Genomic DNA, 238,427 nt, shown 5'->3' on the forward strand with positions numbered 1-238,427 from the left:
AGGAGAGGAGAGGAGAGGGGAAAAAAAAAAGCTGGCTTTGGAAAAGAATTTAAGATCAAAATGAAATTAACTTCCCAGAAAAGGCAAAAAGGAGTTTTCTGGTTCCTCAGCACCAGCTGAGCCCTGCTGGAAGGGCTGAACTGCAGACAGCCCCCTGATGTCTTGCTGAGCCAAGAGGTCACAAGCATTTTCCTGACTTCCTCTGACAGTGGCAGCCATAAGCATGGTGCTATAACTCTGCTAACTGTGTTTGAGCAATGCTCTGCCACAGTTAAGGAAACAGATCCTGCAAGAAGTGTTAACCTTTTTGCTAATACAGAGAAGTATTCTAAAGCAAAAGACCTCACTCTTTGAGGCACTCAATTACCGAAGAAAGACAGATTTCTTCCTTTGCTTGTGTCCAGCCATTAGTTACACACTACATGGTCTTTCCTGTGCAGAACCATCTGCACCAACTCCTCCATGGCAAAATGGGATGCCACTTTGCCAAAAATAAAAACATGTTTTTATCATTTTTCTTTTCTGAAGCAGCAGCTCTGTTCTCAAAAATGTCCTCTGAGCTTGATAATATTATTAACACTGATCATGTCTGATAATATTTCAGGACTTTTGCAAGGACTCCCCAACTAGAATAAGAAGTAAAACCATTTTTTTTCCCCTCAAAAACATAGAATATGATGTGTTGCCATATCTTCCAACTGCAAATTATTTTTCAACAGCTACACGGATTGATTTAATACATCTGCAACTGAGGCTTCTGAAAAGCACAATAGGACCTTCAGGATTCTGCAAGACTCTCTGGTGCTCCAAAAGAGTGGCACTCTACGTCCAGGTTTCTCTTTTAGGACTCCACACTGGGCATAATAATCCCACTCAGGGCCAACTCAGAGGGTTTCAGAGGGAAGCGACCCAGTTCCAGGTTCTTCTAAGAGCTGTACAAATCCAACAGAGGTAGGCATGTGTGCAGTGCACCACCTGTGCTAGTTCCAAGGCTGAAACATCCTAATGCATCGCTTTACCTTCCCTCAAAATACCAGAGTTTGTCTGAAGAACCAGTCATATAAAGTCTTTGCTTACATTCCCACTGTCTGCACCTCACTCCCAAAGCCACAGGTGGTCCTAACTGATGAATTTAACCAATCAAAAGCTTCACAAAATATTTCACTAATAATGATGTATTTGGTTTATTCATTGCTGCTTCCAGAAGCAGATCTAAATAGAATACTAATATGGTGAAGTGGTGGTACAAAATAAAATTATAGCAGTAACTAACTCTCTGTGCAGGTTTGGCTGTCACTCCTCCTGGGCTTACAGGTCCATCAAAAACCTTCCAGTCTGAAGCACACGATGAGCATAAGGCAAATAGTCTATGCTTATATACATTTTTGGTTACATCAAGGATTCTCTTTAAATCAAGATGTGCTCATGCATGTACATTCTCCATGTATCCTGAGAAGCAGGTCCTGTGGAGTCAGGTAAACAGAGCCATCACAGAGCAGAACAGTTCAATCTTCATTACAGCGAGTGGGCAGGCTGCAGGAAAAAGCAATGCTACCATGGTCTATCCTGAGCTGCAGACAGGCCTCACACGGTCTCCTCAGATGGCAAGTCACCAGTAGCCTTGTTGCAGTATCCCATCTGTCCACAACTCCATTTCTTCAGATCTTCGTGCACATTCAAAAACAATCTCTTTTACTGCCTCTCTTTCCCGCCTCACCCTTCTCCTCCAACATCATCTCCTTTAGCATGTAATGCCCACAGAAGACTTTTGGGCAGCTTTTACAAAGGAGTCCAATTTTGGATGCTGTTCTCACTCACCACAGAAAGAATATTCCACTCCAATCCTCACACAGTAGTGTGCACTCTTTATTTTGTAACACAAAAGCCCTGAGCCAAATCCATCCCTAATGTAACACTGCTGAAGTCAATGAAATGATTAAATGGATCCATTTGTCTCTTGCTTTTAATATCCAAAAGGTGCCTCATCCAGCACAAAAGTAGAAACTTAGCACACAGTTCAGTGTGCTAAGACAGCCCAGCTCTCACAGCGCTGTATTTGCTTTTGAACAGGCTTATTAACCATATCTGTGTTACTTCTAAATCTGAATATTGCAAAGAAAAGTCTGCGTATGCAAAGAAAATTAGTTTTACTACTTGAGACTGTGCCTGCTCAGACAGATGAGTTTCAGCACGTGATAACAGCACAACTACCCTCATTTAAAGAGATAGTCAAACCTCTAATAAAATGTTTGTTTTTGAAGATTTCCTCCAGTAAAATCCATGTAACTACCATGTACCATTGCCATCTAGTGGAAAGGTAAGTAAGAACACAGGTTTCCTTCAATTTAATCGCTCAGACTTGCTATCCAAGCTGGTTATTAATGATTATTTTAGATAAGTTGGAAAACTTCTAGAAAGTGTACTGTAAAGTCCATACATCTCTTAATTTGCTGCTCTCAGAGAAACTGATTCAGTAACCCATTCAGTAACAAGAAGTATCAGGTTGCTGTTAGCAATCTGATTGATAGAATTTTACTTTGGAAACAGAAAAAAAACCCAACCTGAGCTCATCTCCTTATCTTTGATTAAATAAAGCTATCACTAACTAAATAGAAATATAGCATGTTAGTGGATCATACAGCCATAACAAAGTGCTTCACGTGCCATGACAAGGGAGGTGGCAGCACAGCAGAAACCAAAGTAGTGCTACAGTAGTGCAGCTTCTCCTTGTCTTGCCTAAAAGAATGAAATTAACACAGCTTTTTGCAATTAAAAGCATATGCAAGATTTGGGCGGGCTGGCAGATTAAGCATTAAATTGAGGAGCTTCTACACAAAAACTCTGGTCAGGCTAAAAGACTTATTTCTTGTAGCCATTTGTTTAATGAGCTTACATCTGCTGTAACATTCAAAGAAGTCAGTACAGCTCAAGTGTTTGACAGCTGCTCTTTGGGAAAAAAAAAAAACACAAAACCCCAATCCGAAACCAAGGAGGATGCACTTTGCTCCTCTTCCTCACAGACTTTAGATAAGAATGAGAAATGTTACAGAGATCCCCTGGAAAGCCTCAAAGGCAAAATACACAGTATCTAGTTTTACTAGATTCTTGATCATTTACAGTTCACCCTAAAACTCCCACACATTTGTTTCTTAATGTCCCTCATGCTCCGTTAAACCTCAGTGCAGCAATGTTCCCATAGGAATGTGGCCAGTTGCCAGACTCTCTCATGAACGTTTCATTAATCTTCTTGGCTCTCATACAAACTACAAAACATTATTTGTTAGCAATTTAACTGTTTTGCTCCCAAATGTGCCAGAAATGTGATCTTTGCTACAGTTCCATTCAAGAAAATGTGGATAATTATATAGTAAATGAAATGACTTTTTTTTTTTTTTTTTAATATTTACCAAGACTCAGTGCCAGAAAAGGTAAGCTGATTTTATCTTGTTTCTGGAATTAATTTGCATGCCATCCTAAATATTTAAATCATTCTCAAATGTTAAGATCTAACTTACACTGAGCAAAATACATCTGCAGACAGTTTTATTTTAATACAGTACACTACGATCTCTGAGTTCCTTACCCAGACCATATAATCTAAGTACTTCAGAGGATAACATAACAGCAAATGCAAAATATTTATATTTTCTGGAAGCCTGGCCTGACCCAGCTCCAGTGATGCTGAGAACAGACTATCACTGCCAAAGCAATAAATACAGAGTCAGCACGTGAAGCGTTGGAAGTGCACAACTTACTTAAGAGGAGGAAAACATTACAGAAAGGCAACTTCATCCTCTGCAGAGCGGGGAGGACTTCATTCTAAACACACAGACACACAGCTATCATAAAAGGGGAAGTTTCAGTGTGGTACCAGTGTCTAAAGCTGCCCTCAGGTATACAGCACTAGTAGTAGAAAAGTGGATTTTATCACTCAGATTCATGTGGGCTTAAAAAAAACCCAGCAGTACTACATGGAAAGACAACGCACGTGCAACTCAGCTTCATGAGAGAAGTGCGACCTCTCCATTTTCTAACTTAGCAGCATATGAGCCAACTCCATGCACTTGGTTTTTTGTTGCTTTTTTCTTTCTTTCTTTTTCTGCATATAATCTTTACGTGCAGCTAATTCCTCAAGTCCTGTTTTCACAATGCAAAAATTCAACAATGTGCTTCCGTGGCACTGTACGCAAAGTGGTCTGCAACTGCAACTTGTGGCTGAGTACATAAAGACTACAGCAATTTAACAGGGTGGGATCACAAAATTAAAAGGAGGGAAATGAACAACAGCACACTTGGAATAATCTTTAGAGGAGAAGAAAAAGGCCTTGTGGATTTATACTGTAGAATGGTGCACGTTCATTCAAGCCTACCTTTGAAAATTACAGCAGCACAAAAGTGGATCAGTTTTAAAAGTGGGTCCACAAAACATTAGAGGTTGATAGAAACAAGAAGCTCTGTCAGCTGTCGTGTGTAGCAAGATGAAGAAATCATTCAAGGCTTTTGAGGTTGTTTGGAGAAAAGTAAGAAGAATGATGTAGTGCTTAAGGTCAGTTGGGAAATAGGTATTTGGTCGTACAATGGCATGATCAGTTGTGCAACCTGAATATTTCAGATGCTGGGTCAATCAACAGCATAACCAGGAGACAGAGCGCCTAAAAGATGAGGTAGGTCATAAGAAATGGGCAAATGAAGGAGAGAGAAGGGAACCAGGCATTTTTGGAGGGTTAAACTAAGGTATGAAAAATCTGTGGAAAGGCTCATATGAAACTGTAAGAATCAGTCAAGAAGGAAATAACCAATGGAGGGGGCAAGACACCTGGGAATGTACCTGTGTTTTTGAGCACAGATGAGAGTGCTGATGGAGCTCTTCTAGTATTGAACTGAATGTATCCATTGGCAGTGTTGAAAGGGTTAAAACCAGTTCAGAGGCAAACACATATGTAATTTATCATTTGGTATGAGCATTCCCAATTCAGCTTTCGACCAGTGGCAAATCCTAGTCATAGCAGTGAGATGCCAAATATTAATTTAGGCAAAGCTGCATTATTATACAGTCTTGGAAGCTGTATGATTAGAAGAAGTCAATGGAGTATAACTGACTTAATTTCTTATTTTCATTTCATAACTAGGAGCAACTCAAGGGAATTCTGAATACAGAGTCTTGCTCAATCTACAACATAATTGGACTGGCTGACTGAACTAGCTGGTTGGCTAAAATTGTATCCTGATTAAAATGTAAAACTTTTTTTCCAAATGGCAAAGCTCTCCTCCCTGTAATTCCTGAGCCCCATTTGAGAATTACAGTGCAAAGAGAAAGAACGTGCATGGTGTCAGACAGCCTCTGTTGTTCCCCCCAAGTTATAAATAAATTAGGATACTCACAGTGCTCTGTACCAGAGAAAGCCAAGATCAAGGCCAGGGGTCACAGTCCTCCCTGAAAAGAATTGCAGCATGCAATGTAATCCTACATGCTCTAGCAATATGTAGTCTAAATAGAAATGAACAGGATAGCACTGGATTGCAGGTGGTGAAACCGTACCAGACCCTGGGAATTTTATGTTAATTAAGAAATGCTGATTAATAGAGAATGGTAAATTTTAATAAGCCAGCAATAAAAGAGAAATTGCATTTAAATAACAGGCGTGTCTTGATTCCCTGGAACAAATCTTGTTTTTTTTTAATCAGGGGAATTCACCTAATGGAAAATTTTTTCCTGACTTAAGCCAGTGTAACTTTTCTGTTGGTGTTACTGACTGTGGTTTAACTCCCTGTTTCTGAGGTCTGTCTGAGTAACTGGGCTGTTGGTAAAGAGGACTAAGAAGCAGCAGAAGTTATACTCTCAGTACCAAAACTACTGGGTGAGGTTGTGTCATGCTAGAGGACAGAACAGATGATTGCAGAATTTCTTGGTCTTAAGTTTTAAGGTACATGGAAAAGACCCAACAACACAAGATGGCTGAGCTTGTTTCCTGAAAGTGCTCAGACAGATAAATATGGGTCAGCTAGGAAAGGGAATAGTACAGGGGCTGGGACTGCGCTGCCCCAGCAAAATCATTCTCTTCCTCACATTAAGGTACAACTGCACTGAGTTTCTTCCTCCTTCCACACATATTCTCCTTAACCACAAAGTGATGGAGAGCCCTGAATCTTTTCTGTTACTGAGTGCACAGAGCAACTGGGATATCCTGGTTTGGTGCAGGTTTTCTTATAAATATCTCCCTAAAAGGAGGCAGACCTGAGAAAAACTTGCTGCATCATTATCTTTTACTAACATTGCACTCTGTGTCCTTGTGTATCATACAGTACTTAGCAGATTACATAAAGGAGCTCTGTTCAATGAGGGAACATGGTAATCGTAAAACAAAAACCCAGACAGCTTTGGTAATCCAAGCTCAAAAATTACAGGCATAGAAAATCGACCATAGCTAATGAAGAATTAAAAGCAAGGTCTTGTTATCAGCAATGGAATTCCAGAAATTAACATACAAAACTTTCAGCTGAGAAACATATATGTTTCTGAAAAGCAGTGTAATTGTTCAAAGCATTTATAGGTAAGATTTGCTTATTACCAACTCGATAATTTCCCGTAGTGACTAGAAGTACATATTGAAGCAAATTCACCATCAGACTGTTTTTTTTTGCATAGGAGGACAATACCTCTCCAAAAATCTCTGAATCTGGACATAGAGCTCAGGCTAAATGAAGTTGAGTCTGATACGTGCCTCAAATTTCTTTGCTTTGATGCAAGCCCTAATGTCACCACTTAGTCAATGAGAAGACCAGTTAGGGATTTATCAAGACTAACTGTGGCAGGCAGAGCTAAAGGCATATCTTGATTAAGTGCTCTAAGAAACTGGAATTAAACTGTGGGACTGCAGAGGCTGAGAAGAAGCGGTCTACATGCAAGTTTTCATTTCAAAGCACCTTGAACTATGGCCCTTTAAAAATCTGACCTTTTCCTTCCAGCTCTTCTCTTCATGCTACAAGTAAAGCCGTGGAACCTGCCAAAGTAGAAAACTAACTTATTAGTCACAGGACAGTTGGTAGCACATGGAGTGTACTTCTGATTAATTTATCAGTCTAGGTTATTTTATGGCCAGCTGGCCCACCCTCATTGTGTTACATGAGCATGTTAAAACTATGAAGTGTTCGCACAAAGATACATTTCTCTTCCTTCCTGTCACCCTGTTTTAATTCCGAGCTGATTTCTTTAGAGATAGATAGCAGTGCTGTGGGAAGGCTCCAAGTACCGCCGGGCCTGCTCCTTGTTTGCGTTAAGAGTCCCTACGGCGACATGAAGGAAGTTTAGTTTGAAGTGAGACTCAGTCCTTCATTTCTGCGAGGATCAGAGAGGCGTGGGCAGTTACTTGTGTGGTGGCTTTTTGGTTGATGTTGTTTTTATTTATTTTATTTTATTTTTATAAATAATTCCTTTACAATTGCATAAATACAGTTTGTGCTGCTTCTGTTTTGACAGGCTACATGCAGTGGTGGCTCAGGTTACTCTCTGCAATCTACATTTGAGGAGTTCATTTATGCTTGGCATTGCTCTGTTAAGAGAAAGTGTAGTGACTCAATTGGAAATACGGGGAGGGACCCTGACCAATTCAATCTTCGCATATAAGAAATAATAGAAGTTTCTAAATAGCAGAATTATGAATATCACAAAGGGAGAGCTACCCAGTACTGCACTCTTTTTGGCTCCTCTACTGAAAATGTAACAATAAACACATTTTCCAGCAAACTGATTCAATACCAAGACTAAACTCTCAGTGTGCTTGAATTTTGTGTTTCTTCCTTTTTTTGTTCTCTTGTATTCACAAATCAAGCAAATAAACCAGGTAAGTTAGAATACTTTAACAGCCTGTCAAATAGGGCAGTTCTGTTGCTTATTTATTTAGCCAGCACGTTCATGGGTATCTCTTTCATAGCATTATCTCATAAAAAATACACATGTAAGTCTAGTACAAACCATAAAACTGTATTGTAGACTTCAGCTAATCTGGTATCTTTCACTTGTAAGGAGGATTTGGGTGGAGGCCAAGTTAATTAAAACCGGAATAGAATTGTGTTCTATTCACATGAGTCATATACCTCTGACTCACAATAGAGTCAGTGCAGCTAATGGGTTAATTTGTCCTGATAACAGAGGAAAAATGAAGCTAGATGCTATGACACTGTTTGAACTGAGAGCAGGTTTCAGACAGTAGAAGGTTTTTACGTAGTTAAGAATAAAGGTATGAATTAAGATGTTCTTTCTATCAATTCAAGCGCCATTGCAAACAGTTCAGAAAGATCTGTAGGTACAGAAGGCTTAGAAATCCAAGACTGACACCTTCAGTACTCTGAAATATATATGGTTACAATTACAAAGTATTTCAATTACCACCATGTAGGGGAAAGTCAAAATTACATACGCAGAGCTGGCCATTTCCTCCCAGCTGATGGCCCCTGCAGCATTCCAATAGGCAAAATTATTCCTCCAGCAACCTAATTAACCCACATGTTTATTTCCTTCAGTGGCTTGATGCTAGTATCTTTATCAGAGGCAGTGTGGTAACCTTCTAACAGACTTTGCAATTCCTCTGTTTCCTGTTTCCCTATGGACCGGCATTCCACATAGCCCTCATTAGTAACTTTCTAGCTCCCTGTTTTATACAGCATAAAGCCACAGACAGGATACTGTAAGGGGAATCTGATTCCTAATCCATACCTTCATGATCTTCTTTGTAAAGTTCATTTATAGTTTTTCTTCTGTCACATTCCTGCAAGACTGAGAGCCTTTCAAGATGAGGACTGTACCATAGCATGCATTCACAGAAGTGCCAGTGCAACAGATCCTGTAGGCATGGTTATAAAACAAACAGCACTAAGAAACACATCTGAGTTATATTTACCTAAAACTTAGTGCCAAGGCTGAAAGCAGACAGCAGAATTCTGCTACTCTATAATTGATTTGGGTATCTGATATTTAAGGGCCTCCCAAAGAGAAGATACACATTATCTTGCTTTTTCAAGCCTCATGCAGGTGAAACTCTTAATGAATACAAGAGTGGACAAGAATCACATGTATTTTAAAAGGTAACTTAAAAAGCAGCTATTAGAGATCATTTGAGGAAAGCAGTCATTAAAGGTAATAGTTCTGTGGCTATAATTATATAGGACTGTGCAGGGCTGTGAAGACAACATAAGTCAGACCTTAGTGTGGATGTGACTGGAGCTTCCCACGGTTATATGAATTTTTATCCATTTCCAGGTCAGATAGACTCTAAGAAGCCACAAGGACATCTTTTCATATACTTAAGGTTAATTCACCATTTTCCCAAATTGAGCCTATAATCCTCCTAACCTTGCAAATGTCAGACTGTGCAAAGGAAAATCTGTATTCCCCTGTTACTTAGATATTGCCATCCAGTAAGAAAGAAGTTATGTAAAAAAACACACAAACAAGCAAACAAAAAGTCCTGGTCACAGCAATTTCCCCTCACCCCACCCCTTGTATGTAATTTAATAGTCCTCAACTGTTCAACTAATATAACAGTTATAAATCTGGCATGTGATCCAATGGACTAATCATTCAGAGACATAACTACAGTCAGCAGCATTCATTCCTCCCAGTATCAAAAGTCCTAAGCAATGAATGGTGCTGATTAGTCACAACTGAAGACTTTTAGAGCCCCAGCACGCTGGCTTTGTATTAATTTTCACCAAATTGGAACACTGCAAACACCCAGGAGAGGGAGAAATAGTTAAAGGATATTTTCAGGCTTATATCCTATAAAACTAAACCAAACCAAGCAGAAAACAGCCTATGTGATTTATCATAACGTGAAGATCTCAGAAAGGAAGCAGAAGATGCTCTTTTCATTTCCTCCCCCAGTCCATGAGAGGGGCATGGCCCCAGGCAGACTTTCAACTCCTCACACAGAACAGAGGCACCAAGGTTGCAATCCTGAAAAATCTGTTCAGACACCACCTTCCCCGAAGGCATCTAAATTTCACCCTTGATTTTCATTTAAAAATTCCCTAGCATTTATGCCTGCACATGTTCAGAGCTGACCCAACCTTAATGGGACTGAGTAGTTCTAGTTTTAATTTGACTGGAATCCAAAAACGAAGTGTAGCACTCAATACAATACTTGCACTCAGAGAAGGCCCAAGAAACCTCAACTGACTGGACAGACAAAATGCAATCATGTCTGTCAATTTTAGTAAGCACAGCTTGGAGATGAGGTTGCGTTCACCTCCCTAGGTTCATCCCTGCTTTGGGAAACATCATGAAGCTGCTTTGGTGAGGAAATTCAAACCTAAATCAGGCTGTGAAGCTGTGTATGGTAGGAAAATCTTGTCTTGGGGCTGTTTTGCTCGCAAAGTCTTAGAAAAGACGAGTGAAAGCATGACCAAAGATCAGCAGTAGTTTTCCACTGAAACAGGTAATGTTAATTCTGGTGCTTCTTCAAAACGTTTCTGCATTCTAGCACCCTTTGATAGACTAAAATACAGGAGGCCCAAAAGATATATTCTTTCTCTAAATCCCTTTCCACTGTTTGAATATAAGCATCAGTGATGCTCCCTCTTCTACTTTTTCTCCCTATTTCAGTTAATGTGGAATTGCTTTACGTACAGAGGTGCATCCTCACCTGAAAGCAGGCAGTGCATGGCCAACAGGGGGAAAAAATGCTCACTGCCTCAAATCAACAAAGCACTCTTCTAAGGAGGAACAGAAATAACTCCCAGTTGTGCAGAAGGGCACTAAACTCTATGTCTTTCACTTTCTGGGTGAATACCAGTGAAGCTAATTGAGGTAGCTAGACTATCTCCTATTTGTTGTACTACAATGTTTTGTGGGTGAAGCCCATAAAATTCAGGACAAAATCTGGGACAAAAGCTGCCAGGGCAGATGGTGTGGCTTAGCATTGTGGATTCAAAGCACATACATGTCTTTCCAGCTCTGAGTAATGGGGCTGGGATTGAAGAATGGCATTAAAACTCACCTGTCCTAAGTGTTCCCTGTTGATTAGGCAGGTCATTTTGGTAGTTTCACCTTTACAAGCAGATTAAAGATCAAACACCTGCTTCCGGATTCATTCCAGTAATTCAGTGGCTAAAAATGTTCATCTGTGGCACTTTACTTGCCTATATTTTTGATTCATTCCAAGTTCTCCACTGAAGCTTCTTCATTAAAGGATCACAACAAAAATACATTTATAAAAAAAAATGTCAAAAGCTTCTTGAATGCAGCTATTATCTGAAATGCACGAGTTAATTTTGACTCTTTTAGCATTCCACTAACATCAGTTAAATTTGAAATCCACAAAACTACCTTGCAAAATTCTGCACTATAGCCAGCTGCAAAATCTCAGCTAAAGAGCTCAACACAGCAATGTCAAAGGCACACTTTGCTGTTTTGAGTCAAATATGGCATTTTCCTGACCTGCTGCTGCTAATCCATTCAAGCATATGTTTGCACGGCTGTTTTTGCCAGCCCACTTTCAGCTGTCACTGGCCTCCACAGAAAATAATAATAAACAGTGAGTACACCCACAGGGATGTAACTGAGAGTAAGCTGGATGTACAGAGAGGTCTGGAAGCTATAAGAACATGAAACCATACAGCCTTCCTAATTTCTTTTTTCATACGTGTAATATACTTCAGCCCCAAAACAACAGCATTGATTTTCAGGTGATATTTTATTGTGCACGATAACAAAGGTTTGAAAAAAAAGCCACAGGAAATATGAGCAATGGAGTGTTGCTTACTTACAGAGTACATAGAACATATTCTGTGAAAGCTACTAATTTCTGTTGAAGGGAGCACATTAATTTAAAGTAAGCATTATTGTGAGGTACCTTGCAAAGTGAATTTTGCAAATGTTTTTTCCCTAAACTTGCACTTGAAATTTAGAAACTTGTATTTACATGACACCAACATTGCTGCAGAGTGTATAGCATTAAACTATTATACAGGAAAATATCTCATTATTACTAAAAGAAATAGGCACACAGAAAGTATCATCAAAACACGAAACATTAGCCCTAGAAAATGTCAAATGACTCAAAAGCTCTTTGGAAAATTTGTGGATGTTGAGGTATGCATTACTTTTGTAATTTTATTGCCACTATTTTCATTCTTCCTGTGATACAATTAAAAAAAAACATACTTTCAACCAATTACAACTTTCTACAAAGGACTTATTCTGCCTTTATTTATTTTTTAACTGTAAAGAGAAAATCCACACTGATTCTCACTGCAGAATGGTAGAATTCTAGTAGGTAACAGTGCAGAAAATCCTGCAAGAGGTCTACAAGGCACTGTTCTCTTTCTGAGTGCTTGACATGCATACAGGTCACGTGTGATGGCTGATTTGTAAGACATGAACAACAGAAACTAGATCTAAAGCTAAAATGTAGTGTAATTATTTAATAATAATTAAATATTATATATATATTTTTATCTAATGAAATAAACTCCATCATTTCTAAAAGCCATTCTGCTTTAAAACATTATGGGCTGCAGAAAGATGTCTGCAAAATTAAACAGATATGAATTTTGAAAGATACTTTATGAAAACGAGCAAGAACCAAGGTCAACCAAGTAGCACTTAGGTCAACTGATATAGTTTGCCTGAATATAAACCATTCCCAAATAATGTAACCCCCTCTATAAACAGAAGAGACCAAATGCTCTGTTGATTTAATGCCACTGATTTATGTGCCAACAAGCAAGTTGGTCCACTGTCAACACAGAGTAATCCTATCGTGAGCCTGACGTGTATCAGGTGAAATTACACAAGGATTCCTTTGATACAGTTTCTCTGGGAAGTCTTGATGGCAACTGGTGAGCTTTTGAAAGAAACGTGGGGAGCTGACCATAAAATACTTAGGATGTCAGATAATTATTCTAACAATGACTTTCTGACATACTCCTTTTTGAAAAAACAAAACAAAACAAAACAAAAAGAACAACCCAGTTCTGTGTGGTTGGCAGAATCCACTGATAGGGAAGGCATGCCCACCTCCAACCACAAAACAAACTTGGCTACCATGGTGCTGCAGTGGCAAATAGATGAATTTCAAGTTCCTTCGGCAGTTTCATGACGTCCCAGCATCAGAAATGTTTACTGCCTTTTTTTCCCCTCAAGACAGGCTAGCATCTGCTGGTTTTCAGTGGGCTCAGCTACCTGTGGGCCTTCATGTGACAGAGCACAACACGCAAACACAGCGGTCTGGAGGATGATGCTCAGAAACCATCATGAGATCTTAAGGCAGTGGCCTGGGTTTAGAAACACAGCCAAAGTATCAGACAGCATCCTCAAGATGAGAGGCTCCCTCTGTGAAATGGGCCTCTCCCGGCGACCGCTGGTATCCTACATTGGCTAAATCTATTGATCTGGATCTATTTAAACAGATTTTAAACTAACCGTAAATAAAACCAGGACTGACCTAAAATGTAAACAAATTCTATCCTAATGTAAACTGAGGGAAATTCTGTATCCATTTGCACACTGACATACAGTGCTGTGTGCTGAGAACAGAAGCATGATAAATGACAGCAGAATATGGCCCAACTACCTTAACATTTTACTTCCCCGCAGGAAGGCGCTGGCCTACACTAACTGTTGAAGAGCCAACTGTCTACAGTAGTACTCTATATTTCTATAATATTCTGTATCGAAGCAATAAATATTAGATATAATCTGTATATTAGATTTCATATTTATCTGATAGCTATTTAAATCTACATTGTCATATATAAGCAGTGACCACTCCTATCTGGCAGCATACACTATTTGCGTGAATGTGTTAAAATCATCACATGGGTTTGTATTTATGTAGGACTCTCCGGGTCAAATAGCAATTTAAACGTACATAAAAAAGGGAATTTGCACAGAGGTTGGACTTTGTTAAATGTTTCTGTGGTTCCGCATAACATCATTTCAGTATGGGGATTTCACAATTCTATCTCAGTTTTATGTTACTGTTATTATTATTTTAAAGACTGAAAATACAGGTAGAATAGACTTCAAAATCTCCAATAAAGTTATATCAGTACAGCACAGGAATACGTATTTTCAAGTTTAAGAAATATCAGTTTCATTGTTCCTAACCTTTTTCCTCTACATATATAAATCTCCTTTTTACAGAAAGTGCACTCCTGAAAACAAGGACAATCTAAATGTTTTGGCACTGCTGAGATGTGAAAGTGTTTCAACCGAACAGGATCTGCAGAAAAAACATCATGCATTTGTTAATGAACTATTACAATTACTATAATCTAGCTCTGCAAATTGCAAACTTCTTACATGTTAAATAGTAAGCTACGTTGAAATTGCTGCCTGTTTACAAATGAGAAACCCCACCTCATTTTCCTCCAAAAAAAGTGGTCAGGTAATTCCTACTGTTTAGCTTCTCAGAAAGATCAGAACTATTAAAGACTTCATGAAAATGTTCATTTTCACAGGAGTAAAAATGCCCAGTTATTTACCTATGCAAAATGTAAATAACTGTTACATTCTGTAATTCTAACTTCAGAAACTCAGTTAAAAAACATAGAGGTAACCAAATATTCTGATGAATACTTTTAGAACGCAATTTCTGAGTTCAGAGAATATCCAGGTATTATCCTTTGAACCAAATACTGACTCTCCTTTGCAAAAGCTGACACTTATGGAGATTTATTTATTCACAGAATAATTTCTGTGGCCCTCCGGCACAGTCAATATTGTTATTGACTGTTATCAATTATTCACCAAAGGCAGAATATAATTGTTGTCTTCCTTTTAAGTTGATGTTGCACTGGAAAGCACTAATTAAAAAAAAAAAAAAAAAGAAAAAAAAAACCCTGAAAATTGAAAAAAATATTATGCTTTGTACAGAAATCAACATTCAGGTGTTAACAACTGTAGCTGACAGTACTGCATTTCTTCAGATGAACAACCTCAAGAGCTGATAGATCGCCTGCCTTTCACCTACAGCAGTTCTGCCACAAATGGATGACTTGCAAAAAGTTTCCTTTCTACAATACACAAATTTCCAATACTTTTTGCCTCAGGACTTTTTTTTTCCTTAGTGTGTAAGCCAGTATCCCAAGACACTGTGGTGCGCTGGAACACTTCACTTAAGAAGGTATCTAAAACTGACATGAAGACGTCTAAATATATGCTTAGTTTACTTCTCAGCAGTTTTGATAATTCATACTAGTGTCAGGCAGCCTCTAGAGCTTCTTCATAGAAACATAATTGATGCTTGATAACAGTCTAAGGAAATAATTAATTCTCATTTCTCTTTTCAGTCTTTGATAAACTGAAACCAAACAGATAACAGCTTATCGTTGGTCATGATTTAAAAAAACAACAACAACAATGAAAGTATTCTTTATAGACACAAAAAATGACCAACCGACCTTACGCTGCAGCAGTATTTGCAGATATGAGTAGTTTTGATCTACAAAGGTTGTTCCAGAAGTAATGCCTCCTAGTTTATTATGTTGGCCCACAACATCAAAGGCAGATGGTGATGGGATGGCAGTAGAGGTTGAAGTAGAGGTTCCCACCAATATACCATTACATTTTGTTCATGTGTGAGACTGATAGCAGCACAGGGGCAGTCTGACAAAATGGCATCTGACATGGAAGCATGGATGAAGCAGTGGGGGGGAACTGAATTCTTCCATGTGGAAAAAGCCAGCACCAAACGTCACTCACTGTGCTTGTGTCCCAATCACCTCATCCACGAGAGTCGGCAGATTATGACCACAAAACTGTGTACGGAGATGAATGCTGGCTTCAACACATTGAAAATGATGATGGCAACATTAGAGTATCACCAAGCGTGTGCCAGCTAGACCCTATAAATGCTCACAGAGGAACAGAAAGAACACTGCTTACAATATTGTCTGGATCTAGTGAACCAATATGAGGCTGAAGGTGATTAGTTTCTTGGATCGCATCGTTATCAGTGACAAGATTTGGTGTCACCACTATAAGCCAGAGTCAAAACAGCACTCCATGAAGTAGCACATGTGAATTCCCCATTGATGAAAAAGTTCACACGGGTCAAGTGATTTGCAGCGTCTTCTGGGATAGGAAAGGTGTGAGCCTTCCTGATTTCTTAGAACTCGAATAAACAGTCAGCTCTGACAGCTACATCACAGCACTGACTAAGATGAAGGCTCGAACATCCAGAGCTAGGCCAGAGAAGTTGGCAACCTTTCTCTTGCAACACGACGACTCTGGACACCGTATCAGTCTGAAGACTGTGGAATACATTGCCAATATTGGCTGGACCATCCTACCACAGCCACCATACAGCCTGGATTTGGTGCCTTCTGACTTCCATCTGTTCAAGCCGATGAAAGACGGATTGCATGGGCAACATTTTCTTAGCAATGACACCATGACACTTGCTGTGATACAGTGGGTCAGCTCCACTGGTGCAGATTTTCACAAGCACAGCATGCAGGCTCTTGTTCATTGCAGGTAAAAATGCACAGTTAATTGTGGTGACTATGATGAAAAGTAGAGTTTGGTAGCTGAGAATTTTCTCTATCAAATAGTGTCATGGATGCCTACCTGTGCAACCTATTGTAGGGTACCTGCTTTAGCAGAAGGTTAGACTTGATGATCTCTCAAGATCCCTTCCAACACTGAGATTGTGTGATTCTGTTACTGTGCTCTTTGTACTGGTTGTAGTTTTCATGGAAATAAATAGGAGACATTACTTTCAGAGCAACCTCCACAAAAGCAGCGTTTTTATATCTGAAAGGGTAGAGGAATGTTTCTGGAAAATAGATATTATTCTTTATGCTGGACATTAGGCAACAAAATCCATTCACCATAACATCAACCAAAGGGATAGATTCTAAAGTCTATTTAATAATAAATCTAAACTTATGATGTGACAATTCCATGTTCCAACTATTAAAAGTTGAAAAAAGAAAAATAAGCCAACTTTCTAGCATTTCTATGCTAATAAAACAAATACTACAGGGAAACTGTATCATATACAGGTGTGCTTTCCTGAAAATGTGTACTTGGGGAAAAAAACAACAATAAAAAAAGATCTCCTTCATGAACAAAACTAAGTGAACAAGCTGCAAAGCGTACTTAGGAGGAATGCTCAGTACTATATATTTATAGAAGAGCATCGCATTTTAATAAGACTGAAGGAAAAAGTAGCCACTTCAGTTTGTACCCATAGAATTCAAGCCTAACTGCACTGAAAATACAAATTATTTAGGTTAAGTACTTGAGAAAGTCTATTCTTTTCAGCTTTCATGTGAAGAAGAGAATTTTACTGTTTCTCCATATGCACATTTTTTAGAATTTCAATGCAATCATTTTATCATGGACAGAAAAGTATTCTTCCTCCCCCCAGATTGGAAAAGACATGTTTCATAAACACTGAAGTAGATGCTTAGTATAGAAACTTCCTATATTTGGCTTCGACAGCTGATCTGAATTAAAGTTAATAAATCTTTTTTTTTTTCCATTGCTGCTCCACCTACTACAAAACTGTAGAGATGGAGTTATTACTGAAACACAGATTCTCCCAGAAGATATCCAAATACCTTCCTCCAAATTTTTTCCATAATTTGTATTAGTTTTACGTAGTCTTAGCTTTAAACCCACTGTGGAAAAAGTTGTGCAAGAGTAGTCAATTAAAGATTCTTCAGATGAATGGTTTAGTTCCTTCTAGGATAACGATGCAGAGGAATATTGGTGAAAAATATGCTAGTTATGACATTTTCTTTGTTAAAACTTCTTTATGTTCCAAATGAATTCTTCACTCCACATTCCTGTATTTGGTAAACAAGTTATACAGTACTCTCAGTGTAGATTTCAAGTCACAATTTACAATATCTAGAAAAAAAGACAGGGAAAAAATTATTAGCAACTTGGTACATCCAAAACATTTTCAGAAAAAAGTGCTTATTCTTCTATTTCCTTTTTCTGCTCAGATCCATATCTGTAAACATAAGAATCATAAAGACAGTAAAAAAAGAATAGAAACATAAATAAAGCAATTTTTAAACTCAAAAATCAAAAATCATTTTTTCAACCACTTTTAGTTAAGGTTACAAATACCTTAAAGTCGCTGATGTAGAAATGCAACCAAATTTTCAAGGCCTATAAGATAAAACTGTACCTAGCTTCACATATACTGACAGGACTAAATCTTCAGTTAGTTGTGGCCAAAATAATCTCAAAAAAATTATCAAGCAGTAAAATTTTTCTCATACATAAGGATTACAGGACACTGGGCTGTAACTTCCATTACTAGGCCTAATTTTGTCAAGATAATTAGAGGCAAGGCTAAAATTTCTACAGGATCTACAGAAACTAGGTGTGTAAGTGCCTCTTGAAGACATTTTAGAAAATGCTTTAGTTAAGCTGATGTACATGGCTGAATCAGTCCTTGGACACTCAACATCTAAAGTAAAGGATTCGTGCAGAACAAAAAGTTAATGAATACCTGCTGTTTCCAAGGGAAGTTGTTGAGAAAGTCAATATTATTTCACAAGAAATCTATAAAACAAACTGACATGTACCATTGCAGCAGGCTATATTCATGCTTCAAGGGATATTTAATCTCAAATAGGGTCTTAGGAACTACCCACCAGAAAGGCTCCTTTCTTTTTGACAACTGTACAGGAACTCAGTCTCCTAGCTTTGGTCCTTAGAGCTAGCCATGAAGGTGTAAAGCTGCTGGTGTGCATACTCTCACTATTTTCAAAGCTTCCAAGGAAACCCATTAAACTGTGTATGTAATCACCAGATGACTTTACCAGTTTTGCCATTATATCCACCTTTGCTGATGTTTCTCGCAGACGGTGAAGGGGTTATACTTGGAAGAATGAATTCAATCAAAGCTATGTATGCTGTTCCAAACCATGCTGTGAAAGGCTAAAGACACCAGGGCTGCTCTGAAAGTAATGTCATTACATTGACCCACAATGTCAGAGGCAGATGTTGGTGGGACAGCAGTAGTGGTTGAATCTTTCCACCAATATTCTGTTACATGCTGTTGCCATGTGACGGATGGCAGCAGAGGGGCACTCTGACAAAATGGTGCCTGACACTGAAGGGGAAAAAACTTCACCCACTGACATTCAAACGACACTTGCTGAATGTGTATTGAGACCAAAGAGCAGAAGTGAACACAGAGAGGTGGTGGGTGGTGCATTTCAGCAGCGGCAACAGGGGGTCATCTCCACTGGTGCAGACTTTTACAAGCGCAGCATGCAGGCTGTTATTCGTTGCTGGTAAAAATGCACAGGTAATTAATGGTGGTGACTATGTTGAAAAACAGTGTACTGCAGCTGAGAATTTTCTCTGTCCAATAGTGTTATTGTGCTTTCTGTAACTGTTGTACCTTCCATGGAAATAAATAGCAGGCATTACTTTTAGAGCAGCCTACGTATTAGCCATATGGCAAAATGACATCCATGGATAAAGATTGAAAACAGACAAACCTACGTTTCTTGATGAGATTACGCACGGTCATGAAATCATGGCCAAAAAGTTTTGTGATTCTTAGTAAATCAGATAAAAAAATGCTTGCTACAGAATGAAGAAAAAATGCCAAAATCTACAGGAAAGGCATTTTGTCCCACAACATCACATTACACTTTGTAGTACTGTTTGCACATAGTTCAGAAAGTTTCTTCTTTCATGCCAGAATTGAGCTGCATAACGCTTTCATTTCCTAACACAGAACTTCAAATGAATGAAGAGATACATTCTGTATCTCTTCACAAGCCTTTGAAAAAATTACCAGATGATTCCATCACCAGAACAGAATTCCAGAGAAAGGCCCACAGCAAAAAGCAAAGTGCTCCATGAGAAAGAAAGATTTATTTCCATTGCTAATTGTGTTTGACGTGTATAACGTTTTACTGGTTACAATTTTCAAAAAGCGGAATTTCAGTTTGGCTTTGATTTACACGTTTCAAGAAGTAGTCTGAAAAGCTCAAACTGCAAATGAATTTGTTATAGACTCAGTAAATTAATGTTCTGGCCATTTTTAAAGTAAAAGGTCATGGAAAGCTTTTTAATACTCTTCCAATTATATTGCAAACAAGCCAAATAAACTGTTGACCCCATAAAAATCATTGGTTTTCATACTCATTTATTCAGCCACATTCTTTTTTCCACTAAATATGTTTTTCATATTCTGAAGCACTTTTCAGCATTTCTTTTCCCCCAAGAACCTCAAAGAAACAGTGTAGGAATTTAAAGAGTATTTAGTCTATGCATTTAGGGTAAAATTCTTTTCAATGCTCTTTTGCTCACTGGAAATTTTAAGTATGGGCATTGTGCCCAGTGTAACAACACATAAAACAGAAGTGCTTTTCCATTCACATTGGGCAGGAAGTTTCGTATTAAGCATTTCAATAATTGCACAAGAAATGTCTTATATATGCTGAAATATCCTTATGGCTTGATTTATACTGGAAAAATTAGCTGTCCCCTGGAGCAATAAATACCCCCAAAGTTAAATGCCATAAGAATTTTAAACCTCCACAGAAACAAGGGATCACAGATATTCTCTGTTTTACTTGGATCTCTAGATTTCGCTGTTTTCCTCTTCTCTTTTTGACCGTTTCAAACACAGAAGTTTGTGACACAGTCACCACTGCTGCAGTTAAATATGATTGTGAAGCAATCAAGAGAAGTGATGAAGTAGGCTGGGTAGATGCAGATTAAATGCATAGGTGGCATAGGCTCAGTCCTCAGACATAATTCTGTGCACATGCCTGCTGATGTCACAATTTGGAGGTCAGGAGGGATGAAAAAAGAGCAGAACAGAGCAGAAATTGATTAACTGTGTCAGAATCTCCAGTGTCCTTAATATAAGAAGTCGAAGCATCAGTTTCTATCATTCCTGAGGAAATAATGATCCAGTATTACGGTAGGACAAATACATTAATTACTGTGGTAGGTAACCTGCAGCACCCAGCTACCACCATTGGGAAGGGCTGCATATCCAGCAAGCCCATGGCAAGAACAACAGAAATCATATGAGTACCTCATACTACAGGGAATCAAGAGTCTTATATACAGCCTGAAAAGCTGGATTTAAATCTTGTATTTATATAAGTGAAGAGGAGTGGAATTGTGGTCCTGCTGAGGTCAGCAATAAAACCTTCACCTTCAGTCACCTGAGCACTTCAGAATGTGCCTCAACTTTCTCTACCTCATTCACATTTTAACCTTTATTTAGCTGTAACAAAACCCTATGAGATCTGGATCTAACACACTTTTTTTTAAGAGGTGCAAAAAAAGTAACATAGATACCTTCTGGTCTAGGCTTTGGTTTTTCCAATCCACCATCTTGCATTAGCTCAAATGCAAAGGACACATTGAGGACCTAGTAATATGATACAGGCAGTTGTTATTATGATCTATACACAGTATACTAAAAAAGGTCAAATCAAGATGCATTTAAAGCTGAAAATCTATATGCTGGGAAGGAAAAAAAACTCAAATCTGCATCTAGATCAATCTAAATCAATCTAGACAATCCTTTATTTATTTATTTATTTATTTATTCTTTTCTGGGTGGTGAAAGTGTTTCAGAAATATGAAAGTAACTGTAAAGTAGCATGTGAACTAACATTACACATACAAAAAACCGTCCTCCAAGTTTACAAACTGGAACATGATGGCTTATGTAGTGTGCATCTTCGATAGCTGAATTGCTTACAAAGCAACAGACATCAGGGTAATGGTTAGTCTTAAAATGATACATAGTACATACATGTCTTCAGGCTTTCAAAAAATATGAAACTTGAAATGTAAAATTCTTTGATGTTGGGCTCAAAAAAAATCAGTCCTGTCCTCAATTTGCGTATAATTTTAATGAACACTAAGGCTGGCTCAATGACAGCATCACACAATGGTTGCCAAAATCAGTTAATATTTGCTAGACACCCTATCATTAATATAATTTTCCCTTTTATTCTGAATAAGTATCAACACTGAGATTTTGAAAAATGCTTGGAAATGGTTACCAGTTCAGCCCTGTTCTCTTTGGTTTTCAGCTATCAACACTGAACCTATACAGAAAAGTCAGTATCATCCCTAAAACAATAGGTATGTTTGCTTAGATGGTTTTTGTTTTGTTTGTAAGAGAAAAATGAAATCTCATTACCTTTTGTTCAAAACTATCAGGAGTCAAGAAAAAGCTGTGGAGAGGAACAAAATAGCCTTCTAGGAGACCCATTAGCAGCACTAAGTACACACCATCTGCAAACTGTAAAAAAGACACTTCTCAGTATTTTTGCTGAATACACGCGCAGAATAAAGTTTCTGTAGAAAGCAATGGTCAGCAACTTTGACCTGTGTCTTTGTTTTCTATTCTGCTAGTTGCAGGAAATCAGAACAACCACTTTTCAAGCTATAAATTAGCACACGTTCTTCTGAGCAGAGAAAAGCAGAACAAAGGTGCACTGATGACTGCACTGAAGTTCAGTATGTTGAAGAAAATAAAGGAATAAAGAATTAAAATTTCCACGTTACACACTCATCTCTATCTAAAAATTAGTAACATTCATGAGACTTTGTTCAAGGCATCTCATTCGTAACCCTGTGGCATTAAGTCTACCATAATCAAACTCTGAGATACCAGAAACAAACTATAACCTGAAGGGAGACTGTAAGCGAGGTGGGTGTCAGCCTCTTTTCTCAGATGACAAGCAATAAGTCACAAGGAAATGGCCCCAGGATGTGTTGGAGAGATTTCAACTGGATAAAAGGAAGAACTTTTACACAGAAAGGATGGCCAGGTGTTGGAACAGGCTGCTCAGGGAAGTGGAGGAATCAGCTTCCCTGGAGGTTCTTATCAGGATGTGATGCTAAGGGACATGGTTTAGTGGTGGCATTTTTTGATCCTAAGGGCCCTTTCCAATGTAATTGATTCTATCATTCTATCTTCCTGAGGTAGCTTATTTTGTTTCAATTGATAGAAACAGAATCTCTCACCTTAGAGAGTACTGTTTTGGATAGATGCTTAAGGTGTTTCCAGGCATGTTTGAATAACACATTTTTTTCCCCAAAATTAAACAATGCAATATGCACGCACAGTAACACTTTTCTGAAAGCCCTTTCCATCTAAAACTCAATTTTACCTTTAAAAAACCTCTATCAGAGTGAAAGTTATTCAAATAAACCAGAGATTCTTAATAGCACATATCAAGACATTAAATAAAGCCTGTTGTGAAGACACCAGTTTTTTTCTAGTGTGGGTAGCCTCCTTCCTGTCTGACCTCCTGCTGCAGTTGTTCATATAAGGATTTTTTAATACCACAGAATAAAGCTTTTCTTTTAGCTTCTTTCTAGCCAATTTAGCATCTGAGAACAGGAAAAGAAGACCATGGACCACATTATTTCTGTGGCGCAATCAAGCCTGCAGCTCAACTGTACAGCTGCCTATACACTTGAGCAGCTTCTGTCTCAAGAATTCATCTTACTGAATAGAGCCATTGTAATCCCATGAGATTACTTGCTAGTGTAAAGGTAGGCAGGAAACAACTGTTCATCTTGAAACTGTTTCAAACCAAGCAGACGGAGCCTCTCCTGATGAAAACAGGCACAGGTTCTTCTTACAGCACTTAGCAGCACCCAAGAGGTAGCATCTGCTAACTAATTTTTATGCTAATTAAAGTACGAAACTGTTGCCCTTATGATTTCTCTGCTTAACTGGTGAGGGTTCTCCTCATATGAATATATCTAAAACTGGAGGGTTTCCCACTGAAATAACATCTCAGAGCCTGATCAATAGCAATTCAGTTGTATTTCTGCATAAAGCTGGGGGCATAGTGCATTACACAGCACAAGTGACCCTCTCCTTCAACAAAAGCTATAAAATCCTACCTGGGTCTCCAGTTCAGTGACCTCCAAATTCAATTTGTTGAGATGCTTGTTCACAAATGTGATGAGAGTCTGAAACGTGAAAACAGTTTAGTGAAGGTCTATTCAGTGGGGCACCTGTTCCAGACGCAGAGTATGCAATCCACTCAGAGCAGAACTTGTAAGAGCAAGGAGACTGCAGTACAATTATTTTTTTAGATTTTAAAACCGAATTATGAGATTTTTAATTTTTTTTTTAAAGAATGATAAATTGAAATAAAATAAACACAATTATATGAATAAAAAAATCACTGCTACAATGCAACAGCTTCAAAAAAAAAAAAAAAAAAAAAAAAATCTTGTGGCAGACTGTAGGGAAGTGGATGAATTGGACTTCACTCAAATCTGACAAGAGCCCAAATCCTCCAGGTCAGGCTACTGGCAGCTGCAAACTGCATAGCTTTTCCTGTCATTAAACTCGATCAACCCAGCTGGGTTTTAATCAACATGTACTTTGTGAGAATTTCTTTTTGATGGAAACTTTGAGAACTTCATCTTTTTTTGCGTTCCAAATTTAAGTTCATGTTGCTAAATACTATCAAAAAGAAACATTATAGTAATGAATTTCTATTTTTGTTTTCAGCAGAAAGTTTAATTGTATTTAATGCATGCAAATGATGTCTATTTTATATTATATACATACACACACACTACATAAACACACACAAGCATGTAGACACATGCTGTACTTATTAAAATAGAACCCTTCCAACCTTCTTTACTACGCTGAGCTTGTCTGGAGCATGGTCAAATAGCGTGTCAAATGCATCTCTTTCTGAAAAACATTCAGAGATGTTAATGCACTTCGAAGCACTTGTCCAAATACATTAAACACTTGATAAACACTTGATTAAGCACACACTTGCTTAAGACAACAGAATCAATAAAACGTTTCAATACAGTCTCTTTGTATTCCAAGTACTAAATATTTTGCATATTTCTCTCTTGCTTCAGGCTGCTTGTAATTTATTCTCTATTATTTAGAGAAAGCACTATTTTCAAGTACAATTTGGGCTGCTTAATAACCCTGTTTCTCAAAAAATGAGCAGAGTAGAATATTTATGCATTGAACTTTACACAGGGAGCAGGGAGCTAAAGTAACCAACTTATTTTGTTCAGAAGAATATGACTTTATATCTGGAGTTACTACAGAGGAAAATTTTCCCTGGGGCCACAATATGCATATATCGCTCAGCTGACTGCTGTGTTATTAACCACCTCAGGCAAGCTTACAACTACACAGCTGTGAAGAACTCTTTTGCATAGATGTTCTTGGACCATTCTGATATGCAATTTAGGACACGGTTAGCAGGACAGGCAACCTAAAGTAAAATGACTACAACAGTACGGTGGTTACCTTCTGAAGGAAAAAAAAAAAAGAAAAAAAGAAGAAGAGCAATTGCCATTTGGACAACACAAGTGATAGAGAATGACAAAAAATTGCATTTGTATTCCTCAAAAAAATGCTAAGAGTAAATCTAAAGGCATTCGTAGAAGGCAGACTATAGGAAGTAAGGCTGCTCTCAGATATCATGGGAAAATGGCATGCCTCCAGTCTTTAACTCAGCAGTAAGGCAACGACTGAGACAATATAAGAAATAAATGTTGAATTCTTGGTGGGTGTCCATCTAAGCTCCTCAGATGATTGTGTTGTGCTGGCCAGGCATTTGGCCAGTCTCAGTACTAACCATGAGACTTAACTGGCACAGAAATACGCTGAAGAATGACCCTAAGTCATTTAAGAGTTAAGTAGGTAATGGATACAAGAATGCCAACATGTTCACCAGTGAGTTTATCGTAAGATATCATTTCATATTATGCTGGGAGATTATGATCATTAATATTATTTCAATAATGTTCTGGAGGCTAAACCGTAAAGCATCTGCAAACTAGCACGAGCTGAGAAGTACTGAAATGTGTTTTAAAGATGGTCACATTGATTTTAATGCTTTTCTCCCTTTGTTAACTGCCAGAACAGTCTGTGGCAGATATATTCATATCTGAATCAGATCAATTAGAAATCCTCTACTTCCTTGCAGATTAATCAATTCCATTCATTCCATCCACTCATTCCAGAACTGATGTATTCTTTGGATGACTTAAGAAGATAACAATCATATGAACTTACCATGTCTTCCTGAAAATGCCCTGTGGAAAACAAAACAAAACAAAACAAAAAAAAGCAGTTAAATATGTAATCCACTTGCAGACACTGTACTGCAAAATAAAACAGTGTATGTGGTCAGATCTTCAGCTTGGTGAAAACTGGAGGAAATTCATGGGATTAAGAAAATCCTCATCAAGTTATCCCAGCTGAGACTTTGGATTAGTCTGGAGTAAATCAGCATAATATCTCCTGGATTCACAGAGTCTCATAGGAAGGCCAGTTCTCAGATTTCCTACTGCTGAGCGACCAAATCAACATACCTTGCCTCAGTAAAGACAACATTTTCATGTTGATTTGGTGAAAAACTTTCCCTTTGCCATAAATGCATTTATCACAACACCTGCAATACAATTCCAGCCAGGACAGTGCTTGGACTGCATTCTTAATAACTACAGCATTTTGCTTCAGTGGCACTCTCACATAAATATTGTGCATATATTAATCTAAAGTTTAATAAAAAGTCATTAGTCTGAATTCTCTCCAATCTATTAGGAACATGGATATTCTTCTACTATTTTCTGTTGGTTTGGAATAACTTTTCTGCTATGAGTTGCTTGGTGAGATGACACATAACAGAGACTAACACTATCATTTTTCACATCCCTGAAGTCCAAGTGGCTCAAAAAATAAAAGCCATATTGCATTCCAAAGAATCTAGTTCTCCTGTATCAAATAAATACCAATATGAAAGAATGAGACATATTTTTGTATGTTTCAAGGCCTTTTGAATACAATAATAAGAAAAACAATAACTATGGAAGTAAATAGCAATAAATAGAAAATACATAAATTTTGAATATCTTCACCCTTCTCTATTATCTTGGTCTCCTGCTTTTAGTTCCGCAGCTCTGTGTTTCCACACCCTTTTGTATTTTTAGATGCATGTCTGCAGCCCTTGCAGAGGCTAAAGTACAATTACTGGCTGATGCATCATCTTCCCTGGACCCCAATACCAAAATCTAAATATCAGCAAATGCTTGAATTTCTGAGAAGCATCTGCGTTCAATTACTGAACTGCTGGCAAAAGCGGTGTTGACATACTCGGTGTTACCAGTTATTTCCTCTTGGACTTGTCGAGACTGGAGGATTCCTTCTCGTTTCTGGAAGAAATAAAGAAGGACATTTTAATGGTTAGGGTACAGTAAAAATGTAGTTGTGATCTACAAGTGCCATCAGATAAGAAATCTACAAAACAAGAACCGCTTTTTTTTTTTAAAAAGCAAACTTGCAGTAATATATTATTTCACCTTGGAATTATTTCAGAAAACTCTCTTGTACAGTAACAAGAAACTTGAAACTCCACCTGTAGAAGGAAGTATTTCTTCTCTTCATTGTTCTTAACTCACTTTTCTTTTAAGGGCCCCAATTCAGCGAGGTATTTGAAACACTTAAGCGCATATGTAAGTACTTCAGTAGATTTATTTCTTAGTGAGTTGAATTAAACCTTATATTTCAAGGAATACTTTGGCAGATGGTGCCCATGCTTCGTCTTTGGTAAAATCTTGCTCTTAAGCTACCTGTTCTTTCTGCCTTGCTCATGTACTTCTTTTTTTTCACCTTGGTCTTTTCTTTTCCTGACTACTTTCCACACAAAGGGCTCTATTTGCTTGTGATGGAAAGCCAAAATGGAGGATAATCCATTTACAGTGTGCTCCAGAACCTACTCATCATGGTGTTAACATATGCTTTAGCTCCAGTGCTCTTCTGATGTGAGAAGCCCTTCATATGTGGTATTTAGAATCCTGTGTCTAGAAGCTGTGCACAAAATGGCAGAAGCCAACTCAAATGGTAGCAATTTGAGTCAGTTGGAAAATGAAGTAGTTGAAAAAATTTCACACTGTTTCCAGGATGCTGACTACAGTCATCTGGTAGTGGCATACATACCACACGTATGTTTTGCTTCTCTTTGTGTTCTTTCTGTTAATTCTATTCACTGAAATTAGCAAAATTTTGCAATACAGAAAGAAAAGCCAGGCCATTGCTGACGACTGCATGTAAAGTCTAGACATTAGGCAATTATTCATGATTCTTCACTCCTTGCCATACAAGGAAATAAGAAAAATAAATTTATGCTGGTCCCAGACTTGTCTTCTATGTGGAAAAAAGGAGAGTAACAATTTGGAAAAATCCTTCATGGCATGTCAACTGGAGCTATTGCTCTTCCTTGCTTTGGAAAAGATAATACACGCCCCACCAGAGGCAGCCCTGGGTTAATGACGTGCTGAGGATTTGGCCGGGTTCGCAAGAAAGCCGCACATAGCAAACTCTTGGTCACTTCAGACTGGTACTTCAAATAACCTCAATTGTCCTTCTAGATAGGTGATGTAGTTTCAGGGGATTTCCTTCACCTTTTTTAAAGCTCCATTACTAAACCTCTTGCATATGGTTAAAACACTTTTAAGGAGGAACTTTAAACATAAAAACAGAGTGGAGTCCAGTGTATTACAGACTGAAAGAGGAGACACAGATCAGCTGCTGAGATTCCTATCCCTTCCATCATGTATCTTGAAAGTCTGAAGAAAAACTGCATCATCTAGGACTACACTCACCTCCAGACTGTGCAGAGAATAAGCATCTGAAGTCAAAGTTACAATCTAGCTCAAATTAGAATTACACTCCGGTTTGTGTTTTTTTTCTCCTTTGATGCAGAGTGAAAGGTATTTTTCTATTTCCTCTTGATGATGATTCTGATGTGCCAATGATGTGTTTTGGAGCAAAAGCCCCATCACTCTACCTTCCTGTGACTAAGTGCCACAGTAATGGCAACTGTACTTCTCAGTTCCCTGTCTGCTTATACAAGGAAGAAAATGGCTTCTAATACTTTGCTTTCCCTCTGCAAATGTGCAACATGACCTAAAGCCTTTTTTAATATTAATAGAAAACATATTTCACTTTTTGATAACTAGTGTTAATATGAATAAGAATTCCGCATTCTGATTTTATTGTTGATAAAAAAGTAAAAATAATTACATTATTGGAGTTTCCAGGTTGCCCAAATATGAGATGCATCTGTTGGATACTTGAAAAACTTTATTTGGATAGGCTTAGCATTTTGCTCCCTCCCAGCTGAAAGACTCCACTAAAGGCCAAGGCCTTCCTACTTACGTATTGTCTGAATTTGGTAGCTGAATGTAGAGCAAACAAATAAAAAACACCTGAAAGCTAGGTAAGAAATGGAAAGGGTCTCTTCATTTGCCTTTGCATCAGCTGTACATAATCAGTTTTCTATAAGCAATGGCTAGCTGCTTTGTTGCCCCGACAGCTCTACAAATGCATTCTTATAATCTCTCACTCGCACAATCTGTCATTTAACCATTGAAGGATGGCATAACTAATTAACTAAAGAAAAGTAAAAAAAAAAAGCAGAAAGATCCAGCTCTCCACAAATACTCTCAATTGTTTCAGCAGACAAGATCAAACAAAGTCTGGGCTTTGTTCAGAGTTACTCATTCTATCAGTCTAGAAGGAAAGGAAAGCAATATAACAAAATAGCTACAAAAGATCCAAGTACCAATTTTTCACAAATCAGCTTAGCACACGTATTTCATAACAGTCTCATTGCTAACAGTTTTTTTTAAAGAACAGCCAAAGGAAACAGAAGCTTTCGTAAGAACTGTGCTGATTACCTGTTGGATATGAGCAGAGTTTTTGTTTCAGAAATATCTTTCTACTTCACTAAGCTACATCCAGCCAACACAACCCTCACATTTGGTGCATTTCTACACCTACTGAAATACTAACTGAATTAAGGTAGTCTTCCTTTTTTTCTCCTACTCCCTTTATTAATTGTGTACAGTTGAATTTAAAATCAGCTAACAGAGTCTGCTGAGCTTCCTTAGGCACGACCTTACTTTACAGGATGTATGAGGGTTTAGAACATCAAGCATACAAGCCTGAACATCAAATTATGCCTTATGTTCTGCTGATTGCTGATTAAAATTTTCATTGAGTTCATGGTGATGAAAAATACAGAACCAATCCCAAAGGATATGAAAGGTGGACTTAAAAAAATAAAAAAACACCCTCCATAAAATAGAAATGAAAAACGTCTCGAAGAAAAACAAGTAAGAATAATGGCCACCACCCTCTGTTAATAGGAATTAACACAGCCTTGGAGTTCAACTGGCTGGCTTTCATCAAGGACTGGTTCTGCAGTGAGAAATCTTCAGCAGCATAACTTATTTTGGTGCAACTGCTCCAAGTTATTTTGGTGCAACTGCTCTCTCTGCAATCTGCTGGCGCCTGAGCTACCGCTGTGTAGCTAAGAGGCAAAGCACTCAGCCAGATTCTCCCACTACTTATTGTTTTTAAATTGGTTTATCTCTACTGACTTCAGTGGATTTGCTGTTGAACTACATTAGCCTATTAAACAAGAGGAGAATTATGTCCATCGATTTCAATGGGAGTTTGGTCTGGACATACAGAGTGACAACAGAATGCAAGATCTGGTTCTTTATTTAAGGACTACAATGTTCTTTTTTAGTTTCTTATCCCAAAGATGCCCTGGCTGCTACACTTTTGGTGCCGTAAGTTGTTTTTACTAGAACTCTGAGATAAACCAGGATGATAAATATGTTTATAATATTTAAAGGAAAATGTTTGAGAATGTTCCTCTGAAGCCTTAGATGCATAACTGTGTATTTCCTGGGCTTCACTGCCATCCACTGAGGAGAAACCCAACAAGTAGAATCTGACAGTCAGTGAATGCATCGCTGATCATCTATCAGAAATTCTCCTTCAGATTCCCCCCTAAATTACAAAATCTGTCTGATGTGAATCCTGAAAAAAGAGAAGTAACTTTCTCAAACTTGACACTTATTTTCAGAAAGCAACACTTGAGAAACAGTGCACTGCAGCTGATTGTTCAGCATTACATTAGTTAAAACGCAAATAGTGACAGTTATGGCGTGAAAAGTAAAGACAAAGTTAGCTGGAGGAAAAGAAAAGCAAATTAAACGGGAAGAGGCCAAACAAGATAGAGCAAGCACAAGCCCAACTGAAACCAAAATAGTAAACAGAATAACATAAGGAGTTTGGATGGATGTGGCTCTAATAAGAAGACTGACTGACACAAAAGATTTAGTTGATGGGTTTTTTTTGCATGCTTATGAGAAAGCCAAGACTGTAATCAGACTAAATTAGCATGCACAATGCTGAAAAAGAATATTTAGTCACCTCACATGAATCTAAATGTAATAAACAGTGACAATTCATCATTCAGCGCCAAGAAAGATTTGAATCTCTACACAAGTGAGAATATTGCCAAAAAATGGGAAAAATAGATATTCAAGAGATCATACTGTGTGATAAGTAAATATATTCCAACAATAAGAACACTTCATGTATTTTTAATGTCAGAGCCTGGCCACTTCAAAACATGACATTCTGAGCCACAATTCAATCTGGGAAAGCACTTCTGCCTTTCTGTGGTTGAAGCAATGTCAGCAGGGAAGATGCACGTGTGATTCTTGTCAGCCAAAGAGATATACACATGTATGCCCTAACAGAAACTCTAGATGTCTTTTTCGAAGGAAAAACCTCTTATTCTATTTCCCAATGCTGCGAGGAGCTGTTTAACACCTCTCTTACCTGCACAACAACAACCTGAATGGACACATGATCTGGAAGTCTGATTGGTGCTCGAAAGTACTGCGATAACGCAACCAGAAGATGAAGTATTGCTACCAGACTTTTAGCATGAACAGCTGAAATAGATATTAAAAGCACAAGTTACAAAATGCAACGTTACTAGAGCATGCATTTTTACTGTTTAGGATGCAGGGATTATGGGACTCTCTTCCACTTCCCACCTGGAGCCAGGGGCACTTTTAAGGAAACTTTCCTTTATTTTCCTCCTGCTCAAAAAGTCATGTGAATGCAACCCAGTCAGTAATATTTGTCAGCACCAAAGCATCAGTTTTTGCAACATGTCTGGATGCCATAGACTAGTGTAGACAGAAATCTAAAGCTAATCCAAAAGCCAGATTTCATGTACGACAGCTTCAGTGATGCCTACACAATCTCCTCGACTTTCCTTTTATTCCCTTTACTTCAATAAGGATTTATGGACTATCAGAAAGATATTTTTGTATTCATAACATGCACTTATTCATTTGTAAGTGTCACAAAGTCTGCAGGATAATAAACGAGCCTATTTTGGCAGAAGCCCTAAGCAATAACTTACTAAACTCAATGACTCAAACATTCCTCCATGAAGTTGTTACAGTTCTTGTTATTTGAAGCTTTTTCACAGCAGGTTTCATATGGGTAGTTAACACTAACATGACTTACAAGATATCAAAAACTGTACTGTAGGAAATTTTTAATCAGGTATCAATCCACTGACATCAAAATGAATCTTAATTCTAATTCTTATTACTCTTTCACACGCCTCTTTTTTTTTTTTTTTGCACTCATAGTCTTCCCCAAAGTAGTAGTCCAAAACAACTTTTGACAGCTACAGTACAGTGAACTTAACTATTTTATGTACGAACTAACCAATAACTACTACCTTACTTCATTTTAAGGTAATTTTAAGGTAATCAGATTCACTCACATACTATTCATTATCTTCCAGCACAAGCCTCAATTATGCAGCAGAGATTTCACTACCCACCATACATATAAAATGTGATATCACTGTCAAATTCTGCTGGGGTGCCAGTGGTAAGGGATGAAGTGCTTTAGCAGAATGCTACAAGATGTCTGCCTGCCTAGCATCAATGTGTGCTACAGCTGGCTACAGCTGCTGCAGTCTATCTTCAGCTCTAAAACACATGTAAAACTTCAGTTTAAAACTGGAAGTTAAATCAGCAGGCTGTTCCAAACACCCTGTATCCAGCTGTATAACAGAAAATGGAAAAAAAAAAAAAAAAAGCCCCAAACCAGAGAGAAAGGCTAGAGAGAGAAGAGAAGAGGACAGGAAACTCAGGGAGAAGATACAAAGGAGAAAGTCAAATGTTCACTCCTCCATCCTGGAGCCCTTTCTTTCCCTATCAAAGAGTGGTTGTAACTAGAATATGTGACACAAAACAGTTCAGCTCAAGTATTGGAAACAGCTACATGCTGATCCAGGTGTTTACTAGGATGAAAACTTTAAAAAGATTAAGGGGCTCAATTTTCCAACACTGTTGATAACCTGCTTTCTGCAGCACATATATATTGTGTTAATCATTTCTATGTTGGTACTTCTAAGTTCATTTAAAATACAACAGAACAGGAATGGTATAGCACTAATATAATGAGGCAGTAGTATAGTAGTAGTATAGTGAGCACTAATATAGAAGAGAGTTTTGTAATCAAAAGCAGTAGCTCAGATTTTGTCCTCAACAACCAAAAATATCAATATATAAACTGTACATCTTATACAAATGCAGTAGACCTGGATCTACCTCTTCCTCGGCACTCATGCATTTACCTGCCCCTTTCAAGAAACCAAGTTAGTAACAGAAAACTTAAGGTGGTATGCAGATGGAGTTAAGAGCAGAAATAAAGTATTTCCCCTAAAGAAAGTTTAAATTGGAGGCTGAGCAGAAGGAAAGAGAGCAGAGTGTACTGCATGTGTTCTCTCTTTCTCTGACCTCCTACTGAAGAATAGCTCCTACCATAAATACCAGGTTTCAGCTTTCTTTTAGCATTAGGTATTTAAGAATTCCAGATAGCAACTACAAACTCTCAGCTGTCAACTAATGGGAACAGCACAGAAAACAAACAACTTACAGTCAACATTCCACTTAATGCTTCTTGGCGGGAGCTTAAGCGTTTCATTGATCTTCTCAAGGACTGTCTGTAGCTTCTGTTTCTGAGCAATTTCAGACTGAGTAACTTCAGCAACATTCAGCTTCTCACTCTCAAGCTTCTCTGAAGTGAAGAAAAAAGAGCCAGTGAACTCCACATCGCATGCAGCCAGACAAATGTTCAACAGGTATCAGACTTCCTAGTTCAAGAATGATTTGCTTTGGTGTACAGAACCACTCCCCTCTGCCTTTCTGAACTTGTAAAGATAACCACAACAACAGGCTAATAAGAATTTGTTGCAAATCCCATCAGATTGAGAGGTAAAACCTGTTACTTCAATTGCTACTGAATAGAGAGTAATCTGCATGTAACTGGCTTGTACAGCAGACCAGCACACCTAGGAGAGATAAACACCAACTTCAAGACTAGTTTCATCACTGAAAACCTCGTGGCTTCTCCCTCAGATTCAAGAGGTTTAAAAATTTTCCTGCCCAGATGTGATAAAAGTGAAGTGGCATCATATTCACTGAGGTGGAAGATGCACCCAATAAATGTGAGCAAGTATTTCTGGAGGCATGAAATCAACAAAAACATTGGGCAATTTATTTCTGTGAAATCACAGCCCTTTGAAATTTGCACTAGATTTTAAATTATCTTATGACTTTGTAAATAATCAGTACAGGTTGCTTGGCTTATATCAACTCAGTATAGTTTGCTTTAAACAGATTTAAGCAAGATCAATTTTAGTCTGGATAAAAGTCTGGTGTGAACTGGATCTACACAGTAGTGTGTAATGGTTTAGATAGATCAATTCAAAAGTAGTATCTCCATTAAACTTCTGAAAGTGTGAGCATGAAATTAACTGAAGACAGATGTGCAAAGAGGAAATGCATAACTCATTTATACGCAGAGAAGAAAAAAACGTATGGGATGTTTGCCCTGTCTCAGGAGAACCAGCACACTGCTCCATGGATTTAACAGAGACATAGGAAGAGAAACAACCTCCATTATTATTGCTATAAAAGATAACACTAATGTTCTGTAAAACTGCCAGGAACCTCACAGCCATTAATTATGAAGTGAAGAAAATTCAGCAATAAAAGCTTCCTTATAACATCAGAGACAGAATGCTTGATCACCTATCAATTTTCTTTTGCAAAAGAATATGTTATCAAGTTTGGTAAAAGCTGGTCTTGCTCTCAGCTGAAGTCAATTGCATATCTTCCCAAATACAGTGAGTCTACCAGCTTATGAGTTCTGCCCGAAAAGTTGCTATCTCCATGAGTTTCTCATGCCTCCACAGGAATCAGTCTGAGCATGGTCTCACAAAATCAGAATCTTAGAACAGACGATCCACAAGGAACAAAGATAATAGAAAAGATTCCACTGAAATCAATAAATGCCAGATCACTATTTGCATATTTAGACTCAGTCTGTATCTGCTTTGCATTTTTGGGGGTTTGGGTGAAGTCACTGGAGGCCTGCCCATAAGAATCAAGTTGCTCAATCTGGGTCATATCCATTCCACCACAATATATTCAATAGCTTAACCATTCAAAGAAGGGAATAGTCTGTGTACACTTTATTAGAAGTGCTCACATAATGTTTCAGGATTCATTTAAGATACTGAAAAGAAATTTACTGGAGATTTTACGAGCTGTAATAACTAAGAAAGTGGCTTCCAAGCCAACAGTTAAAAAAGACGTGCCAGCTCTGTATTAGCAGTCTCTTTTCTCTATCTGTTTCTCAGCTGAAGTTCAGTTTGCAGTCCACCGGGTATCATTACCTCAGTAACGTTAAGAGCCAGACATCAAATCAGAAAGAAATTCCAGCTTTCCAGAGGAACTCCAAGATGTGACTAAACTACAGTATGGAACCAGCCCAGATTAAAAACATCCACCATTGTACTGAAAATACCCTTGCTTTTAAACTTACTTTCCACTTCTAACACTGTTAAGTTTGTACAGCACATATGCAGATAATAAATTCAATTGGAGTGAATTCTGCTGCCAAGACAAGAAACCCAGCACCCTCCAGCACCCCAGGTAGACTTTATGCTGTTCTCATCAACTACAGAGCACCATACATTGCACTGTAGCTATGAGGACTGTGCATACAGGCTATCGCTCAAGGGTCTCATAATACAATGCTATTTTTATATCACTTAGTGGCATAAATGTAAGATGACACCAAGGCTCCCAAGTAGGAACAAGTGAACCACTTACTGAGTGACCCAACATGTGTACATAAATTTTTTCTTACCAAATAATTTCTGCAGTACTTGTCCATCGTACAGGTCTTCAGCCAAGTCTTTCACAATAATCCTCTCTCCTACCAACACATCATTAATCCAGTCTATTAATACCTATATGGGAAACACAAATTTGGGCAGAATTACACACTATTCATTTGCAATTTAAAACATATGTCATTTTGTACAATGTTGAAAATACCGAGCAGAAAGAATACCGAAGCTGCAATGCTTGAATTTCAAGTGCAGTCAGTCTGAAATACTATCAGATGAAAACAGGAAGGATTCAGGAAGCACGTCTAAGGTGACTGAGTTAATGCACCACAAGGTCTGGACAAACAGACAACTGACATATTGCTTTCTGAAGTGAAGTCTGTCATTTGATTTCAGTAGTATCGTAACATTTTTGTCATGAATTAAAAGGTGTTGAAGTTGATTCTAATGAAGCTTCCTGCTGAAATTCTTATCCTAAGAATCACAAAGACTATGAGGGAAGTCAGTATGATTTTACACTGAGAGGGTGGGATAGGACCAAGAATCGGGACTCAGGAGTTTAATCCAAATTGTTAAACTCTGTGCCACACCTATAGCAAAAATTAACCTGTCTGGTTCATGCATGTATGCACCATGTGGTTTCGCTTAATTAATATATAAACAGAGCTTTGAAGCTTTCAAATGAAAGATGCAGGAGTAGCATTAAAAATAGTTTCATTTTCTTGAAAGTGTTTGCGTGCTTTTCATTACCTTCATTAGTTCCTGTAATTTTGGGTCATTTCTTGAATTTGGATCGACCATTGTTCGGACCTCATTTTCCTCTGGAAGGTTTAAAAGAAAGACATCAGAAACAATTACAGGCATGACACTTTATTTTACATTAAGCTTCTATGTTGAGATGTAAAATCGTTGTGAATTACCTAGCATAGTGTCCTCAGGGTCTAGTTCGAATGGAATCGGACTGAGAGGCAAGTTAATAGCATTCATTCCTTCTTCCTGTAGTTCAGATACTAGGAAATAAAAAAAGAAGAGCTTGGTCAAATTCAATTCAATTTTACTTGCTATTTCACTCTTGCTAAAAGTAGTATTAATTGTATTAATTTCCTTATGAGAGCATGAGTCTATTAGATAAGCCACTGGGTGTAATTACAGCAATAAAGTATAGCTAACAAAAATGGGAAGCACAGCCAACAAATCTTCACTCATTTGAGCAGCACAGCTAATGGTAGTGGAATCAATGTAATTTCCTCAAAGCTTTTTCAGGATAAAGGCCCGTTGTCCTCAAATTTTAAGAGGCACACTCACATTTTAATGGTCCCAACACTTTAAAACTAATGAACCATTTCACCCAAGGGAAATGATCACTGCTGTCAGTTATGTCACCATTGCTCTGGAGATGCTTCAAATTTAGCTCCTTTAGAATAGCCAGGCCATATATCCATACAGGAGCTGCCAGACCAATTAAATGTTTAGGACTGAAGGTACAGTGGCAGCACAGTGCTCCTTACATTGCTCAGGTCAGAAACCAGCTGGAGCAGGCTGCAGGATGCTTCTGGCCTGTGTCCTTGGGCTTTGTTTTGCAGAAACCACAGCAAGAAGGATGCAAGAGGAAGATAACGAACCCTCAATTCAATACCTTGAATGTGGAGACCGGATATTGGTTGGAAAAGAAGCTGGACATAGTAATAAGAAAATAAATAAAAAACTTGTATTTTGGACAATTCCATAATTGTCAGAAATAACAGAGGATCCAAAAAACCCACCTCATAAATAAATGGCTTAGAAGTTGGTGTGAACACAGAAATTCTGTTTTTTCTTGACCATGGGGCAACCTACTCGGCACCTGGCATGATGGCTGCAGATGGAAGTAGCCTGTCTCCAAGGGGTAAGAGGATCTTAGCCGAGGAACTGGCAGGACTCATTGAAAGGTCTTTAAACTAGGTATGAAGGGGGAAGGGAACAAAACAAGGGCCGATGGGGTTGAGCGGGTCGTCCGAGGGCTTGTACCAAACTTGATGGGTGAAGACAGTGGAGTACAAAAGGATGGACTGGGGCAGGGGGATGCTGGGGATGCTGCAGTTCTAGGGGATCCGAGATCCTCTATAAAGGCAGTGAGATGGAAAGCCCAGCCGAAGCGCCTTTATACCAATGCACACAGACTGAGAAATAAGCAGGATGAGTTGGAAACCGTGATGCGCTTGGAAAGTTATGACCTCGTTGCTATCACAGAAACATGGTGGGATCACTTCCATAACCAGAATACCACCACTGAGGGCTATCGGCTCTTTAGAAGGGATAGGTGAAGTAGGAAGGGTGGGGGAGTTGCCCTCTACGTCAAAGACTGGATAGACTGTGAGGAGCTCCCTCTGAGAAACAGTCAGGATCAGGTTGAAAGCTTGTGAGTTAGAATTAGTGATGGGACTAACAAAGGCCAGCTGGTGATAGGCGTATACGACAGGCCACCTGATCAAGGGGAGACTGTTGATGAGGCTTTCTTGCTTCAGATGTGGAAGGCCACGTGCTCACAGGCCCTTTTGGCAACCATCCTGATATCTGTTGGAAAGACCAAACAGTGAGCTGCAAGAGGTCCAGGAGGCTCCTGGAATGCACTGATGATAACTTTCTGGTCCAGGTGTTGGACAGACCAACCAGAGGTGATGCAGTGCTGGATCTGCTGCTCACAAATGCGGAGGAGATCATTAAAGCTTAACGGTTGGAGGCAGCCTGGGCTGAAGTGACAACATCTTGGTCAAGTTCATGATCTCGAGGGATGTGGGCCTGGCAATGGGTGGTGTCAGGACCCTGAACTTTGGAAGAGCGAACTTTAAGCTGTTCAATGGACTGTTGGCCAAGATCCCCTGGGATGCTGTCTTTAAAAACAAAGATGTTGAGGAGAGCTGGCTACTCTTCAAGGATGCCTTCCAGAGAGCACAAGAGCTCTCCATCCCTCTGAATAAGCAAGCAGGCAGAGGAGGTAGGAAACTGGCATGGCTCAGTAAGGACCTGCTGCAGCTGAGGGCGAAGAAAGGTGCATACAAGCTCTGCAAACAAGACCGTGTCACCTGGGAAGAACACAGGGATGTCATTCGGACTTGCAGACGTGGGATCAGGAAAGCCAAGATGCAGGTGGAACTGAGCTTGCCGAGGGATGTGAAAAACAATAGGAAGACATTCTACAGGTACATTGGCTAGAAGAGACAGGCCAAAGTGAGTGTACCTCCTTTGGTAAATGTAAAAAAAGAACTGTCTTCAACAGACGAAAAGAAGGCTGAGGTACTGAATGAGTTCTTTGCCTCGGTCTTCACTGACAGCCAGGATTCTAGCATTTCTCAAGTCCCTGAGCCCTGCATCCCTAAACCTCTAGCTGTGGACCGGGGTGGTAAATCCCCCCCCACTGTGAGGACAGAATAGGTCTGAGACTGCCTCATGAGACTGAATGTGTACAAGTCTATGGGGCCAGATGGCGTGCATCCCAGGGTTCTGAAGGAGCTGGCTGAGGTGGTTGCTGAGCTGCTCTCCATCATATTGAAAAGTCATGGCTGTCAAGTGAGGTCCCAGATGACTGGAGGAAGGGTCACATCACTGCCATTTACAAAAAAGGGAGCAAGGAGGACCCTGGGAACTACAGGCCAGTGAGTCTCACCTCTGTGCCTGGGATGATCATGGAACAAATCTTCTTGGACAACATGCTTGATCACATGAGGGATGAGCATGTGATTCCGAGACAGCCAGCACAGCTTTACCAGGGGAAGGTCATGCTTAATCAATCTAGTGGCCTTCTATGATGGAATGACGGCATTGGAGGATAAGGGAAAGGTGACCGATGTCATTTACCTGGACTTGAGCAAGGCCTGTGACATGGTCCCCCACCACACCCTTATCTCCAAATTGGAGGGATGTGGATTTGATGGGTGGACCACTCAATGGATAAGAAATTGGTTGAAAGGCTGCAGACAGAGGGTGGTCATCAATGGCTCTGTGTCCAGGTGGAGGCCGGTAACAAGTGGCGTCCCCAGGGGTCTGTCTTGGGACCGGTGCTCTTAACAACTTTATCAGTGGCATCGATGGAATCGAGTGCACCCTCAGCAATTTGCTGATGACACCAAGCTGAGTGGTGCAGTTGGCACGGTGGAAGGAAGGGATGCCATTCAGAAGGACCTCAACAGACTTGAAAGGTGAGCCTGAGTGAACCTAACGAGATTCAACACCGCAAAGTACAAGGTTTTGCACTTGGGTAGGAGGAATCCCAGGCATCTATAAAAACTAGAAAGAGCGGTGCTTGAGAGCAGCCCTGTGGAGAAGGACCTGGGGGTCCTGATGGATGAAAAGCTTAACATGAGCCAGCAGTGTGCTCTTGGGGCTTGGAAGGCAAATGGGATCCTGGGCTCCATCAGAAGAGGGGTGGCCAGCAGGGACAGGGAGGTGATTGTCCCCCTCTACTCTGCTCTTGTGAGGCCCCATCCGGAGTACTGTGTCCAGGTCTGGAGCCCACATACAAGAAAGACAGGGAGCTGTTGGAGAGGGTCCAGAGGAAGGCCAGGAAGATGATCAGGGGACTGGAGCACCTCCCCTATGAGGACAGGCTGAGGGAGCCGGGCTTGTTCAGCCTGGAGAAAAGAAGGCTGCAGGGTGACCTCATTGCAGCCTTTCAGTACCTAAAAGAAGCCTACAAACAAGAGGGAAATCAACTCTTTGAAAGGGTTGATAACTGCAGGACAAGGGGAAATGGTATTAAGTTGAGGGAGGGAAGATTTAGGTAGGATGTCAGGGGGAAATTCTTTACTATGAGAGTAGTGAGTGCTGGAACAGGCTGCCCTGAGAGGTTGTGGATGCCCCATCCCTGGAGGTGTTTAAGGCCAGGTTGGATGGGGTCCTGGGCAGCCTGCTCTAGTATGAAATGGGGAGGTTGGTGGCCCTGCCTGTGGCAGGGGGGTTGGAGATTCATGATCCTTGAGGTTCCTTGCAACCCTGCCCATTCTGTGATTCTGTAATGCTGCAAAAATCAATGCCTCTGTGATGCATGCTCTGAAGACATAGGAACAGAGAGATCCAGAGAAGTAATAACATAATCTTACAACTAGTTCATTACTGTACTCACTCCAGATGTGGTGAAGTCTGGAGCAATCACATTTATGTCTCTAGGTGACCCAAACTCTAATGGGCTTGCCTTCAGAACAGAAGATAATAAATACAAACAAGCCAGAACAGTAATCATACAGCTATGGGAGGATACACAGCATCATGCAAGGAGGGCGCCCACTTTGGTGATCGGACAAGTTTGCATCTGCTTTGTAATCAGGGACTCAGAACAATTTGATTTATGAAACCAGGAAAGAGGCTCACTGTCTTCTGAATGACATGGAACTCATGTTCCTTTGAACATTCCTTTTCCAGGCTACTGCTACTCAATAGAAATGGTTGCTAGCCCACCGTCTCAATCTGAGGTTAAAGTGCAGTAAATTTACCATCCTACGTAAGTACTGGAGATTTGGGTGTCTGCAGTACACTGCCTAGCACGAAATAAAACACAAGACTAATCTGCAGCTGCATGATCATCATCTAACATTTACCACCTGAAGCTGGCAAGCCTTTCTCCACTTATTTTGAAAATGAGAAAAAAAAAAAAAAGGTTTGGAGAAAACAGAGAAGTAGAAAGCAATGACAGACATCCTATGTTTTGTCCCTGACCCAATTACTGCCCCATATGTTAGCTTTTGGAAAATGGATTTACCTCTTTAACGTAACATCTTGTGTGCAATAAGTACAGCTAAATTTCACAAGAACACTGTGATAATTAGTTGGTGTGATAACAGTACTTAAAACTTTCCAACTTTCCTAAGCTCTGTGAAATGTTTTGTGTTCTGCCAGATGAAATGCCTATGCACATTTCAAGAGTCTGTGTAGCTACATTCAGGCATTTGTGTAAGATTCACGGCAGGAATGGCTATTTGAATGCTTATTACTTGGAATAGAACAAAAAATAACTTTGAAAAATTCACCACTTTCAATACTAAAACAGTAAGTTCACACACTCACCCTCCCTTGCACCTTTAAATTACTAACATAAGCAGCTGTAAGGAGTAATAAAATCATGTTGACAATAACAGTCCCCTAGATTGTTGTACAGCCTACAGATCTGAAGGCTGAGAGCAATGGACTAAATTCCTCCCTTGTGTAACTCTATGTAGAGTTCTGAGCAGTTGTAGCAGGGATGAATTTGGGCTAGTATGTACAATCTCAGGAACTGTTTACACTTAATGGCAATTTTTGGAACTGCTAGCACTCCTTGGAGAAAATCTTTGTTGCTTTTCTTAACCTCTCTGATTTTTTTTTCATTTTGGTTCCAAATTGTTACAGACATAAAAACCTCAGTGCATAGAAAACTTCCGAGTGGAAATCTTTCTGTTTTGAAATATTTAGTTCATGAAGGATTTCCACACAGGGGTTTCTGGGCAGAAAGCTTTTTTTCCACATTGAGCCCAACAGCAAGCACAGTAAATACAAGTCCTTCTAAGCCAGCTGGTTCCTGCCTCCTGTCTCCTATGAGCAGAAAACACGAAGGAGTAGCCCCTGCTCCAAGAGCACCTTTTTCATTTCCTTCCCAGTACTGAGAAGATTTACCACAGATGAAGAGCACAACTAAAAGGAGGATGTAAGACCATGTGCACTGTATCAAGTCGTACGCAATGGGAGATAAAATGTATTAAGTAACACAACCACGCTTTCTAAGAATTTCCATCAAAAAATTTCCATGACAAACCACTATTACACACTTAGGTGCTTACAGAGGAACCACAAAAATGTGACTGAGGTTACCAGTTTGCATACCACAGTTTCAGCAGAGGAACCTACTTTTCTGCTGCCCTTCATTAATTTGTTTTAATTACTCTTCCTGAAAACCACTTAATTTAGTAATTTAATACAAAGCACACAGGTTTGGGACGGTTTTTGCAGCAGCTGAAATTAATGTAAAATCACCTCATTTTCCACGACACTTTGAGGAGTGACTTAGAACAAGATCTCTCTGAGCCTTGCAGCGTAAATGCCCAGAAGGGAGGAAGGATGCCGAGTGGAACCGAGGGGTGAATGTTCATTTAAAGCAAGGGATTACACAAGGCTAGCAGTGGACTAGCAGTGTGCAAGTCTCCATTTTACCTCTGGATAAGAAATGGACGCTTTTCTCCTTGCACTTGTGGTGAGGCTCCACGCGCCAAATTCACTGTGATGTAATCAAGCACAACTCCACTGCTATCAGCTGTCAACAGACTTCCTCGTGTCACGCCAGCACCAAACTTGGCCCTTCAGCCAGGGAGCCCAGAGCTTTTATCAACAGCAACTACGGCAGCTATTTTAAGTTCTTACTGTTTTAGATGCTCTAGGATTACAAGGTCATAAACCTATGCTATCAAATCCAGCGTGGGTTCTTCGAGCCAGACGCTGTCCTTTGATGCATGTTTCCAACTGCCATTGAAACTTGGAAGCTGAGCACATCTGAAAGCAGAGTACTGCCCATACGGTTTAAATTGGCTTAATTCCTCTAGTACATGCAGCCTGTTGCTCCATGCTCTATTTATTAGAGTTTCATTTGTTTTTTTTACTCCTTTATTTTGTGTGCTGAAGGCTTTTTGCTGCCCTGCTTAGTATTCACGGCTTAATGTTATCCTGATTTGAATAAAACACATCTTATTATTTAACTGAGCTCCAAAATGTCACATTGCCCAATGCTCGCTGTGGTTTACATGTACTTCAGCATATCTGCCCAAAGAATCATAAAATAAATACGGCAAGATGCAGTGTTAAATGGTCTCTCCTACCAGTGCTTCAGACATGTCTTTCCAGATAATTGATTCCATGCTTGTAAGCGTAGGTTACTCCAGGGCTACAATAGGAAGGGATTGATTCTGGGAAGGGATTGATTCTGGAAGTTCGCAATTACCTAGAGTTGAACACTAATGCTGCAGGAGCACAGTGACATAATATTTCTAAACTCAATCTTAAAAAAAAAGGGGAGGGGAGATTTAGATACATACAGCTACATAACTATATGTACATATATGTACACACACATTTTTGCAGTTTTTAATTGCTTTTTTTTTTTTTTTTTTAAAATACAAAACTTGTCCATTCAATGTCTTCTCTGCCGTTCTTAAAGAGTTTTATTTTTTTTGCTTTTGAAGCTGAGGCTTGTTGACATTCATATGACTCCAGGAGTATAGGCTTCAAATAACAAGTCAGACTACCTCGTGTTGTAAACTACGATGGCAGACAGTGGGTTTATATGCACTGTCTCTATCTTCAGCTACTTTTTCCTGGAACGAGCACCACGTGGAAGGCCAGCCACAGACATCATGCTGCCAGAGTAGCACTGGCTATTTGTACATATACTCACGTTCAAACATGCGCACACATGCTACATACATTTATGCAGCCAGCAATTATCATACGCTTGGAAACCTGCTGATTTCTAATGAGGAATGCCTTTGTGGCTCTTGTACAGACAGAGATACCTGCTCAGCTATGGTTCAGTCAAATTTAGATGAATTGGGCTTGGTTTCATATTCTCTTTCCTGGATGCAAGTTTCTGATAAAGGCTCATGACCTTGATGGCTTGCTTTCATACCCACTTGTGGACAACAGGCAGCATTACCTCTACTGCCTTGAGAGCTGTGACACAGACCTGTGTAATGGCCACATCCGCACAGATTGATTTCCATGGGCCGATGCTGTTTATACTCACTCAGTAGCCCAGCACACTTCCTGTTCCCTCCCAACATATTCCACTTTTATCCCCTGATTTAATTCCAGCAGAGTAATTCTGAGTTTGTATTGGCAAATGTGAGAAGAGATCCAACAAATTACCTAAGATGGTCAAGAGAGAGAAAAACAGACAGGGAAACTCTTTTCAAAAACTCCATGCTTAAGCTTTTACAGAATTATTCTGTTTATTCAAGCAAACTTATGCAATTGCTTTCTGGGCTATCCAAAATGCTATTTTCTAACGCTCGTGTGTGTGCATCTTATAAGTCCACAAAGGGAAAAGAAAATATTAATCTAAAATGGTACTGCCTAATTTTCTTGCATACATAATTCATCCAATATGGATTTTGGCAGCTCAGCTTTAACTCCAGAACAAAAGAAATCCACACAAAAGACAATAAATCTGCATTACACATGGTACTAAAATGATCCAATGGATTTATAGATGTTTACAAGTTTGCAGAGTGTGACACAGCGTCCACCAGAAATTCAATATTCACAGCACAAAACATCATAAACATATGTCTGCAACTACAAAGGGGCCTTTTTATGTTGGGATCATTGTTAAAATTGTCTTCAGAACATAAACCTTAAGCTGTAAATGCTACTCCCCATTTATTCTCCAAGACATAACAAATGAGGAAAGAAAAGCAGAGATATGTTTGTAATTGAAAATGTTTCTCAGGAAATGATCTGTGCAGGAACATCATTCTCATTCCATTAACTGCTGACTCCAAGCCAACCATTTGTAAAAGTAAATAAATATGCAAACTGGCTGACAACAATGTGCCTGCCTTTAATGTTATTGCATTAGTACCCAGCCTCCAAAAAAAAAAAAAATAATACATTTTCTTGTCTCATTTCTCCATTAAACCAAATACGGCATATAGACAAAAAGAACAGCAGAAATGCTGTTCACAAAAAAAAAAAAAAAAAAAAAAAAAGAAGTCATGAGAGAAACACTATAGTTTAACTTACATGTATGCAACGCTGCCTCAGTCCCTACTTCACTCCACTTTTCCTTGTTCCAATTAGTAGGGAAAACACCTTCCATAGATCAACAGGCCTCTGGTCTGAGTGGGTAAAAAACTACCGTTTAGGGAGCAAATGCAATCACCCATAAAATAGACACCCTTTTCTGCACCATGACACCAAGGCTTCATGAAGCCTTACTTGCTTACATACTTCATTTGGATGAAAGTTCTTTGCATTTTCCTGTCATTTCTAAGAGTAACAAGTGATGTGGTGTCAAGCTAAAGCAGATGCTGGTCATTCCATTCACTTCTTCAGCGCATCCTCTCAATATTGCTTTTAAAATATATAAGCAGCAACTGCAGGTGTTGTGTAAAGCCTCTTACCCTGCAAAAGTGTTTTACATATGAATGAAGAAAATCTACCTCAACTTCATTGCAAATGAAGGAGTTCACATGAGCCTGTTTTTCCCCCATGGAAGAATAAAGCACATATATGAGAGGTGCTGCGACTGTTCCAGGAACACAGCAGAATGCACTGTTCTCAATCTGATCCCTTCCTGAAAACTCCCAAGACTCATCTCAGATACACCGGTAGCAGCCTTGATTCCTGCAGGATATTAATTGGTCTGCACCTGGTAACCCTTAGGACAAGATATTTCATTGAAACAAGTCCTTTGACAACCACAGCTTCCAATTAATTGAGATATTGCACATCTCAAAACTATGTGAAGTGCTCGAGGCAATACTGAGACAGAATGAAGAGCATCTGTCTACTCCTCACCCAGGGCAGAAGTCGATATTTCTTGAGTTATATAAAATCTGCAGCTAGCAACATCCAAAAGAAAGTCAGAGATGCCTCAGAACCAAGGAGAGGCAGTTGTTCATTCTACAAATCCACCAGCTTGCTGCAGATTTCTCCAAAATATTGTGGAGAAGCTGATTTTAAAGGACTGACTTTTGCCTTGTGTTCTCTCAATCACCAACCAGCTAACAGTAGCTCTTCCAAGATCAACAAGCAGCGCTCATGTAGAAAAGACAAAACCAAAGATCTGTTCCAAGAAGTCTTTCCCAGATCCACAAGTTCTAGCTATTCCTAAGAGAAAACCTCAAAATAGTTCTTAGGAATGTAAGGGCACGCTAGTGACTAGCTGAGGATTTCCTGAATTTCTTGCTCTTTTCTTCCTGTGTAGATAAGCCTTGTTTTTGAAGGAGAAAAAAAAATCAAGTGTCATAACCATTGCATCTCAACAATAAGGACTGAGAATTGGTTAACGTGCACACGCCACCACAATTTCCAAGCTGTAGCTCCTAGAGCTGGCCAAGCATTTATCCTAACTGCATTTTAGGAGATTACCAACCAGCTGCGCTGTGGTCGCTACAACGGCTGTGGTATTTGCCTAAAATGTAGTTGCACAGAAGTGTAAGATGATGATGTAAGGCAGGATTTGGAACAAACTGGAAACTGTATTTGGCTTAGGAAAGCAGAGGTAGTTCTCTGTTTGCTCAGAAAATCAATCAACTCTTACCAATCTAGGTTTAAGACCATATAGGAAAATCAATTCGTTTAATATCTTACCAACAGAAGAAAACAGCATTATTCCCATTCTACAGAGTAGAAAGCAATGTAATTGTAGATTAAGGGATGCATATCTGCTTTCTAAAGACACAAACTGCACTTGTAGAATGGAAGGTAGGCACTTAGAAATATAGCCTTAAAACCTGTCTGCAATGTTACAGAACGGACAGTAACAGCTGTACCTCTCAATTCCCGAAGTCATGCGGTAAGCAGTGAGGCCCCCCCTTCCTTTCAGTAGCGGTGATTTTCATCCAGCCTTGTGCCTTGCCCTTCAAGGGCACTTCCTGTGCCTTCCTGCACATTTCTGATCCTGCTCATTTCTTCGCAGAACTCCAAAAGCTGCTCCCAAGTCTAAATGCCCCATCTCAAAAACATTCCTTCCTGAGCTGCATCATCAGATTGATGTCATTTACATGTTTCTTATCGGGAAACAAATCACAAGCAACGTAAGCACCAGCACTGGTATCCCACAGCCCTGAAGTACATATGCACTGCAATCAACTCCTTGTTACCATCTGTCAAACACCATCAGATGTGGGAAACACCTCTGTGTGGAACTCCTACTTGTGAAATGCACTCCATGGGTCCCTGGCACTACCAGTTTATCAATTTCAGCATGAAAAACATCCATACCAGTAGTTGCTCTGATACAGTATTTTGCACTTCACAGGTAAACACAAAAAAAAATGCAATCCAAGCATCCAAATAATCTTAAATGTATTCCCTTTACAGCACTAACACATCTAGAATTGCCCAGAAACACTCTGCAGCCTCCAGTTGTTGATGCCATAAATGCTTTTATTGTACTAGTCCTATTAAGAAGTGCTTAGTAGTACCAAATTTTCATTTTATTAAGCATGAATATTAAACCTGCCTAGTGCATCATATAGCCCATCTCAGACACACATTGGACTAGAAAGGACAATTTTCCCTGGGTGGATATTCAGCTGATAAGAATCACTATTTTCACATTGGATCAAGTAGTACGTAAGGACTGAATGTGCACCAAATTGAGTTTAGCAGAAACATACACTCACATGAACTACCATGAGGTGAAAGAGTTAATTAAAACTCACTCATATTGCAGAAATATTTTCAGGGAATAGCCTTTAGGACAAACAAATGACTGTATTCTCCTTCTGTACCTCCTTGGAAAGTGAAGCTGGAGAAGAGCAGGGAGAAAATCAACTCCCAGTCTTCTCATCAAAATACTACCAAACAAAAAATAACTACCATTGACAAAAATACAAGATCAGAAAGTAATATTCCTAAGCTATCACAGAGACAAAGACAAGAAATAATTGAATGAGCCAGGTCTAATCGCCTACCTTTAGGGCAAAACGCTCCGCAGCCCATTGTAGGTTTGCCAGGCCACCCTCATAGCGCATCCAAGGGAGAACTGTAGCCTCACAGGTGCTGGAAGCCCCTTGCTCTGGAGGCCCCTTTGCTGCTGCTGTATTGTTAGAGCTGTATTGTCAGAGCCTGTTTTCTAACAGAATGGTCCAAGCACATTGCAACTCTCAGCTCAGAGCATCGCTTCAGAACAAGTGGCTGACTGCCTATATAATTTAATATGATGCCACATGAGACTCATAGACCATCTGCAAAAGAAGCTAAATCTGCTTTTTGCAGCTTGGTGAGTTGCATTCTGAACGCCGGGTTGCAGCTTTGACTGTGTGCTTTTGTTATCTGACACATAACTGAACAAAACACTCAAATGGCACGTCTAAAGCACATGTTTTTACTCATCTCATAGTCAATTCCTACTGCACATAACTTCTTATTGACAACTCCCCTTAAAGCATAGGGAAGGTCTGGGCACAGACATGGCAGCACTGGAAGAAGCTTTTTTCTGGTGGTTTTTTTGTTTTTTGTTTTTGTTTGTTTTTGAGAAACCAAGTCTGGTTGAATGCCAAAGTCAACAAAAGTTACAGCATCCTTGAATTCTGTTGTCAGAATTGAGACACATGCATAATGTGAGCAAATTCAGGTCCTAATCTGATTCTTTTCTCTATAAATGCTTCCCTGTTAAATAACAAATGGTTAGGAAGACTCAGATGGAAGGAGATCAAGTTCTAAAACCAGAAAAGCATATATAATCTAAAAAGTGGAGGAAAGAACAGGAGTGAGCTATCAAAAGAATAACAAACTACTGGTAAGATAGCAACTAGTTTTCCATTGGCTATGGGTCCTCCTGAAGAGACAGTAAAGAAAATACAACCTAGAGCAATTACTTAGGATGAAAATCAAATTTATATGAAGTGCTCTACAAATTAAAACTTTTCAGAAGCTGTAAAGCATATACGTGCCTGTTCAGTTTAGAGCAGGGGTGAGAAATGTGACAAACCCCTGGCTCACTTTTAAGCAGCAGAAAGTGGTACCTTTCTAGTTTCCAACTGAACTTCATTTACCATACCAAGGGCAAATATGGAGAACCAAAACAAATTTCTTATTCAGTCATTCAGCCATGTTACACAACTAATCCCATCCCCCCCAGGTTTCATTTCAGATGTGATCTCTTGCAAAAAAAAAAAAAAAAGGCACTGAACCCTCATCAGAGTCCTGAAGTCACACTTTTCAGCAGTTCTGGGGACTCTCTGATATACACCAGTTTGCAGTTACTGGGTCATTCTCACAGAACCTCTCCTTGCCAGCACTCCTATTTGCTGCTGCACTACTCACAAGCTGTAATAGGGCTCCCCACTCTGACTCCTGGACTGCTGAACAACAGCATTCAATTGCAGGACAATACTCAGCTGCCTTACTAAGGTTTTCTTTTCTTCATCTCTGAACAGAATCCTAAGTGTCCTACAGACCTCCCAAGCAAGATTGCCACCATAAAGTAAACACAGCTCAGGAAAATCAAGTTCCACTTGGAACCATCCAGAAGGATGCTGAAGATACTTCTATGTGTTAAAAATATTCACAAAGTCTGAGGCAGCCACAGTCTGCATCATATATCACACCTATTTCATAAGTGACTAATTATAAAGTGACGCTTTTTTTGCATCCACAAAAATAGCTGGGTTTTTTACAGAAATAGTAAATGAAAGTTATCTGTTTTATGATGAGCTTTTGTGCTTAAATGCTAGAAGATCGCATCCATGTGAACTGCTTCGATAGGTATAGTTACAGCAGGGTAAGAAAGCTCTGAATTGGCTCAAGCAAAGCTGTCTTTTCAAAGGGCATAACCTGGTGAGAAATTAATAGCAATGACTCCGAAGTGCATGGTCTGGGGACAGGAACAACGAGGAGAGGAATTTCTAATTATACTCTCCGCAATCCATTTTCACTTACCATAAACACAAACTCAAGCGGGACTTAATTTCTAACTCCCATAATCTAACATCAACAGCAGCAAGGAAATTATCATGCAGACAGTCTGGGTCTCCCCGCTCCCTCGGCAGCCATCACTGCTGGGATAAAGCAGCACATGGCTAGGGTGCTCCGGGCCGACCGTTTCCCCCAACTGCTCCTAAGGGCTCTCTTCCAATCCCACCATTTTCAGCTCTATAAAAAGAGAAGTGTAGCCAGGGAAGACTGAAGTCTTTTCCAAGTGGCTTCGGCCATTAATACAGGAAACGATTCAAAGGCAACATGACACTGATAGCTTAATTTGTGAAAATGGATAAATACCATATCTGCCACATAGCACATTAACCCATGTAACAAATAAATACAGAAATAGCACTGCAATGCTTGGTTAAAAGGTTTTGGTTCACAGAGGAGAAAATTTAATTAAAGCATGTAATGTCAATTACTGTCATTTGTAATTTTATTTTGCTTCCCTAGAAACAATACAGATGCAGGATTCTAAAGCTACCTGCATGTTTGATGCAAATGGGATAAAATTATCTAGGTTCTGAGAAAATCCAGATAGTAGGAAAAAAAAGGCATTTTTACCTAACCTCATTCATGGATCTTCTTCAAAGTGTTGATTGCGTGAGGACCGACTTGCCTCCAATTTGAACATATGGGCCAACAACCCAGACCTGAGACTTTTCATAGAAGCATAGAATGGCCTGGGTTGAAAAGGACCACAATGATCATCTAGTTTCAACCCCCCTGCTGTGTGCAGGGTCACCAACCACCAGACCAGGCTGCCCAGAGCCACATCCAGCCTGGCCTTGAATGCCTCCAGGGATGGGGCATCCACAGCCTCCTTGGGCAACCTGTTCCAGTGTGTCACCACTCTCCGTGTGAAAAACTTCCTCCTAACATCTCACCTAAACCTCCCCATCTCAGTTTAAGGCCATTTTTTTTTTACTTGTGTTAGGTCATCAAAAAAGGCTGGGAAGGAAGCAGCAGCTTCACTCTCAGCTCCTGTAAATGGGCACAGCCTTACTGAGGCCAACAGAAGAGCAAGGATTGGTATCAGAAGAGAATTTGGCTTACTGTTGTTACTGATTGATTTTAACAGGAAAATTATAGGGCCAGTTCCTTAATGCTTCTGCTTTACTCACTCTGCTCTACGCAGAAGTGATAGAGACCTAGGAGTGATGTAGAAGACTCCCAATATCTCACCACTGCAGTAATAAACATTGCCAAATCTTGCCAGTCCTTTTCTCCCTTGCTACATGCAATGCATCACAGTGTCAGCATCCACTTCTGGTTTTATACAAACAATGTTTCAGCAGTAAAGCTCAATGCAGCACAGCAGTGCCGTGCCCATATTGTATTCTCTTGAGGTCAGGAAGCAGCACCAGGAAAGGATGAATGAAACCTCCTGTCAGTGAATCACATCAGATTTATTTCTACTTTGCAAACTGTGATCTCAGATGCCAGAAGCAGAAAATGTGCCATAAAGAGCTCCAAGCCTTTTCCTTTAAGTATCACCACTTCCGAATACAGCAACCATGCCACCTTTTGAAATCATGCCTTGCTCAGTAGTGTAATACTATAGTAAAACGGTGATTAGAATTACAGGAAAGAGCTAACAAAAGAAAGAAGAAAGCAATTGGATATTTTCTTACATCTCTACATGACAGACACAAATAGTGCCTATCAAGTTCTCCCAGGCTATTTCAGGAGCATGCAGCACACAAAATGATGCAGGTTCATTACAAAAAAAATCTAAATCTAATCTGTTTGAATTTAAAATGCTAGGAATCACGTACACGAAGAATGAGAAGGCAGAACTCATGTTATACATAAGTAGAACACAAACGGGGAATCACATAAAACGCTCAGCTACCCAGAAATTATGGGTTGGATCTCTGGCAGTGCCAAAAGCTGTCACTGCATAAATGCAGTCTGGGAAAAGACGCCTCCAGACAGGCTTCCTGCCTTCCCCACTCCTCACGTGGATGATGTGAGGCTGGTATTTGGGACTTCAAGGGTGGCTCAGGGTGTGAACGACACTGCTTTGTCACTGAAGGTCTCAGCGGTCTGCTGCACTTTCTGAAATCCAATTGTCAACCTCACTGAAAAGCCCTTCACCTTCCACAGTCTACATAAGTGCGGACATGTATGACGTGCAACTTTCCCATCTTAGGCTGAGATTTCCCTGCGCTGAGGAAATTCCCAGCTGCTCCAGCAGCCTTGGTTTAAGGCCCCTCTGCATCGCTTTCACAACCAGAATGAAGCCCTGTGAAGCAATGCCAAGATGCTGCCCCAGCAGTGCACTATTCACTTAGCAAAATTGAAATGCGAAGATTTAATTGTGATCTTCCAAAACAGGTGCTATTGGTTAAAGCTTGCCTTCCTGGACACCTTAATTTTAATCTTTATGCTGACATCAATGCTGACATCAACGTAACCTCCTCTCTCTTCCTTATTTACCAGAGCCAAAATCCAGAAGTGAATTACCCTCAAACAGGCTGTGTAATGAAAGGGAGGGGGGGACAAACATCACAGTTATATTTACAGATGTGCAATTATCAAACTGCATCTCTCCCAGATAACACAGGTGAACACTGACAAATGTCATTTAGAAGGGGCAATTCCGACTAGACCTAACTGGCAACTGCAAAAAATCAGTTGACAAAAACAAAATCCCATCACCTATATTATGATGACAGGTGGCTTAAGAGATGCTGACAAGATCTGGGGGGGCCCACGGCTCCCCCAGCACATTACTGATCTTTGCAGCACATCTTCAAGGCACAAGTGTTACCAACTGCAGGCAGGCAGCTTTTTTCATAAACGCACAGACGAAAGAGAATGATGTTCTAGCTATAAATACACAGACTTCTTTACAGCTTATATCATACACAGTACCTTTACAACAAACGTAGGTGCAAACAGCACACGTGAAGGCTGGGTAAGGCAGCCTCAAACAACAAGAGCCACTCCCTGCCATTAAACCAGGCTTTACTCAGGTGTGAAACCTTCACCAGAGCCTGGCTCGCTGTTACATGCTGACATTTCAGACCTAATGCTGGAATTACTCTCCTCTCATTTTCTGTGTAAATAACACTGGATTGAAATCTAAACTCAACGATGCTTCCGAAAACAGAGACAAGACTTAAAAGTCAGCAAAAGATCAGCGACATAAAACCAGTCTGCCGATCAGACCTCAATCCTAACTCCTGCTGATCCCTCTCATAGTACAAAAACATTACTCTGCAAGAGTAAAGGCAGCACAGTCAGTTACTGAATAGTTTGCTCAGTGTTATGTTATTGTTTCCCAAGAAAAAGTAATGATTTACAAGGGGGTCCAAAACAGACACACGGTTTGTGCCAGGGTAAAGAAAAAATCCTTGATATATAGACCTGCACACGAACAAGCCCCTCATTCTTACTCTCTCCCTGCCTTCCATTTAGTCTTTGTGTTACTTGAGTTGGATTTCCTTTAGGTCTGGGCTCTATTCGCTAAACTGCATTAATACACCAATTCCATCCTGCCATCTCCTTTGCTAGAATATTGCCAAGCTGGCAAGCTGGCTCCTGTGAGACTACTTTCCCTGACGTGCAGTAAGCTATTTATTGACACACCGCCGTTCCCAAGCCATTTTGCACCTATGCAGTGAACTGGATAGCAGTTCCATATGTTGGAGCTGCTACACTTCTCTGGAAAATTGTATTACTTTGGGTAAATAAAACACTGGAAACAGCAGGAAAAGTATCATAAAAATGCAGCTGAGTTTGTTTCATCCTGCCTCCATCAGCAAATTTGGTCTATGACCTTCGCATATGAGTCATGCAAGCACTTTGGAACTTGCAGTGATTTATATTTTAAGGATAGGAAGTTCAAGGCTTACATTTCTATTCCCCAACCATACATTATTTTTCTCCAAACACAATTTCTTGATAATTATCTATGAACTAAAATGCATAGGCATCTTTTTTGCCTAATTTGTGGTGCATATTAACCAAAACCATTCATCTCAATAGCCAGTCCCTGTGTTCTTGGCAGAACATAGCTGATGTGTAGGTTATTCCTGGAACCAGACAAGGCAGATGCTCTCATCATAGCTTTAGTCACGGAAACATGCTTCTACCAGGCATTGTTTGTGAAAAAGGAAATTCCCAGCATTTCTGTCCAAACCAAGGAGTAGTAGGGTACAACACTTTATAAATAAAAGTATCTAATTTTTAAGCAGAGCTCATATTTTTTAATGCAGATCTCAGTATGCTCAACAAATCAAGTAATGTTTTTTTGAGCTTAGGGCTTGTGTTCTGCTGCAAAGTCTTTTGTATTCACAACTCCACCCCTCCAGCCCTACACACACAAACAGATGCAGAGCAACAAGTCAAACTACCACGTAGGCACAGCAAAACAAACGTCTTCTTGTCCATCACACAGACTATTCCATTCCACTTTCAGCACTCTAACTTGCCGGCACTTTTTCAAGTCAGACCATTATGTACACTGCTGTTTGGTGCTGTACTGTCACTGTCAGCACCACTGACTAAGCCAATCAGGTGATCCCAAATCAAGCAGTACTGTTTCCAAACTCCCGCAGGACATTACAGAACTGCATGCAAGCATCTGTGGGCTGGACAGCTGTCTCCAAGAGTTTACAGCACTTCCTTACGTGGGCACACTCTGGAGCAGTGAGAAAGGTAAGTCTCCAGCCCACTATGTAACTCTGCTACTGATTCTAAATCCCTGAAGTCTGAATTTTAATCCAAGAAATGTTGGTGTCAGTGTTCCAAGCGCACGGTCCATTCAAGGAGCCATCTGATGGTCATTACCTGGGTGACCTAACACCTTACCACGCGGTCTCACAGGGCTACTAGCTGGATTCACAGTCTGCTTTGATGAGAGCTAGCAAAAGAAGCTTCTTTTCAGTTTCCCTGTGCATTACTGGCTGGGTGTTGGGTCCACCAAAAACCTGTGTTTTCCATGATCTATTTGACACAATATACATCACATCACTTGGAAGACAAGTTTAAGAGGCAGGTCTCACTGGGTTTAAAGAGATGATCTATTTCTTTTCTGATGGAGGCCTGTAAGAATAACAGTAATGGTATAAAAACCAAGCTACTATAAATGTTTGTGTCATGTTGACTTCCACCTCTTCTTTTAGATTACCCTCTAGAGACCAAGTCAGGAATTACTATAGTGGTTAGCTGTAACTGATTAAGCACTCTTTGCCCTCTTTCTGTAAAAATTTACCAAATACTCCTTTAAGTGAGTAAAAAGAGATCTATTCCTACAGCTAAATCCTATAGAGGCTACACGTTGGCAGTACATAGGATAGTTTGTAACAGCAAAATCAAAACTATCTAGCACATAGGAGTCCCGACTGCCTGGGGTGGCACTTCTGCTCCCCTGTTCTCTATTCAGTTGGCCCTGAACAAATAAGAACTGTTCCTATCTGAGTTTCTCTAGAGTACGGGCAGTGATCAGTATTTCCGCTTTATCTAATGGGCAATCTCTGGGCTATTGCAAATCTTAAGTTGGCAGATTAATCTAGATGGAAATTTATATCCATGCTTAGAAAGCCATTATGTTATGATGCAGAACACCAATAAGAGAAATCATAATACCACTACACCCTGCTTTAAAACTCTATTCTGAAATACAGACTTTAATTCATCTGAGTATTTATTTTTAGTCTGAATGAGATAAAGATGGGTGAGAATGCTTGGCTGAATGATTCTTCAGATCAAGCACAAAACCTCATCTCCCAGAGAGCTCCAAACTCACTTTTAGAACTCTATGAAACATTACGTTTGTGAACAAATTAATCCTAGATTCCCTATTAGCTCTCCAGACATAACCACAGACTCAAAACTCCTGCCTTTCTTCACATACACCCATTTTCATTAGTACTAGAATGCAAGCCAGGTAAACACTGTCCTTAGTCACTTGCGCAGCCCAATTGCTATTAACAAGTCTGTTAAGGCAGCCAGGATAGTGTTGAAGCCCTTTTTCTATAGCTGTGGTTGCTCTATGGCATTAACAGGAGCAAAGTAAAACCTCGCGCTTGTTACTGGGGTAAGCATCTGCTGACTCTGGGCACAAACAAGGGTCAACAAATCCCAGTTGTTAAAGAACTACAGTGGCCCTGTAATCCTCACCATATCACTCTGATGCAGATAATGATCGTTATCACGTTATGGAAAACAAACAAAAATGAGAATTTGCCTGCAGCCTCAGAACAGAACCAGGGTCAGCACTCGGGGCTGCTGGCTCCCACACACAAGCTGCAGTCAGCCCCCTACTCTGTCTGAACAAGCTCCACAAACACACCAGGGCACCACCTTTTGATCAGCCCTTCATTCTGAAACAAGCTGGTCACCTGTCACCTCGTACATCTGGCTGTCACCCCAGCCCTTGGATGTTGTCACCCTTCCACTCTCTCACCTCAGTGCTGCTGCTGCCAATTCCTCCCCACCTGCACTTCTGTGGCTTTCCCCTTCCCCACCCTACAGCTCAGGGCCCGGAGCCAGAGCTGGTGTGTCCAGTAGGACTTTTCTGGGTCCCACAGCGAGCTGAACCAAAAGTTAAACACTCAAAAAACAACCCTCCATGTGCCCAATTAAATTTATCATATTTTGAATGCAGGTACTAAAAGAATGTAAGGACTATTAGCTCTCATGGCCCACGTACTGGCACCTTAGATGGACTGAACGTTCTGCCTCAGAAGGAAAAAGTTGGCTTCACATTAGTAATGTCGTATGTTATGTAGCCCTCAGCGGTCTCTTGCGAGTTCTGTAAAAATCTTCTCAGGCAATTTTCTAAGGATGTATTTTAAAAACACCACAAAAAGAATCTGCTCAGTCTATGCTTCTAGAAACTGCTGCTGAATTAAGTTCAAAAGTACCACACTGGCAAGAGAAAATACCTCCTAGATGATTCAAGGCTTCAATGGAAGCTTACTGCCATAAAGTGAAGATGTCACCTTTAACAACGAAAGGAATCTACCATTTTGTTGAAGAGTACCAGCCAGCCAGCCTGCTCTGATGAACAAACAGGAGATTTCCAGGTTCTGGGCACTCACACAGTAAACCTGATGGTTTATAATTACAGCTCTCTTTACTTTGCCAGAGCAGGGAGAAAAGGGCAGGCAGAGGCTGAGAGCCTCCCCAGCAGCACCTGCATGCAAATGCAGCGCTATCAGCTTAGGGGCTCCAGAGGAGACTACTTGCGTAAGTAAATGCAGTTTAACAGCAGCTCCTAATAAGAGGAAGGAAACGAGGGAGAGAAAGAAAAGTGATAGGAGACAAAAGGACTTTATAAAACAGGGCTTTATTGCTTTCATTTCTCTTTGTTCTGTTTAAGCACTGAACTTTCCTATTCTAGATACTGCACAAAAGAAGTACCTGTCTAAAAAAGTTCATTTCATTCTGAAACTGTCTTGCAAGATGCCTCACAGACTCTGCACTCCATTATTAGGAGGAACAATTGAACTACCTCTAATTAATTTGGCACAGCCTTTACTTCTGATACCAATCAAATCATCATTAATGGGGAATTTGTGCTCTCATTATAGCACAGAATGGGTACTAATCTTCTCCTGAAGATTTTGGGACCATAGAGAGTGGTTTGAGGTCAGTGTAGCTGGCTTCTCCTGTGCCTTCCCCTCCCCCTCTCCCTTTTTTTTTTTTTTTATAAACAAGATGGAAAAAAATTATAATGATGTGCTACTTAGTACCTGGATACAAATCCACATTCAGGTTGCCTACACTGAAAGACTGAAACCAGCTCAATATGAAGAAATCTCAGTCTAAGAAAATAAAGATTTTAGTAGCTCACAGGGCTCAAATTAAACACTTAAATAGGTAACATTAGATATTTCTCATGCTGCCGCCCATTTCTCTATTTATTTTTATCTGCAGGATCAGGCGTGTTAGAGAGGGAGGCCTGGTTAGAATTGCCTCAGCCATCATTCTTGGTTACTTACATCTGTGGTCAATTTTCCACACTTTCTTCCATAAAAGGTAAACGAGGCACTGTACTTGCAACAGGATAATCTAAACAATATGAACAATGTTACTGTTAAAGACCATCTGGCTCATCAAGCGCAGCCCCAGACTTTTAACTCCTTGAATAAAGTGCGGAACCCCACAGCGGATTTTTTTTTATCCAAAAATCGTTTTTAAAGCACTAGAAGTAGAGCTCCTGGAGATACGTGGGATCTGGAGCGTAAGGAAATTCGTTTTCTTATTTCACCCTTTTTGTGTCCTACATTTACGGCAATCCAAGCTGGAGACGGGCATTCAGACGTCACATTTCTCTACAAAAAGCCCTCTAAAAAGCTCTGCAAGAAGCTGCGTGCCAGCTGTGCGCACAGAGCTGTGTTTCCGAGTGGAGACAGGAGGGTTAAGTATTTCACAACTCAACCCAACGCCCCATCCCGCCACTTCTTAAAAGGTAACAAAAGTCAAAGAAGGGTCACCAGAATGGCAGGAAAACACGTGGGAGGGGTGAGGGAGAACACGACCAAAGAAGGCTTTTAATTGTGCGCAACTGCTTATCTGGTAGATAAATTAACAAGCCGTTCCATGGGAGAAAAACACGTCGGAGCAAGGCTGGAACAAAACTCGCAGAAGGCGAGCCGGCAGGGCGAACACCGAGGCCTGGGAAAGGCTGAGGCGCAGAGCGGGCCGCTGTGGGCAAGGAGGAGTTAAATATCCTCATGCATTTAAAGGCCTACAGACTCCAAAATACACTTTTTGCAACTGAGCAACAGTTGGAATTAAATGTTGTCGGGCTTCGGTCAGTCTTCTCTCTGCTGCAACTCCACAAGTGCTGTGCACAGAGCGGGTTAACGGCCCGTCTGGCTGGGCTGTAACAGAGGGCAGGGCTTTGCTTCTCCAGAGGGCTTTTTCTTCTCTCCAAAGTAGTTTTAATGGCATTATTAAAAAATAAAAAAATAATTAAAAAATACCCCACAACTGTTCTCGTGAAGTACTTCAATGTTTTTTATTTAATTTCTAAAAATATTTTTGGAAAGCAAAGCAAATGAATTAGAGCATAGTTGGAGCTTTTCTTGTAGAGTAAACAACACAAGAATTAATTTTCACAATCATTGGTTCCTTGCTTTAAATCCTACATTTTGCTTTAAACAGAAACATCACCCAAGCTGGTTTCTAGGTGAAGTGCCCACGAGTGAACCTTCCCCTATAGCAGAAGTTTTCCTGCCACTCCCCAAAATGTGCCCACAGACTTTCTCCACAAGTCTGCTCTTATTCGGATCTAGTCCTCATTTAAGCTAGTTTACTGTAAGCCCCCTGCACTGTATGCTGACATACATATGCTAAATTCTTAGCTTAGAAAATGTTTTTCAGATGCAATCATGGCACTTCTTTATTTTCAAAGAAATCTAATTTAAAATATGCTCATGACTCATCATTAAAAAAAAAAAAAGGAGCTTTGTTACAGTAACCAAGATAGGTCAGGCAGTTCTATGATTAATAGGGTCAAAAAGCTACAATTCATATTTAAATCCTCAGTCGCTTGCACTGTAATAATTAACCCTATCTGGTGAGTTCTGCCTGCACACCAGCCAAAAATGTAACATTTCTCAGAGAAGGAATATCGTACAGTGAAACAGTAACTCCAGTGCCCTTCCATGCATGCTCTTCCCAAAGCCCCTTCGAAAAAGAGGGAAAAATTTATCTGAATTCAATTTCTTTTGTGCACAACTTTTCCAAAACAAACGGAAACCAGTCATACCCCAATGGCCGTTTTCCTGCCAAAGCATCCTAGTCTCCAGCGTCTTTCATCACATTCACACTTAACCCGTAACATTTTTCAACTAAAAAGCTCCTTGAAAAGAAACTCTCATTTTCACTCCATTTTGTGTAGCTAGAAACTGAGGCACACAAATATTCAAATCTAATGCAGGAAGCAGTGCCATTCCATGAGCACTGCTTTCATCACATCTTGTTCCCAAACTCGTTGCTCGTTCTCACTCCCACATTATCATCCATCATCTCTTGCACAAGCATTCACAGGTCCTTATGACAAATTACATCAGGGAAGAGCCTCAGATTAAAAGTAACCAATCACTACCAAAGGTTAGTTCTAACTTACATCAGTTCTCTGAGCTCCGATGTTCTACAATCACATAAATACTTTGGATGGCCTAACACCCAGGATTTACAATGAGAGCAGGACTCTGTCCTTCACTCTGCTTGTAGGGCTAATGGAACTACAGCAGTAGTGCTCAAACTGAAGACAAAGGCAGTCCTGCTTTCTAATGCCTTGCTGTGCACACGAAATCACACATCCTCAGAACCATGTGATCATTCACTAAAGAAGGCAAACAGGGGACACACAGTCAAAAAGCAGTATTTCAGTAAATAAATACACACAATTTATATTAAGGGATGCATCTCAAAAAAGCTCATGGCAAAACTGAGAAACTCCTCGCACAACTCACTGAAGGTGTCAACAACGCCATGCAGTCAGCTGCCAAATGGGAAAATTCACCCAACATAAGCATTTGGAGAAAGTCCGGTAGATGTGCATGCAAGGACTTGCACAAGACAAATTGTTGGAGGCTGGTAAAGCATTCTGAAGAGCCATCATATGTGTTCACACTCTTCTCAAACTCCTCTCCAGCTGCACATCCCTGGTATGTAAGTGCTATGCTGCTCTGGCCTGTGCTAACCCGTTTTTATGTCTCTCTTTCTTTACTAGAGAGAGAGACAGTCACTACTTGAAAGAAATAATAATAAAAAAATAATTAAGTGAAATCTTAACGTAAACAATCCAGATTTAACATTTCTATTTAGATGGCAGATGTGAGAAAATAATTATACCCATGACCCACTGTGAATGAATGGAGAGACATCAACTACCTTCAGTTCTGTATGAACCCAGAAGCCTAAAGCCCAGAGACTCTTCAGCTCAGAAACATTCATGCGGTGCCACTACTGATGCCAGGTGGAGAACAGGACTCTCTCTGCAAAAATAAAGAACTGAGGATTCACCAGAAGATCATTCATGTCCTCAGCCACTCTCTATGGGCACGGGCTTCAAGTACAATAGCTCACATTAAAGAAATCTAAGCCACATACACATACATGTACACTTCATTTCTTCTTGAATTCCTACAAAGAGTTCATTTTGGGCCCAGGTACTAAGTAAAAGTCTAAAGTGGTGCTGCATAAATATGCTCTGAGCACGTAATTTGTCCAAACTAGAAACAATCACTTCTTTCTCTCTTTCCTCCTAATGTTTGATTTCATTAAGCATATCAGAATCTTTGCACACAGTAAGTAAACAACCTGTCTCCTTTTAGAGAGAATGAAGCTAACTGAGATCACTTCTGAACAAAGAAGTAATCTCCTCCTTTTCTGGAGAATGAAGTTACAAAAAACGGTAGTGGCATTCTGCAGATGAAGTCCCTGAAAGCAGAAACTGCACATTCTGACCCACATGCTGTAGTAAAAAAATAAATAAAATAATTTTAAAAAAAGCTTGCACTGCTGCTTCTTCTGCAAGGGTTTCAGCAATGGCAAGAAGGATGCACGAGAATGCTTTTAAAGCCTGGTAAACTAACTGTAAGACAAGGGGAACTCTGCTAAACACAGACTGCACTGCAGTGTCTGGCTGAAGCAACTGAAGAAAACTGCTGTAGCTGATTGTGCTGTCTCTGGGTCTTGGCATTCATTATTTAAGTTCAGTGGAAACTGTTCAGCCTTGCAGTAGACTGACTCATCCACTTTAAATTTCAATTTCCTGCAAACGATCCATTAGTTTTTGGCAAGTTTCACACTGCACTATACTTCCATGAAAAGATCAGTTCCCAAACTCTGGTTTCTACAATGCTTTTTGTAACAGAGGTTTATTAAACACAGAATTTGGAGTTACTCATGCCCTTAAAAAAAACAGGCCATGATTCTCACCTGACAATTTCCAACATGTGGCTACCAAGGGTAAACGAACAGCCCTGTTCCTAAACATTCTCTTCAGATGTACTTGTTGGGACAAGTCCTACCGGGCTCCACTACACTCTCCAAATGCAATGGGCATTTATATGAAAACAGAAGTTGCTGTTAAGATGCATAGCATTAAGTTTCACTCAACCAGGAAAATATATAAATATTTGCACAATACCCACAGTTCTTCAGAAAGTGCACTGTGCACTTTTACACTTTTCTGGGTTTTCCAAAGCCACGTGGTGTTACTTCCATCATTTGCAACTAAATTGTTTTTTAAATTTACTATTTCCCTTCAAGTATTTTCTCACCAAGCAGCATCTGAAATATGTCAATAACACAAAATGGAAAATAACTGTGGTGTCTTCAATGCCACCATTCAGTAACTGTAGATGAATGTGGTCTAGCAAATAGTGATTAGAAAAATTCTTTGTCTTACGTCCCCAGGATATAATTATTTAGAAATGAAAAAGAGAGCAAATCATTAACACGCGTACATGTGAAAAAAACTCTCAAAGTACTTGGTAGGTTTCCAAACCCATATGTGCTCCAGTTCAGCTGATACAGCAGAAAGGCTTTTTGCCCTAAAACTGTTTCATTGCATTTGTGCATTTTGCAGAGTGTGGGTCTGTGTTCATCCATGCTCTGACAATGCTACAGCAAACAGCAGAGATTTCCTCACCTGAGCATATCCTACATGGATCCACACATAGCAATCATGAACAGGTTGCAGTTTTCATGTTCTTTCAGTTCCCCAGTCTTCTCTCCCGGGACTGTCAGCAAGTACAGACAATTAACTAAGATTTGTGAGATACTCTAACTCTTCACAAGAACTGTCCTGATCTCATCCACATAATTTTACTTAAGTGATGCAGCCATCAAATGGTAATGGATTTTTTGGCCGCTATGGGAAAGTTCAGATGTGACAATCTAAGCAAGATGGTCTAGTAGCAAAAAAGTTTTATGCAATATAAGAAAGCTCCACAAAGCTTCAAAAGGCTTGCTTTTATGTGTTTTAAAATATCCTGCATTAGACTAAGAAACATTTGTGGGAACTTAAGTATCTTTTTAGGTATCTGGATATTTGGGTGTTACAGTTATCGGCCCTACAGGTGCCTGAATCCTAGCTGGTAAAGTCCACTAGATACCTAATTCTCTAGTGCTGGACTTGAAAACAGCTGCTCAAATTCAGACAGACACAAACCTTATTCAGAAGACAGGTGCTTGTCTGCTGCCCCTCTCTCCCACACTAAACTTGGCATAAGTATATCCCCTGTAAGCAAGATATGCAAAGATGACACATCAAAGTTAAAACACTTATCAGCTACTGGAGACTTTCCTTACTTTCTGCAAGCAAGATGGCATTGGATGTTTCAGAGCAATGCTAACTTTCTTTATTTTTCTGCTATGGATGTTACTTCAGACCAGAAAGAAGTCTCTACTGCCTTGCTGAAATCACAGGGAAGCACTCCCAAAGACTGGTTAAACACTCCAGCAATTAGCATAACCTAGCCCCTTCTTTCTGAGTTTCTGGTTTTCTTTTTTTTAATCAAATTTAATTACCATGCTTTGAAGAGGTGTCATTTCTCGTAGCTACACTTAAAACTCAGCATACCTGACAAAACAATTTCACTCACTCTTCTCCATTTTCAAGCCCTATACTAGTTTGTAGCTGATACAGACCTTAAGCTCAGTGCACTCAGGCTTGATCCATATCTGTAACTCTTCATGCACGTGAATGGTTTCTTGACTCCTCTACCTGACTTGTCTGTTATTGTTAAGCAAGGAATTAAGAAGTCTATTAGACTGATCACAGGCACTTGGCATTTGAACAGTGTGTAATTTTACTCAGTTGAATGAGAAAACTTTATCCAAAATTTCATTTTTATGTAGCTGCCTACATAGAGGTCTACTTTCCTGATGGAAGAATAAAATACAAGCATTCTTATTTCTCTGGGATTTATTCCCAAAATTGGAGACCAATGGTTTGAACTGGGGAGCCGAATGAAACAAAGCTGTCTACTAGTCATCTAGGGGTTAAGCTAATTTGTTAGTGCTCAAGCTATTTCTTGCCATCAGCCACTGTGAATCCACTCTTCAAATTCTGAAAAGAACACCAACCTTTAATCTGTGGTATTAGTTCCTTTAACAAAATGGAAGATTACGCCTTTTTCCCCACAAGCCTTCATGCAAAGCTTAGCTAGCTTCCATCTGGTCTGGCTAATTAAATGTAAGTTAACATTAAGTTAAGAGCCAGCTCCAGCCCACAGACCTTCTATTCTGTGACTGCAGATTTATTAATTGGCCAAGAATTTAGTTCCAACTTTTGATTACTTCTATTTTCTTTACACTCTCGTGACAACAGGGTGATGTTTCTGAAGCCACATTTGCATCCTTTCAGCTCAGAAACACAAAACAAAAAAATACGCTCATAAGATTCTGAACAGCCATAATACATAATAAGTTTTTTCCTTCTGTATTTGACGTGTTAATAAAGGATGGCAGCAAAGTGTGAAGGATCTGCCTATTATGCACAAGATGTGGGCTCGCTGGAGCTAGACGCTTCTAAGCTGGCTGTGACCCACAATCTGGCCCTATATGTACTAGGACCAGGGCTAGTTGTTGCATTCCTTATTCAGGCAAAGCCTTCTTTGACCTTAAGGGGTGTCAGTCTGAATGAAGAACAAGGGGATTAGATCTTCGGAGTTACTCATTGTACTCCTGCCCCCAGTTAACTTTTGACAAGATCAGTTTGTTGCAGTTTGAAAAACTGCAAACATAAGTACCTAGTAATTCCACGGGGGCTTTGTGCTGTCTTGCTTTTAATATCAACTGCAGGTAGTAGCAGTAATTCTGGCTCATCTATTTTGCTCTCTTGAACGTCAGAGAGGAAAACTACATGCTTTTAGACTTAAAATAAGCAATGTGGCAGATTCAGATTTCTGACTCTAATGGCTGTTATTTTTTCAAGAGAGATTATTAGGAAATAAAACATCAGACCTCTTACTCAAATCCCCCTCTTTTTTAATAGGGGTAAGGAGCTAATTATGAAATAGCATTTCTTAAGATATCTATCCAATGTAATGCCTGCTGCAGCAGTGTGTAAAGCAAATTTAAAAAAAAAAGAAGTACATCCTACAAATTTTCTGCCTAATTCACATACAGAAAAATTAAGTACCAAGTGAACTCGTTTTTATATGTGTATATGTAGAGAGGAAGTTCAGTTTTATATCAAGGCGTGCAAAAGAGAATTCAAAAACAAGTTAAAAAAAAAATAAGGAAGCAAAATCAAAGACAAATTCAGAAAGGGAAGCACTGCTTTGTTTCCACCTTGTAAGCTGCAGATTGGCACGTGAGCCATATCAAGTCAATGAATCTTTCCTGCCTCAGTTTCTCCAGAGACAGTAGGGATAAAACAAATATTTACTTTGTCCTGACCCACTAAAATCCCTGGATACTCAGAAAGGAGTGGATGAAAGCACTCTGTGTAAGGAGGGGCTGTCAGCAATTACTATTATGTGGGAAATAGAAATGGCAAAATAATTCACTTTTAAAAAGACTCTGAAAACAAAAACATTGCTGTTGCAGACTGCAGGCCGGCAAGCAACTCGAGGTATTACGTTGATCCTCTAATCCTGCTTCTCCCTCACCTATCACCCATCAGGTTCTCAGTGTTTTTCTTACGAAGCTCTGACTCCACAGTCTGTCTCCGCAGCTCAGCACGGGGATGAGGTCTCGACGTGGAGCTGCCACCCTGGACTCAGACAAAGCAACTTAGCTCACAGCGTCTGACAAAACCCGCCGGGAGAAGCAGTTCGAGAACGACACGGGAGAAGCGAAGGGCGGCCCGGGCTCCCGCGGCGGCTGCTTCCCCCGGCAGCTGGAGCCACCTTGTGCCCCGCGGCGCACCTGCACCCTGCGCCGGGGGAGCGGGGCGGCACGGCAGCACGGGCAGCCCGAGCCGAGCCGAGCCGAGCCGAGCCGAGCCGAGCCGAGCCGAGCCGAGCCGAGCCGAGCCGCCTCCTGAGCTGCGACGGAGAGCTCCAACTGCTCTGCTGCGTGTTTGACTTGACAGAACTGCGGCCCTGAACTGCGTCGTTACAACAAAATCGCTCCGGCCCCTTCCTATTCTTCTCCCTCGCGTACCCCTGCGACAAGTTAGGTGTATCATCTTTTGGATCCGGTGCTGCAATACGTTATGCTGCATTTACTCCGAGCGCCCTGACATTATCATTATCTTCTTTTGTGCCCAGCAGCAACCACAGCTCCTATAATGTCATTATTGTAATTAAGAACAATCTGAACCATTGACAGCACTGCCTCGTTTGCTCTAGAATTCCCCGTGCACTACTGTTCCTCTAAACCAATATCTCACTGCTAATAGTTTGCTGCTTTAAAACTGCCTGCTGTTATGAGAAGAGAAAAAAAAAAACAAAAAAAAAAACGCTATTAGGCCCCAGCCTGACTCGATGGGCTAAGAAACTTAGGAAGAAAAAAATAAATGGAAGGCCGTGTGCTGGCAGAGCGTTATGCTTTTCTTTACAGACATTGAAAATGGATTCACACCCTGCCAACCTATTCAGGCCGTTACCCAGGTGAGGAAGCTTATTTTGGCTTGCTTCAAAAGGGCCACCTGTACAGATACAAAAGAAAACATCTCTCTCTTCTCCCAGTAAATGCACCCAAAGTACTTCTCCGCCTCAACTCTCCCTTTCATTAATCCAGCTCACAGTTGGATAAGTAGGGCATGGCAATTTAGACATCCTTGTCTGGGAAATTCTGACCTTAACACCCACTTTTGCAGCACATGCAGTCTTGAGGCTGTCTATAGTCTTGTCCAGTTGCGAACAACGATGCCTGCTTGTTTGCTGAGCCATGCGGCCTGCAATACTCCCACAGCTGCTTAGTACCCGAGCCTCAGCCTGCCCATGATTCCAGGAAAACAAGCCCTCCTGAGCTCTGAGTTCCTGCAGCCTCTCTCAATTCCGTTTTTCCAAGTGGCATTCCATAGGTTCACCACCAATGAAGGCTAAGCCCACCCAGCGCTGGCTCAGTGCCACAGACCGCTTGCTCTGCCAGAGTGTGCAACAGGAAGGGCACCATCAGATCTACGTGAAGCACAATCAGAGGAGCCAAAAGGACTCGCCAATGACTCCAGCTACCAAGAACGCCTCGCAGAAATATTCCAGGAATTTTCTTTTGCAAAAATAATCAAGAAAAACGAGATCAACAAGATATTACCCAATAATGGTAAACTATGCACTGGTTAATACATACATGAATCAGAAATCATGAGGAGAAACGAACAGTCTAGAAGAACAGCAGTATTGCAAGATCATGACCAGTGTGCTATCTTGAATTCTGTATTAAATCCACATGAGTAAGAACATCTCACAGCACCACGTGCAGTTATTTCAGACAGGCTTCTACAAAACAAGAAGCAGCGCATTTGGGAGACTGCAGAGTCTTGTTACTTAACCCTGCCAATCTTCAATACTGAGTGAGACCATCACTTGGTTGAACAGAGGCACAGTGCAGAGCCAGGTGCAGGATTAGGGGGAACAGATGGTGGCTAATCTTCCTAATACAGCTCTGCCAATACAACTCAGTAACTCGCTCCTGACCACTCACATTCCCGTTTCTCTTTTTTTAATTATTTTTTTTTTCCACGGTCCTTGGTTTTCTCTGGCCTGAGCATAGGTTGCCAAGGGATAGCTGCATGGAAGGCTAAGGATCCACACAGGGCTGCTGCTTTGATTTTGCTTTTGGTCCAAGACATTTTTTGTTTGTGCTTCAGCCTGGTCACCAAAATGAATTAACTCACTGGCTCACTCAGCACACATGCACACACACCCAGTCCCACGAGGGCTAAGCATATTAAAACCAAGTCATGTTATCTATTAATAAGTATTAACACACCAAACATAAGCTGTGCGACAACACAAATACAGAGCAAGGTTCCAAGTGTCCTTTCATCAAGCAGCACAGTGAAGAGCAGCAGGTTAAAAAGCTTCTACTCCCTTGTACTCAAAGAAGTACCAGATCTGCCAGGAGCTGGAGAAGGAAGGCATCAGGAACACAGACAGCACACAAAGCCTCAGTCTCACCCCAGCCTGTACTGGAAGAACTGCATGTGAAACAGCAAAGTACCACAAAATATCCTGCTTTCCACCTCCTCCTCTCTCATAAAAGTGGCATCACGCTGCTTCCAGCACAGCACTGACTGTACCTAGCATGGTGCCAGCTGTCCTGCCAACGCTCATCTCTTTCTGGTTTCACTTGCATTTTAGTTAAGAGCCTATCATGAGTAACACAAGTCAACATCACCACACGAGGAACTGGTGTGAGGAGGAAGAGAACAGAAGCTGTAGATGGGAAAGCACCAATATTTAAACAACGCCTCAACTACTGCTTTTGTAGAACTTCTCTTTATAAAGAACTGTGCTTCTGCAAATAGTGACTTCACCTCCAGCAGCATCAGCATTTTGCTGAAGAAGACTGCAGAACTACGGGTTAAACTAAGAAGCAGCATTTGATTGTAGTTACAGTAAAGTAACAACAGAACCCACTGTCCTTACCTCAATGTCAGTGAGAAAGGCAGAAAGTCCCATATTCAACTATTCATTCTCCATGGGATGTGGCTTAGTGGTTGCAGAAGACATAAAAGAGGGAAAAGAAAAAAAGATATATCCCAGATATGCAGTTCAAGGGACCCTCACAGAAGTACAGACTGACCCTTAGAGGAAGCTGGGTTTAGGCTGGAGGTTTTCAAGATTTAGAACCTCACAAACTAACTCAACCCAGAGAGAACTTCTCTCTGGCTAGACTCTTGGGCTCTTCTCTTACCTTCAGGGCAGATTCCTTATATGCTAAGGAAAATGCTACAAACCCACAACTACAGATTTTCTTAACAGCATGCTCACTTTACTGAGGATGAAAGTGAGGACATCTTTATTCTGTTCTACAGCTTCACTTTGTTATAGTTATCTTCATGTTGAAGACTGATCAAATATTTCTGTGCACACCTGGTATTGGAGATAGAATATTTTAAGTCTGGAGATGTAAACAAAAAGTTAACATGGAGATAAAGGCACATCAGGCTGAAATGGTATCTAGCTAGCTCTTCTCACCACAGTTCTGTCCTGTAATTTGGAAGCACTGGAAGCTCTTCACCTGCTTGTTTAATGTTGACTTTACTTCAGCACTTTCATCTTTTTTCTACCTTTCATCTAGATAATTGATATGCCTCTAGTCAACTACAGCAGAGACCAGAAAGTACTGACAAAAGGCGATGCTGTCACCACACCTTCACCATACCTGGCCAGCCAGAGGCGTAAGCTTGTTGAACAGGAGCACTCCAACTTGGGATGATCTCCAGAGGTCCCCCTCCAATACCCACTGTTCAGAGAACCTGCACCCAAGCTTGCCAGTCTCTGCATCACAGTCCAACTGGCAGCTTGTGGCCCACCTCCTTCCCTTAACCTGCTGACTAAAGATTTAGCTTTATTCTGTGTGAAACCTACAGAGTTGCTGAGAATTAAGAAACCACTGAAATTGGGAAAATACAAGAAGCACAAGGCATGTTTCTGTAGCAGCTACCTTACCCACATAACGTAAGTCAAATGCAAACACAGTGGCTTGATGGCCACGTGCAGGCATTCAAAGATTAACCAAGTTACTGGCCATCCTGGGTCAGCACAGCCCAGACCCTGGCACCTGCCAGAAGTGAGTTCTGAATACCAAAACAGGAAGAGGCAAAATTCTTCCGTTGGCAAACCTTCCTGATGTTCAGGAATTTTGTGACCGAAAATCTAGTGAAAACAGTAACATTTTTTAGAATAATTTAGGAATGAGCTGTGACTTCCAAAATTCAGAAATGCAGTCAGAAGCAAGATTTTCACATCTTTGAAACTCCTGAAGCCTATGAAACCAAACAAACAGAAAGATCCCACAAAAGCCGAGTTTCCTGAATCCAAAACCAAAGAGAGAGGGAACTAGATAAAACAAACATTGCAATGAGATCATGACAAGTTCTAGCAAAACTGAAACGTCAGAAATATTAAAATGCAGATAATAGGAGGAAAAAAGCTATAAAAATATGCGAGGAATACAGACCGAAGAACTCTGGGTCATAAATTACTGCGCACGGAGGCTATTGCCACAGTTTGTGAAAGTATAGTGCCTGACCCAATGCACAGCCCTTGACTTAGCGCATGAGCAGTAACACCTCACAGCGAATTGCATCTCAGTGCTCATCAGTTCCTGTTGGTTGCAGAGAGCACAGCTGCAGAGGGAGGAGGCAGCCAGGCAGGAGAGGGGCAGACCCAAAAGCCACAGCAGTTGCTCCTGCACCTGTGCGCACCCAGCAGAGCAGGGGACACCAGCTAACAGAGTGCCAGCGCTGCCACTTAATCCAGGCCCAAGAGCTGTGCTGGGAGGGCTACTGCCATCACAACATAAGCAACAGTTGAGTTTTCTGTCTACGCTGACAGAAGTGTTTCACAGGCACTGAAACACTAGCGATCCTTTCAACCCTCAGAGCAGAGGACCCCCTCCAGCTATCCTGAGATCTGGTTTCAAAGGATTGAAAACAAAAACAACTGCTCTCCTCCTGATTAGTTTCTTCCTTACTTTGTTCCTAAGCCCTGCCCTTGTGCTTAGAAAGGCTCCCAGCGACACAATGACAACAAAGAAGCAGGTGAGCCTTCCCTCTGCTTCTCTTTCCACTTTCCCGTTCCTCCCATTCAGCAGAAGTATTCCATCTGCTTTCTGGGACTGGCACCAAGGCAGTATTCCTCCAGGGGCAGAGGGGCAGGCTGTGCCCAGCACCAGATGCACAGCTGGCTGTGATGCCCTGCCAGAACACTGGGGACATATGAACGTGGTGTGCAGCAGCAGCAGGGAAAGAAGATTATGCACACATTTCACTTGTTATGCAGTGAGGTTGGAGGTAGAACACATTAAGGCAGACATCAAAGCAACAGCTATCCTGATGGTGCAGGAAAACCCAGCCCCAACGTGCCGGTACGCTGTGGTACAAACAGAAAGCAGAGATTGGAGGGCGCTGATAAAGTTTTCCTCACGACATTTCCTCCTCAAAGGAAATACAGCATGTGCTTGCAAGGCACCGGGATGGAATGAGCACACAGAAGCCCATTTTCATTTGTGCTACATGTTACCAATGGATATTAGCAAGCGTAACAGTAGAGTTGACAGTTCTTCTTCCAATCCACATTAGGTACAGTATCAAGTGACAGCAGCAGCAAAGAATACAACTACAAAGTATTTATGCTGATCTAGAATAACCCACACAGAAAAACAAGCAGGTGAGCAGAACATGTCTACTGACAGAGATTTTTCAGTCACAGAAGTGTAGGTGCTGGAAGGGACCTCTAGAGATGATCCAGTCCAACCTCCTGCAAAGCAGACTCCCTAGGCCAGGTTGCACAGGTAGGCGTCCAGACAGGTCCTGAATGTCTCCAGAGAAGGAGATTCCACAACCTCTCCAGTCAGCTCCGTCACCCACACTGTGGAATTCTTACACACATCTGTGTGAAACTTCCTCTACTTCAGATTGTGGCTGTTTCCCCTCATCTTTTGGACATGCGCTGCTGAAATAAGTCTGGCATCGTTCCTTTGCCTTCCACACTTTAGGTGTTTATAGGCATCAATCAAATCCCCTCTCAGTCTTCTTTTCTCAAGGCTGAACAGACCCAGTTCACTTAGCCTTTCCTCGCATGGGAGATGCTCCAGACCCTTTCAAATCTTTGTGGCCTTCTGCTGGACTCTTTCCAGGAGATCCCTTCCTACTTTGTACCAGGGAGCCCAGAACTGGACGCAGTACTCCAGATGAGGCCTCACCAGGGCAGAGAAGAAGGGGAGGATCACCTCCCTCGACCTGCTGGCCACACTCTTTTTAGTGCACCCCAGAATCCCATTGGTCTTCTTGGCCACAAAGGCACACTGCTGGCTCATGGCCAACCTGTCGTCCACAGGAACATCCAGGTCCTTCTCTGCAGAGCTCCTCTCCAGCAGGTCAGCCCCCAGCCTGTACTGGTGCATGCTGTTATCCATCCCTAGGTGCAAGACTCTACGCTTGCTTTTGTCCAACCTCGTCTGGCTCCTCACGGCCCAACAAATTCTTCAACAAATTTTCTCCTGCACTGCTCAAAGACAAGTCACAGAAACAGATCCAAAGAAAATAAGCCAAATATCTCAGCTAACATAGGGCACTTGTGTACCAAAAAGCCTTGTTTCTTTGGTAAGCACCCGCAGCCAGCTGGAAGTGTGATCTCTGTCAGTCACACATCAAAGCACTTCAATCACAGATTCCAGAAAGACACAAATTTTACTTCAAGTACCTCAGATGCTCCCACCACCCTGCACTTAGGCTTCATTGGTAGTCTTCACTTTGTTCTCAGTATCATTTTTTTCAAATGCATGACTGCAACAAAGTGAAGACTGAGAAGCTGAATGATATTTTCAAGAATTAGCCAAGTCTACAAGATTCTTAAGCTGTTAACATACTCGTCCCTTGGGCACACACAAAAACACTACTCCTGTGACCTCACATACCCAACCGAAATCAAAACAGAACACGCCAAAGAAATATCACAGCCAGAAGCTACAACACTGGTTCCTTTTCCTGCCCATCAACAGCAACTCAACTAGGAAGAAGAGCAGTCAAATTTCTGAAACTGATGTCATATCAATTGGAAAATTGACTGAGCCCACACCACAAGCAGTAATTGCTCTCTACTCAATTTACTGGCCCAAGCTGCCCGTTTCCCATCTGCTCCTACACAGTTTAAGTAATTCTGATCTTTGTTCCTCGTTCCTGAAAGTGTCACAGACTTAAGTGTGTCAGAGGCCAATTCTTTACATTCTCTACTACGATAAGCTGTTATGAAGAGTGAAAATTCTGCATCTGTAATTGCCAAGCCAGGCAAATTCAAGGAGGACAACCTGAACCCGCCACGTAAAATTCATAAGGTAACATAGCACACACATTCATGTGCAGAAAACGAGGTCATCACGTTCGCTCCTTGCCTTGTATGAAGACAGGCTTAATACACAGTACAAACTGCTACCAAACTGTGTGATTTGCTGTTGGTTTTGAGGAATACATAGAGGCCCACTGAACACCTTATGCTCCTGCTCAGCACCCCCTGGGCTCCTTAGAAGCAGATAAGAGTCATCTCAGTCTTGGAATGGTTTTCAGGAACGAAAAGGACAGAATCTCACCAAGTACAGAATTCTGGGACACGACGGCTCAGCTGTAAATCAAATATCAGATCATCAGATATTCCAGTAGTATCTCAGCATTTTTTTGTAAGATAAAAAGCTATTCCAAACACAGTTTAGAGTTTGTGGGCTTTGTTACTTAAGCAACATATTTATGCTATCTAAAGTCACAGCTGCTTCACGCTCTCACTGAACAACAGCGTTCTCATCCTAAGATGACAGCAGATGAAGTACTGTAAATGAAAACCAAGACCCTACATGACAGAAAATAAATCTTTGCTCCAAATTTTAGATCTCATGAAGTGCCCTGTAAAACACACTGCAACTAAATATTATGTTTTAATGCATGACTAATCCCTACCAACGTAATCTGTGGTATCTTGAGTTACTGTATCTTAGGTTACCCAAAGCATCACTTTGACAGTGATCAAAATGCCTGCTGATAGCACAAACACAAATGCTACATACATAAAATAATAGGTCATCTATAGTAATTAACTACATACATAGCATAGACTGCACTAAAACATAATTGGTATACACCATACAACAGATGGATGGTGCTTCCAATCTCACTAACATACCTCGCTTCCACTGGACATATAACAGTTAAATACATGTGGAAACACACAGGATGTTATGGAGACTTTAATGACTTATCTTTCTTCAAATAAATTCCCTGCCAAGTTGCAAAATAATTCTCTGAAATACTGTTAAATAAAAGTTAGAAAACTGGGAAACACAAAGGAAAACACTAATATGTTCCGACTTTGCAAAAGGGCAAATAGTAACATGATGAGATAATGAAATGACAGATACAAATTTTAGTCAATGACTTTAATACAGACACAGAACTCCTGAGAAGAAACACAGTTTCACAGAATACATTTTTATTTATTATTTAATTTTGTAAGATTAAAAGATTGTGGATAAGAGTAACTGTGCCGTCTCTAACAGCTTCCTGGAGAGCTGTGACTTACTGCTCTCTGTCTCTGAGGAAAAGAGCCTTATTTATACGAATACTGCGCATACTAAATCAATTACAAATAGGTTAAAGATCTCTAAATGCACCTACAATGCAGCCTCATCACAGGTTTGTTTTCTACTCCAGCGCCATTCATGTTCATCACTACTCTCTGGAGGTAACGTAAGAGGACAACCAGCACAGTTTGCCACTGCTGACCATTTCACCAACTTCTGAGTCATTCGCAATGACCAGAAAAGCCAAACAATGTGAGTGCAGTTGTGCAACATGCTTTTTAATTGAAAAGCAAGACAGCACATCTAGAAAGAAGACACGACAGACACAGAGTAAGGGGCTGTACTGCCCCAGAGCTTTGGCGGAGAGGCACTTGACAGGTGCCTCTTTGAAATGCCGTGCTGCTTCACTACCCAGCTGTGTACTTCAGAAACAGGGTCTGCTGAGCGGAACGTCTCTCTCCCTTGCAAGCAAAGAGCTTGCAGACTTCAAAAACAGTTTTGAAGTGACTGCTACCTTGGTATCGAGTTCAAATTAAAATCAGCAACAAAAACGATGGGTGAGTAAGGCTAAATTCCAGTTCTCTGCCTCATGGGATTCTAAATCGGCAGATGCAGCAGAGAGTGGTATTAATTCATATACGGACAAAGAACCCGACTGTCGGCTCAGCGTTTTTCGAGCTCCACTGCAGGCAAAGGCTCCCAGCCGGACACAGAACGAGCAGGTCCAGCCTCGGAGCGCTGCTGCAAGCTGTGTGCGTCACCCTGCTTTCCCAGAGCGCCGTGCCCACGGCGGGCCGCACTCCAACACACACCAACGGACAGCGCGCACAGCAATCCGCACAGCAATCCGCACGCTGCTCGCACCACAGCCTCAGACGCACGCAGAGCGGCGGGCCGAACCCCGCCCCGCCCCGCCCGCCATCCGGACGGCCGCGGGGATACGGCCCGCTTCTGCGCGCGGCCCTACGGCCACCCCGCCCGGCCCTCCCCGGCCCGCGGGACGAACTCGGAGCCGCCCGGTTCTCTCGGCCGATCCGCACGGCCCGGCCCCACGGCCGCAGCGGCCCCGCATCTCCCGGCCCGCGCTCCGCGTCCCCGCGCCGCCACCGCGAGCGGCGCTCCCCGCCCGGCCCCAGCGGCTCCCCGGGGCGACGCGGCGCTCCTCCCTTCGCCGCTCGCCTGCCCACCCCACCCGCGTCCGCCCGTCAGCCCCTTCCTCCGCTCCCCCGAGCCTTTCCTCTCCCCCTGTCTCCTCCCACCCCCCTCCCCGTCCCGAGGTAACTCCCAGGAAACGCGCGGACCCGCGATTCTTACCTTCTTTGGCTTTTTTCCTCCTCGCCAGCGTGCCGCCGAGCTTGCCCAGGAAGGAGTCATCCTTTTTTCTGGACGGGGGCGATTTCGGGGTGGGAGATTTGGGGGAAGAAGGGGACTTCTGGGGGGACGATGCCATGGCGGCCGGGCCGGCGTTCGGGGATGGAGGAGGCGGCTGCGAGGCCCCGGAGCCGTGGGAGGCCGCTCCCGGCTCTGAACGGAAGCGGAATTATTCCAGGCATTTGAGGCAGCTCCGCTCCGCTCTCCCGCTCCTGCCCTGCCTCCCGCCCGCCCTCCGCCACGCGCCTCCGCCGGCGGCTGCGCCCCTCCGCCCTCACCTGTCCCGCCGGGGGACGGCCTTCCCGCCCCGCCACCGCTCGCTCCTTCCTGCGGCTCGGCTCACCTCGGGCTCCGGCGAGGGCCGACCCGCTCGGCGAAAAGCCTCGCCGCACCGCAAGTCGGGTGCGGGCGGAGGCGCAGCTTTGGCACGGGAAGGGCGCAGCCCGGCAGCCCGAGCGGGGCTGGGCCTCGGGGCGGAGCGGCAGGGCGCCGACCGCCGGAGCTGAGGGCCGCTCGGTCGGAGTCGTGGGAACTCGCCGGTACCTGCTCGCACGTGGCGGCTCTGGAGGGGTGGGCGCTGCAGGCAGGTGTTTCTGCACTCTGATCAGCTGCCCAAGTGACGGTGCCGCTCGATAGCCTCGTGCAGGCTGCAGGCACGCACGCGTCTCCCTGGAGCACGCTTTGCTAAGCAGCCCGTGGGTTACCGCCAGAGCCGCCGTGTGAGGGAGGCGGGCATGGCGATGTCTGTTTCAACAGAAAAAATACAACCGCTATAGAAAACGGGGGCGAAGAAAGGTGACATAGCCCGTACTAATCCTCCTTTGATTTGCAGATGAGTAGCCTAAGAGAGAAGCCTCTTTGAAGCAGCTGATGTGCTGCGGCTCGGGAGCTGGTGCGGGAGGCACCCGGGGCAGCGGTGTGTCAGCTGGAGGCACCGCTTTCACTCCCCACTTAATCGCTCGATTAACAATTCAGGCAAAAAGCCACACACGCTTCATGCAAATACCTAGCTATCCATTAGGCGTAATAAGTGAAATGAAATTACCGCGAGGATATTTCTAAATCAGCTAATAATCGTTGTGTTTTCACAAGCTGGTGGCATCGGTTAGCTGACATCAATGAGTATTTGTTGTGTGCAGTTAGTATATGCCCTGGGGAAAAGCTTTATTCATCCAACTGCCATCAGTTAAAAGCATAACGAGCCCAGGCTGCCACCACTGCTCCGCACTTTCTGGGGTTTGCTCTCTGGCTCAAAGCAACACTTGTGTTCCCTGGACTGTTGTCTGCAGGTTGTTTTGAAAAGTTTTTCCATTTATGATGATTCTTTTTGAGGACAGTTACAACATTCATTTTTTTTCTGTACCCTAAAGTCAGAACTAGATATGCTACTTTTTTTTTTTTTTTTTTTTCCTTTTTTTTCTTTTTTGATCTGGGAACATATAGAGAAGTGTGACTTTAAATTAATACTGCATTTGGCTGAAAGGATCTTATTGACATGCATAAGGCCTAGCTTATGGCAGACATGGGAATGCTGCTTTGAAATGCTGAGTTCATATGCAAGTAGTATTTTAACCACAAAGCAAAGCTGTGGTGATATGAACTTGCTGTGGATTTTCATTTGTCTCGGCTTTTGCTCTGCTTCAGATTTGATAAGTGAATGCTTTCACAATCATGCTCCCTGATCCCACTCACAGGACACAACAGCAGCAGGCTGCCATTTGGGCTGCACCACTATATCTGGCACAGAGAAACCTGGAGCAAACCACGAGGGCTCTCACCATGCTCCCTGTCAGCACCTTGTTCAAACTGGTGAGCCGACTCAAATTAATTGTAGCCTGATCATATGTATGCTATTGCCAGGTAATAAAGGGTGGTTACATCACCACACTTCAAATGCATTTTTATTCACCTGCATATCCATCCATGCACACCTGTTTTTTTTTTTTTTTTTTTTTTTAATTTCTTTTACTACAGGACTCAGAATGATTGGGAACAGACTCTTGCTTCTGATGGAGGTAGAAGAGATATAATACAAAATATAACCACTGTGGGGTAGGCTATCGAGAAGGAGCACTGCAGCAGCTGAAAGGATGCCATATACTTACCATCTGAGATGGCTGACTCCCGGGATAGAGGTCAGCTCTGATGTTCTATCTAGTTTTTCAAAGTACTCTTGCTAACTATTATTATTATTATTATTATTATTATTATTATTATTATTATTATTTTAAACACGCAGGCTTAAAGCCAAGCTGGTTAAGGCCATACAGTAAATTATTCCTTTGTCCCTAAGTTCAGTGTTTGTCTCTAAGTGTACCTTTGCATGAGCCTTTTTATCAGATTGGTCACTTAAACCGTGGAAGACAAGTTTTCAAAAATGCTCCAGTGACCTACTGTTATTGCAGTAACTGCTTACAGCAGATCTTTTCGCTGACTTCATGAGGAACAGAACTAGACCCAAGTTTACCCTTGTGATTTCTCCACACATTTGCCCTCAGCCATCTGACTGCCAGTTCTGCATAGTTAGCTACTGAACGTGCCCTCCCCCATGCCTCCCCACCCAGTAATATTCAAAAGCACAGTAAAAGAGGCTGTTTAGAAATCTAACAAAAGATTACGTATTGTGTACAGCTACAGAGATTAAATATTTTAGAAGTTTCAAAGAGAAACGTCACTCTGATGCAAATATTGTTCTGGTACTTGATGCTTCTGGCCACATGTAGTTCAGTCAATTTGTCATCTGTGAGTGCATGGCCAAATGTAGATGCATTTGCATCTGACCATGTTGAGACTGTTTTAGGAAAATTCAACATCAGGAATCTTTCTTAATAAGCATCACTTGTGCTTTTCACTTGAGCCCATGATTTTGTGCATCTGTTACATCAGCGTTCCAGCAAGCACATTGCTGGCATGCAGGGCCACTAGACTTCTTTCAGTGTTTCACTGAAAGCAGCAGAAGAAACTATCTGAAAAGAACCCCATGGTTTGTTCATAGATGTTAGGGGCATAATGATTTAGGTGAAATCCAGTTTGCACTTTCCATATCACAAGGTATTTGCCAGGTTCATGAGGTATGGCTGCCATGAAGATTGCGGGGATTGTTTTCACATGCTGCCATGGTAAATCCATTGTGCTGGACTCTGCGAATAACCATACGGCCCATGCGGAACTCAGCAAAGACAGTTTTAGGCCTTAACAACAGCAAAACTTTTTAAGATACACATGACCTCCAACCTGCTAGGGCACATTCTGGTACGTGCTTACACGAGGAAGAAAACGGAGTATATCTTTCTGAAAAGAAAGTGCCAAACAAAAGTGAAATTCTTAGTGGAAATCACGTATGCCTTAGGCTCAAAAGCAGTTTCAAGGAATAAGTCCAAGTTCACTGCCTGTGCCCAGAGAAACCTAGCCAAACAGTATAAAAACCAGTAAGGCATTCCTTTACCTTGAGTGCAAACAGATTGATTTTGAGGCAAATAATAGCTTACAAAATCCATTCCCTGAAATCCTTGCCCAATTGGCTTTTTTTTTTTTTTTTTTTTTTTTTTTTTTTGCATACAGAATCTTTTGAAGATAGAGGAGCAAATAGGAGGGGAGTCTCAGTAAATTTGTTGGTGGCATTCCTCCCCACTGTGCTCTGGGACAGCCAAACCCTCACTGTGGTCACCTGCTCCCTGAGAGGTGTTAAAAACAGATAAAAGTTTGATGTATTATTTCCAGTGAACCCAGCAGGCAGGTAATTCCTGTGCAGTCCTGAGATATTGTGAGCAGTACAGTACAAGGAGTCACTACCACGCCTGTCTCTCAGGCATACAAAATGGAAACAGTAGAAGATAAAGCTCAGTTCAAGTGTGCCAGAAATTACCTTGACCTCAAAGGGAAGCTGCTGTTGTCCATCTGCCATCTGAAGAGGAGGAACCATCAAGCAGTTTAAAGCCACTGAGGCGGAAACGGCAGTGCAGATGCTAACATAAGCTCCAGTCTTGCTTCTCTCATCTTTTCTCTTATCATTGTCTTGCTCTGAAAGGCTTCCCCACTGGTAAAAAGCAACAAAATGAGATTACCTACTATAAGGAAAGTGATGGGAATTTGAAAATTGGCACTTAAGGTTTTGATCACCAATTCTTAGTGATCCACACGGACACTTTTCCATCAAGTCTTCTGGGAGCTGTTACAGTTTGTATGTCGTGTCCAAGGAAATTCAGGTTGTGAATTCCTGTGTGATAAAGTTGTTATCTCACGGATTTCACAACCTTGTGTATTAGAAGTAGAGTTGAATACCATCCAGCTTCAGGGTGTCATTATTTCTAAACAACTACAAAATGCAATGTGAACTGCAAGACAGGGTAATTTACTTCCCAGTATATGATTAAGAAACTGATACAATTTCTTACCCACTGATTTGTCCTAGAGATATATTATTATACTGTAGGTACCAGAGGAGAGAAATTACTATGGAAATGACTCACAAGCACTTCAGAGAATGAGATACAATTTTATTTATTCAAATACAAAATTGCTCACATCCAGTCCACTTAGACATGGCAATACATTCCAGCACATCACATTATACCCAACAACAATAGTGCCAAGGACTGAAAAAAAAACCAAAAAAAAAGAAAAAAAATACCCCAACAAATCCAGTTAATGAGTCAATTTACAGAAAAGACCAAGCAGTAAGAACACTCATAACAAAACATGCTTAAACAGGTTTGTAATACATGCCAGCCATATTAAACTGACTTGCAAACAGAGCACATAGCTTATTTCTTCTGCCTCCTCTATTCACACAATACAAAGACTGCTTTAAATTGCTCAAGAATTTATTCTTTTCCTGCTTTGCCTGCCTAGTTTGTTTTTGGATCTAATCTTGAGAGGCACTCTAGTATCAGTAAGGGTAGCAGTAGCCTGCCAGGTTTTTCCACCCAAGAGTAGACATGTGGGACCACTGGTTGTGGATGGAGTGTGTTATCACTTCATGGCACGCACAAAAGTATCATTTCAGCAATGAATATCTGTACAGTCCATTACATGCTGATGGCTCTCAACTTCTGCTGCCTCTAATCTCTTGGCTCTCAATGACCAAACAAGTATCTGCTGTAAGGTGAAGTCTCGGGGCCTGTCTGCACCACAGAGTGACCTGAGCCCAGGCTCCTGCCCTGGGTGAGCAGGTCGGACTTTGGCAGAAGACCTGCTTCACATTCTTCTGGGGCTGCCCTTCCTCCTCCTATTCCTTGTACAGAGGAGGATGAACAGGCTTTTAGTACAAATTAGATGAATAAATAATCACTGATTGATGTAACCAAGGGCGTCTGTGCGGAACTGCCTTTACTGTGCAAAGCATTAAGACAATAAGTTTGCTGTAAAACTTGTAAAAAAAATAATAATCCACTGAAAATATTACAACTCTGTTTTCTACAGCAAACAATGACAGATGATCTAGACAGTATCACTCTACTGGACTACATGAGGCTTTGGGGAACAGTGATAAAATCCATACATTTTCTCCACAAAACTGGGAATGCCAGGAGTTTTCAACAGAGAAAATGAACATATTTGTTACTGCTCTGCTTGTTTCTACTTTGTGTCAATCTAAAGTAATAAGAGTTTTAAAATAAATCACTGCAGTCCATCTCAATGAAAATGTAACTTGAAGATCAAGGTGTGCTCAGCATATGAATGACAGAAAAAAATGGCCGATGGTATTTTTGGAATAAATTCAGGGATCCTGCTATGTCTTTCCACCAAAGTGAAAAACAAATTATCCTGTTAAAGCTCTACGTGTTATATTGTAAGGGTATCCCACAGAGAGAGATATATATATATTTTAATCTTAATTTATACCTTATTACTAATAATTACCAAATTGATAAAGCTACCTAGTTTACCCTGCAGACCTGTAGGCATAAATAACTGTTAGAAATAAACTTATTTATGAAAATTGGAGACAACGTCTGAACTGTAAAATATAACATGACACTCTTATCCTCCTTACAGAGACTAATAAATAAGTATAAATAAATAAATATTGCATAACAGTAGTGTAGTTCTTGCAGCAAAGAGGTATTCTATGTATTTGTGGTCAACAGTGAAATTTTTTTTTTTTTAAATTTTAAAAAGGATATTTTAGATTTCTTACAATACAGCAAAAACTGAAGATAACTCATAAATTATCGTACTAAGATCCACTGTATCTGTTACCCTACAGCTAGTTACCAAGAGGTTATTTAGCTTAATTGTCTCATAACAAGAATGCTTGTAGCTTTGGCTGTAAGAAGACAACTCTTGCAAGTAAGCACCAGTCATGAAATACTGAGAACATCAAAATCTTCCCAGTCAAAGTGTGAGGTAAAATGATGTTCAAGAAGAAACAGCCTTTTGGTCTCCTTGGTTTTTCAGTTTGAAAATAAGTGCATCATATGTACAAGTCTGAAATCTTACCAATCTTATATTGCAAAATTGCAGACTTAAGAAAGTACGTGAAGCTATCCTGAATATCAACAAGAATTTCTGCACATCTGCTATGCCATGACTACAGAAAGAAAAAAAAAAAAGATAGCAGGCACTTCCTTTAAGCAAAAGATCTACATATACATTTTTTGAGCAGCAATATAAATGTAATTTAAATGCAATCACAACATTATCTATCAAACATTGCTATTGCAAAACTCAATAATTTTTGCAGCCCTCTGAGGAATTACTCTAAGGGAGATCTGTCAGCTGCTACACCCTCATGATATTTCTTGTGATAAATCCTTTGAAGCAGGGGTGGAGAAGTATTTTAAAATTATCATTCAGCATGCTTTAGAGAAGACCTTAATCAGTGACAGACAAAAGCTATTCTGAGTACCTAACAGTCTTAGGGGAGTTGCCCATTTGATGACCCCTTACCATTTTACAAAACGTGGAGATATTTAACAGCTTGTTCAAAAACACACGGTGCTCTAAAACATAAGAATACCTAGGAAATTCATATCTGACCTTGTATTTACAATGGTTTTAATGAGTGCTTATGCATAGTTATCAGTCAAAAGACTTTTCTACCAGAAAAAAAAAGAACTAACCTTATTTCTATAAGAGATGCTTGCTTTTGACCTTTAAATAGTTCATCATGGCTTCGCTGTGCCAAAATATAAGCAAAACCACATAAAGAGTCAGACGAGCGGACAGAAAATAATGCCATCTCAAAAATACTATATGATATCATCCTTTTTCTTAATAACTCTATTTTCAGCAGTAAAATAACATTCCAAGGAAACACTGGAGTGCCAATTTCCCTTTCACAGGCTGCTGCGTCTCTCAGGTAAATCCATTCCATCTTTATTCTTGTGATTCTTGATGCTGACAGTGAAGTGATTCACATCAGTGTGAGCACAGAAGTTGTTTAAAAGCTCCTGATAATGGGATGACCTTATTCAAATAAACTGACTTCAAATTTGAATTACCTTAAATTTCAGAAGACAGTACCTCCATGATTACAAATACTGCTGGAATTACATTTGTTTGCACATGGCAGTTCAAATACCACTCAGCTGACAGCCCCTTGATAATAGAATGCTTTCAAAGCACTGGTCTTCTGCTTGTTCTTTCACTCTCTGCTCCTCTAAGGCAGACACGAGTTTGTCCCTTTCTTCAACCACTTTCATCATCTCAATAAAAATTTCATCTTCCTCATTTAGATCCATCTCATTTTTAAGGCTATCTGAAAGATCACAAAACAAGAGGTCATAATCCAGATCATTTTGTTGCCATAATTTGCATTTTAACAGCTGTTGTATTTGGATTAAATATTACACTAAAATGAAGTCAATAGCGATTAATATTTTTCACGTTACAGTCCAGGGAAAATTTATCCTGCATTTAGGCCATTAGAAGTTGACCATTGAAGCCCCCAAAGTGTACAGTAGAACCTTTAGCAAAACTTAGGCTGTGAAATCAGTAGTAAGAATGCTACTTATTTACAAAAACTGTTCAAATGCTGCCTAAACATTACACCATAATTAAAATGCTGTATGGTAGGTAGCAGTTACTGTCACTAGAGTACGAAATCTAACGTAACAGCATTTGTACTGGACTTCAAGATTAGTTTATCAAATTCAAAATGCCCAATCACAAAATGCAGAATCTGTAAGAAAATAAACTGTTTTTCAGAAAAAAATGCTGAAAACTGTAGTCACTCATAGTCCACATGCTTAGAACCAACAGGATATTTTGGTGTATTCAGTGCCATGTATTTACCCATCTGCCTCTATTCATCATCCCCACACTCTTCTAATGCTGAATGAAAGGACAAATGCAAACTGTAGACCCAAGTACATAAAGGCAGTTCCAAAATACAATGGTAACCTGCAGCCCTGTAGCTGATATAACCTTGCAGAAGAGCACAGAAGGAAAAGTATAATCCTCTCTGCTTCTCAAAGCAAGCGGGTACTCAAATGGGCATAGTCTATGAATGTAGAATAGCATGTTCACTTTCACTTACCATCAATGGCCATCTTCTCTCTCAGTTTTTGTTCCAATCTGCTTTGATGGTCCTCCAATTCTAATTCTTGGGCTCTGGGTACAATAAAATATACATAAAATAATAAAAATAAATAAATAAAGTCATACAAATATAAGCATTATTTCAATCAAGATTTCACATATTCTGTTTATTCAGTATTTTCTCCTCAAGGGCAGTCAAGGCTAAAACTATTGCCTGTACACAACAATGACAGGAGTACTATTACCACCTTTTGCTTTATGCATTGGATTAAGCTCCTTCTTACAGTGCAGCACTCAGGGCTTTGACCAGCTATGTCAAAGCTTTTTGGTTGTACTCATATAATCATTTTGGACAACCTTGAGCCCTCCCACAAACAGAGTCCAGCCAGAATGAATAATAACTACTGCAGCTCTAAATGCCTTCCTGCATCATCCAGAGACAGTGGAGAAAATATCTGAGAGCCACCTACAGCTATCTGCTGAGCACGCTGCAGAGGGTGAGAGATGAAGCAGCTACAGCCCACATTGTTTCCAGCAACTACAAACAGCAGCACGAGGCAGCTTTTATTGGCTTGGTGTACGTACTTGTTTCATCTCAGTACTGAATTCTTTGATTTTTTCTCTTGTGAGATACACTTGTCAGACTATTTTTCTTACACAAGAGAAAGTGCCTAAGTGTTCATTAGACCCATGCTGCATAAAGACAGAACATGTGTGCTGTAGCTTTTTTGAGTATCCTATAGGAATGAAATAAATTGAAGCACTGTGAGAAGGAAACAATGAGGAGGGCTCAACTGGAGGTCTGCATTCACAACAGCCTGTACTCTAAGTATGTTCATTCCATGACAGTTCAAAACTCCATCTCACAGCAACATGTTCAGATGTCCCATGAGTACAATTTTCTGTCTCCCCTCCACATCTTTTGCATTAGTGTTCATTCTTACTTACACAATCAAGAGCTCAGACTCGTAACGCATTAATTTATTCTTCTCCAGGACCAGTTCAAACCATTCATGAAGCAACTGAGTTTCATCCTGTGTGCCTGAAACTGTTGAAAATAGCAAATCTGAATATGCATTACTGGGCTTCCTTCCAATGCTCTTGCCACTTGAGGTCACTTTCAATAATCCTCATTGGTAAGGCTAGATGAGCCCCAAAGCAGATTTATTTTTCTTCTCTATGCAATTTACAGAGGTAATGTCCAGACATCACATATATAATACACCTGTTTATGGTCGTTTGAGTGCTGTAGTTTATTGCAGTTAAAGATGCGTTAGATTTACAAACATTGTTTGTTTGGAAATCAAGTTTTTCCTTTCAATGGGTTTTTCTTTTTTCTCCCCCCAAATGGTCACTCGCTTTCTTTTAGTTCTGCCTTTGATAATTCTGCCTTCTTGGTTAATAGCAGACTTTGGATCTGTCTATATAGACAGATATCTGATAACATGATCAGATTAAGATGAATTTGCTGGCATGTATCACCCAAGTCCCTGTTTCCAGTGGGCAGCACAAGCACCATCAGGTTCCCTACATATTTTCATTCATTTGCCAACAGGCCTCTAAATCTTCATTTGCTTCAATTGTCAGGAAGGATTGTGGCACCAGAAAAATCTATTATTCTGGGGTGGTTTTGTAACAATTGGAGTTAAGTCATTACTGGTTGACGCTGTGCATACATGTAAGAAGAGATGTTTATCTCCCAGAGAGTGCACAGACTGAGGCCATTTTACTAAAGAGCAGCACAGATTCCTCCTCTACCACTTAAGAGCCTTTACTGCTCTAAAACGTAGCCTGTAAAAAATCTTTGGCAAGGAGTTCTCCAGTGGCAGGTCAGAGTGTGGGGCAGGGCATGTGCCATTTCGTATGGCCCTCCCCAGACATCCACCTTCATATTCATCCAATCTTCCTGGAGTGAGCATTTGTTGCATTAGCAGGATATAATGATGAGAGGAGACGGTAAGTAACTTCCCTACCTGTGTTAATCAGAAATGGATTCCTGCTTAAGCATTGCTCTCCTTTTCCTTTGCAAACCTATCTGCAAATGAGCAGGTAAGCTGATTTTACCAGCAGTATTCCTCAGTCAAGCCTGTCAAGAGAATATCTAAGTCCAATGACACTCCTAATCAAGCTGAGGCTATTCACCTTTCGAGAGGAATTTGTTTTATTTATTTTAGTTATTTATTTTCCTTGAGGTTTTTTTTAACATGCTCCTCACTTCATGTTTTTCACCTTTTTTTCCCCCACAAAACAGAAGCACCCAGCCACCTTTCTACATGATCCCTGTGCTGATGAAGAACTACAGGCAGGCGCTGTCATCTCAGAGGGCCTGGGTCAGCTTGTGCGAGCATCACAAGTGTGTGGGCCCCTGTGCCAAGATCAGGAGCCATGCCAGCTTGCACAGTGTTTGGTGATTTCACATTGGGATTTGACCCCAGTCTGAAGGTACCATGAAACAAGAGGATGAAGCAACAGGAAAGTGAAAAGTTGGCCTGATCTCTGCCCAACTCCATAAAAAACTGGCAGTAAAGGATGTGTTTCTACTGGGTCTTTCAGGTCAGCAAACGATGATAAAAATTTCTTAGAGTGACTGCCAGAGCAGTTCTTGTTGGGACGTGTTAATGGTAGCTTCTTACAGGTTCAACACAAGGTAGCAAGACAGATCTTTTTTTTAAAGGTTAGAGAATTTGTTTTGTTAGCCATGATGGCTTTTTGTAATAGCATTGCTAAAGCAAAATTTTCCTTCTGGTTTGCCCAAATCTACTGTAACCCATTTGATCCCATTTGAAAACTGGATATTCTTCTCATTACATCATAGCTATTTCAGCATTCATTGCTTTTGAGAGTAGGTTGTGGCTGCCTTTTACCATCAACCCTTTATCCACAAAGCAATGCTCTGTTGTCTCTGTGTTACCCACAGATGGGACCTGCAAGTTGCTCCTCCCTAAGAACGTCTAAACCTCGTATTCCTTAATCACAGAGGTTTTCAGCTGATTTCTTTTGACTTTGTTGGAAGTTCTGAGAAACCTTGGATAGATGCTTATGAAATCAAAAATGGTTCATACATGCAGATGTTTGCTCACATTCCAAATCAGAGCTGGATTTTTTTTTCCATGTTCTGTCTACACAGATTTTCTTCTTTACCACCATTCCTCATGAATTCCTCATTTTTTAGTCAATTGATTGGCTATGCTAATTTCAGTGGAAAACGTGCTTGGGGATTTTTATTTCTGTATTTTCTTGTAGGCAAAAGATCTCTATAAGCCTCCACAAATGTCAGTGGAAAACAAAGCAGTGATACATTAATTATTTATGATTCGGTATTTAGAATCAGAATAAAGGGAATAAGGGCCATGAAAAAATACTCATAGGATTGATATTCTTTCTTTCTTTTAAAAAAAAAAAGCATGGATTGTCACTACAATTAGAAGATCATGAAAGCCTTATTTTGCTCATCAGTCTTCATGGCAGTTGTTTCACACCCACGCATGTTCTCTTCTAATTCAGCTGAGGAGCTAATGAATAACCCCAGCTAACAAAGGGGCCATTCATCCTCTGCCTACAGAATTATTAAAGGAGAGCTGCGTAAATGTCACTGAAGACCAGTGTTTGCAGGCCTGTCTCTAAATTTGGTTATTCACAACCTTTCCAGCTCAATATTATTGCTGAACCATGATCGTTTTCTAATCACCTTAATAATACCTATTAAACCACTTGAATTACATAAGCACAGACCTGCTTAAATACAACTTAACCTAATAAACACTGGTCATTCATTAAACAATAATGCCCATTATTTTTAAGAAGGTCAAATGGAACACTGAACTCACTGATTCCTGCATCATTACACATATGATTCAAGTGACAAAGCACTTACTTTTTGTTTGGGAAACTTACAGCTCCATGCTTTTGCACCAGAAGAGCTATTGAGAGACAGTAACATCCTACATTTCAGTATCTGCCCTATTTGTAACTGGCCACCTACACGCAAACAATCAACAGGGAGAAAAAATGCTACTTTCACCTTAATGAGGGCAATCCAATTACTGAGGATGGGAAGAGAATGAGAAGCATCGATCTCTTGGCAGATAGCCTTCTTTAGGAAATGCGATTGTCAAAACAGCAAAACAAGAGGTAGCTCTAGGCCATCCATCCCAGTACTCTGCATCTATCCCAAGAGCTAGAAATCTCTTGTTCCTCATATTTTTTCTAGCTTCCAAGCCAGCCACTCTCATTGAAATCAGTAGTAAGGAACAAAGCTAATATAGCAGTCCTCACAGTCTTAGGAATGTTTCTCACAGATGAGAAACACTGGGTGCTATTTGATAAATTGTAGTGTTTTTGTTTAAGAAAAAGAAATGGTTTCTAGCCTTTTAAATAACATTTAAATAAATAAGAACTATTAGTTATAGGAAAGTTGCTAATAAACATAAAATACTCTTGTTAAACTGGACAGTTTGGTGTTAGAATACGGGCAATAACTGCTAAGAAATATGGCATTAAAACATCTGGTGTGTAGAGATTTTGCTAGGTTTCCTAACTAAGATGACAAGGTCAGGTGCCAAAACATATCCAGTGCTGTGTAACTGCATGCCCCAAAAGCTTGAGGGTCACTTTTCTAAAACAAAGATAAACAGATGCTTTCAATTGGGCTGTCTGCTCCCCAGAACCCTTTTGGCACAGAAATAAAGGCTCCCATGAAGCCACTTACACACACAAATCTTTCCCTCATCCCCTTTTGTCCTGTCCCACCCTGCTGCAGAAGGCTTCCCCGGCTTCACCCTGCCAGTGCTGGGGAGCATTGGGAGAGCAGCACCATGTTTCAGGACACTTGGCACTGTTGGTTCAGGCAAGTGAAAGCCTCATGTAGGATGATGCTCCTATTATCTCTCACCTATTTGGAGTGGTGGGACTGCAGGCTGCTGTTGCTATATCATATATATATATATAATCAAAAGAATGCTACAATGCTCAGCTAAAGGCTGCTTGAGCTAACAGAGTTTGAGGAAAGGGGTAAACAAGGATTTCTCTCCTTCCATATTTCATTTAAAATTTTGTACTGAATTCTATGACAAAAATAAAAACTCTCTTCTTAAAACAAACAAACCAAAAAACAACAGAGAAAACAACCAAAACCCAAAACTATCAAGAACGAACACTCCTTCATTTACCGGATTCTCCTCTGAGTTCTCTCTCCAACTGAACACCAAAAACCTCCAGTGCTCTCTGTCTTTCCTCCAGTTCTTCTAGTTGGCGCTGGATTGCCTGCAAAATTGAAAAGATAGAAAATTTGCAGACGTGGCTTAAGAATTCAGAGACAAAAGGTAGCTTCAGTGGTTAGAGAAACAGCTTGAAGAGACTTCTGAGGAGTCACGGGATATGCAAAGTCATTACGTGTGTTTGTCGTCTAAGCAATTTAACAATTCCACCATCTGCACCAAAATGTGGCTAGAGAAGTATCTCAGATACTGAAAGAACCCCAGTATACTGTGGGTATTTTCAGAGGTGCCTAATGGATAACGGACACAAAACACCTTTATAAGACTGAAGTTTCCACTTCAGGCTGTGTTGGGGCATACCAAACCCAGCCCTCAGCAAACAAGAAAGACAGTTCAAAATGTTTGGACTTGATTACTTCCATAAAGCAGTGAGAGGAAATAATATTACTTCGGGATCATTTACATCTGTCAAAATAAAAAGGATAACATAATTGTTCTTTTCTTTAGGTTAGAGACATGGATCCATCCAAAACCATCCCCTTGCTATTGTAATACAACAGAGGATGATGTAGAACTCTGACTTCAACAAACACAATTGCTTTTCAGGGTCTGAATAAACTGAACTGACCCAGCATCAGCATTTAAAAAAATCAGTTATAAATCAGTATAAAATCCCTCGCTCTATTGTACCAGAGTCCTGGTTGTGTGCCAGGATGATAGCTGAGCTTCTTGCTTTCTCAGGGGATGACATTTCCTTTTTCTCTCTCTGTCCTTCAAAATCAATGTGTTCTACTGCTATTGCCAGTCACTACTGCTCCTTTTCATGCACTTATGCATACTTACAAAGCTGTGACAATCTGCTGGGGCACACTTGGACTTGCCACACAGAGGTGTGAAGCCCTGCCACATGATATTTTGGGTGGATTTCAGTGTGGTAGTCAGTGGGCTCCAGTGAAGAGCAAGGGCGCAGAGGAGATATTTTCCACCCCTGTCCTCGCCAAGCACTCCTGGGAGAAAAATGTCCATTTGTGAGCAACACTGTCACCTGTGCTTTATGAAGTCTCTTCAGCTCCTCTTGTTTAATCAATTGTTTTGTCTCCTTCTCCAGTTTTCTTCTCCTTCTAAGAGATCTTTTAGCCTATAAAAGGGAAAAAAACAACACCAACACAACAACAAACAATCAAAGTACAAGTATGCCACCAAATGCTTCCACAAGCCTTTCCCAGAATCACAGTATCACTAAGACTCAGAGAGGTCTCTGGAGATCGTCTAATCCAACTACCCTGCACAGAGCAAAGTAAGACACTGCAAGTTGCTTGGGCAGCCTCACTGAAATGAAAACACTGGTGTAGGGAATATCTTCAAGCACTTCCCTATATGAGCTTTGAAACTTTACAGAGCCCTCTGCAACACTAAGCATGAAGTGTCTTTACCAATAGAAAGGTTCAAATGATAGGGAGGACTGTACACAAAGCAGCATTGCCTATGGCATGTGCAGACACTACGTACCTGAGGGAGAAGCCAGGCACAGGCAGTGAGAAGCACTGGAATAAGAAAACTCAACCCCACTGCTGGAGTAGAAAATTCAGTCTGAGGTGAGAATGCTGTCTCTGATGGTTCCAGTAAGTGTTACATGTAGAAACAGGTCTTTCAAAATCTAGCTGGTTTGATTGTAACTCACACCTGTGCAGTGCAATGAAAGTGGGAAGAGAGCACGCACTACAAGGCTGCTGGGGAAATGCTTCACCTTGCTCTTGGTCTAAGCTCTCTGGAAGTGCTTCAAGGCTGTGGTTTTCTCACTCAGGAGGAGACAGGATATATGGGCACAGTAGACAAGACTGCTGAAAAACTAACAGGCCAGGAAGCCACTGGCATTTTTTTCACAAAGTTTTATCAGTGAAAAACAGTGGCACTGGCTAAACAGAGGTACTTGGAGGTAACTTAGAGAGACAAAGTGAGTTGGGGGACTTCCATGCTGCCTCACAGTGCCAGACAAACTGTGGGTAGAGTGGGCAACAGTGGTACGAGGAAGAGAACTGAAAATGCTTATGTGCCATGAAATATTTCATATCTGAATGTCTTCTCTTAAAAATGAACTGAAGGTGCTCTAGGATAACAAAAAGTTTAAATGCTGGTTGCTCCTACATTTGTTGATAACTTTTCCAAAATCTGCTCTGCTTCAGAGGGTTTCTGCAATCTCAGTGCATCCTTATCCAGCATCACAGGTGGGATATGCAGCCAAACACTGTTGCACTTTGCTTTGCATTGCTTCCTCCAGAGCCGATCCTCTCCTTTTGCCCTCGAAAGGCAACAAATGAAAGGGCCACCTTAAACTATAACTTCCACTTACTTATATTCTCTCTGCAGAAAAAAAAGTTTAATGTTTATCTGATGAGCTAGTCAGGCAATAAAAGCTGCTTCTTCAGGTCAGAGTTGGGTATCAGGAGTTCACTGGTGATTTAAATCCATTGCTCCAGAAAGACACATGAGCTGTGTTAGGGCTGGGAGATGCCAGTGTACAGCACATCCTTTCCATGTATGTGGTCTGGGTGTGACTTTCCAGCTCATGTAGCCATGCTGATTAAAGTAAACACAGAGTTTTTCATGCAATCTGCCTGTACTGCCTCACAAATGAAGTTGTATTTCCCCACGGGAAATCTGCATCTGTTTGGTTTAATTTTTTCAATGGTTTGCTTGTCGGGCTACATATTAAAGCCACTTATGAATACTGCTTCAAAGTGGTTTCAGTTAAACATGTCTGTTTGTCCAATTAAGACCTTCTCCATCAACACTGGTGTAACCTGGGGGAATTACAGATTCAAGGAGGAGAAAAATTTTCATGTTCATCTGTCACAGTTTTAGTGTATTTTACATCCATGGCATGTAACCCTCGGTGATAAAATGTTCCAATCCCCATTTAAAGAAATCGTGGAGTGCTTTAGAACAAAGTCATATGAATCTTAAATATAGTCCAAGTGAGGAAATGTATTTTTGCTTCAAAGAAAAGGTTACCTTATATGTTAATGAACGGTTGAATTCAAATTCATCTTCATCAGAGGAAGAAGTAAAATACTCCACAGTCTGCTTCCTGACAGGTGGAAGTTCACATCCTAAGTAGAGGGAACAAAGCCATTAAAGAGGCAAAAAATACCATTCTTTAACATATACAGACACTTTGCACCTGCCCCAGGTCCTAATCAGCAGCACCCAGAGCAATTTGGAAATTTGGCTCACTGTATTAATTGGATTTTGGTCATTGTCAAAAACCCTGCCTGGTATATCTTTTTTTTTTTTTTTTTTAGGTATTGTAGACAAACAAATTAATTCCTTGAGCCCTCTCCACGTAGCATGCTGTTCTGAATGCATTCAACATTCATTAAAATGCATATCTGAAGTTAGCCATATTACCCAAATGATTGTGTAAGGTTCGCTATACAGTGTAATTGAATGCAAAAAGTCTGAGCCAGCTCTTAAACAAATTACCCTTATGTGGCTTGTAGCATCTGGCACCCATTTTTACTACATGACATCTGCTCAGTGTAAAATAGTTGGCGTCAGAATGTCTGGTCATAGAAAAAAATCACAAATGTAATCAGAAGCAAATGGACTACGAGAACAAGGCTTTATCACACAGCCTCATGCAACATAAATATTTAATTAATTATGTCTAAACAAACGTCACTTATTTTTCTGCTTTAGGAATATTATCACATCATTGAACTGTTGATTAAAATGCCATAATAAGTCAGGAAAATCCATACATCACAACAATGCATTTCATAAGGAAAACTCAAAGGCTGCCTGTAGAGGAAGCACGCTTTCAGAATTACAAATTAAATTACATTTAATTGCAGCAATTTTATAATGCCTGTTTTCCCAGCATCTTGTTTCAACTGGGTGTAAATATTTGAATTTCTTCTTAATTTGTCTAATTCATAGCTTCATTCTCTTTATTTAAGAAAATAAAACTGCTTTTGGAACATCTGTCTCTACACTTCAACCTGCTATAGGGTTAATGATTAACAGCTGGGCAACATCTTGGAAACGTACCTTATTTAAAGCCAGCATTTATTTATTTATTTTTATCTGCCAGGTAACAGTTAGCTTTCTATGTGCAAGTTGCATTCAGATTAAAATCACTTCCCACTCGCTAAGTGGGAATGCTTCCTCTTTCTTTTGCCTTCTCCTTCATCTCAGTCCTGAGATGGCATTTTTGTCTCAAAACCTGATTTAAAACCTGGAGCCAAGAAACATGTTCATCCCAGGAGGTAAAGCAATGAGAGCAAATCCAAGTAATTTGAGACAAAATTCTGATATTTCCCCCAAACATTTCATTTTTGGAAGCACCCAGTCCTTGCCTTCAGTGGAGCTGCAAGCTCAAAGGGTTTTTTGGCAGGCCAGCAAGGACAGCCAGCCTTGCCAGCGCAGGAGACAGAAGAAGGCATGGGCAGTACTGCATTCACTATTTCTTTTGAGGAGTGAATTCACCTATTTCGCATTTCTTTGTACAACCAAACTAGCACAGTAACTATCCTGCAGTCACACTGAGGGTGAAATCAATACATATCATAATATGCAATGGGCAAACCTTCTGGGGAGCCCCAGCAGTGCTGGCCATGCAAGCAATTACATGCTCCCTTTCTTCTCTCTGCTCTGGGAATAAGTGACGGCTTCTCCATGCTCTTCTCTTTGAGCAACATCAATAATTTAAGCAGTGTTACAAAGTCTAGAGAAAAAACAGACTGTTTTTTCTCTATATAAATATAGCAGAGGCACCCGCCTCTCCTCAGGTGTCTTTCTGGAACGGAGAGAGGATTGCTGACATCTCCAAGGACCTTCATCAAGGGTTATCTCATGAGCATGAGGACCTGGAATAAATTCATGTCCACAGCCTTGCCAATGCCTGTCAGCTAAGAGAGCCATGTGCTAGCACCTCGCTCTGCAGAGAAAAGCCATTTAAGCTGCTCCTAAACAGCTAAACAGCCTGTGAAGGGATGCTGCATCCTGAGTCTTGGGAGACAGTGGCCACCAGAAGCAGCTGCCAGGGAGTTCACCACCTGCAAAGTCTCCAGGAAGGTGAGCCCTGGGAACCCACTCATACATGTTGTCCCATAGCCTGAGTTGTGTGTGTTGGGTTATGGCTTCTGTCCCACGCACTGCACGCACGTTTCACATCACCGGAGCTCTCCACTAATACAACATGGAAAACTGAAAACCTTGGTGCTCCAGAGAGATACCCCATGAACACACAGTGAATAGTGAAAAAACTGGAGTAAGGAAGGTGAGTTTTTGGCTCTCAGATGCATGGCACTGCCACATTTCAGGCTACAGAGTTAGTGAAACAGTGCCTTACTTCCAACAGTAAAGGGGCAGCCACTCTGTGTTTGCCTCAACTATTTTTGCTTGGCTTCTTTGTTCCAGGAAAGAGCAGAAAAACATACTTGAAATTGTCCTGATTTCAACTTCAAGACAATAATAACGAGCATAGTAAGAAAATACTTCAATGAACAAACTGCTTTATGCAGAACTAGAAAAAAATCATTCTAATTTTGAAGAAACCACTGTTCTGTATTACAGCATCTACCTATTCTACTATAGATGCCTGAGCATTAAGCTTTTCACTTGCCCTTTTTCCAGAGGGGTGGAATAGGCAGAATTTCGCTGCCAGCTGTGGGAATTTGGACCAGGAATTTCCAGATGATGTTCTACTTAGGGCATTTTACATTAATTGCTCATTTAAATTTGAAATTTAGAATTGGCGTAGTCAAATCAGATACAAGTAATTTCTCTCTTCAAAGACATCAAGCCTTAAGGCTTGCTAGCCACTGAGAAGTTCTCAATGACATACATGTTTTCCAAATACTAACTCAGCTCTTCTTGTCTTTCTTTTTTCCTCCATTTCACTTCTTCAAAACAAGAGTTATTCTTCCCTTATTTCTGAAGAATTCAACCATCTACCTCCCTTCTAAATTAATCTATGTTACACTAGAGCTTTTCCTTCCCAGCTGACACGTCTTCGGATGGCCAAGAACAGTGAGCTATGTTTCATTATTCTTAATTCTTCATTAGAGGGGAAAGGAACAAACGTTTCTGAAATTTTTATTAAACCTTTCTCGCCTTATATTTAACAGCTACTAACAGGAGTGCCATCAAAAGACATTCCCAGCACGCCTAACATACAGCTGTCAAGTCACAGGGAAGTCACCATTAATTGTTACTATTATTAATTGTAATTGGTTCTAACAGCAACACAGAATACATCTCAGAGTAGAAAGCTGAAGAAAGTCTCCAGTTCTCGATACTGGGATTTGACATCCTCATGTCTGCATGTTGTAAGATACAAGATGAACTATGTCTGTAAAGATACAATTTCTTCTACGGCCAGTGCATTATAGCTTGGTAATCTAAGGGTGAGTCCCAAAGATACTTTGTTCTGGCCGAAGGGCCCTGCGCTGGATGCCATCAGTAGGAAAACCCTCACTGCATTCAGTAGGAGCATCTGGACTCATGTACAGTACTTTTGCAAATCCCTCTCAATATCCAGGCTACTGGTTTTTCTGAAAACCTGAGGTTCTCTGGAGAGGGAAGTGTCATAAAGACACGTTGAGAAGGTTACAGCTTCAGTAGGAGGAGGAAGCCGACTGCTGACTGTCCTGGAGATTTACAGAGGAAGACCCACTGCAGAAGTTATGCACATCACAGCTCACCTCTGCTTCCTGGAAGAATTCTGTGTCACACTAATGACTGTGGTTTAACTACACCGAAATTCTTGAAACAGGAACTATTTTTATAGCAGAATTTTTATAATGTTACATTAATCTGTTGGCTTCCTATGTAAATGTCCAGGATTTGCATATTTTTATAAGGTTACAGGAGTTAATCATGGCCCTTGAGTACATCAGTGTTTTACAGAAGAGAAAGGCAAAAGGACACATCTCTTAGGACACTGGTGTCCCAAGCCAGATAGGAATTTGCATCAGGTAGGAGATGAAAGAAAGGCAAGAAGAAATCAAGGGTGATTTGGCTCCAGACCTCTGCTTTTCCAGAGATTTTTCTTGGGATCTCAGACATGTAATTCAATCTTCTAGCATTCCCTAAAACATGAAATCACTGAAATAAGAGTGTCCTAGCTGACACAAATATTGCAAACATTTTCAGTTGTACAAAGATGCAATAATAGGAACTGTGCACAAGACTATTTGCAAATAATCCCCTTTCAATCTAAAAGTGCACAAAAATAGCAAAGTGAGTTCATAATATGTTTAATCTTTTTTTTTTAATCAGTTGAACCAGTAATTCTGCTTAATTAAATCAGCTATGTAAACAACAAACAGCCATAAATTGAGTTGCAATAACTCTCATCTACTCTGAAGGATAATTCTAAAAATGTTTTCATGCAACTCCTACTCTAAACCCTGTATCTCACTGCAAACATATCTGACAGCTGGCTACTGCATACAGCCATCAGCAAGAGAAGGCAGATGCTATAGTAACTGCACCTCTATCATACAAACTGGCTTGTTTTGGTTCTAAGTTGTTTTGTTGTTGTTGTTTCTGTGGTATTAAAGATTTTTAATACCTATAAGTAAAACAGGCCTTTGGCTGTTACTTTTCTTTAAGTTTCAAAAGGGCAAGTGGGCTTAAAGGAGATCAGTTAGCCACCAGACTGACCGGTTTTATTGATCAAAGTAGAACACCTGGCTGTTTGGGGACACCTGTGTATTCAAATAGGATTTTTAAAAAAAAACAATTTCTCACTGAAATCAGTGCATGAATTCCCACTACTTTAGTAAGGAGAAATAACTCTTATAAAACAGCCAGAAAGCCTTTAAATCAGCTCTGGATAAGAAGCTGAGATTACTCATATGGAAGATGTAACTTCAGGAGTAAGCTTGAATGACAGGCAATCTGCTGCTGAGTAATTAAGATCTCTTTTTCATCATGCTGAGTTTCAGTTGGTGGCTGAACAGTTGGCAGGAGATGACAGAAGGTAGGAATACAGTTTTAGATTGGGCAGACATCTGGGTCTGAAATGCAGAAGTCAACAGCACACGGAAGACATCTGGACATGTATTTGCAGATGAAGTAACAGATAAGACATAGGGAAAGATGAGCAACATAACATACAAGTAATCGTGTGGAGTGGGACTGAAGGTCCTTCTCGTCTCTCTCCAACAGTGGATGTCTAAAACAGCACCATAAACACTGGGCAGTCGTGTGTGATTTGTCCCCTTAATAACTCACCCAGCCTTCAAGCACGTTTTCAGTTCAGGAGCTCACTGAACTGAATGTGGTTTCTACACACTTGGTTAATCCTCAGTGGATTTCTCTTCAATGAGCTTCTCCAGTCTCATCTCAATCCCAGGGACTTTTATTACTCAGCTCATTTTTTGGCTCCACAACCAACATCCCATCGAGGGAGAAATCAGCAGAGTAATGAAAGACCAAGCACACTTGCACAGAACAAGACTGTCTGGCCCTGAATAAGACAGAAAAACACTACTGCAAAGAACCAAGAGGAATATAAGCCAAGTCTCATTAAAGTGTTCCTTGAAAGTTGCTGTACTTTTTTTTTCCTTTAAAGAAAATAAATTTTCTAAGATCAATGGTAAACTGTAAAAATAAAAATCAAGATTTGTAACATAGACCAAAACTCATCAGCAGTTCATGACTGAAATTTGCCAAGCCTGGGCCTCAGACAAGTGCCAGTATGAGACAAGCTACATTTCAGAGTAGAGTGCTCTCTACTAATTTGACTTTCCCAAAGTATGAATGTTTGAAAAAGTTCAAGGGGCTGCAGTGTCGAAATGTTGAAGATGCCAGATTACTGGGCAAATGGCTAGATCTCCAAGCTGCATCTTTTTCTTCTGAATAGAATTTGCAATGCTCATATTCAGTGACTAATAATTTAATAATTCCTCTTTTGGCTTGCACAGCAGAAGAATGCAGCACGTTATTAAATCATCATGTCTTCAAAAATTTTCAAATGCAAATAAAGTACAGTATTGTTCAAACCTAACAAGAATCTTTTCCATTCTTGTAGGAATTGAATGTATCAATTGCTGTAATATATTTAGTTAAGAACAAGTCAACTTGGCTTAGACTACAGGTGATTACTTGGTATAGATTCAGAAAAAGCTTTTCATTTAAGACCATAGGGTGACAAGTGTGAATAGTACCAAAACTTTGTGGCCTCGGGGCAGCCCTCAGCATCCTCTGGCTTAATGGGAAAGTGTGGTTTTGCAAGTTGCAAGATAAGGAGGTTCAAGACTCTGATCTCAAAGTCCAGGAATGAGAGCCCAAGTTATTCTGTCAATTTCAGTGAGTACCACAAAGGGGTCTGGCAGCTCAAGGGGAACATTTCAGCAACTTCACATACGCTCCATTACTTGTACAAGTATTTTACATACAGATCATTATTTTCATGCTGAATGTGGGTTACAATTTCATAAAATAAGGCACAAGTAAGAATGCCAATAAAATTCAACAGGTTATGGAGCTAGATAACTGCAGCCTTCTGTGGAGGGCTGTTGGAAAGATGGATTTTAGAAAAAGGCAGGTGTATCTCTCTTACCTCTTATATTTTACATTGTGTTGCACTTAATTCTTTCTCAGCCTACACTCAGATTACACCAGTTGTTCTTGGTCTGACATCAGTATTTCTTAACCTTATCTGCAGTTTCAATATTAAGCGTGCTCTTGCAAGCAAACTTGAAAATGGATGGCTTTAATAACTTGCAAATAGGTCACAGCAGGTCAGTAAGGTGCTATCTCCTCTCAAGAAAAGGAGTGGGGGACATTAATGACATCACAACACTCCCAAAGCATGCCTACAGATTGGTCACTGTGACAGTAAGCAAGATTAAAGGGACATCTGCAGCAAAGCTTCTTACTGCAGCCCAATTGTTTCAGTGCCTGAGCTTCTCATGCAGAAGGTATCAAACATACTCCACATTGCACTCAGTGTCATGACAGCAACTGCTCTGCACATCATCCCATTCTGCTCTACTGCTCCTACTCCAGCATGTTTTCCTGTTTCAAATACATCTGAAGTAAGCAAACATGGGTCCAGCATGCTGTGCACTGCTTGCATATTCACCTTACTTCTGGCAACAGCTTTAAGCCAGAAGCAACTCCAAAACCTTAAGGAAGATTTATTAAGCCTTCTTACGTAGATAGTAACTATAAAAGAAACATAAAACATGACAGCAGATCAACCTTATAAATGTTAAGTACTAGGAATAAATAATCCCACTCAGTTTCTCACCTGTGGAAGGATAATGTAGCCTGTCTTCTGCAGAATGGTCATTCATGAAAGGCAGAGATGACACGGAGAAATTCCCTTCTCTTTCACAAATCTTACTTCTTAGTCTCTCAAAGAGTGAAAGACTACCCTTCTGTGCAGAGTCATGTAGGCTGTCCTTAGGGGTGTTCCAGGGTTCCTGAGATGAAGCAAGAGGGTACTTTTCATTACAGATTAATACATCATCCTTGGGAGCCACTGAAGGAGTTTCATTAAAAGTAAACTTTTCTAGGAGTCCTGGGACATCCTCCATCCTAGTGCAAGTTGGTTTCTGAGGTATATTAGGGGTCTTGGAAGGCCTGCTGTGAGGACTGTAGACTGGGAAGGACACGTCCTTAGTGTCACTTGGAGATCTCTCTTCAGAGCTGGCAGAAAACTTAGAAGCACTTGAGAGAAGGCTCCCACATCCTAAATGTTCTCCTGCCTGCTTCCTTACTTGAAGCTCCTGTAGCTGACTGTTACTTGCTCTGTTGTTGTTAGTGTTCTTATGGCCAAGAATACTAGGGAAGCTGAAAGAAGCTTGTTCTGAAGAGGCTTTGGTTTTGCTGTCCGAATCCTGCTTTAGTCCTTCTGGAGATGAAGTTAGAGGTTCCAAAATGGACCTCCTGATCGCATTGGCAATGAGCCTCAGTGGTGATTTTGGCTGGCCAGCTGAATGCTCCTTGGCAGTTTTGTCTGGACTCCTCAGAGCATCTTTCATGTCAACTGGCAAAGCTGGTGGCACATCATCTACAAATAAGAGAGGCACAGGACAACCAGATGGCTTGAAAACACCTCTTCTCCATTCAGTATTCTTCTCCTTTGAAATCCCCAACATTTTTTTGCTTTGACACTGCAGTGTGGTTCCACCTAAGTACACCCCATTTGAATCATACATAGCTTGTTGTTCTGTGCAAAGAACCAGCCTTTTTTTTGCTTCCTTTTGCTCTTGCTCAAGCTTTTCTTCTAGGTGCCTTGTATTTTTCTCATCTTTTTCTTTCAGATGCAGAGATGACATCACTTTCGTATTCCCATTAAAATCTTCTGATTCAGAGGTACAACTCTTTTTTACTTCATTCCAGCCCTGGCCTGTATATGTCCCAGCGTCCCCATCTGTATCTTCACACTCAGAAAAACCAGCAGCCCATGCCCCATTCCCAGTAGAGATCTGTGGAGAACCTTTGACCTTGCTCTGAAATGGACAACGAGGCACATGGGGATGGACATCTTGAGGCCTCTCTCTGGCTTTTCTTTGAAATTCAGGGCTGTAGGGTTTGACATGTCCCCTCGTAACTTCTGGTGGTTTCTTGTAAGAAGCCAACTGTCAAATGCGTGAACAAATAAAATTGTGCCAGTGGAAAAAACACAGTCTAGAGCATCTTTTATGCAATACTTTAATCAATTTCAATCTAAACGTAATACTAGAAATTAATTTTCATGTTTACTGTGTACATCCACACACAAACATATGTAATTGACAATAAACTAAATGGGTTTTTTTTCCATAAAAGAATAATATTGCTCTAAGAGTGGAGAACTGATGCTCTACTGGAAGATTTAACAGCCTACAAATAATGTAATTCATACTAAGAACCTGCCATCTCTTTATGAATTGCCTGTAATGTTTTTCTTGGAAAGAAAGAGACCTAAATATGAGAAAATAACCAAAAGTGAATCTGCTCTATTCTCCTGTGTGCATTTCTGTTGCATCATGTTGGAATTTACAGAAAGCACATGTGGCCATAATCCATTCTCTCCAACTGCTTTTATAATACTGCATACTCAGATAATGCAGGTTGGAATGAATGAAGCGACCCAGAAATAACTGTAAAATGTAAGATGGTAGTTTAAACAATTCAATTAGTTTTCTTTTATGATGATTTTTCTTTTGGTTAAGACTTAAATTTATTATTCCAAGCACTGAAATCTTCTGCTGTTGATAGTAACAAGAACAAGTGTCTACTTTACTAAGCCAAAAGACCAATTCTAGAGATTTTTTTAACTTTTTAGAAGTGGGCCATTTTATCTGCAACGCTGTGTGATTACTATTGGCTAGAATATTTAATGTCTGTTTCCACTCCTGTGCCAGACTCCCAAATTCATATGGGTATAGCCAATAATCAGACTTCTCAATTTCTAGACGCACAGGAAGGTAATAGTGACTACCCTCTACTTCACAGCTGTGTTTGATGACTGAAATGAACATTGGCCAGGCTCTCAGATAAAATGTGATAAACAACAATAAACACACAAACGCCTTCTTAAATTCTCTTGTAAGAGCAAGACAAAGGCTTTCAAGTACTGTACAATGAGTGGAAGCTGCAGCATGGTCTCACCCCTCCTTGTGAACAGCAACCAGACAGCACTGTGCTGCTCTGCTCTCGTGGGACATTTCCTTCCTGGCCCTATTGTCCCAGACCAGAATACAGCTGGCACCATGGATGTGGAAGACTTGATTTTTTTTTTTATATAATGCAGAGCCTGAGGTCAAGCAATTCCAATCACTTCTGATCCAAGAGTAAGGACATCAGGCTAGGACACAGAGGACATGGCCTGGCTCCAAGTTGCAAGGGGGACTGACTGTGCTCTGCTTAGGACTGTTGGGCACTACTGCTGCTGCAGTGCCAAAAGCAGAAAATACAAAGAGTACCCTAAGCCTTGAAGTAAGATGAAGATGCTGTGAGAGGTATGGAGTCAAGTGCTTACTGCAAATTAGGAAAAGGCATCTTCTGCCCAATGGATGCAAGCAGTAAACATTAGAGATGGGCACACTAAGGGCTAAAATACCACACTAAAATACCCCAGTTTCCAGTGCCAGGCTCCCCTGGCCAGCACTATGTAAGTCTTTACTTGGTGTCTTAACGTGGTTCTCAGATTTGCTCTGCCTCCCATCAGAGAGGTTACATTTAAGTGACCTGGGAGTGATACCAACTTACCCCCTCACTGCTGACATACAGTTTTTGGCCAGTATGCATCACATGAAGACCCACTTCCTGTCCAGACCTAGGAGATTGTGCACAGACCAACAGCCAGCTCCAGAGCACTGAGGATCAGAGATTTGGGGTTTGCTCTTTGGGATGAAACTGTGGCACAAAACAAATCTCAGTGGCAACTAAGTCGTGTGCTGTGAGAGAAGGGCAAATTGGAGATGCCTACATGTGGGCTGACATAACACATTTGTATCCAAACCTCAGGACAATCAAAGTCTTACTCACACAGGAAGAAAAAGTGACTTTGCCACATGATTTGGGAATGGTTATCTCAATCAGAGCATCAAAATATTTTCCCTGTGTATAACAAAAGTATGACTCCAACTTTAGTTGCTGACTGTGAGGACTGAAACTATCTGAAATCGCAGAGGACACTCAGCCTGCTGAGAGCAAACATCCCAAGAGTAGTTAGGCTTGTGCTGCTCTGTTCAGTTCTCCTTCTTACCTGTGCTTGGGGGTGATCCTCTCCAAGACTGCTTTGACAGCTGGCTGAGCTGTCCTTCCAGCGTAGTCCAGGCTTCTTGTTAGACAGTAGAGGGAAATCTGCCAAAGACACACATTTTTACCTTTGTATTCATATTATTTTTGTCTTAAATAAAGTTCACAATTAAAGAATGACAGTAAAAAGTTAGAGTCATCTGGATACAGTTTTACCCTGAAGAGCTGACCTGTAGTAACCAAGTTTATAGCCTCTCGCATACGTGTGCACGCTATACATAATACATGTTGACATTTTCAGCAACGAACCTGATTTTTTCTACTTTCTTTCTGAATGAAGTGAAACAGCTTTTCAGTAATGGGGAACTTTCTTATAAAAGTCAGCCCTCTTAAAAGAGCTTTCAGACATTCAAAACAGAGACAAAACAACCAGCTACTTCTGAAGCCTTGGTTAGTTCTGAGAAACAAAGAAAAGTAGGTAGTTCTGAGAGGGCTGGCCATCTGAACACAAAAGTCATGAGAAAGGCAATCACCTATAAGCAGTAAGGGCAGAAAAAATTCTTCAGTCTCTTAAGTCAGGCCAAAGAGCAGCATGTCGGCTCTTCTAGGATGAGGCAGAATAATTAACTGCCAAAGGTCTGGAACCTAAACTGTCACTGGAAGAAGAGGCAGGTAAGTAACTTGCATCTGGAGTCAGCAGATCTAATATTTGTGTGTGTGAGAAACGGACATAATAAATAGCCTTGGGATGACAGAAAAGTAAGCCTGAGCCAAGATAAGCCCATGTCAAGTTTTGATGTGACAGGTATATTTATAGCTGAATTATTAACTCCAAAAACCCAGCTGTTAGTTCCGAAACAAAGGCTCCCAGTGCAAACACTGGTTCTTCTATACAGAAATTAAAAGCTACAACAGGACAAAAACAACAGGACAAAAGCAACACACAGAATACTGTTCCTGCATATGGACTTCAGAAAAGGAAAGCCAAGGAAAGAGCCCAAATTTCCTTTCCTCTTGGTGTTTTACCTGTATGTTCCCAATCTTGATGCAAGTTGTTAATGCTCAGTCAAGAAGTAAGAGAGATGGTGAGCTGGAGTTCATTAAAGCACTCCCATAGGGACCAGCAACAAGGAGCTGAACTGAGACAAATCCAGCTTTTGTCACCCAATTAAAAAGGGTACCACAACTCTGATCTGCAGCCAGTCTTGCTATATCTTTTTGCAATGAGTTTTCTAGACAGGGGGATAGGGGAAAGAAAAAGGGGAAATAGACCTTTCAAATAATTCCAGATATTCAGAGCCCAGTAGTAGTGTTCTAAAAAAACACCAACAAAACCTGGGCTCCTCCATTTTCACTTTCACAGAGTATCTCATCCTGCCCCAGTTCTTACTTTCCACTAACAACATGATTTCCTTTCCCTTCACCACATGTCCCAGGACATCTGCAGATCTGTGACCTTCCTGTCCCATTCAGCTCTGCAGCTGATGGAGATCTTCCTGCAGTTCCTAGGTTTGCCCTAGCCAGAGGATGTCCTCCCCTGGTCTCCCCAAGGCACTTGGTTGTGAGATTGGAGAAAGAAGCTGCACTCCAGCATGGCTTTTCCATTACCACATATAACAGAGGAAATAGCTTTTCTCCTTTCTGCAGCCCCAGGGCTCTGTGGGACAGCAGCATCTCCCATAGCCAGCTCCTGCAGAGGTGAATGACAGGGCCTGTACATGTGAGAGCATCACTTCACACAACGCCCTAGCTCATTGTGCAGAGATAATTGAGTTATTCCCAGTGACATGCTGAACCTACATTTGCAGCTTAACATTCAAAACATGATTTAAAAAAAATAAATCAGTCTCTAGGGCATTACAAAAATCTGCTTGGCACAGAGGCTCCTCACTGTGACCAAGATAACAAATGAGAGTGCAGCACTGTCTATGGATGCAAGACGGGGATTACAGATTCTGAAAGGTAATATCCTGTCCTGAATCTTTGGCCAATATAGAAATGACACCAATTTCCTTTCCTTGGCGGCATACCTCATGCTGTTTATGAAACATATGTGTTTTGGGAAGTAAGTCTGAAAAAGAGACAGGTTTCTCCTTAATGTGACTGATGATCATATGAATTGTTGTAACTAAATATTAAGTGGATTAAATATAGAAACTATGACTTACAGTGTTCCTCCAGAGAGTAAAAATTGCCTTTATTCTGTTCCCAGTATATGCAGAATGTACTTTACACCTCATTTTAAAAGCATACTGGAAGTTCAGACAAATTCATGTAGTTTGTAGCCTTCCTCTCAAAGACTTCTGGCTCCCCCTAGAGCCCTTCGGAGGCACAAGATGTTTTAATAAGACAACGGGAAAAAAAAAAATTGGCAAAAAAACCCAACCCAAAGTAATACAGTTATTGACAAGCTGAAAATGAATCAAAATTAATGAATGAATCGCTCTCAGAGAGCAAGTCCTTCCCCGTGCCTCAGGGTGCAGTTAATCCCAGGGAACACAGCCCATCCTGTTTTTTTTCTGTTTGTCCTTTTGCCACAGCTGCCTCTCTGAGGACAGCCTGTTTGGAGGGATGTTGAGCTTGGTGAGAGTATCTTCTTCAGATCAGTCCCCTGAGCCATCTGCTGAGACTTAGTGAGTTATTCCAGACATGTGGCACCAGAAAGGACCACGAGGTCTGCAGTGGCAGCATTTATGTGCAGCTGAAGATATCAGACATTATTATGAAGCTGGTGCCAGGACACGAGAGATGTATCTTTTTTGTTTGTTTGGTTGTTTTTTTTAGGCATAAAGTTCTTCCCACAATGGATACCTGCAAATCATCTGTTTTACAGTTCAGGTTGTCAGTGCTCCAGTCTAACAGACAGAATTGTTTTAGGAGATGTTGGTAAATGCACCCAGCTCCCATGCCAGTATCAGCAGTCCTGCAGGGAGAAGAGCTGCACTGAGGCGGCTGGCTGGCCCTGCTACAAGCAGTGGCGGTTTGACTGGGGAGGGCTGGGCAGCCCAGAAGGAAGATTGCTTAGACATAGCCCTGGATGCAAGGAATGACCGCCCCGAGATTCGGAGGTGAACTGCAGACAGACCTGATTGCTACTGAACTCAGCACGTTCCTGTTTGAGTGCCATGGGCAGAGAAGGTTCAGCCCAAATCACACAGAACTGTCAGAAGAGAACCAGTAATGCTGGTTTCTTAATTATCTGGGTGCTACAGAGGTAAATGAATAGGAGATGTAATATGAATTAGACATGGAGAAATAAATGCTGTGTGGCTTCCCTTATTAGTCATAAAGACAGAAGCAATCAAACAAAAGGAGAATTTGATCTTTTCAGGACAAGAAAGTGGAAATAAAATATTTGTTGAGTTTTAGTCTAGCCTCCTCACCTCGCAACTCCAATTCACAATTTCTAAAGGAAAGGAGATGAAGAAACAGACATTTACGAGGAAGGATACAGGATGCAGTGCAAGTAAGAAGCAATTGCTTCATAGGCTGTACTTACTCGTTTGGATTTTTCTCCTCCAACTCTGATACTTATTTAAGGCAGTGGAGTGGAAGCTGTTGGCTCTCTGTAGCACTGAACAGAAGCAGAAAAGAGACATCAGCTCACCCCAGCACGGGGTCGGCCGGGAGGGGGCACTGCGGGGCTGGAAAGGGCCGCGGTGCGCGGGGCCACGGGGTCTCTGCCCTCGAAACAAGGCCTCCTTATTCAGGAGTCAATTTAAAATGCCGTGCAAAATCCCCTTATTTGGTTCACTTAAAAATGCACATACGGGGGTGGTGGGAGGCGGGAAGGAATGAATGCTGATGGCTGTTTACTGCAGTAAAAATCATTTTCCAGCTCTTCCATCGCAGCAGAAGGCTCCTCACGCAAAGCAGGAAGCCTTTGAGGGCTGCCCAAAGCCCTGGACAAGTCCAAGGACCTGGATGCTTGAGCACCACATGCACCTCTGGTATAAAAACTCACCAGGGATGCTGAGAACACTGGTATTTAACGTAACTCTTTCATTTTAAACACACAGTGAAGTCAGAATCACCACTGCTCAGGAACATGTCATTCCTGACATAAAAGTTGTTTTCAAAATAGCCTTTTCCACGTGGAGAAGAGCAATAACAACAAATGCAATTAACAAGCCCCAAGCCCCATCAAGTTTCTCAGGGTCCCAGTCATGAGCTATCAGTGCATGGGATGAGCTGACAATACGGACATAAGGTGAAGGCACTGGGGGGAGGTCCCCCAAACCAGTTCCCCTGGCTACACCTGTATATGCTGACTGGAGAGCTGCTCCCCTGCTCCACCCGCACACTGCACCAGCACAGCCGCCCTTGCCCCACAGTGCCGGACAGCCCGAGGGCAGACCTGTACCCATGGACTACTGCTGCCAACTCAGGAGGGTGTGCAGCCACTCCTGGCAGAGCTCTGGAGACACTTTCTGAGGCAGCAGGTTCTCCACAGATCCGACACATCATCACGAGGCCCTAATACATGGCAGTCCTTGCCACGGAGGCCCAACCTCCGGCTCCAGGAAGGAGTTTTCCCCTGGAAGCAGACTGCCCCTAAAACTCTCAATTGCCCCCCACCAGTTCTATCCTTTCCCTCAGTGTGCTTTCTGTGGACATAAATAGTTCAAGCAGCTATATATAAATATAAATGAACCAAACAGAGCAGAGCTCTCCACTGCTTCCAAAAATTGCCCTTGCGTAGTTAATGTCACAGATATGGCGTAGGCTGCTAAAAACACCCCAAGGTCTTAGCAGACGGACAGTGCTCACCACCCCACAGGCTGGGTGTGAGGTGCTACTGCCTCAGGTGTCCCAGAAGCACTGTGTTTGGTAGTGCCTTGCAGCCAACTGTATGTGTTTGGGTGCAACTCAACCAAAAGAAATGGTATGATTCAACCAATGAGTAAAAAAGAAAGGAATGTGCAGAACGGGGCACCCAAAAGGCGTAAATCCTCCAAAGTGAAGACATCATTTAAGAATACAACCTGGCCACATCACTGGCAGCAGCTTCTCCTTCACAATCTCTCCCTTCAACCCTGATTTCAGCTCCCCAGGTGTGGGAGATGCCACTTACCATCAATGACTTTGGATGCCCTGTGGCTTTCCTCTGGTGCCATGGAGCTCCTGGCAAGCAATGTCCAGCGGCGCGGGGGGCTTGGGCAGGCAGGGGGCTCCAGCAACGAGGTCTGTCCTTCACTCACCTCAGAGCTGGAGGAGTTGCCATTAAAATCAGATTCCCCCTCAGAGCTAGGGAGAAGAGGAAAGAAAGAAAGAGAGAGGGGCAGTTCAGAAGACACACTGAATGCAGGTGTTCATTTCCCCTTCTGTGCAACATGCACCAGCATCAGCACTGACAACTATGTGGCCTATAGAGAAATAGAGGTTTTGCAGTCAGAGCTGGCATCTTAATTTTGCATTTTTTGTTGTTATTACTGCAGCCCTGTAGTTTACTGTAGATGCAACACAGCTGACAAATCCACGCTCCTGCAATATCTCTGCTATCCAGATTCAGACCCAGGATTGCTGTGTTCAGCAAAGAACCTGGAATTCACCTGCTGCAGACAGCCTTGGCTTCAGTACATCAGTTAGCCGTGGGACAGCGCAGCAAGTGCAAGGAGTGGCCAGAGGTGAACATAATTAAAAGTATGCCACACAAACACCCAGAGTGACACACACATTGTGACCTTGCCTCTGGGCGGGAGAACGACCTTTGCAGTCAATTATTAGTCTTTTTTTTTTTTTTTTTTCTCCCCAGTAATTAGAGAATTTCTTTAATCTCTCAAAGCCAAATTGTAGGGAGTGTGCACTTTCAGGCCTTCTGATGTTGCCACAATCCCACCACCATAAATAAGTGTGCCACCATGCAATTCAGCCTATTTTTAATGAAAACAATGCTGCTAAGTTAATTCTTAGATTTATTGTGATGACTAGTAGTTCCACTTGAAAAAGAAGAGCTCATGCCCTCTTATGTTAGCATGATGGGAGAAAGCTGTTTCATATTTATGTAACATTCACTGCCTTGTAGAAAGCAAAGATTAATTACAACAGCCCCAGGACAGAGCCCACACAACAAAGGAAGACGTGCTAAAGGACGGGCTGTGGATGGAACAAAACCTCTGTGGTTGGCTCAGGCTGGGCAGCAATTTCTGATAACTTGAGACTGTGTCACTCATGACCAGTTCAGATATTGGCTGCAGACAGTCTGAAGCTGACGTATACATGGTATACATAGCAGCCAGCCCCGTACACCTGCTTCACCCAGATCCAACTGGCACAGCGAGAGCTGAAGGGTTAGCAAGTTCCCTGTGATGGTTATACTACATACACTTAAATACGTATTATATACCTATATTTATATATATATATGCACACACTTCTTCATATATGTAAGCCTTTGATAGTTGAGATTGCAAGATACTACACTGAGATTGGGCAGAGCACCACACAAAAGAAAAAGACATACAATGAAGGCTGATAGGTACATTTCTATTTTAAAGTGCAAAACATCTATTTCCCTTGGCTGGCAATGTCATAAGTGCAGTAGAATGAGGCTTGTCCTTTGAGCTCTGCTTGATAGGCAGTCATTATCCACAAACACTAAAGCTTGAACTGAAAGCTGTTTGACCAAGCCGGTCATTTTTCTGGCTACATGCTCTGTCAGACCTTGCAATGCCATTTGTCACTTGCTATTTCATTCACCCAGCCTTTTTAGGCAATGGCTCGCTGGCTGGAGCAGTAAGAGCACATGGTCACTGAAGGCAGTGCAGGAGACTGATCTCAGGGGTTCTGACACACACCGTTCCAGTGACAAGAGCAGTGTCACCCTGGACAGGAACCAGGGGCCTCTCTGCAAACACAGGACTGTCACAGCTGGAGGAAAAGGAGCTGATCCCTCAGATCAGGGAGATTAGCTGGCTCCCCTCTCTGCGTGCTGCTCATGTGTGAGACACAAACCGCCTCAGGGTATTAACGTGGACACGAACAGACATGCTGCAGCAAGATCTGTCCAATAGGCAGAAAACTCTACCCTGAGCTCTCATTTCCTTGTGGGGAGACACCAGCAGAGATTAATCCTGTCCCTGAAGAACAACCTGATGTGCAGCAAAGCACAAATATCATTTCAAACTCCCACATAGAACAGAAGAAAGCTTCATTTTTAAAGAAGTTGTCCTCAACAACCTATACACACTACCATGAGTGAGTGTTTAAAGGTTTTCAAGATTTGGAGCCATTTTCCTCACAGAGTAATGGCTCTGTTTGCAACTCAAATAGCGTTGGGTTTGCTTTGCTGTTTTTTTCTTTAATTGTCGGTAAGGAAAACTACTTTATTTGGAAGATACCAATCTAACCTTTACTATAACAAAGTGAACTCCCACAGAATCTTGTCCAGAATGCCAATGTATCACTGTTCTTAAATAGAAATCAGACTTCCTTTGACAGCTCTTGGAAAGCCGTCAGATTTCAGATGTCTTAGAGGTGGGCAGGCCAACAAATACCCAGAGAGGTACTGAGGCTGCAGCCTTGTGGTACAGAGGTAGCAGGAGACTGTGTTTGCAGGATATACCTTTGCCACAGCACATCCTGATCTCTGAAGATTTTGGAAAAAAAAATAGCTGAACCCGAGATGATTGGGGTAATGTTTTTCTCTCTGACTCAGGCCCCTGTGTGGGATGCAAATGTTTGAATACTTCCTGCAAAGTGAGTCATATGTCTGGTGGGATTTATGGCTGTGGTAAAGAACAATTGTTTTTCTGAGAAGTTTTTCTGTTTTCTCTTTTTTTCCTCTCCTTGCTGCTTTTTCTTTTCTTTTTTTTTTTTTTTTTTTAAGATACACTGTATGTACATTTGGTACCTTGTTTAGCTATATCTTTCCAGAGAAAACCAGTCTTTTTTTTAATTATTACTATTTTTTTTAAGGTCTACTTATGTTTTCAAGTACCTGCTTGCATCACTGGTGACCATGACTCGAACAGCAAGGAGGTTGTGCTCCGTCATTTCCTCCTCAGGGATGACCCTTACAGTGGCCCACTCAGGGTCAGTGGATGAGAACCAGCTTTCCACATTGAGGTGCTCCAGGACGCTCTTTGCCTTCTTTGGGGAGGTAGGCTCATCGGCCTTGGGCTGGCAGAAGCCTAGAAGAGCCAAAAAGGTAACAGCAGGGTGTTAGGAGTCAGCTGGAATCAGGGACCTCAAGCTCTGCTTTGGGTGGCCTTTGGACACTGGCAGTGGTTGCTGGGAGTGCTGGCAGCCCTGTGCACTGAGACCAGTCTGCCAGGCTGTGTGCTAGTCCTGACAGGGTTCTCCAGTTAGTACACAAAGAGATGGAATCTGCAGGGCAGCCTTAGTTTTTGCAGCTGCAGGCTCTTAGCTCCATTTGGTGGCACTGCCATCAGGCTGGATGCCTGGGTAGCAGTACCAAAGACACATACCATCTGCATGAGCAGGAGCATGCAGTCTTTTTTCAGACCACTGGTGTGTGTAAGGCTCTTCAGAAAGTTGTTTTTGAGTGCATGCAGAAAAACTAAGCACTGATTTGGTAAAAGACAAAATGTGGCAGCAGTTAAGCAGCATGACCCCTGAACTTCGTGCTAAGGCAGAAGGAACAAAAAACAAAGACAAGTTTCCTTAGCTTATCCCCAGTAAAGCAGATGGAGCCAAAGGCAGGGAGTGATCTTTCCCTGTGAAAACCTTCATTTCTGAGCAACCTCACCCATCCACAGCCTCCTGCACAGCAAATACAAACATACCAGCCCAGCAAATTTCCCTGTGGCCCAGGAGGCACAAATGACATTCTCAAGGAGGGTGGTTTTGCTCCTTCATCTTGCATGCATGATGCTTTTGCCACAATTAATTTAACATTAATTTCTAACTTACATCTGCATAAACGGAGTCAAAACAAAAACCAAACCAAAACACATCTGGGGTGTGGTTTGTCCTCTCATCTATGAAAGAAAAGTTTGCAGTAAACACCTATAAAACTTCTCTTTAACTTGCAGCTCCTTCATAAACTACAGGGTCTCACTCAGTCTAGTCCTCCACCTTGCAAGGGCTTTTGACTCAAATATGCAGTACTTGCACAGCAAACAAGCCAGGAAAAGCATGCCATGAGCAAGCTCTCACAGCAGATGCCCTGAGAGATGACCTGCACTGCAGCCCCACTGCTTGCCCACAGGCAGCTTGGAGTGGCACTTCCCATCTGTCATCATGTGGCTCTCCCCAGCTCGTGCTGCAGGTACACATCCTGAACATCACCCCCACTGTGACTCCTGAATGTGAAAACTTTAGGTTAACCAGTCCATCTGTAATAGCCCACAGCTCCTCCAGATTTTAGGACATAAATGATGACAGAGCTAGTGGAAGACCTCAGCCTATCACCGAGGCCATGCTGTGTTTCAGCTGCAGCCACATCCACTTAGGGAGCTGCATTTCTCTGCTTCTCCTTAAGGTATTTGTGGTACTCTTCTTTTTGAATTGTGCAGTAGAAGCCAACTTTCTCAGGAATCTGCTAGATAAGCAGATCTGAAAGAGATCAACTAGCATTCATAGTTGAATTAATCACAGCCAACTAACTAATGCTGAACTAAGTTCAGCATTCTGCCTTAAGAAGCAAAACCACTCCTTACTGATTTACTTAGTCAATATTTGCACTGTGACATATAAAGCTGAATAAAGTACACTGCACTCAATTCCACAAAAGTGGAAAGAAGCTGAGCTACCTCCATGCTTCTGCACATGGCAGACATTTGTATTAACCCCAGTGCTGGGTTACCAACTCCACAGACATTTAAAGAGATGCTGTTCTGCAGAGCAGGACCACCTCCTAGGTAACCAGCTTGTACTAAAGACAGAGGTGCCCAAGATGCCAGGAGTCAAGGATTTTGTAGGCTTTGATGACGCCACTCAGTATTACCAGCCTATCCTAAATGGCAGCACTGGCAGCAGGCCTCAAGCCCTGCAGTGATGAAATGCAGCCCAATGGAGCACTTTGGGCTCTTGCACAGGGTAGGCTTCAGTCCTGGAGAACAAAGGGAAACAGAGCAGAGCAACAAGCCACTGGTGGGTTTGTGTAAACACCACTCAGAGAGAGCAGAGGCCAACTCAAACAAAAGCCTGAACACCGCACAGACCTGAACCCACCTGTTAATTATTACCTGCACTACCACAGCAATGCAAACAAATCAAACAGGCCATCTGCAGGGAAACTGCCATTGGCCTTTGTTGCCGTTAGTTTTAAAAGAGCGCCACAGAAAAGATAAAAATGATCTGAGACAAATGAGAAATTTAACAATACAGCTGAGTTTTCTTTAAAGTGCTTTTCTTAAAGTGCCTTGCAGCTCACTGTGCACTAACTGCACCCTGGGCCATGCTGTGACAGTGGCAGCCATAGTAATGCTGCACAGGAGTACACAACTTTTTGGAAGCCTGACTGTGAGCAGGCTCTGAGCTTCAGTGCCCTGGCTGCCATCACTGAGAGTCAGGGCATTTCCAGTCACTACTGCCATCAGCTCAGGACATGTACCCCACAGGCTGACAGACCAGCCCTCATGGAGGTGCAGAAAGAGCCCTGTGGGAGCCTTGAGTTGTTGGGCACTTCTTGGCACCCCTTCTGCTCTGGGAAAACCCAAACTTTTGTGGAAGAATTGAGGTGGACATTTAGCTCCTAAGTTCAAGGTGGCAACACCAACATAAAGCCCCCGGGTATTTAAGTTTTCTAGTGCTTAGGTCCTCTCAGAAGTCCATGCACGGCTGTATATGCCACGCTATCCCACTTCTTCACTAGAAGAGAGGAAAACTGGCCTTACTGCTGTTCTCAGATGCGAAGCGGCACACAGGTGCACTAAGCCCCATGCCTGGGGCAGCCAGCAGGACCCCACAGCCTGTAGGGCCTGTAGCTCCCACTAGAGTCATGTTTCCTCCCCAGGACAAGAGATTTTCCACTGGCAGGGTCACTAAGAGACTGACAGTTGGAGGAAATGGATCTTACAAGACAAACATACACAATGCAAAGCAAAACAGGTGTCCAGTCTCAATGGAAAAGCACACAGAGGCACACAGACTCTGCTTTCCTGCCAATGTAAACTAGTGCTGTGCCACTGACACCCATGGGCAACTCCACATATTATCCAAAGAGAGACAAGTCGTCATGAAATAGACTCAAAATAGCATTCACATCAAATGTTACTTCACTGCCATCACACTTACTGAAGATTTCCCACCATCCTTCCTACTGTCTTATGTTTCATCATGCTAAAGCTCTCCAGCAGTGAGCATGCGTTCCCTGCAGTCATACTTCAGGCTGAAGCCCTTACTAATCCTTTGCCAAAACGTTTAAATAATTTACCCGGGGTGGGGATTATGTACAAGCCATGCATGTGGAAGGTGTTAATCTTGTGGCAGTAGACAACAAATCAAACGTGTCACATGCTTGAGGCTGCAAGGGACATACAAGACACACTGCAAACACTGCTTACTGCGTTGCTGCCCAGTTAATAGTGGGACTGTCCTACTGGCACAAGTTAGAGAATTACAGGCAGTCAGATTTCCTAAACTATTCAGTAAATGCAAGCTAAGGAGCTAACGTGTTAATTTCCAGACTCTCCCATGTTCTTTGGCATGATTCTGTGGAGTGCAGGTTAGGATGCAAGCAGGGCAGTGCTCCCAGCTCTGCTCAGCAAGCAGCGTGGGTGCTCTGCAGCCAGCATGGCTAGGTGCTTGGGCTGTTCGAGGAATTCACACAGTGATCACTTGCTGCCTGAAGGTCTGATAGGATTGAGAGAATTTAAGCTTTCCATTCATTCCTTGAGTTGCTGCCAATCTCCTCACTTTGCTGTTGTCCAAACTGGCCGCAGGAGATGCTCCCCAGCAGTTGCTCTGTCCCAGTCACTGTGATACTAACAGAGCTCTGGTATTGCTGAATATCAGAGGCAAGGGTCATCTTGGTACCTCAACATCCAGTGGCATAGAGGGGTCTGGCCCAAAGCAAACATTTGGAAGGGCTTTAGTGGCCATAGCAATGAGAGCAGCTCTGTGGTACAGTTGAAACAAGCCTCCTCGCACTTCCTTTTTTAAGCAGTGTAAAGACACTGTATGCCACAAACCAAGAGCACAGCCAGGGTTGGCTGAAGCACTCAGGCTAGTGGCTGCAATTTGCCATCAGCCCACAACAAACACAGCGTATGGGGCTGTTCTCTTCTTCCTACTGACCAGAGGGAACAGACCTCTGGTGCTGTGGACAGCCATCTGCTGGCAAACACTACCTACTCAGGCAAAGGCTGGAGTTGTTTTGCTTGCTTCCAGTGTTAGGCTGGAAACAGCAGGACAGAAAAGATGTTCATTTTCCCACTTCAGGAAAAACCAGATGCTATGATTTAGATTCAGGTCTTCAGTTACAAGAGTTCCCACAGAAAACACAAAAAACTACTTCAGGGGAATTTTTCAAAAAGATAAGAAGCCCAAATCCTACCCAGCTGAGGAAGTCATGTATTTTAACCTCTATTTTTTGTTGCCCATGTTCATAATAGCAATCCTCTTTTCCATGCTCCTCCACGGCCACTAACACAAAGAATAACTGGAGGCTTTGGAAAGTAGTTCTTAACACTAAGTTACAGCTACAAATAACAGTGCACTGATCTAAAGTTCTTTCAAATATGTAATGCATTTTACAGTGCAGAACAGCACTCAAGATGCAGGTATATTCACTTCAGCAGATAATATAACCCATGCTCGGAGGTGGCCATTTTCAGTGGCATCGTGTTCTGGGAGCAACAGCATCTCCACACAGTCTCTGCTATTGGTCTTCACAGCGCAAGAACCTCTCCTCAGCCCAAGCCTTCCTGAGTGGAGTCCTCGACTGACTTGTGCTGAGAGTAAACACTGTGGTTTTGAAGTTGTTTTTTCTTTTTTCTTTCTTTTTTTTTTTTTAAATACAAATGGTGGAGATTAGCTCCAGTTATATAAATAATAGTAACACAGTCAGCAACTGCAACAGAACAATTCTGCATTCATACAACCCTCCCACTCCAACAGGATGAAAAATTTGGATAAACAATTTCTCCTTTGTCTGCATTTCAAAACCTATCTCACCATCCCCTCACTGGGAGTGAAACAACTGTTTTCCTTACAGCGAAAGGATTTAGCTAAAGCTCGTGGTACGTGAGCAGCATCCCCGCTGCTTGCCTGAGGTTCACTGCAGGATCAGTGCTCGTCCCAAGGTCAGGGGTGTCCAAGGCTTGCTCCAGCACACAGGCTTGGCTGAAAAGCCCCCACAGCCCCTCCAGACAGATTCAGATCATGTTCCAGTCAAAAATGCTTCTCTTTCCCATTATGTCCCATGCTGAGTTTTCTCAATTCCATGTTCTTCCAGTCAGCCAAAGGTCTGGTTCATCCTTGCATCTGAAACAGCCACATTCATTTCAAATGAATCTGATGAAATGTGACCAGCGAGGGGTAAAGACATCATAGCACCTCTGTAACACTGGCAGAACTCACAGAACTTGGATGGAACTTTATTTTAGCTCCAAAGCTACAATCCAGGCGTACAAATCCTTATTTACTGCACTGATAATCCAAATACCACAATTATTTACTTAGTGTAAATTAGTGATAACATTTGGATGGCGTGACTATCCCTCAGAACTGGTTCAGCCAGCTCCTGGCTCCAGGGTGGACTTGCAGGAGTTCCCCTCTCGGACCTTGCTGAGTGGTCAGCCTATCCGGTTCTTCAGCAGGGCCCGTGCCCAGCCGGTTATCAGCTCTGACAAACAGACCTCAGAGTGCCCATTGGTTAGCAAAGCAGCAGCCTCTGATCAGGAACACAAGCAAGCTTTCCAAGGTCCCCACAGTTGCTGAGCAGCACAAAGCAGAGCTGTCCTGCTGTGCCTCAGGAGAGGCCTCACTGCCGGCCCCCCACATGGCCCCAGCAGCAGAAACCACACAAACTCAGCATGACTGCAATGTCACTGCAGTTCTACTCACAGCAAGCTTATAACACTCAGGTGCTTACAGAATGACATCCAGCAATGATGCCACACCAAGACCTTTTTCGGTCACTTTCTGTAAGAGCATGCCCCACCACCTGGACACATCCCATAGCCCCACAGCAACCTGCTGGCCACACGTTGCACCATATGGAGCTCAGAGTCTAGCAGAAAGAGACAAGGCCACATGAAAACTGCAAGGTTGTTCTTAACTCTATTACAGACACAAGTTACATAAATATAAATAACAGAGCTCACAATTAGCTTTGTTAGTTGTCCTCCCCCAGATTGCCTCTCAGTCAGTTCACACCCCGAAAGTGCAGGGCAGGTACCAGACATCTGGTCACAGTCCAGCTACCAGCACTGGCTTCACCTAAGAGAAGGCAAATCCCTCCCAGTGTCACTGCCAGCCTTGGGGCCCAGGGAGGGCAATGAGCCCCTCAGACCCCAGGCCAGAGTTACTGCTGCTTTGGGTGCCTCAGCACCACCTAATGCCTGCCCAGCAGAGCCATGCCACTCTGCCAAAATCTCAAGCTCCAGTTTTTGAATACTAAGATTTCAGAGCTGTTCAGTGTGCTTTTTTGACCAACAAATTGCAACAAGTGGTCCAACTTCAGGCATGTTCCCTCTGCCATTGCAGAGCAGACAAAAAAAGTCTCTGTGCTCCTCTTCCCAGTCACGGAGGCTGTGCAGAAAGCAGCCATTCACGTGGTGAATGTGCTGAGTTATGTGCTGCTGTCTCATTGCATCATGCCATGCTAGTTCAGTGCTGCAGAGAGGTACTGACAACTATTTCTATTTTATGCCACGTTAACAGTGCAGTTGCTGTCGGTTTTGCTTAGCTTACTGCAGCAGGCACTGCAGTAGCCTGTTGGAAGCCACTACACGTGGGGTAGAGGAGAGGCCACCTCCAGAGGAGCCATCATTCACTGTGACCACCATTTATTAATGCATCGCTTATTCTATAGCATCTGAGTGCCTCACCAACAAAGCTGTGGTGAACAGGCAGCAGAAAAGGGATGTTACTCATGTTGGTGTGTCTCATCTGACAGGGAAGCCTGCCTCTGCATGGGCTGCTTCTACCAAGACACCTGCCAAATTAGCAGCAGGCAGAGCACATAACTGCAACCCAACAGGGAGATGACAGGGGCTCGAGTATCAGCCAAATTTGGGCAGAGCCAAATGCCTGCTGAGGGCAGCTGGGCTGGATGGAATGGGGATTCTCATGAGTGCCACTCACAACAGCACAAAGCCCAAATAACATCCCCCTCCCCAGAGGGCCAGCCGTCTCGGCCACCAGCTGGCTCCTGCCTTTTGTCAGCTTTGCTGTTCTGCATGTGCTTCCCTCTGCCTGCCTTGGACAAAAACATTTAAAGATGCCTCACTGAACCTGTCTGGAAAAGTCCTGAACCATGTTAGCTGCAGCAGCCTGAAAATCAAGGCAATGCTGCCATGCAGTAAGCAACCAAAAGAGTCCATGTTTACTCACCCTATTCTACTTCAGCTGGCTTTAATCTGGAAGAGGGAAATGCATTTTTTAAGCAAAATATATTGATAATTCTCAGCTGAGTCAGTCTGAATGGAATGGTGAACAAGCAGAAAAGGGGAGTTAGCCACGTCAAGCTAACGAGAGTACAAAGAATATTATAGTATAGTATAAAGTGTAATAAAGAAAACATATAAAGAATATATAGTATAAAGAATATACTATTACAAACTTGGAGAACATCCTTTAAGACACAAGAAAGACAATGTGTAGAAACATAGCCAGATTTTTTTTTTTTTTTTTTTTTTTTTTAAAGTATCAATCTTTCCCCTAGGGACCACAAAACACCCAGCAGGTAAGTTAGTCAGGAAGAAAGCTCTTGCAGGGAGAACAGTCCAGAGAATGCCCTGCAAGCGCCCTGACTCCTCGCAATTCTGAGCAGAGATTTCTTTAGCATAAGGGCCTTGACCGGGGGAGGAAGAAAGAAACCTGGAATCAGCTGTCAAAATCTCCACGTAGAATATGACATATTAGCACCTCTGACACATCATGTTTTTTGCAACTCGTTGAAGACTGTGGAACAGGAGTGGTACTTACCCAGAGATATCATAGCAATTCAGTAATGGCTAAGGCCTTCAAAGCCTCAGATGAAAAGCACTGAAATACCAGTGCTAGTGGGCAGCAGGAGCACAGGCACCCAGCTCACTTCCCCACTGTGCCCAGCACCACCACCTGCACTCCTGTGATGGGGACAAGGTTTGGGTGTGCTCAGCTGGGTCAACCTGCCAGCTGGCCCCCACCCCTCCTGATGCCAGGGTAGCAGTACTCAGGGAGAAACCTTCTTCCCACAGAAGCACCAAGCCAACACACCTATGGGCCTTCACTACAGAAGTAACCTATGCTCACCTCCTGCAGCCACCCTTGCCTAGTGTCCTCCCACAGCAAGTTCCCAGCCTAGCTTGCTGGCAATCTTGAGACTTCTACCCTGCCATTAAACTGTGTCACCTTATAATTCATTCACAGGATGACAGTACTCTGCCTGGCCTTGTATGGAGCTGCTGACTAAGGCAGTGACACGAGTAATTGTAAGCGCAGTTACTCATAAATGTGGGCAGCTCCATTGGTGAAAGCAAATACCAGTTGGCATCAAAAATGGACATTAAGAAATTCAGTCATCAGACCACAAATTGACACCCAGCACACTTCACTGCCTCTCTGGCTTCTTACTGTATAATAGACCCCCAAAAATCATGTGTGTCCTACTTATAACACAGCATGACTTGTAGAAAGCTGCAGGGCAGAAGAAAGGTGTCATCAGTGCTGTGGAAGCACAATTGAAATGAACCCAGCAAGCAGAGGAATAAAATACAGAGCAGAAAGTACTCTTCAGGGAAGCCTCTGCCCACAAAGGACAAAAATGGGATCAGAGAATGGCTCCTCCAGTTTGCTTAGGTCATGTGGCAGTATGCTGGCTACCAGACTACACAGAGTAGGCTGCAGCCTAACCCAGCTCAAACCTATTGTAACCTCAGCTGACCGCTGCAATCTGAGCTCCAAAACACGTAAGGCTGCCTGGAAGCATCACCTGCATTACACCTTGAAATTAAGGACATCCCATTAAGTTATTTCACAAATGTGCACTAGGAGGCTATAAGGCTTCCAACAGCATTCCCAAATTGATGTACTTTATTTACCGAACTCTGGCATTTCAGCATATCTAAGAAACCACCAGGCAAATTTCTGTCCCTGAAAAAGCATTTCAGGAAGAGATAGGGTGTTTCACAGGATAGGTTCTTCCCACCTTTCTAGCCCCTTATGCACAAGCTCAAATTGTTTGTCTACCAAGTCAATTCCACATTATACTATCTAGCAAAAAGTGGAGAACAAAGCCAACCAGCTTTCTTATTTCTGTGGGGCACACTGTTTCCAGTGGAAGCATGGCCAGACCTCCAGCCCAGCTTCCAGCCAGCGCTGCCTGCAAAGGCTTTCTGCTGCCCCTTCTCCCCTGTGGCCTGGTAATGGGCCTATCCACTGCCCCCCTCCCTGCCCCAACACCAGCAGAGCAACTTCTATGTCCAGGTGGGCCCAGGCACTTCTTCAAAGCGTCCATTACTTATGTGATGAACAGACATTTGTCAATTCAGTCACAAAATTGAACCAGGGAGCTTTAAGTAGCAAGAGAGAACCCAAAGAACACAACTTTTGAATACATCCAGGACAGTGCACAGTAAGGCTAATATTAATACAGACTGAGCAAAAATTGCTACAGAGTTAAAAGAGAAAGCAGGTAACTGAAAAACTGAATACAGTGAATTTATGTATTTATGGAAATTTGCTTCTCAAAACCGCACAATTTCAGAGCAAATGTTTATTTTATCAGAGCAATCTGTGTTAGTCTGGTATATTAATGCATGTAATAATTTGAAATTCAGAATGCAGCCAAAACAATTTGTCCCTGAAGCAGTCAGCAAACTAATATCTGCCGAAATAAGATTTTTCTTTACACACCAACTCCAAATGCCAAAAACCTTAAAACAAAGATATGAGTTACTTCCTAAAGTACAAATGCAAATAAAAGAGCACAGTGACATGCAAACTTCATTGTAACTTCTCATTTTAGAAGAACTCAGAAATTCCAGCCATTTCAACTGAGTCTGGAGACCACCACCTGATGAGATGAGATCAAAACTTTGTTCTTTTCATGCTAAAACATCCCATGAAGCAACAGAAAAAGACTCAGGAAATATTTACATGACTGATACATATACTTGGATCAAGTATTAAATACAGAATGTCTTCTGATCTTCAGCAACATGATCTTCCATGCAAAAAACCCAAGTCATCTACAAACATGTAATACCTTTGAAAATATAAATCTTGATGTAGAATTCATTGCATGTCAGAACTCATTGTTCCAATCATTGTGATTGGAATTTGAGGAATGAGCAAGCAAGAAGTGAGTTAAAGCCAGTTATAGAAACTAATTGCCATAATGTTGTGGGAAAACAAAGACCATAACCCTTGCCGGAGGTTGGAATACACAGAGAAGAAACATGCACTGGTACTTTATTATTGTTGCAGTCTAGAAGAAATAGAGAGAAACAGAAATTACTCTTCTTGATGGAGTTAATGAAGGGTTCTTGTTTGAATCTAAGCAATTCTACAGTTGTAGTACACTTAAAAATGGCATGATCTTTTTCATTATAAAGCATTAGCATAATCTTAATATAAGGTTATCTTTGCATGATTCTGCCATGTTTGCTTTTCATTAACAGATGCTTAGATACTAGAGGCAACAGACAGGTTGAGAACTGATTTGAACCGGTATAAAGAGGAGGAATGAGAGCAAGAGTGTGCAATTCCTGAACCTAAGTTACAGCAAACAATCTCTGCAGTTCTACTACTATCATGTCATCTGTAGCAAGTAGCTTTCCTTCTCCTAGCAAGCACTGACAGCATAAAGAGGCAGTATCACCGGCTGCAAATCTGTGATTTTTTGAAGGTATATCTGGTTCCACCAAGCACCACTGTCTCTTTCAGCTGCATGCAGGGACACAGTGTGGCTGATGTGGGGTATACATGGAGTTTCTGGCACACGCCTGCCAGAGGCTGGAGCTTTGGCAGAGAGCTAAGTGAAAGGGCGGCAGGAAGAATCAGCCTCCCTTCACAGGGAGAGGTGGCCAGAGGATGAGGTCTCCCCAGAGATGTGCAAGTCCTGAACTAGCCTTAAATTCACACAGAACTTTACCTCCATCAGCGTTACTGGGATCAAACTAATGAACATTTACAAATTCCACTGGGTGAGAATTTTGACTCAGAATGAAGGAATGAATACAAGCTTGCTCCTCTCACATTGCTCATTTTGTCTGCTTTATTTCTTTTCTGCGCAGTGTGTCCTGTGTTACCCACTACCATTAGAGGACATGGACTGTTTGCTATGAAGTATATCCGATAAAGATAGGATTTGCTAGTGATTTGGCTTCTGGGGCCTTCTACACCACCACAGAAAAACACAGTTACAACAAATTAAAATGCTAACAATATTCCAACTCCAAGTTATTGTTTTGATATTTTAGCAGGAGTAAGTGAAACAGTTTGTGAGAACAGTATGAACATGTGGTGCCTCCCCAAGCTTCAATACAGAACAAATCATCACCTTCTGCAGACCGAAAAACAAATTCTGACATTTCTCTGCCACTGCCTCTCCTTAAAATTATCAAGTAAAGATGGAAAAAAAAAAAAAAAAAAAAAAAAAAAAAAAAAAAAAAAAAAAAAAAAGCCTGCTTTAAGACTGTAATTTGTACAAAGAGTAGATCTACTGATCCAAATTGCTTTTCCCATCCCAATTAAGGAATTGCCAAGTTTGATGACATCTGCACTATGGTTTCATTACACAAACCATCTCTTGCTGGGATTACAAAATTTCTACTGTCCTTGGTGGCTTGTCCTTTGGGAGATGGAATAGCTCACTGGGGCTAACATTTGTTGTTCTGCAATGTTGTCTCTAGCAACACTTCAAAAAAAAATTAAAAAATCATTCCTGTTGTTCAAACAACTCTAACTCTAGTGAGACTCAGTTTGAAATGACTTCACAACTAAAATCGTAATCTTTCCATTAAGCAATAATGGAAATAAAAAACATGACAAAGAAATGGAAAGCAAATTTAATAAATGAAATATATTTAAAAAGGCCATTGTAATCAAATAGTAACGTCAGCGTTAGATGCAGCTTCTAGGGATCAACCGGGTATAGGGAGCTGGCAAACAGCAGTCCAGAGTCAGCAGCTAAAATGAAGCTTTACTCAGTTATTATCTGCTTTTTCTGTACATGATCTGAGATCCCAAATGCAGATAACATAGCACGATATTTGTTAGTACATAAAATAAAAGCATATAGAAAGGAAACAGAAGCAAAGAGAAGACAACAACTGCCATTTGGATATGCAAGCAATCCCCATGCTCATCAACTCCTGCTTATCAGTTTCAGGAAGGATAAACCCCAATACCAGGCACCTACTTGTCTCAAGTGGATGGGATAATTAGTGTAAAATGTCAGGGTCAAGGACCTTCCAAAAGGAACACACACTTGATTATCACACCACAGCGAAACTCCCTGGCCACTGGGTCAGGCCACTACAAAAATAACAGCATCCACCAGAAGAACTTGTAAAAACAAGCATAAAGTCACCATTAAGTTACTGTTCAAGAAATCTTTTTAAAAGGAAGAGATGAAACAAGGAGACTTATAAAGAAGTACATTTATTTTTCTTTACAGCAAATACCATAAATAGAGCTGAAACAATTTTCACTGTGTGCAAAATACAGAATTTCCATGTGAAAATTTAAATACAGCATTAAAAACTATTTAATAAAAATATTCCATTAAGATTATAAAGTAAAGCGAAGACAGAAGACTTAGGAAGAGAAGGACAGAATCCTCACTGGCCAGGAAGAGCTAGGAAGACTCTGTAACAGAGGGCAAAAAAAAAAAGAAAAAAAAGCATAGCAATGGAACGTGGTTTGAAATGGCAGACCTTTATGTCATGACCTTCATCTCAAAGCATGCTGAACTTAGCAACAGAACACCATAGTCCTGCAATTCATAGGAAGGTGTCTCCTAACCATTTTCCAGATGGTTAGAATATAGAGAGGTTTTGTATGGGCACAGCAAAGGAACTTTGAAAGCCATCAAGACAATTTAGCATGCCCACACAAATCAATACTATTGTTTAGTCATGCAAACATACAGGTCAGCAAGATAAGGACCCTTCAGTTCTTTTTCATTCCTGATCGTGTGTGTGAAATGGGACAAGCAGCACAGCATGTCTGCCCCCCACTCTGCAAGCTGCTGCTTAGATCTATTTCCAGTCCCCATTCCCATTGACGGCCATCCTCAGCAAGTAAAGCTGTGCCATAACCATATCAACCTAAGCTCAGGGCACTTGCTGGTCAGGCTGAGCCCTCGTTTCTTCTTTGGATTCACTTCCCCTTTTAGATTATCGTGTGATTATATAGACTGGAACTTACATGAAAAAATACATACAAAGTAATTTGTCTAATTTGTCATGGAGAGTATTGGCAACTTCTCATGCAGCAAGACAAATCCATTAATCAGAGGGCAAATAATGGGGCCTCGTGAGAGCTGGTATTAGTTAACAAAACAACCCAAACCAAAACACTCTGGTTATAAAAATTTGGCATTTAGACATTAAGGACTGAAAAACAGCACACACCTATTTCTGTTAGGCCTGCCTAGTATGTTACTTGGGGTGGAAGATTGGAATTTGTGTAGCTCTGGCCATTTTTTCCAACAGAATCCATTTGTAAAATAATTTTCCTCTGTGAAAGCAAAGAAGCACTTGAAAAGAGTGCTCAAATGTTGGTTGCTCACTGAATATTTGATCTCAGTGAAAACTTGCTCATTGAATATGCGAGTGCAATAGAAATAGGTGCTCATCCAGGAGAATCACCTGGCTTTTATTGTCACCTTATTATAAAATTACCTTGAAAGAAATAAGGAGTAGTTCTTTCAAGAATCAATTTATTTATACACCTAACTTACCTGGAAGACACAAGGAAAGTAAGGGTGCATGCACAGACACAGAAGGAAAAACATTCTCTACAGAGAGAGCAGACATAACCTTTTACAGAACTATGAACTCAGCAACAGGTTAAATGATCATGCCAAAGCTCACATCCATTAATATACCAGACACAGTTTGCTCCAAAATGGTATTAAAAAATAAAACAAAACACAAAATCAATGCAGTGAAATGCTGTCAAACAACAGTGTTAGTCACACAGTTTTGGAACTGGCAAGCAGAAAAATCACCTGACAGCATAAAGGCTTCAGCCAGTGAGCGGGTGCAACACCGGAATGATGAATTGGACTAAAAGTAATGAGGGAGATTGACAAAGAGAGCACAGAAAAAAAAAAAAACAAAAACACAGAACTTAGCTTGGTTATATAGAAGAGCATCAGTACGTTCACAAAGAAGAATTGGCCAAAATGAAACTGCCTTTCTTTCATTAAATCATAAACAAGGACAAATAAGTATTAATCTTATTATCAGAGTATTAAGATAAAGAGTTTAAAAAAAGCCAAACAACTAGCAATTTGATTATCAGATTGATACCAATAAACAACCTTCCCAACAACCTCCAGAACCCCAGTGGAATAGGTGGTATAATTAGGATCCTCCAGGAAAATGGTTTTTAATTTGTTTTTTTCACCGGCGGTAACGCTGAAGTCTTTTGTGAGAATTTAGGGATTTTTCTCCCTATTATATAAACCTATAGAGCATCATTACCATCTTTTTGTAAAAAGAAAATGCTTTCTCCTAGTAAGATTCATTTCATTCGAACTCATGGGTTAACACAGATTTCCAAGTTTCTTACTGTGTCAGCATTTTCTGTAAGTTTACCATTACACTCTGCTGAAAAGCAGAACATTTTCTTGTAGTGAATAGCAAAAGAAAACATCAGGAAAAATGTATTCTGCAAGACCATGCTGTTGACAAACTGAAATTAAAATTGAGACTGACTCTAACTTCAGAACTTCACCATTTAGCAGTTTGCTGTGTTGTAGGGGTAACATGGTAAATTATACAGATTTTTTTTTCCATTTAGAGTGAAACAACAACTGGCATTAGTAAATAATTTTAAAAGTGCAGACTGTTCTAAAGTAGATTTAAATGCTATGAAAGAGATAATCACAGCTCACCATGTTGGTATAATGGCCAATGTGTCCAGTCAGTGTTCTAGCAAAGTTTTGCTAAATGCACATTTGAGCATTAATGGCAATTTATTTCAACCAAATGCTACCTTACACCTAAACAATTCTTTCAAGCTTTTTTTTTTCCCCCCAAGTTCTATGCATACTCTTCACAATTTCTCCCCAGTATATATAAGCACTATAAAATGGGAAAAGCTTTATCCCTGTAGTTGAGAAATTACACCAAAATATCTAGAGGAAAAACCCAGTTTGCCATTTATTTTAAACAGAACACATATTTCCTTTTAACATCTAAGACAGAAGACAACTCTAAATTGTCTTTGCCTACATTCACTTAAAATTTAAACAAAACAAAACAAAAAAAACCACCCAGTCTGTAAGAAGCAGTTATTTGGGACCACTAAAAAGTCATCCTCAAACTTTGGTACAAATTTAACATAAAATTATTTCCTATTACTTACGTCATGTTATGTTGGCTAGAAAAAAACGTTACAGGTACTTTTCATTTTAGGCTATGCATATTGCCATATTAATTTGCTTATCTATTTCTTGAGTAACGTCTTAATTAAATATTTAAGTACTTTAGAGGCAGGGAGCATGCTTACCTCACTGGCTACCTAGGCTGAGAAAGCAATCAGAATTGCTCTCACTGTCTCCTTGTTGTTTAATAGCCCTACTTAACCTGCTCCTGACAGCTTTTGGTGAAGGTAGACCTTGATGAGAAACACCAGAAAAGTTTATTTTACAGCTGCTCCAGATAACAGAATTTCACCTACTCGCTATCAGCTTACATATCGAAAAGAATGAAGTACCTGATTACAAAGCAATATCCTTAGAATAGATTTATAGTTTTTTTGTTGTTTGTTCTAAAGTTGTATTCTTAAAAAATTCCAAACATAATAGGACCCAGTGCCTCTGGAGGCAAAATGCTCGCGACTTCAGTGACATATGAATGCTCCACAACTCAATATTCATTGAAACAGCTGCCTAACAAAGCCTTGAATTGAGGAATAACTCACATCTAATAATACTCCTACTTCCTTTGATGTGTGTTTTCAATCAGGCGGTCACTCAGCTCAGATTTGCTCTTCAGACTTATTTCAAAATGTTAAATAAATTAGTATCACAGATTATACCCACTATCAGCAGAGGGTATGAAATGTAAAAGGCATGACTAGGAGTAATATGAATTTAACACATGATTTTTTTTTGAAATGTCATGCAAGTTATAAACCTCTTAACCCAGAGAGAAGATGAAAGCAAGAAAAAAAAAAAAGGGATGCGCCATATTCAGGTTTCAAAACCCAGTTCTTTGTCATAAATATTCCCCAAACATCTGAAAGAGCAAAAACTCTTTCTTTGTCCAACAACAACAACGAAGCAGAGGGGAGGAAGGCTTTTAAAATGTACCTGTCCCCAATGGTCTGATCCCAAATAGGACAAAACAGAAAAAAAATTTCAAAACATCCTTCATCCGTCTCCGTGTTTTGGAAATGTGTCTGGACATCACCCTTCATATTTCAACATACAGTACATTTTACACTGAAAATTTTGATTGCACCTAGTTTATATCAGAAGGAATATAATTGTTCATTTAAGTCTCACATTAAATTGCAAGTAAAAAACAAATAAAAAAAAACCAACAAAAAGCCTCAGGAAAATAGTGAGGCTGCTCATTTTGAAAATCTGAAAGGCACAATTGAGCAAGACGCATAGAAAAATTTAAACCCTGTAGAATTTTTTTGCCCATTCAAGCACATTTTCAAGGGATAGCTCTGCTTCCCGGTACATATGAATAAGTACCTCTAGAAGAGCACAGAGAAATGGCACACCAAGGCTCAAGAGTTCATACAAGTAGGTATAGTTATATGCATTGTCCCTGAAATGAACATTGGTAGCGTGCAGAAAACCATGCATCCAGTTAGAGAGGCGTCTGGGAATGTCAAGCAGATCCCTTGTCACCCGAATGGGCCAGCTTAGAGTGCGCCTAAAGAAGGAAGTCAGGATACCTGGGGACCTGTCCTCTGGACTGCTAGCAGTTGTTAAAGTGCTGTCTGTGGTGCTCTCTGTAGCTCTGAGTTCTTCTTTCTTCCAGGCTTCTGTTGCCTCCTTATAAAAAGCATTAACATTTATTAAATGCAACTTGTAAGATAAGTATAAAGTCCAGTTTCTGTTAGTTTTTAAGTTTTTAGATATATATTCACTACCAACTGTTCTTAAGTTCAACTTCATAGGTGAAGAGCTCTTTTCCACTGCAAACCAGACTACACATACACATACTCTGCTCTAGATGAAGCTGCTTCAGTAATTTCTGCATTAATGATATAACCAATACGTACCTTGCACTGGACCTGTAATGTTGCTCTTCTCTTTCGGTGTTTATTACTGATTTTGCAGTGTCTAAAATGAGGTTTACAGTAAAATTTACCTAGAAAAGAAAAAGTAAATTATATGACCTTTTATCTTTACACCTACTGATGAGAACTGTACTATTTTGTGTACAAAAAAAAAAAAAAAAAAAAAAATCAAGGTGATTAATGGTTCGGCAGCAAAAGAAATGGGAAATCATCTGCTGGTTCTGCATTGCCCACAGCTTTACAGAATTACAAAATCATTTTAGTTAGAAGGGACCCTTAAAGGCAATCTAGTCCAACTCCCCTACAATAGAAAGGGGCATCTACAGCTTGACCAGATTGCTCAGAGCCCCGTGCATCCTAACCTTGGATGTTTCCCAGTATGGGACATTCATTACCTCTTTGGACAACCTGTTCCAGTGCCTTATCATCCTTATCATAAAAAGCTTCTTCCTTACATTCACTCTAAATCTCCTTCCACTTAATTTAAAGTTTAAAATTTATTTCCCCTTGTCCTGTCACAACAGACCCTGATGAAGAGTCAGTCCCCTTCTTTCTTACAGCCCCCCTTTAGATACTGAAAGCCTGTCAAGGTCTCCCCGGAGCCTTCTCTTCTCCACGCTAAACAGCCCCAGTTCTCCTACAAGGACAGGCTGAGAGGCATTCCACCCTTGGATCATTTTTGTGGCCCTCCTCTGGATATGCTCTTACAGGTCCATGCTTTTCCTGTAATGAGGACTCCACATCTGGATGCAGTACTCCAAGTGAGGCCTCACCAGTGCAAAGCAGAGGGGCAGGATCACCTCCCTCACCCTGCTGGCTATGTTTCTTTTGATGCAGCACAGGATACAGCTGGCTTTTTGGGCTGCAAGGGTACATTGCTGGCTCATACCCAGCTTCTGATCCACCAGTAACTCCAAGGTCCTTTATGCTGGGGCTGTGTTCTATCCTTACATCCTCCAGCTTGTACTGATAGTAGGGAGTTGCCTTGCAGCGGGGTGCTTTGATTGGGTTTCTTTTACAGCATACAGATTTGCACATTCATTAAATAAGGTAAGGCCTTAAATTAATCTAACATGCAGGTTTAAGATTAATAAATAGCAGAAAAAAACAAGATTCTACAAATAACAAGTGACAAAAAAATGCAATATATCAAGCAGCAGAAAGTCAAATATCAGCTAAAAATCTTTGCAGAGGACTCTCTAGACTGCAGAAAATCTATCTTTGGCCTTGAGACTTTAATTCTTATGTAAGAGGAGATCAGGTCAGTACTCAGATATACTCAAATCATTTGGAAATAGCAAGAGAATTTTTATATAGTTTACTAACTTCCATCTGAACAGAAAAAAAACAAGCAAAGAAAACAACATATAATCCCCTTGCCCCAAGCCTCAGGCTGTAGGTGGCATCAATAGCCCAAGATCTGAACATCCCATTCTACTACTGGCTGCAATAAAGGGCATGCTGCTTGGCCAGTACTACTGCTTTCACCTCATGAGCTAATACATCTTGAAAGAATACCCCCCACATATAAATTTACCGCTGCTCTGACTTGTCTTTGTAGATCATTTTATTTAAAGGCTGGTTGTCAGTGTCAGATAAGAATAATTCTGTACTGTCGGCAGAGAAAAAAGGCACCTTTCCATTCCCACCCCATTTCTGACCTGTGATTGGACAAACTGTAGTTTTGTCACTTGCTTTATTTTCCAGTGATGATTTCTTCATTTAAAGATATGTCTGAATTGGCTTCTTTTGAAAGAAGTGAGAGGACTCAAAGATCAACATGGACACAAAGAACATCCTCGGCAGACCTCCTCCTGACTGAGCTACTCTACAAGGTCTTTTTCTCTGGTTCTATTAAAAGCATCAATATTCAGACATATAAATATTCTTAAATAGCTTCTGTGTTACCTTCTTCAACATCAAAGGCATAAATTCCTAATCGGAGAGTTGTAGAACATATTTCACACTTGAAGCACTCTCTGTGAAAGAAGTGGCCTTCTGCACTCAGCCGCTCCATAACATATACCCGTTTTTTGCAGAAATAACAAATGTCACTCCCCCCAATAGACTGAGGAAACTCTTTTCGCAGAGATCCCTGTTAAAAGATAAAAATAGAAACACATATGAAGCCTTTACAGGACACCTAGATATAAATTCTCATTGAAGCAAGCAGTTGCTTTAACTGCTTGAAGTTTTATACAGCCCTTTCTCCACACACAATTAAAAAAATGCATCAGTCAGCTTTTTTTATTACTGATAGGCTGCAAGCCTGTAGGTTTAAAAAGCAACTCAAATCAGACATCATGAAAATCGAAAGGATTGAGCTGCAGCTCGACTCACACCCAGCTTCCCCCCCTTCAGCTCATGGGTACTTCACGTTTGCTCAAGTACAAGGGCAGCATCAGGCCCATGCACCCAATGCCCTGTGCTGTGCGGACTCAGGCACTTGCAATCATAGCTGCAGATAGCAGTGTTTCTCAGATGAGGGTGAAGGCAGACCTTGCCAGCTTTGAACAACAGGCACACATTTGGAGCTACGCAAACCCTGAAGACTAAGTTCATCTCAGTAGTACTGAGGTCATACTCAGCTTGTAGCAGCTCCTACTGCTAAGGAAAATTAGACTTGTGCTTTAAGTTGAAGGAAGAAAAGCCAACAGTTGGACGTGGTGGTTCAAACACCAGTATCAACATCACCCACAAATGCTCTTTCCCTCTCAGCCGCATTTCTGCCTGCGTAGACAGCCCAAGCTGGGGCTTGGTTTGTTTAAAAATCAGTTTCATTCCTACCATGGACATTCAGCATTCTTTAAATTCATTGGATTTTAAAATAAGACTCATGTTAACAACACAGATATTTTGGAACTTTTTGTTGAATTTGGCCAGTTAACTACATTTTTTTCCTAATTGTCACAAACTCTATGTTCTGTATCTACATACAAAGGCACAGAATAATAAATTATAAATAGAACAACAGACATCCCTTTACTTATTAGAGGCAGGCATGAAGAGGTTTCTTTGCTTCACTGTGTTGCTCTTAGTTACAGGTCAGCACACGTGAGCATCCATTTGTGCTCTTCTACAGCTGCTATCATCTCCCCCTCCTCTTCTCACGATGTGAGGGTATCATGCTTGAGATAGAGGAGCTGCAGGCCTGGCAGGGCCCACTCAGGTTCAGACACCAGCATGCAGTCCACACAACTGATCTTTAACTTGCCAGCAGAAGAAGGCCTCAGAACAATTTTTCAGTATTAAGTTTAAGTCGCAATTGTTACAGACATGAATCACACTCTTGAGCTTAACAGCTGAGAATCGTAAATAAAATCTGCCGTTAGTAATCTGTTGTGCTGTGCTGGGTCGTTTTGGACTATGAACCACATGAAACCTTCCAGATGAATGACCATGCAAATAGAAAAGAATAGAAATACATTTTTAAAAATAGAGTGTTAACGGAACAGGTCAGATAGTCACAGTGAAGCAGAAGCAATTAGAGTTCAGCACTGGCTAATAAGTCAGCATCAACACCACAGCACCCCAGACCTAGCTTCCCGATACCTGACATCTCTGAGCACTGGAGACAGGATGTGGAGAACAGGGAGTGGGGAAAGAACCTGTAGTTCTGTCCAAAGACTGGTTCTGAATTCAAACAGGATCGTGTCAGAGTTTAAAAATAGCTTTCTTCAAAATGAAGCATGGTGATTCAGCATTTGCATGTTGAAAATAATTGCATAAACATGTACTGTACCAAAATTTTCTTTAGACGCCACCTTGATTAATAACCATTTTCTATTACTAATTGTACCAATAATTACATTTAATAAAAGCCTCCTGAAGTTTTATTTCATGCAGACAAGTAATAAAAGTACAAGTAGAAGACACTGAGCAACGCTTCCAGCATACCCACATTATTAGCGTATACTGCCAACGTGCACTCGATTCCTCAGTAAGCATTAGGCTAATATCTTTCATAACGCTTAAGGTGCACCACAAGTAAGGTGTTAAATCAGGAGGACACTCTGGAAAACACTGCTTTTAAGTAAAGTTGTTGTTTCTTTGCGAGTTTAGTCTTACCAGCTCAAGGGGGGGAATTTGCGACTTGGGTCTGTGATCATTCACATACAGATTGACAAGAACTTCAGCCATAGCTCCAATTGCACGTGAGACCTTTCCTACAGTCATCTAACCAGAAAAGGGGAAAAGATGAAGAATTGAAGGAAGAGCTTTAGTTGCTTGAGAATTTAATGAGAAAAAGATGAGAATGACTTGAAAACATGCAAATGAATGAAAGCGATGATAAAGACAGGCTCTGAGAAAAAGCAGAGACAAAGTACAGCAGAGCACAAGCGTGTTCATGCATGAACAGCACAGTCCAGCTGGTGGCCACAGGAGGCTCCCAGGCAGACCACACACTTCTCTCCCTGTGGATGATGGAGAAATAGCTGCTTGAGCAAATGCTGCTCCTGCAGCACAAGGCCTCCTGTTGGGTCAGCACAAGGCACAGGGCAGCTGAGCTGAACTAGGGAAGGATTGTTGTGATAAATTAAATACAAACAAATGAAAAAAAAAAGCAACACTGCCACTGTGACTTTTTTTTTTACAATTCAGAAAGGAAGGTGGTGACTAAACTTCACCACCTCACACTGACCTCAAAACTGGTATTTCAGGAAACATTCTACGAAAACCTCCTAGAAGTCTTGCACAAATTCCTCTCTGAGCATTGCCTGTGTTTATTTCTCACTCTCTCCAATGACTTTTAGATGTGGCAGATGGGTAGGTAGGTACTCTAGTTCTCTCTTCACGAGGAACAGACTGTGAAGACTTCATAGATTGACAGGAAGGTTTGCTACCCAAATTCACATTGCCTCTAAGTGATTTTGATTTTACCCATAACCTCTCTGGAAACCCAAAGGCTGCAAGAGCCATTCTGATTTGGCCAGGGATCTGATGCTCTTCTTCTGAAGCCAGGATATTTTTCTTCCTAGAAGATGCCTGATCTTGCACTTTATTTTCCACTCGCTTCTTCACTGAGCCCAGACTTTAACTCTCTCGTTCCTCAGTGAAATTATTTTCTACTGACATTATACCATATCTTGCTAACGGTGGGGTTTAAATAAGTAAATAATAAAAAAAAAAATAAAAAAATCAACAAGTTACTCTGAAGAGAAGGAAAACACAATGGTTTTAAATTTCTATCAGGCTTAAAAGCAACTCCACTGCATTCTGGGTGTCTTTTCAAAAATTATGATGAACAAAAATATTCCTGCTAATAAAAAAAAAAAAAAAAAAAAAAAAAACCAAGTGCAGGAACTTGAGAACATGCCCAGCTCCCTACAGTCTCCCTTATCTTTTGAGTGTTGTATCTTAATTTGGCTTAATATCCAGGCAGACATAAAATTATGTATGCAAAGACAACAAGGATCATTCAAAAGATCATTCTTTGCCATTTGTTTTTGTTTAGTATAAAAAATACAACAGCATTATTTAATATCTGCATGATTTTTTTTGAGTAATAGCAATTTTTGGGGTAAAAAAAAAAAAAACTTTCCAAGTCTGTTGAAACACAGTTTAACTTGAAATAACAAAGTGTTGGAGCAACCATTTAAACAATAATGCTATGCCTAAAGCGCAAGTACTTGAATTTCAGGAAGAGCATCCCTCAGCCTGAACTACACCTTGCAATTCATCAGGTGGGTTGATTTCTGTTCTCCACCCTTTGGAGCAATTTGTGCGACTATTAAGGGAGTCAAAACAAGGAAATTACATGTTTATACATACTTTAAAAAGCGTTATTAAAAGAAAACATTTGTGTAGTGAAGTTCATATCCCACGTCAAAACAAATGGGATTTCCATCTGATCTAGCAACCAAAAGACTGCTGGCCACTCTTGTCTCATAATCAACCACCACCAACACAAAATTGTGGCTGCTGACCAGGAAGGAGAGCAGGACACAAATAGATTTGAGGACTCCCTTTAGAGAGTCTGGTTAACAAGGACACATTACGGGGAAAAGATCACTATTGGTTCTCCTTACCCAATTAGGAAGGCGGGTAAGTAAGAGGAGATGAATTTGCAACAGCCTCAGTATTGCACCTTTCAAATGTTATTCAAACATGAAATAAAAACAGCAGGATGAGAATCCATAGGGGCAGCCCCGTGAGCACCTGCCATGAGAAGAAACCCACAGCAAAGGTAAGGGAGAGTAAGCGCAGTGCTGCTCTGTAATTCATCAGTGATAACAGTACAACCACCACCTGTGTCTTCTCTAAACCTCACTCAGGTTAGGAACAGGAACTTTGATGACAATGTCTCCCCTTCATAACACTCACTGCAGAAGAAAGGGTCTGACCTCAAATCTGCATACCAGAGGCACACTCCTTTAGATAATGTCAGCTCTTACACAGCTTAGCTTTCTTCAACAGCACACTAAGTTACCCCAGAAACTTGGATGCTAATGAACACAATAGGCTCTGTATTTCACTTATGCACTTACTACTCTTGAGAACAAATGATGCGCACGATGCTGCACACAATTTTGTAGTGCTGAGGCCACAGTCAATATAACAAAAGGCTATTGCTCAAAACTCAGGCATGTTATTCCTTCTAGAGCTTTAAATAGTTCGTTGTCCTGGAAAAGAATCTGAAGAGTTATCTTACATGGTGAATTCAGGAAACACTTCAAAATCCTCAAAGTGCAGTGACTTACTAGGAGTGCTGACCTCTCAGTGACAGGTTACCAAAGCTTTGTAGCAGGTTGATCAGGCTAGTTGTCAGTGTGAGAAGAGAAGGCTTCCTCCTGTATTTCCCTGTGCTATTATTTACAACACCAGAGCCAACCAATTATTAAACAAGCCTCTTTCATAAAATAAAGGAAATATTGTATGCTCTTGGAAGCAGAAAACGTTTCCCCTTTATTGTTACAAATCCTTAATGATTTTCTTGGACTTATTTACTCTGAGGTGATTTATTTATTTTTTATTGCATCTGCTACATATATTTTACCTCTGAGATAAACAGCATTTGAATAATAAGTTACTCTGTGTAGGAAACACCCAAGCCCTGTTTATAATACTGCTTATAATTAGAGATGTCACTGAAGGGAAGCAGTTGATACAAACTTGGCAGGCAGCAAAGCTTGCTGATTGCAATGTGTTCGTAGTTCCTACGATGTGCTGCCTGGATACACCCACATAAAGCTCACATCAATACAGAGTTCTGAAGGTCAACCCAAATTTTAACAGCAAACAGGAGAAATCAAAGCCCAGTCGGTAACATAATATTGTTAATATTCAACCTAAGAGAAATAACAGCTGGCTAAACCTAGAATGGAGTTTTGATTATTACTGTCAACTTGCACATATTATTACCCAGAAATTGATCCTTAATGAATTCTAATGATTGTAAATGTTATGGTCAATGTGTTTAATAGAATCTGGAAGAAGCAGAATGCATCCACTGACTTCCCTTTCAAGTGCTCCTTTCAGGACTAAGGCTTAATAGTATGCTTTTGTAATAAGACAGTAAGTCTGCTGAGACACTATTTTCAACAGATATACCACTATAGGTAATACTGTACCAATGAAAATTCAGCAGATGTCAAGGATTTTCCTGCCTTAATACTCACTTGAAATTAAAACAACAGTACTATTTAAAGGATGTGGTGGTGCTGATATTCATAGCTCATATCTTATGAAGTGTTAATAAATAAATATTTCAGTATTTTCTGTTCTGCTGGGATCACGTTGATACACAAGAACACATAGCAGTTCCTTCTGTTGGCCTCTCTATCCTGTGACACTTTTTTATACTGAAGTTCAGATTTAACTAACAGTAACTCTTAGAATTTGTATTGCAGTCTGAGTCCTATAAATCCACCCTTAAAGCAGTATGAACACAGCCAATATCCAACAGATATAGTTTATAAAGCTATCAAACATGCTACTTTAAAGGGCAGTTGTGCAACTGAAATATTATAAATTTTTTTAATGTATGGACAGATAATGCTGCACATTTAGACAGCATTTTATAGCATGTAGTACAACTGATGTTTTGAAAAGCGTGCAGTCTAAAAATACAGAGGTATCACAGGATTGAATTAACCTCACAGTACACAAACAAGATGGAAAAGAAAATCTGAGCATATCCACATGCACTATCACTAACACACTGTCTTGGGCATAAGTACAAAGGGACATTAAATCCATCCTATCCTCAGGGCAGGATTTGCATTACTTATGTAAAGCTAATGTATGCTGGTACAACCTGCTCTGAAAGGTGCCTGTGCTGCAGATCATAGCATATCTCCCCTGGCACTGTGCTCCCCACCATCAAGGGTCCCCTTACCCCCACACCCAAAGCCTGACCTGTTCTGTGACTCCTGATCACGCCTGCAGCAGGCAGAGACACCATCCTCTTACCTGCCTGCAGCCTTGCCCAACACCATGGCTCTTCCACTCCTGTCCATGACCCACGTGTGCTTACTAGCAACCCCAGAAAAACACAATGTTTTTTATTTATTTAAAATTACTACCTTTCCCACTGAAATATCTAAGTATTGGGGTTTATTTGAATCTGCCTCAGAGGAGAGGAAAGAGGATGTTAGTCTGCTCATTATCAGGCTACTTAAAGTTCTCAGATATGCTGTGCAGTATATTTGGCTGTATGCAATGCAAAAGGACCTGAGCCTATCCAACTACATGGAGCAGCATATTAGGCATCAGGATGCTCTGGCATGTGCATCTACTGAAGAACATCCTATCTAAGCAAGCAACAATTCTGCAAATAAGATCAATGTGTATTTACTGTGCTCACAACAAAACAAGCTTTCCTAGTCTCAGTTGTGCTTTGCCCTCCCATTATCTCTGGACAGAGAATTTTCAGTCACAGTAAACTCACACTAACTGAAATCATGTAACAACAAACTATTGGTACGTAATTTAAATACAGCGATAACTAATAAAAGTTTGTGAATGCATTTTAAACAAAATGCTGTTGAATTAAAACATCCAAAACCAATCACTTATGCCAAATGCTTTTTTAGAAGAAAAAATTTTAAATCCCATCAAGAAACCCTCTTGCTGATGAAGAGTTCCCACATGATTAAGACCCTAGTTCTCATATGCTAAATGCTAGGTCACATTGGTTTTTTGCTCTCTTCACATCAATGCAGTACTACTCAAAAACCTATGACAAACAGGTCCTGATATTTTGTAAGGCATTACTTAATAGCTTAAAACCCACCACATGCTTTATGTCTTAGGTCACAGAAAGGAAGGAGTGAATCTAGGCAAAGCAATGATTTTGAAGCTGAAGGGGATTACAGGATTACAGCAGTTAGGCACCTGCTGGATTTGCAGTGTCCTTGGAGGGCTGTGTATCTTGTATTTTCCAGGGGAATGAGAGAGAAATGGAGCTTTCTGAATGCCCCTCCAGCTAGTCCAGGGAACGTACCTTTGCAAACTACATGTCAGCCTAATACCTACCTGCCTGGTTACTGCTCCATCTGTGAGCCTTACTTCAAACAGCATCAACAATATAGAAGGAAAACAAACAAGCACAAACAAAATACCCCCAAAATAAAATAAAATAAAATAAAATAAAATAAAATAAAATAAAATAGACCAATTCCACTAAATTAATCTGCTGAACATCCATCAGAGAGTGTCTGCTCTGAGTCATGGCGGTCATTCCCAGTGCTTCCAGAAAAATCATGTTTTCACCCTTAGTCCCACATCAAGACAATACTCCTATGCAATATTCCCATGTAGTACTGCAGTGTTGCAGTGTTCCCAGACTGCCACTACAGAACCAGGGTGAAGGAAGGAGAACCTGAGCCTTTTATTGGCCCTAAAAAGCTGAAACATATCCAACTTTCCTCAATTAAAACACTTATGAAACAGAAGAGTTGGAAGCCAACGTCACCTCATCTTCCACAGACAAAAGCACATTTTAAAACTAGCATAAGCAGTAACAGCTGAATATCTCTTATTCACGTTACCAAATTGCTTTCATTAAGTCCGTGCTGGTTTCCCCTGCATGAAGCTTGCATTGCAAAGAACAGAGTTCCAGCAATTAACATGCAGAAGTGAGTTTTAAAGTATAAATAAGTAAACAAGCAAAACAGTGAAGTCTATTGTATCAACACGTGCTTACACAATCCTAACACACATCCTCTATTTAAAATAACCATTATCACCCAGATTCTTCCCTGCAGACCCAACTGATAATCTTATAAAGACAAATACCCACCCAGCACAGCTAACTAATCCCCTAACATCCAGATATACTATGTGAAACTCTCTCTCCATTAAGCATTTCTGTGGCATTATCTAACAACAGAGCACTGAAATTAAACATCAATACCAAAAATTCAGAATTTAAGCCAGAACTTTCTCAATTATTTGTTCTATTCTTTAGCTTCATAGCCAAACCATTTGTTGACTTTCCTCTTGCAAACATGCAGAATTCACCATGGTGAAGAAAACTGAGGTTTAATTCTAATGTGAAATACAAACTATAGAATAGATCCACCGTGCAAAGGCAGCACCTTTCATCCAAGCCATTTCTCAAACAGCCTTACCACAAGTTTGGATTTTACAGGAAAAATCTGTTAATAGAGTACCTGTCTAGAAGGAAGAACAGGGGAAGCTGAACCTACAGATGACGGAGAAGAGGCAGCAGCTGAATCATGAGGTGGAGGGCAAGAGGGAGTTGGGGGCTGAGAATGGGATAAGCCTTTAGTAGGCAGCTTATTCTGTGTAGAGCAGAAACAGAGGAGAGTTATCCAAGAGAGTGACATTAGCACAGGTTAAGAGAATAACTTCACAGTCATGCACAAGAAAAAAAGATTACTACAATTTTGCACCATTCTCTAATTCTGCATAGTGAGGAGCCATTGAAATCGTCGTGACAAAACCTTCATCTCAGATGGTATTATTATACTCAGCTTTCTTACAAAAATTATTGCAATGGGCAATAAGTTAAGAAAGCATTAAAAAAAAAAATGCTACATGCCAAATTTCACTGACTGAGAGCTACTGTTCACCAACTCATTAGAAACAGTGAGATAATAGTGTATACTTGTAAACACAACGAATAAACCATGCCAAGACATTTCTCTTATGCTATGGTACTCTGACCACCTTTATGGTTACAATTGTATTTTACCTCAATTAAATTATGCAATAATATTTAAACTGAAGGTTTTACCAAATTTCATGGAGTCCAAATGACTTATCCGATTTACTCAAGATGAATGAAAGGTTAAAAGCAAAATCATGGCTTCTTTTTTTTTTTTTTTTTTTTTTTTTTTAACCCAAGAATTCTAAGATCACTCTTCTAACTCAGCAATTCTGCAGGTACAAAACCTAATATTCACCTTTGGAAAATCCATGTATCCAAACAGTGAGGCAAGATGTGCTGCTTTCTCTTTAATGTTCTTTTTATGGAATTCTCTATTTGCTATGGTCTGAGCTCTTTTCTGCAGTAAGAGTCAGGAAAGGAAAGCCAGGGAAAGAAAGAGAAAGATTTCAGTTAACAACACAGATATCATCAGAATACAGCAAGTATGCAGAAAGTATTTTAATTCTCTTAATGTAACCTAAAATGAACAGATAAAAAGCAAGCATATCCAGTGAAAATACAGCACGCAGATTAATACATGTGGTTAAGAGAAAGGAAAAGTAATTGCTTATCACCTGTTTCATTTTTTCATCCAGGTGCTGAAGACGTTCAAGCACTCCAGAAAGTACAAATGCAGCAGAACAAGCAGATGCAAGATTTTCAGATGTTTCTGACAGACTGCGCTGGATATCTGTTTTTTCTAGAGCCTTTGGTCTCCTGGCCATATGATCAGAACCATTTAAAGACTGTTTGGTTTCCCTCACCTCGTGTTCAGGTCTAGCTACCACCTGAAACTGGGAAACACTTGAAGTGAAAAAAAAAAATCTCCCTTCTGCACTACCATGCAGCACACTTGGTTTTTAAAGATGCTTACAAAAGCACAGCACAGTCATGCACAGAATTAGCAATGCAATGCTCTCCTTGGTCTCACAGCAATCTCTCTCCACTATTTATTGCACATCTACTGCTCATGCCCATGCACAGAAACACATCAGTGCTACTTATGAAAGTGCTGGCATCCTCTCCTAAGTTTATCTCAGCTTCTACACCAATAACCCCACACAGCATCAGTGGAGAACATCACAATGTGTCTCCTTCTAGTTTTGCTTTTGTTTTATTCAACATTTTTTTTTACCACTGCATCTGCCTGAAACCAGGGAATGAACTTGTGAAAACACCAGCAGTCGACTTTGGTGTAATGCTAGATCTAACGTGACATGACACAAGATGTAACATTCTTCAGATTTGAAGCAGTTTCTGAGGAGCTCAGAATGGGTCTCTGATTTTTAAACTTCGTATGAAAGAGCTTTTGAAGTAATTGAAGTCAGTCAGGTCAGCTTTGTCAAATTCAGTCTTAATAACTACTTTCCAGTTGGTCTTTTCATGATAGATTTCTACTTCATTTCATTTGTCCAATTGAAAGAAATTATACAAACTTTCCAAACTTCTCAGAATCAAAATTAAAAAATGCTAATCCCAATCAGTGTGGTGTGCTCCCAATGTTAACAGAACAGCACATCTGCCTTAAAAATAATCAATTCACAACTTGTTAATGAATGTGCATTTTTTTTCAAGCTGCCATGAAGAATTCCAATGCAATTCAGATCCCACTTTGCTGCAGACTACTCTTGGGAGATCACTACAGAATATTTACTAACATTGAAAATTCTAACATAAAGTGAATTAAACTAAGTATACTAAAAAAATTTCACTCCATGTATATGATGCTGCAAAAGAGCTTCTAGCAGTATTTCTCACAACTTCTACTTAAAGAAGTAGAAAATCTGGTCATTAAAATCAGATTTTCAATGCTCAAGCCTTTATCTTAGATATACTGCCAGTTTTCTCAGAGTGGAAACAGCACATCATATATATACATAGAATTTTTTCAGCTACTGTTGTTCTTTTCTTGCACGCTAAATGCATATACGCAATAATAGTTATACAGAGTGAAGTCCAGCTGTACATAAATCATCCAGATATACATAAATCAACACCTACAGGTTGTCCAAGTTCATTCCATGCAGATACTACTTCTTTCCAAAAGTTTTCTCATCTGGTCAAGCAGGCCTAAAAAAGCACTGAACTTTACAGTAGTTTTCATAAATCTTAGCTAAGTATATATATGAATGAGTCCTCATCAGAAAGAGGAGCAGTACGCTTGTCACATGTTACCCACGTGAGTTCCTACCTGCCTTTTTGGTTGAGACAGAAGACTTGTATCTTTAGGTTGAGCAAAGCGAGGATTAACAGGAGAGTCAGAAGAGAGCTGTGCTGGTCTATCTATTTGCTCCTTGTATAGTTTTGTTTTTTTTTTAATTATAAAGACAGAGTGGGAAAAAAAAAAGGAAGATAGTAAATAGGATTCCAAGATATTGAGAATAAGAAATAAAAGCTGTTTTTAAACAGATACTACTACAGAGCTTCATCAACATGTTTTGCAAATTTTCATCCACAACTCATTTTACTAACCTTTAACCTATTAAGCCTCAGTGTCTTTCTTGTAGTGAGGGGCCCAAAACTGAACACAGTACTGAAGGTGCAGCCTCACCAGAGCTGAGTACAGAGGGATGATCATCTCCCTGCTCCTGCTGGCAACACTATTTCTGATAAAAGCCAGGATGCCATTGGCCTTCTTGGCCACCTGGGCACACTGCTGGCTCATGTTCAGCCAAGTGTCCATCAATACTCCCAGGTCCATTTCCTGAACACAGTCTTCCAGCCACTCTGCCCTAAGTCTATAACGTTAACCTTTGGTAAATGCATCAAGGCTTCCTTGAACATGAACAAGCAAAGTTCTGTACAGGTTTCACAAATTCCAGGGCACTGACATAGCTGGGAAGAATGCAGACAGCAGTGGTTGACTATCAAAGTCACTTGACAACTATGATGACTGCACTTCTTGCAGACTTAAATATTTAAATTGACAAAGCACAAAATCAAGAAAGCTACCACTCTTGACAGCTCTTGGACACCTCGCATATCCTTTCTTCAGACTTTTTTTTTTTTTTTTTTCCCCTCCAAAGTATCAGGTTTGAATTCAGCTGATTCAGGAAGCCATCTTGCTGACTTAAGTGTGATTATGAGATTTCCATCATTACCTTAAAAGCCTGGGATTATTTGCTGGGATTACTGCATTTATGAGAAAAAATTCTGTTGTGATACCATACACAGCCCAAGAGACTCCTATACAAATTAAATTTCTAGATTGCTCTACAGAAGATTTCCAGACTCTGAAATTTCACTACATGATACTAATGTACCCTATAATATAGGGTATAATATCTCCATATTACTTACTCATGTTTATTCCCTAATTACTAGGAGGAATACTCTTTAATATGCATAAAGAATTTAAAACATGAAAGAAAGAAAATCCACTTCAAACATCTAATAGATCCACTTTGCCCCCCCCCCCCCCCAAAATCTGCATCACACTCACATGGAGGGACTACTGTTTAATTTCAGAGGTGACTCTGATGTTCATCTATGACCTACCTGCCTCCGAAAAATTGTATTTGGAGTATTCTCTTCAAACTTTGCCAACAATTGAGTTGCCATTGATTTAACTTTATTCTGATTTATTCCTTCTCTGCCATCATTCTGTTCTTTCCCAACACTTGTCTCCTGGCTTGAAAATCCTGAGGCCTACAATAAAAGAACAAATTGTTTTTCTCAAGTATAGCAATAACATTAACAAAGAGAGAAAATAACATTCTAACCAGCAAAGAATCTACAGTATCTTAAAATTGACACTGCTTAGCATGCAAAATTCCATGAGGCAGTAAATAGGGAACACCAATCAATACTGGTGATCACAAAGCAGTCACAAAGGTTACCAACCTAAGAGAGAGAGCAGCAATCAAGCTACAACACAAACTCTTCAAACATAGACAAACAATGTTTAAGTAACTGAATTGCAAAAAGGAAAAAACCTTATACATTAATAGTCTAGTGTCAGAAAGAAAATGAACTAGTGTGATTGACCTAAAGCTCTTATTTCTATCAAACAATTTAAATAAATGTAGCTTCTCTTCAGCACAGAAGAGAATGCTGAAGAGAAGAGAAGCACAGAACAGTGAATTCAAGTTTTCAGGTGACAAGGTTTTTTGTTCCCAGCAAGCATAAGAGTCCAAACCCCATTCTTCTAACTCCCACTGCCTCCTCAGTTCTGGTGCTTTGCAATGAACTGGATAGGTGCTGACACTGCTTAACACCAACCTCCTCAAAGACACCAAAAAGACCTTTGCGACGTCTTTTGTTAGTCTCGTTTTCTTCTGTTTTCCCTTCAACCTGAAACAGGAAAGCCAAAACAAAATATCTGGATTAGTACAGAAGTTATGAAATTTAACTAATCCATTCCTTCCACAATACTTGCTTCCATTACCAGGTAAGTACGGTATGGCCTCTGTTAAATAACATGACCACAGGTGAGCGGTGCCAGCACAGTACTCATAATCACTCTCCTCCAGCTCAGCAGGATCATTCCACACATGACAAGTCCTGCTGGCAGTAATCATGTTTATCAGCAGCACAGGAGCCCCTGACTGGGAGCTCTTACTCAAATCTGATGGGGAAAACGCATAAACCTTGTTCAACAAGGGACTGCAACTCCTTGTTTACCTGCTTCCTTCAGTACTAATGAGCTTGTAATTCATAAAGCACCAGCACGTTCTTGGAAAACAAACAAACAAACAAGGCATTAGAGCATCAGTTCTTCTGTGAATTTTAATCTAGATGATGCTGGTTTCCAGATGAACAGCACAACCCCAAGGAAATTTTTCCACTACGGATCCCCATCTCCTTCAGTCTAGATTTTCATATGCAGAACATGCATTCATGGTGCAGGTATATCCCTTTCTTTTCACAGAATCATTTGAGTTGAAAGCAACCCTTAAAGATCGTTTAGACCAACTCCCCCACAATGTAAAGGGAGATGTACAGCTTGATGAGGTTGGTCAGAGCTCCTTCCCAGCCTGACCTTGAATATCTTCAGGGCCAGAACACCCACCACCTCCTCTGGACAACCTGTTCCAGTGCTTTACTACCCTTACTGTAAAAATATTTTTTCTTACATCCAGTCTAAATCTCCCTTCTTTTAGTTTGAGACCATTTCCCCTTCTCCTATCACAACAGACTCTGATAAAGAGCCTGTCCCCTTCTTTCTTTTAGCTCCTCTTTAGATACTTAAACAATTGCTATCAGGTCTCCCCAGAGCCTTCTCTTCTCCAGCCTGAGCAATTATTGTCTGCGTCTTTCTGCCTTGTAGGGTTCAGCTTCCCCATTATGGACTTACACAGTAGTATTTAAGCAACCAAACTGCCTACTTTGTTCTTAAGCTATGCACATACTCAGTTATTTTGCTGGACACAACACAAACAATATTTCATGCCTCAGACTGCCTGAATTTGCAAAATAGTTAATAAAAGTTTGCATCATTTTTTATTGAATTCATTCTTAAAGAACTGACAATTTATCTAGTCAGGTTATGGAGAGATTTTGTATTGTAAACATCATGTTTGGCTCTATTTTATGAACAACGAACTATATTCCATTTACTTGTATTTTCCCGCAAGGTAACTCACAGACTGCTCATCCAGTTTGGAGAAAGAAAAAAAGAATAAAGAGATGGATCAAAGAACACAGTCTTCCTTTATATATATGCCGTGTTTATAGCAAGTCATTATGGAGTGAATAAAAATAATCCCAAACAACTTCTGGGCAAACACCAAAAGAATCAAATGACAATATTTTGATTACTCCATATGCTCTGGTTCTTTGTCTTCCAAGCACCAGCTTTCAGTAACGCAGTTTTACAATACTTAGAATCATTAGTCTACCAAGCAAGAGCGAACAACAACATATTCTGCATAATAATCTATACCACATAAAAGTAGAGTTTGCCTAAGTGAATGAAGCAAACAAGATGTTGCCTTTCAGAATCCACATAAAGGACTTTTGTTACAAAGAAGTGAAAAACAAAGCAATTTAATTGCCTAACAAAACTCCAAGAAAGATCATACTCTTCGTTGCATAAACACCTCAATTCATTTCTTAGTCCAGAGTACAGGAAATCTCAAGTTCCATTTGACACAGGAAGAAAAATGGGAAACACTACTCAATCTAGCCCAGTGCTGCCAGGACAACAACAGTCCCATCAATGCCAGGCACCTCCTGGTCTCTCACCAGTTGTGCCCAGACAAAGATCCCCTGTCTAGCCAAATGAAAGGACAAACTGGATGGTACAGAGCTCACAACGAGATATTACAGTGCTCCAGATGGTTTCTGATTTTGTCATACCTAAGTGCTCTTCTCCTGTCATACCTGGATAACGCTCAACACTACTCTTCACAGGGGAAAGAGCCACAAAACTGAAGAGACAGCCAAACTCTAACTCAAGTGGTTACCTTCCAAAGAAGTCCTATTTCCCAGCTAGGTGGTTTCCCACTGTTACGTCTTTGCAAATTTCTGTCCCAGTCTGAGCAGTGTATTTCTTGTTAAGCTTCATGCACCATCCATGACGAGGCTGTAAGGCCTCACATAAAGTAAATGCTCCTGACAATCTCACTCCTCAAGCTGATTTGCAAAATATTGCTTCCCCTTCTCTGTTCAAACAAGCCCCTGTGGTGTGAAACTGAAGGGGCCCATCATGCAAATCACCTCATGCTTTCATGTAGTGCCAAGAAATTCACCTCCTGTTAGACAGAAGGCATGTTTTACAATGAGAGGTTAGTCAGAGGGCTGCACGCCTCAGTAATGGAAAGATTTCCCCACTACTACTAGTTGCTTCTGCAAATAACTCAGAGAAAAATAATAACATTGTGGTCAGGAAAAAAAAAAGTTTTTCTTCTAAAGATGTCACCCACAGGAAAATGCAATGTTTATTTTGCCTGTTTACTTTCTCAGTGCTTAGTTAGATGGGAAAAATGCCACTATGTTTTGTCTGTATGTGGATGTCAGGGAAAAGATATTTCCTAACAAGGATATATGAGCTTATGGGGCAGCTGACTGTCCACGGGTTTAGAAAATATGTTTGTGAATGGAAAACATCTGAGACATAAGTAACTCTAGGAAATATCTGGAAATTCTGAAGTAGTTTTTCAGGCAACCAAAAAGAACAAAACAAAAACAACCCACATCTCTACCACAATTAAGGAGGTAAGATAGTAACAAATGCAAAAAGAAACACATTTAAAACATTGATTAAGTTAATAAACATCCGCCTGATTTTTTATTAAGGACACCACACTCAAAAGAGTAGAAAAATTGTGTTTCTGCAGGCAAAACTTGGCAAATACTGCATAGGGAATAAAGGAAACAATGAAGTATTAAGGAGGTCTGTAAAAACAAACAAAACAAACAAATTTCTGTCTAGCCTAGGAAACTCAAAACTTGGAACAGTTTTGCTTAAAGCTGTATGTCAGAAAACATAAGTTGAACTCATTCTGGTGGAGAAGCACACACTGCTGTCTAACTAGCACTGGTTAATTTCAGCAAGACACTACTGCCTGGGAGCTAGATTTGGCAGACACTCCCCATTTAAAATGAAGTGACGTTTGGCTGTGAAAGCAAAACCCCTCCTCAAGGTCTTCCTTCAGCAGAAGACCAAATTAATGAATAAGTGGAGGGTGAAACAGAATAATTTCATTACAGCAACTTCTAATTTAGAACTTTTGAACTTATAGTCCATTCAGAAATACAAAGGCAATACTCCCACTGCACACAATCCTATGTCAGACAGTATTAACTCTGCTCTCCATACCTCTTCAAAGCACTGTAGTCTTTAATTGCAACATGTACAGGCATTGACGTGTTTCATACAGGGACATAAACTGGGCATGTCAATAAGTTTTCATCAGTAAGTGACACAGAGAGATGTGTCTGAACAGATCACTATCCCAAGGTCATGTTAGTTAAACTGTATGTCTGCTGTTTGCCACCCTTGCAGGCTTTAATATCTAGAGGGGTATGAAGGGCTCACATGCAGAACATAGACAGAACCCTCTAACAGCTCAAAAAAGCTTCTAAGACTTCTTACATACCAGTGACTATTTGAACAAATATATAAGATTACGAATATATATTTAAACCTAGGAATATAAAGTTACAATACTATTTTTCTTAAAGGGAGTAATATTCATGCCTAGCAAAATCTCAGACTTCCCCATCAAAAGAAAAGAAAACAAAAACAAAACCACAACAAAACAAGAACAAAAGAAAACAGTAAAACTACAAAACGTGGCATGTAGCACCATGCCAAACTTCTTAAAAATACCTCTAGGAAACTTTCTAAAAAGAAAGCATAAGAAACATTGCAGGTAATGTAACCAACAACTCCAACATCTTGAGTTGATAACCGCAACTTAGGAACACATCAAATAAAACATCCTCCTTCCCTGCCTTTTGTCTACACTGAAGAAGATTGATATGGAGAATGAATATGAAATCTCCTGAAATACACACAAATTCTCACTAAGATTAGACTATTGGCATTATATATGCTTAACTGGGTTTACTAATGCTTCAGCCATTTCACAGTGACAATGCTTCAGTTTTATCATTACAAACATCATAATGATGTAGCGTTCACTTATGTTAATTTTTGTTGAAATCTTATTTTACTTCCTTAACGTGCACACAAATCTTCGCCCTTATTTATGAGCATAGGAGTTAATTTTCCACCTTTAAAAGACAAAGATTTATAGAGCAAACCATTCTTCACAGTTTACCTTTGGCACTCGCTTCCTTGGTAAAGTTAAGTTGATGTAATTATTAAAGATGAAGTTTGATGATTTTGCTGAGCAAAGTTCATTACTTTCTCCATTTTGCTTATCCCCAGCATCTGTTTAAAAAAAAAAAAAAGACTGAAGTATACTTATTCAATTTAAAAAAAAAAAATTGCCAATGCCACTACATTTCAGCTGAATAGTAATAAGAATTATGTATGAGAAACTCAGGCTATAAAATGCATACAATACAGAGGTAAGTTTTTAACAAACAAACAAAAAAATCAAGGAACAGACATGACATAGGCAGTCACCCTTAACAGAGAATGATTCTTAATGACCTTATACACAAACTTAGTGATTTCAAGCTGCAGTTATCCAACTGCTTATCCAGTTATCCAACCTGCCTGGATGCCTTCCTGTGCGACCTGGTGTAGGGAACCTGCTTTGGCAGGGGGTTGGACTCGATGATCTCTGGAGGTCCCTTCCAACCCCTACAATTCTGTGATTCTGTGAACTGCCTCTGTTCTCTGAAACCATCAAGGACCTGCAAAACCTTGGTGTCCCATCATGTTCTTCCCCCTTTCTGTTTCTAAGCACAAGTAATGACTGCAGACATTACTGTGTGCCAGAATGGCTCAATTGGAAAATGGCTGGTGGCTCAGACGCAGTGCTTGTGAGCAGCCTAGGTGAAGTGCTCCCACTTCCCAAACTTGGGAGAACACGCAACAGTTCAGCTTACCTACTGTCCTCAGAGGTGTGCCCCTGAACAGCTCATAAAATTTGGAGAGGTACATGACCATGCTGAGCTTGTCAGGCTCCTCAGCTGACCCCACCTCCTTCCCTGTGGTCAAAGGGGGGATTCCAAATTCCCGCTCAGCGACATCAAATGCCAGTTGGTTGTTTTTGACAATGTCCTCTTCGTTCAGTGCATCAAAGTCTCTGTGGGGGAGAATGTACAGGCATCAGTACCAGTTTGTTCTCTGTATCCCCTGGAAACACAACAGGTTCCCCTTGTAAATCAGAGAGGTGCAAGACAAGAATGTAAGAACAGGCATGGGCATTTCACCATGTGAATCCGAGCTCTAACCAAAACCACAAGGAGTAATTTAGGTGAGTATTTTAGGAAACAAACATGTTATATGTGTGCATGCACACATGCAGATGCACTGCATTTCTCTTTAAGGTGTTACATGCACAGCTTGAATGAGGAGCTCCTGCACATATCATAACCAGATTTATTAGTGCACTAAATAAGTATATCACACATTTGGAACTGCATTACCATTCTCTAAAACATTTTCTCTAAGACTTATTTTAAGGCTCCAGGATCTTTGAACAACTTCCAAAATCCATTATTAAAATAAATGAGAATAAGTTATAAAGCTCCAGGCAGGGTAGTTTCTTTCTCCTCATAAGGAATGTGAGCTTTTGAACCCAAAAGAATTTCTCTCTTCTCAACACCCATTTCTGGAGCCAGAGAGTGCATACAGCCCTCTGCCCCAGCACTGCCTGCAGCCTGTCCCTCACTGGCCTGCTCAGCTCCTGTCTGGCCATGTGCTTCCTTCAGCAACCGCATTTAACAGGAGGAGCCAAAAAGATCCAAAGAAGTGAACAAACAGCATGACATATGTTAGCTCAGGAATCTTTCAACTTTCTAGAGAGCAGTGCCCAAGAGATACATTTCCCACATACAGCAAGGACGACTTTGCTTTCTACTCTCTCCTTTGGCAACAAAACTATCCATAATCATCTGCCACACTCATTCTACCCCCTCCTCTTTTTTATTTTTATTTTCACTTTTTAAGTTTCTATTTATTTATTTAGCAACTAACCTAACAAAAAAAAACTTCCACCACAAAAACCTCACCCCAAACAACCCATCAACCTTTTTCTTAGAATGTGCAGTGTTAGTTCTTCCTCTGATAAAGGTATACAAGCAAGTGCCCTGGACATCATTCCTATTTTTTTCCCCCCAAATTATTATACCACATTAAAAAAAACCAACTCAATGATTTCTTTCATTTATCTACAATAAAGAGCAGCTGACAGTAATTCACTCATGACTCCTAAGTCTGTGGGTGACTAATCTGCATGGAAAGGCAAGAGAAAGAACCCACTGCATTTTGGGGACTTGGGAGAGGGAAGAAGAGTCACCCCAGCATAGATGTCAACAAGCAGGCCTTGTGATCCCCTGCCAGTTATTGCCACTCCTGCTCCAAGTTAAAGACCAGCCCTCTTGTCTCTAACTGAGAAACCTTTTAAAATATTCAAATATAAGAAGTCAAGCCTAGGGTAAGGACCCCAGAAACACAGTAAAAAATGGAGAAGCTGGCATACAATCAATTCCTAGAATAGTTAATTTTCAAGGGCGCACATGCCAGGACACTGGATGAAGAACTGTGCAAGGCTGCCATCTCCCACATCACCTCTGTGGCCTGGGGTTTGCCTAGGCTACTTTGGTAACCACTACAGCAGGCATAAGACAGCTCATTTAAGACTGAACCGAGTATTTTTCTAACTCCTGACAGTACCATTACAACTGTGGTTTTAAATATACCCTAAAAACCTGTCTCCAGGCAGACTTGGGAATACAGCTCTCACATTCTCCAAGCACTGCAATTTTCATTTTAAGTAATTGTGTGAATCCCATGAACATAATCACGAGTCACAAGGTTCAAAATCTTCCTAAATCTTTGAAAGCATATGCATTTCATTTTACATATGCAAGGACACACAGGGAAAAAAAAAAAAAAAAAAGGTAAAACAAAAACAACCCGCTATGGTGTCTACTTCCTTGCAAAAACAAATAGAAGTGAATTGTAGAGTACCAGTATTTTGGCTGCTCTTATGCTATACTTTGGTGAATACTTGATATATCTTATGCCTAAAATCTACAGATGTCACTTACATGAGGTCAGGCCTGAAGCGATGGATAATTGCACACAATGCAAGGCCACTTTTCCAAGAGGTAGTCAGGTCTGTGATGTTAACATTACGGTACCCTTCTGTCTGTTTCTGACACCAGGTCAAGAGTTTGTTAGGTCGAATGTCCGACTCTGCAGTTAGCAAAGAGCAAATATTTTGATCATTTTTTGTATGCTCAGAAAGCTTCAATATTTCCACTACAAGCATGAGATACCACATACCATGTCTTGAGAGATTCACTGATCTTCTAATGGAGCTTGCTCTTTCAAGAGAACATTGCTGTAACTCATTGGTGACGTATAATTGTTTCACCTACAAGTTAAATAATTTGTAACACAACGTTAGAATTGCTTGAAGGGCAAAAAAACTTTCTTTCTTTCTAGGTTAATTTTATCAACAGCTGGATCTAGACTACAGAGTCTTCTGAAGATTTTATGTACTACTTGTGGCCATACATGGACAAAAGAAACCCAGCAAAAATAACAAACACCTGTGATTTCCCAAGCGAGTCTTTTGAGTACTGACCTGGTGAGGTCGAACACAGCTTGAGTTCAAGTTTGGGTACCTCGTTCCTGGATCAATGGTATACTGGTCAAAGTTCTTGTTAATATTTTCAGGGGTAGTCTGAGGCAAGAGTCGATAAATACTCTCCCTTACAAAGAAAAGAAAAAAAAAAGATGTAAAATATATTGATTATAAGATATTCATTAAATAAAAAGTTTTTTTTTTTTTTTTTTTTTTTGTAGTTACCTGCACCTTTATTTTGATTCTGCCTGGACAAATGTTATGCACTAACTGCATAATGCCTCCATCCCATTTCTTACCCCCACTCAGCAGGAAAAGGATGCCAGACAGAAAGAAGGTCAACAAAAAGACAGACTCTCAGAACTTATGCCCATATTTTCCTGAGGCAGGAAGAGAGCAAGAAGAACTTAAAAAAAGAAGGTTACATCATACAGTCATCTGGTTTTGCTTTAACCTCCACCCAAGGAGTAACTTCTTTACCACATAACAGCACAAAAACCCGTCATTCTGTGTTCCTATAACCACCACAGCCTTTTTTATTATGCTGTTCAATTTTCCACTGGGGACTATGAAGCGTTTGAGTCATCACACATGCTTCTATCTTAAAAATCCTCAAAGCACTGTAGTTTGTAATGCTCCTACTTGCATTACCACAACCATGACTATTTCTATAGTCTATCTACCCCTAAAAAGCTTGGGTAGCTGCAGTAGAGCAGGGCAGCTGCTGTCAACACCAAAGTCAGCAACTTCAACCATCAGACCATTGACACACCAGGATTACTGGTGTAGTTAACAACAGGTTTTTGCTCTGATCAAGAAGTCATTGCACAGAGAAAGAAGCTTATGATTCAGCATGACAGCAATTCATCTTTGCAGACATTTATCAGACTAAATAGAGAGGGCAGTTGACCTACTAAGCCAAAAAGCAAAGTTAAAAGCAGATACTAATAATGAAAGCTGTTGGCTTTAAAGTATTTGTTTATGGTTGTTTCAGCAATGAACATCTTTTTTGCTACTGAAATAAAAAAAAAAGAAAAAAAAACAAAAAAACCCCACAACAACAAACACAAAACACAGGTGCTGAGGTGCCTGGAGTGTTATTTCTTTTCACAAGATCATAGAATCATAGGATGGTTGGTTTAGGTTGCAAAGGAGCTTCAAGATGACAGAGCTCCAACATCTCTGACACGGGCAGGGCTGCCATCCACTAGATTAGACTTCCCAGGGCTCCATCCAATCTGGCCTTGAACACCTCCAGGACTGAGGCACCCACAACTTCTCTGGGTAACTTGTAGTAGTTAAACTACAGGTTTAAAGATAACATTAGATTTTCCCCACAGATTATACTTGAATCTAGTCATTCATAATTTAAATTAATGATTTAGACCCATGTCAGGCATGCTGCTGGATCTCTGAATCCCTGTACAGAAGCAACAGAAGTGCCACTGTAGGAATGGATAATTTCAACTGAATGCCACTGCAGGGAAACAAAATTTTTATCCAGATGATGTTTCATCTTCCACTGTCTTCAGCCAACACAGCAACACCTTAAAACACACTGAAAATGAGGAAGACAAAAGCAGAGCTCACCGTTCAGCAAGGATTTCTAGTGGGGGTTTTCCTTGAGCCCAGCTCCGCACCATCCAAGCGGTATCAAAAGCAGCTAAGAAGCCTCTTGCACAGCCAGTACCCATTGGCCAGAAAGGCTGTAAGAAACATTTACATTTTAACTCTTTGTATTTCTTCAGATTTTATTACAGAACTTACGGTATGAATTTGGAACATAACTTTTCACACAGTCTTAGAAAAGCAGCCTGGAAAGAGTTAAAATACAGCACAGCCAACTCTTACAGTTTTTCGAGGTTTCTCTAAGACTCAGATAATGAAGAAGACTGCTTTCACTTTTTCTTTTTTCTTTTTTCTTTTTTTGGTAACTTATACACTGAAAAACTGACTTCTTAACTTCAAGAAGTAAGGCCCGGAAAAAAAGACTGAGTAGTCAAAGATCAGTCAGGCTTTTTTGTTTGTTTGTTTGTTTGAAAGGTGGTGGGGCAGGGTATGAGGGGTGGGAATTATGCCTTTTTTTCTTTCATTTGGATTAGTCTTCTCAAACACTTCAGGCTGTCAGTCTGGTTAAAAATAATAATAATAAGACAAATGTGTGTTTTACAGCTAATGGATACTTTTCACTTAAGAAAGAAAACATACTAAAGCAAAGAGACTGCAATAAAATTTGGACTAAGTTTTTCCCTCTGACTGAAATCAGGAGAGTTATACCATGCACCTAAGCTGAAGACACATAGCTCACAGTTTTCAGACAGAAATACAACACGCATAAAGCAAAACAGAATCCCAGACAGGGACTACCAGCCAAGCATTAGTTATGACATAAACTATGGCATTTAAAAAAAAAAGAATAAAATGTCTATTCCAAGGAAGGTACGTTTGTTTCAGGACATGGAAGAGAATACAAAGACTGTTTGAGAAGGGAGATAAAATGGCTGGATTTAAAAAAGTATTTGGAAAATAAGCCTAGGTGTACCTCAAGTAAACTGTCTCCAACAAGTGCAACCAGGAGCTGATGCCTGTGCCTTTCTCTCACCAGTGCAGCATTCTCAGATGCATACATAGATGTAAAATCAAACATTGCTACATCTGGTTGCCCATAGTGATTAATTGCAAAATCCAAGGAAGGCAGCTGATAGTTGGTTGCAAAGTCAGCAGCTTCTCGAGCGTAGGACAGCAAATTGCTCTGGTTCACATTCTCGCCACAGAGGAGTGACTCAGTATCGATGTAGTCCTGCAAGAGAGAGGGGTGAAGGATTACATACTCCATCTAAACTCTCTGAAGTGGAGCCTTGATGTCTCATAGCATCAGAGCGGAATGTACATCTCCCGGCATAAAGAACCAAGGGAAATTTATCATGATCTCTCAAAAGTACACAAATATAGGTTTCTTCTGCTACCGCAAATAGGAACACTGTGCCAATAGTGAAAAGCAGCTTTATTTGCAATAAAATATTATGGAGCCTCCCAGCTCCTTAGCTATGTGTTTTCTTCATAACTTCCATTCTATCAAAAGATGTGATCATTGTCACTCCAACTCTTTTTCCTTTGAGTGCACTCTACATAAAAAAACAAATTGGAGCAGAAATAACTACGAAACAATGATGTTAATATGCTATTCTCAACCTGAAGATTTGGCTTAACAGCTAAGTCCACACAGTCAAACTCGGACCACAGAAATTTTTCTGTTCTTGTCTTGGGTTGATTTTTCTTTTTTATTGTGATTGTCCTTTTTTTTTGTGTCTGTTTTTCCAGTCAGTGTGGTAAAGGACATTCCCTTTACAGGTCACTCTATTTAAAGCCAAAGATTATTAATAAGGCAGTTTCTATTTACAGCTTAATCACGGATGAGACCCCTAATCACAAGGATGATGCCACAGAATGGCTATGAGCCTAGTTGTCTTTCAGCAGATTGTTCTCTTTACTCAGATATGAGAGACTCAGGAAAATGACAGCCAGGCCACAGCTCCTCTTCCTTAAATGCCCCATCCCACCCATCTGAAGACATCAGCCTCTTAGCTCCAGGGGCCACCCACCACTGTCCCGTCACCTCTGAGGCAATCACTGTGGTTGCATCCTCCAAAAAGTCTGGAAATTGTAGCATTGAGTTAAGTGGTCCCATCAGAAAGAAGTCTTCCAACAGTTCCCTACAGGCACTTCCTATGGGAATTTATAATTGACTGTTTTGGCATCGTCTTACTTCACAAGAAAAGTTGCTTACTACTGCATTTCCAGGAAGAGAAATTTAAATAGTGCCTTAAGTAGTGCCAAAACACTTTCTAGAAACAAAGGAAAACAACCTCTTTCTTTTAGAGAAGAAAAAAAATAAATAAAAGGAAAAAGAAAAAAAAACACTGTTTTTCAAAAGGCCCCAGAGATTTCCAGGTATTTTTGAAAGCTCATGCCCTCACGTTTACACACTTGTTTTAGCAGGTTTTATCAACTTTGGAGAATTTGCAACTTAACCTGGGGTAGATTATAACACTTCCTCGTTTGTCTGATGAAGCTGGACATAGCTGTGCGAGGTTAACCTTAAACAAGGTTCTTATTTTTGGGATGGTGACAACACCACACATTTCTAAGCTGAATGAAAATCTCATTTTTGCCAGTCTCACAAGTGAGAAATTTAGCAAGTATAATTTTTACCTCTCTATAGAAACTTTGTGCTAATAGGAAAAACAACAACAACAACAACAGTCAACAGTGTAAAGCCTAAGTGATCTGAGATCTAATCAAGTGACCTAATAAGTCTATAAACACCTTCCATAATATGGAATAACATTTATGCAGATGTTCACAGTTATTATGTGCCAAGTAAATGAAGTAAAGCTTTACCCAGAATTTTTACATACATTTATAATCACTCCTTTGTCCAGAAGACTCTGTTTTTTTGCCGTCATCACAAAATAATGTGTGCTATCTTTGTAGTAAACAATATTCTCCAGGTCAATTCCTGAAAGAGAATGCATTTGTTACAACGCACAAGGCATTTTCTGTCATTTACTAATAACACTATAGTGAGACCTACTAGGTCTTCTTGTTCCACTTTCCCAAGGAGTGACCCAATGAGTTTGTCTCAACATAATTTAAAGATATTTGGCATTCTACTAAGGAAAAGCCAGTTAATTACAACCTTATTAATAGGATGTTTGATAGGACAAAGGGGAACAGTTTTAGACTAAAAGGGAGGAGATTCAGATTAGATGTTGGGAAGTTTTTCACTGAGGGAGTGGTGATGTGCTGGAACAGTTTACCCAGAGTGGTTGTGCATGCTCTGTTCCTGGAGGTGTTCAAGGCCAGGTTGGATGGGGCTCTGGGTAGCCTGATCTAGTGTCTGATTCAGTGGTTGGCCACCCTGCCCAAAGCAGAGGGTCTGGAACCAGGCAATTTTTGAGGTCCTTTCCAACTCAAGCCACTCTATGATTCTATGATGAATCTTCCGGGGGTGAGAAAGAGAAATAAAAGGAACAACATGCTTTTTAGGTTGGTAGACTTCTGCCTTTGGGTCTAACCAGAAGTTTTGATGTTGTTACAGTAGCAATATCAATAATAAATAAGCTGTAAGAATGGAATTGTTTGTACTTCCAGGGGATGCAACTATTCTGAAACCTCTTTTCATACAGATGTATTTCACTGTTTATATTCAAATATTTATGGCACTTTATCAGATCTGCACATCAAAAAGAAAAACAAACCCCTCCTAGAAGGGCAATACCTTTTTCACAGGGTTCACTCAGTATGTGAACAGACACACACAAACAAAACAAACCATGCCTTCAGGGAAATCTTTGGGCACTGAAAAAGCTCTGCTCAAGTTGATTGGACATGGCTGGTTTTTTTTTTTTTTAAACAGTTGAGAAAAATTTAAACACCAAAACAAACAACAGTGTGGCAACACCTAAGCTAAGAAGAAAATCCCACCACATCGTAAACATACATAACTTCCCTTGGCAAGATTATGACATCATCAGCACTTTATCATTTGGTTTTTTTTTTTAATGAAATGTATTCAAATTGATGCTAATAGAAATATTCCCCACCTGTTTCCTCTTTAAGGTCTTGGAAGAACTTCTGATTGAAGATGAAAGCAACACCACTAATTTCTTCTACTTTGGCTTCTGCAGTTGTATTTCTGTTTATAAAATTGGCAGTGATAGCTATAGCTAGCTTTCCACGGAACTCCTTTCTCCTAAAACCTAGTAAGCAAAGAAAATAAATAAAAACACTGAAAACTTGACATAAGAATATGAAGGAGGATCAGCTGAAGAATACTTGGTCTAATCCAGTATTTCATCAAACACCACAATCAGCACATTCCATCTTAAACTCCCTTGAATGCAAAGTTTTTTCCCCCCAGTCCCAGCTGCAAAAGTGGAATTGTACTGTATTCAAGATAAAGTCTCATTTTAAAAACAAACTAAGACAAAACAACCTACTGAAGTCTGAAGTGGAGGTAGGGGAAGAAGTTCAACATGAGAAGTTAAAGAAAAGTGGGGAATGAAGATAAACTGGAAACGGTGCAGATAAACTTAATTGAGGGAAACATTTTTAACCTGCTGAATAACAAATGTGATTTATGTTAGATGGGCAGTAATCAGTTTTGAAAAAACATGCAAAAATCATTAGTCAAAAGCAGCATCTGAGAAAACAGAAACCTCTATAACAGGGCTTAGCTGCACACACTAAAAACTAATGCAATTTTTCAAAGATTTTAGGGGTTGAAAAATATTCAGTAACTTATTTCCAATATGAGCAGTTCAACAAGCAAAGTTACTTGCATTCTTACTTCACCCTAGTTTCACAAAAACACCTGCTAAGCACCCATCTTGCAATTACGCATTCAGTTTCTATTTGTGTATTCCCTTTATACATAAGGAAATTGTGAAGTAGGACAGATTCTGTATTTTTCACTAATTGCACGTGACTTGACAGAGAATACATGCACTTCTATTAAGAAATCAGTCAGCTATGATTTTTCTCACTGTGCATCTTGATACATTCTCAAAATTTCATTGGAATAAGTTAACATGGAAATACCAGCTTCTGTATGTAAATAATCTTAAGTGCATGAAATATTCCCTCAGATCCTGTAACAATGATAACTACCAGCTTCTCAGTTGAGTCTGCAGCTGAGGTAAGAGTAATTTTATTTTGCTGACACCTGACTACTTAAATAATCCTTCATAGGGGATAGACAGCAGAAAAGCGTGGAGATTTTTCTAATAAAAGATATCATAAGGAGTTAATTCTTAGCATATTGCATTTGACAGACATAAGAAAAGAACTCAGATCTATTACAAAGCTAACAAAAAAGGGGAAATGGAGTATTTACTGAACTTAAATTAGCACGGACATAATTAAAGCTACAAGGAAGGCATATAATTAGGTAACAAGCTTGTCTGTGTGATACAGCAGCAGCTTAAGTAGTGTCTCACTAACAAAGAGCTCAGGCAGTCTACATTCTCAGCACTGACTCAAAGCGCATGCCCCCCCCCGGGGGAGTGGTTTGTTATCTTTTCAAACTGCTTCCAAAGTAACTGTGTCTGAAATTAAATCATCTTTACACAGGACTTACACCTCTGATGCCTGCATTAAATACCTGTCAGTCACCTTTTGGTCATTAGCTCAAGCATATAGGCAAGCCTACGGCACAATAGCAAAGACAATGCAATTCCTGACATGCATCTTGTCAGTGCTCTAAGTTAAATAACCATGCGATTACCTAACACTGAAGGTAGCCCAATGGAACCACGCTACATTCTGGAGGCAAAGCAGATACAGACAGTGCTGAGAATCAGTCACAACATTTAAGTACCTTTATTTTGAGCCACAACTTAACAACAAAAGTAGAACATAGCACATAAAAAAACAACTCGTTTTCTCAGACATCAGTGGATTTAAAGGCGGCTCGTTCCTTTTTGTTCTCTGACTTCCAGGTCTTGCAATATATCCTAACAGAAAAAAACAACATGGCTAAAAGCAGACATTCACCTACCTTCTAATGTGTTTCTGCGGCCATCTGCACCAACAATAACATCAAATTCATACTCTGACAAAGGGTGATCCACCGGGAGAAACTCAGCCCTCCAACCTATCTCTAAAACCACAAAGAATAATATTTGTTCAGAAATACAGCAGGGTTTTCAGTCTGAAGAAAAAGTATCAGGATAAGTGGTCTATTTCTCATTCAAATGGATTTGCATTCTGCCTCAGATCTATGCAGGGAAAAAACTGCGTTAAGCAATGTGTCAAGCTCGTAAGCTGTCAACGTAAAAATGCCTTTACTTGGATCTCCTGAAGCACAAAACCTCCTCAAAGGCCCATATCACAAGTACATGCTCACAAAAATAGTCTCACAACTACTTTATTAAGGGAGCATATATACATATTAACAGAAAAAGATGGGTTTTAAAAGAAGAAAGATAGCCTCCTCACATCAATATTAATTCTGTCTCCTGAATGGCAATTTAACAGAAGTATAGTAATGAAGCTGAATTTCATATTTGCATTAAGTTAAAACTGTTTGACTAAAAGTGTTAGTATTGCCAACATTTAAGAGATATATAATAGGTTTCAAGTACTTTTAACAATTTATTTGTTCTAGTATTGGCACATGAACATTTACAGAGGAATAGCACAGTATTCTAATGAAGTAAAATTCAAAAATATTCCATTGCTACTACTCCTTAAATACTAATATATGGAGAGATTTTTTCTTTATTTCTTGCATAAAAATCTTGCATAAGATGACTGATAAGACCTTAAGCAAGTGGGAGTTGTATCAAATGTGAAAGCAAAATGAGGCCCAGAGTGCTTCATCCATTCTCTATATTTGTATTATCAATCAAAAATTGTTTTCGCAAGAAGATACCAGAAAGCCACAGCAGACTCCCTGCAAAGCCTCAAATGCATGCCAGAAGACACAGTGCAAAACCTCAACTCTTAAAGCTGGACCATATTTTAAGAATTATCAGAGCATTGTCACAACAATACTTATTATGCCTACAGTTGCAGACAGCAAACCTGGCTAAAAAAAGAAGGGCAAAAGATTCCAATTCCTTTAAGCAGAATTCAACTACCTTGACAGATTTCTCTTAAGACCTGACATGAAGTTACTCTGTAAAGAATCACGTTATGATAAACCATACTTTGATTTTCCTGATCTTCAGGGGGTTCCAGGACTTTCACAAATTCTAGATTCACGTGGATTTCAACTCCTAGCATAAGTGCAACTTTGAAGAGGATAAGTTGAAGTTGTCGAATACCTGTAAGTAGCAAGAAGCAAAGATGTATTCAATGCATAAGCAAGTACAGGTTCTGCCAGCATGCCACCCAGTTGATATTCCTTGTTAACAAAAACATATAGCACTATTATTTCCCATACTGTGGCAAATTCAAATGTAGCAACCACCATAGGACACTGTTCTCTTATTTCTCATTTTCCAATCCGATAGGTTATAAAAATGATTTCCGTGATTTTCTTAAAAAAAATAAAAAAATAAAAAAAATTAAAGCTTGCCTTTTTAACAATATTTAGAGTACTTATATACTCAATATGCTAACCACCTGAAGAAAAAAAAAATTACAGCACGAAAATATTTCCCTGTGAAATACCACACTTACACCTATCTTCTCATTAAGAGCTGCATCTACCTTTAGCATACTAGAACGAACATCAAGATTCTACATACAGCTGTAATATAAACCTATTGTTTTAAGAAGTCCAGACTAAACAAACTGCTCCATAAGACTGTCATTTGTCCAGCTGCCATTTTGCTTCAATGAAATCTTTTATTCTCTCTCCTTAACATGCATATACGTTTATGGCAGATAAGCTCTCTGTCATACAGAGAAAGTCTCCATTAATCTGATCTCCACATCTCTTTTATCGGACCACAATCCATATCCGTAGGTACTTACTGATGTGATCAATGGATCCTGCACAGAATTTCCCATAAAATTTCTTTGCTCCTAGTCCCCGGAGGTCATGGATTGTAAACGGCCAGAGATGCAACACATTGTTTCTTGAAAAAGTGTCCCGCTTCTCCACGACGACAACTTTGGCTCCCAGGAAGGCAAGTTCTATGGCAGTCCGCAAGCCACATGGGCCACCTCCAATAATTAAACACTACCGGAGAAAAGAGGAAGTTTTACGCAGGATTTGGTACTGATTTCTAAGTAATCTCTAATTTATTCTATTGTTGTGACTTCATATTTGGTCAGATTCGTGCTATCAAGAATGTCTTCAAGTTGACTGTATAAATCAATGAACAGAAATTTTGCTTGCATGGGGCATTTAGACAGTTTACAAAGGAGGATGAATTTCTTCATGCAGACGTAGGAACATCTGACAAAAAGAAGGAACTACGGAAAGCCAAACACCTCTTAGAATCTGCTTGAATATCTCAGTTACATAGAATCATAGAATCTCAAGGTTGGAAACGACCTATAAGATCATCTAGACCAACCATCTCATCACCACTGCCACCACTAGTACTAAACCATATCACGCAGCACGTCATCCAGACGCCTCTTGAACACTGCCAGGGATGGCGACTCCACCACCTCCCTGGGCAGGGAGCATTTCAGAATTGTTTGCAGTAAAAAGTATTACACCTACATAAAATGGAACAGAAATAAGTAGTCTAGATGTAGGCTTTATTTATTTAGTAAGAGGGAATTGGCGCACATTTGCTGGAGCTGCTAGTTAAACTAGCAGTCTTTGTTATTATAACTGTATTTGTTACCCTCCTCCAAATGAGGAAATATCCTGAATAGAAGAGCCTGGCTCATCTGCTGCTGTAAGGCAGGGGCACGTCAAGGGAAGTCAGTAGGCTTGTCCTGCTTCACCAGAGGTGGGGAACATGGCAAGCCTTATTCCATTTCATGGAGCAGCCAACATCCTTACCATTAAGACAATCACTTCTTAGGGGCTTTAATCTGAATGTGAGCATTCTTAGAAGAAAAAAATGCAACTATTAAAGAGAATTCTCACCTAAATTTTAGCTGACAGCTGTGAGTTTTCACAGATTAACAGGCAAACCATTTCCAGAAAACTACTAATTAAAATACAAATATAGCTGATGTTTACATTTTCCTGCTTGATTACTAAAAGCTGCCTAGAAACAGTCTTGGAAGCTCAACAACATTCACATTCCCTCACTAAAGGGCAAGAAGCAAAAAAAAAAAAACCTCCCCAAACCATGAAGACCTCACAAAACCTACACCAGCAGTTCAAGCAATGGGCTTGGGATATGGAGGGACAAGGTGGAGCTGAGGGGTGAGCTCTGGATCCAAGGCTGAGCTGTGCTGCAGAGCAAATCCAAAACCATTATCTCACAATGCAGACATGTTCCTGTTTGTCCCACATACATAGCCAGACAGTGATTATAGTTTCAAAGCAAGCACGGACTGTATCTGGAGGCTCAATGGATATGAGTCTGGTTCCCATTACAGCTCTCTTTCATAAAATGGGGTCATTTATTTGTTTTGGTTTGTTCACTAGCTCTCAGGTTTTAACATCTTAAAAATTATCTGGCATTGACTTTTGTCCATGACTTTTGTCCAAGCAAATTACATAAGTATAAAAATGTCTTTTTTTTTTTTTTTTTAAGTCAATAACGTAAAGAACTCACATTCACACAGAAATATAAGGTGTTTTTGCAGTGATTTAAGCAAGTATTTTGTTAACTAGTTATTAAGCAAGTTAAGTCAGGTTGTTGTACTTCCATGCCCATACCTGATTTATAATATAAGAACATTCCTCACTGCATGGTAAGTAGTAAGAAAACATCAACAGGTACAAGTATATAAAGGGGAAGAATATTGTGCAGAAGATACCCCAACTTCAGAAGAGGATTGCTGAGAGAGTCCAGGTCAGCTCCTTTCTGTTCATCCTTATGATTAACACAAATACTCTGAGTTCTGACAAGCAAGTGACTGCCTTCACAGCTACACAGACTCCTAGCAGTGCTTGCTTAGCAAGCAGTTACAAACATTTCACAAGACAAGACCATACATGGTTTGATAAGGGCTTTTTTTCTTTCCCCTTTGGAGGGTGGGGAGACCGTTAGGTTTTTTTTTCTTTTTTTTTTCTTTTTCTTTTTTGCTAACAAACTGTATTATATACGTCAGCTGTATATATTTATTATAAATAAATGCAACTTCAAAAGAAACAGCCCCCTCCCCCCCCAAAAAAACCAAAAAAAAACAAAAAAAAAAAACAAAAAAAACCCAGTCTTTTGAGATTTAATCACAGTGGATGCTGCCAAGTAATAAAACTCACACAGAAGACATCGTTAGTTGGTATGTTAAAACTTAAGCAGGATTTTACCCTCTCCCTTCCTCCTATCAACACTGATGAATTATCTCACTAATTGCCTGGAGACCCTTTGAAAAATGGTTGTGTATTTGCCATCCATCCATAGTTACCTTCAATAAACATATCTGTCTCAAAACTATTTGTCCTTTGATTTATTAAGGATACTTTCTGCTGACGTATATCCTACATTTGGCACTTCATCTTCTTTCTTAAAACTTCTGGGATCGGCATAAAACTCTTGCAAAGGTAATGCCTACTGCACTTGTGCTGCTACCTTTATTGCATAGGAAAAGGGACCATACCACTCACCTGTCACAGTCCTTCCTTCCCAGCTCTCCACTTGCAAATTAAGTCACAGAGCAGAGAAACCTTCCTATAATCAGCCTAGAGGGAGCCTTGAGTAACTTATTTTCAGCAGCTGTAACCACAGACTTCTGGTTCATTGGGGGCTGCTCTTGAAATTACTTTGTTACAATTTACTTTACAAATGAGCATGTGCCTATTTTATAAAACTTGATTCAAGTCTCTGAGTACGTAATGAGTTTCTATGGCACTGTTAAAAAGCACTGTATTTATCTCTCAAATACAATGATGTGCTTCTGTTGTCCCATACCAGAACCAAAACTCTACTTACAGCAGTAACTTCACAGATTGTTTTCCAGGTTCAATTAAGAAGCCATCAGGAAGTTTCACATATGATACAAGCACACGCAGTATTTGCTAAGTCTCAAGTCTGATTCTCCTCAAAGGAGGTCAATCTGACAACTGGAGATGGTGCCTGCTCTCTGTTAGTATGTTTAGGAGTGACAGTACCTGAAAAACCTCCGACAAATGCTTGTACACTGCAAAAGGGCATGTAGTGATGACCAAAATGACAGCACAAGATACCCCTCCAAAAGTGGGATGTGCCTGACACAGTTTTTCAGTACGATCTCCTGCAAATAATACACAGATTTATCACTTTGGAAATGGAAGTGGAGGAAAAGGAAAGAGGAAGAAAGAGCAGGAACCTTTCACAACCCTTCCCACTCCTCACTATTAAATTCTCAGCCTGTGAATCCCTTCACCTATAGCCCGTTCTGGAAAAGCCACATGAAGCTTAACAGCTGAGAATTTGCAGAATGCCTCCATTGGTTTTCACACAGTAAAGTGAGCTTAAAGAAATAATGGATTCTGAAAGAAAAGAAGAATGTTAGCACTATGTTAAAAGCAAACAAACAAAAAGACCCACAAAACAAGAAAAGCTTCAGAACAACCTATCCAGTCACAAAAATCTCATTGACTTCAATAAATGTAAAGACAGAATCAAAACAAAAAAAAAGACAAAAAGAAAAACGTAACCGTAACGTTTAGTATTGACATGCTCACACTTAAGGAATGCAGCAGTTGGTAGCAGTATGCGAATGCTGAACACAACCAAACAGCATTTCTTTGCACTGTTGCAGATAGAATCCACTGCAGCTCAGTGTGTTCACATTCATACTGCCCAACTCTAAACCACTCCGGCCTCTCCTGTCTGAGGTACTCAACCACTCAATCAGTTCCAGGAAACAGAATTGTTTCAGGACACACCACCTCTCCCAAATATCTTCCTAATACGAGGAAGAAAGTTATAATCACAGCAGGAATTCAGAACTTTCTCATTTCTACCTTTTCAGCTGCTAAGAATGGAGGAAATTTTGGACAGGAGCTTAACCGCAACTGGATTGACACAGAGAGATCTTGTGTTCCATGGCACACCAGCTAGAAGCACCACTCCCACTCTTCAGTGGAAATCTACATGCATACCAGTGAAAACTAGTGAGAGATATCCAACCTAGATGATCTAACCTCCTCTAACTGGTTCATGGTGTTCACCCAAATCACTACTTGGGACCCACGGGGATGGCTCTTGCCACAGGAAACAGGCACAAAAGGAGGCCTTCACCACACATCTGGAAGCCACTGGCTGGTGCTACAGGTGCTCCTGGCAGCCGCGGGACCCCCTGCAGTGCCAGAAGCCCCACAGCCAAAGGGCCTGCAGGCTGCACAGCTATGCTGTCGTCCCATGGCAAATCTGCTCCATCATTTGCACTGGGCTGCAGGTGCATTCAGCTCTGCAGATAGCGCATCCAGGACATTCCAGCGCCTCAGACTTCAGGATGCAATGCTGGAGGGGGCAGGGATGCATCAAGAATTAATTTTACTGACACCACAGGATTACATCCTACATGGATTCGAGCAAGTGTTTATTCATGATAGAGCTAAATGTGATGCAACATAAGATAGCCATGAAATTTAATGGAACAACACATTTCCTGGATCAGCAATGACTTTCTCTGGAAAGGCTCCAAAGGAAAGCAGCTGCAGAAGCATCTAAGGCAGACAGCTACCAGAAGTGCAGCAGGAAGCTCTCTCCACCGCAGCGCTTTTCATTTCATCCCCTTCAATACATAGAAGAATGCTTTTGGCAGGAACAGGGCTGCTCAGTCAGACATTCCTGACTTACTGACTTAAAAGTTCATCTCACATTTGTAGCCTCAGATTTTATCACATAAATTCAGTGACAGTCACTGAATACTGACGTGTAAATGTACCCTGAATGTACTGAATAGCCAATATATAATTTTTTTTGTTTGTTTGAAACATTATAATTCAAGTCACTTCAAAGTTTATATGCTGTTTCAGACAACATTAAAATTTTAAGAGCTAAAACTTTACTAAAAACAATCAGCAGGCTAAGTTCAAATAGGTATAACGTGCATAGGCACAGTGTGTTTTGCCAGCCTAATGCATTGAGTCTGGTCTTGCTGCAGCCCTTGTCTACCAAAGCATTTAAGTATACAGTTACGCCCTTGCATCCAAGAACTCTATTTGGATGCTCACTTTCACTAAACCAAATCCACTCCAGTATAAACACTTGCATCTCCCTTTCTGCACACCAGCCTGAATATAAGCACCAGCAAAAGATGAGGGACGCGCCGCTGCAAGGTGCTCAGGTACAAACCATGTGAGCTATGCAAGCCCAGCAGGCCCTTGGCAGTCACGTGCCCTACAATGCCCAACGTGTTTGTACTCACTGCCTGTTGCCCAACGTGATAAACACTACCCCACCTACAGAGCTGGGTTTAGTATAAAGCAACAGACTGGGACCCTGTCAGTAATAGTGATAACCACAAAGATGGTGGTGATCTGGAAAGTGATCATTCGTCAATAGTATACAGAAATATAAAATAGATAGCGTCAAGCTAAGAATTATTTTATAACAAAAATTGTAACCGAAATTGCTGTGATTTACAGATCTATACTACATGCAATTATTTTTTAAAAAATCATTCATCAAAATAAGTAAGGAAAAACCATATAGGAGCTAATTAAACTTACTACCCCATTAATGAATTTTAACCCTGCTAACACTATAAGGAGCTCATAAAATATACTATAATACATGAAAATATGCTTTTAAAAACTGTTTTATTTGACAAAACCAATACTTCAGTTAAACGTATTTTAATGACAGGTCCTAGTTCTCCACAGGGTTATGAAAGCTCTTTATTTAAATGTGTTACAGACAGTTCCAAAAACTACCTTGAAATATGAAGACTAGATGGATATTGCTGAGCAGACATTTTTGGACACCACATAAATACCACTGTTCAAAGGCAATTGGAACAGCAAGGATAGTGCACCTCTAATTGCCACCAACTGCAGCAGCAAAACCCCAGCCCAGCACAGAAATGCTTTTGATCCCACCAGTATTTTATTTTATTCCCTATACCCTCAACTGAGTGCCTCACAAATATGCAGCTTGGTCTCTTCCTGCCAAAAGCATTTGTATCAGTAACTGGCAAAAATGGAGACAGTGCTCTTGGTTGTAGTTTTTTTTTTTTTTTTTTTTTTTTTCCTCCTTAAAAAGACTGCAGTATGCATTTGAAGCTCCCTAATCCAGGCTGATTTTGGACAGAGCTCTTTTCCCCAGTACTGTGCCCTGCAGTTGCCGCCCTTGCAGCTGGACGCCATGCAATCCAGGGATCAGAGGATCTATCTTTATTGCACTCTTTTTTTTTTTTTTATATGGACAAAATGCCAGAAGTGAAACATTAGTACATTTACTGCATTCATTTGGCTCATCTTTACTAGGATTTTTGGAAGATAAGCTTCTGCATGGAAAAAAACCACGTGTCTTCATTTTTCCTGGATGAATTCAGACATGCTTGCCCAGCCACCCTCTCTGTCTCCAGGATATACGTACTAATATTAGATTTGTTCATAAAAATCTTTTCATAGTTTGAAATTAAAACAGTGGTATGAAAGACATCTGAAACTTATAGTGTGCTAAGCAACACATCAATGAGAGCCTACGTGCGTTCAGTTTACTGGAATTTCAGGAGTTCCTTCACTGCTGCATCAAGGCTGACAGGACTTTGTTTTGCAGAATTGTTCTCGAGCTCTCTGTGAGGCCGTGGTCATACTTAAATATCTTTACTTCACCTCAGAGCTTTTATAACAATTTCTAAGAAATAAATTTAAAAAATGTGATTGGTAGACACTGAACAAAAAAGTATCTCTAGAGACTTTCACTTCGTCTCCTGGACACTTATAGTTATTTGAAGAAAACCTGCATATCATCTGACAAGAAACCTCATTCTGCTTTTAATAAAAAGATTACCTACCAGAAGTCAAGCAAGCATTTTAATCCAAAGATCTCCTCAAATAAAACACAGAAGAAAAAAAACCCTAACATCCTTTGGAATCAAACAAATATGTGCTGTTTTCTCACCTGTCTCTTACTGTAATCAAAACAGAGAAAAAAAAAACAGCAAGGAAAAAAGCGATGTTGTCTTTCATTTTTTCTTTGTCCACTTGCTCCAACTATCAAAACGAAAACAAGATAAACCTTGCAGAAAGAACACTGTCTATCTTGGACATGAATATGGTTCACACCATTTATGCACACTCCCACTTTGGTAAGTTTATGCCTGTAATGCTGAGATAATACTTTAAGGCTATCTTTAAAAACTTCAGAAAAAATAAAATTAAAATCCAGACATAACTGGACAACACAGATAAGAAGTGGAGGCATCAACAACCTTGCCCTTGAGCACAGTGAAGAATAAACAGAGACCAAGCCTTGAGTCCCACAAGCCTTGTGAGTAGTGACATTACTGAGATTGTGACAGCAAGAACAAAATGAATCTGACACATGGTTTCAGAGTCAGGGGCTTAATGAACCATGCTGACCAGCCAGCAGAGGACTTGTCTGCAGACCCAGAGGAAGGGATTTCTCATGCCTGAAGGCATCCAAAGCATGCAGACAAGTTGGTCAACAACCACGTAGCTTTGCTACAGGAAGAAGTTGGCAATATGCTATTTAAAAAGATAAAAAGGAAAAAAAAAAAACAGATGCAGAAACAAAGATGCTCCAGCCTGGCATGTCCACACATATGAAATGCCACACAAAAACTGAAAATTTGTAGCTGAACAACAACCTACAAAGTCTGCTAAGATTCCACTTCAAATCTGGCTTTAGAAAGAAAGTGGCAAGTGAAATTATTTCAAGGCTATTTCACAGCATATTTCAGAATTATGTTTAGAACCCATTTTTATACCAGGCTAGATGTTAACCAAAATCTAATCAAGGCTTAGCTCTTACAAGCCAGCACTGGGTAAATGAGCTCAAAAATGAACCATCAGGTTTAAGGCAGAATCAAAATTTGTATTTATTTACTTCTTTTTAAAGGATTGGATAATCAAATCCAATCATTTCTATACTCCCTAAGTAAAATGGACAGAAGCATGTAGCAGCTCTAGCTGAGTACAAAATACAGAAGTGTCTAAATCAACAGTTTGGGGCTCCTGGGATCTGTTTTCTTCCAGGTCACGGTGCAGTCTTTGAAGACCTTCATTCTCCAGTGCTAGCACTCACGGCCACAGAACCAGTAAAGTCAAACAATGTTTTAGCCAGTCATTTGCACGTGTCCATTTACCATAGGCAGTTTGTTTTTTTTTAATTTACAGCTTTACTTACAAACTGAAAGCACTAGGAATTGCACAATCACCATCACAGAACACTACTGCATCTGACTGTCAACAAGACAATTGTGAGAACACGTCTCACAATTAGAATAAGAAAATGTGTCCTTACTGTAACAGCTTTCAGGACAGCTTCTGCTAGCAGAGAAAGCTAACATCACTTCCACAGAACAAATCTGGTGGTAGCATATCACCCTACAGTAGATTTTGGAATCCCCAGTCCTTACTTCCAAAACGTTTTTGGCTGAAAACAGGACCTGCTTCAGGAAGGAGACTTGAAATATAAATTATTAAAGAACTGAAAAAAAGTGAAGAAAGGAAAAAGTACATGCTTTGAAAAGAGGTGTAGAGTTGAAGACACATTCCACACCTCACAAGGTGTAAGAAGTCTGTTTTGTATCAACAAGCAGTGCAGCAGAAGGAGCTCAACATTCTGAGCAGGTTGGTGTTTATTTACATAGACACATACTAATGACTGTTTTCAATCAGTGCAGGGTGAAGCTCAAGACCCAAGCACCTGTCTGACCCGACCCACACCAGTTGTGCCCGTTCCACCACTCCCAGCACTACTGGACCACAGTCTGCCTGCAGCAGCCTTGCTGGGCACAACAGCCCTTACCTGCCAAATAAGGCTTCATGCCATCTGCAGCTACTTCCTTCTTAGCTGAAAACAAGCAAATGAAAGAAAAACAGATCTGAGGGAAATGCTTTTGTCTTCCACCAAGCATTTGTTGACCAGAATAAATTCTTGTAGATGATTTGGGTGTGGAACCCTTGGCAGGAAGCTCACTGCCAGCCCTTGCTGAGTTCTCTCATCTCAGTTACTATTTCCCCTGGAGCTGATACTTTATCTGCATTGTAAATTCAGCAAGCACACACAAAAAACTCCACAAAAGGGAGCTGCTCTTCCTCTGCTCCTTTTAAAGTTGCTCCTGTACCTCATCTGGAGGTGCAGAGGAAGTGAGAAACATGACACAAGTACTTAGTGTGGTACAACTACGTTTACTTCTCAATTAAGATCTTTGTCAAACAAACAAATCCCAAGCAATGAAAGACAAGTCAGGCAGTGTCAAGAAACAGAGCGTGATCTTGGGAAACATAGGCTGTTCTTCAGGACTGAAATAGGAGCACCAAGTGTCCAAGGCTCTGAAAAATGCAAGCTCTTAAAAATAGACCAGAATTTGATCAAGAAGTAAGAATGGGACTTCTACAGAAAGAAGGTGAGGCCAGTAACACTTGTGCTGTGGCCCACATAATTAGGCAGCATTCCTCTTGGGCTTTCTCTGACACATAGAGGTGAAGGAACTGAAACCTCTCCTGCAGGCCATGTTCTCTGAGCAACGACTGTTCCCACTTCTCTGCTCTGGGCATACTCTAGTTTATCTGTCTCTTACCCACACCATATACACCATGTTGGACCAAGTATTTCAGCAGCATTTGATCTGCACCAGCTAGCAGGGAAAGAAGCCAGCCCAGCTCCAGCACACCACTGCCTCCCATGACCAGCTCTCCCTGTCAGCACTGTCCCATGGGCTCAGCTGTGGTCTATTACTGTAAACTGCAAATCATTCTCTGCAGTTTATTTCCAGCTTGCTAGGGACATTACATTCTTTCTCTAGATGGTCAGAACTTTATAGCAGTTTTTAAAAAAATTATTCTATTTTTTGAAGTCTTGAAAGGCAAGATTAGAACTTTAAAGAACTACTGCTCAGTCCAGCTTGGTTACATCTGCACCCACTCCATCCAGTACATACATATCTGTATTAAGTAAGACTAGGACCAGCCTTCAACAGGACTCATTAAATGGCCATTGCTGCATTTCCTCTGTCTGGCAGCAAACCATTGCCAGCATCGGTGTAAAACTCTGGTTCTCAGCACAGACATGGGAACCTCGAAAAGGACCTGAACTGTAGGAGACAGGAAATTGCTTTATTGTCTGAAATCTGGTTTTCAGCAGCCAAGCATTTAATCACCTCTTGGTAGCATAAGTTATGCATTTCCTCACTTATCAGTACACAAACATTACCGGGGCAAAGCTGGACCCGTCGCTAACAACAAACCACTAACAGCTACATCTGGCACTGCAGGGCCTCTCCGGAGCCAGGAGGAAGGCCTGAGTTCACAGGGCGCAGCAGCAGCACCCCTTGCCCCACACACACAGCCCGGCTGGGCTGACGGGTGCACAGCCCAGCTGTTTCACACTGTCAAATTCAAAAGCACTGCAGGGTCACAGCTGCGGGAACACATCTTGCCATAACCTTTCCTTTCATCCAGACTTAATTAAGCCACTCGTGGTGACAATACTAATATTGTGTGTGAAAGTAACTGGGTACCACTCCCAGCGGGAATCCTGACAGAGTGTCTAGGAAATGGGGTCAGGGTGGGACAGTTCCCTTCTGTTGATTCCTTGCAAAGTCATTAAGCGAGAGAGAGAAACAGCACAGCGCTGCTGAAGTACAGATGTAAAGTTACTATTATCCTACAAGCCAAATATCTTAGAATTCCCAAATGCCTGAAAAAAAAAAAAAAAAAAAATCTTATTTAGGCTGCCTGATTATGTTACTTTGGCCAGGGCTCACTGTTTTTTATGACTGATAAAGCTGAAAAATTGTGTGTTTGTGGAAGTAGGATAATAAAGTGATTCCGTTACCCAATCACATACCAAACATTTGCCTCTGCTGACGCAATTTGGCCCAATCTAACAGTTTGAAGCACTGCTCAAAGAGTCTGATGCTTTGTTTTGTTTTCAAAGAACGCTGTCTGCTGTGTGTCCTGTCATCACCCGAGCTTCTCCCCATCCGCTCTTTAAAAAATCTTTACAGAAAAAATGAATGACTAGATAGTACTCAGCAGCTGTGGTTTCACTGCATGGTCATAGGTGATTTTCCTCTTTTCCCTGTCTTTTCCCAATCTTCCCTTTTTCCCAATCTTCCTTGCCTCTCATTTACATTAATCCTGTGTCATCATCTCCTTTGAAATAACACTGTAAAAGTTGCTTGTTACAATTTCTAAACATAAATTTACAGTGGAGATTCAGCAAAATGCTTTAGGTGCCCTTCCCTAAAAGGCTAATAGCAAAGAAGCACAAATACAAAAAAATAAAAATAGCAGCTTATTTTTCAAGTCTATCTATCAAAGACCTCATTGCCACTTCAATTCAGTAGAGTGCATGGCACTTAATACCCCTGACTGCTTACTAGTTCTGAATTCTGCTATCCAAGAACTACACATTTATACCCTGATAAGGGCTTTATAAGGCAAAAATCAAAATAATAACTGCTAGAAGAATTTAAGGATGAGGCAGAGAGTGAGAAGGTTGCAGCTGAATGTTATTTCATGATAATTCACAAACTTGCATTCACTAAACTTCCTATAAATATGGTATTCAAGTTCTAGTTTTAATTTTATGACCTTCACAGGAACGCGTTTTTATTATAATAAGGAAGTCAGCAATGCTACCTAATAGATCTAAATTCAGTGTGTTCACTACAAACTCTGATTATAACATTTGGAAATCTCCCCATTTTGATTATTATTCTGAAGAGACCACTATGTCAGCAAAGGGCATCCAGCCATCTGGATCTCTGTTCTTCACAGAACAAATGGGTTAAAGCTTTTATTTTAAAAAGAATATTTTGAGTTAGGGCACGACTGACACTCCCTTCTTTCATCTTGCAGTTCAACTGTGCCCTTCAGAGAAAAATGTTCATCATTAGGACGCAATCAATCAATGCTTCAACACACAAACTCATTGGTATATACAGCACAGGAAAAATCTGGCTGAAAACGTGTTACCTCTGAAGGATCAACAAATGTCACTGCTTTGGAAGGAAATTTAGCCACACCATCGCCAGCAGGTTTTTACAAGCAGGATGATTTGATTAACTAAGAGACAAATATTTGTTTAGAACTTCATAGAAATGTGTAGAGGGGGAGAGACATCCACAAGCCAGCCTGACTCTTTTGCTACAAGGGGCAAGGCTACAATGGGATGTTTGTAAACAACTGAGCACTGACAAGAAGACAATTTCTACCTAATAACAAGGAGAGAGGCCTGGAATTCACTCCTCATCCTGCTGGTTAGCCTGTGGCTACATAACGTGGCAGCAGCCGCATGCCTCAGGCATATCTTTTGCTTTCTCAACACTGCGGGAAGGAAAACAGCAGATGAAGTAGGTTTTATTAATCCCCTAAGCATGCATTTGACAGTCTTTGGAATTGAGAACAATATGAAAAGAAATGAATGGGGTTTGGCAATCCAGTTTTATCATTTGTGGGTGCACCAGCATGGTTAGTACAGGCAGACAAATCTCAGAGCCAGCACTGAGTCAGTCACAAAGCCTCTAGCCTCCATCCCCATTTCAGACCCCAAGTTCCTCCTTGGATGACTCACATCCCAGCCCTCAACTCCACTCCACTCCACTCCCACATCCCATTAAGCCACACAATCTCCTCCCTAACACCACTTCTCCAAATTAGCACCCCAACAGAGGGGCCCACAGAGTCTCCCAGTACAGCTCAGCTGCCAATGCCACTGAGTCTGGATAGGACTGACAGCACATAGCACTACCGAGAAGAGCCGCTATGGCTTTACACAAGCCCTGGAAATGTAGCCATAAATGATTTTAAGTCATTTTCTCGCAGTAACGTTCTCAACAGGAGTTTTTGGAAAGGAAGTTCATCTATTATAAAACAAGATTTGAAAGGCCACATCCAGGAACAAGGAAAGCTAGAGAAGACAGCAGGGACTGAGTTCTAAATTGTTCCATCTGCTTAGCAGGAATCTGTGTGATACCTATACATGTATATGCTTATATACCTATAAATGTCCATACATATGCATTTACATACACACAACATTTAAAAGTTCCTAGCCCAGTTTCATTTTCTCATTTTATGCCAGTACAGCCTAATTAGGCCTTAAAACCAGAACTCCAACTGTCTATCCATGTACACCACCACAATCAAAAACTGGATTCACCCAGAGACAAATGCTAGAGTCTACCAAGACAACTAATAATTACACATTAGCTCCTTAAAGAAGTCTACCTAGTTCTCCTCGAGTATCAGTGTGTTTTGAAAAAACAGCATCTGCATGCTTTAGAGAATCAACACCTCCCTTCAGAGCAAGTCTGGGATGTTTTCACACAAAGAGATTTCTGCTCTCCTCGAGCACAGATCTGCAGTCGTGGGAGAGCCAGAATTTCAGCATGAACCAGGTCCTGCCCTCTGATACGTATGCATGCATCTCAAACATCAGCGGGAGCCTGCTTTATATGCACATATTTGTTTCTGTATCATTCACATGGGCAAACTGACAGCAAATCTTGAAGTGAAGAACTAATCCATACAGAGAAATTAAGAATAAAAGATTAGAGCACACATGTACGTCTTGAAAACACTGTTGAATATACTCTGCAAACAGCTGGATGAATTCTTGCTTCTTATCATACTATGCTTCCCATGTTCAAAAATTTAGAGAGATATTCAAGCTGCTAGCAATGTGAACATTGCATGTTAAACCTTTAACCTTCTCTGATTGTCCAGCTATGTTTCACTTCACAAAGAAATTATCATTACAGATTCTGTGCAGATTCCTCCAAACCAACAAGATGAAAATGAGCGACAAGTGTTACCACAAGAATTAATTTGTGCTCTTTTTCTAGACATATCTGAAAAAGCACAGAATGAGTTTTGCCAAATGCCAGAAAGTGTCAGCTCCAGGACCAGCAGTTCAGAACAGCTTAATTCCCAATTTATAAGTTTGTCATAGAAGGAAGATGTTTGCTACAAATTTAGCATACATACTGACTGACTCATAGAGTCAAAAAAGTTTCTACCACAATTTTATGCATGCCTTTCTGCAGTGTTTTATTTTTATTTATTTTTTCCCTACAAAGAAAGGGAAAATTAAAGTCCACAAATAACTCTACTCTGACATAGCAGTGGGTTTGAACGTCTCGAAAATGGTTTAACTGCTTTTATTCATCCAGCTTAAAATCATATCGTTGCAGAAACTCTGAAAGCTTTATTTGGCAGCGTTCTTCAAGAACAGTTAAGACAATGAGTTATTGTTATTTAGTTGGAATGGAACATTCTGCATGTAGGAAATTTGTGTATACTGTTACTCCAATGAAAGTAACTTAAGTGTGGCTGAAGATTTTACAAGCAAAAAAAAAAAAAAAAAAAAAGCAACCCAACAAACAACAAGGACTGTATTCAGCTCTTAAGTACTGTGCACAAACTGACCAGTTACTGAGTGGGGCAGCAGGTTCTTATTTTTTCAATTTAAAAACCTAATCCTCCCAAGCCCACAACAGACACACACATACATAGCACGAGGAATAGTTCAGAGCCTGATTATATTTTATCTCTTTCAAAGATTGGGAAGATTGTTAGAAGCCAACAGAAAAACCATATCTGAGAACTACGACCTGCTGAATCAGCTATAGAACTCATGGTCACAACCTTTAAGTCATTTTTTATTTTTAAACAATGACTGTTGGCTTGGCTCTGCTTACAGAACTGTAAGCAAAGAGCTTATTTTGTGATGCTGCTTTAACAACTAGAATTTTGATTCCAACCAATCCACTCCCAGCCCCCAGTCAACTCCACACAGTTAAGCACTAGGCTCTGCTTTAGTTTCACCTGCACAACTCCTGCTTGCCTGCTGATAACTGTATAACATGGAAGAAAAACAAGAATTTGAAATCTCCTGCTGCACAAAAGGAATATCCTGGTATGTATACTGCAGCCTAGGTATACCAGCATCTCAGATAACTGTTTATCTGTAAGTGGAGTTATCAAGAGTACACCACGGCAACAATCAGGGAGTTTGCTGCCTCCTTGCAACGTGTCTCCTCTCACTCATATTGCATAGATAGGCTTTCGTAGCAGACTGTGATTCACATTTGAGGAATGTTTGCTAGATATCCCCAAAGAGCTCACAGTCTGTGGTCACTGCTCTCATTTGCAGTAATCTGAAGATTCATGTTTCTCTCGTTAAATCAGTGATGACACATTGAAATGCAGGTCCAGGCATGGTTTGGATTCATAATGAACATCCAAGTATTGCACAGAATATTTGTATGTGTCCTGTTCATACACAGGCATTCTACATTCATTTGCAAGTTGATCATATGTGCAGCTTATGTCCTTCAATTTCTGCAAATATTTACACCATGCCACTACAAATAAACCTTTACCCTCAGAGTAGGAACACCATACTTTCAACACTGCAAGAAGTGCTGATTAGCCGCTTGCTTGGCAACCTTAAAATGCAGACTGTATTAAGCTTTTCATGTTCTAACTGATTTCCACGACTCTACACCATGTATAGAAATTAATGACTTGGCTGAAGGACTTTGCAGAAGCAGGCCTTGGCTTTGTAATGTCACACTTGACTGAGCAGGGCTTCACTTCATAGTTCACATGAGTCTTAAAACTGTTTTGCGTTGTAAATACTTCCTCAAACTAACCATGGAAATTTGGACTTGGGACTGTATGTGCAAGTGAGGTGTATGTAGAACATCTCCCACAACTTGTTAAACATCACACACACTGTCATTCCTTCCCTTTCCTGTCTGTTTTTATCACACAGATGCACAATGACATACTCAAAGCCTTTTCAAAAGATCAAAAAGAGGGAGGAAGCAGAGGTCACAAAGGGAAAAGATGGGAAAAAGGAAAGAAGAAAAACAGATGCAGTCAGGAAAGCAGTGCAAAAAGCCATAATGACATAATACCTCTTCTAAAGAAATTGGTCCTAAGGATACTTATTACCTTACAAAAAGTTAATAATAATTGGGAGCTTATTAGAAATGAAATTTATAAAAATTTCTAAATGTATTGAAGGCAATATGATATCCTTCTCCCTAATGCTTTTGGAAGACTCAGTTCTATGATGCACAAGAGAGACCACCAGCACTGCCTGTCTAGCACTTCCATAAAATACTTTAGCAATAGTTCAAACTAAAATGCCCTCCACAGTTCAGTGTCTAGGTACACCCCAAAGTGCTATTCCTTTCTGTTTTACAATAGTACAGTCAAGCAGCTTCTTAAAACCAGACCTTCTTTGGCAAAGTTTAGCTATCGTTAGGCAGTAAATATCTGAACTTCTCTGACATAAAGCTATTAAAAATGACCAGCCACAGAAGAGATGGAATAAGATGGCATGAACCTTCAGTTTTAACATTACTTACAGCAGTGGTTCTATTAAACCACAGCATTTGAACAATGTGCTGAAGATAATTTCCTGTCCTTTTCACAATCAAGTAGACCACTTTCTTTAATAAGAGCTGTGTAGCAGTTATCTATATACTCTTTGGAGAGACAAAGAGCAGCATTTAAATGCAAATATTTGATTTCTTAAATAGTGCTTTATTTTCTTTTACTTTTGTTTAGCAAATAGAACCAGTGCTAGATGACAAAGACCGATCCCTAAGTCCAAGCAGCACTTTAGGAGGCTCCTGCTGAGTATGTAATAACTGACGTTGCAAAACTCTGTTTAATTAAGCAAGTAGTTCTTAAAAGCCTGAGATTAGTAAATCTCCCTTATGAGCTTATATCCTAGGGCTGATCAACACTACTATCAACAGAAAACTTTCCTGCTGTGCCTGAGACAGACTATAAAAGAGGGTGTTTTTAGAACTGCTCTTATGTGCTGTGTTTCCAGAACAAAAATATCTGAAAATCTGTCTAAATCATGCAACGCCAGACACAGTTTCAAGTACATGAAAGGGAACGTTCATGGATACACATGTGGCATGGGATGGCAGAAACCTTGCTTCTGCTGATAATTCAGTTTAAGAGATTCTAAATTGTGGAATTCAAAAATGACCTTTCCCACTTACCTTAGTGTTCATACAAGATTTTCCACGTTTGTACTCTTTGTGACTTGCTCTTTTATCAAGCTTGTTCCACAAAGCTTTGGCCTTCCACGTGGTTACTCTTGACTTCAGTTTGCTGTAAAAGTTCTTACAGTCCAAAGGATCTAATTCAAGTTGGCGTGTGAGAATATTAAAGGCCTGAATGGTACCTTTGCATGTTGTTGCTTGGACAAAGTTTTCAAATATCTGGCCAGCTTGATTGTATTTTTCATCATCGTTTTCCCCCATGTTCTGACAGAAGCACTGAAAAGAATCAAGCTGGAGCTCTTGTGCTAGGGTGCAGGTAACCAACACTAGCAAGTAATTCCAAGCATGTTATTCCTAAAAAAGACAAACACAAGTTATGTTAAAGCATGCTCTGCCTGGGAGAACTAAACCCATAAACTGCATATTCAATATGAATATAAAAACCACAGCAAATGACTGTTGGACAACCAGCCAAACACAGAAGTTTAGGAGGGGCATTTAAGGTGCTACAAAGAAACCTACTTGTGCTGTCACAACATGTACTTCATGATGACTTGTGAGACTCATATATGTGCAAGACCACTGCTTCAAATATCAATCAGCTTCACACACAGCCCAACAACTAGCACTCAGGAACGAATGCTAGATAACAGATTAAGAAAAAGAATACTGAGGTGCTTTTCCTAATCAAAATTTAAGTCACAACAAGTACATGTTTTGGTCTTAAGAATGCTTCAAAACCTGCAGCCAAAAGTCAATGTTAGGGAATTTTCTCCTGTTGCACAAGCTAGGAGCAAGAGTGCAGCTTAGCCAATAAATTTAGAATTGGCCCAATCAATTGCCACAAGCAAATGTACACAACAAACTTAGCAGAAACATTATCACAAGTTACACCAGAAATGGAACAAAGTAACTTTAGACAACTCCCTTTTTACAATTCTTGCCAAAATGAGAAAGAGTTTGGTACTCTAGCAAATGGAAAGAAATGTTATGTCCACATAGTAAATGCTGAAGTCGCGTGATTGCAGTCATATCTTGTCATGTGCTCATGATATGAAGTTAATGATATATACATTTGGCCCACTAAACTCCACTGGCTTTCCCTAGTAATATGATCACTGTCAAACTGTGCCTCATATTCCAGACAAATACTCTCACAATTTGTAAGAGCAAAGCTATTCTAAAGAAATACAAATTTGCAAGAACTAAAATACGCTCCTTGTGGCACTCCCTTATCCTTTTTTAACCTTGCTCTCTATCTCTAATGGAGAGCGTTTAGAGTCAGCCAAAGTCATCCAAAGAAAATACTCCAGTGGCTTTTGTATTAGGGAAATTATTATAGGTTATGTTTAAACTTGCCCTCAGAAGAGGGTCTACCTGAACTCAAGGCCAGAGATGCAAACCCTATCTTCTTTTTCTTGCTATTAAGGAATTATCTACCAGTCCAAGCAATCAACAACTAGATTGATGCTTGCCTAACCTCTCATATAATCAGTTATTTTGCTTGGAACATCATCTGTTGGCTCATAGCTTCAGAGTAAATTGTTATAAATGCCTTTGAAGTTACACTTTTCAATTTAACACTGTTCACAAACTACTCATTCTCCACTCACATTTCCTTCAAAGAAGAAAAGGGGAAACACAACTAGTGTATTTAAGTAACTAAGAGACCTACTACGCCTATCTTAGATACAGAAAAATATTATGCAACATATTAAGCAGATCCCATGGGGAGATATAAGGAAGCATTTGGAACACTCACATTCCCTTGCTATGCTCAAAATAAATAACCTTTGTGTGCACATCATCAGTCTGCTGTTGGTTTGTGGGTAAAATAAATTGGCAACGTTGAGAGTTTGTACATTTTCTTAGACCAAATGTCATGATGAAATACAAGTGCCAAGAATAAGTCAGGAAATTTTTGTTTTCCCTTCTGAATACTTCATTTATAGTATGTTCTGTGCCCTTTTCTGAAGAGCTTCATGAAGTAAAATCACAAACATTTTATATGCCTCTACTTCCAGAATGTCTAATTTTTCAAAAAACAAACAAACAAACAAACAACCTGAGTGCTATGAACTCCCACTGACTCAAGAGGAGTTGAAGACATTCAGAATATTTCCAGGCTCAAGGACTTGATGATTAACGAGAAAAATCCTCCAACAACTGCATGCCAGCAGGATGGATTCTGGCCATCTTGGCTGCCCCAGCACAGGTGGGAGAGGAAGGCGCGGTACAACTCTCGCCAGCCCTCGCTTTGTGAAAGCAGTGCTATGGATCAGCCCCAAACCAGATAACAGAACCAAAAGTTGTTTTGGGAAAGGGAAAAGATAGGGGACTGCCACACAGAGAGGCCAATCCAGAAAACAAAACAAAACAAAACCTACATCTGGGCTTAAGCACAAGTGCTTACGAGAGGAAGGCAATGCAGGACAACCAAAGACAGCATTAGCACAGTGTTAGACACTACACTTCAGCTTAAACAACTTGACATACAGCCCCCCCAGTGTCTGACACCAATTTAAACCAAAATGAGAACTGCTTATGCAACTGGCAGAGTGATTTTTAACATGAAGCCAAAGTATGCTTTTTTCCTTGGTGAAGAGGGAAGTGTCACTGAAACACAGTACTGTGGACAGTTCAGCTAGAACTGTGGCAGTCAGATCAGGTTTTCTTCATGGCTTTAAAATCACACTGCTATTGCCTCAATGTTACATGACTTTGACCTAGGAACTATAAAACAGTTACTTCCTCTCCACTGTTTTCACTAGCTCACCACAAGATTGTTATCTTGTTCATGTAACACAAGCACCTGTAGAAGTTAACCTCAGCAGAATTGATGAGAGTCCAATCACAGACTTTTTAATTTTACTACTCAGAGAGGAGACTTTTATAAGCCTCAGCTGTTTCCATCCAATGACAGAAGGGAATGGAAGGGAAAATGCCCCCCCCCAAAAAAATTACAGCTATATCTGAACCCACCCATGAGGAAAAGCACCAAGTGCCAGGGCTGATAATGGTGAGGAAAACAGAGAGAAGAGTTGGCAGGAACCACTGCAGGCAGAGTGAAGGACAGGAAAACATTTCTAGTTTGATGCAAGCTTGTGCTGCACATGCATGCACACACACAAATGTGCAGCAGGTCTGGGCTTCCCCTGCTTTTTCACTGGGGAAGGGATACCTTCCCCACCCTAACACTTTCCTCTTCCAACACTGCAAAGCCATGATCGAAGCTGTTCCTGATCGGCATGAAATCTTCTCCTCACAAACTTCCAAAATGCTCCCATCCCATCCCCGTAGAGCTGTGGTGAGGCATCTCAGCAGACATTCGCTCACCAGCAGAGCATTTCTCCTTTCTGTGTCAGAGGTCGTGCTCTCCAAAAAAGCCAGTTTTGTGGTTGGGAAGGCCAGATGACAAGGGAAGTTCTGCTTACTGGTTTTTGGCTTGCTGGAAGCACCACTTTTTTTTCTTTTTTTGGCATGCAGACTGCATTGATAGATGACAGAGAAGAAAATGGTCCTAAAAGGAGATGCAGCCTATGGAAAACTACATGCTTTCTTCTGAGGAACCAGCAATATTTCACTACGGTATCATACATGCTAGAAATTATGCTCCAAAGTCCAGAAGTCTAAATTGAATGGACTAATTCTTAACAACAATAGGCTTCCTGTTTTGTATTTGTCTCAAAAACTTGAGAAGCAATGCATAAACTGTTTACCTTGATTGGAAAAAAAAAAAAAAAAAAAAAAAAAAAAAACAACAAAAAAACCAACATGTTTGGGGAAAAAAATTGAGTTCTTAGAATACTACCATTTACTCTTTTTCCTCCTTCATCATATAGCTCATGCAAAGGATAAAACAGACTTGAAAATCTTTTCAAGGTGAGCTCTCGTGTTGAGAAACCCTAACCTATGCTTTTCATAGTGACTACTGCACTTCTGGGAGCAAACACCAAAAAAAGTGTTCATGTTACTGAAGTATTTCAGCCATGTATAAAACTGGACCACAGAAAAGAATTAGAGAGCAGGAAACAGTTTGTAGACAGTTATGTCAAAACTGAAGCACTCATGGGTATTGGCCACTCTGGGTCAGATTTGTAGTTAACAATAGGTCTCATGTACAATGTACTAAGTGCATGTGAGAATCTGGCTGTCCTCGTGACTTCCCATGGTATTTACAGGAATCTCTGGAGGGCTCCCAGCCTCAAGCTGCAGACACTGAGAAGAACAAGGGTTGCATTTTGATAACTTGGACCCTCTTTGCCTCCAGTCAGGGAGGAAACAGGAACATCAGATGAGAAAATTTGATAACTGCTGTTCAACCCTGGTAGCTACCCAAGGAGAAAGTGAAGATCCTACCACGACTTAAAGAAAGGCATTGGAAAAAGGACAGAAAAAGTAGAAATTAAAGCAATGCTACATACACAACCATATACATAGGAAAACAAATGCTAGCAGTCTCGGTTGGCATTCCTGCAGATGATTTTGAGAGTAGCAAACCAAACTGCTCCTCTGTCAGGATAATTTCACTAATTATCGCTAGGTAAATCAGCGTAACAGAGCCAGCTCATGTCTGCACAGGAAGTCCTTCAGCAGAATACAGCAAACAGTTGACATACATGAGTCATTAAATGAAAATGACTAACTTTTGACACTGATAACTGCAGAGTGCTTGTCAGCAGCATTTTGAGGCTTTTTGTCCAAGTGAAGAGGGAGAAAACTGCTAATTTTAATTCAAACTTGCAGCACTTTTAAGTCCTTCCTTAATATCTTAGTGCTGTTTCTAATGCTTGAGAACAAGTTCCTCAGAAAGACTGGAAAGGAACTGAATTCCTAGCATTTCAATACCACTAATCCCGATTACATTTTCAATACAGTCTAATTTACCAGGAATAAATTCTGTTATTAAGACTTTAGTTCAGTATGCAGGACACAATACATTTATTGTTTGCTTAAGGTTAAAAACATCAACAGGAACAAATGAGTGGATTTTGCAGCATCTATAGAAACCATTCACTTTAGCATTTCATCATCATCAGTAAAAATTAAAGTATATCTGCTATCTCTTCCCTGCTATAAAAGTCTAAAAAAAGTCTAAAATCATTACAATAACTGACATTTGCACGTGAAACTGGATGCTTCTGGGCTTTTCAACTTAGTTTCTGTTTGCATCACACACTTTGTTTTTGCATGGTGGCCATTTTAAATATAAATATTTATATCTGGAGGAAACATAGATTTCTGGTAGTTTGGTTTCTCTGCATGTTTTCCTCAAACTGACATCATATGAGTCTGGTAACAGCTGAAGCTCTCTCTTGCTTTGCTAGAGAGTTAAAAACTAGTTAAAAAACACAAAAGTAGATCTGCCTAAAATACTTGTTTTCTATTGGTGACAAATAGAAAACATTTCTTAAGACACACAACCCTAACAGAAACAGCAATGAACAGAAATTACTCCTGAAAAAAAGCCTCACCAACAGCCTCTCCTTCTAAACAGCTACATTCTTATTCTTTTTTTTTTTAATATAAAGAGCTGACTTCCACAGAACTCCTGCAAAATAACTTCTCAGGCCAAGTATGGAATTCAAAACAGTTCCTACTGAGACATTCTGTGCCTATGAACTTAAAAGGTTACTGTACATGCTATCAGCTTGTTCTGCCGAAGTCATACGAGACGTTTCAAGCAGCCTTCCAAACAAGTGCTGCTGTGCTGATTTAACCTGCTACATCTGCCCATAATAAAATATAGCTGAAAGCATGCACACAAGCACACTAGCTTTGCAGTTAATATTTTAGATACATAACAAGGAAACATAAAATCCTACAGATAGATAATTTTATTTTATCTGTCACATAAATAAATTCTCATTCCTTGGAATTTAAAAATAAAAATTTAAAAATAATCCTGTTTATTTCTATATGCTGCTGGTCTGCAGTTTCTGGTTTTACAGGAGGCATACGCTAAGACACTGACAGTAAAGTGAGATGAGTCCCTAGAGCCAGCAGCTTGCAAGTCTGCATTCATGCAAACATAGCGCTGGCACGGACAAAGCCCAGGATGCTGCCCAATGGGCCACATGCATCATGCCGTGGTTGGAGGCTCAGTAACCTGCACCCGCTACAGTGGGGTTCAGCTAAAGCAGAACCTTTCCTCCACCTGCACAAGAAATCCTGCCCAGTGACTATCACTAAAACCCTTCAGGACTCATTCTGTAAAGCTTAGGCACAGTATTTCAAATGAACAGCCATGCATACGTTTTCAAGCACCTGTATGCAGCACATGCTCAAACTTCTGATCAGAAACACTGACATATTTCTGAGGAATGAATTGTAAAAAACAAATGGCATCATAACACCTATGCCATCATAAACTGTAACTTTTGATTCCAGTGATTAGCCCAATTATTATTGTGATGTTAGCACAATGAAGGCAATCATTCATTTTACACTGATTGTAACTTGCATATAAAAGTGCTTCTTATTACCACGAGAATCAGCGATGCGGTCCGTAATGGTGGGCTGCTCTTTGCTGGAGGCATTTGTAATTTGGATTCACCCAGATAGTTGGAGCTTGTGCATCTGACATAGCTCATAGTCCACACACTGATGTAGGAAAGTGGAACCTGGCATCTCACATCATTTAGGGGAGGATTTTATTTTTAATCTGGTACCGGCATGCATTAAACCTTGAATGCACTTATCTAGCAAGAGCAACCCCATGAAAACATGTATAAACATGGGCACAGGCAGAGAGCACCCAAGCACACCTGGGTATTTTACAGATCCTTCAGGCTGAAATCAATTAAACCCACGTCTGACAGCCAGCTGGGCTTGCCACATACCCTAGAGCTTTCATGCTCATGGACTAGAGAAAAACGTGAACAAGTTCACAGCAACGATATTTATCATTAGCATTAATTTATTACTGATTTCTCATTATGAATCATTCTGCATCAAACTATGCATGTGCCTGTACTGGATTCCAGAAAGAACCTAAACGGCCAATAAACCAGGGCCAGACACACGCATCGCTTCACACAACTGAAGTCATCGACTTAGTTTCTTTACCTAAGAATGATGCTTTCCTAAATAGAGCTAATAAGCAGGATGAATTGCTTCAAGCAAAAGTGCCATCTATGGGGTAGATATTTTTCTAGTAATTATTCATGGATAAAAATGAGGTAAAAAAAAGTAACATTCAAGATTTTGTTTTCTTTCGTTTTTACCATCTCCCACATAACCTCCTTCTTTCATGCATACAAGCTTCCTGTAAGACGCAACGAAGAGCACAGGAATTTTAAGAATAATAGAAAATTGTGTTAGGATGAATGTAAATTTCAGGGAATTTATAATTTAATTGGCCAATATTAATGCACACATAAGGGCCACACACTACTTCATGAGCTTTCTAGACAGTTAAACAAAGAAGTATTCAACTTGAGGGTTTTGGGGCTTTGTCCTGGTCTTTTGTTTGTTTAAAGAATGCAGCTTACAGTTAAGTATTTAAAACCTATTATTTCTAGCAAGGGTGCTAAAGGCTCTAGTAAAAGGTCCCAAGTTTCCATATAGTAAACATCTTCAAAGCCAACTTTAAATGAGTAAGCCTCATGCTTTAGGGGGGGCTAATGTCATATGTAAACAAGATAATAAAATCTAACTCCTGCTTAGACTAATTGTAAGAAAGAACATTTCTCAGCTCTGCTGTAATAAATTAGAAACACAGTATAAACAACAGTAGACAGCTTATGCTTTTATTTCTCTTAGGTTGGGAGCACAAGAGGAAAAAAGTACAGCATAAAGAATTTAACATCATCCAGCAATTAAGTGCACCTCTTAAGAAAAGGTGTCCGTTATTTAAGTTATGAACACTGATGTCATAACTGATGTTATGAAAAGCCATCAGTGAAAACTGTTAAACAGACAAACTTTAAGCTCTTTGCAAGTGCTGCCTTTCTCTTGATACTATGACAATAAAAGTTTCAAGCTCGCACTCTGAACAGCTGAGGTACAGCAACTTATCACAGAACAGGCAGTGGGCTGGTGGGTTTATCAGTACAATATTGCCCACCTTCAGTAGGATGTTTGGACAGGAGTCTGACAACCTCAGGCAGTGATTAATACCCCATTTTCCACTGAGCTACCAACACTACATCAGCCCCCACACCACCCGCATCACACAGCTGCCAGGGTCCACATCACACTCCCATCACAGCCCCGCATCCTCCTCAGGTCACAAGAAAAACTGTCCCTGAGAAGCATACAAAGGGAACAAACTCACTATCTGACAGAACTAGTCAGCTAGTCAGAAAGCAGTCAGCAAAATGCCTGGTATGGATGTAGCTATACCAACACAATTGAGCCACATTTGGCAGCAGCACTTCCTCTAGTACAGCCTTCCCTTTGTACGCAAGGAGACATAATTATGGAAGTAAGTACACCATGAAAGAAGAACAAATGCACAAACCAGGAAAAAGCAGACTCTCAGTCAGCAGTTACGGAAATACTGTCAGTTCATGTCACTTTGAGAACAGGGATAATGCAGGACAGGACAACGAGCACAATGGCACAAAGCTCTCACAGGAGAGCCGAGCTCAGCAGTGCTCGAGGACGTGCTGCCACGTTTGCAGCACTTCTCCCCATCAAAGAGTGCAGGGTAAAGGGGCCAACCAGCCTTTACATCTTACTGCTGTCTGCAGTGTGAGCCCTCACCCAGCATGGCTAATCCTTTCCTGCAGCCAGTCACAACTCAGGCAGAGGGCAGAGAAAAGCAATGGGCACTGCTGCTGCTGCTCAAACCTAACTGCTCCAAACCATCAATTGGAGAGACCGGAATGTGCCACTCAGTGAGAGACAGAGAACAGCAGATACCAAAATGAGACTGATGGACTTTTTTCCTGCAGGATTGGTCTAAAAAAAAGAAAGCTAATGTTTCTTTTTCCTCTTTTTAAGGAAAACCATGAACAAAGGCGATGCTGAAGCAAATTGCCCTGGGTGCATCTTAGGAAAAGGAGGAAAAAAGAACGGCAGGGATATTAACTGTCACAGAATTCAAGACCAGAGCTTTCAGGAGCACATTGCAGGTTGTGGTTTCTCTCTTATTACTGGGGCAGCAGCAATTATCCAGGAACTGAACAGGGGAATGAAACAGCACACAAGAGCCTCAGGACACCAACTGCTCCATGCCACAGTAACTCATTTGGCTGAGCAGCCTTCATCTGCAGGCATCAGACTTTCAGATCAATAACCAGGATTAACCTACTGAAAACAAAGACAGTGTGGCAGTACTGATCATCATAGAAATAAAACATTTTGAGCAGTATTTTCATGTGTGTATATGTGTACTTTTGGGAATCATGTTCAATTGTTACAATTTTTAAATGCATGTTAGCATGCAGTACTTCCTGTGGCTCATCATATTGATGATGATATCATATATTGATATTAGCAGTTGCTCCAGAATCCATAGGAACCACGAATAAGTTAAAGAAAGAAAAAACAACAAAAAGTATTTCCAAGTTGGAGGTGTTCCTTGGCTACAGAACTGTCAGCTCAACACCAAAAACCAGCCACTGAACGACACTGGGAAACTGCAAAGAGGATCTTAGAGAAGTCAGCCAGAAGGTGGTGGAAAACCAGAAAATTTAGGTTAAGACACCAAACTATGCTCTAGGGAACATTTACGTAAGAAAACAAAAAAGAAAAGTTACTTGAACAGCTTTAAAACTGCTTTCCTTTTTTGTCCTTTTAAGCTTTACCAGAATAGATTAGAAGAGAGATTGCTTCTGAAAGTAGAAGCAATATTTTTGGAAGAAAACATGCAGCACAATTTCTACCCTCTCTCAGCAATACCCTCCCAAAAAAATGAAGAAAAACAAAGTGCAAGAAACAAATATTTCAAGAGTTAGAGAAACATTATTCATCTCTGCTGCAGAAAAATCCATGATGCACAAAATAGCAGCATGGGCTTTGTTGCAGCATCTTTAAAAAGCAACATTCTTGGGTATCACTACCCAGGGCTCCAAGTGTTCACAAATCCAGGAGAACAGCATAGAACTTGCCTGCATACACTGTAATGATACGTACTTGGCTCGTGGCTCTGCCATTGCTGTACTGAGTCTGAGCTCTGAACATCAGCACAGAGGTGGCTGGTGATGGACGTCACAGACAAAAGAGTATCCATGTTTGGAACAGACCAAATTCTGTTGCAACAGCACAGGGATGGATGCTGGCTAGGAATGTGCAACCAAAGGACCCCTATGTGACACCACTCACCACTACTCTGCTACAGAAATTACTTACATTGATAGAAATATCCATAAACTATATTTACTACATTTCACATTTGTAATGCATTACTGTGTGGAGAGAAGGAAAAAAAAAAGAAAGATAATTTTAAAGTGGGTCACTTTTTGTTCCTTGGCTTTACTTTCCAGCTTGGACTTATTAAAAAAGAAAAATATTTTGTTTCAAACAGTTTGGCACAGCTACTTGGATTTCCAAAGAGAACAAGCAAGTGATAAACAGCAGAAAGCAAAGAAAAGCAATGATACCTTCCTTCAGTAAGAGCTGACCCATTACGAACATAAAAATACAACACTTCCCCTTTCAATTTTGAACTGATGTTAAAAACAGGTTCTTCAGTACACGCTGCACCCACAGGCACGTGAGCACAGTTTGGATTTGGGTATCGTGCATTTACTGCATGGAGGGAGGGGAAGAAAAAAGCACACATCAAAACTTTTGGACAGTTGGCACAATAGGTCCAAATGGATATAGTATCCAAAGCACAGTATGAGCCACCCTCTCCCCCCACCCTTTCAAAAAGCAAGTCAACATACCAACTAAACCTTAAATGAAATTACCTGGAGAGGAAGCACGGAACGCATTTAAAGGGAACTTTATGAGCTCTAAAAGCCAAATATTCAAGGAACAGTGCTTGCTTTTGCATGTATATTGCACTAGGCACATAACCTAAACAAAAGCTCTCCAACCAGTGTGATTAGGGGGAGGAAGGGTGGAACTGAAAAGCAAAGTAACCTGGAAAAGCTCGCATTGGAGCTGACTTTTATAATACATTTCTAAATCAGAAGCTCTTGGGAAAAGGAGCCAGGAAGTGACTGCAACAATCACAGAATCAGTCCATTTCATCAAGACACAACTTGGGAGTTTTCACCCCTGCTCACATTCCTGCCCAGTGCAGGTCAACACGAAAATCATTAAGTTCAAATAGTTCAGAATCTCCTCTGCGCACAGTATAGATTATCACAGCAAAGGCTTAGAACATTAGTATGTCTTTGGTAGTGCTTCTGACAGCTAGGCAGGTTGAGAGGGTTTTCAGACCTGATATTTCTATCAAAGCCAGACTGAGCCCAACTTCTTCATTGATGCTATCAAACTTCAGGGAGTTCCTTTCAAACAAGATTCATCAGACATACTGTCATCTGCATCAAGGGGAAACAGGCTCCTTTCTAGCAAGATTAACCTGCTACTTTAAACTGCCACATTTAAAACTACATGCACACACACCCAAGGATATTTTACAGGGACCGTGTTTGTGTGTATTCCAGGGTTCCTGCTGCCACTGCTGACATAGAGCCCTTCAGGACAGTCATCTGTTGTATTCCATACTGTGGCGTATCTGCGTTCCTCAGCTCACCACATGCAGTTCAGCTCTCATCCCTGCCTGTTGCTAACCACCACTCCTGGATGTCACCAACACACTGTCCAAGGGAGCAGTATGAGCATTCCAGGGCCAAAACAGTGTATTCCTAGTTGTTTGTAATTGGCATGATAGGATTTCTCAGCGCTTTGTTTCAGTGGAAAATTAAGCTAAAAATGCCAAATGTTTGCATAAAAGAAGGAAACTGAAGAAAACTGCAAAAAAATTGACAGATGCTGAGTTACCTGAATGGTCATTACAGTCTCTTCTGTTGTTGCCCACAGGACAAGCACATGAAATGCTATTTTGAATATATAAAGCTGTTCTGAGATTACTGGGGAAAAAGCATGCAGGAGGCAGCAGGTCATTGGCTTAATATCCACAGTATCAGTTAATTTTGAATCCACTGTTAAAGAACATATTTCTTCCAGGCATCTTGGCAGGAAGCATACAGCAACACATGAGAAGCTCACCTTGGTATTTTCAGATATGGCTGTATTCTAAACAGGTCTGTACACATTACAGGCAAAAAGCCCCTTCCTCTAAAACCAGAGATTGAGGGGTCTACGCAGTCCCCTGGCAGTCATCTTCTGGCCACTGGTGCAGCCACACTCACCTGATTCTTCATTTACTTCTCAGCAGACCTGCACTGGTTGGGCTACTTCAGAACCACCATTTCTCACAGCACTCCGGCAAAGCCCTGATCATCATCATCAGGTTAAAAGGTCAGACTGGAGAACCAGTCAGTCTGCTTTACGGTGCATACTCAACAGGCAGGGCCAAGGAACATCACCAAGGTCCTTCAACATAGCTACTACTACCCTGTCTTTATTTCTCTGGATCTGCAAAATGCCAGAAAACGCAAAGAAAATGTGCTGCGCTCCCAGGTGCTACCTTTATAGCAGAGTCCTTCAGCCTGTGACAGACTGCTGTGACCTTATAGACACAGATAATTCCTGCCTTAAGAGGCACAATAACTCAGTATTTTTCTGGTCCCCAGGACACAGAACCCACTTTGTTAGCAATAGGTACCAATACAACTACTGCAACTTCCCAAATGAATTCAACCATGCTTCTGCAAACATTTTACTTTTCTAATAGCTACAAGACTGCCCACCAGTGCATCTCATGGCATAAAGCTGAACATTTTAATCAGAAGTGACAGGAATATATAGACTTAGAGTTGAAAAAAGAATGGGAAGATAAATGACTAAAGGTGAAAAACAGAAAGAACTAGAAAAACAAAGTTTTCTCAGAAAAAAAGAATCTTGGACTGAAGTCTCACCACCACTTAGACACCTTCTTACAGAAGCCTCACTGCAGTTACTTCAAGTGACACTGACCAAAACCCTTCAGGTCAAAGCATCTCCAGTGAAATTTTTAAATGTGCTATACAAGCAGAAAGGTCAGATGTTTCCACCTCCCCTCAGCATTGGCAAGGTTATCATTACACTGCCACTGCTGTAAAACAAAGCCAGTCATCTACAATTGCACCACAGAGAAGATGGCTCTGCTGAAAATAGGGCAGGGCCTGTACCTGCTGGGGTGTGCCAAGCGAAACTCATCAGCATCACAGCATATGACTAAGCTTGTATTCAGGTACATCACTACTCAACCACCAATGTGAAATTCAGGGTCGCTTCTTATCTCACCCCCAAATACACAGCAAAGTAAGTTATCTACACATTGAAAATGAAGTTTAAAAAACCCTAATGGGAAAAAAGCTACCATGTCGCAAGATGTCAACTTCTAATACAGGATAATGACTTGGAAGATTCTATGCAAGTTTAAAATACGTCAGGTGAAAAATAGTGAAAATTAGGATTCTATTCCTAAAAACACAACGGTGACTGCAGATGCACTTGACAGACTGCGCATGTGAATACGGTCCTGTAAGATAAGCAAACACTTAATGTAAATCTTGTCTTTTCTGCTTAATTCTAGTTATGAGGGGATAGTATGTCTACTGTCAATACCGGTTTCTAATGACTAGGTCCAGAACCACTGAGTAGATTTCACTTTAAATTGTCTATTCCTGGCAGAAAAGAGAGAAGCTCTCTCCCTTCTGGACAGCTTTCCCCAGGAGAGGGGAAATCTTTAAAAATCACAACGGAATCATCAGCCAAAGGAAGAAACCACTGCTCACCTGCACTTCCCTCTTCAAAATTTAAAACAAGTGAACAACAAAACAAAAAGCCCAACCCCAACACATTCATTTCAGCCCAGCCCTTCTTCTGGCATAATATCCCCACAAGATACTGAACAACTGGATTAAAAGTAAGAGCTACTTCTGAGAAGATGTAACCTCTTTGTTAAAGAAACAGTCATTAAAAATAAATACAACAAAGATTTCCCTCAACTCTTCAAAAGCATTGAAGGCAACCACAATGCCTGTTGACACCTAGCAAGAAAGTTAGAGAAAGCAGCAACGTGGGTTTGCTTACACTCTACTTTGCAGAGAGAATTACTGGAACTTCTCTCTCAGGCATACTTTCAATACATTTTGCACAGGGCTAATGGGGCTACAGGTCAATATGTTTTGCATATTGGCTACAGGACAACCAGTTAGGCGGATAGACAAGGAAAGCCTTCCCGTTTTTTGCATATCTGTATGTTACTGCAGTAGAGCCAACAAATATGGAAAGCAGTTACTCCTGCTCTCAATCTGTCATAGATCAATGTTTACTTCTTGTATGTAAATGCAAACCTGCTACACTATATACAGCATTCCTTTATTTACAGTAGAAATCAGTCAACTAAAAGTGATACCTAAATAATTACACAGCTATTTACAGCTATTTTCCGGAAGACAATATTTGCAGTTATATTAGTTGGAGATTTCAAATGAACCAGAACACCTTAAGCACAAGTATTCCATTAAAGTCTAGGTCAGTCATGTCCTACTGAATGTCTTACTTCCCAAAAAACCCACTAAACCTACCTACCAAGAAGAAGAGAGATGCATAGTGATATTACTTCGTAAAGCTACCTGTTTTACCTGACTGTCTGAAGGATGCATACAAGCACTCCATTAGAAAAAGCTGAGTCAAGAAACTGTGAAACAGCATTAAGTCACCTGTGTGCTTAGCTCTCAGGTTGAACCTTGGACTCCACTTACATAACAACACATAGAAGTGTCTCACCTTGCTCTGAGATAGCTGTGTAATTCCTTTGGTTTTGTATTAATGCATAAAGAACACAGCAAATGGGAGACCACTATTTTGATACCATAACTGAGACTGAAGATGCTTCTACACAAGTTACTAATAACATCAACTCATTCATTAAGTCTAATAGTAGCTAAAGGAGCAGCTGTAAGCTTGTTCAGTGGTGTATATTCTAAATGCATGCACAATGAAAGCATTAAAATATAACAAAACTTCTGTATTTATCATGAAAAACTTTGTTGGACGCTCCATACGCATGTATTCACAACTCCTTCCTCAGTAAAAAGGAATATGGAAAGAAAATAACCCTGCACTTTGCATTTTTGCCTAAGTAAGTGCATGCTAAAGACCCTGTGGATCTCCTTCCTACCATAAACACAGAGAAGAAAATTCCCAATTGTGGCGTTTCAGCCCCAGACCAGGAGTAAACCTAGAAAGAAGCGACTGCTCCAAGCAAAGGGCACATATCCTCCATTGCTGCCCACATCCAGGCCTGTGGCAAGCTCTTGGTGCACCTCCCCAATCCACTTTTCTCTAAGGACTGCCATCAGCCCCAGGACACCTTAACTGCATGGAAGGACATCATACTGAACTGCCTGTAGTCAGCATCCCACTGAGTTTTCCCCACGTGGGAAAGCGGTGCTCCTGAAGGAGCAAAGCCATCCCCCTCTGCATGCTACTCCATATTTAATCTTCACAATTCAGACGCAAAACATTCATTAGAACACCACAAAAAAATACAAAAGGCAATTCTTTTTTCCTCAGCATGCACCAAGGCAGGTAGGCCTAGCGAGTATTAACCTATTTGTCTGTCCACTTATCTAGGTATCAGTCACAAATAAGATGCAGCTGACCTGCAGCGCTGGCTGTCTTACTGTGCGGTATGAAGTCGCTCAGCAGCATATGTCGGAGAGTATTACATTACTCATCACCCCTCTGCCGCAGTTCAACTCAGATACCTACTCCCAAATATACACCAGATAGCCAGGACGAGACCCAGCACTTCATTAAATATTTGGCACATTGTCTAAAATTACCTTTGACACACAGGGTTATTTATACATCACGGCACACTGCATGCCTGTGTGACGAGATCGCTTCACATAATACTGCACGTCAAGAACGCGAGCGACAGATTTAAGCCAATCCCCGCTTCAAGACACTTTTACAAGGAAGCCCATCAGAAACTGAGTAATATCCGTTTTATGCACTGAAAAACGTATGCTATTCATTTCCAGGAAATAAAGTCAACCACCCTAATCCTTCTCGTCTCTCTTATATACCCCCACTGCAGCAACAGAAAGACGTTTCTTTTGTCTTAACAGGTTTGCTGTGAGAACTTACTGAGTCCCAAATACAAGCCTTATTCCTCCTAATGCATTTGCTAGGACACCTAATGTTGACTTGGGGCAAGGGCAGTGTTTCAGAGAGCAATTACGACAAGAGGTATTTGGTTACATACACTGACTTTGGTTCTGAGTATGCACAAATAGCTCATGTTTATGGAGCTTGTTTCAAGCCTTAAATGTGCACATTTCTGATATTCATTCAACCACATTCATGCTCTGAATACACATACCATACAGAGGAGTGTCAGCTGTTATTTAAGACTCCACAGATAGAAAGAGAAGGAGCTTAGGTTTTGCATTCATCTTACAAAGTATAACCATGACATCTGACAAATATCTCCAGACTTCAGTATTCTGCTGTTTCTACAGCTGTGCAATTATCTAAGCAATTTTCTGAAGTTATAGCAATACAGCACAGATGACAATCATAGGTATTCATAGCGCTCAGTGTAAAGGGAAAACCAAATACTGGGCTGAAGACTTTGAATTTGAATCTCAGAGAGAACCGAATCATATGAATCATGCAAACCAAAACATCACCCTCCATCAGCAGCTCCTTTAGCCAAGCTAGGAGGGAAACAAGGCCTGGAGAAGTAAGTTCTCTTCTAGGGATGGTCCCTCCTTTAAAACCTCTAACAGGTGAAACTCAGAGAGGATTCAAGTGTACAGGTATATACTATGCTGGACTGACAGATGAGGTGAAGTGACATGAACAAATATATTGTTAAAAATATTAGCACATACCACGAAGCCAAGTCCAAGCACTTCCTGAAGAACAAACCCTGAATCTTCTACTAATCAGTTCAGACTACAACTTAAAATTATTCCCCAGCTCAGTACAGAGTGACACAGCATGAAGAAAATTCATAATGAAAAGCTTGATGATAATGAATGCATACAACAGATGACTCTTTACGAAAGAAAGCTGATCTCATAAGAAAGCAGAAAACAAAAACTACTTACTATCTTTAAACTCCAGTAAAGGTAATGTTTAATGAGAGGGTTTTCTCAGACAGAAAAAGCGTCAGCTGAGAACTCTGCACTGCATCTTGAACTCCTCCCTTGCTTTTAGCAGCTGTCTTCAGAGACTGTGCTTGTTTCTCTAAATCCACTCGTGTGCACAGGTGCAGAGGCCTAGGGCACTGCACATCCCTAACGACTCTAGCAGATGGGACTCACCTCAGCCAATAGCACAGATTATAGTTACTGGGACACACACTCAGCCAATTGAATGCAAATAAGAATTACATTATGTGCCAAACCCAAGTCTTCTCAGAGACATGGGAGAAAGAGGCATCTCCTGCTTCAGCTTCTGCTTTGCTTTTTATTAATTTGTTGCTGGACATCTCCATGTTTGATTTGCAGACAATAGACCGGGAAAACACATCAAAGATTTAAAAGCCTTTGGAGTTGACTATTCAGATAATATTCAGGACAGCAAAATACCTTATCTAAACTAAATAGCATTTTGGTGTACTCAGTTTTTCAAAAGACACGCTATTAAAACAGAGTCTTCCCTCGTGCAAATTTTATGGGTGCAAGCCTGAATTACAGTAAGACTATTTAAAGTTAGTTGAAAACATACCCACATATTCCCAACAAAAAAATTTCAGATGGCTTTGGAAATTCTATTTTTATCCTTGACTACGTCAGTTACACAGAAAGATAAACTCTAACACCCCCTTAGGCATTACTGCAGTCTTCATGGGCAATAAGCTGTAAGCTTAAAAGGTCTGAGAAGGGTTTATTGTGGACTAAAGGATCCAAAGAACCTACTATTTAAGAAGCCAAAAATCCATAACATGCATTTACAGTCATTTTAAAATCTAAACCGGTAGCATCCACTTGGCTGAATGTAGCAAGTAAAGAAACCACTGGCTTTGTTTGTCCACACCAATGCAGATACCAGAGACAAGAACAAAGTGTTAAATCTAGTTGACACATTCCCAACACACAATTTGATAAACCATCTGCCTAAAGAGTCCCAAGCAGCAAGTCTTTGGCCACCAATTAACAAAACGTAGCAAGGTGCCCACAAAGAGCCAGGCAGGTGAGGACTGAAGCCATGGGCTGTCTTCAGAATTGTTCCCCCCTCAGAAGGTCTTACATCACAGCTCTAAGATGGAAAGAGCAACAAGAAACAAACACAAGTACAGGAAACTCTGAACTTAACTGGAGTTTCATCCAGCAACTTTTTTGAAGTTACATTTCTTATTTAAATCTGAGTTACTGGGACACTGAGATTAACACAATTAGAAACTGAGGAGATAAGCAAGGACAATAGCATCTATCAGAATTTGTGCTGTGGTAGCATCTGCCTCTCCTGAGAAGGACCTGTGCTTCTTCACCATGCCCCTCATCACACATGTTAGATTGCCCCCAAACATTTGGAGGGGAAAAGAAAAAAGCTTCCCAAATAAAACCAAAACTCACTGAACAGTCATCTGGAGCAGGAAATCAGCCTGATAGCGCACATTTCTCAGACTTCAGCCTAAGTCAGTTTTTCTCCTTTCATGGACCTAAGAGTATAAACATGACTAAAGATCATTTTGGGGAAGTTTTCACTTGCAAGTATGCATAGATGAAAGAGTTATTCTTAGTCATCTTCTCCATGTCAAAAATAAACCCAGCCATTTCCAGAATGTGTCACAATACAGTATTAACTGTGTATCTGCAGTCACTGAATCAGTGGACACTTAATGGCCTTAATTTAGAATATCTCTATTTTCTGGAAACAGTCTAGCCTCTGGTGCTGGAATACCCTGAACTACTAATACCACTTCTGAAGGAGTCAATCTGTCAGCATAAACACCTCTAAAACCAGTCCTGGTGACAAGCAAGCCAAACAGCATGCCTCCCCCCCCCCCTTCTTGGCAGCCTGGCTGCCAGACACAGAGCAGAGGCTGCATTTTCCAAATTTATGGCAAGTACACAAGGACTCTTCAAGCAAAAAGAACTTGAAAAGGTATAGCAAAACAATTTGCTCTTGTACAAAGTGCACACTGTAAGTGTATATTTTACAAGTACCTATGTATTATACGTATACAAGCACGCCAGGCTGCCTGTACAGACACACAAAGCCATCCTCAGCCATCCTGTAACTCGCTGACTATGGACACAACACGAGAGCAAGCTGAAATAACAGAAGCGCCACATCGGAAGGCAGACCTCAATTTCAGTCACCTGACATCAACTTCATTTCAAGGGAATCAAAACACACCATGCTCCTAAGAAGTATGGTCTCTTCCAGTAGAAAGCCAGATTTCCTGCTGACACCAGGAGAATCCAACCCGGCTGAAGAACAGATACACGTTACCAAGGTCTCACAACAAATGTTACAGCCACGTGGAAGAGTCCCAGTGGGAAATACATAGCGTTTGAAAGTTTTCCCTTGAGTTTTCAAGATACTAATTATAAAATACCAGAGCAGTGAGACAGCTGGAGCAGATACAAGGTACGTGTTAAAAGAGGTGAAAGAGTTGATTGCTAGCTGCTTTCTCAGCGAATGTGCTTCACCTCTCATTTATGGCTTCCTGCACCCAAAAAGAGGGGCTCTCATCTCCACATTTCTCATGAGACACGGTCAACATAAAATTTTAATTCCAAATACCTAATATTTAATTCAAAATACCACCATAATATCAGACATTTCATACTGCTCTACATCTTCAGGTTAACAATAAGGCAACAAAGAACAAAGAAAGGAAATGCAAAATTAAGAACAGAGTATTTCTTTCTCGTTCTTTCTTTTTCTTTTTTTAACATTTACAAAGCCACTGATGGATTTGCCCACATTTACAGGCAAGGCAGGAAAAGTCAGGCCGCTTGCTGCAGACCACAGGGGAAGAAGAATTTGAATGTGGCATCCTTCAGTTTTCTGTTGGAACTTCATGCCTTCACTATGCATTATAAGCTGCACTTCCCGTTCCTTCTTCAAGTCATATGAAGAAAACAGCAGTTGCCAACATCAAGCAGCATTTTAAAAGCCTTTCCTATTAGGTATTAATTCAATACATTTACTTAACATGAAGGGGTATTAACCCCCCAACATGTTTTGCTGAAAGGCAAAATAGAAGGAAACACACAAGTGAACGTGCTGATACTTGGCAAATCAGCCCAGTCACAGAACAGCCTCCCAGCACACAGCCTTGCAGGAATCAAGATTCTGGGAAAGGACTGAAAATTTCTAAATCCAAGGCTTGAGCTGAAAAAACACCATTACACCAGTGCTACAAGTATGTGTGCCCACCTCACAGCAGCTGATTTAAAGAATCCTGACGTCCCCCAGCAATTGTTGCTGGTGATCCCAGCACCGCACTGCTGCCACTGCAGACTGCTATCTGCCCCAGGGGGAGGCAGCAGTGATAAAGAGGAGGTGGGGTGAGATTCAAGTCAGGAGAGCAAAGCTGCTAATTACTGCTCTGGGCAGCAAGTAAGAAGATACAAGGTACAAAGATAAAAACAGGGCTTGTTTTAAAGACAACTTCTTTCAAGCAGAGAATGGTAAAATTATTGTTCATGTTTCCAGTTGATAAATAAGTGAAATATGACAAAAAACAAGACTGAACATAAGACTTGGTCTGAGTAAGACTTGAATCAACCATGTGTTGAGCGTTAAGTGAGTCAGTGTAATTTTAATTCTCAAAGCGTTTACTGACCTTATAACAGGCAGAAAAAGAAAAAAAAAAAGAGCTTCCATATGACCCGTCCTCCAGAAAGAATAAAACCTGTAGTATTCAGTGAAAAAAACAAGTATTTCAAAGTCATCAGACATGGGCAAACACGTATTTGAAGTGCTCATGTATATGATAAGAGACATGAATGCCAGTTGGTCATTGGATAATCTGTTTTCCACCCATGTAATATATTTAGCAACCAATATAGAATGGCGAAATGAAGGAAGCAAGATGCCCTCTTTTCTCCCTGATGAAGTACTTCATGAACATCAATTACATGTTAATATCCCTGGGAGGCAAGTGTGACAAGTCTTATTAAGCCGTTTTAAAGATTAGGACACTGAGTCACAGTGCCAGATTAAGAACTTCCTCAAAACCAACAGCAGAGTCAGAGGGGGGGGAGGGAGGGGGGGAAGCTGCACCCCAGTGCTGCCTGAGCAGCATGAAGCCACACTGCTACTTTGCCTTGTTACAAGAGTTGGAGTCTCTGAAGCGCACATACACACACACACAAAAGCAAGAAAGGAAAAAAAAAACACAAAAAAAACCCACCCACACTCATATGTAGTTTCCTGGTTATGCCAGCACGCCTCAATTCTGACCTGCAGGGACCATCTTTAGATGCAAGAATGCAGTTTGGATTCCACGCTCAGATCGCGTTTTGGCTGAAAGCACCAAAAAGGTTGCCAATTGTAAACGGTTTTTCAAGTCAGCAGAGCCCTTCAGATCCTTCCCGATAAGCTAGTTAGGAGGGAACTGAAAACTTTTTGATACTGGATCAACCATATATGCCTGGGGCAAGCAAACCAGCAACCAGGAGTCCTCAAGCCAACTTACGGCCAGCTACGTGAATTCAAATCACACGCTGAATTTACACATTCAAAATGAAGCAAGGAACACAAGACAATTACTACTGTAGATTAAGGCATACTTCAAAGCACAGACGAAGACCCAGCAGATGCCATGTTCAATTAAACCAGAAGGTGCGCAGGGAGGGGTGTTGTTACGCTCATTAGCACACTCACCAGGACACGTCCAAACTAATAGCCCACTTCAGCGCCGCAACACGTTCGGAAAGCGTTTTCCTGCCTTAATCGCGGCATACTTACGAAGACACCACCAGTTTTCCTTCTTCTGCGTCTCCCTCCGACCGAGCGCGAGAGCCCCAGAGCTGCCCCGCCTGGCACCGCGCTCAGCCGCCCAACCAGCAGCCGACCGGCACCCTCCCGCACCCTGGCACGGCACGGTCCCAGGAGCTGTCAACGCCACCCGACAACCCAGCCCCTCCGCACCTGCTCCGCCCGCAGCGTGACCCTACCGCCGGTAGAGACGCCACTCTGCACGCTGCCCGCCGCTCGGCACGGCTCGTCCCGGCTCGGCTGAGGCCGGGGCGGGGCGGGGCCGAGGCGGGCGGAGGCGGGCCGGTAGCCCCAACCCCGTGCGAACCGCGCCGGGCGCCCCGCGCCTCCAGCAAGGTGCATGGACCCGCCGTGCGCAGCGGGAGGTTTGGCCGCGCCCCCTCGCGGCTCCGTGGGCCTGGGCCGCTCGGGCGCCCACCTGCGGGCTCGGGTCGGGATCCGCGTTCAGCTCGAGGGGTCTTTCCTCCTTTCCTCCTTCCCGCACCACGTGCGGACTGTCGTGAAGGCGGCACCTGTGAACTGGGGAAGTGGGAGGCCGTCGCTGCGTCCGGTGGAGCGTGAAATGGGGAACTCAGAAATGACTTTCCTTTGTTTAGATGCGGTATTTGAGGAAGCTGAAGGCTTGTCATATATCAGAAAGATTTAACCTACGAGTACATGGAAAACTACTAGAAACAAAGGTCAGAATAGAGCTAATGCTACTTGTGCTACACTTGCTTGACTTTGATCAACACAATCATCTTGCTAATGTGGAAGTGAGGTTTCACAAAAAAGAAAGAATCCAGAAACAAGTAGGAGTCACTTCACGTGCTGCAGCAAGAAGGGGAAATGCTCTGCAGGCAAAGCACGTATCTGAACGTTTGATTAAAAAACCTCAGCGGACCATACAGTTCCTTGTAGGTAACTGACAGCACCCATAAATGCTTTGACGTGTTCCTCACAGCCACCTACCCTGAGCGACTTGGGAGGTGCCTGCAGGAGCAGGACACTTGGCTCTCACGGTAGGAGCTGCCTGACCTATTTCACGTTTGCTTGCCCTGAGCCTGGGAGAACATGGGGAGAAAACAGTATGAGGAGCAGTGGCCCTGCTCATCCACACACGGCCTGGCGACGTGCAGTCTGTAAGGAGCTGCGCATTTAGCCAACCCTGTGAAATCATTTGTCAGCATCAGGGTACTTTGCACAACAAAACTTCTCTCATTTGGGTTGAAATTTGACTTCTAGCTTCGTGAGTCTTGCTTGGCTGAACTTAGCTTTTATTCGGTCATTAACTTTTGAGTTGGATGTTGTCAGCAACTGCGAGGCAATGCAACAGTTGCAGTATGTTTATCTGGCTTATTTAACTTTGGGAGAGTATGTGTACTTTTTCCTTAAAGTGATAAAAGTAAAGCAACAACAACAAAAGAGAAGGTACATCTCATCATCCCGTTATCAGAAAGAGTGCAGATCTTCAGCAGCCTTGAGGAAAACAAGAACAAACAGTGAGAAAACTCTCTTGGCAAACTTTCAGAAAAGGTAATCTGTAGTTAGCAGAGAGTGGGTGTGTAGTAAAGAAATGGTATCAGCCTGACTGAAAGCATTCCTAGCTTCAGTCCAGCATTGAGAGCCACGTGGAAGAAAGTTTCCTCTACAGAGAACCCGGAAAATACAAAGTCAAGCTTAATTTAACCCCTCCTGGAAAATATTCTACAACTTCCTTCTTTAGGAAGGATGCTTACAGCACTGACCTCCTGTGTATCTCTTCACCTTTAACAGGTCTCCTCTTTCCTCCACTCACGTCAGAAGATTCTAAGCATAAAGTAACCGTCTCCTGCCAAATGCCTCCAGGATGTGTCAGCACACCCTGAAGAATGGAGGCATGTAGGGGGCTGCATGCACCAGGGACTTGCTATTCTAATGACCACGCTCTGCGTGTCTGCTGTTTAAATACTTGGCCTTTGAAAATGGCCAGAAGATGAACGTATGCTTCATGCTTACTAATTTTAATTCAAATCATAAACATCTTTTTAAGTTATGTTTCATGAGATATTACTTAATTGGACTTAAGAAATTTTTTATTCACAGTCTCACCCACCTCTTTCCAAAGGAAAACATAGCTTAGATACAGTCTAATCTCACTGACTAAAGCTTAGTTTAGTAAATACTAATCAAGAGCTACAAATCTGCCATTACATGTGGTTCTGTTGACTACTGTAGTCCAACCTCACTTAGATGAAGTGCAGGACATACAACCATTAAGGGTTTCCTTCCCTAGGTGCTCCAGGGCCTCCGCTTCCAGCAAAACCAAGTTCCAAACCCAGTATTTTTAACAGCACAGCTGCTTTGTACATTTTTTTTTTGTTCACACTTGGCTGTTCACCCCCTTTTAAAGGATAGGAGTAAGAATAGTTCTTATGAAAAACAATCCAGCCTTATCAACTCATAAAGCTATGCCTGCTAACTGCTGTGGGATGCTCATCCCCTCACTGTGGCTTGTAATATAAAGCACTCTCCTTCCTGACATGTGCAAGCCTATCTATTCAAATTCTTGTAAATATAATACTATCTACATATCCAACAAAATAAAAGTCCTTCTTGTGGTATTTAAATGTTCTGTCTGATCTTTTCTAATTAATTATGGATTTCTTCAAAGTTAACTCTTACTTTTTTAAACAAAAGAGATGCTCTGGTTGTTAGTGTCGCAGCCCATGTCTCGGGAGACTGTGCTGAATTCATTTCCCCACCACTCACCCCCTTTATGCCTTTGAGCAAGTCCAGCATGTACATTGAGTATATTGGTTTGTGGTCTATAGGGTAAGGTAATAAGACTACTTCATGAAGGCTCATGAGGGTGAAATGCTTGTATGAAGGTAAAAACCTTGACACTTTATTACATCCCATAATAGGGCACTATTGGTAGTGTAAATGGTTTCCTGCTCATAGTTTGAAGTTTGTCATCATATTCATCTCTGGTGAGAATCAGTAGTTACATACAAATTTTCATGTCTTCTCTTTCAGTAATACTGTGGAGTTTTGTTTTTGTTTTTAAATGAACACATGAAGCCATTAGAGTGGTTCTCTTAAAGGAATTTTGCTTTACAGATGATGGGAAGCAGATCTAAGGAAAGGAAACTAATTTCTTTATGTGGGAGCATGATTTTCCAGGAGCGTGGAATAGCTGGATTTTCTTACCACATGTGCAGGAAATAGCCCTTCCTACCCGAGCCTGAATGTGTCAGATAATGCCCTTAATGAAATGACTCCAGTGTGAGACACCTTATAAGCAGCATCTCTGCTCAAGTTTCTAAACACATTCGCAGATTAATACTTGTCTATTGAGGCAGAGTTTACAAACTGTTCATTGGTAAGCAGTGAATATTTAAACTGTTCCACAGGATCCTTGCTACTTAATTAAAAACAACAACAACACCCCAACAAATCCAGAAACAAAAGCACAACAGAGAGAAGTACCAATAGAACACACCTAACTAATTTTCTAGCTTGCTTCCCACAGTCAACAGCAAGTTCATGAACTAGGGAAGATGAGAGATGAGTCTTTTATCCTCCAACACCATCCTTGGTGTTGTGTTTGTTAGGTTGGTTGGGTTTGTTTTTGTTTCCATACGTGAATGTTTTCTCTGATATTTTCATAGAAAGGAAACAAAGTTTGTCTGATACACTTTACAGATACAAATCTAGGAAATTTCACTTTTTGAATAACATCTCTTTGCTGATTAAATCTCCCTGAAGCTAGAATGGATTTTACTGACGCAGAATTATTAATCATACAAAATCTGAGCACAGAATAACCTCTTGCTTCCCATATAATTCTGAATTAACTGATTCTTAGACACTTTGGTAACTGCAATCTGTCTGCAACTAGCCAGCACAAGCCTCTTCAAAATCTTCAGCTCATGAATCTAGAAGTTTTTTATCTGAAAGCAGAAGAATGAGCCTAGCGCTCTCTAAGATAGCTCTGATTTTCATAAGGAATAGAGTTATCATAGAGCCCCACACTTTTCCTTCATCTGCACTTCCAGTCAGACACCATTTTGTGAGAGTGTCCTTCTGCTGCCATCTGCCACAGCACCAACACGTAATGGAGTGCTGGTGAGGGGGTTCACCTCCACTGCTGTGCCACCAACATCTGCCTTTGACGCTGTGGGCTAATGTAATAAAAGGAGGCATCACTTTCAGAGCAGCCATCATATAAACAGTTGCATTTTTTTCCTTTTCCTGTCCTTTTAAAATATTTAGTCATCCAAAGGGAAGGGGTATATTTGGATACTTTCCCTCAGAAATATGATATTTATTTAATTTAATTTTATTTATTTGATTTTATTAATGCCAAATCATCTGTACTCTAAGGGCTTTAGTCTGCAGATATTTTATATTTTCATTTCTGACATTTGAGTTTCTGGGCTCAAATGCAGTTTTGATTCTGCTGTGTTTCACAGAAATCACTACTCTGAGAAATGCATATGAAAGAATATAAAAGGCATAGATGTATTTATCCTCCCGTTGAACATCTCACTGATGTAACAGAAATTAGAGAGGAAAGGATCAAGTAATTAAACATGGTTTTGTGTGGATTCCAGTATGCTTTGGACCAGACCACATTTTCCTAGCTAGTCCTCGCAGCTGTGCTGCCTCCAGTTCTGCTGACAAATGAATCTCTCTAAAACTAACCAACCAAGCTCAACAAAGCTGATAAGATTTCCTTCCTGCACTGCTGTGCTAACACCTTTCCTGAAATGTATTCTCAGTTCGGTCATACTCAATTTCAGATTAAGACTCTGCAGTGCAAAATGAAACTTAAATGTCAATTAGAATGATAAAGAAATTTAAGTTAATACACAGTCTTCCAAGCCAAATGATTGCAGGCTGTGTACAGATGGTAAGTAAACTCTGCTTTGCTGGTGTGCTAAAACATCTGCATGAGCTGGTAACTGTCAGCTACTTAGAAGATGTCACTCTGCTAAGTAGCCAGCTGGGTTGCTTTAGATTATATCAGGAGGAAAATAAACATGTATGTGATAAAAGATTTAGGGGGAATTGAAAAAAACAAAACACAGTAAGAAATAGCAAACCAGCAAACAAATTAAAATCCCCAAAACCATAGAAGAAGTGAGTGCTTGGCATGCACTCACATGAAAATAGCTCCTAGAATGTGACTGTCTGTCAGTGAAAAACATGAAGCTCTGTGAAGATACACTTATCAATTCTGATTGTCATCAGCAAGTACCTGACATTATTCCTTGTCTGTGGGAAACCTTCTGTCAGAGACAGAGATCGCTTTCCGGATGCTTTGATGTTAGCATATTAAATCTTAGCAGAGACTTTATTTAATTAAATGTTATTTATGCTTTGTGGGTGTTTCTGAACAAAGTCTTCACTGAGTGTCATTAGTGGAAGAAAGATAAGAAAGAGTGTGAGCCAGTGAAGACCATGGTGTTTAGCCTGAGTGCACAGATAGTCATACTGGTGGTAATTTTGGAAAGTCATTGTTTCTCAGAACGCTCAGGCAGACTTTCCTAGCTCAAGGACGGAACTACAGTACTTCTAACTGCCATGCTCCTGGTTTCAGGCAGGTTCTCTCATTCTTCATTTTTGAATTAAACATATCTAGTTAGTCCATGCTACTGTGTTTCATTAATGAGTCCATTCTCTTGAGCATACCCATGCTAGAAGTTGAATGGTAAATTCCCCTTTTCTCATTCTCAGGGAGGAAGCTACCATCTTTGGCAATTCCAGAGTTTGCTTCAGGAGTTTCTAGTGACTGATCATTTGCTCTGCAGCGTTACACTGTGTTGGAGAAGAGATGGCCTCATTTCTTGTGCTTAGCCAGAGAGGAATGGCTAGCAGGAAGATCAATTCTTTTTTTAAAATTATCTTATGCAAATGTTTCTTACTTGCTCTATGGAGATAATAGAAAACAATCAGCAACTGTTGGGTGTCTGTTTTGTCTGTTGTACATTATTATCCATCTTGACAGCATAAAATAAATCAATTATATGTATCCAGCTCCCACTTTGTTTGAAAAATAAAGTTGCTAAGAAACAAGAGTTATGCACCATTAATGCCCTTTACCAGCAGCATTTTTACAAAAGCCTTACACTTAGCCATGATACACTTGGAGGCTCTTTCAGGGCAACCTGAGAGCATATCTATAGTCTGGGCAAAGAATTCATTGTGAATTTCATTGATATGTCTTAATTAGGACTCTTGCCAATGTATAATTACAACTTGCTTAGTTCCTTGCCATGTTCTGGATTTTCTAGGAAATGTCAATTAAAGTCACTGTCATTTTTGCTCTCATATTTGCTGGTGGGTTTTGTTTTTTTTTTTCAGAATAATATGGATAGGGAAAGAGTAAGAGGGGAATAACCAAAGATCTATAGGTTCTACTGAAGCTGTGCATATTATGGTTACATATAGTTTAGCAAAAATAGTATTGATACATCTAAAATTTTTCTTCATCTGTAGGTTTTCCTTCCAATCTGATGTATTTGTTTTACAAACATCCCTATTTGTAAACTTTGTTCAGAAATAGTAAGTTGTCACGGTTCAAAAGGTAAGTTTATGCTCAATGAAAAATGCTTACTGACATTTTTTTGCTACTGTGCTTATTGACAAAAAAAAGAAAATTCCATTCAGTGTCCTACCTTGTGCTAGAGTCAATCCCATATTGATTTAAACCAATAACCAGCTTTTCTTCTGTCCTCAATCAACTGTAAGAGCAAGAAAAAGACAGAGACCTCTGTTAAAAACAAGGATTCCACAGTTCTCACCGTAGGCCAAATTGCAGCATAGCAACACAATTGTTAAAGCAGATATTCGTGGCATTCATAGAGCACCCCCAGTGCAAACACAAAAAAGACGCTTCCTTAAATCCGGTGTTTTAAAGTTGTAAGTTGTATGTCTCTACCTCTATAGCTTATAGCTCCATAGTTTATATCCACCTCAGTTATCCTTCAAAGATTGGAATTCTTGTATTTCTGGGTAAAAATTAAATCAGTGCTCCCAAACTGCTGCTCAGGAATATGTTCTTGAAAGTTTAATTGCTTTTTAACTTCCTAGTGCAACTTCAGTTTTTCTACTTTGTATTCAGCCATGCAGCACTGATGGTTTCTCTTTCTTATCTGATCACAGAAAAAATGTGGCTTATTCCTGTTTCCACTCTTTCATCCTGGGTTTCTTAAATGAAGCCCAGAGCCATTTACCTTATGTGATAATTAGATTGTTCAAGCTTAGTCAACTTCAGTTCTCTCAGTTAAACTGGTCCCTTTCCAGCACTGACAGTTTTCCACAAACGTATTGGGCAGAGTTTGGTCTTACTGTCTCTGCTGTCGAGAGAAACTCACTCTCTGACACTCTCTGACAAAGCACTGACATTCAGGAACAAGAGCCATGTGCTACCAAAAGCCCCTACTATTGCTTCCCCCCAGGATATCAGGCTCTGCAACGCTGTGCTTCCTAGCACCACTTTGATGATGGCTTACAACTTGATAGAGAGGTGTCACCTCATGAAATGCCACCAGCAACCAAAGTAACACTGGAAGGCTTGCTGGACAGCCTTCTTTAAGTTGCTCAGTTTTTCTTAGCTCATGTGATCTCACTGGATCACAGCAAATTATTGCTCTTGACAACCTGTAAAATATCATTATGAACTCCATAATTTGGTATTTAAACATGTCACATTAGCAACCTTAAACATTCAAGTGTATGTCAAAGAGAGACCTTTTTGCAGTTGCATCATCTGCCAATAGCTGTCTAGTCTCTGTGCCAGGAGTAAAAAAAATAATAATTGTTTAATTAAAAAAAAAAAAAAAGGACCTGCACATCTGCAAATTTCTCAACAGAGTAGTTGGCATCTTTCCATCTTTCCTGCTTGTGCATACCCAGAGCAGATTTCAACTGGTGAGGGAGGAGCTTGAATGAACAGAGAGAGCAAAACCCACTTTGAACTCTGGAATGATAAGAGCAGCACTTGGGAGGGTGGGGGGAACAAAGCCTGTGCACAAGTGCATTTTCGTAACAGCTGAAATGAAAACATTTAGCAACTGCCACATTCCCTGAGGAAATCCCGTTGAGCAGAATCCTAGTCTGTCAGCCTGTTGTGTGATCATTCCACCTTGTTCACAGGACTGGCATTTCTTTCAAATGCCCTTTAAAGGGTTATTTAAAATTCATGCACGAGGGTGATCCATGAAACCCAGCACAACTGAAGAGTCTTCCCCACTCAACCTTTCTGATGTAAACACATTTCTTTCTCCTTGTGAAGGGCTATATCACATTCTTGCAAGTTCTTAATGTGCAGAAATTATACAGCTGCTTAAAGAGAGGCATCCAGCATCACAACATACTGTTAAACAAAGTATAAGCTAAAAACTATAAGGTACTTTCAGTATTACAAAAAAAGCCAGTGATGTCACAAAGTTCAAATGGTTTCTCTGTTTCTGTGCCTGAGAACAGGCACAGAACTTCCTGGTGATCTAAGATCCCTGTCTAGCCTTTTACTTTCACCCACAATGATAAATATTTGCTGTCAGACAACAAACATAAGTTTAGACATACACAGATAACTCAGATTTCAGCAAAATACAGCCTCTGTTTAACAGACTGTGTCAGAGAATGGTTTTCTGCAAAACTTCACAGGTGAAACTTCTTATTACAAAAAGTTCTCAATTTCATGCAGATTTACATCTTTCAAGGATCACGTTAACTGCATGGTTGCCAACAGGAGCCCTGCCACTGCTCTTATCACTTACTTCTGGCAGTGATAGAGTTGGGACTTCTTTAGAGCACAGTAGTACCTTCAGCTAACATGTATATTTTACTCCATGCTTGCGGAGAGAAAGTTTGTATGAACTTTTTCTTCCACAATATACTCATATTTTGGAAAGCTGCCCACCCTTGCCTTCTGCTTTGCTTAAAACATTAGTCAACGAAGCATCAGTAAGCATCTTAAACTAAACTAATGTCTGCATGTCACTATTTATAAATGTGTAGGTGCTTGCCTGGAGGCAAGAGAACCCATAATATTGCTACCATTTACTTTTATTTGTATTTACCTTTTTCTTTCTTAGTAAGGATTTTCCAACAGCAATTGTTGGTTTCAGGTTTTAGTTCAGCCTGCTCTTGGTGCTGGACACAGTCACCCTAACAGCTCTGCACTGTGGCAAAGGAAGGTCAGCTGAGAACAAGGGGCTGGAGCTTCTCCCAGGACCTGGCTGGGCTATTCCTAGCACTTCTGTGGACAAACATGCAAAGTTTAGTGAAGTCAGTGGAAAAACTCCCACTGCCTTCAGTTAGCTTTGGATCCAACTGTAAATTAGGAACATTTGATTTTACTTTCCTTAGTTGTCCGCAATATTTTTTTTTCCTTTGTTAACAACATAGCTCCTCTTTAAACAATGACAGAACTTCTTTTTGATCAGGTTTGTCAGTGAGTTACACTGTAACATGACCAGATAGTGATCCTAACATTGCTGCTAACTGAAGAGGGAGCAAAACATGGTTTTGTGGGTAAAGTCATTGACTTCAAGGGATTTGTATAGCATTCTGATACACTTTGTTTTCAGCATGTATTAAAATGCTATTCTGAAAGGAGGAATAAGGAGGAATTGGCTGTGTTATCTTACCTTTGCAGAAGAACAAAGCGAGTACATGTCATAGTTCTAGAAAACTACGGAAATGATACAGAAACTCATCTAAGGCAACTTACTAATTTAACAAAGTATCACAGTATTAACACTGAAGCAGTATTAACTGAGGAATGTCAATATCCTGCATCCCCTTCCTTGCTTCCTCCATGTGTATGACACATGACATACGTAGTATATCACAGAAGAAAGCACAAAGGAAGCACACAGTAAATGAGGATTTTGTTGGTTTAGTAAGGATAACATTAAAGAAACGTGTATTCTTGGAATCAAAAATATAGAACCTGAAAGCAGAAGGTTGCTAGCAAGAAAGTTTATGATGAAGTTTAAGTTCCCTACACATTTGTCTGAGTAAGCCAAAGATGTAAAGAAAGACTATTAAGTAATTAAACCAAAGTGCTTTTTAGTCAGTTTTTTTTTTTTTTTTTTTTTTTTTTAATCCAATTTCCCAATAAAAATGCTGGTCTTTTGCAAAAAGCAACATCTGTGCAATCGTGTATCAGTAGAATTTGCTTTCTGAGTAATGATCTTCCCTCCAAACATTTTCTTTTTATAAACTCCCCTAAGCATTTTGCAATACGTTTCCTGTTCAGACATACCACTTAATCACCAGAAAATGACTCAACCAATCAGACCAGGATCTTCCTGGCCTCCAAACAAGCTGAGGAATCAATACCAGTTAGGAAAATAACTAACATTCTCCAAACCTGACAGATTAGTCAAAACACTGATGCCTAGGCCATATTTTAATAGATCAGGAATACGTTAGAAGTTATTTACCTTGTCATTAGAAGCACTTTAGCTCATTCAGCAAGAATAAAAATATTCTGCTTATTTAATAGCTCTAAAATGCCTTATGTTTATGTAATTGCTCTACCACATTATATATTTAAAGCAAAAAACAGGATTATGACCAAGATCTGTAATAGGGATAAACCCTCCTGCTTCTCTTCTTAGGTCTGGGTTGAGAATTGTTATGAAGAAGTGCTTGATTATTACTATTTTTTTACATTAAATTAAATTAAAAAAAAAAAAAAAGAAAAAGAAAAAGAAAAAGAAAAAGCCTGAGAAACACAATACTGTCATTTTCAACATATTTACCAACACCTTTGTTTTTCAGCTCCAGGATGTCAGAGATCCTATTATATTTTCTATGCACAAAAATGAATGCTAGTTAATGTTTGTATGTATGTCATATGTGTGAAATACGTTTCACCCAGAATGTATTTCTGTAAAAAAAATTAGAAATGAATCCAAACAATAAGCAATCTCAATTCTGCATTCAAGAGCAGAAGCATTACCAAAATCATACAGTTTCATTTAAAACTTTAACGACTCCATTAGTGCCTGCACAGCATAATAGAAACAACTGCAGAATTTCTTCTGTTCTAAACTAAACTTTTACTCTACACTAACATCATACAAGTAGAAATGCTTTGTTTTGCCAAGATGTTAAAGCACCATGTTTCTGGCATTTCAACTGAGTTTAGAGACAGCTCCGCCTACTCATGTAGGCCTAGACTGTGTGCACCAACAAAACAACAAAATAGTCCCAACTCTTTGGAATCTCCTGAGGGACACAATCTGCAAATAAATCTGAAATCTTTAACACCTGCCACAGGAAAGAAAAAAAAAAAAAAAAAAAAAGTATTTAATAGCATAAGTAAGGCCAGTTTTTCATTATTAGGACTCCAAGACCTGTTTTGCAGATGTAGATGCTGAAGTTCAAGGAAATAACATACCCACAGTCATAATGTAAGCAAATGGCCAGGCTGAGAATGCAATTGAAATCTTTTTACACCTATTTCAATTTTTCACCTTCATATCTTCCACCACAAGCCCATATCCACCTTTCTGCCATTATTTTCAATTGCAAATGGGGAGAACAAAGCTTGGAGGTTACATGATTTACCCAAAATCTATAGCAGCTTCTTTTCTATTACTGTTCAGATAGTTTCCAAATCAAATGCAGGAAGGAATAATCATTCACAGTTTATGAAACCCTGGTGTATTAAGCAGAAGAATGTCTTTGATCAATAGCAAGAAAATAATCCTCATTTGATATTTGTTTCAATTTTTAAAATTATTACTTTTTTTTAACCAGACAGAACAATTGATCTTTCTCTAATCCAAATGGTTTCCTTCAAGCAAACTTTTAAACATGTTGTAAGCGACAAAGGAAGATGGTAAATAACAACACAAAGGAGGGCTATTGAAATGAAACTTATTTCATATTAACACAAGTAACTTCCTATCACAAGCCTCAATGAAGGATATGCCATTTATGGATGTATGCACAGCACGGTGATATATGTGCCCATCTTGTACTGACCTGATTCCAGGCCAAAAGCGGATGGAAAAATAAGGATGCCATATCATCTGACATACAGTGTCGTTCTGATAAATGTCCGAGGTCACATTCCACTGCTATCATCGCTGGCCTTTCATCTGCAGAAGCTGTTCTCTTGCTTTCACAGCCAACAGCACAGCAGTGACTTGAAAGCAGCTGAAAAACATGAAAGGATAACTACCATAGAAACATCAAGGAAAAGAAAATCAAAATACTAGAATGTTTCCAGCTATAAATGCTGCTTCAAACTTCTATTACAAGTTTGATTTAAAATATCTTCCATTCTACATCACTATAGACTTACTTGGGTTTTGTAGGGAAGATTAACACAAAGTGCAAGCAATGAACTAGCATTGCCAAAGCTTTGGATATCTCAGTATCTACACAGTGTCATGATTTCTCCTGTCTCTGGCATTTCAGGTTCCTTATTTATTTGCCTCGGATATCAATTGATATTATTATGTTAATAACAAAGCTTCCTGTCAACACTGCAAAATCTAGATGTGCTTTGCTAAGTCTTTGCTTTCAATCAGGAAGAAAAAAAGAAGGACATAGGCAGATTCTTAGGTAAGATATGCCTCCCTCTTTTTTGTGAGCCAAAGTTATTTCAACTGATCAGATGTGGGACAAGGTAACTTAGACTTCTCCTGGAAATCAAAAATCTTTGTAGTTCTATGTTGTGCATATCTTTACTGGGAGAGGAGAAATGGGTCTACAATGTCATCGTAAGTTGTTCTGCTAAGCCAGAGAAAGTACATGTGACCCCTGCCCTATAGCTGCAAGAAGCTTTTCTTTACAATGTTTTAAAATAGATTTGGACAACTGCCTACGTCTGAATGCCTGAGGCTTTGCTCTGCCACAGAGAGGAAGGAAAAAAGGAAAGAAGGAAAGAAGAAAAATCGATTGAGAACTTCTCACATAAACCTGGACTGGGACATTCGCATCTCCTTTTGAGGTATTAGGAAATAAAGATTTGAAAATCCAGACAAGTCAGACAAGGTATAATTAAGCAGTTTAACAATGTGCCTTTTATTCAACAAAAAATCATTATACTCAAGCAGTTTTTAGACTAGATGGAGTGAAATGAGATGTATACAGTAGAGAAGAACAGGTAAACTAATATAAGGCAATAGCATTGCTTCAAAGGCCCCCTATTCATATAGTGTATATCCATGCACTTCAATGGAAGGAAAATTGCTATGCTTCTCCTTTCCAGCTTCACTCCTATTCTGACATGGTAAGACCAGAATGGATGTAAATTGCAAACCAGCTAGGGTCCACTTTGCTCACATCCATCCACAGATGTACAGTGAGGCTTTCCAAGGAAGTTCTTCCCTAACTTGGCTCTTAAAAAAGTCTCAATACCCATAAATGGTATTCTGTCTCCTGACCAGAAAAGACATAGGATAAGCATATTTTTGTACATGCAGCAAGTTCCAGAGACTACCATACATTTAGTTTCATCCCTCCTCTACCAACTACAATGGTACAGGATTAAATCAGTATTTGGGTGATAAGAAAAGAACTCAATTTCTTACAACAAATTATTTACTGTATATTCTTTGATGTTCTTTCAGAAAGTGCTCAGACATGACAGAAGAGTAAGACTGGACAGAAAGAAGAAATTATCTCTAAGCTCAGTTACGTAATTTGCTATAACTTTCTGCACCTATATAATCAAACAAACATGAGAATTAAGAGAAGGCAGGAAAACAGTACAACAGTCATGTGCAACTAAATAAGCTGATTCAGGTCAAGTTAGAGAGGCTTAAGAAGTGATTGTCCTGGTAGGAGTTAGTGCTCACTCGAGTGCAGCAATAATGCATCATCTAACAATAACACTATAGGTGCAAATTAAATGGATAACCTTAAGTCATGTGAAATTGAACATTAAGGCACTCAGAAAGTATTGGCTTGTTTTGAAATCTTTCTCTGCTTTCACTGGTTCTGATAACTGCTGGGTGGTTTGTTTTGTGTGGAATTAGAAAATGACAGAAATGGAGCCATGTCTTCTACTGTTTTGACACATGGAATACACCTTTGATAGCGGATAAGTTGCTTAACAGCCAGTAGGAGACAGGGATTCAAAGGAAAATGAATACACATATCATCATCATTTAATCTGACTACCTGTCTAACATGGACTAAAGAATCTCACTCAGTTTCAAACAGATACTTCTGCTTGCAATATAGTACGCATCTGAGAAATAACTAAGTCTTTATTTGAAGTGCTCAAGTGTGAGAGAGGCTTCTGCATGCCAAAGAAAACTGCACCAAGAACGAGTTTGCCTCAGAATACAACAACAACAACAACAAAATGCTGCAGGTTATTTGTGGTTTGAATGTATCTAGTTTCTGCTTCCAAATTTAGGGTGTTTCTTCTGCTTGATTATAGAGCTGACAGTCACTTCTCCTCTGCTAGGGAGTTGTGATAAATCCTGAATCAGGGATTAAACAAACAAACAAATAAACTAGCCCTTTTTAGACTTGTCCTCTGTAAGTACCACTTGTGACAGATGTTAATATTCAATCATATTACTCAAATGATCACGCCTCATCAAGTGATTCAGGACAGGTTTTATGAGTGATTCAGAGTCATCAGCATTTTCATGATAGTTCAACAGAGCGAACAAATGATTGCGCTTAACTTAGACATAGTTAAAGCTGAATACTCTTCTCTTATAACCACGTTTTCAGCCTCACAATTATTTAGCAATTTAATATAGCATTTTTGTGTTTTTCTTTAATTTTTGTTGTTTTGATTGATGGTATTAATGGTATTAATTATTAATGGGATTAATTATTACTATAAGCTTTTTATTTTTAATTATTAATGGTATTAATTATTACTGTAAGCTTTTTATTTTCTTATTGCAACCCATCTCAGGGGGCTGAAAGGCTGATCTGGATCATGCACAATAGCTGTGCAAAGGAACAAAACTTGATACTGGGGATTTTCATAGAGGAATTACGTAAATCAGAAGAAATAATTTCCTGTTTCATACATAGAGTTGATACCCTTAACTCTGGAACAGCAAAACCCAGTTTATACTGGCCGTAAACCCAGTGATCCGGGAAAAAACAAATGACCATCAAACAAAATCCAAGTGTGAAAAATAATATTCTGAAAAGTCACAGCAATATTTTGTCTTTTCTGAAGAATTTAAACATTTTAATAACTTGCAGTTAATATTCTGAAGGCTTTTTCTAAGTCGAGCTCTATTCTCATCCTACTGCCTATTGATAGACCTGGTTTCTGTGTTTTCTAAACAAAGGGACTCATTGGATTAGATTCTTGTTGCAATTATTCACATGGGGGAAGGCTATTCATCTGGGCATATGTTCTTATCTCAAACATTGCTGACAAATAAGACAGTGTAGGTAATGCACCTTGAAAAAAATCCAGCTTGTGAAGAAAGCTGTTTTTAAAATAAACAACCAGCTGTGATTGTACATGACAGAATTTTTTTTCTTTAAGAAGAAACACAACAGATCTGTGTCAGACAGAGATCCCAAATTTAAACCAGGAAACACCAGATTTCTGATATGCAATAACATGCCTATATCTCAGTATTTATTGGGACTTTTGCATCTACAGATGCAGTGGAAAGAACGAAAGGTGCTTGCAATGAAGCAGATGCATGGAGTTTTAATCTCAGTTCTTCACTAAGTAAACTTGGCTACTCCTCTTTTCTTCAACAGGATGTGGAGTATTTAGAAGTGTTTCTTTTATGTGAGGGAGACCTTACTCATGTGATTACTGAGTTAAAGGGCACAGATTAATGATTGTAAAGTACTTTGAAATCCTGAGATGAAAGATGTTATGTAAGAATGATGATTTTATACCACTTAGCATTACTTTGTTCATTATGATGTCACTTAATGAGAAAGGAAGCAGCCTAAAACTTGACGTTCAAATCTGTCAAGGGAAACTGCACTCTGACTGCAACTAGTTTTCCACATCCATGTGGCATAATTACATCATAAAATTTCATCTTCTTCAGCGTAAAACAGAAGTGAAAAAATGCTTCCCCCCAGCCAGCGTTGTTAGGCAAAATAATGCATGTTTCAGGGGGGCAAAGCTTCTTCAATGGCATGGCTGTACAACGCATGGTAAAAGGACTACCATCTAATCAAACAACACAACATAAATTCCACAGTATGAAGTTAAGCTGCAAGCCATGGGGGGGAATACTTTTATTTTGTACATTTGATCTTCTAGTCAAAGTGCCAAATCTCTTCTGGCATCACTTTCCCGGTCCTGCTTGTCACTAGTGAAATGAAATAAAGGGAAGTGGACATCTACTGACGCAAGAGAGGCAGAGAAGTAAAATGCAAGAATATAAAATGAAGGAAAAGACCCCAGCATATTTCTGTACCAGAAGTAGGAACAGAGTTGTAATGTTTTCTCCCATAATTTCTTACAAAAGCCTAGCACATATCAGCTTCTTAAGTGCTATAAATCCTGCCCTCTCTAGGGAAAGGCTTGGTGTCCTGGAGAGCTCTAGGCATGGCAGATTTATCAGGACAGGGCTGTGGCAGCCTGCCTAACTCCTCCATTTCTCTGCAGCAGGTAACCCACTCATCTCAGACAGGCAGCAGCAAAATATTACGTTCCTCCATGATATAGCCTCACACAGTATATAAATATATGACGGTGTTTATAGCCATATAGAGAAAATATTTACACTGCTAAGTATTTGGATTATGAATACAGAAATAAAACGAAGGCTACTGGAGCCACTGTAAACTAGCAGAGTTATACTAGCATAAGTACAGTGAGATATACTATATAATGTGTAAACTTACACCACTTACTCTGGCTGTGTCAGTATGAGAACACTGGGCTGTGCTTTTGGGAAAACTGTATCTTCAGTAAGCACTAGCAGCATCTTAATCCCTTTAGTATGGCTCTGATACACTGATCACCAAAATCTAGGGCAGGCCTCTGAAGTTGCTGGATCAGGCTCTAATACTCCTTTAGATCATAATCCTGCAAAGATTTAACATTTACAAATAACTTTATCATGTGAGTAGTTAAATGGGATGTTGGAGGATCAGGGTCAGAACTGGAACATTCAGGGAATTCCAGCTTGGGTTATATCTATCAAGGATACAACAGAAATAACGTAAAAGTTAGAGTGGCTTCTAATTGAGCTTCATTCTCAAGAACACATAACATTGGAGGGCTTAGTACCAGCTTAAATTCATCCACAACTATTCACTTCTATCTACTTCAAAGGGTTTTAATCAGTATGGAAAGCTAAGTACATCTGTTAGAGATATGGACCTGGGTTGTGGCAGTCTTACTTGTGACACAAATATTCTTCACTCTTGTAACTCAGGACATTTTAGCATTTCCCCTCCCTAAGTCTCCTTTTTAAAACCTTCTTCTTCCAAATCATCAAGCAGGAGACATCAGCCAGTGTACTTTTTCCCTTCTCTTTCTGCTTTTAAATCCCAGCTGGATAATTTAGAGGATAAACATTGTGAGGATTTTAACTGTGGCAACAACCAAGAACTCAGAAACAGTGAAGCTAAAAGATAGAAGCAGCTCTTTAATTTAAAAGCTAAGCAAGCAGTGTAAACAGGCCTCAGCAGAGCTAGGCTACCCTGACCTGACCACCTCAAAACTGTTGGCTGTGGGTTTGTGCACTTCCATTCTGTGTAAAGCACTGGAAGTTTAACTTCAGAGACAATGTTTCTATTTATTGAACAAGTCTTCTGTGCTTTTGCAGAAGGAAGAATAAACTGAGCAGTAAAAGAGATGTCCAAACAGATTACATTCTAAAACCTCAGGCAGGCAATAGATGAGTTAGATGAGAGGATTTTCTTCATCACTGCTATGTCTGATACTGTATAATTTAACAAGATTATCAAATTCTCTATGGGCGTTTCCATCTGAGGATTGTTTCAACCCTGTTGTTTTCCGTTTGGCTTTTGACATTAGAAAGGCTCTGTTCTGTTGCTTTCACATCTTTCAAATAAAATCACATAATAATTCAGGAATAAACACATAAAGAAAAGTGAAAATTGTTCTGGAAATAGAAGAAAGTTAGCTATTTGGATCTGCCATCTGGTTTACTCAGTTTATACTTGAGAAATGAAAGCTGGTTATTGCATATATTTTTATTTTCATTATGAAGAAAAACAAAACCACAAGAAAATTGACTCATCTCCTACCCTAGCAATTACTGCTATTTTTATAGACCAGTGTGTAATCAAGATTAAGATACTATTGGAAGAAACATGAGGCAAAGCAAAAGCGTGAATGGTTTTTGTGTTTAGAAATTCCTACCCAAATGAAAAACTAAGTATAAATATACAAAAGAGTGCAAAGTACTACATATAGAAATTGCCTTTAGCACGTTACCAGGAATCTAATCTTGTGGAGAATCTGCTCTTTCTGTAAAAATAAATCCATTAATTTTATCAATTACATGTAATAAATACTTCCATTGGCAATAGAAATACTTGCTTTATTTCCTTAGGAGTTATGACTTCTTATCATATTTTATTGTTGATTTCTAGCTGTTGTCAACTCTTTTTTTATAGGCTGCAGTGATATGATGCCTGTGAAAGTGACATTAGGAAATGCAAACCACTTTACAACAGCTTGTTCCTGCTGTTAGAGAGTAGCTTCCCCAGCAAATTCACAGCTAAAAATGTCTTCTGTGCTTGTACATTGATTCCACTGCTGATAAATACAACTCCTCTTCATCATTATGAGATTTCTGCTTCAAAATTCAAGGTTTTAATAAACCTTCTCTTCAAGTCACTTTAATTATTCAATACCATTACCATTAATTTTGAGGTCTTGAAAAGCTACAGAAGTCAGAAATACAGTAGCAGTGCCTAAAAGCAGAAAATAAATCATAATACAATAAAAGATATGTAATTCCTCAATGGAATGCTTGTCCAGTTCATTAAGATCCCCTTCGTGCCTAAATGCTTATGGGACAAAGGCCTAGAATGGACTTTTCCCAACATTTAAAGCCAGTTTCTAAAACTTAGTTTAGACAAAAATAAAAATTGGGAAAAAACCCCCACAGAAATAAAGCACTAATTATTTATGTATCCTTCTATACACCTTCTTACTGAAGAGTCAAGGAAGAGAGGTTCTGTACTATGGAAAATGCCATGGTAATTAGATTAGAACAGAAAATATGAATGTTAATTTATTAGTTTGAAATGAAAGCAGCAGTGTACAAAAACAGGCTGTTGCCTTCCAAGCCACTCAAAGTGTGAAAAGAAAAAGAAAATCCAAAGAAAAACTGAAAGTTTTTTCCTTTTTTAAAACCAGTTCTATAACTAATAACTAACTGTAGTTTAGAAAAAGTTTTACAAATGCTAATTTAAAGTTATCTCTTAAAACATTATGTTCAGTGCAAGGAGTTCTCAGGAATTAAGGGTCACACCCATTAAGTAAGCTCAAATATTCCTGCTTTAGAAGAACTCATAAGCAGGAGATCACCTGACCAGCCCATAAAAACTGATTTCACTTTTATAGTCATTGTCTACTGATGAGTCCCATTTCTAGATGTATTTAAAGTTTTCATGCACCTAGGATGCCAGCCAGGAGATGTAACCAAGCAGCAATCAAATTCTTGATCTGAAATTCTTCAGTTCAGAAATTCTGCCCTGCTGTTTATCTGCTAATAAACAACAAACAGCTGTGTATGAAATACCACCAGTCCCAAGCATTCTAAAATCGTTGATCATAAACAGATTTTTTTTTCCCCAAAACAAATGCATTTTAATTTTCTGTTTACCTGCCAAGTTGCTCACATGCAGCTGAGCAGCTTATTAAGTACTCTTCTACAGCCACGAGAGCTTGATACATAAGCTATTTTTACATTTATTTTAAAGTAAAACATCCAGAAGCTGGAGCTCAACAGCAACAACAAAAATATCACAAGTCACGATATTGTATTGCAAAGTCTACTGATGTGACGTATAGAAAAAAATAAAGTGATGCACAAAATTCTAAAACTTTGTGTTCATACAAACTGCTTGTTTAGTTGCATCGTGGCATTCAAGTAGGCCTATCGAACAGTTTTAGCATGCATGATAAAAGGGATCTTCTATGAAAGGAATTAAAGTAAGACAAGCAGGCTGAAAGATGGAATCTCAAGAGATCAAAAGGAAAAAGAAAACAATTTGCTTGCCTGCATTTAACTAAACTTCTAGGAGAAAAGCTAGCATGTACAGATCTTGAGAATTGCCATTCGTGGTACAACGTATCCTCTTGATTTCATCGAATGGTTAATGACTGTAGATGCACGTAAGGACCAGCAGCCACATTCTGTTCTTAGTTGGAGTCACGCAACCCAGATGTGAGCAACCAGAGCTTAGCTAGAGATTGCTATTCTAGCTCATTTAGTTCAAACATGTCCAATGTTTATAAAAGAATGGCGGTGCATGTCCTGTATTTCTTCCACTGCTGCATCCCACCCGTTCTTGTAAGACAGATTGAAGGTACTATGGAGACAAGAACAACGGATACAGTGGAGATGTTAAATGAGCTCTCTGCTTCCTTGGAGAAATGCTACAAACATAAGCCATAAGTGCTCAGCCAGTTCAAGCGGGCTGTGGTCCAGCCCTGGCCTCACACGTAGCCACCCTTCACCATGGCAGGATTTCACAAGAGTGACGTGGAGCAGAGCACAGCCACTGCCTTCCAAAATATTTGCAAAAATACTTGGATATAGTGTTCTGAAGAGGATTATAATTTTCTAAATGAGTCTGAGTAAATCATTAGCCTCCACAGTTGTACAGGGAATACTTCAGGAGATTTCATATTCATATTACAGCAGAGCAAAACTGCACCAACAATCATATTTGTTAGACAACAGATCTCAGAATGGAGTAAGCTGTTCCTCTCAGATACCTACTGCACAGTGTATTTTTAAAATACTGAATTATTCAATCATGATTGATTTTACTATGTCAGACACTACACATTTTCCTGAGAATATAGTTAATATTCCTTCTCAGGGATTGCTCCATCTCTGAAGACAATCTAAGGAATTATTTTGTTAAGTGCAAAGGTGGAACCTTCAAGAGGATGCCTTTGGAGCCAGTTCCTTCTAGAGCTCACTCAGCATGTAACTTCCACTTGCTTGCTTTCAGCAACCAAAGATCTGAGCGCTGTGCTCTGCAAGATGCCAGTCGCGGTGCCTGGATGAATTGCATTGGGCAAGACCCCACCAGTTCTAAAGGCTGAGTGGAGGAAGTGTGAGCGAGTTGTGCCGTTCTCTGTGAGCCTCACTCTGCCTGACTCACTTTTATGATACTACCCCCGCCCCAACTGGTCCTACTTGCCCTCTGCCCTCCGCTCAGCCTATCTCAGCAAAACCCACTTGATGAGCAAGCAGCTGTCTGTTGCAACCTCTCATTGGGAAGCAAGAGGCCCACAGGGACTCGGGGCACCCTCCAGAACAGGGCAAAAAGCTTCCTAAAGTAGCCATGCCTGTGACCTTGTTATAAAAATTGACTGTTCTGAAAGAACAAGGTTTATTTCTCACTGCCTCTTGTCTGCCAGCAAAGAACTTGATCCATTCAAACGCATGCTGACTTACATGGCAAGCAGCCACAGAAAAGCTAGCACTTCAGGCTAGCACTCCCTTTACTCTGCCCTGCCTTAACCTTTATAATCAAATATCAAAAAGAGTGAAAACAAACTGTGGCTGCAGCCATTCGTGCATTACATTTTCTGTCCTCACCAGCACATTTTATAGGTCACTGTTAGGCCAATGAAATACAACACAGTGTTCCTTTCCCTCTTCCCCCACCATCCCTTTTTTAAATTCGAAAACAGGTATCTTCTTCCAAGCTAAATACTTTTAAGTACTGAACTTCAATGAAAAAGAAGGTCACAAGCTGACTCATCAATAGCCATAATAAGCGTGTTAAAGATCCTGGACATCGGATCATGTAAGTTGTATGAATGCCAGGTATGAAAGATGTTCATCACCCAAGAAAACAGGTGTATGTGTTCTTAAGGGTTACTATGATTAATGAAGTAATAAACATATTACTGCAGGGGGAATTGTCCCAGGCCTGACCCTCCATTGCACGTAATCCATGTACATCTATACACATCTTTTATATGTGTATGTTACACCTTGCATGCAAAATGAGTTTTCATATAATCAAGAGTGGATAAGGGGGACACTTTTATGCCACTTTGTTTTATGCCACTTTGTGCAAGGCATAAACACACAATTGCCGACTTCTAGAAGCTGGCCTGCTGTTCCCAATAGAAGAGAGGAGAGTACTTCAAGGTCTGAGAAACAGCTGTAAAGATGCCTTATCCAAACAATCTATATTCCACGTGTTTAAAATACAGTGTCCTTTGTAGTTACTATCTGGCACCACCAGCTGGATGCTCTAAGGAACTAAGACCTAGATTTTTGCTGCTTGAAACTGGAAATACCAGCAAAGTGACTTTATGGTCCTTTACGCTAATTCTCTTGCTGATAAAGTCTCAGCTGTAAATGCCTGGCATCTCTTGCACAAGATGACTCTGCTGAATTTCATTAATTTTGTTTGGCAGTAGTCAAATGAAGTCTTGGAAACCCCAAAGGATGGTTGTCTGTACTATCTTTTGACAGTGGATACAATACTTTCCAGCCCCACATGGAAAGGAACTGTCTCAACCAATCTGCCCCTCACCCCTATGGGTACAAGTGCCGATTGAGCTCAGTTCCTCTTCTCCCTACCGAACCAACAGCATAAGCAGTGCGAGCAGCCGAGCACAGCGTGCCAGAAGTGACAGTGCTGTGAACAGTGTTTCACTTGGGCAGATAGCTGTAGCACGCTGCCATTTCCTGCAGGCCTGTCTCCCACATCTGGTTTACTGGAGGGTGATAATATCACACAAAACAATAAGGGAAAAAGTTTCAGAAAAGCAGAGGAAATTTTTACAGAGCTTGTTCTAGTTCATTTGAAGTCTACTGCAAGCTAGCACTTAGTAGTTGTCTTAAGCACTTGGCATATATCATCCCTTATCTTATAGTAGTACACAGTGTGAGGTACATAAGAGCAAAACATATCATTCCAGTCTACCTGCTGGTAGAAAAGTGGTGAGAGTAACAATATAGTAGAAGCATGTAACTTAGAGATGCAAAAACATTACTACTTAACACAAAGCAGCACAAACGTATCAACCACACAGTACGGTGCTGCTGTCTTTATTCCTTTGCCAGAGATGATGAAGGGCATGAAAAGCAAGAGAGGTAACCTCCCGTGGATTCAGAATAGGTGTGGTGGTGGCAGCATATTGGATTTTTACTTCCAATCCTAGAGGCAAAACCACTGCATGCTAACATCATTTCTGTTTGAAACTGGATATCCATCTCTACTTAAAAGAGAAAGTGACTCTGTTGGAAACCCAGGATACAAAAGGTAATCAACTGCCTGAGTTTGGATGTCTTATGTTCGGTGAGCTCAAATCCCCAGCAAGTTTTGGTCTGAGCAAAACAGTCCCTAGAGCTTTGCAAAAATAATTTCCCCTTTCTAGGCTGGATTCCTGTGCAATGCATGATGAAGGTGCATAGTCCAGCCCCGAGGAAGCAGGTCAAGTGGCACAGTGACAAAAACCGAGCACAGAAAAGGATTAGGAAGGCTGAGTCAGTCACAGTAAGCAATGATTAACTTCAGGGCTCTTTGCTTTTGACATTCAGATCATGTAAAACGATGGCATTACTTCAGCGCCAGCCAGGCTCCTGTCCGAGCCCTTCCCTTCATAATCATGGGGCAGACACAGCATACTAATAAAGTGAAGAGCAAAAGTTGAAAATGAGTAAAAGACATTCCAAAGAACTTCTGCTTTGATGAAAACATTATTATACCTACAAATAAATAAACTATAAGATCTGGCACAAGAGAGGCCAAGACTGGAATAGCAGGAATGCTGCAGATCAAGATTAATGTGCATTGGCAGAGCCGAATGGAGAACTATGCACGGCACCTGTCTCCACGGTGCCTGCCTTGAGTTAGCAACATTAATCTCCTGGTTTCGCAACCACAGCATTCAACCTTATATTTTAAAACAATACTTTCTGGATTGCAGTGTAAACTATATTAAGGGATGTATTATCTAGAAGAAACATTATACATGTGTGACAAAATAGCTGAATAGGAAAGTAACACACATCTAAAAATGCGGTCATACAGAAAAGATTTTCCCTATTTTTAACTGCACGTGTGTGTAAAAACACATGCTACGTTTTGCTAATTGGATAAGCATTAAAAAGTCAGAAAGTGAGATAAATTTTTACTGTCCCAGTCAGCTGAGGTGCTGCACAGTTCCTCCCAGATAACCTAAACTCTTAAAATGCCCCTGACACCTGGATTTCAGACAGGCATTCCTAGCCTCTATGGATGCTGGACAGTATGACAGCAACAGACATCTGATTAGCTAGATACCATTTTGTTATTCAACCACCCCTAAATAGCTATTACACTATTACACTAAGCCTTTCTGAGAAAGTAAAAAGTAAGCATCAATTGGGTGACCATTACATGAGTACTATACTCTTTAGGACTGAATGTACTGCAGGCTTTGCCATGCTGTATTCCTTCCTGAAATATTCCTCACTAAGCCCACACTCTGTTAATGTAAAATCTCCTACTAATTTCAGTGGGTTGAGGAACAATTATTTTTATTTTTTTTTATTTTTTTCCATCAGCTAAGAACAATTCCAAAAAGACAGAGGAGAGAGCACATGTAGGATTCGGTAGTAAGGATAATACTGGATGTTCACATTGCCCTTACATGATATTGTCTTGAAGACAATAGTGAATATTTACATACCAGCTTTCAAATCCCACTGAAATGCTTCTCCTTAATTAAAATATATTCTGAGATAAGCAGTACCTCTAACTATAGGTAGTGCATATCAAAACTGAATGGTTTTCATTTATTTTAGAACTTGTTCAGAAAATGTATAGACAAACCATGACAGATGTTCTCATTCTTACAGTATTCACTTAATCTGAAATAATTTTGCAGGTAAGATGAGGTTTCTAAGTCTTCTGTTCTGTTTCAAAAAGACAGACGGCTGCTGTAAAAGCAGGGGGCACACAGGGCCCTGGTTTGCCAGAGGAATGTCTGCACCCTAGTCACACCCACTAGATGGAGATATTTCCACAGCACATTCCTGGCTGGCATTAGCCTCCTAGGCAGCACTCATCCCGAATAGAGTCTTCTATCAACACCAGCTTGTATTCACATCTCAGATTCTCTAGTTTTGGCTAGGAATAACATTTAATTCAGAGCAGTAACTTGAAGTTCAGGACAACCTGGGGAGATTTTCCCTTTAAAAAGAAGCCAACAATCTTCTAAGTCAGAAACACAGAAGAACACGTGTCTGTGTATGCATATGCAAACAAACAAATATGCTTGCAACACAGAAGCATTCAAGAGGCCAAATGGAGCTACTTACATGAAGTAAGTACTCCTACAGTCTTTATCAGTTAGCTAGCACTTAGATACCAAAGACTTTGAGCACAGACTAGTTTTTCAATGGCTCTTATGTGCCTGGCATCAGTTAAACCTAGAACTTTTTAAAAGAATTTTCAGGCTTGGTTTAAATCAGAAGCTTACTTCATGTAAGTGTATGAGGTCACAGAAGACTGTACAAGGCAACAGGGATAACCAGTGTATTAAAGATCCATCAATTACAATGAAAAAAGCAGCAGAACTCATTAATGCCTCTTGCTTTCTGCCTCTCCACCACTCAGCCTCTTTGTGTCTGCAAATTGCCATGCCTAAAATTACTGAAGAACTACTTGTTTGATGTTTTTTGAAATTACAGTCGAAATGGTCTGTGAACCTCAGGGAAACCTGGTGCTGTGTGAGTTGCACAGGTCCTGTATGAACTTCACATACTCCATGGCACAAAACAGATTCCAGAGACCTAGGAAACCATCACACATAACACTGAGCTGACTCACTGAACAAATGTTATCTTTAATAGAGCACCACCACATTACCTTCACGCACATACAACATTAAGATCCTCTCCTCTCTTATCTCGTGGAACAAAAACTTTCCAAAGTTTAAAATGCCATTGAGGGTAGTTTGTTGTGAAGCAGGCAAACAGTACTAGTTACATATATACTTTTTTCCTATACTCCAAACCAGAACATTTTAATTGAGGTCCAGCAGTATAGTTCAAAGGCAAACTGCTCATGGTTAGCATCATGGGAAAGGCAGGATAGAAGGACCATGACACAGCTCACCAGTGAACGTACTAAAATTGAGCCTGTGCGTGATGCAGGCTCCCAGGTTCTACACAGCTCTCACATGGCCAGCCATCACAGGGCTCAGCCTCGCATATCAGCAGAGGTTACAAAACTCCTTGGATTATTTTCCAGTCCTACAGAGCAGAAACTAGAATTAAGCACAAGAAGCTGAGAATTTAGCCCAAAGCAACAAATAAAATTATACACAGACAATGGAATAGAAAGCAATTCACTGTCATTTACAACAAAATATTTGTCACTGGAAAATACTCTCTTCTTGCAGCTTGTGTTCCACACTGCAAATAGGACTCTCTCCTGTCTTCTTTATAAAATGGTAGCAGTTTCTTGGCTCATGTTGTTCAACAGAAATTCTAATTTTCAGAGTTCCTTATCACACAAACACATCTTTATGGTTCACGTCATTCTCACCATGGTGGAGGTTGGGGTACAGGAGGTTGTTTTAATCAAACAAGTGCAGAGCCTACAGCAAATGTTTTCATTGCCATTTCAAAGCCAACCTCAACAGCTGAATAGACAAAGAGATACAAATCATATCAGACCAATCAGACCTAATTCTGACCCAGGCTCAGATCCAGCAATGAGTTGAGTGTGCTCAACTGATGTGTCCTTAGCCCACCCCTCCCCTAACCCTACCCGAAATTCAGACATAACTGTTCACACCAGCCTGAGCCCTGAAAAAGAATCAGAAAAAAACAAGCAGCAGCACCAAGAGTTCACATTTTTTTTTTTAGCCTTCATGTCATCTTCAGAATCTCTCTGATAAAGGTCTCTATACCACACTGGTGAAAATTAGTGAGTAGTACAGGTGGACTACACTCATGCTATGGCTTCTAGTTTAATGGCACACTTTTTGTGAATAAATATAGGCTCAATAACAGAGTAGCAAAGAGAAAGAAGGGAGAGGTCCTTCAAAACAGAAACGTATACGGAACTGACAGAGCAGTCCACAGAAACACCTCTGTGCAGGAGCTAGCAAAAAAGAAAAAGTAGAAAAAAACCTGCTAAAAAGAAATCAGGATAGATCAAAAAACAATCACAAAACCAGTTAAGTTATGGTTTAAACCAGTTCCTTCAAAGACTGACAGATGCTTATGCTTGCAACAGATATACACAAATCCACCCTTTGTATGAGTTATGCTAGGAAGAAACACACAGATGTTAAAAAGTATAAAGAAAATATTTGTTATACCTAGCATATAACTTAATAAAGTACACAGGTCACTCCAAAAGTAATGCATCCTATTTATTTCTAGGGAAATACAGCAGGCACAAAGAGCACAATAACAGAATTTGATGGAGCAAATTCTTAGCTACAAAGCACTATTTTCTAATACTGTCACCACCACTAGCTATGCATTTTCACCAGTGATGAACAAGAGCCTGCATGTTGTGTCCATAAAGATCTGCACCAATCTACCAGTCTTTCAAGCTGCCGTCATCACTGCTGAAATGCACCAACCACTGCTTCACTGTGCTCACATTCACTGTTTGGTGTCCATAAATGCTCAGCAAGAACCAGTGAATGTCAGTGGCTGCAACTGTTTCCTCATGGAGGAATTCAGTTCCACACTTCTGCTTCATCCACACTTCCATGTCAGACATCATTTTGTCAGTGCCCCTCTACTGCCATCTGTCTCACAGCAGTAACATGTAATGGGACATCGGTGGGAACATTCAACCTCTACTGCTGCTGTACATCCACCTCTGACAACAGGCCAACGCCATAAAATAAGAGGCATTACTTTAAGAGCAGTTCTCATATATGAAAACCTTAAGCTATCTGTCTTTACTATTATTCTGCCCTACACAGTGTCAGTACTGGAGCCATCCAGCAAATGAGACACAGGGAGTGTCTGTTCATTGCCATATCTGTGTGATGTATGTGCCATAAAGGGAGGAAGTATATAGCACGAGCAGAGATTTGCTTCCACAGAACTTGACATCAATAACACTGTGAAAATGTTTGTCTGATTGAAGTCTTAGCAACAGTCAGAGAGAGAGAAAAAACATAACAGTGATGCAGCCTGACAGAAGACAGAACCTGAAGCATACATGCTTTACTCCAGCTAAGTAACAGCAATACTAAGAAGGTGTCTGAGTCAGCTCTCTGTCACAGGACTGCCCACTTTCAGCTCTGTGAGTCCAGAAAAAAAAGTGTGGAAATCCAACTCATTCATCACAAGGCAATTGCTTTAAAACACACAAGATGGAAAAAAAAAAAACAAAACTGGAACAAGATTATTTGCATGCCCATTGGATCCTTTCTTCTTATACAGAGAAAATTGACATTCCTAGGATGTTCATTCTGGTGATTTACTTCAATGAGCACTTAAAGCAAGATGCATTTTCATGACATATAAAGTTATCAGGTAACACGATCAAGCGTAAAAGTTACAAAAAAAAAAAAATAAAATAAAAAAACCACTTTAAAATACACACATTTTGAAAGTAAATGAAAGTCATTTCCATTTTGAAATTGTATCAGGAGAGATGAGAATGATATCACGTAAATAAAACAGACACAGGTATATTTTTCATTAAAGTAAAAATGATCAAAACTGAAATACAGCAGGAAAATGACTGCGATCTTAGATTTTCAGGGAGCAAGAAGGAGGGAAACTACAAGCTGGATGTCAGGCAAGCCTGAAGCAGAAGACTAAAAGCCTGGGAGGTGTGCCATCTAGCGCCAGCAGAGATCCTCACTGAGGGCAGCAGCAACACAGAGCCAAGAGAGTAAGCACAGAGACTTGCACAGGACACAACAAAGCGGCTTTCTGAGAACTGGACGGTCCCTCACCCAGCTTGGCTCCCGGATGTGGACCACATCCTGAGGAATCCAGATATTGTGTGAGATCTTGCCTTTACAAGACTGCATGACATCACCCTGAAAAGGCCTGAAACAAGTCAGTTCAAGGTTTGACTTCTAGCCTCAGAGTAAGGCACCCAGATTAGCACAAATTAGAACGCATTAGCAACTGATGTTCTCCAGAACAAACAAGGATATGACCTGTAACCCATTTGCAGAAAGGCATTTCAAGATGAGTCCTTCATTGCACTGTCCCTGTAAGCAGTTTTCTTACATCTGCTCTGGCCCCACCGTTTCATCTTGTTAGAGCATGATCTAGAAAATTACCATGGCTTGTTTTGCCACAGGCTAACAACAATGTTGAGTCATCAGTTTATTCCAGAATATGACTGAGAGTTGTATGCCTGTGTCCAACGCAGGCACAGATTGTCTAGCTCTGCTGCACACGCCATTGAAGTTGTCTCAGTTCCCCAAACTTCTGTCTTTGATACTTTGCACAGATGGTCATTCATTCTATCTATTCACATAACGTGGGAAAACTGTGGATATTTATTCCTTTCTTGTATAAGAACCCACTGAAGTGGCCATTGTTAATGCTTCTGAAAAATTCTTAATGAATTATATTTGAAATCAGCATATTTCTTCCTTTCAGTAATCGCTTTCTTCTCATAAATTCTATTTTTATTTCTAGTTATTCCCTATGGCTAAGGAACGTTTCTTTTCCACGGGCATCATGGTATTTAAACACTTTTTTGTTGTTGTTTAAAGATCAGTCACGTCTGCCTTTTTAATTCTTGCTCAGAGTCTGATTCTAAAGGACACATCAATAAAAATGATGTAAAATTTTTGCAACTATTCTTCCCTTTCCTGTCTTTGCACAGTACAAGATCAGCAGCAGAAATGTATCTGCAATTCCCTGACAAGTCATCTTTTATTAGCTTTCGGTCTACAGTGCTTTATAATGCATTAATGCTTTTTAACAGCCACTGATCTTCAACTGTTGCTGCACAGGCTTACATCTACCAACACTTACGGCACCTGGCAACAATGCTGAATCGTTCCTTCTCAATTTGAGCATCTCTGGTGGCATTACTCACCTACTCCTTTCAGCTGCATACAGAACCACTTGCTGTTTGTAAAGCATCCCTTCTTACTACTTATTTGCAGTTTTTGCTAATCAATTTTATCAGTGTTTTAAAGATAATGGCAACCCTCAAGTTTTGGAAAGTTTTGTCCAGTTGCTTTCACAGTACGATTTACTGTTTATTTTTTAAGTTCTTCTTGCCCTTGCTCTCCATATGAAAGTCTTCCAGTATATTTTCTCTCTCCTTTGAGTTATTTATAATGTTAATATCACCTAATTTTCATTCTGTACAGGACCAATTGCTCCTGTTCCTAGTAACACTTTGCAGTAATTTATTTTCACAGCACGGTAGCACTTTGGCCCACTCACTTTTTAGTACTTGAAAATAATTAGCAGAACAAGGTACTTGCAGTGATTTTGGCAGTTTGGTCAATATCTTTGCTCCCAGTTCTGACTTCTAAATTACAAAGGATTTACATCCCCATTGGAAGTAAAATGCTGTCATATTGAAGTATGTAAATTATTATTATTATTTTTAAATCACAATGCTTACAAAAACCTTACCTTCTAGGAAATCCAATTTTAGTTTTTCTATTTAGTAGCTTTCTATTTTGTTATAGAAACAAAAAATAAAGTTTGAAAATCTGCAGAAGATATCACAACTCATTGCTTTAAAGTTTAAAACACTTTGAATTTAAAAAGCTGTTTAAAAATAATTTTGCACTGAAGTTTATATTGAATCTCACTAATCATAAAAGCTTCAGACTGCAGAAGATCTGAATTTACAAAGACATGCAACAACAGTATTTTTCAAATGATATTCCATATGGATTATCAGCTTTGATGTTCATATTTCAATAGAAATTTAAGTCTCTTAACTGAAGTACGGTAGGGAAAAAGGCTAGAAAATAGCAGCTGAATATACATTCAACACAGCACGCTGTTTTGAATTCTTTCATCTTATCACAGAAAGTACATCTGAGAATGTTTATAGGTCTATTGCCAGCTCTTGTGGTTATTTGTTGCTGCTTTTGCATGGGAGTTGGAGGCAGTGATGCCAGAACTGCTGCCTTCTACTGAAGGCCACGTGTTGGTAGAATTTCACCCTGATGTCTCCGATGCTTGGGGATGAGCAGCAGCTGGAGTGCTGCAGGAAAGAGGCAGATATCTCAAGGACAGAAGGCAAGAGGGTGTAGGGAGTCACACGGGGAGGGCCCTTCCCAAAGCTTGTTGGGTCTTTGAGGAGGCTACCAGGGACCACAACTGTCTCCTCTCCTTGAGCCCCTCCCGTGCCCCAAACTTAAATGAGTCACCAGCGATCATTTCTCACCAGAAAATAAGTAGTACATGAGGCATTTTGAGCTGGTTTCTACATAATCAGCTCCTGTTCTATTGTTTTGAACAACCTAGAAAGGCAGGTGACACGGGTAAGTAGCTTACTGAAGTTAAAAAACCAAAAGCGTGAAAAGTGCATAATATTGTAATGATTCCCAAATTCAAACATGGCAAGATGGAGAAAGCACCTCTTCTTTCAGGAAATATTTTTCCTGAAACATTCAATATTTGACTGTATTCTTTAACAAAGACTGCATGTAATTTACTTGTTTGTGTATTAGCAGTTTTGTACTTGCACAAGCAATTTTGAAGATACAGTCAGCTGAGAAAACTGGATAGTATTAGTTCCAGCAAACGGATTAGAGCATCTTTAATTTATGAATACATAAATCTGACTAAAAAGTCAGATCTCTCTAAATGAAGAATTCATGTTTTAGTAGCCTCAGGGAAGAAGCCAGCTGGCAATGTCTATCCTTTGTTGTGGGATTTTTGTTTTCCTATGCAATACACAAATTTAGTCACCATAACAACCATTAAATAGCATGGCATAAAGCAACAAAAATTTAAAAGGGCATCCTTGAAGGTGTACTAATTCAAGCCAACTTCAGTTCCATAATGCAAAAAGTATGCAGAATAACCATAATTCAGAATGATGGGAAACCTATTAACAGGAAACATTGGAGCTCATCCTCTTATACAAGTACAAATCATGATAAACCTGTTGAAATACATGAAAGTACAATACCCAATTTTAGCTTAAATTCTGTTCTGTCTTTTTTAAAGCAAATAAGTGCATAATGCCTTGTGATGTTAAGCACACAAAGCACAGTTGAAATTACTTCTGTATGTCTAGAACAGGGAATGGAAAATCTGAATATAAGAATGATTCCATTTCTTAACATATTTGATTAGACCATTTTCATTATTTTGAAGCATCAGTGAAAGTAAACCCTAAACCAGACAAATGAAGTGACAGTGCTCACTTATACTGCAGTAGGACAGATGTGTTTGCCATCTAGCTGAATGGTGACAATTCTTCCTACCTATGAGACAGAAGGCTGGGTTGCTCCTATGAATAGGCAAATGCTTGGGCAATTTACTGGCTAGTGAGTTATTTGTGACATTGTCACGTGTATTTTCTCCAGGCTTACTCGCTTATCACTTTGAAAAAGGCTTGAGGAGCTTTGCAGGATTTATTGAATGCCTATAATCTGCAAAGAACTTAAGTGGACAGATGATACTTGATCTGTAACGTTATCCTAATGTGTTACCTTTGGGGTTTCTGGTAGCATCAAGAGCAATTTATAGCATTAAAAAAAAAAAAAAAAAAAAAAAAAGAGAAAACTGGCCTCCTATGTGCTTTGTTCCAAGCAAGCAAATTTTCTATTCTCATACTAGCTTCAGGATCCACTTCCCCCCAGCTATTCATTTTTCTGAACAAGCTTATTTGCTCCCTGCTTTTATTTTCACTGTTTCCTCCATGTGACTTTCTCCATCATGCAACCCCTCCCAAGCACTTTTTCTCTGCAGCTCCTTCTTAGCACTTCTCACATCCCAAGCTAGACTTTTCACCAACCTCCTTACTGCTGTGTTACCAAGTGTTTCCAATTCTCCTTCTGCAAGTTTTGTTAACTTCAACCCATTCAATCTCTTAGAATGTTTGGTTTCTTCTCTTCTAGGCATCTTCTTCATGGTTTACTGTTGGTCCAATTTCACATCAGTTTTTTCTCTTTTCCTCGATTCTCCTGCCCCAACTCTTACATATATTGTTGTACTTGTTTATAGAACAATTTCAAGGAGAATAAGGGAACTGTATCAAGCAGATGAAATTTGAAGCAAGACTTAGGTCTTAATATTACAAAGCGTTGAAGCTAACAGGACTGTTCATCAAGTAATGCCACAGAACAGAAAGTAGAATTTGACACTGGGGTGTCTTTTCTCTGCACATACTCTACCCCTACTCAAAAAGGGATTTGCTTCTTATGATGTCAGTATTAAAAATTTTACCAGGTCAATAAATGGCAACGGAATGCTAAAGAAAAGGAGTTGTCCATCAACTCACCTTAATAAACTACTCTTAGCCACAGCTAAGTGCAGGGCTGCACGAGGGAAAAAGATAAATACACAGTTTGGGGAAAATGTTCTCAAAATCACACAACAAAAAACCAGAACCAAACAAAACCTCCATACAGCTTATAGCTATGAAGTACCCACCCTTAAGAGCAATCAGAAGGGAAAATGGGGGCACTAGGAACAAGAGAGAAGCCTGGCAGAGATCTTAAGATACCTACAGCATCAGCACAGAAGCCCAAGCTAAAACATGGACTAGAATAAGGGAATACAGTCACCAAACAGCCTCTGTCTTTGTGAGAAAACTCCACTATGAAAGTGCTATTTGGGCACTTGCAGATCGCATGCAGGTCAAACACAACAGAAAGCCCAAAAAAGTCACTTGGCCAACCAGCCTGATAAATCCTATTTAAGCAAAAATGCACCATTCATGAGAGACCGCACAAAGCCTGATGCCTCCTACCCTTAAAAGAGACACAGCTGTGACAGCAAGGGTCAGGCTTACCTATAAGAATGGGGCAATATAACTCAACCCCAGCCTAGAAGGATTCTCTCTGGTAATAACAGAATATCTTAATACTTGATAATACTTAACATTCTAGCTTTTCAGAACTGGTATCAATAAGCCTATCAACGACCTATCTACTACAAACTGAGCAGATGTTTCACTACAAACAAATCGACACCAAAGATTTTCAACCATTATGTACTGATCTGAAGTGGACATAGAGACTGTATTTCATCCCCAGTTATCTTAATGACCTAGTCTTGAAAAATACTAAAAACTACAGTAGTTCTTATAGAAACCTTTGCACCTATGGGCTATTATTTGACACTTCCTTACCCCCCAAAAAAAAACGTATATGTACATTTCTCTAAAAGAACATATGCTGACTTTTTTTTTTTTTTTATCAGATAGTACTGCACTTCCAAAGTTGCTGGAATAATTTGACACGACAATTTTGAAGTGTAGCTTGGTCATTTGAGTACACAGAAGCACCACAAGTAGAAATAAATACTTTAAAACATGGAGAATATTAATGCTACAGGTTTAAATGCTTTAAAACTGAGCCCATGGCTTGAACTGGCATTTGAACCATCACTGGATATGAGGGAAAAGAGTCCTTACCAGGCTTTGCAGCTTGTGCAAGTCAAAGCAAACCCAATACATTGTATTTCTGTGGTCTGAAAAGGAGATACAGTGCAGAAGTTACATCTGATTTCTTGTTGCCACAATAGTGGCATTTCTTGTTGCTCTAGTAGTGTTTGGTAGGAGACACACTGCTCCATCCATTCTGGTCATTAGTAGCTACAAGAACACAAGGCACACTGTAAAAACAGGCACTGTAGATTAGACAGGCCTTGATAAAAGCAGGAGAGCCTCAAACTGAAAATACAGTTTATGGAGCAATAAAATAATAATGAGATCAAAGCATGTTCATAGTTCAAATGCACAGCTGCCATCTGGCCAAATAACGAGCCCTTAAAACAAACAAAAAACTGTATTTGAATAATTCTATTTTTTTTTTTCTGAATAAATGACAGCTGCCACATGATGGCTGTTTTGGAAAAGAGGCTTTACTGGTAGGTTAATATTTCACAGGTCCTTAGCAATGATCATACAGGTCCAGAAAATTTCTGGATCAGGCGTGAGAAAGCCTGAAGGAGATGATGCAACTCCACTCCAAGTTTTACAGCTAAGATGAAACTAATGCAAGTTGTTTTCTTATCTAAAAACATCAGACCACAAATCTCACCTTCAGTTTATGATATAAAGGTCTGCAATGGGTTCACCTACATCTGAGTTATGCTGGTTCTGATGAAGTGCAAAGTTCACTACAACTGTTATTATCAACTCTGCATGATGCTCTTGTATTTTTAAAGAAAGTCTCACTACTTCACATTTTAAACTGTCCAGAGGGCAAATCAAACTAGAAAGAAACATGGCAACTCCAGAAAACTCTTAAATTAGTTTTTCAGGAACAAGTAAATCCCAGGTGTAATGCTATAATAGGATGGAAAGTACCATGATAATAAGAGGATGGCAAAGTCTTTGGGCTGCAGCAAATGAGAATGAACCCAACTACAGCAGCTACAGATGCAGAAATGAAGAAGAGCTGCTTACCTCTGGAAGGCCTCAGGTAGACAGAGATCTGTGGCAAGAGACACCCTCACCTCCACTGCCAACCCTTAATTGAAGTCTGGGAAGGGGTGGATCCTAACTCCATCCCTTCCAGTCTCTTAGGAGCACTGCTTGCACCTGAGCTCCCCTGGGTTGGCCCTGCCTTCCCACCAGGTGCTCAATCACTGCTTCAGGATGCGATGTAGCATTTCTGCTACAACGGGCAAATTCCGTTGGTGCTCCTCTCACTGCAGTCACGGTTGGAAAAGACCTCCAAGAACATCCAGTCACATATCACCCATATTTCCCACTAAACCACATCCCTCAGTACAACACCTAAACTGTTGTTGAACATCTCCAGGGTTGCTAACACCACCACCTCTCTGAGCAGTCCATTCCAGCAACTCGCTGCACTCTCATAGAAGCATTTACTAATATCCAACCTGAATCTCCCCTGGCACTGGAGGAGATTTCCTCTAGTCCTGCTGCTAGTTGCACTCAACACCTTCATTCAGGACATCAGTAGAGATATGAACAGAACAGGCCTCAGTACCAACCCCAGGCAAACTGCACTCATGACCAGTTATCAGCTGGATTTATCTCCTTCACCACCACTCTCTGGGCCCAGCCCTCCAGCCAGTTCTTAACCCAGCAGCCAGGCTTATACTAAACATATGTCAGTATTTCAGCATCCTTACTGCCTATTTACTTCAGCAAAACCTGAGAAAAAAGACAGACATCAAATGGTTCTACTCTCATTGCTTTGAAATTTTTTTTTTTCTTTCCATATTCTTTGCTTAAAGTTCTTTTATCTCAGGCTGAATTCAAAAGTTTAACATATGTTTAATGTATGAAAATGGTCAGAAAGTTAAATACCAGGCTGACCCAGCAAAATAACTCTATTTTTTTGTACTTAAGAGTTATTCAGTTCAGACATCTATAAGTTTCTATATTGGAAAGCCTCGGTGAGTAGGAATACTTTTTTTTTTTTTTTTTTTACTACAACTCAGAGCTTTATAAATTCAAGTGTCCCTATAAAACAAGGATCAGCAAAAATAGGAGATGTTTAGTACTGTTATCACATCCTTATCTGCCTGAATAGTTGAATAGTCTTTTCCCCATAAAATACCATTAACTTGTATTACTAAAGCAATCCATTTCACAAAGGAACTAAACTCACTCCTTACATGCTACACAATATTTTTCAAGACTGTAGTACAAATATGCAAATTATTTTAGGTCATAATCACTCAGTTTGTCACTTGTTATTCCTCTCTGCCCTTGGCTGCTGTGGCACCTTGCCTTTCAAGCTGCTCTTAGAAGGGACTCAACTGCTACCAGAGCACAGTCTGCTGTAGACTGCCAGCTATGACCACCTGTAATGCTATAACGTGATGAGAAGTACAGCAGTAATAGCAGAGTAGCACAATCCTAGGCTGCAGCAAGTGAGAACAAACCCAAATGCAGCAGCCATAGGCACAGAAACAAAGA

The 238,427-nt window shown here is 40.4% G+C and overlaps 2 protein-coding genes and 1 long non-coding RNA gene across 12 annotated transcripts; 1 reads left to right on the top strand and 2 right to left on the bottom strand.

Annotated features, from left to right (window-relative positions):
• Positions 1-17,270: 17,270 nt before the first annotated feature.
• On the bottom strand, positions 17,271-76,391 carry PARVA (parvin alpha). The gene is made up of 13 exons (XM_042813759.1): positions 76,192-76,391; positions 36,981-37,070; positions 36,811-36,881; positions 36,078-36,180; positions 33,798-33,938; positions 31,668-31,783; positions 27,120-27,178; positions 26,040-26,059; positions 24,625-24,686; positions 23,876-23,944; positions 22,155-22,256; positions 21,299-21,371; positions 17,271-17,860 (listed from the first exon to the last, which is right to left on the bottom strand). The coding sequence occupies exons 1-13, from the start codon at positions 76,325-76,327 to the stop codon at positions 17,784-17,786; spliced, it is 1,119 nt and encodes a 372-aa protein (XP_042669693.1). The 5' UTR covers positions 76,328-76,391; the 3' UTR covers positions 17,271-17,783.
• On the top strand, positions 76,161-93,833 carry LOC122157736. Of its 5 annotated transcripts, XR_006168006.1 has the most exons (5): positions 76,161-76,280; positions 77,943-78,057; positions 78,223-78,383; positions 81,670-83,551; positions 86,984-93,833. It is a non-coding gene; the product is annotated as an uncharacterized LOC122157736 (long non-coding RNA). The 5 variants fall into 5 exon arrangements; XR_006168004.1 differs by lacking the exon at positions 76,161-76,280 and having other exon boundaries at positions 76,818-78,057; positions 79,810-83,551; XR_006168002.1 differs by lacking the exon at positions 76,161-76,280 and having other exon boundaries at positions 76,827-78,057.
• MICAL2 (microtubule associated monooxygenase, calponin and LIM domain containing 2) lies at positions 80,749-201,690 on the bottom strand. 6 transcript variants are annotated; one of them, XM_042813756.1, is made up of 30 exons: positions 201,670-201,690; positions 179,259-179,615; positions 161,994-162,201; positions 161,222-161,338; positions 160,069-160,170; positions 158,114-158,269; positions 156,926-157,026; positions 155,050-155,307; positions 154,098-154,213; positions 152,508-152,634; positions 152,204-152,294; positions 151,966-152,113; positions 149,797-149,996; positions 149,058-149,170; positions 144,550-144,621; positions 143,827-143,976; positions 131,121-131,307; positions 129,195-129,283; positions 128,865-128,964; positions 111,598-111,790; positions 108,733-108,905; positions 107,158-107,232; positions 103,666-103,763; positions 100,216-101,551; positions 92,961-93,058; positions 90,994-91,086; positions 89,901-89,994; positions 85,681-85,780; positions 84,731-84,804; positions 80,749-83,950 (listed from the first exon to the last, which is right to left on the bottom strand). In XM_042813756.1, the coding sequence occupies exons 2-30, from the start codon at positions 179,520-179,522 to the stop codon at positions 83,766-83,768; spliced, it is 5,118 nt and encodes a 1,705-aa protein (XP_042669690.1). In that variant the 5' UTR covers positions 179,523-179,615; positions 201,670-201,690; the 3' UTR covers positions 80,749-83,765. The 6 variants fall into 6 exon arrangements, with proteins under 6 accessions (XP_042669690.1, XP_042669687.1, XP_042669689.1 ...); XM_042813753.1 differs by lacking the exon at positions 201,670-201,690 and adding an exon at positions 201,405-201,485; XM_042813755.1 differs by lacking the exon at positions 201,670-201,690 and adding an exon at positions 201,431-201,466.
• Positions 201,691-238,427: the final 36,737 nt, after the last annotated feature.

The sequence above is a fragment of the Centrocercus urophasianus genome, unplaced genomic scaffold (assembly GCF_019232065.1).
Source record: "Centrocercus urophasianus isolate 14NV4802_14NV808 unplaced genomic scaffold, USGS_Curo_1.0 seq_14, whole genome shotgun sequence".
Classification (NCBI taxonomy): Eukaryota; Metazoa; Chordata; class Aves; order Galliformes; family Phasianidae; genus Centrocercus; species Centrocercus urophasianus.

What these genes read in the sequence shown, in the direction of transcription:
- PARVA (XM_042813759.1), bottom strand. Translation starts at nt 76,327, where the DNA reads ATGGCATCGTCCCCCCAGAAGTCCCCTTCTTCCCCCAAATCTCCCACC. An exon ending in GGCATTTTCAGGAAGACATG is followed by an intron (nt 24,687 to 26,039) that starts GTAAGTTCATAT and finishes AATGTTTTTCAG; the next exon opens with AAAGAGATGCATTTGACACG. An exon ending in CTGATAGTTTTGAACAAAAG is followed by an intron (nt 21,372 to 22,154) that starts GTAATGAGATTT and finishes TCATATTACTAG; the next exon opens with GTCCTCAATGTGTCCTTTGC.
- MICAL2 (XM_042813756.1), bottom strand. Translation starts at nt 179,522, where the DNA reads ATGGGGGAAAACGATGATGAAAAATACAATCAAGCTGGCCAGATATTT. An exon ending in TGAAGATCAGGAAAATCAAA is followed by an intron (nt 160,171 to 161,221) that starts GTATGGTTTATC and finishes TTGTGGTTTTAG; the next exon opens with AGATAGGTTGGAGGGCTGAG. An exon ending in GGCATCCAAAGTCATTGATG is followed by an intron (nt 107,233 to 108,732) that starts GTAAGTGGCATC and finishes GCTTCTGTTCAG; the next exon opens with TGCTACAGAGAGCCAACAGC.